The sequence below is a fragment of the Scyliorhinus torazame genome, chromosome 6 (genome assembly GCF_047496885.1).
Source record: "Scyliorhinus torazame isolate Kashiwa2021f chromosome 6, sScyTor2.1, whole genome shotgun sequence".
NCBI lineage: Eukaryota > Metazoa > Chordata > Chondrichthyes > Carcharhiniformes > Scyliorhinidae > Scyliorhinus > Scyliorhinus torazame.
In genome coordinates, this window is record NC_092712.1 from 207,108,452 (window position 1) to 207,396,809 (window position 288,358).

Genomic DNA, 288,358 nt, shown 5'->3' on the forward strand with positions numbered 1-288,358 from the left:
GTACGAGGCAAGTTTTTTACGCAGAGGGTAGTGGGTGCCTGGAACTCGCTACCGGAGGAGGTAGTGGAAGCAGGGACGATAGGGACATTTAAGGGGCATCTTGACAAATATATGAATAGGATGGGAATAGAAGGATACGGACCCAGGAAGTGTAGAAGATTGTAGTTTAGTCGGGCAGCATGGTCGGCACGGGCTTGGAGGGCCGAAGGGCCTGTTCCTGTGCTGTACATTTCTTTGTTCTTTGTTCTTTGTTCTTGTTTCTCCAGTTTCACATTAACCCTTATTATCCCAAACACTCTCATACTATACACTTCATTTGTGCTGTGTGCTCAGTCATTTCTTGGTGATGTGAATCAAATTGGCTGAAGACTGGTCATCTAATAGTGAGGATCGGAGGAGAAAGCCACATTAGACCATCCAGTCGACACTTCTGGCTGAAAATTGCTGCAAATGCTAAACCTTGCCTTTTGCGTTTACATGTTAGGCTCTGCCATTATTGAGGATAGGGATGTGTGCTGTAAAAGATAATGGGAAGAATGTCATTTGAAACATGGTTCTAATGATAACCCAAAAGGAACATGAGAAAAAGGCAAAGTAAGAGAAATAGGAAAATATCCTATAAACGCAAATGTAATAAAATGCTTAAAAATGATAAAGGATTGGGGTTAAATACAACACAGTAATAAGCAGGAGGTTTCTCTGTCAGTGATCTGACAAGCCTCCTTGCCGAGATTCAGACAAGCCAAGGTCATGTTAAAACCACAGCAACAAGATGTATTACTCTGACATACAGCCTTCATGTAAAAAGCACAGCAACAAGTACCTCCACTTTAGACGCTTTTAGTTTAAAATGAAAGAAATAACTGTCATGCAATTATATGGTGCATGAATAATAAAGTAAAATTAAACATCAAGCCTTGATGATGTTAACAAATGGACAAAATGTATACATGGATAAAAGATCATGTAATCAGTAAGGCTTCTAGAAGGGTAATTACAAAGTATAAAAACCCTGAATCGCTAGTTGCCTGGATTGAGCTATGCAGCTACTTCATTACATGGGAACAGCTGGACTCAGAAGTCGAACAGAGAACCGCTACTACTGAGAACACCAAGAGGAAGAGAGATTGTCAATGGGGCCAGGAAGGTCTGATCAACTTGACAAGATTCCAGAAGCAAGATCTTTTTTACTTGTAAAACAGTAATTTTATCTTTTGAAACAAATGAAGTAAACTAAAATTTACTCTTACCTGAAATAGTGGTTTATTCAAAATCTAAACCTGAAATAGTGGTTTACCCAAAAAAAACTCACCTATACATCCTCAATAGATCAAGAGCCTTAAAGGACATTGAGTGGTAAGTGAGTTAAAATTCTTCCTTGTAGATTTGGGATCCTATGATAACTTGAAATATAGTTTGAAATAGATTAGTTCCCATCTAGTATCAGCAAGGGAATCTAAGGGATAGAAGACCTTAGAGTAGCCAACTAATTAAGAATGTAGAGGATATAGTAATCCAGAAAGGATTAATATCTTTAGTCTTAAAAAAGTTGAGCACAAAAATACAGTGAAGAGCATTCTTCTCTCGCGATTGAGCCGTTCGCCATCGCATTAAGATGTTCAGGGTATGGAAAGGGATAGAGCATAGGGTTTCCTTATATGCCGATGACTTGCAGTTATACGTGTGTTGATAGGGGGAATATTGGAGCTGCTTCAAGTGTTTGGGTCTCTCTCGGGGTACAAACTAAATCTAGACTAAATAAAGAGTGAGTATTTTGTGGTGTCTCGGCCGGGGGGGGGGGGGGGGGGGGGCGGGCTGCCATTCCATAGGGCAGGGATTCACTTTAGGTACCTGGGGGTGCAGGTTGCCTGGGAGTGGGGGGGGGGGGTGGTACAACATTTCTAGTTTGGTGGGGAGAGTGAAAGCTGATTTGGCAAGGTGGGATGGTCTCCCTCTGTCACTGGCGGGTCGGGTACAGGCGGTTAAAATGAACGTGTTGTCGCGATTTCTGTTTATTTTTCAATGCCTGCCGATTTTCCTGCCAAAGGCTTTTTTTAGAGAGATTGAGGGAAGGATTACTTCGTTCATATGGGGAGGGAAGGTGGCCAGAGTTAGCAAGGTGCTGCTACAGAGGGGAAGGCAGGCGGGGGGTTTGGGGCTTCCGAACCTGATGTATTACTACTGGGCGGCGAATGTGGAGAAGGTGCGGAGCTGGGTAAGAGGTGTTGATTCCCAATGGGTCAGAATGGAGGAGAGTTTGTGCAGGGGGTCGGGATTGAAAGCACTAGCAACAGCGCCGCTCCCGATTGCCCCAGGGAAATACTCAGGGAGACCGGTAATAATAGCTTCACTGAGAATTTGGAGGCAGCTTCGCCAACATTTCGGGTTGGGGGCAGGGTCAAGGGAAAAGCCGATTCGGGGAACCACAGATTTGAGCCAGGGAAGTGGGATGGAAATTTTCGGAAATGGGAGGAAAAGGGGATTAAGACACTAAAAGATTTGTTTCTTGGGGGTCGGTTTGCAGGATGGTGGAAGCAAAGTATGGGCTGGAGCAGGGGGAAATGTTTAGATACATGCAGGTTCGAGATTTTGCCAGAAAGGAGATACAGAGCTTCCCGGAGGAGCCGGCCTCCACATTGCTGGAGGAGGTGCTGATGACAGGGGGACTGGAGAAGGGGGTAGTATCAGCGGTTTACGGAGCTATTTTGGAAGAGGAGAAGGCACCACTGGAAGGGATAAAAGCAAAGTGGGAGGAAGAGCTGGGAGAGGTTATAGAGGAGGGGGTCTGGTGTGAGGTGCTCCAGAGAGTGAACGCCTCCACCTCATGCGCGGGGTTGGGGCTGATACAGCTGAAGGTGGTATATAGAGCACACCTCAGGAGAGCAAGGATGGGCCGATTCTTTGAACGAGTAGAAGATGTGTGTGAATGTTGCGGGGGGCGGGGTGGTGCCCAGGGGGGGTGCCCGCTTATCATGTTCATATGTTTTGGTCCTGTCCAAAACTAAAGGATTACTGGAAGGAGGTTTTTAGGGTAATTTCTAAAGTGGTGCACGTGAAACTGGACCCGGGCCCCCGGGAGGCCATATTCGGGGTGTTGGACCAGCCAGGGTTGGAAACGGGTGTGGTGGCAGATGTTGTAGCCTTTGCCTCGTTGATCGCCCGAAGGTGGATCCTGATAGGTTGGAGAGCAACCTCTCCACCCTGTGCCCTGGCGTGGCGGGGGGGATCTGTTGGAATACTTGACTCTTGAGAATGTTAAGTTTGAACTGAGGGGAAGGATAGAGGGGTTCTACAATTCATGGGCATTATTCATTATGCACTTTCAAGAACTGGATAACAACGAACATTAGTTGGGGCGTGTGGGTGGGAGGGTTGGGGGAGGGGGGCTGTGTGTGTTAATGGCGACTATGGGTAATCCCTAATTCCTTTTTGTCATTTGTTTGTGTGAACATGAGGGCTAATGTTTGGGGTTTGGTGGGAGGATGGGATAGTTGTTATTAATATGGGGATTGACATATTTGTTACAGGTTATTAAGATCAGCCATGATCTCATTGAATGGCGGAGCAGGCTCGAGGGGCCAGGTGGCCTACTCCTGCTCCTAGTTCTTATGTTCTTATTATTGTATATTTTTGGTGGGTGTAAATTTGGGAGAAAATGTGAAAAAGGAGAATAAAAAATATATTTTTTAAAAAGAGAGTTCTTCTATTTGTAAGTGTTTAATATCCACCATGATTCAAAACTGGATGTGGCAGGACGGCACAACTTTGATTTGATCCGTTGTCTGGGATCACTTTGCTCTATCTATATCATGTTGATGTTTGCCATACATTGGGGGCAATTTTGTGCCCGCACTCTCCATCCATGAGAAACGCAACGTGGGCTCAAAATTCGGAGAGAATTGAAAAACGTGATTCTCTCCGGTGTGATTGGAATTTGCAATTTTCATGTCATAAGCGAGCACTCAGTCCGGATCATCCCATCTTACTGAATATTCAACGGGCACCGGCATGTCGCCAGGCTAGCGAATTTACAACATTCATAAATGTGAACCTGGAGGCGTCACCTCCGAGGGGGATATCGAAGGTGAGCGCTCAGGCAGCCATGAATCTCCAGGCTCTTCACTGCTCAAGGCGCACTGTAGAGGTTATGGGGGACACAGAGAAGTTCAACTGAGGTCCAGGGCTTGTTGTCAAACTCGCAATCTATGAGGAAGGGGTCGCAATCAGGCCTGAGCTTCTATTCACTACGAGGCACCCCTCGCTTTAAGCGGGTTTGGAGGTTTGCATTATTGCAACTGCCCCTTGAGGATGCAGGCATGGGTCCTATGCATCCACTCAATAGCCCTGTCATCTAATGCAATGTTGAAGGGGGCATGGGGGGCTGGTGTTTGGGAAATGGCCGGGAGATATGTGCCAGTGAGATTCTCAAAGATCCAGGCACGTAATCCTGATGCAGTTGAGAGTGACTCAAGTGGGTATATGCCAGTATGAGAGGGTAAGGTGTGAGGCTGCGAGTGGCTCATTTCAGGGCAGCATCGATGATCTGTGTGGCATCTCCCAGTTAGTCACACACAAATGCATTAGAGAAGCTACAGATGCCCTTTATGCAAGGGCCCACGTGTGTATAAACTTGGACCGGGACGGGGAGAGCCTAGACACCGGTGCCATCGGCTCCGCCCACGTAGCTGGCAATAGACTGCACCCACGTGGCCCTGCTGTCTCCATGGCATCATACGGTGCAATCTATGAACCCTAAAGGATACCACTCCCTCAATGTCCAGATCATCTGTGACCACACAATGAATATCATGCAGTGTGTGCCCATTTCCAGGGAAATGTCCATGACCGGGCGCTCGCAGATCCCAGAAGTTTTTGAGGGAGAGCAGTGTCTGGAGGGATGCCTCTTCGGTGACAAGAGCTATCTACGAAGGAGGTGGCTGATGACGCCAGTGCGGAGGCCACAAACGGATCCAGAGACTGGAATATTCGTCTTGTGCATCAACGCACGTGCTGGTCAAATAGCCGATCAGGCTGCTGAAGATGCGGTTCTGGTGCCTGGACCGATTAGGGGTGCCCTGCAATACAGTCCTCAGAGGGTGTCCCACATTATTGTAGTCTGCTGTGCTCGCCACAACTTCGCACTGCAGAGGGGAGACCAGCTGGACCAGGAGGAGATGGAGCAGTGTAATATCTCCTCAGATAAGGAGGAGGTCGAGGAGAGTGGCATGCAGAAACCCGCAGGGGAGGAGGAGGAAGGATTTCAGGCCTTGGTCAGGGCCCGCATGGGCTGTCGAGGTTGGGATGCACTCCTAGCCTCTCAGTTTGAGGATGAGCACACCTAGGGGTTGAGCATATCTCCAGCTGTGGGGACTGTAATGGCATTATTAGTGTGGTGCTAGCGGTAAGTTGTTGTGATGGTGCCCAATATCACCATTCCATGGCAGAAAAGCCATTGGCCATCTCTGCAGGAGAATAATGATGTTGTGCATCAAGGATCGAGCGATGCTCCTCCCATCCTCAGCAATATGTCTGACTCCTGCCTGGCAGAGATGTGGATCTCCCCTGGCAATGAACGGGCTGATCGTGGAGTTTGGAGATGCAGTATGTGCTCTCATCTGCAACAGCCCCCTTGAGGTCAGGAGTTCTGTTGTGTTCCTCCAACTAACCTACAGCGTGGGTCAGCCTCTCTAAACTTTGCCAGCCCATGGCACCCTCATCACTGGAGTAGAGTGGCTGCAATGAGAGGCCTGGCCCCCTCATCACTGGAGTAGAGTGGTTGCAATGAGAGAGGCCTGGCACCCTCATCACTGGAGTAGAGTGGCTGCAATGAGAGGCCTGGCCCCCTCATCACTGGAGTAGAGTGGCTGCAATGAGAGGCCTGGCCCCCTCATCACTGGAATAGAGTGGTTGCAATGAGAGGCCTGAGGACCCAAGTGCAGCGTGTGATAGACACTATTTCCACACCCTATTTCCTGAGATGACTTTGGTGGGCATCACCTGGGGGGTCTGGACCTTGAGGGTCCGGTCCTACTTTCGGGCAGCAGGAGTGTTGCCCTCCTCCATGTTTGGGGATGGAGGTGTGTCACTCACAGGGAAGGGGGTGTCAGATGGGCTGGACACCCCCTGGATCCCCTGGGTGGAGGGCCCCAGTCTGCTCTCCTGCTGATCCTCTTCCATTTGGGTACCGGGTGACCCCAATGCTCCTCTATGGGATGAGGGGCAGTTGGAGTGCGATCCCGAAGGCCCACCATCCTCTGGCTCAAGCACACATCGATTCCCACTAGTGCCTGCAACAGGCACTAAGCTCTGCACCCTTCCTTCAGCCATGGAGGTTAATGAGCTGGGCTGTGGGAGAGGATGGCAGCAGCTGTGTTTCTTTGCTGAGTTATCAATGTGGCAGGCAGGAGAGACTTGGCGCTGCTACTCCCATACTGCACAGCGATGAAGCGCCGAGTGTGCGTGGGCATTCACCGAGCAGAGCCCCATGAAATGATAGCGTGGCAGATCTGCTGGTGAACAAAGTAATGTTTACTTACAACATTACTTCTAATGTTTTTATAACGTTGCTATTCTCTTATTTCTGAGCAAAAATCATTTTGCATCACTTAACTCTGCTCTAGCATTGTAAAAACTTGTGCAGGATTCTCTGGGCCATCGTTCATGGAGATCTTGGGCGGGATTCTCCGACCCCCTGCCGGGTCAGAGAATCGCCGGGGAGTGGCGTCCGGCGTCGGGGTTTTGGCAGGGGCGGGAATCGCGGCACGCCGGTCGGCGGCTGCCGACAGCGGCCACCCCGGCGATTCTCCAGCCCGCGATGGGCCGAGTGGCCGCCCGTGTTCGGTGGGTCCCGCCGCTGTAAATCACAACAGGTCCTTACCGGCGGGACCTGGCTCCATGGGCGGCCTGCAGAGTCCTCGGGGGGGGTGGGGGGGGGGGTCGCGCGGAGGGGGATCTGGCCCCGTGGGGCGCCCCCACGGTGGTCTGGGCCGCGATAGCTTTGTATGCTGATTTCTGTTGGGCCCGAGACTGCTGATTCTTTTGTATGACTGTGAGGTGGTCAAGGTCTGGCACACGGATGGCTGGAACCGTGGTTTGCAGAGTGCGATTCATGAGCATCTGCGCGGGAGACAACCCAGTGGACAGCGGGGATGCTCTGTATGCCAGCAGCGCCAAGTTGAAGTCGGAGCCTGAGTCTGCAGCCTTGCATAATAATCTCTTGACGATATGGGGGCCCTTTTTCGGCCTTCCCGTTTGACTGCAAGTAGTGGGGGCTGGAGGTTACGTGACAAAATTTGTATAGGTGGGCAAAATCATTCCTGGCTGTAAAAATAGGGACCGTTGTCACTCATCACCGTGAGCGGTATCCCATGCTTGGCAAACGTTTCTTTGCAGGCTTTAATCACCGCCTTCGACGTGAGGTCGGACAGTTTCACCACTTCAGGATAATTGGAGAAGTAGTCGACCAGGAGGACATAGTCACGCCCCTTTTCGTGGAAAAGGTTGACACCGACTTTAGACCATGGGGAGGTCACTATCTCATGTTGCTGCAGAGTTTCTTTGGGTTGAGCTGGCTGAAATATCTAACATGTGGGGCAGTTGGGGACCGTGTTAGCAACGTCCTGGCTGATGCCCGGCCAATAGACTGCCTCTCGAGCTCTGCGTCGACATTTCTCGACCCCCAGGTGGCCCTCATGGAGTTGGCCGAGCACCATAGCTTGCATGCTCTGCGGAATCACAATCCTATCGAGCTTCATGAGGATGCCGTCCACCACCGTCAGGTTGTCCTTGACGTTGTAAAACTGGGGACACTGTCCCTTCTACCGGCCATCCGTGAGGTGCTGCATCACACGCTGTAGCAGAGGATCCTTGGCTGTTTCCTCACGAGTTTGGATGACCCTCTCATCAGTGGCCAGAAGGTTGGAGGCACACAATTGCACCTGCGCATCGATTTGGCAGACAAAGTCTGTTTGTTCACACGATGTGGTGATAGACCTGGAAAGGGCATCTGCAACAATGAGTTCTTTGCCTGGCGTGTAGACAAGTTCAAAGTCATAGCGGCGTAGCTTGAGAAGGATTCGTTGTAACCGAGGCGTCATGTCATTCAAATCCTTCTGGATTATGCGGATTAGTGGCCTGTGGTCCGTCTCAACCGTGAATTTTGGGAGGCCATACACATAGTCGTGAAATTTGTCGATTCCCGTTAGGAGGCCCAGGCATTCCTTCTCAATCTGAGCGTACCGTTGCTCAGTGGGCATCATAGCTCTGGAGGCATACGCAACTCGGGCCCATGAGGAGGAGTCATCCCGTTGGAGGAGCATCGCCCCAATCCCGTCCTGGCTTGCATCAGTGGATATTTTGGTCTCTTTGGTAGGGTCGAAGAACGCCAGAGCCGAGGCTGTGGTGAGTTTTGCCCTCAGCTCACGCCATTCGTTCGCATGAGCGGGCAGCCACTGGAAGTCCGTCGACTTTTTGACGAGATTGCGGAGGGCTGTGGTGTGTGTCGCCATGTTGGGAATGAACTTCCCGAGGAAGTTGACCATCCCTAGAAAGCGGAGGACTGCCTTCTTGTCCTCTGGGGTCTTCATGGCGTTGATCGCCGAGACCTTGTCAACATCTGGCCGCACGCCTTGCTGTGAGATGTGGTCACCAAGGAATTTGATTTCTGATTGACCGAACGAGCACTTGGCTCTGTTGAGTCGGAGGCCATGCTCATGGATTCTGTGGAATACCTGCTTGAGGCGATCGATGTTTTCTTGAGAAGTTGTGGACCAGATTATGACATCGTCAACATACACGCGCACCCCTTCGATACCCTCCATCATCTGTTCCATGATGCGGTGAAATACCTCTGAGGCAGAGATGATGCCAAAAGGCATCCGGTTGTAGCTGTAGCGACCGAACGGGGTATTGAATGTGCACAGCTTGCGACTGGATGCAGCCAGCTGTATTTGCCAGAACCCCTTGGAGGCGTCCAGCTTCGTAAAGAGTTTGGCATGAGCCATCTCACTGGTCAACTCCTCTCCTTTTGGTATCGGGTAATGTTCCCTCATGATGTTACGGTTTAAATCCTTGGGGTCGATGCAGATTCGAAACTCCCCTGACGGCTTCTTGACGGAGACCATGGAGCTGACCCAATCCGTGGGTTCTGTGACCTTTGATATAATGCCCTAGTCCTGGAGGTCATGTAACTGCTGCTTGAGAAGGTCCTTGAGCGGTGCCGGCACCCGACGTGGTGCGTGGATCACAGGGGTGGCGTTCAGTTTGAGCAGGATTTGGTATCGGTATGGGAGTGTGCCCATTCCGTCGAACACGCTGTGGTACTGCGTGATGATGTCATCAATTTCAGCCTGGACGTTCTCATCAGGTGAGGATGACATGATGTGGACTCGCTGAACCAAGTTCAGGAATTTGCAGGCCCGAGCACCGAGCAGGGATGCTCTGTCACGTCCCACGATCTCAAATCGCAGTGTCGCTTTAAATGACTTATCGGAAACTCCGAGTTGGCATGAGCCACTGGCAGCTATGGCACCGACATTGTAGTCAAGGAGCTGGCAGGCCGGTGGAAGAATGCTTGGTCTGACGCGGCTGGTGTCGAGATCGGATTTGGAGATGAGTTTCGCCGATGCGCCGGTGTCCAGTTTGAACCGGATGCGAGCCTTGTTGACTGTGAGGACAGCACACTACTCGTCATCGGGATCCACGCTGAGGATCAGGAGGTGCTTCGCTGTGTTGGAGAAAGGCAGCGCATGCTTCGTAATGATGCCCACCCGGTATGGAGATTTGAGGCACGCAGCATCAGGATCTGTTGGGCTGTCGGGGTCGGAGTCTGGCATGGCCTGCTGTATTAACCGGACGCTTCTGCGCCGCGGCTGGAATCACTGGATGCTGGGCAGTGGAGCAGATCTACAAAGGGCTGCGTAGTGGCCAAGCTTGCCACACTGCAGACACCGTCGTGATTTTGCCGGACATTGCCGCTTTAAATGGGCGGAGCCACAATTGGGACACGTCATGACGCCAACGTCAGCACGTTCCGTGCGCCATCTCGCATGCGCAGTGCGGTCGAACGACGTACGCACCTGCGCAGTCCGGTCGCCGGTCTCGCCGTCCCCTTGGTCGTGGCGCGCATGCGCACGGGTTCGGGAAAAGCGCGCTGGATGGCCACTCTCGTCGATACTTAGGCCCTGCATTTGTGCGATGGCCTGCACCTGTTCCGCCTCGTGGGAGGTTAGCTTTGCCGTTTCTGCCGCCCTGATGCGGGAGTACCGATTGTTAGCATGTTCGTGGAGAACGCACGTTTCGATGGCGATGGTGAGGGTGAGCTGCTTGACTTTCAGGAGCTGCTGGCGAAGGGAATCGGAGTGGACCCTGAAAACGATCTGATCCCCGGTCATGGAATCAGTGGCCGAGTCATAGTTACATGACTGCGCGAGGATGCGGAGATGGGTCAGAAAGGACTGAAAAGGTTCATCCTTCCCCTGAAGCCTCTGCTGGAAAACGTACCGTTCAAAGCTCTCATTCACCTCAATGTCACAGTGGCTGTTGAACCTCAGTAGGACTGTTTTAAATTTTGTCTTGTCTTCGCCTTCAGTGAATGTAAGGGAGTTGTAGATGTGGATGGCTTGGTCCCCGGCTGTGGAGAGGAATAGTGCGATCTTCCTGGCGTCCAATGCGGCTTAGAGGTAGGTGGCTTCTGGATAGAGTTGGAACTTTTGTTTGAAGATCTTGGAATTTGCACCGAGCTGCCGACGATGTGGAGCTGCGGAGGAGGGTGGACGTTTTCCATGTCAACGGATAGCTGTTTGCTGGTCAACGCTGATTCACTCAGGGTAGGCCCGTCTGTTTGCTGGTCAACGCTGATTCACTCAAGGTAGGTCTGTCAATTTTCAGCATCTCTCACTGGCACCATGATGTGTTGGGTAGGCTGGGTCGATGTAGACTGCCTTGATGCAGTGTAGCGAGAGACAGACCTCCAACACTTAATAAGATGCAACACAATTTTATTTAACATATAAACTATTATACATGTTCAACTATGGGTTGACACTATGCTGACTTGACTGGGGACCTGATACTAGCCTAACCAGACTTACTAGCTACCACATGGTGTTTGCACTGGCCAGCTCACTAACTCTGACTGTCTCAGAGGCTGGGTCCCGAGAGAGCGGGAAAACTGGTGCCCTCTGGCTTTATAGTGGTCGTGTCCTGTCTGGGGATTGGCTGCTCTGTTCTGTGTGCTTACTGGTCATCCTGTGTGTCAATCACTGCCTGTCTGCACTCCATTGTATACATAGATGTATAATATGACAGTCACCTTGCTGTTGGGTCGCTTTCTGGAGTGCGGGTACAGGACGTCCCGCCTCTGGTGCGCTCCATCTAAAAACGTGGTGAGAGCTCCTTCTCAAAAATGTGGTGCATGTTTCCTGGCTGCCATCTCATCGGTTAAATCTAGAACAATTGCTTGGGAGTGCTACGAAGGTGTTTATATGGAGCCACCCAGTGATTACATGATTAAGTTTCCCCGGGGCGAGCAATCAACAGGAGGGCAACAAGAGGCGGCGTGATTCACGTGAGGAAAAAAACCTTTGTTCCATGAGAAGTCCCACCAATGTGCACCGTTTTTCTCACCGGGCCTAACACTTTGCCAGTAAGATTACGCTCTTTGAGTCCTATTTTGTAGCTTCGCCACGTTGGCGCCACATTTTCAGGCGTAATGTGTGCTAACCTGTGAAGGGTAGATTGTTAAGAATGAGGTGAAATAGGCTTTTCCCTCTTGTTGGTTTTTTCATCAACCGTTACCAGCCCAATCTCGCACTTGTATCCTTCAGACTTGTTCATCTTAGGTCTGCACCAAAGCTACCGGGCCAATCTTAATGATGAACATTTAACCTCTCCAGCCAGGGGTGAGCCTTGAAGAGGCCAGGAACCGTCAAATGTGCCAGGATAAAGACGTCGCACACACTGCTCGGATATCGATCACAGATGCACATCTGATGGTCAAACATCAGCTGCACGTTCATTGAGTGGAACCCCTTTCGGTTTGTGTGATGCCCATAGGGTGACATGCATCCCGTCGAGTACCCCCTGGACCAAGGGCATCTCGGCGAAGGTGGCGAACCGCACTGCCCAGGCATCCTGGAGGGCTCGGTCCACATTGAAATGGATCTATTTTGCCGACTGGGCAGATAGGACCTCAGTGGTGGCACGGATACACCTGTGCACCGAGGACTGTGAGATCCCGAACAGGTCCCCTCTCAGCACCTGGAAGGAGCCCGTGAGGAAAAGTTCAGGGTGACAGTTACCTTGACGGTCACCGGGAGTGGGTGACCTCTCCCATTCATTTGCAGTGCCATGTGCACCATGATCTGGCAGATATGTCGCACTGTCCCCCTGCTCAGCTGGAGTCTTCGATGGCATGCTCAGTCCAGCAGGTCCTCGAATGACAGGCGCTGCCAGTACACACGAGGCCTGACTGGGGTCACGGGTACCCAAAGGGAAGAGGATCAGCAGAAGAGCAGCCCGGGGCCCTCCATTCAGGGGATCCTGGGGGTGTCCAGCCCATCTGACATCTCCTCCCCTGTGGACACACCTCCATCTCCAAATACGGAGGAGGGCAGCATAGGCGCTGCCAGTACACACGAGGAGGAGGTGCTTCCTTTGCACCTCCTCCTCGACCTGTTGTGCGGCCAGTTCTCCATCCTCAGCGGCGGACTCGTGTTCCTCTGGGGCAGGCTCCGCTGCTGAAGCTTCATCCTCCGAGAGCAGCTCCAGCTCGTACAGCCGCAGGGCATCCCCTAGGGATGCGGTGACCAGGAGGAAGGCCACCATTGCTGGTTGAATTCCAATATCCATTGTCTGCAGGGAATGAAAGGCTAACATGTTAGCATGGTGTGTACCCCTGTGTCCAACCCGGTCCAACGGGCATCACAGTGCCACCAGTGGGCATGGCGGACTCTGCTCCCGCACGTCACTCCCCCTCCTCTCCTATCCTCGCTGGGCCCATTGGTGCCTGGCACCGTAGGGGCCTCTGGCCCTGCAGCCCAACCCTGCTGTGAGGGGTACCATCGGTTGGCACTACCCATGCCAACGGTATGCTCCACGCCCCACTCCGGCACCCCAATGTAGGGGCTACTCTGGACGTCCTCCTCGGGTGGGCAGCATTATGCTCTGCCAGTGGTTGGTGGCCGGTGGGTAAGGTATGGTGGATGGAGGGGTGAGGGGGCGGTGGGGTGGAAGCTGAGAGCTTGGTTCAGGGATGGGAGCACTCATATGGACGGTGGCACTCAGCAGAACCAGGGGCCAAGGTGTGTGATCAGTGGGGTGCGCAGCAAGATGGCTACCTTACAGGTCGTGGAAATGGCAGTCCGTGCCTGGGCACCACCCCAGTACTGTGGGGGGGTCACCCCATCCCCACGGCCCTTCACCCATCACCCGCCACCCCAGCCAGCCCGGCCAGTGTCAGGACCTGCAGCTCACGGTTGAGCCTCTCCATATCCTACCTCCTCTCCCTCCCTCATCATTCACGGCACCTGTTTCTCTATTTTTAAAAGCACAAGCGAATCTCGCCATCGGGAATTCCCCAAATGGAGGCGGAGAATCGCGGCGGCCCCGGAGAATACCGGGTCAGGATCGCTAATGGTATACCAATGGTGTTCACTATACATGCTGAGTGGAACGCATTGGCGCCGCTGCCGAGGCACCAGATAATTGCGATTTGGTGTGAAACCGGCGCTCGCCATGATTTTGGCATCAAAACCGATTCTCTGCCCAATCGTGTTTCCCAATTACGGTGTCAGCCAATGGGGAATCTCTCCCTAAATATTTACACTAGGGCCCAGATTTTCAAAGCTTTGTGCACTTCAGAACAGTGGTGGGTTGGCCAAAAAGCAGCCAACAATGGCAGACATCATGCCTTCATATCTGCCAGTGGCTATTTTGTGGGGTACGAGAAAGGGCGCAGGGTAGAAAGCTCACCCAGCCCTATCCAAAGGCACTGGGGTGGGGGTGGACTTTGGAAGACATCTGAAACAGCAATGACTGAGAAGCAGTGGGAATGGCCATGGAGACAAGAGAGAAAATCAGGAACCTGCTTAAAATTTAAGTTGGAGAATTTTGGGGGGCTTGAGGGTGGCATTGAAGGCATGTTAACATGAAGGGAGGTCGGTAAGGGGGCGTGGGTAGAGCGAGGAAGATGGCTGCATAGTGTCGCCACATTTTAGACAGGTATTGATTTTGTTGGGGCTTGTCTCAGAGGTCCCATTTTAAGTACTCTGCCTGCGCTTTTAAGGGATCATTGGAGCATGTTAAAAACATGGCAGCCAAGGCGGGTCCCTCAGCAGGCCCATTCCAGGGTATCCCAACTTTGAGACAGCAGACCTGCTTCTGGCATGAAGGAGGGCCTTCCACCAGGAAAATCGCCCGGCAGCCTGGTGACAAAGGTGGGATTGCGATGGTTGGATTAATCCCATCTCCCAAATTCCACCTCCAACATGGAAATCTTGGCCTTAGTTGTCATTCTCGTCTACGCTTTCAATACTGTAGATTGTACTCTACCATTTTATCTATTTCATGAACCTTTTTAATTCAACTGAAAACTTTTACACTGTAACAATAATGACCTTTTACTTGGTGGAAGTAACAATCTGGCAAACACTTTGTTTAAGGGGTAGTTACATCTTCCAATCATGGCACTTCCATGACTCACTTTAACAAGCACACCTCATGTTGCAGCATTTTATGATGAACTGTAAAGGAAGCGAATCATTTAACTTCTAAACCTTTACCACCTCCAATTCATGGTCAATGCCTCCATGCAACTGGTGTAAAGCTGACAGCCACTTTAATCTGATCACCACCCTGAAAATTAAAATAACGTAACTGGAAACACGCTCTCAATGAGCCCACAATGCTGTCAGTTACCTCCTCACTAGAAGTGGGTGGTTGCAGGGCCTCTCCCCCTCTCCTACGTCCTTGTCAAAATGGCCGTGGGTTGAAATGGAGGTGAGGCACTTGGGCCTGCCATTTGGCAGCCATTTTCTTCTAGTTCTGCCTCCATTTGGTGCCAGTCAGGACCTTGAATATCTGGCACACAGAGAACAAAAACAAGAAATTTACGATTAACCTTTATAAAGCATTGGGTCAGATTAAACTGGAACATTTTGTCCAATTCTGGGCGACACACTTGAGCATAGAGCACAGAAAAGATTTATGAAAATGGTTCCAAGGTGAGGAATTTCAGTTATGTGGATAGATTGGAGAAGTTGGGATTGTTTTCCTAACAGAAGAGAAGGTTGAGGAGAGGTTTGATGGAGGAAATCATGAAAAACCGAGACAAAACAAATTGTTTTGTGCAACTGAGTGATTTTCTAGGCAAAATTCAGAGGGCAATTAAGAGACAACAGCATTGTTGTGAGTCTGAAGTAACATTTCGGCCTGGCCAGGTAATGATGACATGTTTCCTTCCCGAAAGAAGAACCAATTGAGAATCTATGACAATCCAATAGTTTCATCATCATTATAATTGATACTAGCCTTTTATTCTAGATTTATTTAATTAACTAACTTATTTATTTAAATAACTAAACCAAAATTCACTAACTACCAGAATGAGATTGAAACTCACATCTCCAGATTATTCGTCCTGGTCTTAGATTTGCAAGTGCAATAAGGTAGTCATTATGCTACCATATCCGGCAGGGACATTAATAGGGCAGTTGTGAATGGGAAAATAGACAGGAGCTCTGTTCCACTGGAACGCTAACACATTGTGGTCTGGCATAGTTTCCAGGAGGCAGGAGCAGTGATTTTGGAAGCATCCAATTTAAACGGGTGAGTGCTTATTTTAAATGTGTGGGATGTGAGAATCTCTCTTCGCCTATCTACACTGCATAAGAGCAATTGAAGGGGAAACCCACTCAGCTGCTGACTTGCACTCCTCCTCCAGTGGTGTGTTGAGGAGCTGGATATGCATTAAATATTTTCAGCTCCTCATGACTTCCTGCATCAAATCTCTACGCCAGTCTGAGTACTTGGCCAGCCGCTCGTTAGGGGAAAGAAAAGGTAAGTCCAGCAAGCTGGCCGAGAGGCCAACTAGCAGCAGTGGCTCCCATTAATTTGTACTGTAACAAACCAATCCTCCCACTTCCACCACCCCCAGCCCCTTATAACAAGGCCGTTCACACTGAGTCTGCCATCAGATCATGGCTGGCAGTACACAATTGACCTGTGCGGTTCAGCTACTCACTGACTAAGCTTAAGAAGCTGTTGGATTTCCCAGAAAACTGAACCAAATCATTCTGACGCCTCACAGAGATAGAGGCTTATTATCATTCATTGTTTTGAATAAAAAGGACTTATTTCCTTAAAAATTGACTTTCAAATGGCGGGGACAGATTTAATCACATCCGTCACAAGATTAATATTTGATGGAAAAAGATGTTTATGGACATGGGGAAGAGTGACGGGGTGGGATAACCAGACTGAGCCTTGAAGGAGTTGGCACGGACTCTATAAGCCGAATAGCCCCCCCCTCTGTACTGGACTAAGATTATATGAGCAGCTATAGTCCTCAGCCGTACAACATTTTTGTAAAAGCAGCATGTACGCTATTTCTTTTTCTAGTGTAGTGAATCACATAAAGGACTGAGGCTTTGTATTGGCTGAGGTGAACTGTGATGTATGTGAAAAGCAGAAAAAATTCTTGGCCAAAGAGGTTAATTTGAGGTGCATCGTTCTGTGCTAAATGCAATCATGTTGAAAGAACCACTGCAATTTACTGTAAAGAAAGACAGACTGCATAGCAACATGGAAAGCAGCTGGTGTTTTCATGCATGACTGGCATTCCTCCTATATGTGCACGATCGACTACTTTGGAAAGTCAGCTTCTGTCCACACAGCTTTGAAAGCTATTTCATTTTCTGTTGAAACTACCAGCTGTTAGCTTTTATTTTGATTTGAGTTGCAACCACTGCAGAAATGTTATTATATCACATTCTCTTTTATTAAAAACATATTTTATTCCAAACATTATCAAATTCTTACGTACAAAGGCATAACTATATAATACAAACAGTTTGTCTTTTTTTATTTTAACAAAATAACAGTAAGCACTCTAACCCCCCCCCCCCCCCCTTCAGTCCAACCACTCCCTCTCCCTCTTCCCTTCCCCACCCTTCCTACACCCCTCTCCCAAAATCCCAACCTCCAACCCCTCCCCCCAACTACTGGCCACGAACAGGACCTTAAAGAAAGTGATGAATGGCCACCACCTGGAATAGAACCTTTCCTCTGACCCTCTCAAGGTACATTCAATCTTTTCCAATCTCAGGAATTCCACTCAGTCTCCCAACCATGCTGAGGCCTAGGGTGGCACCGCCGACCTCCATCCGAGCAGGATTCGTCTTCGGGCCACCAGAGAGGCAAAGACCAAGACACATGCCCTCCTCCCCTCAAGAAGTTCTGGTGAGTTTGACATCCCAAAGATAGCCACCAGTAGGAACGGCTCCAGCTTGACCGCCAACAATCTCCGACATGATCTCAAAAAACGAGAAACAGAACCCAACCCATTTAGGGCAGAACCAGAACATGTGCGAGTGGTTAGCTGGCCCTCTTAAACACCGCTCACACCTGTTTTTAAAAGCGACTCACAATCGAGCTGGGTATACCATTCCGAATCGCACCTTATTTTTGTAAAATACTGCCTTGGCCTTGTTGAATCCAGCCCATCGCTTTGCTGATGTCTTGGTAAATTTGAATACGGTGCCCTTCCCAATAGCTTTTCCGCATGGTGGCACGGCAGCACAGTAATTAGTGCAGTTGCTTCACTGCTCCAGGGTCCCACATTCGATTCCTGGCTTGGGTCACTGTCTGTGCAGAGTCTGCACGTTCTCCCCGGTTTCCTCCAGGTGCTCCGGTTTCCTCCCACAGTCCAAAGATGTGCAGGTTAGGTGAATTGGCCATGCTAAATTGCCCTTAGTGTCCAAAAAGGTTAGGTGGGGTTACTGGGTTGCGGGGATAGGATGGAGAAATGGACTTAAGTAGGGTGCTCTTTCCAAGGGTTGGTGCAGACTCGATGGGTCGAATGGCCTCCTTCAGCTGAGTAAATTCTATGATCTATGATCTATGATTAATGTGGCTTTTGCCCATTTTAAGATCCGTTCTTTATCAAGTAATCTATGAAGGTGGACTATGATTGCCTGGATTTCAGCTTCTCTCATAGTGACTGGTGGGCCCAGTCCCCCTCTGGAGGGTTAGCAAAGACACCCTCCACCACCAACATCCGGAACACCTTCATCACACATTCTGTGGCACTCTTGTCTGCGATGCCCTCTGGTCGCCTGAAAATCAGCAGATTTTGTTGGTTGGACCTGTTCTCTTGGTCATCAACCTTGGCCTTCAAATGTTTGGGGCCATCAGCCATCAACGCTACCTCAACCTCCAAAGATGCAATCCGTCACTGTGGTCCGAAACCACTTCTTCTCCCTCCCGGAACTTTGCGCCCTGTGCCTCCATCCTCTGCTCTACCCTTTCCAAAGTTATCAAAGAGGGACCACTGCCACCTCAATCGCCCTGGAAAGATCTTACACCATCGACTGCTTTCATTTTTGGAACTCACCCAAAGGAATTCATTCAATTTCTCAGCCAGCCATAGGGAAGGTGTCAACGATCCGGAGGGCACCGCCATGTTTTTTTTCTCCTCACCACGAGGGACTGCTGAATCTGGTGAGGAACGTTTGTAAGACTTCTGCCTGGTTTTACCCCGTGCAGTCATCCCACACCAGAGGAGAGACTGGTAAGTTATTAGTCACTCTTTTTTTCAGAAATTGCACATGTAAGGGCAGCACGGTAGCACAAGTGGATAGCACTGTGGCTTCACAGCGCCAGGGTTCCAGGTTCGATTCCCCGTTGGGTCACTGTCTGTGCGGAGTCTGCACGTTCTCCCCGTGTCTGCGTGGGTTTCCTCCGGGTGCTCCGGTTTCCTCCCACAGTCCAAAGACGTGCAGGTTAGGTGGATTGGCCGTGATAAATTGTCCCTTAGTGTCCAAAAAAAAGGTTAGGAGGGGTTATTGGGTTATGGGGATAGGGTGGAAGTGAGGGCTTAAGTGGGTCAGTGCAGACTCGATGGGCCGAATGGCCTCCTTCTGCACTGTATGTTCTATGAATCTATGAATCTAAATCGGGTGACAAGGGCCAAAAGTACATCACTAAATGGGAGTCGCCTTCTTCACTACCGCTCATCACATCATCGCCACTGGAAGTTTACATCACTTTCTCATTTCTCATTAAGTTGACATGTTGTGCAGCGTATGTTAGATCACAGTGGTTTCATTTTTGCATCTGCATTTTGATAAGAAAAGGTCCTCCACCCATTCCTTACAAATCACAAACACAGAGATGGTACCTCTCTGATCATAACATCTAGGATTTTCTCAATAAAAAGCAGGTTGTTCCTTCTAACCAGTATTCCTGACCCCAACTGACATCACAGGCAGCCAAGAAGTTATTCTGTCCTACCTTTAAATTCTGAAAATTTGCAATCGGCAGCCATCTATCTTCCAGGACTGATTCTCTGCCTGAGTTTCCGTTAGGCCAGGAGTGCAGCCAAATGGGAAAGTGGAGGTGAATGCACCCACCCAACCGCTCCACCGTCCTTCCTATCCACCTGAGCTCTTTGAAGATGTAACAAGAGAGTTGACCAGGGGGAACGGGTCTATGTGGTCTTTTTGACTTTCCGAAGGCTTTCGACAAGGTCTCACATAGCAGATGAATATGTAGAGTTAAAGTGCATGAGTAATGTCTTGAGGTGGATAAAAAGCTGGTTAGCAAACAGGAAGTAAAATGTTGGAATAAATGTATCTTTTTCTGATTAGCAGGCAGTGACTAGAAGGGTACCACATGGATTTGTGCTTGGACCTCAACTGTTGACATTTTATATAAATATTTTGGACGAAGGAACTAAATGTATTATCTCCAAATTTGCAGATGATAGAAAGTTGGGAGGGTGAGCTGTGAGGAGGATGCCGAGATGCTTCGGCGGGATTTGGACAGGCTGAGTGAGTGGGCACATGCATGACTGATGCAGTATAATGTGAATAAATGTGAGGTTATCCAATTCAGTAGCAGAAATAGGAAGGCAGATTATTATTTGAGGGTGTAAATTGAGAGAGGTGGGTACTCAGCGAGACCTTGGTGGCCTCGTGCATCAGTCGCTGAAAGTAAGCGTGCAGGTACAGCAGGCAGTAAAAAAGCAAATGGTATGTTGGCTTCATAGTGAGAGGTTTTGAGTATAGGAATAGAGATTTTTACTGCAATTGTATAAGGCATTGATGAGGCCACAACTGGATTGTTGTGTGCAGTTCCGGTGTCCTTATCTGAGGAAGGATGTTCTTGTTATGGAAGGAGTGCAGCAAAGGTTTACCAGGCTGATTCCAGGGATGGCGGGATCATATGAGGAGAGACTAAATTGGTTAAGATTTATTCATTGGAGTTTAGAAGAGTGAGAGGGAATCTCATAGAAACTTACAACATTCTAACAAGATCAGACAGGGTAGATTCAGAAATAGTGTTCGCGATGGTGGGGGAGTCCAGAACCAAGGGTCATAGTTTGAGGATAAGGGGGAACCTTTTAGGATTGAGGTGAGGAGAAGTTTCTTCACCCAGAGAGTGAAGAATGTGTGGAATTCACTACCACGGAAAGTAGTTGTGTAATTTCACGAAGTAATTGGATATAGTGCTTGAGGCTAAAGGGATCAAGGAATATGGGGGGAAGGTGGGATCAGGTTATTGGACTTGATGATTAGCCATGATCATAATGAATGGTGGAGCAGGCTCAAAGGCCTGAATGGCCTCCTCCTGCTTCTATTTCCTATGTTTATACGTTAGCCCACTACCCCTCCCCCACCATGGCCTGCCCAAACCCTCTTTGCCAAGACCCAGGCTTACCTGCCCCAGGAATCCATGTGCCTTCTTCCTTCTTCACCTTCAGTCCGGACAGTGGCTATTGATGCGCCCTTTGTACTGCTGGGACTGATGGAGCTGTCAGAGAATCAGATTATCAGGCAGTTCCAGAAGGTGGGAGTTCCTCCCCGGTGGGGGGCACAAGTCCCACTTAGCCCTCGTTTTGCCCACCAGCAGTGCTTTATGGCTGTGGGGCATGTTGGTGCACAGCATGTCGGCTCCACACTGACTTTACATTTAGAGAGGTGACCAATCCGCCTCTTCATATTATCCAGCCTCCTGTTTTCCTGGTCACGTAGGCAGCAGATCCTGTTCCAGGTGGTTGCAGAGGACTGTAATTACCAGCATGAAGAGGCCATCACTGTTGCTCGGATAAATCCAAGAACAAAACTCTTGACTTGTACAAGCCAGATATACCAGGGTTTCCTACGCGATCAATGCCCACTCCCCACTCCCCTCCCCTCTTTATCTGTGTCTTCTGAGAGGCCCAGCCACACCTGGTGCTGGTTGTTGGAGCCGCTGCTACAGCTCCAAGTGTTCCTCCAGCCAGAATATAGGAGCAACAATAGCAACCATTATAAGCAGCTAAAGATCAAAACTGCTTTCAAACCTTCATATAAAAACATCCAAAGATCCACAATGAGTAATGAACCAGAATTAGCAACCTAATGGTCATTACTGAATTTAGAATTATAACAATTACAGTGCAGAAGGGGGCCATTCAGCCCACTGGCCCTTGGAAAGAGCACCCTACTTAAGCCCAAGTCTCCACCCTATCCCCGTAACCCAGTAACCCCACCTAACCTTTTGGACACTGTGGGAAAGTGCAAACTCCACACAGTCACCCGAGGCCAGAGTGGAACTTGTGACCCTGATGCTATGAGGTAACAGTGCTAACCACTGTGCCACCGTGCCATCCACAATTTGATAAAAAGTTTGGGAAGGAGAAGTGTAAGTAACAAACTAAGGTCTTAAATTTTGGTCCTCCTGACTGTGAACAAATGAGGTAGAAATTGGCTTCAGTAGACTGGGTAGAACTGAAAATACAAATACAGATGAGCAGTGGGAGCTGTTCAGAGAAGTATTTGGCTCAATACAGAGCTTGCACTTATCACTAAATGGCAACAGCTCTATACGTGTAACTAAAGAACCCTGGTCAACAAAAGAAGTGAGCGATTGTACAAAAGTAAAAGGAAAGTGTCATAATATACACCAGTATATCATGGTGCAGATACACACACTGATGGACACACAGCAAGACCAATCAACACACACAACACTGCAGCCAGTCACCAGTTAGAGCACACTCACTATAAAGACAGAGGGCATCAGGGATGCAGCCTCTCAGAAGGACAGAGCTTACAGCTTACAGCACAGATCTTCACCATGTGCTGAGTGCATTGACTGGTTCGGACAGGCATAGTCTTTAGTTTAATCTAACATCGTGTTAACCCACAGTGAAAGTATGTTCAACAGTTTCTAACTTAATAAAATAGTGTTGCACTATTATAAGTGTTGGTGGCCTGTATGTGTTCCACGGATCCAGTACACCCAACACATCAGAAAGGACTTGAACAAAGACAATGAACTGTACTGGAGGTCCCATTTACTGGAAAAAATATAAAGAACAGCAATGAGATACATCGGAGTTGCAAAAAGGAACTCAAGAAAAAAGCCTATGGGTGATGCCAAAGGCAACACCAAAGGTTTATACCGCTTCAGAATAAAGTGAGGATCTTCAAGGCAGACATAGGTGTTTTTTTATTGGAAATGACAGACTTGCCCAATATTTGTTTCAATTCGTCTTCATAGAATAGAATCCCTACAGTGCAGAAGGAGACCATTTGACCCGTCGAGTCTTCACCGATGCTCTGAAAGAGCCACATACCTAGGCCCAATCTTCCGCCCTATCCCTGTAACCCCACCCAACCTTTGGACACCAAGTCTTTGGACTGTGAGAGGAAACTGGAGCACCTGGAGTGAACCCAGACAGACACGGGGAGAAAGTGCAAACCCCACACAGTCATCCGAGGTCAGAATTGAACCCGGGCCCCTGGCGCTGTGAGGCAGCAGTGCCAACTCACAGTGGAGTAAGAGAATAAAATACCAAGGGCTGGATTCTCCATCCTGGAAACTAAGTGCTGACACCAGCGGAGAATGGGTTGACTTTCACGACAGGACATTTGGCACCGACCCCTCAACGATTCCGGTACCGGTGAGGGGCTAGCACCGGCGCGGTCTGGGACATCCACCGCCCGCACCAAAAATGGCTGGAGAATGGCCAGGTCCTGGGCCGCACATGCACACAGCTGATGACCTGCACCTGTAGCGCCGTACAACATGGCACCGGCCGTGTGCTAAACATAACCAGCCGACCCCGACTCCACAGCCCACCCTCTGGCCACCCCCCGGCCACCCCTACCAGTCTCCCCAGCCCTGACTGACCCCCCCCCCCCACCAGTGAATGAAAATGAATGAATGAAAATGAAAATCGCTTATTGTCACAAGTAGGCTTCAAATGAAGTTACTGTGGAAAGCCCCTAGTCGCCACATTCCGGCGCCTGTTCGGGGAGGCTGTTACGGGAATTGAACCGTGCTGCTGGCCTGCCTTGGTTGGCTTTCAAAGCCAGCGATTTAGCCCTGTGCTAAACAGTGGAATGGATCCCAGCCGAGTGTGGTGGCGCTGGACACAGTCCGCATCCGGCACACTGGGTTCACAAACGCTGGGACCACACGGGTCCCTCGCCATCGAGAGCTCGGCCCATCGGTGCCAGTGTATCGTGAGTGGCTGTCCAATGAGGCGCCAATGGCGTTGCGACTGTGCGCGGCGTCACAATGACGCGGTTTGGAATGGGTGGAGAATCGCAAATTGGTGTCAAACCAGCGCTCGCCCCGATTCCTGGGTCTGAATCGATTCCCCGCCCGATCACTGTTTCCTTTGCCAACAGGCAATGGGGAACCCCGCCCCAGATATGTGAGGAAAACTTAAATTAAATCATGGGTACTAGCCTTCCAATTCAATATAAATAATAAAAAGGTAATAGAGAAAATACATTCCTGATCTTCCAAACCATCTTGATTCACAGATTGTCCCCTGGGAAAATTGCCAACGTTACTCCATTGTAATAATATAATCAGAATGGGAGGGAAAACCAGGAAATTATAGGTTTTTTAGTCTAACATCTGCAGTGCTGAATCTAATCGAACACTTAGGCAAATATGAATTAGTCTCAACGTGGATTTGTAGAAGGTCAACATGTCTAAAGAACCAAGTTGAGATTTTGAGGAGTTAACTAATATGATTGATAAGGGAATTTCTATGGATGGTATGTATATAATCTTGAGGACGCATTTGGAAAGGTTTCACACAGGAAACTATAAACAATAATGAGAGTGCACGGAATAGGAGATAGTTTCCTGACACGGTTAGGGGAGTGATAAGGAGGTAGGAGACTGAGGTTAAGAATAATAGGTATGTATTTAAATTGGCCAGAGGTGGCTAGTGTTGTACCCTGGGATCTGCATGGAGTTCTCAGCTTTTCATTTATAAATTATTTAGATGAAGAAAAAGTGATTTGCCGATAATACTAAGTGGCACAGTAAGTAGTGTACATAGAACATAGAACATAGAATGATACAGCGCAGTACAGGCCCTTCGGCCCACGATGTTGCACCGAAACAAAAGCCATCTAACCTACATTATGCCATTATCATCCATATGCTTATCCAATAAACTTTTAAATGCCCTCAATGTTGGCGAGTTCACTACTGTTGCAGGTAGGGATAGAACATAGGGATAGAACAGTGTAGATGGAGCAGAATGTGCAAAGGGATATTACGTTAAATGGTTGATTAAAGCTGTAGTATGTGGATTTTAATGTCGGCAAGTGCAAGGTCATCGACTTTAGACTTAAGAAAGAGAAATCGGAATAATTTCTAATTAGTGAGAAGCAGAAGATTTAGGGGTTCCATGTAAAGAATTAATTAAAAGCTAGTGGAGGGGTGTTGCTCTCTTTGGTTGGCTCTGAATATGGTGGTCAATATGGTCGCCTTCCTTAATTCTAATTACGTTTGCTCTAGAGTCGGCAGGTATCTTTCGATACTGCCACAAGGTTCAAAACTGAATACTGATCAAAGACTCGGTATACCAGTTAGTTAGTTCAAAGTCAATGCTTATTTATTTACACACACAGTTAACTATACTCATGCACGAAACTCTACAGACTAAATTATCACTACTGCTAAAGCCTATACTTAGCTTCAAGCGCCCACTCAGTCAGAGGAACAATGGCTGTTGTTCAGTTCTGAGGCTGCTGGGGTCGAACTGGTAAAGGGGAACAACTAAGGTCATCTGTCTGGTAGCGAGCGTTGACCTTGGACTTACTTGCTTCTGGTGCAGCTGGTGGACAGGTCTCTCCTCGGTGAGAGCCGGGTCCAAGAGAGCGATTCTCTCTTGGGGGCTCCTTCTTATATCCAAAGGGGCTTCGCGCTCTTTTGGCCGGGCCTTGAACTTGGCCCCAATCAATTGGGGCGTTTCTTGATCATTCATATTGATCTCGTCCAATAAAGGGGTGGGTGCCCTGTTGGCTGGGCATGTCCTAGGTGGCCGTTGGCCTGGCTTTGTTTCGGTCTCCTCTGGCGCCGGGGTGTCTGCCTTAGTATCGGTTACTCAAATGTTACTCCTTTGTTCCCGGAGATGGGCCATTAGTATGCTAATGGGCCTACAGTTTTGGTCTTGTCTGGGAGCTGCGGCTCCAATAGACAGACAAGCTCTGAACCTGCTTGTTTTCTCAGCATTGTCCATTTTCCCTGCAATCTTTGCAAAGTGTCCATTTTGTAATCGGTAAGTGGCCATCCCAGAAGGCTACACTCCCTCCTTGCAATCCACAACGCGAAGCGTGAAGGATCACATTTCCGCCTCGTCTTCGTTCTCTGACCAAGCTGGGCACCCATAAGCACTTCACAGGCTCTACACTGCTCTGTCCTATGAATTGCAGCTTTACCTAAAATTATTTTATATACTTACATTATTATAAAATTCTACGGGGCGCTATGACATTCAGGCACGCATTACAAAACAAAAAAACTGGAACCTTTAACTATCCTCAATAGACTATCCTCACTTAAACAATCACATTTTAAACTGTACAAATAGCAGCAACACAAGTTTCTCTGGCTTGGCAGTGAATACCAGGTGAGAAACTTGTCACACCAATTCGGGGTGTCGGTAACTGTCTCAGGGGTAACTATCTCGGGGTTAACTATCTCAGGGTACAGTGTATGGCAGGGGTGGTAATCATTCACGGCCTGTGTGGTAGGGGTCAGGGGGGTAGCGTCTGTGCGCAACTGAACGGATCCCGCTAAGATCCAGGTGAAAAACATGAAGGTTGTCTTCATCTTTCCTTTTGTCGGTCTTCTCCTTTTTCTTCCTGAGGTTCCGGAGTTCTATGGACACAAGCATAATATCTGTTATTATCTTGCTTAAGATCTCATATGTCTGTCTGTCTGTCCTTTGTTGCGCCCACTCAGTCAGAGGAACAATGGCTGTTGTTCAGTTCTGAGGCTGCTGGGGTCGAACTGGTAAATGGGGAACAGCTAAGGTCCTCTGTCTGGTAGCGTGCGTTGACCTTGGACTTACTTGCTTCTGGTGCAGCTGGTGGACAGGTCTCTCCTCGGTGAGAGCTGGGTCCAAGAGAACGATTCTCTCTTGGGGGTTCCTGCTTATACCCAAAGGGGCTTCGCGCTCTTTTGGGCGGGCCTTGAACTTGGCCCCAATCAATTGGGTCATTTCTTGATCATTCATATTGATCTCGTCCAATAAAGGGGTGGGTGCCCTGATGGCTGGGCGTGTCCTTGGTGGCCGTTGGCCTGCATTGTTTCGGTCTCCTCTGGCGCTGGGGTGTCTGCTTTAGTATCGGTTACTCAAATGTTACTCTTTTGTTCCCGGAGATGGGCCATTAGTATGCTAATGGGCCTACAGCTTTGACCTTGTCAGGGAGCTGCGGCTCCAATATACAGACAAGCTCTGAAGCTGCTTGTTTTCTCAGTATTGTCCATTTTCCCTGCAATCTTTGCAAAATGTCTATTTTGTAATCGGGAAGTGGCCATCCCAAATGGCTACAGGGGCGACACAGTAGCACAGTGGTTATTAGCACACTGTTGCTTCACAGCGCCAGAGTCCCAGGTTCGATTCCTGGCTTGGGTCACTGTCTGTGTGGGGTCTGCACGTTCTCCCTGAGTCTGCGTGGATTTCCTCCGGGTGCTCCGGTTTCCTCCCACAAATCCCGAAAGATGTGCTGTTAGGTAATTTGGACATTCTGAATTCTCCCTCTGTGTACCCGAACAGGCGCCGGAATGTGGGGATTTTCACAGTACCTTCATTGCAATGTTAATGTAAGCCTACTTTGTGACAGAAAGATTATAAAAAAGGTACAAAAATATAATGAACAAAGCTAATTAAGTGTTGGCCTTGACTTGAGGGCTGGAAGACTGGACTTTAAGAAAGGCCCATTAAAATGAGAACTTCCTAGATATCAGCTGGGTGCCAGGGATGCTTGAAAAAAAGCACATTGAATTAAGTGCCATCCTGAATGCACATGCAACTTTTTCATTCAGCTGAATGTGCCTGTAAAGCTGGAAGAATAATGCTAAATGTATGCCCCATTATTGTGTGAGTTCTCATCTCAGAAGAGTGCCTTCAATGCTTCTAATGTGACAGCACTTCCATTGCAATACTTTTAATCCTTAAAGCAGCTGCGGACTGCATGTCAATAACAGAATTTGTGGACTATTTGTGCTGTGGATCTGTTAACTGGATTATAAATGTACAAATTATTTTCAATCACATTTCTTAACAGCCATCAGTGAATGAAGACCATTATTTTCTTCTGTTTGGAATGTAATTTAACCCAGATCCCAGAGGTAAAAGTATCTTGTTCAAGCAGACTGTGCCATTCAATTCTCCATGAGCAAATCACTGTTAAATCTGACAAATAGTGATAGATTACAAATAAACAGAAGAATGTGCTTTGCTTCATTTCACCTTTAACTACCCACCCATACTAAAAAGAACACATCACCGTCACCTAGTCACCAACATTCGAACAATGGTAATAGTCATTTTAAGTCATTTTTTGTTAAAATTTTCTTTAAATGCACAGGTTTCAAAATATTTTCTGTCTTATTTAGTGCTTGATAAGAATTTTAAAAGTTGCAAACAAATGTCAAAGAAATACCAACATATTGCTTATTAGATAAACAAAATACAATAATTTTCTTTTGGCATGTTAAGTACAATAGAAATAAAAGGTCAAACCGGAGGAGGATTATGAAACTGTCAATATCATAGAAAAAATTAATTATTGCACAACACCCTTCAACATATTTCAATCAATTATTATACTCACCATATCACATTAAATACATCAATCAAGTTTAAAACAACCTAAGAAGTTAATATCGGAAGATGTGTTAAATCTGGACAACTAAATGATGGGTTAAAAACCTACATTTCTGTGGCCCTGTACTGACGAGTTGAGCAGTGGACTGCCCAGCGCATTCAAATCATGTTTTTGCCTGTTTGACTGTCTGTTCTTGCAAATACTGTCTTTTGTCTGAAAAAGACGGTGATTACTCTTTGATTGTTGCTTAATGGATGTAAGCAATCCCGTCAGTTGTCACCCTAGCTAAAAATTGATTTTCCTGCGCTAGACTAATGTTCAAGGTGTCACAAGGTTAGCTAAAGGCAATTTACAGGCCACTGATGCTGGCAGGGTTCTTCCAGCGAGAATATTTGATTTGGTTAAAAAAAATAGGAAATTGCAAATCAGTAGTTTGAAATGCTAATGTTATTCTGCTTTCTATTTCTCTCTGTGATGGCACTGATGCCCATTTTGCACAAATGTGAATTTTTCTAGGTTGTCAAAGCAGAAATAGAATTCAATCAGCCAGCAAAACGTTTTTTGGAAAATAACTGAATCTTTTAATAATATTTACAGGGAAGTGATAAATCGCTGGAGATTACTAATCGTGCATTCTGTAAATGAGACTAAAGCAAAAAAAATTCTTTAAAAATTTGAATTAAAATTTATTCCCAAACCATTGAATAATTTTCTTCTGACTATTACTCTCTTTGAATAAATAAAGACTGAACAGAGGATTCATTATGTTGCTTCTGCATTATACATCATAATCCTAAATCTGATTTGACTTTGCCTCTATTGGCACCATAGGTTATGTTTTCTGCCTGGGAGAAGGCCACATGAAGTAGGGTAGTCTATAATTCCAGCATTCTTGTCAGTGGCATAATCTTTGGGATCAGCTTCATTGTAATTCTATGAGCTCTATGACTCAGAAATGCCTCTGTATGAGGCCTCACCTATCAAGTTTGGTGAGGGTTAGTATGAGGGCAGAAAATCGTTGCTCCTACAAAATTTAAAATCCAGCAGCAGCTTCCAACCATCTTCACGTTTCTTTTAATTAACGATGAAGCAAGATTATGGTCGGTGAAATATCTGGAAGGAATTAAAGTTGCCAGAGAACAATAACATTTTCTGGTGGGGCTGTGGAAGTTATGCTGGAAGAAATATGACAGAGGAGAGATCATCTTTTTTTAAATATATTTTATTCCTAACGATACAGAAAATTCCACAAATATATGAAACACACTGAAATATATTACAAACAGTTTACCATTTTGGTTGTTCTAAACAAATTGACTATGACCTCAAAGAACAACCCCAGTCCCCCCAACCCCCCTCCCCTCCACCCTGCCCTCCCCATCCCCAAGGTGAATCCGACACACCAAATCCGACTCCCCAAAAATCGCCACCAATGGCACGGCTAGGGTTGGTATGGGCCTCATCTACATGATCGCTGACATGGTCTCAAGGGCCAAGGCCCAGAACTCAGCCAATTTTGGTCAGGACTAGAACATATGTGAGTAATTCACTGGTCCCCTTAAACACCTCTCGCATCTATTCTCCACATCGAGGGAGAACCCGTTCATGCGCACTCTAATCACGTGAGCCCCATGGACAACTTTAAATTGTATCCGGCTCAGCCTGGCACAAGAGGAAGTCGAGTTCACACTGACACAGTATTTCAGTCCAGGCCCCTAACTTCAATTCCAAGCCCAGTTCTTCCTCCCACTTTCCCTTTATCGCTGCTAATGGAGCCTTCCATGTCTCCAGCAACCACCCACATATATCCGAGATTCTCCCTTCCCCCAGATCATCTTACAATAACAACCTATCTATCATTGGGCAGCACGGTAGCCTTGTGGATAGCACAATTGCTTCACAGCTCCAGGGTCCCAGGTTCGATTCCGGCTTGGGTCACTGTCTGTGCGGAGTCTGCACATCCTCCCCATGTGTGCGTGGGTTTCCTCCGGGTGCTCCGGTTTCCTCCCACAGTCCAAAGATGTTCAGGTTAGGTGGATTGGCCATGATAAATTGCCCTTAGTGTCCAAAATTGCCCTTAGTGTTGGGTGGGGTTACTGGGTTATGGGGATAGGGTGGAGGTGTTGACTTTGGGTAGGGTGCTCTTTCCAAGAGCCAGTGTAGACTCGATGGGCTGAATGGCCTCCTTCTGCACTGTAAATTCTGTGATTCTGTGAATGTGTGACTCGGCAACTGGGGGAACAAAGGGAATTCTTTGCAAAGTCCCGCACCTGCATATAGCTAAACTCAGTCCCTCTCGAGAGTTGATAATTTTCCTTCAACTCCTCCAATCCCGGGAACCTACCCTCCACAAACAGATCCCTAATCCTCTTGACCCCCTCCCTCTTCCAAATCGTATAAGTTGCGTCTATCCCCGATGGCGAAATCAGATTGGCGAAAATATCGACATGCTCCCCAACCAGAAATGGCATCTGAACTGATTTCAAATTGTAAGGAATGCCACCACAACTGGGCTCGTTGTAACCTGGTCGGGGATAACAGGAGAGGGGCAGTGACCAATGTCTTTAAACACTACCCGATGCAGGAAGCCTCCTCCATTTGCCCCCACACTGACCCCTGCTCCCCCAACCACCGTCACATCTTCTTTGCATTCGCTGCCATGTAGTATAACATTAAATTTTGGTAACAGCAGCCTCCCCGAATGCCATTCCCTCTGTAAAAAGTCTGTCCAGATCTCGGATATTTTACTTGCCCACACAAAGGCCAGATCCAAAACCACACTGGCTGCCGTAAAGGCCACCCTTATATTAAACAGGACCGTGACCCCTTTCAAACTTCAAATCCAAATTTGAGTGGACAGGCTGTCCCACCCACCCTTCCCTTAGCCTCATCTGATCCCTCACCCTCAAATGCATCGCCTGCAAAAAGATAACATCGGCTTTCAAGTTCTTCAAGTGTGCAAACACCCAGTATCTTTTGACCAGGCCATGTAACCCCCTCAAGTTCCATGTGATCATCCTAACAGGGGGTGTCTGAACACCCGCTCTATTGGGTTTCGCCATCTGTACTTTGTGAGGCGATCAAGCCAGATCCAGGCCCACTCGGTTTTGGGCCCACCCAAAATGGCTGCCATCACGGACCTCTCCCAAACTAACCACAAATACACCGGCATCACCAGCATTCTACCTTCCCCCCTCCTCTACTCCCCTCAACTTCCTAACCAATCCCCTCCCCCAGTCCCCTCCCCCCTCTTCCTTTCGAATCACCAACCCGCCCAACCAAATCCCTAAAAACCCCCTCCCCCCCCCCGAACGATGAGAACCTAATCAGCCTGTTGCCTGCCCCCACCAGCTTGACCACCCCCACCCCTCCCTGGCTACCCCCTGCAACCCCTGCCTTCACACTGCTCCCATTTACTAGCATCCCTGCTAGCATGGTGATCCCCACTTGGAAAGCCACAGAAAGTAGCCCAAGCAACCCTTCACCTCACTCCCCCATCTGGATTAGTGCAAACTGGAAGAATAAACCCAAACCCCATCTTAACGATGCCCCAAACTACTAACAAGAGAAAATCGCAGAGCTCAAAGTAACGCCAACATCAACCATGGCGAAGAACCAGCACATGAACATGTAACACCTCCAGACATTCAAATAATAATGACATCAAAATTTTACATCATCACCATTAATCCTCCCCCAAACCATTCTTTCTCAAAGATATTTGCCTCCTCTGGTGTATTAAAATAATGTCCTTTGTTCTTGAACATGACCCATAGTTTGGCCAGGTTGGCCCCAATGTCCTGATATATGCGTATGGAGTGCCCATCCCAGCTATGGTCTCGCGTGGACTTCACCCACCTCAAAATTCGCTCATTCTCCAAGTATTTATGCAAACAAACAATTCCCGTCCATGGTGGATCTCTGGCTTTCGGCTTCTGATGCATCAACCGGTGGGCCTGATCCACCTTCTCGAAGACCCCATCCCCGACCAGCTTCCCAAACACCTTTGCCATGTATTCGGTGGCGCTCATACCTTTGACTCCCTCCGGCAGCCCAACTTTCCTTAGATTTTGACACCTGGATCGATTCTCCTGGTCATCCACCTTAGCCATCAAAACCTTGAGAGTCACCTCCAGAACTGATATCTCTTCCTCTAAAGAGACAATCCGGTTGTTGTGATCCGAGACCACACACTCCACTTCCTGAATCATCGCGCCCTGTGACTCCAGTCGCTGCTCTACCCTTTCCAACGCCCCGCGAGGAGGAGCTGCTGCTACCTCAGTCGCCCTGCACAGGTCCTCCCGCATGTCCTGCTGGTGCTTCTTCAATTCACCAGCAATGAACTCCACTAACTGCTCTGTTGGAAATGAGGAGGACGATGATGACACGGTGAGATCTGCCATCTTTTCCTTCACTGCGCCACAAAGGTCCTCCAAATCTTGAGTGGGGGCTTTGTCCGATTTAAGCCTGGTATTATAACGCACCAACATTCCACATCAGAGGAAAATCCCACAGCTTCAATTTCTTTTACCGGGTAGAAAGGTCCAAAAACCGAAGTCTCCTGATGAAGGAGCTGCGCTCCGAAAGCTAGTGATTCCAAATAAACCTGTTGGACTTTAACCTGATGTTTTAAGACTTCTTACTGTGCTCACCCCAGTCTGATGCGGCATCTCCACATCAAAGTCTCCAAGTAGGAGCCACCTTGTGTGCGACCCATTAGCTCGTGGCCACCGTCGGATGTCAGGAGAGATTGGGAACGATCTAACGGAAAAATTTCTAAGTGTGGTAGTGAGTGGGACCAGCCGGGTGTTTCCCGACGTGTCTATGGCCATCAGTGCGGGGAGTGTCACCAGGAGGATCCACACCCATTGCCGCAAGAAGCTAAATTACCCCCACTGGTCTGCAGTGGCGAGTTGGCATCTCCCCCCTGGCACCGGTCCCCACCGGACAGCTGTGCCCTCTCCATGACCCTGCAGTTGGCACCGAACCACCACCCAGCCCCCAGCACAATGCCAGGCCTGTGCCCTGCACACACTGACACCCACCTGCGCACCCCACCCGTGCCCAGTGGCAGTGACAACTCTTGACGGCCGCCATAGCGCACCCCCGCACCCCCCCCCCCCCCCCCCCCCCCCGCACAATGCACAAAGTGTGCTGCTCACGATGCCCTCTCCCCGTCCCCGCAGGAGAAGTTGGATCACAACAGATGGGACGGAGCCGAGACGGCTGGCGGGGTGCCGGACATCAGAGTCCTCACCCCATACGTGGAACATGGAGGGTACAGGGGTGGCTGAGGTCAAATCGGCCACTGATGTTGAAATTGGCCTATGTCGAAGAGGTGAATACCCATCAGCCCCCAGATTACATGTGTGTTGTCCTGTCCATGCCAGACAGAATGGTCCTTCCCTCCCATTACCTTTGACGCCAATTCGCAATTCTCCGGTGCCTTGCGGTTCGGAATGCAGGTACAGTAAACACCATTTGCATATCATTAACGGGCCTGACCCGGAATTCTCTGGGGCCTCTGCGATTCTCCGCCTCCGATGGGCCGAGTTCCCGATGGCGCGGTTCACTTGTGCTTTTAAAAATCGTGAAACCGGAGTCGTGGCTGCAGAGGAAGAGAGAGGGAGTACGGAAAGTGTCCAACATCTCCAGTTTTCTGACAGTTGTGCCGCTGGCTGGGGAGCTTCTGACAGGGCTGGAGGGAGTAGCAGGGGGTGGCCATGAGGTGGGCTGTGGGGTCAGGATGGACGGGCACAGAACACCATTGCTGCAGCCGGAAAGGCAGCCATGCAGTTGCACATGCCAGTGACAGCCCACTGTGAACTTAGGGCCATGGGTCATATAGATGTCTGCCCAGGCCACCTCCATAGGTGCCTTCTGGCCCCAGCTGATCCATCAGCTGTCTGGGTGCACTCCAGTGCAACCAGTGCCATCTTGTTGGCTGGAATGAGTGAGTGTGGGGATTGTAATGTGTATATGTGGCTGCATCATGTCAGCCTCCTGAGTGTCAATCACAGACCCAGCGAATCCCGCACCATTTTTCATTATGTGGAGATGCCGGTGTTGGACTGGGGTGAACACAGTAAGAAGTCTTACAACACCAGGTTAAAGTCCAACAGGTTTGTTTTGAATCACTAGCTTTCGGAGCATTGCTCCTTCCTCAGGTGAATGAAGAGGTAGGTTCCAGAAACATATATATAGATAAAGTCAAAGATGCAAGTTGATACTTTGAATGCGAGCATTAGCAGGTAATTAAGTCTTTGCAGATCCAGAGATAGGGTTAACCCCAAGTTAAAGAGGTGTGAATTGTCTCAAGCCAGGAAAGTTGATAGGATTTTGCAAGCCCAGGCCAGATGGTGCGGGGTGAATGTAATGCGACATGAATCCAAGGTCCCGGTTGAGGCCGCACTCATGTGTGCGGAACTTGGCTATAAGTCATTGTCGCAGCGTCTGCATGGTCTCGCCAATGTACCACGCTTCGGGACATCCTTTCCTGCAGCATATGAGGTAGACAACGTTGGCCGAGTCGCACGAGAATGTACCGCATACCTGGTGTGTGGTGTTTTCACGTGTAATGGTGGTATCCATGTCGATGATCTGGCACGTCTTGCAGAGATTGCCATGGCAGGGTTGTGTGGTGTTGTGGTCGCTGTTTTGAAGGCTGGGTAGTTTGCTGCAAACAATGGTTTGTTTGAGGTTGCGTGCTTGTTTGAAGGCAAGTAGTGGGAATGTGGGGATGACCTTGGCAAGATGTTCGTCTTCATCGATGATGTGTTGAAGGCTGCGAAGAAGATGTCGTAGTTTCTCCACTCCGGGGAAGTACTGGACGACGAAGGGTACTCTGTCGGTTGTGCCCCGTGTTTGTCCTCTGAGGAGGTCGGTGTGGTTTTTTGCTGTGGCGCGTTGGAACTATCGATCGATGAGTCGAACTCCATATCCCTTTCGTACGAGGGCATCTTTCAGCATTTGTAGATGTCTGTTATGCTCCTCCTCATCTGAGCAGATCCTGTGTATATGGAGGGCTTGTCCATCGGGGATGGCTTCTTTAATGTGTTTAGGGTGGAAGCTGGAGAAGTGGAGCATTGTGAGATTATCCGTGGGCTTGCGGTAAAGCGTGAGGTGACCGTCCTTGATGGACATGAGTGTGTCCAAAAATGCAACCGATTTTGGAGAGTAGTCCATGGTGAGTCTGATGGTGCGATGGAGCTTATTGATGTCATCGTGTAGTCGTTTCAGTGATTCTTCACTGTGGGTCCAAAGGAAAAAAATGTCATTGACGTATCTGGTGTATGTCGGTTGAAGGTCCTGTGGGGTAAGGAGGTCTTGTTCAAACTTGTGCATGAAGATGTTGGCATACTGAGATGTGAATTTGGTCCCCATGGCTGTTCCGTGTGTCTGGATGAAGAACTTGTTGTCGAAGGTGAAGACATTGTGATCCAGAATGAAGCGGATGAGTTGCAGAATTGCGTCTGGAGATTGGCAGGTGTCGGTGTTGAGTACTGAGGCTGTTGCAGCAATGCCGTCGTCATGGAGGATGCTGGTGTAGAGTGCTGAGACGTCCATTGTGACGAGGAATGTTCCTGGTTCAACTGGTCCATGGGTGCTGAGTTTCTGTAAAAAGTCCGTTGTATCGCGACAGAAGCTGGGCGTTCCAATTTGTCATTGGAATTGGTCATGTTCCACATCGCACTGGTGCTAGACCCTCCACAGTAGCTGAATCGGTCCAGGTTCGGCACCAGCTTTGCTGTCGTGAAAGTCCACGAATCCTGCCCACCATCAACACTTCATCTCAGGAATGGAGAATCCGACCCCAGATTTTTCAGTTGCAACATTTCTTCAGCAGATGATCTTAGCTTATAACTAAACTATAATCAGACACTGAGATGATTATGAACAATTCTGTTATTCCTTGCCAAATGGTCTGTTATATTGTCACAAATTTCACTTCTGTCATCTTATATTTTCATGCAAACTGACTTCATGATATAGTACTAAGTGCTAGCAAACCTGTTTGTAATTATGGGCTGGGGACTGTTGGGGGTGGGAGAGATGGAATGTGTGGGGAATTTCAACAGGATAACCATACTTCACGAACAGGAACAGCTTTCATTGGGCTAGGGTGGGTGATAGTAAGATAGCAGCCAGTTTCACATATTTTCCATTTTTGTCCATTTTACTCTTCAGGCCATCTTTAGCTAAAGTTATGATACCATGCAATCTCTTGTATCCTTTGCAAACATTCTAATTTGGTATAATCAAACTTTCATATCATTCCTGTAGTGTCCATGTCCAACAGCAATAAGTTTGCATTTACATAGTGCCTTTATTGTAGCCAAGGCAACTCAGTGGCATAATCTGAAGCAAATGGACACTGAACACAAGGAAGAGTTATTAGGAGTCACAACCAAAAGATTAATAAGGAGAACTTTAATGGGGAGTGAGAACTGAAGACGTAAAGAGGGAATTCTAGAGCTGGGGCACAGATATCTGAAGTCATTGCTGCCTATTGTGGGGTGAAGGATGACGAAATTCTCAATAGGACAGAATCAGAGAAAATGGAATTCTGAGGGGGCATAGAGTTGGAGGAGATTATTGGGATAGGGAGGAATGAGGCCATAAAGGGATTTAATAAAAATGAACATCTAAATTTGGAGGCATTTGAGGAGTGGAAGTCACTGTTGTTGAGTGATGGGTACGTTGTGTTTTATGCCTTGGAGATATGCAGTGATGACACACCAGTTTCAATGTTGCAGGAACTATATTTAAAATTCTTTAAAATGTCTGTCCACATGCTTACATTAGCTAGCCTCACTTCCACTTGTAAAACTAAAGACCTTGCCAGGGGTGGGGGACGTGTTCCCTGGGGTTGCCAGCCAGTGGTGGGAATCCTGATGGTCCGGTGAATAGGGTGTCAAGCAAAAAACTGGTTTCATGCTGGTCATGAAACCCATCCCAGCCTGCCCTGCCAGCTCAGACGAGTACTGTGGGGGTAGCACTCAGTCAGAGCACCTGCTCTTTCTAGGAAGCTCTTGAGAAGAAAGAGACAGCCTCTTTAAAAAAACTGCAGTTAGAAAAACAGCTACTCAAACTGATGCAGTTGGGGAAGGCACTGGGACCCAAGGAGTTCCCGGTGGAATTTTATTAAAAAGTTACCAAATAGCCCCTCTATTGTTAGGGATGTTCAGGGACTCCCTGGAGAGAGGTGCTTTGCCACAGATGCTGAGGCAGGCTTTGATTTCCCTGCTCTTACAAAAAGACGAGGACCCCTTAGACTGTGGGTTGTATCAACCAATCTCCCTATTAAATATGGATGGAAGCTGTTAACTAAGGTTTTGGTGTTAAGACTGGAACCTTGTCTGCCAGAGGTGGTGGGGAAAGACCAAAGGGTTTCATTAAGGGGCAGAGGTTGACGGCGACCATGAGACGTGGTGCTTGCTCCGAGGGAGGGGAGGGACCCGGAGATCGTAATCTCGCTTGACGCGGAGAAGGCGTTCGACCGGTTAGAATGGGACAATCTGTTTGCTGTTTTAGAATAATTTGGATTTGGGCCTGGCTTTGGAGCGTGGGTGCAGCTGTTATCTACTGCCCCATTTGCCAGTGTTTGTACTAGGAAAGTGACCCCCGACCTCTTTCATCTTTACCGGAGTACCAGGCAGGGATGCCTGTTGTCACCTTTGCTGTTTGCACTAACTAAAGAACCACTAGCCATGGCTCTGAGGTCTTTAAATGCATGGGGAGGAATAATTAGAGATGGGGTGGAACACAGGGGTCTCGCTGTATGCCAATGACTTACTATTATATGTGAGGGATCTGCAAGTGTCAATAGACAATATTTTGGGAATCTTGCAGCATTTTGGGGCCTTCTTTGACTATAAGATAAATACGGGGAAAATTGAATACTTTGTGGCTGGGTTGCTAAGGCAGAGAGAGGGGAGAGTGCTGTTCCGGCTAGTTGGGAGTAATTTTTGGTATTTGGGTGTACAGATAGCAAGGGACTGGAGAAAACTCCGGGGTTTGAATTAAACAAATCTGATGGCAAAGGTCAAAGCAGACTTGCAAAGATGGGATGGTCTCCCATTATCTCAGGTGGGCCGAGTGCAATCGGGTAAAATGAACCTCTTGCCGAGATTTTTATTCTTATTCCAGTGCCTTCCAATATTTAGATTTACATTTATTGTCACGTGTACAGAGGTACAGTGAGAAGTATTGTTCTGCGTACAGTCCAGGCAGATTGTTCCATACATGAAAAACACAGGACATACGATAAATACACACTGTAAATACATTGACATAGACATCGGGTGAAGCATATGGAGTGTAGTTCTACGCAGTAGAGAAGATGTGTGGAGAGATCCGTTCAGTCCACAAAAGGGTCATTCAGGACTCCGATAATAGCGGGGAAGAAGCTGTTTAGTGTGTGTTCTCAGACTTTTGTAACTCCTACCCGATGGAAGAGGTTGGAAAAGAGAATAACCTGGTTGGGAGGGGTCTTTGATTATGCTGCCCGCTTTCCCGAGGCAGCGGAAGGTGTAGACACAGTCAATGGATGGGAGGCGGGTTCGTGTGATGGACTGGGCTGTGTTCATGACTCTGTCGTTTCTTCCGATTTTGGGCCGACAGTTGCCATAACAGGCTGTGATGCAGCCAGATAGGGGGCTGGTTTCTCCGTTTTGGGACTAAGTCCCCATGCCGTCAAGAAAACTGTTTTTGTACGCCTTGAAAATTGCGTCAAAAGGCCACAGATTCCCCGTTTTGCTGGGGGCTTAGCAGGCAGCTGTCATAGGGCTCGCAGCTCTAGCTGCCAATATGGCCCCCCGCACTTCCGGGTCAGAGGCCACGCATGCCCACGGCGGCAGCCTGCAGAGGCTGTGCCATGCTCCATGGCGGACTTAGCCCGCGGACCTGGACTGGCAAAATAGTGCCCGCATCTGCCGCTCGAGTGCCCCGAACTGCCCACCCACATTGCCCCCAGCCCCGAATGAAGACCCCCCTGCCCGCCGATCAGCCCTCCCCAACTGTGGCAACCCCGGACGGAGTGCGCAGCCACCACACGAGGATCATGGACGGTGAAACCACACGAGCCCCACGCCATCGGGAATTCGGCCGGTCGGCTATGGGCCATTGTGGGGTGGGCCTCAGGCAATGGCCTGAGGCTGTGGATACTCGGTGCGGTGTACTCCACGAGTACGCCGTTTTCGGGGCGTGGAGATTTTGAAAACCGCCGCCACTTCCGATTTCGATGCCAAAACAAATGCAATTTCGGCGTCAGGGCGCGGGAAATCCAGCCCAGGATGTTTTCGATGGTGCATCTGTAAAAATTGGTGAGAGTCAATGTGGACATGCTGAATTCCCTTAGTTTCCTGAGGAGCTATAGGCGCTGTTGAGGACAGATTGTTGGTGATGTGCACACCTAGGAATTTGAAGCTGTCAACCATCTCCACCTCAGCACCATTGATGCAGACAGGGGTGTGTTTGGCATTTCGCTTCCTGAAGTCAATGACCAGCCTTCAATTTTGCTGACTTTGAGGGAGAGATTGTTGTCGTGACACCCCGCCACTAGGTTATCTGTCTCCAACTGTACACCCTATCTATACTCCTCATTATTTTATAAATTTATATTTGGTCAACCTTCAGCCTCCGTCTTTCTAGGGAGAACAATCCCAGCTTATTCAATCTTTCCTCATTGCTAATACCCTCAATACCAGGCACCATCCTGGTAAACCTTTTCTGTACTCTCTCCAAAGCCTCCATGTTCTCGGGTAGTGTGGTGACCAGGATTGGACACAGTATTCCAAATGTGGCCTAGCCAACATTCTATGTAACTAACATAATTTACAAACTTTTATACTTGATGTTCCGTCCGATGAAGGCAAGCATGCCATATGCTTTCTTTATCACCATTTCCACCTGTGCTGCCACTTTTAAGGATATGTGGACCTGCACGCCCACATCTCTCTGTGTGTCTATGCTCCATATGGTTCTGCCAATTATTTTATAGCTCCCACCTGAATTGGATCTATCAAACTGCATCACCTCGCATTTGTCCGGGTTAAATTCCATCTGCCATTTCTTCGCTCAATTTTGCAGCCTATCTATAACCTGCTGTCTTTATGAAGCAATTCTGCTGTCTTAATGAAGTTTCCTTCATTGATTGATTGATTGATTTATTGTCACATGTACCGAAATACAGTGAAAAGCATTTTTCTGCGGCCAAGGGAACATACACAGTATGTACATAGTAGACAAAAAGAATAATTGACAAAATACAAATAGTACATCGACAAATAATGATTGGTTGCAGTACGGAACAAGGGGCCAAACAAAGCAAATACATGAGAAAGAGCAGCATAGGGCATCGTGAATAGTGTTCTTACAGGGAACAGATCAGTCCGAGGGGGAGTCGTTGAGGAGTCTAGTAGCTGTGGAGAAGAAGCTATTCCTATGTCTGAATGTGTGTGTCTTCAGACTCCTGCATCTTCTGTCTGATTGAAGGGTCTGGAAGAGGGCAAAGCCGCACCCTTTTCGAATGCCGGTCTTTGGAACAGCTTTCCATGACCTCCCTCTTTGTGGTTTTTCAAATCCCTCTCTTGATCTGCTCAAAACAGGAATCTTTCTCTCTCTCTCTGAGTTCCACCCAGCTTCTCAAACAAAGGTTCTTTCTTGGGGTGTTCAGACTTGAACCCATTATTGTTACCTTAGCTGCTTGATTTCCCACTTGCATTTAAGACCATAAGACCATAAGATATAGGAGCGAAAGTAAGGCCATTCGGCCCATCGAGTCCACTCCACCATTCAATCATGGCTGATTTCAACTCCATTTACCCGCTCTCTCTCCATAGCCCTTAATTTCTCGAGAAATCAAGAATTTATCAACTTCTGTCTTAAAGACACTCAACGTCCTGCCCTCCACAGCCCTCTGTGGCAATGAATTCCACAGACCCACCACTCTCTGGCTGAAGAAATTTCTCCTCATCTCTGTTCTAAAGTGACTCCCTTTTATTCTAAGGCTGTGCCCCTGGGTCCTAGTCTCCCCTGCTAATAGAAACAACTTCCCTACGTCCACCCTATCTAAGCCATTCATTATCTTGTAAGTTTCTATTAGATCTCCCCTCAATCTCCTAAACGCCAATGAATATAATCCCAGGATCCTCAGACGTCCATTGTATGTTAGGCCTACCATTCCTGGTATTGTCCGTGTGAATCTCCGCTGGACCCGCTCCAGTGCCAGTATGTCCTTCCTGAGGTGTGGGGCCCAAAATTGCTCACAATATTCTACATGGGGCCTAATTAGTGCTTTATAAAGCTTCAGAAGTACATCCCTGCTTTTATATTCCAAGCATCTTGAGATAAATGACAACATTGCATTTGCTTTCTTAATTACGGACTCAACCTGCAAGTTTACCTTTAGAGAATCCTTTAGAGAATTCAGCATTATGAATTTTGTCACCGTTAAGAAAATAGTCCATGCCTCTATTCTTTTTTCCAACGTGCAAGACCTCGCATTTGCCCACGTTGAATTTCATCAGCCATTTCTTGGACCACTCTCCTAAACTGTCTAAATCTTTCTGCAGCCTCCCCACCTCCTCCATACTACCTGCCCCTCCACCTATCTTTGTATCATCGGCAAACTTAGCTAGAATGCCCCCAGTCCCGTCATCTAGATCGTTAATATATAAAGAGAACAGCTGTGGCCCCAACACTGAACCTTGCGGGACACCACTCGTCACTGGTTGCCATTCCGAAAAAGAACCTTTTATTCCAACTCTCTGCCTTCTGCCTGACAGCCAATTGTCAATCCATGTTAGTACCTTGCCTCGAATACCATGGGCCCTTATTTTACTCAGCAGTCTCCCGTGAGGCACCTTATCAAAGGCTTTTTGGAAGTCAAGATAGATAACATCCATTGGCTCTCCTTGGTCTAACCTATTTGTTATCTCTTCAAAGAACTCTAACAGGTTTGTCAGGCATGACCTCCCCTTACTAAATCCATGCTGACTTGTCCTAATCCGACCCTGCACTTCCAAGAATTTAGAAATCTCATCCTTAACGATGGATTCTAGAATCTTGCCAACAACCAAGGTTCGGCTAATTGGCTTATAGTTTTCCATCTTTTTTCTTGTTCCCTTCTTGAACAGGGGGGTTACAACAGTGATTTTCCAATCCTCTGGGACTTTCCCTGACTCCAGTGACTTTTGAAAGATCAATTGAAAGATTTATACAGAAGAACAGAACCATGCTGTTGATATGCAACTGACCTCCCCTTTACGGACAAAAGAAGTGAGATTATGTAATGGGCTAATGGCTGATCAAACAAGAGAGTCCCAAAGGATAATGGAATTTGAGTGACTCATCCTGACTGAACAAGGGCACCCTGTGTATTCCTACTAACAAAGTTAAGTCTGAATAAGACAATCTCAATCAGGCCAGGTTTGGGCATATCCCTCTGACTCTGTGCTAGCAGTTTTATGCTCAGTCCGGTTAACCCCTAAATTGCATATTACATCTTTGATCCCATTTCTGGACCCAAGTCCCTAATATCTCCCTCTCATAACAGATTGCAGGCCGTGTCTGATGGTGGTGAAATCCGTAACTTCCTTGGAATTCCATGAACTCATTGAACCAAACTGCGGTCTATAGTCTGTAGCGATAATCTCCAGCAAACCCCATTCTGTGAACAACTTGTCTAAAATGTCAATGACCGCAGTGATGGTCACGTAATTTACTGTAAAGATTCCCAGCCATTTGCTATGTATATCAGGAATGACAAAGCACAAAATGTTGATTCCTGAAGGCTGTTGCACTTCTCCAAAAACATCTACTTGGAGCTGTTGCCATGGTTTTGTGGCCATGGGGTCAGTTGTAGATGAGCAGGACGCAGATTAACAGATTTTTCACCAAGGTATAAGCTACATATTTGTGTAAGGAACTCTTCAAAGCAGCAATCTATTGCTGGCCACCGAACTGCTTCACGGGATTGGTGTTTTATATTAACAACAGCCAGGTATCCTTTATGGGAAAGATGCATTACACATGCATTTTGGGAGACTGCTTGAGTTTGTGATACTGTTGTGATACTGTTGTCATCAAACAACGCAGGTCTGTTGTCTCTGTTGTACAGCACCATTCTTCTTTTTGCAAGGCCACTCAGTTTTTAGGCAATGGCTTACTTTCTGCAGTAGAAGTCTATTGTTAATTCTGCTTTCAACTCGTCTTGAGTAACAAGATTTGCAGTCTTTCCAGCTCTATCAGGCCTCATCCTGCCACAGTAACGTAAACCACGTCCCCTGAATTTCTTTTTTCAAAGCGGCTCAAAATCTGGACTAAAAACTCGGTTGTGCAGCTTGAGAGCTATATGCTGGGGTTTCAGTCAGTGCCTGGCACTCAAAAAATATGGGAAAATTCCCCCCGCCTTTAAACATGACAGATGTAATTTGCTGTGCAATTGCCTATCCCAATTGTGCATATTTGAGCAGAAGTTTCCGAAGAGTTTCCGTGACCTCTGCTTACTTGATAGATTAATTTGTGATAAAAGTTGGTGGTTCTGAGGAACAATGGCAACGCTGTCACATTGGAGAACCCTCACACCATCTTGGTGGAAGGATTGGACATCCATAGTGAAGAGCGACGCTTTGGGCCAGGAAAGTGGGAATCATTGAAATGACAAATGGCGTCAGAAGAATCACAAAAATGGGAAGGGACTGGACAAGGATATAAAAAAGAATGAAGAGAGGAAGAAGTAAGTTCAATGGGGCAGGAACAGGCTGAAATGATGTTTGTGGATTTTGGGAAAGAGTTGAAGCGGGCTGTTAATGGTTGAGAGTTTATGCAGTTGGAGGCTTAGGAGGCAGTCCAAATTGAATGTGCCATGTTGGATTTGAAGAGGTTACACCATCATGCACCCTTAGACTCAGAGTTGTGGACACAGCTTGCCCAACCAGCTGAAATGCAAGAGGTACAGACAAAAGGCCCTCATTTGGTTCATCAACACTTTAGATACCTCTACAACTGGGTCAAAATTGTGAAAGTGCCTGTGATTTATAACACCATGACCAGCTAAAGGGGAAAATTTCTCCTAGATTGAAGGCCCAAACAATTTCCATCCACCACCACCCTCCTTCACCTGATTGAACTTGTTCTCTTAATGAACAATTCCTCCTTTAATTTGTCTCACTTCCTCCAAATGCAAAATGTACATGTATGGGTCCTAGTTATGCCTGACATTTTGTGGCATAAGTGGAACATTCTTTGTTCCGGTCCTACTCAGGCCCCCCGCCACAACTCTTTTTCTGGTCCATTGGTGACTGCTGTCATTGGTGCCTCTTCCTGCTCTTGTCCGAAACTGAAAAAAATAATCAATTTTGCTTTGCATTCACGCCTTTCTCCCACCTTCACATGGTCCATCTCTGAACATCCTGTCCCTTCTTTGGCTTTTCTGTCTCAATTTCTGACTACCAACATTCATTAAAAGACCACTGAATCTCACAGCTACCTCAATTGCACTTCTTCACACCTTCCTTTTTGTAACGACTCCGTCACCTTCTCCCACTTCTGTGTCTCCATCGCATCTATTCTCATGATGCTACCTTCCACGACAGCACTTCAAAATGTCTTCCTTTTTTCTCAACTGAGGATTCCCCCCCGCTGTGGTTGGCAGGGCCCTCAACTATGCCCAACCCATTTTCCGCATTTCCACTCACTCCTTCCCATCATGCCAGAACAATGATAAATTTCCCCTTGTCCCCTTGACCTCAGTTTCCACCCACCCCCACCCCCCCACCGCAGCCTCCACATGCAAAGGATTATCCCCCCATCTTTCCCTTTCCTCACTGCCAGCATTACAAAGGGATCAATTCCTCCATGACATCCTGGTCCATTCCTCTCTCACCAGCAACACTTCATCCCCCCCTTTCCCTCGGCATCTTCCAAGCACGATCGCAAGAGGTGTACCATGTGCTCCTTCACCTCCTCCCTCCTCATTCACCAGATTCCCAAAATCACTTCATGGGTGTAGGAGTGATTCACTCACACTTCTTGCAACTTAGTCTATTATATTCGTTGCTCATGATGCAATCTCTTCTGCACTGAGGAGACCAAACACAGGCTGGGTGACTGCTTTGCGGAACTCGTCTGCAAGGATGACCCCGATCCTCTGGTCGCTTGGCATTTCAATTCACCATCTGAATTACATAGAATTTACAGTGCAGAAGGAGGCCATTCGGCCCATCGAGTCTGCACCGGCTCTTGGAAAGAGCACCCTACCCAAGTCCACACCATCCCTATAGCCCAGTAACCCCACCCAGCACTAAGGGCAATTTTGGACACTAAGGGCAATTTAGCATGGCCAATCCACATAACCTGCACATCTTTGGACTGTGGGAGGAAACCAGAGCACCCGGAGGAAACCCACGCAGACACGGGGAGAACGTGCAGACTCTGCACAGACAGTGACCCAGCGGGGAATCAAACCTGGGGCCCTGGAGCTGTGAAACAATTGTGCTAACCACCATGCTACCGTCCTGCCCTACATTTCTGTCCTTGACCTGCTACAATATTCCGGTGAGGCCCAACACAAACTGGAGGAACAGTAGCTCATCTTCCGATGAGGCATTTTACAACATTCTGGACTCAATGTTGAGCTCAACAACTTCAGACCATGAAATTTGTCCCCCATTTTGATTCCCCTCCCATGTGCCAGCTTGTATTTTATTTTCATGTTGTGCTTTCAGGCAGCACTGGTCTTTATTCCGCTATTAGTACCTCCTCCGGATCAATGCTTTGTTCTTTTATTATTATCATTGCCACTCTCTTTACCTTTTGTTCAGCCTCCCCGAACAGGCGCCGGAATGTGGCGACTAGGGGCTTTTCACAGTAACTTCATTTGGAAGCCTACTTGTGACAATAAGCGATTTTCATTTCATTTCATTTCACCTTTGTAACTTAATCTCGTGGCCATCCTCAAATCTATCCCTTATGTTCCCTTTCTACTGCACCTGACTCTCCCTGCTTTTTCAGCAGCGTAAATCTGTGGTGTTGGGTGTTCTGACACACAGATGAGCCAACACAGTTGCATATGGTACAACGCTTCTTTATTTAAACTTGCTATTTACAGTTTGGTCTTTGCACTCTGCACGTGGGGGGCTCCCTGCTTGTGGTGTTCTAACAGCTCTTTCTTGTTCCCTTCTCCCCAGACCTACTGACCACCAGGTGTCGTGCTCATGCTTTTTATGTGGTTGGTGTTCTTGTCTGTGATTGGTTGTGGTGTTGTGTACTCTGATTTGCCTGTTAGTGTGTCCATCATGATGTGTGTGTTTGAATATCATGACATCCTCCCTTTTTACAAAGATATGTGCCTACGTGGTAATAAATATGATCGTGACGTGAGTGCATCTAAGAGTGTGTGTGTGTGTCGTGTGCAGCATGTGCATATGACGGAACTATGTACATGGGGCGATGTCGGGTGCGTCACATGAATCAAGTTGTACCATAACATAACAGAAATGCGAACGAGAGAAGAAGAAAAAAAAACTTGAACAGTTGTCCAGTCAGACGACATCTGGAACGATAAACAACAACAGGTTATCATGTAAAATTGTGCAACTTGTTAAACATATGAACTGTATTATAAGTCCAGTCTAATGGGCTTGCGACGAATTTGGGTTGACCGTCAGGGTGGCACACCACTCATCGGCTGGATTGATGGCATTGACCTTGTTGACATCAATGACGGAAACTCGGAAGGCATCCTGGTCATCTGCATCACTTAACTGGAAGTCTTGATGCGTGGGCTGGACGGTCCTGACTCGTCTGCGAGGTTGTCGAGGATGCGCCGGATCCATGGGTTGAGCCGCACGACAGTGGGCTGCGTAGTGGCCCATCGTGGCACATCTGTGGCACTGTCGGTTTTTTGCAAGACATTGCCCTTTTAAGTGTAGACCTCCACAATTGCCGCACGTCATGACGTCACGGCGTTCGTTGCGCCACTGCGCATGCGCAGTGCGATCTTGCGGTGGGCGCGCCTGCGCAGTGCGTCCCTCGTTGTGGCCGTTATTTTTGGCGCGCACCTGCGCGGGAGACCGCGAAAAGCGCGGGAAGCGGCCGCTGTCGTCCGGGCCGTGGGTCGGGAAGTAATCGACGGCCTGGATGCGTTCGACGTCGTGGGCGGCCTGGCTTGCCGATTCGACGGCTGGGGACCCCCTCCGTGCCAACTCGGACGCCTGAAATCGGGCAAAACGGCAGGTAGCATTTTCATGGAGGACACAGGCTTCCACAGCAGACGCTAAGGTGAGGCTTTTCATTTTAAGAAGCTGCTGGCGTAGGCCACTAGAGGCAACGCCAAAAACAATCTGGTCCCTGATCATGGACTCTGTAGTGGTGCCGTAACCGCAGGACTGCGCTAGAATCCGGAGGTGCGTCAAAAAGGGTTGAAAAAGCTCCTCCTTACCTTGCAGGCGTTGCTGAAAGATGTATCTTTCAAAACTTTCATTTACTTCAACTTGAAAGTGCTGGTCCAGTTTGAGGATGACCGTGTCATATTTGGCCTGGTTTTCGCCTTCTTCGAACACCAGTGAGTTAAAAACATCGGTTGCGTGCGGACCTGCGTAGAAGAGGAGCATTGCAATCTTCGAGTCATCCGAGACATTCTGTTTTTCGGTGGCACGGATGTACAGGTCAAATCGCTGCCTGTAGAGCTTCCAGTTGGTACCTAGGTTCCCCGTGACTTGCATCGGCTGCGGTTTGCCGGTGTGGTCCATGTCCAGAATGGCAGGTTAGTAGGCAGGTATCGATCCACTCCTGTACCATGTGGTGTTGGGTGTTCTGACACACAGATGAGCCAACACAGTTGCATATGGTACAACGCTTCTTTATTTAAACTTGCTATTTACAGTTTGGTCTTTGCACTCTGCACGTGGGGGGCTCCCTGCTTGTGGTGTTCTAACAGCTCTTTCTTGTTCCCTTCTCCCCAGACCTACTGACCACCAGGTGTCGTGCTCGTGCTTTTTATGTGGTTGGTGTTCTTGTCTGTGATTGGTTGTGGTGTTGTGTACTCTGATTTGCCTGTTAGTGTGTCCATCATGATGTGTGTGTTTGAATATCATGACAAAATCCTTTCACAGTTCTGCCTCTCTTAAGTTCTGAAGAAGTCATAGTGCACTCGAAACATTAACTCTGCTTTTGTCTTTCCAAAGATGCTGCCAGACCTGCTGAGATTTTCTAGCACTTTATGTTTTTATCATCAAACTCAACAATTTCACTTCAAAACAACTGCTCCCATTTTTTCACAGCAGCAATTGTAAGTAATGATTCTGCTGTTCATTTAAACACTCCTGCCTTCCACACTATTGCTAGACCTTCCCTTTTGCTCTTTCTTCTGTTTGCTACCTCTCCTCTCTCTGTCTCTGTCTTTCCACAAAACCTATTACATTTGTAGCATTTTCCAGTTCCAGTGAAAGGTCACCACTAAGAAACTTTAACTCCGTCACTCTTTCGATAAATGCTGGTTATCCTACTCAGTATTTCCAGGATTTTCTTTTGATATCAGAATAAGAAAGTCTCAAGACCAAAAAGGAGGGATTTAGCATCATGTGGACTGAGGCAGTCAGGGGTGAAGGTATAACATTATGGAGCTGAAAGGTGGACCTGGATTTTATGTGCCCCTCTGGGCATATTTTGAACGGGGCTGGTGGGGTGCTGGTGGGGGGGGGGTGGAAAAACAAAAAGTGGGTAGTGCCCACCCTTCCTATGCACCTGACTTTCACCGCAAATAACATAATAGATGGACAGGCATGAAATAGGCAGCCCACCTGCCATATGTAAATAAATGATTAAAGGTCAATTGAGCTTGCTAATATGCTACCCAAGGCATAATATGCTTGATGTGGGTAGGCAGGTGGGGAAGGGCAGATGTTTTTTAAAATGTTTTTACAATGGCGAGCAGGGAGGGTACTATAATTGGGGAGTACCCTTTGCACATTGGGGCAGCCCCCTAAGATTGTGACTCCTCCCCTTCCTTCCTATCCACCTGCTCTCCAAAACCCACCTCCATCACCCCAACCTTTTCACTAAGCTGGCCAAACCTTTGCTGCCCAATACCCTGGGATCCATTGAGACTTCTTCTTGGGACTACTTGCTATCCCAGCAATGCCCACTACTGAGCTCTTACTCTCGTGAGGCTGCTAGATCTGCCGGCTAATTGAATTGACTGGCAGCTCCCGAGGGTGGACTTTCTCCCTAGACTGAAGTCCCAGTGTGAGCCAATTTAGCCCATCTGCAGCGTGTTTTGGCAGCAGGTGGGCTTGAAAGAAGCCAGCTGGTGGGGGAGGAGGGAAGTTGGTAGGACGAGACATCCTTCCCCCCTGCAAAATGCCATCCGAGGTCTGTAAGTTAGAGACTTGGAAAGCCAGCTCAGCGTTGAATAAGACACAAGGATTGTAAACTATTTAGTTCAAACTGACACAGCAGATTCAATAATCCAAAACCATTTTGAATAAAGACAGTCCACATAAAGAGAACACATTCATTACATCCATTAAGACCGGATTCAAGCTACTTTCTCTGATGTGAAATGACAGTGTGCTAATCTTCAACATTAGTCAGTCCACGTTCAATTCAAGCTCACTTGTCGACTGTATGAATGTTGATCTTTATTGTCTGTAAAGCAGAAACTGCCAGCTGCACTATACCTTTTAGGTGTGTCCAGCATAAAGAAATGGGAAAATTGGTCAGGCTTTCTGAACACAATCTTCTTTTAGAATTGGTAATTTACTGTAGCAATACAATGCGGGTATGAATAGTCTATGACAAAGTGATTTTATTTTTTTGTACACTGTGCTTCTGAAGTATCCGTGTGCCATTCATTTTGAAAAATACAGGATTAAAATATTAAATCATTATGGGTACTCCAAAATATGAATCAAATGTATTTTAACAATTTATAACCACTTCCAACTTGCTCAAAATAATGGAATTTTCTTAAAAGAATATGGTATAAGTTTCCAGCATTTTTAAGATTGGCAGACATCACACTAGTGACAGGGATTAAATTCAGGCACTTGGAGTCGTACGGCGCGATTCTCCAGAAAGAAAGATTTCTAAGTGTAATAGCAAACGGGAACTGCCGCAAACTTCCGGCGCTCGGCTGGCAATGCAATACAACGCTAATTGGTCCACTTAATGTTAATGAGGCCCATGGGCTTCATACCGCAAATGAAGGCTCGCCAGCCAATTTGCTGGGACCGCGCACCCCAGCACCCCACTGAAAGGTCAAGCAGCACTTAAGCTGCACTTGGGCAAGCCAGCTCACAGCCATGGCGCCGAGACGCCCGGGCTCAGGGTTTGGAGACGAGGACCTGGAAAGGCTCCCGGATGCAGTTGAGGCCAGGAGGGATGTCCTGTCCCCCCGAGGGTCACGGAGGGTGAGCCACAGGACAGCCAGTGCTGCTTGGGGCAAAGTGCCAGTGGCCGTCAGCTCGGGCAGCGTGACCAGGACTTGTGCGGCATAAAGGTCAACAACCTACCACTGGGCAGCACGGGTGAATTGCTGCCATCCCCCTCCAAGACCATTCCGCCCCCAATCGAGCAGACCCCAACCCCTCCATGTGCTCCCCCAACCCCCCCTTAACATCACCCCCTCCCTCCAATCCCCCCAACCCTTCCTTCACCACCTCCCCACCAACCACTCCCTTCACCACCATCCCCCAACCATAGTGAACCACACCTGCGGTGAGCGATGCCCTCTCTGTGTCTCCACAGGAGAAGCTCTCCCACAATCACCGGGAGAGGGCCCAGACTGGCGGAGGGATGCTGGACATTAGAATCTTCACCACCTTCAAAGAACGGGCCCTGGAGGTGACGGGGGTGACCTAGGGCAGAGCGGTCACCAAGACGGAGGTTGGCGGACGCAGCAGAAGTGAGGATCCACTGGGATCCACCAGTAGGACCTGTCAAACGTAACTTGTTAATGCCATACAGACTGACCCATCACTCCCACTGACCACATGTCCATTCTCCTGCAGGTCCGCCAGACAGCGGCGCCGGCCCATCTGGGGTGGCCCTCTCCCCTGCCTCCCATGAGGCCACCTCAGAGGAGAGCGCTGAGGATGTCACAATCGACGCGTCACAGCTGTCATCCCCACCCTCCACCAGCACAGAGACACACACCTCGGTGGGCAACGTTAGTGGCCAGGCTTCTGGGGCACATTCTGGTGAGCACTATATTGTTGCAGATGCACATCAGGTGGAGGCAGGAACCCCCAGGCGAGGCAGCAGTTAGAGGTCTGCTGGATCCCAGGATCCAGCTGTATCCCAGCCAGATGCTGAGCCACTGGACGAGGATATCCCGGAGCTCATGGAGACGTTAGGAAGTGGCTGGGATATTCAAAGGGAGATGTCAGTGACACTCCAGCAGGTCCATAGCCGATTGGAGGAGTCCCAGAGGATATGGCCACAGGAAATGACGCCGGCAATGCGTGGCAGCGAGGCCAACACTGCTAGACTGGTGACCGCAGTGGAGAGCCTGGTGCACAATGTCAACAGCATTAATGGAGGCGTCGAAGGCGTGGCTCAGTCGATGACGGCCAGGGCTGATGGCCTCAGCAGAATGTCCGACTCACTGGGGGACGTGACCCAGTACCAGACTGGCATTGATGAGGCGATGTGGAGCTTGCCCCAGTCGCAGGTGGGCATTGCCAAGACATAAGAACATAAGAACTAGGAGCAGGAGTAGGCCATCTGGCCCTTCAAGCCTGCTCCGCCATTCACTGAGATCATGGCTGATCTTTTGTGGACTCAGCTCCACTTTCCCACCCGAGCACCAGAATCCTTTATTCCTTCATTCTTAAAAGACCTATCTATCTTTATCTTGAAAATATTCAATGAATTCCATAGATTCACAACCCTTTGGGTGAAGAAGTTCCTCCTAAACTCAGTCCTAAATCTACTTCCTCTTATTTTGAGTCTATGCCCCCTAGTTCTGCTTTCACCCGCCAGTGGAAACAACTGCCCTGCATCTATCCTATATATTCCCTTCATAATTTTATATGTTTCTAGAAGATCCCCCGCATCCTTCTTAATTCCAACGAGTACAGTCCCAGTCTACTCAACCTCTACTCGTAACCCAACCCCCTCAGTTCTGGGATTAACCGAGTGAATCTCCTCTGCACACCCTCCAGTGCCAGTACGTCCTTTCTCAGATAAGGAGACCAAAACTGAATACAATACTCCAGGTGTGGCCTCACTAGCACCTTATACAATTGCAGCATAACCTCCCTAATCTTAACCTCCATCCCTCTAGCAATGAAGGACAAAATTCCATTCACCTTCTTAATCACCTGTTGCACCTGTAAACCAACTTTTTGCGACTCCTGCACTAGCACACCCAGGTCTCTCTGCACAGCAGCATGTTTTAATATTTTATCATTTAGATAGTAATCCCTTTTGTTGTTATTCCTACCAAAATGGATAACCTTTTGTCAACATTGTATTCCATCTGCCAGACCCTAACCCATTCACTTAAACTATCCAAATCTTTCTGCAGACTTCCAGTTTCCTCTGCACTTTTTGCTTTACCACTCATCTTAGTGTCGTCTGCAAACTTGGACACATTGCACTTGGTCCCCAACTCCAAATCATCTATGTAAATTGGGAACAATTGTGGGCCCAACAATGATGCATGAGGGACACCACTAGCTACTGATTTCCAACCAAAGAAACACCTATTAATCCCCACTCTTTGCTTTCTATTAATTAACCAATCCTCTATCCATGCTACTACTTTACCCTTAACGCCATGCATCCTTATCTTATGCAGCAACCTTTTGTGTGACACCTTGTCCAAAGCTTTCTGGAAATCCAAATATACCACATCCATTGGCTCCCCGTTATCTACCGCACTGGTAATGTCCTCAAAAAATTCCACTAAATTAGTTAGGCACGACCTGCCCTTTATGAACCCATGTTGAGTCTGTCCTATGGGACAACTTCCATCCAGATGCCTCGCTATTTCTCCCTTGATAATAGATTCCAGCATCTTCACTACTACCGAAGTTGAGCTAACTGGCCTATAATACCCGCTTACTGCCTACCTCTTTTTAAACAGTGGTGTCACGTTTGCTAATTTCCAATCCGCCGGGACCAACCCAGAGTCTAGTGAATTTTGGTAAATTATCACGAGTGCATTTGCAATTTCCCTCGCCACCTCTGCAGAGCGTGGCCCAATCACTGACAAACATCGCCGAGGGCATTGACATGATGGTGCAGACAATGGGGAGCCGCCAGGGCTGGCAGAGCCTGATAATGCAGGGGCAGCTGGGGCTCAAGTGAACCCAGTGCCCTATGGGCAGTAACTGGGTGGGGCAATGGGTGCCAACGAGGATCTGTCTCATGGTGTGGGATAGTGGCCAGCAGCTCCGCTGAGTTCACCGCTTTGACAACGCCGCCTCTCACAGTCAGCACATGGGACAGGGCAGCACGTTTGTGCCTGTGCCACCAACAAGTACGGCGGTGCCCCAGAGCCCCCAGAGGACGAAGGGGTTCGAAGGCCATGGGATGTGGTAAGCAGCTGGCTGCCTCCACCTCTGATGTGCATCCTGGGGTTACCCCCAGAACTAGCAGTAGAGCAAGGAAGTCGAAGATCACTGAGAGGGCACTTTGGGAGGGGGGAGTGGGTGGTCGTAGGTAGGGGGTGAAGGTGGGTGAGGGAGTGGGGGGAGAGTAGGGTGTTGGGCACTTGTGAAACATTAAAAACCCTTCACCACAATCAGTATGATGACTCTGTCACTTTCTTCCGCACTGTGGGCTGACCTCCAAACTGTCTCCGGGCATTCCCCACGTGACCACCACCCCCAGGTAATGGCTGTGAGTGTGCACTCAACAGGCAGGCAGAGTTCAGATTGAGCAGCACCAGCGTTCAGCTCTCTGCCGGTTATCGTCACCCCCCTTGCCCTCGACAGTGACCCACTGACAGTACCAACACAGTCCCAGCATTCTGGAGTGAGGTAACAGAGACCCTGGGTGGGTGGGAAATTGGGGGAGGGATGTGTGGGGAAAGAGGCAATGGTGGACCACATCACGCCCTATGTGAAGCAGGGGGTTATGAGGGCCTTCTTAGCCCTCCGGGCTTGCCGGACCCTCGCCACTGCTGCCTGTCTGCAGCCTCTGGCTGGTCCAGCGTTCCTCCCCAGGATTGTCCTCCAGCCCCTGCTGGTCTGCTGGTCTGAGGTGCCACATGTCCCGTTCCCCCCCCCCACCCCCGCCCCCACCCCACACCGTATCCCTACCCCTCCAGCACATCGCCCCACTGATGTGCAAGCTTGTGGAGGACACAGCAGACCACCACAAAGCGGGTGACCCTTTAGAGGGTGTACTGCAGGGCACCACCGGAGGGGTCGGAAGCGCATTTTAAGCAATCCAATGCACCGCTCAATGGCAGCTCGGGTGGCCACATGGGTCTTGTTGTACCGGGCCCCCACTTAGGTCTTCGGCTGTTGTACAGGCATCATTAGCTAGGCCCTCAGCAGGTGCCCCTTAATCCCCAGGAGCCAACCGGCCATCTGGGGATGGTCCACGAAGAGGCCGGGAATGACTGCCCCAGGATGTAGCTGTTGTGCACATTCCCTGGGAAGCGTGCATTTACAGAACACACGCAAGCTGGATGTTCAGGGAATGGAACCCCTTCCTGTTAATGTCGGGCACTCCCAAATGGCCCAGTGAGCGTAAGGTGACAAGCATGCAGTCTATCAGCCCCTGGACCTGGAGAATCCCGGCGATGGTGGAGAATCCTGCTGCCCGGGGATCTTGTAGGACTTGGTTCGTGTCAAAGTTGATATAGTTTTCCGCCTGGGCAAACAGGATATCCTGCCAGATGCACCTATGGGCTGTGGCCTGAGAGATGACACACCGGTCCCCACTTGAGCCCTTAAATGATCCCGAGGTGTAAAGGTTTAGAGCCTCGGTGACCTTGATGGCCACCGAAACAAGTGTCTCCTCCTCCACGTGGTCCCAGGGCCGTGGGGTCATGGCACAGGTGCCGCACCATCTCCTTGTTGAGGCAGAACCTCCTGCAGCACGCGCTGTCCGTCATCTGCTCGAATGACCTGGGCTATCGTGGGACTTCCCCTCTGGGCCTCGCCCTGGCATAATGTATGGCCGGGTCCTCAGGGTGTGGGGTGGGTCCCTGCATGTGGACCGCCATGTTGAGCATCTGCAGATGCTGCTGCTGCCGCCGTCTCCGGCACCTGGCTGCACGGCCAACCAGCAGCACCACTCGGGCCTGTTCTGCGGGGTCAAAAATACCGTCAATACCGTTCAATATCTGTAAGGAATTGGGAGAGGGTGTTAGACTGACAAATAGCAGTGGCTTCCGCCCCATTCCCCCTTTGAACTCACCCCCCTTCCCACTCACCCACACCCGGCACGCTCTGCCCACGCCCACCCGGCTGCTGCGGCCCCCCCTCAACGGAACCCAGACCCTGTTCCCCTGTCCCCTGACCCATACATAACATTGCCTGGACCCGGCGCTGGTCCCGTCCCTGTTGCACTCACCCACCCTCTGGCCATGGACATGTCCCGGTGCTGGGGCCCATCCCCTGGGTATTTGCATTTCTGCTGCTGCGTTGTGGCGTTGCCTCCCGCAGTGTTCAGGCAGAGTGACCAGGCATCACGGTCTGGGATGCCAGGCAATAATGTGCACATGCTACAAGGCCTGCCCACCCACAGGAATCCACTTGGGATGTGTGAAGTGCGCACTTAACTATGATAGCCAATTCAGCAATAGCCTTCAGCTGCACGGTTCAGAGACCTCATCAGTCGGTGGGAGCCATGGGTGGTCGGTGGGGCAGACGGGCAGGGACAAGGGTTGCCCCCCCCCCGGAACTGGTGCTCACAACCCAGGGGTTGGCATGGTAGAGTCATGCGTGGTTGCCCCCTGTCCCCCAACAATGCACCACCCTTCCCCTCCCCCAACTCCGCCCCTCCTTCCTTTGCGGCCCACCCCACCCCCTGCCGAGGGATAAATCGGTGAAGAGTGAGACAGTAAGGAGAAATCCCCCTCCGGTGAGTGGAGAATTGGACCAGAAGTGGCCGTGTGAGAAGACAAAGTCCTATGAGGAAGACGCGAGCAGAGCTGCTAACACGGGACAGCATGACGGAGCAGCGGGGCCGTGGGGAGACGGCACAGTGGTCGACGGAGCAGCTGGTGAAGTTTTTCGAAGGTTGCTTCGCCAAGTTGAAGAAGGACACACAGAACCCTACTAAGGCTTCGATTGATCAAGTTGTGCAGAATCAAGAGACCCAGGGAAGAGCGATCCAGGAGATGGAGAAAAAGGTGTCCGAGCACGAGGAGTACATAACTGTGCTGGAGACCAAGGTGGAGATGGTGAACGACCGCCAGAAAAGAATGCAGGAGAGGCTGGAGAACCTGGCGAACAGGTCCAGGAGGCAGAATCTTAGAATTGTCGGGCTCCCTGAAGGCAGTGAGGGATCGGATGCGAGGACTTATGTGACGGATATGCTGGAGAAGTTGGTGGGGGCTGGGGCGTTCCCTCGGCTCCTGGAATTGGATAGAGCGCACAGAGGCCTCGTGAAGAAGCCCCGAGCGAACGAGCCGCCGAGGGCGATGATGGTACGCTTTCACCGTTTCCTGGACAAGGAACACGTTCTGCGGTGGGCCAACAAGGAACGGAGCAGCAAATGGGAGAACTGTGAGCTGCGCATTTATCAGGACCTGGGCGCGGATCTGGCCAAGAGGCGCGGTTAAATCGGGCAATAACGGCCCTCTATAAGAAGGGGGTGAAGTTTGGGATGTTGTACCCAGCCCATCTGTGGGTCACACATAAGGAATGGGACTTCTACTTCGAAACACCAGACGAAGTATGGACTTTTATAAAAGAAAAGAGGCTGGAGGTGAATTAAAAGACACTGAAGCCTAGGAGAGTACTGTGGCGGCGATTTGTTGTGCTGGGTTGTATAAATATAAGTAGTGCTATGTGCAATAAGGGGCTGTTTGGATGGCTAAAGGTAACTTTGTCTTGCAGGGAGCTGGTTAGAGGGGGGAATGGGCTTTGGGGTTGGTTCTGCTTTTTGGGCGATTATTTTTCGAAAGTGGCTGTTTCTTCACTGTTTTTTTACTGATGTTTGTTGACTGGGGAATGTGATGTTTTTAATATGTTTGTCCATGTGGGGGGGAGGGGAGACTGCTTGGTGCCAGGGGAGGGCGCTATCAAGTCAGCATGGGTCAGCTGACTCTCGGAAGCGCAGTGGGGGGTGAGCAGGTGTTAAGCTGGAGCTTGACTTGGGGGGTTGGGTTTCTAGTGTTGTTGCTAGGGGGGGAGGGAGGAGTGGGGAGCTACTTTGCTGACAGGGGAGGAACTGTTACTAGGGGACAAATGGGAGGTCGGAACGGCGACTGCCCGAGGGGGGGCTCGAGGAGGTGGAGGGCGCAAGCTAGCGGCTGGCCTAAAAAGGGTGATGGCTAGTCAGCAGGGGGAGTTGGGGTGGGGGGCTGGAATCCCCCCGACCAGGCTGTTTACATGGAACATCAGTTGGTTGAATGGGCCGGTCAAGAGGGCTCGCGTGTTTGCGCGTTTGAGAGGGCTGAAGGCGGACGTGGCAATGCTTCAAGAGACACATCTAAAGATTACAGACCAGACGAGATTGAGAAAGGGATGGGTCAGCCAAGTATTCCACTCAGGGCTAGACTCAAAGACCAGGGGGGGTAGCGATCTTGATCAACAAATGAGTGGCATTCGAGGCAGGGACAATTGTGTCAGACAAGGGGCAGCACGGTAGCCTTGTGGATAGCACAATTGCTTCACAGCTCCAGGGTCCCAGGTTCGATTCCGGCTTGGGTCACTGTCTGTGCGGAGTCTGCACATCCTCCCCGTGTGTGCGTGGGTTTCCTCCGGGTGCTCCGGTTTCCTCCCACAGTCCAAAGATGTGCAGGTTAGGTGGATTGGCCATGATAAATTGCCCTTAGTGTCCAAAATTGCCCTTAGTGTTGGGTGGGGTTACTGGGTTATGGGGATAGGGTGGAGGTGTTGACCTTGGGTAGGTTGCTCTTTCCAAGAGCAGGTGCAGACTCGATGGGCCAAATGGCCTCCTTCTGCACTGTAAATTCTATGATAAGGGGGTAGGTACATAATGGTGTGGGAAGCTGGAGGGGGTGCGAGTGGTACTCGTGAACATATATGCTCTGAATTGGGATGATGTGGAACTTATGAGGCGGGTTTTAGGTAAGATCCCAGTCTTAGAGTCACATAACCTGATCATGGGAGGAGACTTTAACACAGTCATTGATCCGGAATTGGACCGGTCAAAATCCAGGACAGGGAGGAGGCAGGCTCCGGCAAAGGAATTGAAGGGGTTTATGGAACAGATGGGGGGAGTAGACCCGTGGAGGTTTGCATGGCCAAGGGCGAAGGAGTTTTCCTTTTTCTCACATGTCCACAAGGTATACTCTCGCATCGACTTCTTTGTTCTGAGCAGGCCACTAATACCGGAGGTGGTGGATACTGAGTACCTGGCAATTGCAGTATCGGATCATGCCACGCATTGGGTGGATCTACGGGTTAGTGTGGAGAGAGGGCAAAGCCCACTGTGGAGACTGGATGTGGGGTTGCTAGCGGATGAAGCGATCTGTGGGCGGGTTAACAAGTCCATCCAGAACTACCTGGAAACAAATGATACGGGGGAGGTCTCGGAAGCGACAGTTTGGGAAGCTCTGAAGGCAGTGGTCAGAGGGGAATTAATCTCGATACGGGCCCACAGAGAAAAGGTGGAATGGGCTGAAAGGGATAGATTAGTGGAGGAGATACTCCAGGTGGACAAGGGATACTCGGAGGCCCCGGACGCGGGGCTACTGAGGGAGCGGCGGAGGTTACAGGCGGAGTTTGGGCTGTTGACCACAGGGAAAGCGGTGGAACAGTTGAGGAAGGCAAGGGGGGCAATTTATGAGTACACAGAATGTTGGCGCACCAGCTCAGGAAAAGGGAGGCGTTCAGGGAGATAGGTAAAGTAAAGAGTAGAGGTGGGAATACTGTCTTGGATCCAGCGGGGGTGAACAATGTGTTTAAGGACTTCTATAGTAATTTATATGAGTCGGAACCCCGGCTGGGGTGGAGGGGATGAGGCAGTTTTTGGATCAATTGAGGTTCCCGAGGGTAGATGAGGATCTGGTGGAAGGGCTGGGAGATTGAGGGAAAAATCAAGGGGCTGGAGGACATGCAGTTGGGCAAGGCCCCGGAGCCTGACGGCTACCCGGTGGAATTCTATAAGAAGTTTTCAGAGATATTGAGCCCACTGCTGGTGTGGACATTTAATGAAGCAAGAGAGAAGGGAGTCCTCCCCTCAACAATGTTGCAGGCCTCAATTTCATTGATCCTGAAACAGGAGAAGGATCCGGATTAATGCGGGTCATACAGGCCAATTTCTCTACTAATTGTGGACGCCAAACTGCTGGCTAAGATACTGGCCACAAAGATAGAAGACTGTGTCCCAGGGGTGATAGGGGAAGACCAGGCAGGATTTGTAAAGGGCAGGCAACTCAAGGCCAATGTTCGAAGGCTTTTAAATGTTATTATGATGCCCTCAGATGGAGAGGAGATGGAGGTGGTGGTAGCGATGGATGCGGAGAAGGCTTTTGATCGGGTGGAGTGGAATTACCTGTGGGAGGTGCTGGCAAGGTTTGGGTTTGTGAGGGCTTTATTGATTGGGTGCAGTTGCTCTATCAGGCACCAGTAGCGAGTGTGCGTACGAACCGGCTGAGGTCGGGGTACTTTAAACTACACCGAGGGACAAGGCAAGGGTGCCCCCTCTCCCCGTTACTGTTTGTTCTGGCCATAGAGCCATTGGCCATGGCGTTAAGAGCCTCTAGGAACTGGAAAGGGCTGGTTCGGGGGTGGGGGGGGACCGGGTCTCGCTTTATGCAGATGACCTGCTCTTGTATATTACAGACCCATTGAAGGGGATGGGGGAAGTAATGCGAATCCTGGGGGAATTTGGCAATTTTTCGGGGTATAAATTGAACATGGGAAAAAGCGAGATGTTCGCGATCCAGACAAAAGGACAGGAGAAGGGACTGGGAGAGCTGCCGCTTAGAATGGTAGGGAAGAGCTTTCGATATCTACGAATCCAGGTGGCCCGGGAGTGGGAGGCACTGCACAAGTTAACGTATCCCGGTTGGTAGAAAAAATGGAAGGGGACTTTAAGAGATGGGATATGCTCCCACTATCACTGACGGGGAGGGTACAGACCGTGAAAATGGCGGTCCTCCCCAGATTTCTGTTTGTCTTTCAGTGCCTCCCCATCTTCATCCCAAAGGCCTTTTTCAAGCGGATCACGATCCATAACAAGATCTATCTCCGAGCTAATGTTTTGGGCATGCCCAAAGCTTAGAGGGTTTTGGCAGGGTTTTGTTAAGGCAATGTCCACGGTGCTAAAAACACGGGTGGTGCCGAGTCTGGAGGTGGCGATCTTTGGAGTGTCGTCGGAAGAGCCGCGGGTTCATTAGTCGAAAGAGGTCGACGTCTTGGCCTTTGCCTCCCTGGTAGCCCGGAGACAGATCTTGTTAATGTGGAGGGAATCGAAGCCCCCGAGTGTAGAGACCTGGGTTAGTGACATGGCTGGGTTTCTCAGTCTCGACAAAATAAAGTTTGCCTTAAGAGGGTCAATGGTCGGGTTCACCCGGAGGTGGCAGCCCTTCATTGACTTTCTCATGGAAAATTAAAATGTCAGCAGATGCAGCATTCCAATGGGTGGGGTGGGGGGTGGGGGGGGGGTGGGGGGGGGGGGGGTGCGGTGGGGAGTACGGTGGAGGGTTGGATTGTTGTTTTATGGTTGGGGTGTGTGAAGATTGAGATGGGAGTGGAAATGTTTATTATACCATGTTATGTCATTGTCTTTGTTAGTTTTAGAAAAATTTTCAAATACCTTAATAAACATTTTTTTTTTTTTAAATTAATTTTTATGGGCTTTGTGGAAGGGGTAGCGATCAAGTGGGCTGCTTTGTTCTGGATGGTGTCAAGCTTCTTGAGTGCCGTTGAAGCTGCTCTCATCCAGCAAGTGGAGAGTATTCCATTATACTCCTAACTTGTGCCTTGTAGATGGTTGACAGTCTTTGGGGAGTAAGAAGGTGAGTTACTCGCCGCAGGATTCCTAGCCTTTGATCATCTCTGATAGCCACAATATTTATATGGCTAGTCTCGTTCAATTTCGGGTCAATGGTAACCCCCAAGATATTGATCATGGTGGATTTAGTGATGGTATTGCCATTGAATGTCAAGGAGTTAGATCCTCTCTTGTTGCAGATGGTCATTGCCTGGCACTTGTGTGCCGCGAATGTAACGTGCCATTTCTCAGCCCAAGCCTGGATATTGCCCAGGTCTTGCTGTATTTGGACATGGACAGCTTCACTATCTGAGGAGCCGCGAATGGTGCAGTCATCCGCAAACATCCCCACTTCTGACCTTATGATGGAAAGAAGGTCATTGATGAAGCAGCTGAAGATGGTTGGTCCTTAGACACTACCCTGAGGAACTCCGGCAGTGATGTCCTGGAGCTGAAATGATTGAGCTCCAACCACCACAACCATCTTCCTTTGTGCCAGGTTTGACGCCAACCAGTGTAAGGTTTTCCCCCTGGTTCCCAGTGACCGCAGTTTTGATAGAGCTCCTTGATGCCACATTCAGTCAAATGTTGCCTTGATGTCAAGAAATTGAAATTCAGGTGGAATAAGTTGGCACTGGAGATAATTACTGACAAAGTTTTTAAAAATAAATTTAGAGTACCCAATTCATTTTTTCCAATTAAGGGGCAATTTAGCGTGGCCAATCCATACCCTGCACATCTTTGGGTTGTGGGAGCGAAACCCACTCAAACACGGGGAGAATGTGCAAACGCCACACGGACAGTGACCCAGAGCCGGGATCAAACCTGGGACCTCGGCGCCGTGCGGCAGCAATGCGAACCACTGTGCTGCCCTAATTACTGACAAAGTTAACGATCTTTTTGATAACAGTTAACTCCCAAACATTTTACTCATATTATATTCAATCCATGCTGAAAGTTTAGTTTATTTTTTGAACATAGTGATGTGAACAGTCTAGTGCAGAACATATTCTGTGTACTAATTACCATGCCCACAGAAACCAGTTTCATCTGGTGACAGATTACTTTGAAACTGTAACCTATCAATATATTATATGGGATTAATCCAGATTAAATTTAAAATACCACACTTATCTGTGTACCTCAAAGATATCCGAACAATAGAAAGCTTATGCTCATTCCGCCATGTTTATTTAGAAGTTTATGTATTGTTTGTAGGTCATTCTTTCATAGAACATTAGGACCAAATCCACAGGAGGGAATCTGCAAGATTACATTGGGCTTGTGCCCAATGATGCCCTGCAGTGTTAGCCTTGCCAGCGTTTGTGGGGTTAGTGGAAGAAATTGCATGTGGTAGGCAGGCACAAGCTCCAGTTTGGGTGCACCACTGGAGCCCGCCTACTACATTCAACTACAGCATTTTCTCTCCAGCTGCTTCAGGGAGAGGGCCCCTTCAGTGATGTGGATTGTTTGGATGGGATCCATATCCTTCCTCTTCTTTGGAGTCCTGAAGCCCCAGCACTAATCCAGGTCCAAAATGTACTCAGCAAGTGGTACTTCTGTTCCTGTTCCATCCACTCTAGACACATTTGCCTTACAGACAGACTGGAGAATCTCAGAAACACCATAAAATCAGTGCAATTGGGTGGCTGTCCGACAATTGGGACAGAGCCCTGTTGCTAACTTTTGCCTTAGTTTAATTGCTCTGTTTTATCACCTTTGCTCTTGAGTCACTAGGTATCTTTCTGATACCGCCACGTGGTTCAAGTCTGAGTAATGATCAATAATCCAATACACCGCTTAGTAAGATTTAAATCAAAGCACATTTATTATACACAGTAATCACTACTCATGCATAAATTCTACGTCTAAGCTACTTCTACGACTAACAGGCCAATACTTAACTCGGAACTGGCCCACCAGGACAGGGAACCAAATGGCCTTTCGTTCGGGTTCTGAGCCTGCGGGATTCGAAGTTGGTACAGATTGGTAGCTAGGAGCGCCTATCTCGTAGCGAGCGTTGAAGTAAGACTTACTGGATTTCAGCGATGGCTGGACCGGTCACTGTGAAGTTGGTTCGCGTTGCTGAGTGACCCGGTCAAGAAGAACGATTTGAACTTGGACTCTATTCTTATAGTCCCCAAGGGCTTCCCGCCTTTCGGGGCGGACCCTGTACCTGGTTCCAAGTGATTGGACTTTGTCCCAATCACTTGGTTCGATTTTCTCCAATGCTGGAGCGATTCCTTATCGATGGGCGGTCTTGAGGTGGTCGTTCACCTCCCTTTGTGTAGGCTCCTGCTGGCGCCAATGAGTCTGGGTTGGCTTTATGTATCTAAATGTTGCTCATTGTTCCCGGGGATTGCTCATTAATATGCAGATGGCTGGTGTTTTGTTATGCTGATGGGTGCCTGTATCAATCTTGTCTGGCCTTTCCAGAGGTAAATACACACTCAACCCGCAGCTGCTTGTTTGTGTCCTGTTGGCTGACTTTCCCATCAGCCTTTGCCGTTCGCCATTTTAAATCGGGGGTTAGCCATTCTAAATCGGGAGTTAGCCATTTTAACTGGCTACAGCCCCAAGGTTCTGTCTGAACTTTATGTCAGAGGATGGAGCATAAAAATAGGGCAGTCTTGCCATATAATAGAATCCTGCAGATGTTTAGGGCTATTATTGTTATTACTGTCATCATCAGTTCCTTTCACCTTCCAGGTAACATTTTTTTCTATCAATTATAAGCGCTGTCGGCTCTTCAGTGACACTGAAAAATTAAATGTGCCTTAATGTAATTATCCTAGATATACAAAAATTCAAGTTGAAGTCAAATTGTAGCATTGAATATGATGAAACACTCAGAGGGCTTACCTGAGAATCAATTTGCACAAATTTGAAGAAATGCAAATTCATTTTTTGTTCAAACTAGATGCTGAAGAGATTATGTAATTAAAACCCTCTGATAAATGGAGTATGGGAGACATAGGCTCAACGTTCCCACGTGAAGCGGAAACCGGTTTTGGCAGGAAACATAAGTTGTGTTCCTGTTTCTAACTCCAGGCTGCCAGGAGGTGCAATTTTGCAGTCACCTTAAGAATGGCCTTGAGATGGGTCACATCAACAGACCTGAGGTTGAAATAATTAAAAGGCACACCTCCACTGTTCACCAAAGCATCGGCTTAAAATAATTTCAAAAGGATGTCAAAAAAGTTTTAAAATTTAAATATATTTTCCCTGCCTATCGCTCATCACAAACCCCTCACTCCCCGCCTTAACTCCCATCCCCTCCCCTTATCAACTTTCATAGAAATCATAGGATCCCTACAGCCCATTGCGTCTGTACCCTCTGAAAGACCACCTTACCCTATCCCCTGCAATTTGGTAACCCCAGCTAATCCATACATTCCTGGACACTAAGGGGCAATTTCTTAGCATGATCTAACCTTCACATCTTTGGACTGTGAGGAAACTGGAGTACCCTAAGGAAACTCATGCAGACATGGAGAGAACATGCAAACTCCACACAGTCGGCCAAGGTCAGAGTTGAACCTGGGTCTCTGGCGTTGTGAGGCAGCAGTGCTAACCACTGTGCCACCGTGCCGCCCATTATGAACATATGAAATCACAAGCCTCATTCTAAAAGCTAGATTGCTTCAGAGCCTTCAAACACCCCAAATAAACAGTATGACTCTTCAGACAGCTGTGTAAATATTACAAGAGTTAGATTCTTTTATTTGAGAGATGTTTGGGCTCTTGGAAGCAGTCGGTTTTTTAATGTGTTTATAAGCACTTGACATGTCCTATTGGTCCTGGTTCTTAATATTCTAGTGGTAGAAGATGGCTTGATTTGTGGCGGTTGCACGTATCTTTTTCCAATGTGTCCATTCAGAATAATGAAGTAAAAAATGGATAAAGAGACTTTAATCCACTTGCTGCAGTATATAATTAAGGCTTAATTATCAATATTGATGTCAAATTTATTGTCATACATCCATCAGTTTAGGGTAGTTGCTGAAACTGTTGCCTATGTATCTTGTGCCCCATATTAGACGAATGAGTACAGATCTGTGATGAGTAGATTTGAGTGATCAATGTCCTTCTATCTTTCTGAATGGTTCGGAGAGATGTGAAAGATCGCATGTCACAACTAAAGAAGAGTGGGTGGTATTGGTGCAGCATCTTCAACAAAAGCAAGTAGCAGATTAACTGGTTATTCATCTCAATGCCATTTGTGGAACCAGCAAAGTTGCCCATGTTCGTCACTGCCATTCTGAGTAATTTGGTGTATGCTTTATTTATCTTCTTCAATCGCAGTTTAGTGTGCATCAACCTGTTGTGCCTGATCTGTTCCCCATTGAGCAAGCCCCATTTCGGAGACATGGGTAGAGCAGGGACAGGAATGGTTTTTGCAGGTTCCGGGGTTTAGATGTCTCAGTAAGCTCAGGGAAGGTGGTAAAAGAGGGGTAGGTGTTGCATTGTTAGTCAAGGACAGTAAATTGGTGGCAGAAAGCACGTTTGATGAGGACTCGTCTACTGAGGTAGTATGGGCTGAGGTTAGAAACAGGAAAGGAAAGGTCACCCTGTTGGGAGTTTTCTATAGGCCTCCGAAAAGTTTCAGAGATGTAGAGGAAAGGATTGCAAAGCTGATTCTGGATAGGAGCGAAGGTAACAGGGTAGTTGTTATGGGGGACTTGAACTTTCCAAATATTGACTGGAAACACTATAGTTCGAGTACTTTAGATGGGTCAGTTTTTGTCCAATGTGTGCAGGAGGGTTTCCTGACACAGTATGTGGATAGGCCAACAAGAGGCGAGGCCACATTGGTTTGGTACTGGGTAATGAACCAGGCCAGGTGTTAGATTTGGAGGTAGGTGAGCACATTGGTGATAGTGACCACAATTTGGTTACGTTTACTTTAGCGATGGAAAGGGATAGGTATATACTGCAGGGCAAGAGTTATAGCTGGGGGAAAGGCAATTATGATGCGATTAGGCAAGACTTAGGATGCATAGGATGGGGAAGGAAACTGCAGGGGATGGGCACAATTGAAATGTGGAGCTTGTTCAAGGAACAGCTACTGCGTGTCCTTGATAAATATGTACCTGTCAGGCAGGGAGGAAGTGGTCGAGTGAGGGAAACGTGGTTTACTAAAGTAGTTGAATCACTTGTCAAGAGGAAGAAGGAGGCTTATGTAAATATGAGACGTGAAGGTTCAGTTAGTGCGCTTGAGAGTTACAAGTTAGTCAGGAAAGACCTAAAGATAGAGGTAAGAAGAGCCAGGAGGGGACATGAGAAGTCCTTGGCAGGTAGGATCAAGGAAAACCCTAAAGCTTTCTGTAAGTATGTCAGGAATAAAAGAATGACTAGGGTAAGAGTAGGGCCAGTCAAGGACAGTAGTGGGAAGTTGTGCGTGGAGTCCGAGGAGATAGGAGAGGCGCTAAATGAATATTTTTCGTCAGTATTCACACAGGAAAAATACAATGTTGTCGAGGAGAATACTGAGATACAGGCTACTAGACTAGATGGGATTGAGGATCATAAGGAGGTGTTAGCAACTCTGGAAAGTGTGAAAATAGATAAGTCCCCTGGGCCGGATGGGATTTCCCCTAGGATTATCTGGGAAGCTAGGGAGGAGATTGCAGAGCCTTTGGCTTTGATCTTTATGTCGTCATTGTCTACAGGAATAGTGCCAGAAGACTGGAGATAGCAAATGTTGTCCCCTTGTTCAAGAAGGGGAGTAGAGACAACCTCGGTAACTATAGACCAGTGAGCCTTACTTCTGTTGTGGGAAAAATCTTGGAAAGGTTTATAAGAGATAGGATGCATCATCATCTAGAAAGGAATAATTTGATTAGGGATAGTCAACACGGTTTTGTGAAGGGTAGGTCGTGCCTCACAAACCTTATTGAGTTCTTTGAGAAGGTGACCAAACAGGTGGATGAGGGTAAAGCAGTTGATATGGTGTATATGGATTTCAGTAAAGCGTTTGATAAGGTTCCCCACGGTAGGCTATTGCAGAAAATACGGAGGCATGGGATTGAGGGTGCTTTAGCGGTTTGGATCAGAAATTCGCTAGCTGTAAGAAGACAGAGGGTGGTGGTTGATGGGAAATGTTCAGCGTGGAGTTCAGTTACTCGTGGTGTACCACAAGGATCTGTTTTGGGGCCACTGCTGTTTGTTATTTTTATAAATGACCTGGAGGAGGGCATAGAAGGATGGGTGAGTAAATTTGCGGAAGACACTAAAGTCGGTGGAGTTGTGGACAGTGCAGAAGGATGTTGCAGGTTACAGAGGGACATAGATAAGCTGCAGAGTTGGGCTGAGAAGTGGCAAATGGAGTGTAATGCAGAAAAGTGTGAGTTGATTCATTTTGGAAGGAGTAACAGGAATACAGAATACTGGGCTAATGGTAAGATTCTTGGTAGTGTGGTTGAGCAGAGAGATCTCGATGTCAATGTACATAGATCCCTGAAAGTTGCCACCCAGGTTGATAGGGTTGTTAAGAAGGCATACGGTGTGTTAGCTTTTATTGGTAGAGGGATTGAGTTTCGGAGCCATGAGGTCATGTTGCAGCTGTACAAAACTCTGGTGCGGCCGCATTTGGAGTATTGCGTGCAGTTCTGGTCGCCGCATTGTAGGAAGTATGTGGACGCATTGGAAAGGGTGCAGAGATTTACCAGGATATTGCCTGGTATGGAGGGAAGATCTTTTGAGGAAAGGCTGAGGGACTTGTGGCTGTTTTCGTTAGAGAGAAGAAGGTTAAGAGGTGACTTAATAGAGGCATATAAGATGATCAGAGGATTAGATAGGGTGGACAGTGAGAGCCTTTTTCCTCGGATGGTGATGGCTAGCACGAGGGGACATAGCTTTAAATTGAGGGGAGATAGATGTAGGACAGCTGTCAGAGGTAGGTTCTTTACTCAGAGAGTAGTAGGGGCGTGGAATGCCCTGCCTGCAACAGTAGTGGACTCGCCAACATTAAGGGCATTTAAATGGTCATTGGATAAACATATGGACGATAATGGAATAGTGTAGATGGGCTTTAGATTGGTTTCACAGGTCGGCGCAACATCGAGGACCGCAGGGCCTGTACTGTGCTGTAATGTTCTATTCTATCTATGTTGATGTCATATTGGGTTGAGTAGGTTTATTAATGTACAGCTTCACTCTCTGCTCAATAGATATATTGCAATTTAATCAATATAGGAAGTCTCGTTGAGTGCCTCAGTAGGATTTATACAACAATCACCTGATCCAGGCCAAAGATGTAGGGTGGAATTTTCCCATATTTTTTCAAAGTGTCAGTCCCGGTAAGAAAACTGTGGAGAATCCCGCTGATGCTCTAGGCAGGAAAACTCACCGTATATTCGGCCTCTTCAACAATTTGTTCCCCACGTGATTTGCACCACGCTGAAGGCGGCTTGTCTCTGATTCACTCGCCCCACGAAAATGTAATTTATGTAATCAGTGGGCCGTTCCTTTAAACGCCTCCCCAGCATATGTTCCAAGTTCAGTCGGGAGGAATGACTGCTCGGAAGACAGCACCAAGTTTTACAGCAGTCCTCACAAAACCTCTGGATGGTGTTGAGCAGACGTGAACATCCTGCACCCGCAATCAAATAAACGTCCAGAAAACAAGGTCACCAACCCCATCTGGGAGGCTGTGGCCATGACAGTAAGTGCCAGATGGCTCCATAAGAGTGCTGGGCTACAGTGACAAAATAGGATGAAAGACCTTCTCCGTGCAGCCAGAACAAGTCTACCTTATAGAAACCTTACAATGCAGAAATAGGCCATTTGGTCCCTCGAGTCTGCATTGACCCTCCGAAAAAGCACCCTCCCTAGGCCCACTGACTCCCTATCCCAGTGACCCTGCACATTGCTCATGGCCAATCTAGCTAACCTGCACATGAGGAAACCTCCTCATATCTCTCGCTGCGCCCCTTAACATACCCATTGCACATTGCCAGTGAATTCTCTCCCTATCACCTCATGGGTTCTCAATCGTTGTCATGAAGCTCTCCGCCTTCACTACCACCGCACCGCACCCCCCCCCCCCCCAACCCCCCGCCGCACCGCACTTCTCATGTTCCCCCAGTAGATAATCTGCTCCTCACATCCCTGCCCCCACACACCTCCCATTCACTCCTCCAGATATCATCACCTTCTGACGTGGCAGGACCCTCACTTTCCCGATCTCCCTTATTGCAGGCCATCTTGAGCACAAGCACCATGAGTGCCCTAACGCCCTTTCAGGAGAAAGCCCTTGAATTGGCAAGCAAGGAGCAGCACTGCACCAGTGCAAAGGGCGAGGTGGGGGCACCAGACAAAAGTGAGGACTCTCAGCATATGAAGCCATTATGCAAGCCTCATGTGAGTTAACGTTCTCCCATTAATTTGCCTCTGTGATTACTGATGTCATTTCGCTTCCCTTGCAGGTCAATCAGTCGACCAGCCCAGACCATCCTCGTGTCCTGTGGAGACCACAGACCCGAGCAGCTACGAGAGGGACATCTCGGAGATCAGCATCAAGGAGGCGCCACAGCTGTCACCTGCACCTTCCACCAGTGCAGATACACACACCTTGATGGGATTAACCAGCAGGCAGGCTTCTGGGTCACTTGCTGGTGAGCACCTCACAGCTGAAGATCCACAGCAGGCAGAGGAAGGAACATCCCAGGGATCTGCCACTCAGATGGATCCCAGAGCCCAGGACTCTGCTGAGCCCCAGGCTGATGGCCTGCCCCTGGATACGGTCATCCCAGAGCTGCTTGAAGTAAAAAGACAAAGTCGCGAACATTAGGAAAGGATGACAGCATTCCTCCTCAGACTCCAAGGCCAACTGGAGGAGTCCCATCGCTTTCTGTCTGAGGGGATGGTACCGTCACTCAGATGCAATGAGGAAAAGACTGTCAGGGCAGTGTCTGCAGTGGATACCTTGGTGCAGGAAATGCATTCCATGGCGGGGGATTTCCGCTCCAAGGTGCAGGGCTTCAACAGCATTGTGCAGGCACTAGTGCAAATTCAATGAGTGTCAGTACAAGAGGACAGTGTGGCTTCTGGATCTCAGTCTAGCTGCCCCTCCATCCCATGGAGGAGCCCAGGGGTCCCCAAAGGGAAGCAGATCAGGAGGAGCGCTGCCCGGGGCCTTCTACCCAGGAGATCCTGGAGTGTCCAGCCCATCTGACAACCTCCTCCCTGTAACTGACTCACCTCCAGCTCGACACACAGAGGAGGGCAGCACTGCAACATCCGTGCAGCCCGCAGTAGGCCCGGTCCATCAAGGTCCAGGTCCCCTTCCAAGAGACGCCCGCCAAGGTCACCTTATGCAACAGAGCCCCTCAATCCAGCTGTGGATCCTGGGGATATACCTAGACATAACAGGAGGGTGAGAAACAGTAAGAAACTGTCGGCACTTAGTGGGCATGGGTGAGCCTAGTGACTGGTAGAGATAAGTCACCGTTGTAATGTAGCACTTCAATTAAAAATCACTTTATTCACCCATACAGATCCTCCACGTAGTCATGTCGTGGTGCGTTTCCTGATTCTGCCTGTATTTTGCACCCGCGACGCTGTTCTTGCTGACGGCTAACGTGGGCTGAAAACACCCCCCCTCGTTTATTTTTTGTTTTACTGTGTGGTTTAATTAGTGCATCAGCAGTTTTTGAAATTCAGACAACAGAACAGATCAAAATGAATACAGCATAAACCAATCAGTGGCGGGCTGGCTGTGTTAACTAAACCCAGATAACTGCAAATCTTCTGTATACAGCTGCAGAATGCCACTAGCCTTTTAATAGTGTTTTATTTATATCATCGGCTTAATACCTCAGCCTGAGCATAACCATTATTTCTCATCCATAAGTAATCAGATAAATGATCATTAATTTTCAGGGGCATAATAACATCAGGAACTCTATTGAACAAATTTTACTTCTAACTGTCATAAATCAATACGAAACGTGGATTACAAAACAAACCAGTGATACTGCCACCACCTTGTTCCTAAAATTAGGATTGCTTTAACAGGGAAATTCCACAGTTTTACCTTTCTTTCTTGCCCAATTTTTCTTTTTTTCTGGGGTTTGCAAACCCAAACTGTCCCCTTACTGTCCACTCTGCATGTCCTGCAGCTTTGATATTGACCAATGAGCTCCTGGATTCTGCATTTTTCCAAAAAATGTACTTTATTCATGAAATTTGTAAAATTACATTGCATAAGTTCAGATTTTTCATTATGCAAAGTTCAATCCAGATCGGTTTCAATATATTACAACCAGGTGGGAAGGGGTGAACTGGCTCTCATCTGTTCAACCTCCTTGGTCACAACAAAGGTTTACGTTTCTTCTTCATGAGGGTATGCCTTTTCCAAATCAGGCTGTTTAAGCTGTGAGCAATAAGAAGCCGATCAAACAAAGGTGTTCCAGAGTCAAAGAAAGGGCAAATTTATTAACCATTAAACTCAAGAAAAATAATAAAAATGAAATGTCAACGCATTTGGCCCTCATGTAGCCGTTTTATCCCACAAACATACACACACAGAAACAGACACACAAGTACCAGAAATAAGGGGAGTTGGAGTCCAATAAAAAAAGATAAAAGAATATATGGTTAAGTGTACTTCGATTACCCTCAAAGCACAGATTTAAAGACTGCAGTGGATTTAGGTTAGCTGGTTTCTTACGCAGTGAGATGTAGATGACTTCCAAAAGAGAGAAAGGGGGAGAAGAGCAACCTTCAGCCTGCTTCCTCTGCTGAAGACTTTCTTGACACTGCCTGTGTCACTTATAATCCCTCTCAAGTGTCTAGATAGCCTTGCCTTGAAATACTTTACCCATTGTGTATTTTCAAGAGAGCAATGTGCAAAGGTGGGACTCCAGGCAGGAAGGATTGATGGAAAAGACCCTTCTCACCACCAGCCAAGCTATATCTTGGTGCTTGTTTGAATGTTCTGGCGACACAATAGTCCACCAAATCGGGTTGACAGTCTGCTCAGGAAACCATTTTGCTGGATCCACCATCTCCTTTTCCCACAGGGCCTCACAGACATAAACCAGGGGCTGGTTTAGCACACTGGGCTAAATCGCTGGCTTTTAAAGCAGACCAAGGCAGGCCAGCAGTATGGTTCGATTCCTGAACAGCCTCCCCGAACAGGCGCCGGAATGTGGCGACTAGGGGCTTTTCACAGTAACTTCATGTGAAGCCTACTTGTGACAATAAGTGATTTTCATTTCATTTTTTTTTTCATTTCACCTGTAGACCACTGCCTGGTAGACTTCTGGTCAAAGGCGTTTTTTTTTGGAACATTTCCATGAGAGACAGGGGATATGGCATGGTTCAACTGAATTGAGCGTTCTGTGGCAATGTCGGCAGTGTAACATTTTGCTACACTCAGGATAGAGAAAATGATGCCCAGATTCTTTCTAGCAATTTAGAGTGACCATCGCTTCCATAAACCCAGTCTCTGTATCACTTGGAATGCACACTTTCCAGCTTTTGGCATATCCCCCAGTCCATTCAAACCACATCCGCAGCACCGGTTTCCAAAAGTTGGGATGCTTCAAAGCTGGGTGCTTCATTACCCTTGGCTCCCCAGAGCTGGGGTGTGCTGGCTGTTTCATTACTCCTGGTTTCCCGGGTTTGGACTCTTCACTATTCCTGGCATCCCAGTGCTGGGGTGAGCTGTGCCCTTCACTGTTTTCAGTATTTGAGAGCTCGTTGTGGCGGTGGGGGTGAGGGGTGGGGGGGGGGGGGGGGTGAGTCCCTCTCCTCTAGCTCCTTCGTGTTTTGTCACTTCTCTTGTTGGTGTCATCTTGTCTTTCCTCATCTGCTGAGAACCGTTTCGGACATTAGCCACCTCTTCCCACTAGTGTGGTTGGTTTGTTCCCTTTTTGGGTCTTCTACTTTGCAGTTTTCTTCTTAAACACTTACCACACATCAGATTTCCCCCTCTGCTGACTCCTCTTCCATTGACTCTATCTACTGAGGAGGAGCCTCAGCGCACAGTGTTTGTTCTTGCTGCAATACCTTATCCTTCATCCTGTCCCCCCAAATGTCCTTTGTCATGTTTTCTTCACTGGGGAGCTTGGAGGGGGAAGGATTGTGTTATGGGCCAGGGTTTACAGAACCCCAAAGTGTATCATGGAGTTCACCTGACCCACAATTTTTAATAGATTTTGGTATGGGGAGCACACGGCCCACACAGGTGTGGTACAGCAGAAGTGGAAAAGTATGTTTTAAAAGCAAAACAATGTTATTCTATGAACTCAAGTTAAACTTTTTAAAACACACAGTGAACATCTCAGCAACCATTCATTCAAATACAACCCTCCAAAGACTACAACACTAAGTAATCCTTTAGGCTTTCCTTTTAACATCCATATGACTTAAAACACCTTTTACCAGAAGCACATCAGGTTAAAGTCACTACTGTTGTTAGTTTTAAATCACCAGGATCGATTTACAGTCTTTAGATTACAGAGAGAGATTCGTACACCTTCTGGCTGGGACTGCAGATATCCAGCTCTGAAAACAAAACTAAAACACACCTGTAGCCTGCTCAAAAACGAAAGTAAAAAGCTGACAGACAGCCCAGCCCCACCCACTCTCTGACATCACTGCAGTAATAAACACCCATTCCTTAAAGATACTCTCACATGACAGCTCCCCTCAAGAAAAAAATAAACCATCAATTTCAAGATGGTTTCATTTTTCACCTTTTCACTATCCTTTAAGAAATGCACACAGTAAATATACTTTTTCGTTTCAAAAAACAACACACGCAACAGGTATAATAATATAGTCCATTTTTTTTCTCGTTTTTCTTCCTCCAACTGAAATCCTTCCCGATTGACTGTCAATCGAAAAGGTCTCTTTGGACAAGAAGGTCTCTGCACAATCCATCAATTTCTCTACGCCTCGGCATTTCTCTTTAAAGTCAGATACTTAGTTCAATCTGATCACAGAGTCCCTTGTAATTCTCCAACACAGGAGCATTGGTTATCACAGCTTTCAGGCTGTCAAATGCCTGTTCAAACTCCACTCTCCATTGAAATTTTCGACGTTTCTTCAGCAAGTTCATCAGTGGAGCAATCACACTACAAAACCTTTGCACAAATGTTCGATCAAATCCACTCATGCCAAGAAATCGCATTATTTCCCTTCATCTTGAGGGCATTGGAAACTCCTCAACAACTGTTGGTTCACATCCCGTGTGACCATTCGACCCTGTCCGATTGTATGGCCAAGAAAAGTGACTTGGGCTTTTCCAAATTCCCTTTTGGCCAGGTTTATCACCAAACCCGCATCCTGAAGTCAATCAAATAACTCCATCAGACGTTTTAAATTTTTTTCCATGTCTGGCTGAAAATTACCAGATCGCCGATGTATACCGCACAATTGGGTAATCCCGAAACGACTTTGTTAGTTAACCGTTGAAATGTGGCTGGGGCGTTTTTCATGCCAAATGGCATAACTTTGAATTGGTATATACCATCTGGAGTCACAAAAGCTGAAATTTCCATCGCTCTTTCGGATAAAGGTACCTGCCAGTAATCTTTAAGTAAATCCAGTTTAGAAATAAAAGCTGATTGTCCCACTTTCTGAATGCAATCCTCCAAACGTGGGATAGGCTAAGAATCCGTTCTTGTGACTGCATCAACCTATCTATAGTCCACACACAACCGTTGGGTATCATCAGGTTTAGGTACCATCACTATGGGTGAGCTCCATTGGCAGCAACCCACTCCAATTATGCCATTTTTAAGCATACTCTCAATCTCTTTGTTAACTTGTGCCAATTTTAAAGGGTTGCGTCTGTCTGGATGTTGTTTGATTGGAACAGCATTTCCTACATCCACATCACGTATATCCATTTTAGTACTTCCCAATTTATCTCTACAAACTTGCCCACATGTTATCAATAACTCTTTCAGGTCAGTTCGCTTTTCCTCTGGGAAGTAACTCAGCAATTTATCCCAATTTTTAAGAACATCCTCGTTTTCCAATTTAATTTGAGGTATGTCAAATTCACAGTCATCTGGACTTGGTTCGTCACTTTGAGTTAGAATCATTAAAACCTCCTCCTTTTGCTCTCCTCCCCCTTTAAAGTACTTTTTAAGCATATTCACATGCCACACTCGGTGAGTTTTCCTTCTATCTGGTCTTTTTACCACATAATGCACCTCATTTAATTTCCTTACAATCTGATAAGGTCCACAAAACATTGCTATCAAAGGTTCACCTACCACTGGTAACAACACTAAAACTTTATCCCTACTGACAAAACTACGAACTTTGGATTTCTTGTCCGCTACCTGTTTCATCACATTTTGTGCAACTTTCAAATGTTGGCTAGCCAATTCACCTGCTCTATTTAATCGTTCCCTAAAATTTGACACGTAATCCAATAATGTAAGTTCTGATTTCTCTCTCACCAATTTTTCCTTAATCAATTTAAGTGGTCCTCTTACCTCATGACCAAACATTAGTTCAAAAGGACTAAATTTGGTTGACTCATCAGGTGCATCCCTAATTGCAAACAGTACAAATGGATTTCTTTATCCCACTGGTTTTATCACTGCTTGAGGTTTCCCTGTCACTTAACATGTGTAACAATGATTGACAAAATTTAACTGCATCTTTATGTAGTCCAGGCCAATAAAAATGTTTTTGGATTTTAGCTTGAGTTTTCCTTATTCCCAAATGACCTCCCACTGGTACCTCATATGCAAGTCGCAACACCTCCTTTCTATACCCTACCGGCAATACTACTTGATGAATGTCTGCCCACTTTTCCTCCACCTGCATATGTAAAGGTCTCCATTTTCTCATCAAGACATTACTTTTACAGTAATAACACTCTAGTATACACTCACATTCCTCTTCAGTGTATGCTTTCTGATACACCATTTTATTTCTACATCTTTCAGTTGTAACTCCGCCAATTTTCCTGAACTAAAAATATCCACCTCATCCTCCACCTCTTTTTTTCCAACTATCTGATCAAAAATCATTTCTGATACTTGCACTTCAATGTCATCTTCACTCTTTGATTTCTCCTCTTGTTTTAACCTATGACTTTGCGACCTTGTTACTACACAATCCGGAAACATCCCAGGATATTCGTCCCTCAACACTTCAGTTGTCTGATTTTCCACTGGCTTATCAACCACAGCAGGCATCACTCCCACCTGCAATCCAGCTATATTATTACCCACGATAAACGGTATTCCTGGACAAGGTAGTTTTCCATTACTCCTACTACCACTTCACCACTCTTCACTGGACTTTCCAACCTTACCTTATATAATGGAACACTACCCCTCTCACGCTGAATTCCACGTATTACCACCTTTTCTGGCAACATTCTTCCCAAACTACATAACTCCTCATCTCTTACCATTAAAGATTGACTAGCTCCCGTATCTCTTAAAATTGTGACTTCTTTACCTGCTCCTCCTGATACACGAGTAAACTTTACCCACACAAGTAAATTTTTAAAAGAGATCCATCACCTTCTTATCAATCACCTCTTGATCAAGCTGCACAATCTTTTGCACCTCCTTCACTTCACTTGGGCTTTCCTTTACCATTTTAACAAACCCTACTGTCTTATCCTGTTTTACCACATCAGCCTTCCCAGTGCTTTTCTTCAACCACCAACACTGTGACTTTACATGGCTTAGTTTATTAGTGAAAATATTTGAAATTTTTCATTTCTTTTCCACCCTCCTGGATTTCTTTTTTAATCTGAGTTACACTCTCCTTATTATCTCCCTTCAGATCACCTTTACCTTTACCACTTGAGTATTTCTCATGTCCCCAGTTTCTATCCCTCACAGGCTGAAACTGATGTCGGAAACCAAGCTTTGATTTATGAATCCATTCATAATTATCTGCCATTTCTGCTGCTAATCTCGCAGTTTTAACTCTCTGCTCTTCCACATGAATTCTCATTACATCAGGAATTGAATTTTTAAACTCCTCCAAAAGTATAATTTCTCTGAGAGCTTTGGTCTATTTTCAAAGCCCTTATCCACCTATCAAAATTACTCTGTTTGATCCTTTCAAACTCCATGTATGTTTGACCAAATTCTTTCCTTATATTTCTAAACCTTTGTCTGTCGGCTTCAGGCACTAGTTCATATGCACCTAAGATGGATTTTTTCTCCTCCTCATATGTCCCAGATACCTCCTCCGGTAGTGATGCAAACACTTCACTAGCCCTACCTACCAGCTTTGTTTGAATCAATAATACCCACATGTCCTGTGGTCATTTAATTTGTTTAGCCACACTCTCAAATGAAATGAAAAAGGCTTCTATCTCCTTCTCGTCAAGCCTTGGCATTGCTTGGACATATTTAAATAGAGCCCCACCAAGCCTTCGTCTTTGACGTTCTTTCTCACTATCCTCATCACTATCTACCAACGGTACTTTTCCCTTTACGTCTGCCAATTTTAATTGACTGTCATGTTTCATGGCTATTTTCTGAAGTTCAACTCTCTCTCTTTATCTTTTTCCCTGATCTGTATATCCCTTTCTCTTTCTTTTTGTTCTGCTAGGGCTATTCTTTCTGTTTTCCTTTCTTCTCTCTCTTTTCCCCTCTCTCTCTTTCTCTGTCTTTTTCCTCTCTCTTTCTCTTTCGTATTCAAGCTGCTTTAATTCTTTCTCATGTTCCATTTGTTTAATTTGCAATTGAATTTTTGATATTTCCAATGAGTCAAACTGTATCTCAGGCAACTTTAAATGCTTAGCCACCGCCACAATTACCTGATCTTTTCGCATTTTGTCAGGTATTGTTAACTGCAATGTGTTTGCCAAATCTAACAGTCTGCTTTTAGTCTCTGTCCGTAAGGACTGCGTGTGACCGTCTCCACCCCTAAAAACTTCAGAGCCTCTGAAAGAGCCGATGTCCACAACACACTCCCTATTTAAACTGATATACCACAGCTGAAAAGCAACCACAATATGCTCACCTATCTTAGGAACCATTCATTCAAATACAACCCCCCAAAGACTACAACACTAAGTAATCCTTTAAGTTTTCTTTTTAACATCCATACGAGTTAAAACACCTTTTACCAGAAGCACATCAGGTTACAGTCACTATTGTTATTAGTTTTAAATCACCAGGATCGATTTACAGTCTTTAGATTACAGAGAGAGATTCATACACCTTCTGGCTGTGACTGCAGCTATCCAGCTCTGAAAACAAAACTAAAACACACCCTGCGCCTGCTCAAAAACGAAAGTAAAAAGCTGATAGCCCAGCTCCATCCACTCTCTGACATCACTGCAGTAGTAAACACCCATTTCTTAAAGGTACTCTCACTACAGATATTTATATACCTACGCATTTATAAACACCCATTTCTTAAAGGTACTCTCACATGACAATTGCTGGTCTTCTTGTAGCATTCCTTTAGCTTGCCATTCCTATCTTATGCTCTGTCTTGGTTATTACTGCCTGTGCATAAATACAGCACTTTGTGAAGTTCTTGTTCAGGTCATCTAACGCACCACACAGGTTGCAACTCTTACTCTGCTTGTAGTCCTTTATCTGGTGAAAGTCCTGCTTGCTGTTCTTGTAGATGACTGTGCTGCAGCTGACTCGCATGTCACCAGATTTGCCACAGGTACAATAAACTCTGGGCTGTTGTGTGCAGACCAAGTATCCCCAAATTCCCACAAGAACAAAGCTGGAGGGAGGGTGCAGGATGGTTCCAAGGTCACATTACTCTGCCATTTGCTGGTCCAAATCCTGAACAGGTCGATGACCTCAGTGCTGTTCCCAGTCACCTCAATGTACTGAGTGAAGGAAGTGAGCACATCTATGGTTGGAATGTGGGGATTGTAAAGATGGATGGTCATAACGCGGCTTTGTTCAATAGCAGTGTGGTAGTATGTATTGGGGGTCATGTGGGGCTGGAAGCCCTAATGTCATTGGCTGACAGATCCCGGGTCCTGGTTGGCCGTTGACCTCTAGCTCCGCCCTGAAGGCGGAGTATAAGAAGCCGGAGTCTTCCCCCGCAGGCCAGTTTACTATTGAGCTGCGGGGGAACAGACACGCTTAATAAAGCCTAATCGACTTCACTCTATTTGTCTCACGGAGTCTTTGTGCGCTACAATTTATTAAGCGTGCCTAAAAAGGACTATGGAGCTCAGGGTCATTCCGGAATGCCTGAGGATCAGCCCCCACGCAGTGAACGCGGCAGCAGCCTTCAAGCACTGGCAGACTTGCTTCGAGGCCTACCTCAGAACGACCACCGGCCGGGTCACAGAAGACCAAAAACTGCAGGTCCTGCACTCGAGGGTGAGCATGGAGATTTTCTCCCTCATCGAAGACGTGGAGGATTTCCAGACGGCGTTCGCAGCACTGAAAAGTCACTATGTCCGCCCAGTTAACCAAATCTATGCTCGCTACCAGCTCGCGACGAGACGGCAAGCTCCCGGAGAATCGATGGACGAATTCTACGCCGCGTTGCTGATTTTGGGACGAGCCTGCAGCTGCCCGTCGGTGAACGCAAACCAACACACGGACATGTTAATGCGCGATGCTTTTGTGGCAGGTATGCAATCCTCCCAAATCCGCCAAAGACTTCTAGAAAAAGAGTCGCTAGGACTCTCAGAGGCACGGGCCCCAGCAGCCTCCCTAGACGTGGCCGCGCGTAATACCCGCGCCTATGGCCCCGACCGCGCGGCAGCCCATTGGGCCCCGTACGTACCCGTCGCGGCAAACCCCCTACCCCCGCCCCCCGGACACCCCACAGGCTTGCGCGGTCCAAACGCCGAGTCGCACCGGGGGCGCCCGCTGTTATTTCTGCGGCCAGGCAAAACACCCCCGACAGCGCTGCCCGGCCCGCGCAGCTATCTGCAAAAGCTGCGGGAAAAAGGGCCATTATGCGGTTGTGTGCCGGTCCCGCGAGGTCGCCGCTGTCCCGGGAGCACAGGGAGCCCTGCAAGCCGTTTACGCGCCCCAACCCCCCCAGCACGCCATGTACGACCCGCAGGCGCAGCTGCTCTGGGTCCCGACCACCGCGGTCCCGGGAGAACAGGGAGCCCTGCACGCCGCTTACGCTCCCCAACCCCCCTCCCCGCAGCCCATGTATGACCCGCCGCCGGCGCTACCGCTTTGGGTCCCGGCCAACACTCTCCACGGAGAGGAGGGAGTTTTGCGCGTCCCTAACGCCCCCCTATCCCCCACCCCGAGCCCCATGCCTGACCGCCGGCGCCACCTACTTGGGCCCCGACCACTGGTCCCTGGTGAGGAAGCTCCGCGCGGTCCTAGCGCTCGCGGTCCTAGCGCTCGCGGTCCTAGCGCTCCCCAGCCCCCCAGCGCACCATGTGCGACCCGCAGACGCCGCCATTTTGGGTCCCGGCCACCACGAGGGGAGGAGGGGCGCCGCCATCTTGGACCGCCCCAGACCTGTACGACGCGTGGGGTCGGCCATTTTGTCCACCCCCGCCGCCATCTTGTGACCCCCCAGCCACGTGCGATGTATGGGGGCGGCCATTTTGTCCATCCCCGACGCCATCTTGGACGGCAACAACGGACCCCACTCCACTACAACCACGTCTCGCTTCAATTACGCTCGATCAAGCTCGGCCCCGGACACTCCAGACGACGACGACAACGGTGCTAATAAACGGCCACGAGACGCCATGCCTAGTCGACTCCGGGAGCACGGAGAGCTTCATACACCCCGACACGGTAAGACGCTGTTCCTTGACCACCTATCCCAGCGCACAAAAGATTTCCCTAGCTGCAGGATCCCACTCCGTACAGATCCAAGGATTCTGCATAGTTACCCTAACGGTGCAGGGGAGGGAGTTCAAAAACTACAAACTAAACGTCCTTCCCCAACTCTGTGCCCCCACCTTGCTGGGATTAGATTTCCAATGCAATCTACAGAGCCTTATGTTCAAATTCGGCGGCCCAATACCCCCACTCACTATCTGCGGCCTCGCATCCCTCAAGGTGCAACCCCCGTCCTTGTTTGCGAACCTCACCCCGGATTGCAAACCCGTCGCCACTAGGAGCAGACGGTACAGCGCCCAGGACCGGACCTTCATTCGGTCCGAAGTCCAGCGGCTACTAAAGGAGGGCATAATCCAGGCTAGCAATAGTCCCTGGAGAGCGCAAGTGGTAGTAGTGAAGACAGGGGAGAAACAAAGGATGGTCATTGACTATAGCCAGACCATCAACATGTACACACAACTAGACGCGTACCCTCTCCCCCGCATATCCGACATGGTCAACCGGATTGCCCAATATAAAATCTTCTCCACCGTGGACCTCAAGTCTGCCTACCATCAGCACCCATCCGCCCAAGTGACCGCAAGTACACAGCCTTCGAGGCAGACGGGCGATTATACCATTTCCTACGGGTCCCTTTTGGCGTCACAAACGGGGTCTCGGTCTTCCAACGGGAGATGGACCGAATGGTTGATCAACATGGGTTGCGGGCCACGTTCCCGTATCTCGACAATGTAACCATCTGCGGCCACGATCAGCAGGACCACGACGCCAACCTCCAAAAATTCCTCCAGACCGCCAAAGCCTTGAACCTCACGTACAACGAGGACAAGTGCGTTTTTAGCACCGATCGGCTAGCCATACTGGGCTACGTAGTGCGCAATGGGATAATAGGCCCCGACCCCGAACGTATGCGCGCACTCATGGAATTTCCCCTCCCGCACTGCCCAAAAGCCCTGAAACGCTGCCTGGGGTTCTTTTCATACTACGCCCAGTGGGTCCCCCAGGACGCAGACAAGGCCCGCCCCCTAATACAGACCACGACCTTCCCTCTGTCGACAGAGGCTTGCCAGGCCTTCAGCCGCATCAAAGCGGATATCGCAAAGGCCACGATGCGCGCCATCGACGAGTCCCTCCCCTTCCAGGTCGAGAGCGACGCCTCCGACGTAGCTCTAGCGGCCACCCTTAACCAAGCGGGCAGACCTGTGGCCTTTTTCTCCCGGACCCTCCACGCCTCAGAAATCCGCCACTCTTCAGTAGAAAAGGAAGCCCAAGCCATAGTGGAAGCTGTGCGACATTGGAGGCATTACCTGGCCGGCAGGAGATTCACTCTCCTCACGGACCAACGGTCGGTAGCCTTCATGTTCGATAATGCACAGCGGGGCAAAATCAAAAACGACAAGATCTTAAGGTGGAGGATCGAGCTCTCCACCTTCAACTATGAGATTTTGTATCGTCCCGGAAAGCTGAACGAGCCGTCCGATGCCCTATCCTGCGGCACACGTGCCAACGCACAAATTAACCGCCTCCAAACCCTCCACGAGGACCTCTGCCACCCGGGGGTCACTCGGTTTTACCACTTCATCAAGTCCCGCAATCTCCCATACTCTTTAGAGGAGGTCCGTACAGTCACAAGGGACTGCCACATCTGCGCGGAATGCAAGCCGCATTTTTTCAGGCCGGATGGAGCGCACCTGATTAAGGCTTCCCGCCCCTTTGAACGCCTCAATCTCGATTTCAAAGGGCCCCTCCCCTCCACCGACCGCAACGCATATTTTCTTAATGTGGTGGACGAATACTCCCGCTTCCCTTTTGCCATTCCCTGTTCTGACATGACCGCGGCCACAGTCATTAAAGCCCTGAACAGCATCTTCACACTGTTCGGTTACCCCGCATACGTCCACAGCGACAGGGGGTCCTCATTCATGAGTGACGAGCTGCGCCAGTTCCTGCTCAGCAAGGGCATAGCCTCAAGCAGGACGACCAGCTACAACCCCCGGGGGAATGGGCAAGTAGAGAGGGAGAACGGCACGGTCTGGAAGGCCGTCCTACTGGCCCTACGGTCCAGGGACCTCCCAGTTTCACGGTGGCAGGAGGTCCTCCCGGACGCTCTCCACTCCATCCGGTCGTTATTATGTACAAGCACTAATCAAACGCCTCATGAGCATCTCCTTGTTTTCCCTAGGAGGTCCTCCTCTGGAACGTCACTGCCGACCTGGCTGGCGGCCCCAGGACCCATCCTGCTCCGAAAGCATGTGCGGGCACATAAGGCGGACCCGTTGGTTGAAAGGGTTCACCTCCTCCACGCGAACCCCCAGTACGCCTACGTGGAGTACCCCGACAGCCGACAGGACACGGTCTCCCTGCGGGATCTGGCGCCCGCCGGCACCACGCACACCCCCCCGGCACCATCAACCCAACCCCCCCCCTTCCTGCCACCACCGCACCCCGCGACCGCCCCCTTCCCAGGAGGATCGGTTCCCCTCCCCTCAGCACTGACCAAGAATAAAGCCCAAGCTGAAACCGGTACAAGCACCACCACCACCGGGGCCGAGGCGATCGACACGGACGACCAGACCACCCGACCGACTCGTGGCGTCGATCTAAAACTAAATATGGACTTTTCACAAGAACATTTTGCTTTTCTTCCCATACCCTCTGTAAATAGTTGCAACAGGACAAAATTGTACAATACTGTATTGCCTTGTGAATGTTTTTTTCCTCCCAGGACCAGCCCTGTAAACCCTTACCACCATACGAAGCATCACCCCGCCGGGTTCATTTTTGACAAGGGGTGAATGTGGTAGTATGTATTGGGGGTCATGTGGGACTGGAAGCCCTAATGTCATTGGCTGACAGATCCCGGGTCCTGGTTGGCCGTTGACCTCTAGCTCCGCCCTGAAGGCGGAGTATAAAAAGCCGGAGTCTTCCCCCGCAGGCCAGTTTACTATCGAGCTGCGGGGGAACAGACACGCTTAATAAAGCCTCATCGACTTCACTCTATTCGTCTCACGGAGTCTTTGTGCGCTACAAGCAGCATCGACAGTGGTTCCGCAGTCAAGATCGACAGTTGTACTGGAATTCCTCTCTCCATGAACATCTTCAGCAGTTTCAGGCATTCCACAATGTTTCTAAAAGTCACATTAGTGCATCTGCATATAAATAGTGTATCTGCAGCTAGGTACAGTAAATCCTACAATTGGAAGATGTTCACGGCTTCAAATCCACCTGGACATACAATGAGTAGCCAATGGATTATATCAGTTAGATTCAGTTGCAAAACAGACCTCTCAAAAGTGGTTGACTTTTAGCTGCTCTCTGAAATGGCCTAGCAAGCCATTCAGTTCAAGGGAAATTAGGGATGGACAACAAAGGCTGGCCTTGTCAGCAATGCCCACATCCCATAAAAGAATTAATTAAAAAAACTCTGGGCCTCATCTCCTGACATCTGATAGGTGCCTCCTGCTCCCTGGCTCTGTCAGGCAGCTTGCCCATGCACCCCCCCCCCCCCTTCTTCACATCATACGCACCACACCCCCACACAATAACCCAATTCTTCTCCCCAACACCAGCCTGTCAGAAAAACCCCATCTTTGGCTCTGCCTCTATCACAGGGCCCCGTCCACTCCTCGGCTCATGGGCAACAATAGGGACCATGGGCCTGATCACACGGCCCAGCCCTCAGCCACAGGGTCTTCCCACACAAAGCACAACTTTTGCCCTCATTCCCTGATCGCACCCCCAGCCTCACCCTGTCAAACAATGCCCTGCCCATAATCCCGCCCCAACTCACAAAGCCCTGCCTCCATCCCCACCTCACCCACAGGACCCCCAATGCCCTACCCATAGGGTCTCATATGCCCCACCCAATCACAGGGCTCCATCTCCCTTCCCCCAAAGGCAGAGCTTCATCCGCAACCCCCCCCCCCCCCCACCCCATCACCCACCCGCCAGGGCCTCACCCCCGCAGCCTGTCGCACGATGCCCGGCACATAACCCACTCCCGACCCACGGGACCTCCCATCCCAGCCCCGTTCTGCGGGCGCACCTTCCAATCCAATTTGTGCCTAAAAACAGAGTCATCTCCGATTGTTGAATACCTCACAATCATTCACAACCAGCCTCATCAAAACAATCTCACTTATGTAAGAGACTTTTAGCAGCCACAGGTAATAACTGGAGAGGGGATTGAAACATAAAACCAGTGCTTGGGGGGGGGGGGGGGGGATCCTGGGCGGCAGGCCGCCTGCACCAACCAACGGGAATGTTAGCAAATGTTTCAAGGCTTCCTTTTACTGAAACCATTCCCGCCTCTGCCGGTGATAGATGCGAGTCCAAGTTAAAGCGCCTTTCAAGGAAATGTTTCCTTCACAGATAGCTCAGCTGGACTATTCAGTCACACCTCGAGTTTGCCGGAGAGTGATTTGTTATGTTTTCATGGCAGCTTTAAGGCTGGTCAGCGTACACTCTGCTGCATGTTGTTAAAAGGTGGTCACCCCCCCCCCCCCCTCCATGTGAGAGATGGAGCAGCCGCTGACAGCACGGAGCCCGCAGCCTTTTCTCTCCAAGTTGAGGTTTCAAACAGCCCTCTCTCTCCCCCCAGGAGCCCAGCCTCCCGCAGATGTCATCGCGAGGTGTGTCCATGGAGAGGAGCTGTGCTTTCTTCATTCACCCCAGCCAGCAGAAACGTGACGACTGGGGATTTTCTTCCTCACAGGTGCAGATGGGGCTTTAATTTCCGCGCGGGTGAGACAGACGATGCGAGGAGACTGAACTGAGGAGGAACCCCGAGAGCGGTGGGCAGCTTCCTGAGGCCCCCCACCCCCCGGTAAGGAAGGAACTGCCTGTTGCTCCTTTAGTTACGGGGTGAAGGCGTCCGCAGTTGCTGATCTTTAATTTTCTGATGGCTTTGCATGAGCTGGGAGTGATTTTGCTTCGACACTTTATTGCAGGTACGGCGGGGCTGGGGGCTGTGCCCAAACATGCGATTTGTGGGGACGCCATCCGCTGCCGAGTCCCCAATTGTGGGATTTGATAAACGTTATTAAATGGGATTCGCTGAGGAAACGCTGCATTCCCTGGGAGGGAAACTAAACAAAAGAAATACTGCAGCTCTAAATTACAATTGTACAAAGTGCAGCATCACTGATCGCAATGTGATATAACCTGCTTTCCATATATTTGAATGCAGAAACTGGACATTGCACGGTTCTGCAAAAACAGTAATTTGGAAATGAGTAACTCACGTGAAGAAGCTTTAACTGGCCATTTTTCATCATGGTCAATATTAGACTAATATTAGCTGAATTCGCACTGACATGTAAAGTGGATTGTGTGGCTTCTGTACCTCAGGCAGCAAGCACAGCAACTCTGCAAGGGGCTGCATTGGCATGAGTTTAGTGGAACAGCTATTTTCAATATCACCCCTTCAAAGTTGCGTTCTTGAAATTATTGGACGCATAGAAAGAAAGTTTTGTCTCCGTGCCGCCTCCCCCCCCCCCCCGCACGGTGCGTCCAGCTTCTGCAATTTCACAGCACTCCAGATAGATTTCTGTTTCTGTCACCAGAGACCCCAATAGATTTCATGGTGCGGATTCCCGGAGCCAGCTTCTGTTAAAGCTCTAATTCCCCTGCTACTTTCAACTCACAGGACTGTACCTTGAATTTGTAACTATCCCCCCTCCCGCTGCCATCTCCTCAATATCTTATCGAGGGAAAAGAGCTTTTTTTGCTCGAATTCTGATCCGAGTTAATATTTCACCACCGGAGTCAACAACAACGGCACATTTCCAGACGGATTAAATGAAATCAAACACTCCGCTCTTGGCTGATGACATTCAGATCAGCCTGTCCTGCTGGATGAGCTGAACAGATATCAGTCTGAAGATATTAGGAACAGTGCACAATCTGCAACTGGGCTTGAAGGTTATGCAGTGAAATCGATTGCAGCGGGTCCAGACTAGTTTGATCAGTCAGTGTCCGAATGGCAGTGGGGCATCCAAGTGACTGGAAATGGGGAGAAGTGAGGATATAATTGTGGTAGGCTATATTAGGGGTATCGTGGTACCTAGGTGGGATGTACCTTATACTGTAGTATGAGTGGTGGAACCTGCCTGCTGGTTCCACCCAGCAGGCAGTACATACGAGTCTGTGTTTCACCCACAGCAGTCATTCTGTACCTGAGCTGCTGGGGTAACGACTTGTTCATTAAAACCTTCAATTGGACTACAATCTCGCTTCAGTAGTGATTGATCGTGCATCAATTTAATGAACAAAATTGAAGAATGGCTTTTCTCCGCATCAAGCCAGAGTGTTAACAAATCAACCCCCACGCGGCAAATGCAGCAGCAACTTTTAAACATTGGCTGGCATGTTTCACCGGGTACATCAGGACGGCCCCGACTACCCCCTCGGAGCAACAGAAAATGCAAGTCCTCCATTCAAGGGTGAGCCCAGAAATCTACACGCTTATCACAGACGCGGACGGTTTCGAGGACTCAATGATTTTGTTGAAAGAGCACTACGTCCGCACTCTGAATCAAGTATATGCTCGACATCTTTTAGCTACCAGACGGCAGATCCAAGGGGAATCACTGGACGATTTTTACACTGCATTGTTAGTGTTAGGTAGAAACTGAAACTGTCCACATGTCTCAGTCAATGACCACACCGAACTCTTAATACGGGATGCTTTTGTTGCGGGCATGCTGTCCTCTAAAATCCGCCAGTGACTGCTGGAAAACGACACGCTAGGGCTTAAAGAGGCATGGAGACTTGCGCACTCCCTAGATGTAGCCTCCCGCATCGCCCAGGCCTACGTTCCCAACCGCGCGGTACCCGCATGGATACGGTGGACCCCACCTGCGGCCGATTCCAAAGCACCCCTAAATTCCCCACAAGCTTGTGCAGTGCGGCAGCCAGGAAACCCCGGCGGGGGGGGGGGGGGGGGCGATGCTACTTTTGCGGGCAAAGCAAACACCCCTGGCAACGCTGCCCAGCCCAATCCGCAAGGGCTGTGGGAAGAAGGGGCACCTCATGGCAGTATGCCAGGCCCGGTCGGCCGCCGCTGTCTCCACAGGCGAACCAGGCCCGCTGCCATTCCTCTCCTCACAGGCCATGTGCGATTCATTGGGCAGCCATCGTGGATGACGTCTCAGGACCCTGACTTGGGTGGCTGTGTATCGCCTGATGAGATCTCTCAGCTTCAGCCACAACTTGCTTCAGTGACACTGGACCAGTCTCGGCCCCGAACGCTTTCAATCACTGCGACGTCGGTACTCATCAACGGGCACAAGACATCCTGCTTGATCGACTCTGGGAGCACGGAGAGTTTCATCCATCCCAATACGGTAAGACACTGCTCCCTCGCTGTACACCCAATTAAACAAAAGATCTCCCTGGCCTCTGGGTCCCACTGTGGAGATCCGGGGGTACTGCATAGCTAACCTCACGGTCCAGGGGGTGGAGTTCAATAACTTCTGACTCTACGTCCTCCCCCATCTCTGCGCTGCCACACTCCTGGAATTGGACTTCCAGTGTAACCTGCAAAGTTTAATGTTCAAATTCAATGGCCCCATACCCCCCTCACTGTCTGCGGCCTCGCGACCCTCGAGGTCGACCAGCCTTCCCTGTTTGCAAACCTTATCCCCAATTGCAAACCCGTCGCCACCAGGAGCAGACGGTACAGTGTCCAGGACCGGACCTTCATTAGGTCGGAAGTCCAAAGGTTACTAAAGGAGGCATTATCGAGGCCAGCAACAGTCCCTGGAGAGCTCCAGTGGTGGTTGTAAAGACCGGGGAGAGACATAGGATGGTGATAGACTACAGTCAGACCATCAACAGGTATACGCAGCTCGACGCGTACCCTCTCCCCGCATATCTGAAATGGTCAACCAGATAGCGCAATAGGAGGTTTTCTCCACCGTAGACCTTACATCAGCCTACCACCAGCTCCCCATACGCCCGGACGACCGCAAGTACACTGCATTCGAAGCAGATGGGCGGCTCAACCACTTTCTAAGGGTTCCCTTTGGTGTCACAAATGGGGTCTTGGTCTTCCAACGGGAGATGGACCGAATTGTTGACTGGTACGGTCTGCGGGCCACATTCCCGTACCTCGACAATGTCACCATCTGCGGCCACGACCAGCAGGTCCACGACACCAACCTCCGCAAATTCCTCCATACCGCAAAAATCCTTAACTTAACCTATAACAAGGACAAATGCATGTTTAGCACCAATCGCCTAGCCATCCTTGGCCACGTAGTGCATGATGGAGTCATAGGCCCAGATCCCGAACGCATGCGCCCCCTCATGGAGTTTCCCCTCCCCCACTGCCCCAAGGCCCTGAAACAAGGCCTGGGCTTCTTTTCTTATTACGCCCAGTGGGACCCCAATTATGCGGACAAGGCCCGCCCACTAATCCAGTCCACGTTTTTTCCCCGATCGGCAGAGGCCCGCAAGGCTTTCAGTCGCATCAAAGCAGACATCGCCAGAGCGACGATGCACGCAATCGATGAGTCCCTCCCCTTCCAGGTCGAGAGCGACGCATGAGATGTAGCTCTGGCTGCCACCCTCAATCAGGCGGGCAGACCTGTGGCCTTCATTTCATGCACCCTCCACGCCTCAGAAATCCACCATTTCTCCCTCGAGAAGGAGGCCCAAGCCATCGTCGAAGCTGTGCGGCATTGGAGGCATTACGTAGCCAGCAGTAGATTCACTCTCCTCACTGACCAACGGTCGGTGGCCTTCATGTTTGACAATGCACAGCGGGGCAAAATTAAGAATAAGATCTTACAGTGGAGGATTGAACTCTCCACCTATAATTACGAGATCTTGTATCGTCCCGGGAAGCTCAACGAGTCTCCTGATGCCCTGTCCCGCGGCACTTGTGCCAGTGTACAAGTAGACCGACTCCGGACCCTCCAAGACATCCTCTGCCACCCGAGGGTCACCCGGTTCTTCCGCTTTGTTAAAACCCGCAATCTGCCCTACTCCATCGAGGAGGTCAGGCCGTAACCAGAAACTGCCAAATCTGCGCGGAGTGCAAGCCGCACTTCTGCAGGCCAGAGAAAGCGCACCTGGTGAAGGCTTCCCACCCCTTTGAACGTCTCAGTGTGGATTTCAAAGGGCCCCTTCCCTCCACCGACCGCAACACGCATTTCTTAAACATGATTGATGACTCCCGGTTCCCTTTCGCCATCCCCTGTCCCGACATGATGGCTGCCACCGTCATTAAAGCCCTCCACAGAATCTTTACCCTGTTCGGTTTCCCCGCCTACATCCATAGCGATAGGGGGGTCCACTTCATGAATGACGAGCTGCGTCAATTCCTGCTCAGCAAGGGCATTGCCTCCAGCAGGACGACCAGTTACAACCCCCGGGGAAACGGGTAGGTAGAGAGAGAGAACGGGACGGTCTGGAAGGCCGTCCTACTGGCCCTACGGTCCAAGAATCTCCCAGTGTCCCGATGGTAGGAGGTCTTCCCCGTTGCACTTCACTCCATCCAATCACTACTGTGCACTACTACCAACGAAACACCTCATGAACGTCTCACCTTCCCTAGGACGTCCTCCTCGGGGACCTCACTCCCAACATGGCTGGCAGCCCCCAGACCCGTCCTACTCCGCAAACACGTACGGACCCACAAGTCGGACCCACTGCTAACCCCCAGTACGCCTATGTGGCACACCCTGACGGTCGAAAAGACATGATCTCCCTCCGGGATCTGGCCTCCGCTGGATGCCCCCCTCACCCTCACCCCCCTCACCCTCACCCCCCCCCCCCCCCCCCACCACCACCAATCCCAACCATTTTTTCACCGGCGCACACCACCGCAGCCCCCTTCCCAGGAGGATCCGTCCTCCCACTGGCCCCATCCGGATGCGGTGAAGCTGAAGACGACACGCTCCCAGAGCCACGGATGCCCGAGCTGACGCCAGCATCACCGCCGGGACCGCGACGATCGCAGAGGATGACCAGGGCCCCCGACCGGCTGATAGTATCATTGTAAAATGAACTTGTAAATAATTGTCTGTAAATATGTGTATTGCATGTAAAGGCATCGAAGGGTACCGCTATAACCTCTACCACTGTAAAAGCAAGGCCACCACCTCCGCCGCACTCTTTTTTTAAAACGGGGTGAATGTGGTAGGCTATATTAGGGGTATCGCGGTACCTAGGTGGGATGTACCTTATACTGTAGTATGAGTGGTAGAACCTGCCTGCTGGTTCCGCCCAGCAGGCAGAGCATAAGAGTCTGTGTTTCACCCACAGCAGTCATTCTGTACCGGCGCTGCTGGGGTAACTACTTGTTCATTAAAGCCTTCAATTGGACTACAATCTCGCTTCAGTAGTGATTGATCGTGCATCAATAACTATTTTAAACTATCCTATAATAATGCAGTTTGTTTAATGTATGCAGCCTCGATTATTGGCTTATGTAAACCATTACTCCAGAGTGTATATGGGGTGTGACTGGCACAGCACCGGGAAATGGATGAATGACAGAAAACAGAAGTTTCATCTTGGTCAAGTTCAATAACGGAACTGTCCATTGTGCAGTAGAGGATGACACTGTGTCACTAAACAATTGACTGCAAAGAGTCACACAATTGTGACAGTGCAGAAGGAGGCCCATCATGCTGGCTCTGTGAATGAGCAATTCACCCAGTGCCACTCTCCTGCCCTCTCCCCACAAACCCTGCAGACTCTTTGTTTGGAAATAATCATCTAATACGCTTTCAGATGCCTTGATTGAGCCTGCCTCCACCAGGCCCCAATCACTTGCTGTGCGAAAAAGGTTTTCCTGGTTGCTTTTGCTTCTTTTGCCAATTATTTAAAATCTGTGTGCTCTCGTTCTCAATCCTTTAACGAGTGGAAACACTTCATCCCTATTTACTCTATCCAGACCCCTCGCTGATTTTTAATACCTCTATCAAATATCCTCTTAGCCTTCTCTTCTCCAAGGAGACCAACCTCTCCAATCTATCCTCATAACTGAAGTTTCCCATCTCTGGAACCGTTCTCTTCTGTACCCTCTCCAATACCTTTGTATCCTCCCATATGAGAAAGGATCTCGTATCCAGTCCAATCCTGTCAGCACAATTGCAATTGCTGCAGGGGTTAATGAATAACAATCAGCCAATGATAGTCCCATTTCCCTTTCTCATTCTCCATTCTTACCACTAACCTGGATGAAATCAGATAATTTAATGCAGACCAGGGACCTTCCTGGCCTTTATGACCCATCTCCATCATAGGATAAATTCTGAGTATTAGTGAGGTCCCTTTGCTGCAAGATTATGACATATGCTGGGATACTGCCACTCACAGGCCTTAAATGCATTATTCATATCGTTACTTTTCATGTATCATCTTAGACAGTAAGTGTCTGTTGATTATTCTGCTATGGGGAGCATCACAATCCCATCATTACCAAAATCATCTGTGCAGAAAGAGTTACTGAATAGCTAGCTAGAGCTGATCAGTTTCCTTTCCTGAAGTAAAAGACATTGGATGAATTGTGGCGAACACAGACAGCTCAAGTTTACATCAGCTAACTTGGTTTAAACTCAGGTACAAACTGGAATTTTCCTTCTCAGTGATACGTAATGCAGCAGTTACTCTGACAGCTATTGAAGAAAATATACTATAACTTTTATCTAATTTAAATGTCTGTAATATTAAACGTTTGGCATACAGTGCACATTTCTGTAACCATCACACGTACTTCCACACATACATCATGTAATAAATTCCCCATTACATTTTGCCCACTGGTGATTTTTGATAAAACAGCTTGCATTTATATTGCACCTTTGATGTAATAATTATGTCTTTACACACATTATCAAACAACATTTGACACTGAACCACATGAGGGGGTAGATCAGATGACCAAATACTTGTTCAAAGAGATGGGTTTTAATAATAATCATCTTTATTATTGTCACAAGTAGGCTTACATTAACACCGCAATGAAGTCACTGTGAAAATCCCATAGTTGCCACACTATGGCATCGGTTCGGGTATACTGAGGGAGAATTCAGAATGTCCAATTTACCTAACAAGCACGTCTTTCAGAACTTGTGGGAGGAAACCGGAGCACCCGGAGGAAACCCACGCAGACATGGGGAGAATGTGCAGACTCTGCATAGACAGTGACCAAAGCCGGGAATCGAATCCAGGTCCTTGGTGCTGTGAAGCCACAGTGCTAATCACTGTGCTACTGTGCCACCTTCATGAGTGTCTTATCGAGAAGTAGAGAGGCTATGAGAGCTTTTGGAAACTGAAGGCGCAGCCTATTCATAAGGTAGAGTATCCTTTGACGCACCATGAATAAGGCCTCGGGAAAGCCAAAGTACGGCTCCGGATATTGCTGTGAATATAACTTTGCATGACAAATTGAAATAAGGAGGCTGCAAATGGATCCCTGAATAATTCTCATTTTGTGTTTTTCGTCATGGTGGCTGGTGACCTTTTCGTCAGGTGAGGCACATGATATACATTACTACGAGAATTAATATTATTGGATATGGTAGGGTGGTATTTATGTTACTGAGCTTGTAATCCAGAGACCAGGACTAATAATCAAGAGATTGTGAGTTTAACTCGCACCATGGTAGATCCATATTGAATTGCATTTCCTAAAAAAAAATCTTTCTTTTTCTTGTTTCGCCATGTTCTATGTAGGCTGCACTCAAGAATTGAAGACTTTCCAATGATCAGTCCAGTAGCAGAGGGCATTATAGGCGATGTTTCGTCTTTAGGAATGCCTCTCAACAGTCACAGTTGAGAGAATTTATTTGGCTGTATCCCCACTTCTGCTGAAAGGCTTTGCCCTTATGATTGAGGCACAGCCAAATGGGTCTTGTTTCACTGGCTCCAGGAGGGAGGGATTCCTCTGAAGATACAAACTGGTATCAGTAAAAGTGTAAAAGGGTGATAAAAGCATAACTGATTCACTAGTATGCTTTAGGGAAAGAAGCTTGCTATCCTTATCCAACCTGGCTGAAAATGGCTTTAGTCCAATAACAACTGCCCTCTGAGGTGAACCAGCAAAAGATTCAGTATAAAATCACTACCAAGTTCAAGAAGAAAAAGCTCAAGAAATTGCTTTGGGCAATTAGGGATGGGGAATAAATGCCAGCCTTGCTAGAGATGCCCACATCTCTAGAATGTATCGTAAGAGTCCTTCCTGTTTTTTTCCTTTGTTCCCATTTATTTTATTATTTTTGATCTGAGGACCCATAATCGGAATGTGGCATTAAGCAAAAGACTCCAGATGAAGCAGCCTGCTTGGCAGGACATTGTGTTCCAGGTTTTATGTTTGGAGAGAAGAGGCCAGACTCTTTGGCGCCGAGTGAATCTTAGGAACTAGTTTTGGAGGAAGTTGGTTCAATTCACAAACTGGAAACCGGCAGTTTATAAAATGTTAACTGGATTCATAGAATAAACATTGTTTTGTTTAAAAATACTTAAGATCTCTGTTGCATCACACCTGCAAAGTGGGCCCTTGTGCTCCTCATAATCAAAATCTATTAAAAGTTGTAGGTCACGTGAACTCCATGATAAACTTTGGTATTCTCTAAACCCTGGCCATAACAAATTGGGGGCTCGTCCTGGATACAAATCTATCTTTCGTGATTGGGTTGGCATAGTGAACGTAAAGACAGTGAGGGGTGAGCATATTTGTGTTCGCTTTTTAGGTGTGGTATTCCAGTTTAAGTAGGGAGTGTGTTGTGGACAATGGCTCTTTCAGAGGCTCAGACGTTTTTGGAGGTGGAGAAGGTCACACGCAGTACCTTATGAACAGAGGCTAAAAAAAGTATTTTAGATTTGCAAAAACATTGCAGTTAACATTACCTGACAGCATACAACGAGAAGAGATACTTACGGTGGTAGCTGAGCATTTAAAACTGCCTGGAATACAGTCCGACTCATTAGAAATGGAAAAAACTCAGTTACAGATTAAGCAACTTGATCATGAAAAAGAATTAAAGCAGCTTGAATACAAAATGAGGGGGAAAGAAAGAATAGCCAAAGCAGAACAACAAGAAAGACAAAGGGAAAAAGACAAAGAGAGAGAGGAAAGGGAAAAAGAGAGAGTTTGAGCTTCAGAAAGTGACCATGAAACATGACAGTCAGTTAAAATTGGTGGATGTAGGGAAACGTACAGTTGGAGGATAGTGATGAGGATCAAGAGAAAGATCGTCATAGTTGAAGGCTTGGTGGGGATCTATTTCATATTTCAATATGTCAAGCATTGCCAGGGTTTGATGAGAAGGTGGTAGAAGCTTTTTTCATTTGAAAAATGAAAATGAATGAAAATCGCTTATTGTCACAAGTAGGCTTCAATGAAGTTACTGTGAAAAGCCCCTAGTCGCCACATTCCGGTGCCTGTTCGGGGAGGCTGTTACGGGAATTGAACCGTGCTGCTGGCCTGCCTTGGCCTGCTTTCAAAGCCAGCAATTTAGCCCTGTGCTAAACAGGTAGCTAAACAAATGAAATGGCCACAGGACATGTGGGCATTACTGATGCAAACAAATCTGGTAAGTAGGGCGAGTGAAGTGTTTGCGTCACTATCAGAGATGGTATCTGGGACGTATGAGGACGTGAAAAAATCCATCTTAGGTGCATATGAACTAGTGCCTGAAGCCTACAGACAAAGGTTTAGAAATTGAAGTAAAGAACCTGGTCAAACATATATGGAGTTTGAAAGGATCAGAGTAATTTGGATAGGTGGATAAGGGCTTTGAAAATAGACCAAACGTATGAAACTCTCAGAGAAATTATACTTTTGGACGAGTTTGAAAATTCAATTCCTGATGTAGTGATAACTCATGTGGAAGAGCAGAAGGTTAAAACTGTGAGGTTGACAGCAGAAATGGCAGATGATTATGAATTAGTTCATAAATCAAAGCTTGGTTTCCGACATCAGTTTCAACCTGTGAGTGATAGAAACTGGGGAAAAGAGAAATACTCAAGCTGTATAGGTAAAGGAGATCTGATGGGGGATAATAAGGAGAATGTACCTCAGATTTAAAAAGAAATCCAGGAGGGTGAAAGAGAAATGAAAACTTTCAAATGTTTTCACTGTAATAAACTAGGCCATGTAAAGTCACAGTGTTGGTGGTTGGAGAAAAGCACTGGGAAGGCTGATGTGGTAAAACAGGATAAGTCAGTGGGGTTTGTTGAAGTGGTGAAGGAAAGCCCAAGTGAAATGAAGGAGGTGCAAAAAGATTGTACACTCTGATCAAGAGGTGATTGATAAGAAGGTGCCAGATCTCTTTAAAGAATTTACTTGTGTGGGTAAAGTTTACTCATGTGTACCAGAAGGAGTAGGTAAAGAAGTCACAATCACCAGGCAGGAATGTTCCCTTCCAGTCAGGGAACACTTCAGCAGTCAAGGGCATTCAGCCTCTGATCTCCGGGTAAGCGTTCTCCAAGGCGGCCTTCAGGACGCGCAACAGTGTCGCCGAGCAGAAGCTTATAGCCAAGTTCCGCACACATGAGTGCGGCCTCAACCGGGACCTGGGATTCATGTCGCATTACATTCATCCCCCACCATCTGGCCTGCGAAATCCTACCAACTGTCCTGGCTTGACACAATTCACACCTCTTTAACCTGGGGTTACCCCATCTCTGGATCTGTAAAGATTTAATCACCTGCTAATGGTCGCATTCCAAGCATTGTCTGGCATCTTTGAATCTGTCTATATATATGTTTCTGGAACATACCTCTTCATTCACCTGAGGAAGGAGCAGTGCTCCGAAAGCTAGTGACATCGAAACAAACCTGTTGGACTTTAACCTGGTTTTGTAAAACTTCTTACAATTATGTAAGAATGGCACAGCGAGTTATGTAGTTTGGGAGGAATATTGCCAGAAAAGGTGGTAAATGTGGAGATAATATGTGGAATTCAGGGTGAGAAGAGTAGTGTTTCATTACATAAGGTAAGGTTGGAAAGTCCAGTGAAGCGTGGTGAAGTGGTAGTAGGAGTAAGAGAGAAACTATCTTGTCCAGGAATACAGTTTATCTTGGGTAATGATATAGCTGGATCGCAGGTGGGAGTGATGCCTACTGTGGTTGATAAGCCAGTGGAAAATCAGACAACTGAAGTGTTGAAGGATGAATATCCTGGGATTTTTCCGCATTGTGTAGTAACAAGGTCGCAAAGTCACAGGTTCAGAAAAGAGGAGAAATCAAAGAGTGAAGATAAAGTTGAAGTTCAATTAACAGAAATGATTTTTGATCAGATGGTTGGAAAAGAACAAGAATAGGTGGAGGATGAGGTGGATATTTTTAGTTCAGGAAAATTGGCGGAGTTGCAACAGAAAGATATAGAAATAAAACAGATGTATCAGAAAGCATACACTGAAGAGGAATCTGAGTGTATACCAGCATTTTATTACCGTAAAAATGATGTCTTGATGAGAAAATGGAGACCTTGACATATGCAGGCGGATGAAAGTAGGCAGAAGTTCATCAAGTGGTATTGCCGGTAGGGTATAGAAAGGAGGTGTTGCCAATAGCACATGAGGTACCAGTGGGAGATCATTTGAGAATAAGGAAAACTCAAGCTAAATACAAAAACATTTTTATTGGCCTGGATTACATAAAGATGTGGTTAAATTTTGTCGATCATGTCACATGTCAAGTGATAGGGAAACCTCAAGCAATGATAAAACCAGTGCCCTTAATACTCATTCCAGCATTTGAGGAACCTTTACAAGGGGCTTAATTGATTGCGTAGGACCGCTTCCTAAAACGAAAAGTGGGAATCAATATCTTTTAACTATAATGGATGTGTCAACTAGATTTCCAGAGGCCATTCCAGTATGCAATATTACAGCTAGAAAGATTGTGGAGGAGTTACTTAAATTTTTTACAAGATACGGACTACCCACAGAAATACAATCGGATCAAGGATCAAATTTTACCTCAAGGTTATTCCAAGACGTTATGGATGGTTTAGGAATAAAACAATTTAAATCAATTGTGTACCACCCAGAATTGCAGGGAGCATTAGAAAGGTGACATCAGACACTAAAGACAATGTTGAGGGCTTATTGTCAAGATTATCCAAAGGATTGGGATAAAGGAATTCCATTCGTACTGTTTGCCAATTGGGGATGCACCTAATGAGTCAACCAAATTCAGTCCTTTTGAACTCATTTTTGGTCATGAGGTAAGAGGACCACTTAAATTGATTAAGGAAAAATTGGTGAGGGAGCAGTCGGAACTTACATTATTGGATTACGTGTCAAATTTTAGGGAACGATTGAATAGAGCAGGGGAATTGGCTAGAAAACATTTAAATGTTGCACAAAATGTGATGAAACTGGTAGCAGACAAGAAAGCAAAAGTTCATAGTTTTGCCAGTGGAGAAAAAGTTTTAGTATTGTTACCAGTGATAGGTGAACCTTTAAAAGCTAGGTTTTGTGGACCTTATCAGATTGAAAGGAAATTAAGTGAGGTGATTTATGTGGTAAGAATGCCAGATAGAAGGAGAACTCACCGTGTGTGTCATGTGAATATGCTTAAAAGGTACTTTGAACGGGAAGGATAGCAAAAGGAGGAGGTTTTAATGATTCTAACTCAAAGTGAAGAACCTAATCCAGATGACTGAATTTGGCATCCCTCGAATTAAATTGGAAAATGAGGATGTTCTTAAAAATTGGGATAAATTGTTGAGTTACCTTCCAGAGGAAAAACAAACTGACCTGAAAGAGTTATTGATATCACATGGGCAAGTTTGTGGAGATAAGTTGGGAAGTACTAAAATGGGTAGACATTATGTATATGTGGGAAATGCTGTTCCAATTAAACAACGTCCATACAGACTTAACCCTTTAAAATTGGCACAGGTTAACAAGGAAATTGAAAGTATGCTTAAAAATGACATAGTTGAAGTGGGCTGCAGCCAATGGAGCTCACCCATCGTGATGGTACCGAAACCGGACGGTACGCAATGGTTGTGTGTGAACTATAGAAAGGTTATTGCAGTTACACGAATGAACTCTTATCCTATCCCATGTTTGGAGGATTGCATTGAGAAGGTGGGACAATCAGCTTTTATTTCCAAACTGGATTTACTTAAAGTTTACTGGCAGGCACCTTTATCTGAAAGGACGAAGGAGATTTCAGCTTTTGTGACTTCAGATGGTATATATGCCGTGCGGGCAGCACGGTAGCATTGTGGATAGCACAATTGCTTCACAGCTCCAGGGTCCCAGGTTCAATTCTGGCTTGGGTCACTGTCTGTGCGAAGTCTGCACGTCCTCCCCGTGTGTGCGTGGGTTTCCTCCGGATGCTCCGGTTTCCTCCCACAGTCCAAAGATGTGCAGATTAGGTGGATTGGCCATGATAAATTGCCCTTGTTAGGAGAGTTACTAAGGCTTACTAATAGAGTACTGTATCTTACGGGGGGGGGGGGGGCGGTATTTGTGTTGGTAGTTGATAAGATGTTTACTGTGTGTTTATAAAATGTTAACAGGATTCATAGAATAAACATAGTTTTGTTTAAAAATACTTCAGGTCTCTGTTGCATCACACCTGTAAAGTGGGTCCTTGTGCTCCTGATAACCAAAATCTATTAAAAGTTGTAGGTCAGGTGAACTCCATGATATACTTTGGTGTTCTCTAAACCCTGGCCCATAACAATATATATATAGCAAAAATATAGACAACTAATCCATTACTTAATAAACCAAAAGATTTCCCAGTCAACTTGTTGGGTTGATCTGGTTTGTCCATGATGATCAAGCATGCAGAAAGAACATAGGAAGCAGGAGTAAGCAATTCAGCCCCTCAAACCTGAACCAACATTCAATATGATGATGATTAATCTAATCTCCACCTCATGGCCATCTTCCTGTCCACTCCCCATAACCCTTTATCCCGCTACGAATTAAAAACCCATCTATTTCTTAAATTTGTTTAATGTTCCAGCGTCCACTGCACTCTGGGTTGGTGAATTCCACAGATTCACAACCCTTTGAGTGAAGTAATTCCTCCTCATTTCTGTTTTAAATTTGCGACCCCTTAGCTTAAAACTGGCTTCTCATTCTAGAATATTCAAGAAGAGGAAATATTCACTTTACATCTACCCTGTCAATCCCCTTTAGCATCCATATACCTCAACTGGATTTCCTCTCAACCGACTAAACTCCCAACTGAGCATAAATTGCTCAGTTTCGCTTCATAGGGCAAGTCCTTCGTCCCTGGAATCAATCTATTGAACCTTTTCTGAAGTGCCTCCAATGTATTTGCATCCTCCCTCAAGTAAGGGGACCAAAACTGTGCGCAGTACTCCAAATGCAGTCCCACCTGTGCCTGTATAGTTGCAACAGCACTTCCCTACTTTTATACCTTATTCCCCTAGCAATTAATGCAAAAACTCCATTTGACTTCCTTATTACCTGCTGCACCTACATACTAAGGTTCTGCGATTTGAGCATGAGGACACCCAGATCCCTCTGCACTGAAGCAATTTGAAGATTTTCTCCATTTAGATAATGGGTGGAATTTTCCCTATAAAATGGCAAAGTGGCAGATTCTGTCTGAAAACTGGTGTGTTTCTCCCCAGAAACAGAGCCAGGTTTTCATTTCAGATTTCTGACACTGTAAAAAAAAAACAGGGGGGCGTGTTTCGCACCATCACTCCTGTGGAGCGGGGCCTTATAGATCCGCCAAGCCCAGCTCTCCAAAGATCGGGACGCCTTTTTTAAAGGGTGCCTCGATCTCAAAGTGAAAGTAAAGGCCCTTCCTTCCCCACCATCGTTGGCATTGGGGCTTCGGTGCCCCCCATCTATGTTGGCATCGGGGTTCAGTATCCCCGCATCATTGGGGATTCAGTGACCACCCCCCCACAACATCGGTTGGCACTGCCAGGTTGGCACTTCCAGGATGCCAGTGAGCAATGCCAGGTTACTGCCTGGCCTTGTTCCTCATCACCCAGGAGCGATACTGACCTCCGACCCACTGTCGTGGTCATCATGACTGGTTGCCTTTTTTGGAAATCAGTAGTGATTCCTGCCAGCGTGATGTCATGCTGGAGGGGGGGGGACATCTGAGGGCCCGGGAACATAGCATTTGATGGTCTTGCTGAAGCAAATTCTATTTTAGTCCTCTTGTGAGAGTTGAGTTAGCGGCCGTTAGGGGATTTGTGTCTGCGGCGAACTGGCCCCAAAAATCGAGACCAATGAGTTGCCTTCTTATTCTTCTGACCTCAACATTAGATTCCATCTGGCAAAATTTGGCCCACTCACCTGACATATCTATATGTTACACAGTTATGCGGCATGGTGGCACAGTGGTTAGCACTGCTGCCTCACAGCGCCAGGGATCCGGGTTCAATTCCGACTTCGGGTGATTGTGTGGAGTTTGCACATTCTCCCCGTGTCTGCCTGGATTTCCTCCGAGTGCTCCAATTTCCTCCCACAGTTCAAAGATGTGCAGGTTATGTGGATTAGCCATGCTAAATTGCCCCTTTGTGTCCAACGGTTAGGTGGGGTTAAAGGGATAGAGTGGGGATTGGGCCTGGGTTGGTAGCTCTTTCAGGGGGTTGGTGCAGACTCAGTGGGCTGAATGGCCTCTTTTTGCACTGTAGGGATTCTATGATATTCATTTGTAAATTTCTTATTTCCTCATTGCAACTTGTTTTTCCAGCTATTTTTGTGCCATCTGCAAATCTGGCTGTCACACATCTATCCCTGCATCAAATCTTTAATAGAGATTGTAAATAGCTGGGGCCCGAGGACCAAATCCTGTGACACAACACTTGTTACAGGTTGCCAACCAGAAGAAGACCCATTTATCCTCACTCTCTGCCTTCTGTTGGTTGGCCAATCCTCTATCCAAGCTAATATATTAACCCCAACCCTGTGGGATCTTATCTTGTATATTAATCTTTTGTACGGCATCTTATCAAATGCCTTCTGGAAGTCCAGATACACTACATCTACAGGACCCCCATTATCCACCCTCCAGCAAATTAGTCAAACATGGTTTACCCTTCAGAAAACCATGCTGACCCTGATAGATTGCATTTTGACTTACCAAATGTCCTGTTGCTACTATCATATTGAATTCCAACAGTTCCAAATAAATATGTTGCATTTATACAGCTCCTTTCATGACCTTAGGGCATCCCAAAATTCTTTACATCCGTTGTTTAAAAGCAAAAGAACACAAGTCTTTATTATCTGGAAGCCACTTGACATGTTGCATTCCTGAAAAAGGTTGCAGTTGAGCACGATAAAATGACTTTGCTTCAACAATTTTTCTGTAAACATAGGTACTCATTACTTGTGTTTCTGAGATTTTGCTAATTATACTATGCAAGTGAGCTTCTGTTTAGTTGGCAGCCAGTCTGCACCAGGCTGTGTGAGAAGCATTTAGGACATGATAGATGCAATTTTGAGGAGCCCTTTGCTACAAATTGAAGGAAAGGAATGTGAAGGGAAGCGCTAGTTTCATAGCGGTCTCTAAAACATGGTAGGTGTCACTTGGAGCACAAGTCGGAGCACGAGTCAGTGACAAGTTTGGGTGAAGCAATGTCTCATTCACTATAATGGCAGGATACACATGTCCTTGACTTATCTATTCATTGCCAACAAAAATACTCTCGAGCCCCATTATTAGAGAGTGATTGTAGCGTTACAGACAAATTGGATCACTGGAGTAACAAAAATTGGAGTGACTGCAGGGGCGAAGGAAAAGGAAAAGTTCAGGGAACACAAATACATTGGAGGGGCTGAGATCCACAGCGAAGGAAGATAGAGAGAAAGAGAGATTTGGAGAAAGAAGGGTTGCACCCAGCACAAATCTAGGTGCATGGTTAAATAGCGGGAAAGGCCAAAATTTTGCTATCTAACCGGGCCACCCGATGGTGAGTTCCAGATCAGGCCCAAATATTACGAGCATATTATTAACTCTAATTTGCATTAATTTCCATCTCATTAACCAGATTGACGTCGAATGCAATGGCCTTCCGGGAATTAATCAGCTCCCCAGCAAGAAATCACACTCCTTTATAAAAATATGAAGCTGGCGCAATGGCTGCTGAGGGGAACTGAGGAGGCGAGTAGCCATTTCCATTTTCCGACATGCAGCTCAAGGGCACTGGGGCTGCTGCCCCAATGTTCAAGGAGGCACTGGGGGACCCCTCAGGGGGGTTGGGCTTGATCGGAGGGCTTAACCGTTCCAGCTCAGGGTTGCCCCTAGGCCAAAGGGGGGGGGTGGGGGGGGGAAGAGGCTTTACGTCTGTGAGAGCTTCAAGCCATCTGTCTGTTCTGCCAAACGCCTGCAGGACGGAGACCTGCTCTTGTTTCTATGTTGAAGGTCACTTTAACTGCCTTTGACTGTGAGCAGCCTCTAGCTTCACAGCTGAAGGCTATTGCTAATAAGAATTGGGTCTTGTTAGTTGTGAGAAAAGGTCACAGCTGCAGGTTGTGTTTGCTGCTGCTTGTGGCTGTAAATGTCTGGAGGCTGCTGTTGCTGTTTCTTTTTCTGTAGCCGGAAAGAAGAACAATTTTTTCAAAGGTACCTGGGCCCTGCAACACTGGGCTCAGGGGGACGTATTTGCCAAAGGGCAATCCAGCTTGAAGCAAGAAGATGTGGGACCTGGTGTGTGACATTGATCCAAATGGACCACCTGATGACACTGTTGAAGAAATGCTTTCGCAGATTGTTGATACTTTTGTTGCTGGTGTGGTGAGTGCTGCTTGTAACTGGCACGTCACCTTGGGTTAAACACGCTGAAGTCAAGGATGTTCAACTGCACCTTGAGCACCAGTGGAATATGTGGATTTGGTTCCGGTGAGATTGGGCCGTGTCAGAGGGCCTACACAGCTGTGGCTCCTGGCGGAGAATGGCACTGATATGTGGAACAAGTCACACACTGATGGGCATATAATTTCTACAGCAAAGTTCAGGACATTCTCAGGTTATCCTCCGTTTCTATTGAGGAACCTGCTACAGTGTGTTTGTTTGTTGTGAAAATGAGTTGATATAGCTTTGTATTGGTACCAATATGGGATGGTGACATTGCCTTGTTGTTTAATGATTAGTATAATATGTGGAATATTACATAGTTGATTTTCAAATCTTTGTTACTGCTGACCGTTCAATAAATAACATTCTCAAGTGCTGCTGCAGGGTGTGTTTGTTGATTGCTCCTGCTGGTAGGTGCAAATGCCTGAAGGTCATGTGTTTGTTTTCTGCCACCTCTTTTGATTCTGTGGCCTGGAGTAAGGAAAGTGAGGATGTAAGATAATCGCCATCTGTGCTGGAGAAGGGGAAGTGATGCTTTTTCTTCTTCTGGTGCGCTCTGCAACAGCTTGACATTCGGTATGGTTTTCCACTGTTGAAAGCTGTGGGAGGGGGAAGAGAGAGGCGGATTGATCCAGATGGAGCTGCAGCTTCCTGAGGTTGTGTTGATTTGATTGAGCGACTTGAAGAAATGTTGAGGAAAATGCAGATTGTTGGTGACTTTATTGTACTGTTGACTTTCTCATGTTTAATGCCAGGAGGCTGTGTGTGTGTTTTCTGCTGCCTCTTTTTCTTCTATGGCCTGGAGTGAGGAAAGGGAGGATGTAAGAGGCAGATTGATTCAATTCGGCAACTTGCTGGCAGTGTTGGTAAAATGCTTTGGCAGATTGCTGGTGACTTTACTGTACTGTTGAATGTTTAATTAATGGAGGCCGTGTGTTAGTCTGCTGCTGTCTCTTTTGCTTCTGTGTCCTGTAGTGAGGAAAGGGAGGATTTGCTGTTGATTGTTTAATGTTTACAGTGTTTACAATGTGTTTGGTTTCTTTTGTATAAATGCACTGTTATGGCTTTGTGCTTGTATTAATATTCTGTAGCAAAAAGGAGTGGCACGGTGCCTTTTTCTCTTTGGATATATGAATGTTGAGTAGTGTGTTTTAATTTTCTTTGTATAAAGGTACTGTTGATCGTTTAATAAACAGAAATATTCTCAACTGGTGCTGCAGGTTGTGTTTGCTGATTGCTCCTGCTAATAGCTGCAAATGCCTGAAGGATGTGTGTTTGTTTTCTGTCACCTCTTTTGCTTCGGTGATCTGGAGTGAGGAAATGGAGAATATGAGATGACCTGCTGCTACTGCTGGAGAAGCGTGAAGGGTGCTTTTTCTCTGTTCTGTTGTGCTCTGCGTCATTGTGACATTCTGGTGTGACTTTCCACTTTTGCAAATGTACAGCTGGGTGGTGCAGGAGGGGGAGAGAGAGGTGGATTGATCTGAATGCAGCTGCAGCTGCCTGGAGCCTGTGTGTTTCTTTGCTGCCACTCATTTGCTTTTGTGGCCTGGAGTAAGGAAAGGGAGGATATAAGATGACCTGCTGCCAGCATGGAGAAGGGAAAAGGGAACTCTTCTCTCTCCTGGTGTGCTCTGTGTCAGAGTTGATTTTTCCCTTGCTGAGTCTACTCCTAGAAGCTGCAGAGGGAGAGATGTGAATTGATCTGTATGAGCAATTTGACGAAGGTGTTGAAGAAATTATTTTGCAGATTTCTGGTGACTTTATTGTATTGTTGACTGTTACCACGTATAATGCCTGGAGGACGAGTTTGTTTGCTGTTGCCTCTTTTGCTTCTGTGGCCTGTAGCAGAGAAATGGAGGATATATGATGACCTTCTGCCAGCGTTGGAGAAGGGGAAGGGGTGCTCTTTATCTCTTTTGGTGTGCTCTGCGTCAATGTGACATTCCGGTGTGACTTTCCACTGTTGAGAATCTACTGCTGGGAGCGGCGGGAGGGGAGAAAGAGGCACCTTGATCTGAATGAGAAACTTAATGAAGGTGTTGAAGAAATGCCTTTTCAGATTGTTGGTGATTTATTGTATTTTTGAATGTTTCATGTTTAATGCATGGAGGCTGTGTGTTTATTCGCTGCTGCCTCTTTTGCTTCTGTGGCCTGGAGCAAGGAAAGGGAGGATGTGTGATGACCTGCAGCCAGCACTGGAGAAGGTAGGGGTGGTCTTTCTCTCTTCTGGCGTGCCCTGTGTTGGTGTGAATTTCTGGTGATTTTCCACCATTGAGAGTCTACTGCAGGGACCTGCGGGAGGGAGAGAGAGAGAGAGGCAACTTGATCCAAATGAGCAACTTGATGATGTGGAGATGCCGATGTGGACTGGGGTGGGCACAGGAAGAAGTCTCACTACACCAGGTTAAAGTCCAACAGGTTTATTTGAAATCACAAGCATTTGGAGTGCTGCTCCTTCATCAGGTGAAGTGGAGGCAGGTTCACAATCACAGCATATATAGGAGAGACACAATTGCAAGATAATTAGATTGGAATGTGAAGAATGGTTGGAATGTGAGTCTTTACAGGATCAACAGTCTGAGTGGAGTGAGTGATAATCACAGGTAATCAAGGTGTGAATCGTCTCGAGCCAGGACAGTTAGTAGTCTCTCCTATATATGCTGTGATTGTGAACCTGCCTCCACTCCACCTGATGAAAAAGCAGTACTCTGAAAGCATGTGATTTTAACCTGGTGTTGTGAGACTTCTTACTGTGCCCAACTTGATGAAGGTGTTGAGGAAATGCCTTTACAGATTGCTAGTGACTTTATTGTAATGTTGACTGTTTATTTGGTTTTCTTTGTATAAATGAACTGTTGTAGTTTTGTGTTTGTACCGATATTCTGTAGTGAAACGGTGCTTGTGTTTTTGACATGGTGCCTTTTCCTTGTTAGTTAATGGTTAGTTTGATGCATGGACTGTTAAGTAGTTTGTTTTAATCTTTTTGTAGCAAGGTATTGTTGACTTGTATTGTCACGCGGATTCTTGTGTGTACATGTGCCATGTCTCAGACGACGATTATTGCATCGCATTTCAATCAAATGCTCAAGAACTGGGCTTCAGTGCTGGGGATATCCTCGGGACCATAGGGTAAGAGTGTGGGTCAGGGGAGGGTACCTGGGTGCGGTCTTCCAAATGTTCCCGACAGATGTCTGGGTCTAGGGGCTCCTGCTGTGGCAGGGGGTGAGCGTGCAGAACAAGGTTTTCCAGCACTGACTCACTGGATGGCACTCAGAGAAGGTGGGACACGTAAGGGTGGGGGAGGCTTGGGAGAATTGAGGGTCTAGGGGTGCCCTAATTGATTGTCAGTCTCTCTCCTTCTTCAATTCCTTACAGATAAACAAAATCTGGCTGGTTATGTCAGTCTACAGAGGCTGCCCTGTGGTGCTGATAGCAGCCCAGGCGGCCAGGCGCCAGAGAAGACGGCAGTAGCGTTGACATAGGCTGCAGTCAGCACCCAATGTGCAGGGAGCTGTCACACACCCTAAAGACCTGGCCCCCCCATTAGGCTGAGGAGGAACCCAGAGGAGGAGGCCAGCGATGGTCCAAGTTGTACAGGTGTAGTTGGTCTTTTGAGAAGATGACGGACAGCGTGTGCTGCAGGAAACTGCGTCTCAATAAAGAGACAGTGCCACATCCTCACGGACATGGCACCCCGTGGAGGAGGAGGACACCCACACCTGGTCACCGTGAAGGTCACCGCAGCCCTGAAACTCTATGGAATCAATTCATTCCAGGACTCGAGCGGGAACTTGTGCGGCATTTCCCATCCTACAGCCTACAAGTGCATCCGTGAGGTCACGGATGCCCTGTACATCCCGCCATCCAACATTATCAACTTTGATCTGGACCAGGCCCACCAAGGTGCCCAGGCTGCAGGATTCCCCGCCAACGTCAGGATGCCCCAGGTCCAGAGGGCAATTGACATTGCCTTCCGTGCACCAGGGCATCAGGGAGTGCCCTTCATTAAAAGGAATGGATTATACTGCCTGAATGGTCACATGCTGGTGACACCAAGGGGAGGCCTGAGACCAAGGTGGAGACCCTGTATAATGAGACCCATGTTGCCACCCATGCTGGCATTGAGCAGTGCACCGGATTGCTCAAAATGCGATTTTGATGCCTGGATCGCTGTGGTGGTTCACTGCGGCACGCCCCCGAGAGGGTTTCCCGCTTTGTGGTGGTCTGCTGTGCCCTCCACAACGTGGCAAAACAGTGGGGTGACATACTGGAAGAGGAGGGATGGGGCCGTGAGGCGTTGGATGAGGAGCCCGGGGAGCAGCAGCAGGAGGTGCTGGAGGATGGAGGACAGGTGACGCCAAGGGTCCGGCATGCCCAGAGGACCAGGGACCCCACATACTCATCTGATTCTCATAGGCTTTGTCTGTCAGCTCACCTGCTCCGTCCCCATCCCCCAAATCCATCCTTCCCCTTCAATCCACTCCAAACCATCCTTCCCCCAAATCCCTTCGGTCCCCCCATCCATTCTTTCCCCCAAATCCCTCCAGTCCTCCCAATCCCTCCATCCCCAATTCCTCCTTATCCCCAATCCCCCCTCCTTCCCACCTATTTCCCTACCCCCGCCCCACCAGTCCCAATTCAGTGATCCTCTCTCTTGATCTATTGTGGTCTACTACTACGTCTAGGTGTGTCCCCAGGGTACACATCAGAGGTGGAGGAAGCCTGCTGCAATCCGTGCCCTTTGGCCTTTGATGCCCCTGGTGGATGTCCTATGGAAGGGCAGGTGCTGGAGGGTCCTGACCAACTTACCAGTGTCACTGGCGTCACTGTGCCACCCTGTTTTTCCCGCTGCCCTTGAGATGCACCAGTGTCAGGATGGGTGAATTCGGAAGAACTGGAGACTGCCGCCATCTCCTTGGTGGCAGGCCCCAGGGTTGGCCTCCAGCACTTCCTCCTCCTTGATGGTGTCCGTAGGGTCCTGGGGAGTCTCCTTGGGACGGAGAGGCAGCTGGTGTGAGCTCCAGAGGCCTCTACATCTTCTGGTTCTGCCAGTCATGGCGGCTCCCCATTTTGCATGTTTGCACCATGGTGTCGATGCCCTCAGCAGCACCAGGGACCCGGGTTCAATTCCGGCCTCGGGTCACTGTCTGTGCGGATTTTGCACGTTCTCCCCGTGTCTGCGTGGGTTTCCTCCGGGTGCTCTGGTTTCCTCCCACAAGTCCAAAGATGTGCAGGTTAGGTGGATTGGTTGTGTTAAATTGCCCTTAGTGTCCAGGGATGTGTAGGTTAGGTTAAGGGGTGATTGGGACAGCGTGGGAAAGTAGGTTTGGTGCAGACTCGATCGGCCGAATGGCCTCCTTCTGCACTGTAGGGATTCTATGATGCTCCTCTGTGACTGGACCATGTTCTGGGACACCTCGGCAATGCCCACCTGCATTTGGGACATATCCTTCATCGACTGGGACATGATGTCAAGGCCCTCAGTCATGGCTGTCACAGACAAAGACACGCCTTGGACATCACCACTCAAGACGCTGATATCATGCTCCAGGCTTTCAACTGCGGTCACCACCCTAACAGCGTTGGCTTAGGTGCCATGTATTGTTGGCATCATCACCTGTGTCCGTCACCTTTGGGACTTCTCCAATCGGCTATGCACTCACTGGAATATCGCTGACATTGCCTCCTGAATCCCATGGCTGTGTCCTATCATCCACATCAACTCTGGGATAACCTTGCCCAGAGGCTTAGCATTTGACTGGGATTCAGCTGATTCCTGGGATCCAGGGGACCTTCGAATGCTGACTCCCTTGAATGTTCCTGTCTCCACCTGATGTGCATCAGCAACTGTGTGCTGTTTCCCAGATTGTGCCCCAGAAGCCTAAAGTCACCCACCGACGTGTGGAAGTGGGGGCTGATAGCTGTGATGCCTCGATGGTGGCCTCCTTGCAGCTCTCCTCCGAGGCGGTCTCTTGGGTTGCGGTGGTGGTCCAGCCCCATCAGATGAAGATGCTGCAAGACAATATACATGTGGTCAGTAAGAGGGAGGGATCATTTTGCCTTTCATGAACACCTCACTTGAAACAGGTCATCTGGGTGAAGGGGTAATGCTCTGTGGAGCAGGCCAACCTTGCTGTCAGTGATTGCTCTCTCCTCGGTCAACTCCACAATATCCAGCGCCCGTTCCTCATAGTGGGTGAGGAATCAAATTTCTGGTACTCCATCCCTATCTTAGCCCTTTCCCTCTTATTATTGTCTATCTTCTCTTGTGGAGACAAAGAGAGGGCATTTTGAGCCGCACACTTGATGGGCCGGGGGGATCGAAAGCAAGTGAAATGTGTGGGCACCGCACTTGGACATGAAGGGGTTGTGCTACTGGGTGCCAGTGGGTTCTGAGGAGCAAGCACGAAGGATGTGGGAAGAGTGCAAGAGTCAACCAGTGCTTTTGTCGGGCAGGAGGCAGGGGAGAGTTTGAGGGGTGGTAGGCGGAACCTATGCCAGGAGAGAGGTGGTAACTTACCCTTGCAGCTCAGTGGAGGTCATTGGTCTTCTTCCGACATTGGAATGCAATCCTCCCGGCTATGCTGCTCGCACTGACAGCCACTGTCATTGTCTCCCAGGCAGTATTGGTAACCCTGTTGCTGGTCGTCTGACTCCCTCGGAGGAACAGGGTGTCCTGCCTCACGCCCAAAGCGTCAAGAAGCCTGGCCAGATGGCATCCCCAAAGCGAGGAGCAGGTCTCCACGCTGCCATGCTTGTGTGTTTATTGGGAGAGTGGTGAGGGAGCATTTAAAAGTAGCTCCCCCTTGTTAGCGACGAGATGCTGAAACACGAGTCTGGCAAATCAGACAGCGAGACAGCCAGTAATGGCGAGGAGCCCATGGGGGCTCAATTCCAGTACTAAGTACCGTTAAATACGGGCCACGATCTCACCAACGTGGCTCTCAAGAAACACCCTGTCAATCACACCCAAAATGACACTTGGAAATATTTCCGTTAAATCGTGGCCATCATGGAGAAAGAAATGGGCAAAACAGATGAGAGATTTAGGGACATAGAAAGAGAAAGACACACATACACACACACACACACACACACTGGGGGAGGTGGAATGAGTAAGGTGGAAGAACAAAGAAATCTGGAGAGCCAGTGAGATGCACTCAGGCGATAGTCAAACAGTGATTTGTTAAATGTAAAATTTGCCATGTTTCTGTAACAAAGCAAACCAGTCTGATTTTGTTAACTATACTACACGGGTGTATTCATGATGTGACCTGCAAATATTGATGAACTTTAGACACTGAAACATTAAGTTGGAAAATGATTGCGTGTGAACTGTTTAATTATGAGGAAATAATTTAGCACTGAGAAAGCAAGTTGACAGCATTCAAAAAGATTAATACCACTAAGCAAATGTAATTCCCCTGGACTTGCTTTCAATTTTTTTAAATTTAAAAAACGTTTTGGGGGATTCTCTTGAGTTTATTATTTTCAGTGAGAAATATTTTCCATAAAGAAAACAACATGCAAATCTGTACAAAACAGCCTTCTGGATAACATGTTGCATCTTTTCTACTTGGAGTGTGTAAGCATATGTTTACATGCAGAACATCAGGGACTGTCACACAGAAAGAGCTGCCGAGAGTAGAAGGATAACAGGATGTAGCTGTGAAATATTGGACAGGATCTGTGCAAAACAACAGTGAAAAGAATAAAATGGAGACAGAACTGACTGGGTTTCTTTATCATGACAAATGAATGTTAATCAAGGATCTGGGGCGTCATTCTCCGACCCCCCGCCGGGTTGGAGAATCGCCGGGGGCTGCCGTGAATCCCGCCCCCGCCGGTTGCTGAAGTCTCCGGTACCGGATATTCGGCGGGGGCGGGAATCGGGCCGCGCCGGTTGGCGGGCCCCCCCGCTCGATTCTCCGGCCCGAATGGGCCGAAGTTCAGCTGATAAATTGCCTGTCCCGCCGGCGTAAATTAAAGTACCTATTTACCGGCGGGACAAGGCGGCGTGGGCGGGCTCCAGGGTCCTGGGGGGGGGGGCGCGGGGCGATCTGACCCCGGGGGGTGCCCCCACGGTGGCCTGGCCCGCGATCGGGGCCCACCGATCCACGGGTGGGCCTGTGCCGTGGGGGCACTCTTTCCCTTCCGCCTCCGCCACGGTCTCCACCATGGCGGAGGCAGAAGAGACTCTCTCCACTGCGCATGCGCGGGAAACTGTCAGCGGCCGCTGACGCTCCCGCGCATGCGCCGCCCCGACATGTCATTTCCGCCCCAGCTGACGGGGCAACAAAGGCCATTTCCGCCAGCTGGCGGGGCGGAAATTCCTCCGCGCCGGCCTAGCCCCTCAATGTTGGGGCTCGGCCCCCAAAGATGCGGAGCATTCCGCACCTTTGGGGCGGCGCGATGCCCGTCTGATTGGCGCAGTTTTGGACGCCAGTCGGCGGACATCGCGCCGTTTGGGGAGAATTTCTCCCAAGTTGTCAGATAGATATAAGAAAATATGTGCACACAATATAGAGGATAAGCGGGAATGTGGAGAAATCCGATCAATCCGACGGGCCGAGTGGCCTACTCCTCCTAATTCCTATGTTTGTAAATAATGAATTTCCGAATGTCATTGAAAATGTATTATTCTTGCTAAAATAGATAAAATTTGAAATTGATGTAGATGACAAAAATATGGTGATGAGATCACGAGAATGAAAAACAAGCAATGGAAAGAATCATGTGAATGAAAAACTGATTCTGGATTAAAAGATAAAGGTGTGATAAAAGGAAAATGCAAATTGCCTTGTATGAGAGCAAGATTGCTGTGCCTGGAAAAGGCAGCCTGAGAAGGTAACACTAAATTTTGACAACATATTTGTTGCTAAGAAGTTGGGTAAATCTCATGATGATGATTATTATTATTATGGAACTGGTTGTGACCTTGTCCTACGCAAATGTTTAACTGGTCTGATTATTTAATTTCTAATGTGATCACAATTGGGGAGTAAGCAGCAGCTATAGCTATATCTAATTCTGATAATGCTTGAAAAAGTGTATGCATTTAAATTATTAGAAGTAAGAGTCTGGAAAGAGCATGGGATGTAGATAATGATCCCTGAAAGGACTCTTCTGTACCAGGCTACTAGATTTATGACTGATTTGAACAAAGATTGGAAGGAATTTTTTCCCTTAGTAGAGGTGTCAATAACCAGGAGGCAAGAGGTTTATAGGAGATGTGAGGAAAATCTTTTCACCCAGAAGTCTGTGAGAATATGGAACTCACTGCCTGAAAGAGTGGTCGAGGTAGGAATCCTCACAACATTTAAGAAGCATTTAGATGAGAAATTGAAATGTCATAACATAATAGATACGGACCAAGTGCTGGACAATGGATTAGAGTAGATAGATAATTGATGGTCGGCGCAGACAGAATGGGCCGAAGGGTCTCTTTTTGTATGGTAAAATGGTACCCGAAAGGATAATTATGAATTCAAGGAAATTTATAAATTAATGTATTTTGTTTGGTCATGAGAAGAGTAATTGTGAAACATATGGCAAGCCTCCAATCTTCTTTCTATCCTATGGGACCTTAACACTAAATCCTTACTTGTTTCGTCTTTACCATCAGAAGCTTCACAAGCCCCATCTTCTGGGGTTTTCTTCTTTGCACTGTCGCCTGATTCTAAATATCATTTCATCAATGGCGCTTCATCATTCTGTGCCACCCCAATAATGTTTTTTCCTCTTTCTCCTGCTTTCCTATTTTTCAATTTTTTATAAACTTCTGAGATATTCCCCTTTCTGTGATGAATGCTTAGAAATATAAGGGGCTGGATTCTCGGCAGTCCCGGGCCGCAATCGGATTTGGCGCGGGGGCGGAGAATCCAATTTCACGCCAAAATCGGGCCCGGCACCAGTCCGGCGATTCTCCGGGACCTGAGAATCCGTATGTTTGCGGAATACACCGCGTGGCTGGGAGGCCATTGCCAGAGGCCCACCCAGCAATCCTCCGCTCCCGACCGGCCGAGTTCCCAACGGCGTGGTAGTAACCACCTATAGCCGTCCGGGAAGCTCGCATGGCGGCTGCAGACTCAGTCTGCGGTCGCCCCGATGGGGGGCGGGGGGATCGGACACCGGTGGGGGCCTTACAGGTGGCAGGGAACAGATCAGCAGGGTTAGATCTAAGGGCTTGCGGCTGATCGGGGGGCCCTACATTTTTCAGCTGTCCGGGTCCGCCATGGCGCTCGGCGAAGCTGCCGCCGTGCGCGGACTTAGAACTGGAAGTGCGGGGGCCTGTTTCCGCAGCTAAAGCTGCGTGAATCACTCTGGGTCCCTTATAGCCCCCTGCAGGTGAGTGAATTGGCTGATCTTTTTTAAAGGAAGCTCCAGAGTGAAACGCCAATGTTTTTCCGCCAGCGTGGGGACATAGTCCCATCTTGGGAGAATCCAGCCTAAGGTGTTGTGTCATTGGTTTCTGCTTTATAGCTCTTCCTGCCGGAAGATGCTGCCAGACCTGCTGAGTATTTCTAACATTTCCTGCTTTTATTTCAGATATCCAACATTGACAGTATTTTGTTTTGGGCGCAGTCTGCTTTTATAGCGTTTACTACAGCATTCAAGAAGAATTCAAAGAATATATTTCAATAACTATTCTTTCAAAACACAAAAAAAATCAGTGATTTTGAAGAAACATGATCAGCAGAGTTCAGGAATCTGATTTGAACTGTTGTATGGCGACCAAGTTAATTCAAATCAAATAAGAGGCATGTTCTTAATTTCACTCACGATCAACAATGCTAAGGTGCTCTCTTGGTAAGTATTAAATTGTTGGGAGTGATTTACCTTACTCCACCTGATGGGCAGTTGTTGGGTGCCGATTAGCCACTCCTATCTGCCTAATTTTACTTTCCAATAGAGAATGCAGTTGAGTGGATTGTGAGATAAGCAGCCTACCTGATCCCCAAGGTTTGCCAGGGGAGAGTTAAGCTAAAATGACCCCCTACATGTAGTGTGTGCTTTGTCTGCCACACTTTGGCCACACATTTTGGTGCCACACTTGAAAAATGGTGACTTCTGTCTGACAGTTAGGCCTGATTGGTTAAAATTACACACTCAGAACTGAGCAAAATGTCACAACTGAGGAGGGAGGGATGGTGTGAATGGGAAAACTCCTATTGAGGAACCATTAATGATGTATCGATCCGTATAAGAAGTCAGCAAAATCTGCTGATTAAAAAGAAAAGAAAGCTGAACTAGTAATATTGCTGCAAGTATTTTTGAAAATTGCTTACCTCCACAATCCAGTTCTTTCCATGGAGTTGAGTGATTATGTTTGACTTTAATAGATGATATTAAAAGATTACAAAATACCACAGGAATAGGAGTAGTGTATCAATAGAATTAGATATCTTTGAAACCCCTTTTTACAATATGGACACGATTCACCCATTTTGGGCAGGTTTGGAGGGATCTTTTACGCCAGGTGTAATGGCGAGATCATGGCCTGTATTCACCGGCACTTAGTGCAATAAATTAGCCCCTACGTGAATCTCGCCATTCCTGGCTCCCTTGGCACCTGATTTGCCTGACTCATGCCTCAGCTGCTCACTGCTAACAAGAGTGAACTGCTTTTAAACGCTTCCTCAGCACTTGCTCCCAGCCAAGAAATGAGGATGGTAGCACGGAGGCCCTCTCTTCGTTTGGGGATGCCGACCTGGCCAGGCTTCTCGGAGCAGTGGATGAGAAGCAGGGCACCCTGTTCCTCCGAGGTGCTTGGTGAACCAGCAGCGGGGTTAGTAATGCCGCCTGGGAGGCACTACACAGCCGCTGAGGCACATCAGGTGGAGGGGTGTGTTAAGCTGATGAACATAGCTTAGTGCTAGGAGACGATGAGGGCCTCCCTGGTCCTCCTGGCATGTCGAACCCTTCTCACCTCCTGTCCTCCATTCTCCGGCACCTCCTTGGGCTCACTCTCCAGCCTCTCCTGTTCTGCCTCCTCCTCCTCAGACGAGGCCACATGTCCCTCTTCCTCCTCCTCCTTCAGCATGTCACCCATCTACTGTGACAGTTGTAGAGGGCACAGCAGACTACCACAAAGTGGAAGACCCTCTGGGGGTTGTGTTGTAGGGCCCCCCAGAGTGGTCCAGGCAGCATCATTTCTAGCAGCCCAATGCACCACTCAATGACAGCCCGAATGGTAATGTGGGCCTCATTGTTTCGGGCCTCCAGCCTGGTCTGAAGTCTCCGCAATGGCGTCATCAGTCACGGCCTCAGCAGGTATCCCTTGTCCCCCAGGAACCAACTCATCATCCTGGGGTGGTCCTCGAAGACACCAGTCATTTCCGAATGCCCCAGGATTTCACTGTTATGCACATTCCCATGATAGTGGGCACATATGATGGTTGGGTACAATCTGAATATTCAGGGAGTGGAACCTTTTCTGTTCATGTAGGGCACTCCCTGATGCCCCGGCACTCGCAGGGCAACATGCGTTCTATCAATGACCCCCTGGATCTGGGGCATCCGAACGATGGCGGCGAATCCTGCAGCCCAGGTATCTCTGTAGGCCTGGTCCAGGTCGAAGGTGATACAATCAGATGCCCGGGCATACTGAGCATCCTTCACCTCCCAAATGTACCTGTGGCTGAAGATTGTGAAATGCCACACAGGTCCCCACTCGAGTCCTGGAATGACCCTGTGTCATCGAAATTTCATGCTGCAGTGACCTTTACGGCCACTGGGAGTGGGTGTCTTCCTCCTCCAAGAGATGCCATTTCTACGAGGACGTAAAAATAATAATCTTTATTGTCACAAGTAGGCTTACATTAATACTGCGATGAAGTTACTGTGAAAAGCCACTAGTTGCCACATTCCGGCGCCTGTTCGGGTACACAGAGGAAGAATTCAGAAGGTCCAATTCACCTAACAGCACGTCTTTCGGGACTTGTGGGAGGAAACCGTAGCACCCGGAGGAAACCCATGTGGCATACGTATCGCACTGTCTGTCCATTTGCTGATGGAGGTACCAATGACTCCTGTACACCTTGGCATGTCGCTGGCCTCCCCTTCTGGTCTCCTCTTCAGCCTGATGGGTAGCAAGTCTTCATGATGTGCAGCGGCCCCCACACCTATCGCGTCGCCTCCAGCCTGTGATGGCCTTGCTGCTATCTTTGACGTCTGCCCACCTCAGTTGTGACAAACTCCGTGAGGGCAGCCTCCGCATAATCTACTCCACAACAGATTTTTAATTCTGGGTGGACTTGGAGAAGGAGACCGGCAATCAGTTAGATCTTGCATTCTGGGACCCTTTGACAATTGTAATGATCAGACTCTCTGGGGTAGATGGTAACTTTGGACGATTGAATAAAATGAGTGATAGTGAATCAGCAGCCTGTTTTACATCTCTCTTCATTTTTATTCTATTGGAGTCCTTGGGGGGGGAAAAAGATGCAAATTGGACAGCCAATTCATTATCACACATTTTATACTATCGCACAATTCAGAGCCTATCCTTCTGTGTGTCAATTAACAATGGAACATTGAATAATACAGATAAGCAAATGAAAGATTGTAAATATTATCCATTGGAGAAGATGTAATCTAGAAATTTTCAAACATAAGGCAAGAGGCAAGATGTCAGGTCTGCCGAGAGACTAGAGAATCTGAGATTGTTCTCCTTAGAGCAGAGACTATCAAGAAAAGCTGTTCAAAATCATGAAAGGCCTCATCTGCATGTTCCCAGTCAGTTGCCCATTTGAAAGGGGAGGAATGGAGCAGCTGGCTGATGTATAGGAGCAGGATGTCAAGCAGAAGGGAGCCTTTGGCTGGGATTCAAGGAACGCTCCCAGTCACTAGGTTACATCATGGGGTTGGGGGAAGGATTTCACGATTGGAATGGGAGTGATTGCATAAGAAGGCCGAAACGTTCCTCATGGGTGAACGTAAGGATATTCATGGCAGTAATAGATGATGGAGGTGAGCTGTTAGAGGCAAATAGTGTGGGCAACTACTTTGAATTGTCAAGGAAGATTGGGGATGGAGGGGGGTCTGTACCACGATCTCAGTCACAGGCATGTATGTGACGCTTTGATTTCTTAGAGTTGGGGATAATGGCCAGCATATTTAGGATGGCGAAATTTCCCTACCCGCCATCCATAGATGCAGCATCAAATGCATCTCCACTATTAATGGCTGCTCCATAGTACTACAAGCGTTCATTGACTGGAGCTGTGACTTCTCTCCTTGCTTGGGAGGAAATCCCAGTTCAGAGATATGTCCAATCACATTGGCTGACAGCTTGCTAGCTCCCACAGCACCCCAAGCTGCAATGGATGTTGTGGTGATATGCATCACTGTAAATATACAAGGGGTTAATGTAAATACACTACGACTAAGTAAACACTAGAGGGAGCACCAGAGACGTCATGACTTGCAGACATACAGCTAATGAACACATAGAATAGGACACGACCAATGGGCAGTCAAGATGCCCAGAGGTGACACTACCACAAGGGGGCATTACACAACCCATATATAAGGACAGGGCACACATGCTCTGTCTCTTTCCACAGGCGACACTTAGAGAGTAGGACAGGGGCAGACCAGAAGCATCACACCCACCACGTGGCTTAGAGCAGACTGGTTAGTTCGACTGAGTTACTATAGCAAGATTAGCAGGAGAGTCGAACTCATACAGAACTGTGCTAATGGTTCAATAAACCACATTGAACTTACTTCAAAGTCTGGGGTATCTTTTGGTCAAAGCTGCATTGAGTTGCAGCCTGTGTTATCCCAGAGTACATAACACAACAGATGTTACTGGGATTGCAAGCAGTCCTCAGAGTCTATGTTCTTGGAGTCCAGTGTGGGGATCTCAGGGCAGTGGGGGGGGGGGTTAAGGCCTTAGGGGTTAGATAGAATGGGGGTGTGGGGAAGTTGGTGGAGAGGCTGGGGGGTGGGGGAGAGCACCTGTAGGAACCAAACATGAGGGAGCTGCCCAACATTGAAGGGAGGCTGTTGATGGAGGCACGCTCCCAACACCTCTTCCTGCTCGAGGCCTGAATAGGGTCACTTACTTGGATTTCCTTTCCCCAAACCCCCTCGCTAGCCTGAATATTGAAGCTGGGTGGAAAGTTTCCTTTAAATGGTCATTAATTGGTCACTCAGGGCCTTGATTGAAACACGTGTTGGCCGGTTGGCATAGGTCTCGCCTGCCCACTCAAAATTGCAGAGGTCCAGTAGGAAGACCATTCAAGGAATTTTGTGGAACCCCCCTTCCCTTCATACCTGTCAGCAGGGTAATGTTAAGCTCTGCTCACTTGAGTGTAGAGGGACATGGTTGAAGGTGATGAATGCCACTTAAATGTTCATGGCTTGTTTCATCTTCTGTTTTATCTAATTAAGTTACAATTGAATAGAATCTTTCTAGTAATCATTAACTTATTGGTAGTCCTTAACACATCAACTTGACATGAAAGTATATGGAACTTCCTTGTCATGAAATTGGATATAATACTTAATTTACAATGATTATTCAGTTTGGTGCTCTGGAGATATAAATCAAAAATCCAGACTTGTATTTCTCAGAAGTGTTCAGTCATAGTCCCACAGATGTTAGCTTTGTACCATTCACTCCTCAATCAAGTATATGCACAAAATGCCTGAACCTCTCGTACTGAGCAGAGTTACTATTGCAACAAGACAATCGTCAGTGGAATAAAGCTAACCTGTCTCACAACAGATAACCCAGTTCACGTTCCTTATTGGGTAATCCAACGCTTGGTAAACTGCTTCACAATCATAGGGAGAGTTAACACCCGAGGTTCGAAAAGGGATATTGTTATGACATCTTGGCCACCGCAAGCCAGTTCTCCATGATGTAACTTTTCTCAAAACATCTGCATCAAGCCCAAAAGGTCAGAATGATTCCTCACTGGCAGAAATACCCCAGTGGTATAAAATACATTCCTTTTCTATTTTCAGTTACTGGTGGACCTCACACATCCAGTCTCAGCTATTCCATACACCCATATTTTCAGTCTTTTTCAGCTGTCTTTTTGTCAGTTCTTTCATACAGCCAGGACTTTTGCACCAAGTTCATGAAATAATAACCCGGATTTGGTGCGAAACATCTTTTGCAGAGCTGTCAAATTCTGCTGTGCGGTCTATAGTCACTGTATTGGTACACAAGTGTCAGCTCTATTTTAATGGCATACACAAAGGGTCAAATACCTCCTCAGGAAAAGGCTAAACATTTTGTCTGTCCTTATCGAAATTGGTGGTTGGTGATTTTTATCCAAAAGTGCTTCCTGACCACCATTTAGGAGCATTAATAGTCCATCTAATACTTGAAAAGTGGGTGCCACACAGGTCCATTTATAGGCTATAATATTTAGTCTCACAAAAATGTGTCCTCTGCCTCTTTCTAGTTTAGGTCATCTTGTCACGTGTTCTGTTTATCACCGGAGCCTGATGAGAATTGCTGTGAAATGGAAAGCATGACGCATTGGAGGGATCATCATAAACATGCTTCTTTGTAATTTGTGTGCTTAGTCAGGTCAACAAATGAATAATTAGCTATTGTCCTGTCGTTTTGCTTTCTGGTAGTTTTTAAGTCTGCAGCAGAATTGTAACATTCAGACATGTCTCGATCTGAGCCAGCAAGCAGCACACAGCAGTGAGTGGAAGTGGAGAGCAGGGAATAGGGGCATTTCTGCAATTTTTCTGTGTTTATTACAATAGAAATCGTGGGGTGAAATTGGACTTGAGCCACAGCATGGAGCAGTCAATAAGCAATCAGGCAGGACTTATTTCTTCAATTGATTTCAGTGAAAAATAAAATTTGCCAGAAAGTAAAACGGGCTTTTCTATCACCTGTTTTGTGCTACCATCCAAAACCAATTTCACCCCAATCTCCCCTGCTTTATCCATAGTACTGTGCTTTCTAGTTACTGACAAACAAGTGGTTCATCTTCTCCTTGCTAGTTAATTCATTGGTAGCTATTTTATGATTGCTGATGCCTGATTGGCGCATCGCATCTCCTTGGCGATTTTAGTTCATCAGTATGTTCCCTATCTGTCCAGTTCAATATTGTTGATGCTTCACAAATTATAGTTGAACCAATTACGTGCAAATGTGAAGTATATTTTCAAGTGTGATGTATTGATGGATGCATGCTAGAAACAAAGCACCTGATAGATGGAGAAAAATATTTCAAAAAGAATTCAGCACACAAGCTCCATTTCTCTTCACTTTTCTGGGTGCAATAATCCCACCCCTTCTCTCGAGCCTTTGAATGGCATAGCATAGGAGATAATCCCCTGAACCTCACCCCTTACCCTCCTCACCCCTCACCCACTCCTATGCCAGCCCTTGCCCCCTCATATTTCCTATGCTTCCTGTGATGAATGATATCTGTATACATATGTACCTTTAATGCGTAGACCCCTTTAAGACCGGGTTTGGAACCCTGGGGGTGGAGCCGGAGGCGGAGTCCCCCAGGAAGCTGTATATAAGGTTACGTTCAGTCGGCAGCGTGCAGTGAGCACACTTCTCGGCAGCTGATTGGTTTTCTGGTTATTAAAGCCTTTGTATTATCAAACTCCTCTCCTGAGTCGTAATTGAGGGCATCTCACTTCCCATGTCCCCCCATGCATTCTTCATACCTGTGCTAGCTTTTTGAAAGAGACATCCAATTATAAATCTTTAAACCTGATTTTTTTTAGTTGAGATTTCTCCGAATAAATAACTTTTTCTTCATGAACCAAGCTTCAATGCCACATTTTCAGTCAGTGACTCTGGAATTTGTTCCAGCAGAGATTTTAAACAGCAATTTCTGACCATTGAACTATTCAATGCTTGCCTTCATTGGCCGGGGCATTGAGTATAAGAATTGGCAAGTCATGTTGCAGCTGTATAGAACGTTTGTTAGGCCACACTTGGAATCTAGTGTTCAATTCTGGTTGCCACACTATCAGAAGGATGTGGAGGCTTTAGAGAGGGTGCAGAAGAGATTACAAGGATGTTGCCTGGTATTGAGGGCATTAGCTATGAGGAGCGGTTGAATAAACTCGGTTTGTTCTCACTGGAACGACGGAGGTTGAGGGGCGACCTGATAGAGGTCTACAAAATTATGAGGGGCATAGACAGAGTGGATAGTCAGAGGCTTTTTCCCAGGATAGAGGGGTCAATTACTAGGGGGCATAGGTTTAAGGTGCACGGGGCAAGGTTTAGAGGAGATGTACGAGGCAAGTTTTTTTACACAGAGGGTAGTGGGTGCCTGGAACTCGATGCCGGAGGAGGTGGTGGAAGCAGGGACGATAGTGACATTTAAGGGGCATCTTGACAAATACATGAATAGGATGGGAATAGAGGGATACGGACCCAGGAAGAGTAAAAGATTTTAGTTTAGACGGGCAGCATGGTCGGCACAGGCTTGGAGGGCCGAAGGGCCTGTTCCTGTTCTGTACCTTTCTTTGTTCTTTGTTTTTAAACATTTCTCAGGACTTGCTGTATCCTGGAATTGAAAAGTTTTAGCACACTAGAGAGAAAGCCATTACTCACGAACAGTAAAAAACCTAACTACTTGTTATGTGTCAGAGAATACATCCCTGCTGGTGAAGCGTCACATAATCTGCAGTGACATTAGCAGAGTGTTTATGTGGTCTTTCAGTTCTCCATCCTAGATTGAGCAATATGTAATAAAACCTCTTTGTGTTTGTAAAATCCAAGAGGAAGGCACCTCCATACCTTTTCTCTTGTAGCAAACTCAGAGATATAATAAAAAAGAAAACTGGCGACGAGGAGTGAGGCATGAAAACACATTGCTGAAAATAAAAAAATTGTTGACAAAAACAGTGGAGATGGCACCGAGAACGGAGAAAAGATACTTGGGATCGGACTTACATGTCAGGCGAAGCAAGCCACCAATGCTCACTGTTTTAACAGTGAGTAAGAAGTACTACAGTTCAAAAACTTGCTTGCTGTTGAAGTGGATAGAGCCTTGGCTGCAGGGACCGTGCACATGGCAAAGCTAAATGGGCCGTGGGAATGGGGATTCAGAAGTCTTCCTACTCCGTTCAGGCCACTACTTGGGAAAAAGTCAAATCAAAGTGAGGCAAAAGGAAAAGTTTCTAAGCTGCATTGTGGATAAAGGGATCGCTTGTGCCAAACATCCAATGAATTGGAAAGGAGTAAATTAGTTGAAGGGTCGACCCGAGCAGCCGGTATCCGGGATGGTGGAAAAACGGGTGCCATGGATGCATTTGATGAAGGTTGTGAGACTTGGAATTCATATGAGGAAAGATTCCAATTATATCTCATTGTGAATCAAACACCAGAGGACCTAAAGGTCACAACATTCCTTAGTTTGATACGGTGTAAAACATTTATGCTGCTACAAAACTTGATGCATCCAGCAAAACCGGGAGATAAGTCCTATATTGAATGAATGAAGATTTTAGAAGGGAATTTCTCACTTAGAGTGTCGTTAATTGCAGAAAGGTTTCGGTTCCACCACTGTAGTCAGGAAAAAGGTGAAAGCATTTTACAATTTGTAGCAACTTTAAGAAGGTTAACAAAATACTGTGAGTTTGGTGCAACACTAGACGACACTCTTCATGATCGGCTGGTATGAGGTAAAGCTATTCAGAGAAAGATGATTACTGTAAGCTAATTTATTGATTCATTTACAGGATGTGGGTGTCGCTGGTTAGGCCAGCATTTATTGGCCATCCCTAGTTGCCCTTCAGGTAATGGTGAGTTTCTTTCTTGAACCACTGCAGTCCTTGAGGTGTAGGTACATTCCCTGTGCTGTTAGGGAGTGAGTCCCAGGATGTTGCCCCAGCGACAGTGAAGGAATGGCGATGTATTTTGAAGTCCGGGTGGTGAGTGACTTGGAGAGCAACCTCCAGGTGGTGGGGTTCCCAGATATCTGCTGCTCTTGTCCTTCTAGATGGTAGTGGTCGTGGGTTTGGAAGGTGTTGTCTGGGGAACCTTGATGAGTTATTGCAGTGCATCTTACATACATAGATTTCACAGTGCAGAAGGAGGCCATTCGGCCCATCGAGTCTGCGCCGGCTCTTGGAAAGAGCACCCTATCCGAGGTCCACACCTCTACCCTATCCCCATAACCCAGTAACCCCACCCAACACTAATGGCAATTTTGGACACTAAGGGCAATTTATCATGGCCAATCCACCTAACCCGCACATCTTTGGACTGTGGGAGGAAACCGGAGCACCCGGAGGAAACCCACGCACACACGGGGAGGATGTGCAGACTCCGCACAGACAGTGACCCAAGCCGGAATCGAACCTGGGACCCTGGAGCTGTGAAGCAATTGTGCTATCCACAAGGCTACCGTGCTGCCCTTGTAGATGGTACACATGGCTGCCACTGTTCGTCGGTGGTGGAGGGTTTGAATGTTTGTGGAAAGCGGGCTGCTTTGTCCTGGATGATGTCAAGCTTCTTGAGTGTTATTGGAGCTGCACTCACCCAAGCAAGTGGAGAGTATTCCATTACACTCCTGACTTGTGCCTTGTAGATGGTGGTCAGTTTTGGGGGTGTCAGGAGATGTGTTACTCGCCATAGGATTCTTAGCCTTTGACCTACCCTGGTAGCCACAGTATTAATGTGGCTAGTCCAGTTCAGTTTCTGATCAATGGTAACTTCCCAGGATGTTGATTATGGGGGATTCAGCGATGGTAATGCCATTGACTGTCAAGGGGCAGTGGTTAGATCCTCTCTTGTAGGAGATGATCATTGCCTGGCCATTGTGTGGCGTGAATGTAACTTGCCACTTGTCAGCCCAAGCCTGGATATTGTCCAGGTCATTCTCTATTTGGACATGGACAGCTTCACTATCTGAGGAGTCGCGAATGGTGCTGAATATTGTGCAGTCATCCGCAAACATCCCCACTTCTGACCTTATGATGGAAAGGAGGTAATTGATGAAGCAGCTGAAGATGGTTGGGCCTGGAGGAACTCCTGCAGTGATGTCCTGGAGCTGAGATGATTGATCTTTAACCACCACAACTATCTTCCCTTGTGCCAGGTATGACTCCAACCAGCGGAGAGTTTTCCCTCCTGATTCCCATTGACTCCAGTTGAGCTGGGGCTCCTTGATACCATACTCGGTCAAATGCTGCCTTGATGTAAAGGGCAGTCACTCCCACCTTACCTCTGGTATTCAGTTCTTTGGCCAAGTTTGAACCAAGGATGTAATGAGGTCAGGAGCTGAGTGACCCTAGTGGAACCCAAACTGAGCGTCTGTGAGCAGGTTATTGCTGAGTAAGTGCAGCCTGATAGCACTGTTAATGACTCCTTCCATCATTTTTGCTGATGAGAGTAGACTGATAGTGCGGTAATTGGCTGCATTGGATTTGTCATGTTTCTTGTGTACAGGCCACACCTGGGCAATTTTCCACATTGCTGGGGAGATGCCAGTGTTATAGATGAACTGGAACAGTTTGGCTCGGGTTGGGGCAAGTTCTGGAGCACAAGTCTTCAGTACTATTTAACTCTCAAAGCTGCTGTGGATGTTGCCACGTCTATGGAGCTAGTGACAAAAGATGCTTTGCAGATAGGGGCAGCACGGTAGCACAAGTGGATAGCACTGTGGCTTCACAGCGCCAGGGTCCCAGGTTCGATTCCCCGCTGGGTCACTGTCTGTGCGGAGTTTGCACGTTCTCCCTGTGTCTGCGTGAGTTTCCTCCGGGTGCTCCGGTTCCCTCCCACAGTCCAAAGACATGCAGGTTAGGTGGATTGGCCATGATAAATTGCCCTTAGTGACCAAAAAGGTTAGGAGGGGTTATTGGGTTACGGGGATAGGGTGGAAGTGAGGGTTTAAATGGGTCGGTGCAGACTCGATGGGCCGAATGGCCTCCTTCAGCACTGTATGTTCTATGTTTCAGATAGGGGCTAGAGCGAAGATCCACAAAATGGAGACCGTGAGAGACAAGGCTGCAAGGGGGCAACCATGTCTCTGATGTACACACATTAGACACAGCGGGGGAATGCTGGAGTAGAGAAAATAAGTGCAAGAACTGTGTCAAAAAGGGTCATATAGCCAATATGGACACCATGTTGGTCACCAAAAGATGTGCAAAAAAAATAACATAATTAAGCAGACTAGCAGTTTCTATAAATTAGTAGACTAAGTTCAAGCCCACTCAGAAGATGACTCAGAGCAACTGCAGGAGCTGAAACTAGGCATCTTGTCAGTTCAGGGCGATCTACAATGTTTATGGGCATTTGAAAACTTGATGGGCATCAAACTAAATGGAAAGGAATAAGGTGCAGCAAGATTTAGTACACTGAAGCAGGTCTAAGTGACAATGATACTCAGTTCTCTTTGAAGGAGTTTGAGGACTACCTAAAGGGAAACAACATGCACCCTATTAAGTCAGCTCTCTACCAACCTGCAACAAAAGGCTGGCTGAACATTTTGTTCAGTCACTTAAACATCCCATCAAGGCATCGGAGGACCAAAGTACATTGGCAAGAAGAGTAAACAAATTCTAATGTCTTCCAGAAACACTGCACACGCATCAACACAGAGTTCACCATCAATGCTGCAGTTCAGGAGGAAACTGCGAATGTAGTTTGATTTGTTGATACCACCTGATACTTCAGAAATTGTCAAACGGCAACAACAAGCGCAGATTGCTGGGAGGAAACAAAACTCTAAAAAGTGGGTATTCAGTGAAGGAGAGCGAGTGCTAGCCAGAAGCCACACCGCCAATGAGAAATACGCACCGACTGTAATCCTGGCAAAGACAGTACCAATATCATACACCGTGTAGACAGACGATGAAAGCATTTGTTGATGTCACGCTGACCAATTATATTAGCTTCACAAAGTGAAATCGCTGAAACTTTTCAAGAAGTATTTCCCTTGGAAAATCTAGACAGTGATACTTCTGAACAGAGACCAAACACAGAGGTTCTGTTTCGAGGACTTTCCAATACCTATAGAGATGGACTGGAGTAACTTGCTCAGAAGTACCACCTCAGGAAAGAAAAGAGGACAGTTCCAAGACCTTGAGTATCAAAGCTTCTAAACATTGAATACAATCCAAAATGAATAGACATCCACCTTAGAGACTGTCGTATTAAGTTGCATATATGTATAGGGATAATACATAAGTAGATCTGCTGTATAAATGTTAAATCGTTGTTGTTGTACTGAAGAAGTAAAGGGGGAGAGGTGTATCAGAAGCATCTCATGATCTGTAGTGACATCAGCAAAATGATTTGCATTGATTTTCAGTTCTCCATTTTATATTGTGTGAGCAACATCTCCTAATAAAACCTCTCATCGTGTTTGTAAGAATCCAAGAGTGTGTCACCTCCATACCTTTACTCTATGCGACAAACTCCGAGATATAATCGTACTGATCTTTCATTATTTAGTCGATAAGTGAAAGTGATTACTGACAAAATATTTGGGAAACAGCACTTCTAGTCATGAGTTTTTATTTCTATAGGTTGAATAAATCTCCTCAATTGACTTTTAGAAACTTTTATTCCAGTTCAAATGCAGGAAAGAAGCAAATAATTGCAGGAAAGTTTTTGGCGCAAATATGCAGTGGAATTGAGGCTTACAGTATGCAAATTACAGAGCATTTAAATCAGTGTTAAGAATGCAGCGATATATTATGATAACTAGTTTAGCAGAACTAGACTCTACTTCTTTCTCTGTTCAATCAAACTATCATATAATAGCAATCAATAGCCTGCTCCTGTTACAGTGATACTCCTGACACAGTGCTATGGAGATCCACTTATAAAAACATTCTAACAAAATGGATGCTGTGCTTCGAAGAAAACCAGGAATATATTTTGGATTTCCCTTTGACTGCACCTCTTATCCCTGTGGTATTATCATATATGCCAGTAAACTAAGGGTTAATATATGTACACAGAGAGCCACTAGAGGGAGCTAGTCTCAGAGGTATATAAGAGAGGATGAAGAGCCTGGTGGGACAGAAGGTAGGAGCAGGAGCTGAGCTAGGAGTACTGAAGATGGTGAGAGAGCAAGAGAGTAGTTAATGAGTTAGTGAGTTAAGATGTTAGATGAGTATAGTTTATGTGTGATTAATCAACTGTTAGTTCTTTGGGATATGTGTCGAATCCAATTGTAATGTTAAATAAATAGTTTTAGTTTATAAGACCCGTTGTTCTCTGATCAACACTACACATCAAAGCCATCTGCTTAGAGCAAGGCAGAGAACAACACATGGTACCAGGTGTTTGTCACTACAAACTAGAATAGCTGGATTAATGAGGATACCATAAAACAAGAGACAAGAAGATTGAACGAAGCAATCAAGCCGCTACATCTAAAAGAACATCCGTGATGCACAATGGAAACTCTGCGGAAACAGGCTCATCTCACAAGAGACGGTAAACTATCTAAAAACTGGGCATTCTTCGAGCAGAAGTTTGACATTTTTCTGTATGCTGCGGCGCTTGAAAATGCCTCAGAACACAGGAAACTAGCACTCCTCTTACATTTGGCTGGACCACTGGCTGTGAAACTGTATAACTCATTCTATTTTGAGAATGAGGATCAGAAAAATCTGTTTAAATTGTCATGGAATAATCTGATGAGTATTTTGGTCTTATAACAGAGGAAAAGCCTAAAAAGACTGCCAAAGCAAAAAAAATATTATGCTGGAAGATTCTGTTAAAATGGTCCGTGCGAGTACAGCAACAAAAAATAGATGTAACGAAATGATGCATCGAGAAAGTGGCGCGAAAACTCTATTGAGGCTGTGGCGCAACCCAAAGGTTGGCGTGCTGGAAAGGAAGGCCGATTTGCGCAAATGCACCTGAAGAAAACACGCGATTTGGACTTTGAACGCTCTGCGCATGTGCGGGACCAGATCGCACATGTGCACATTGAAAGAAGAAGCGATTCGAAGAATTACCGTTCTGCTCATGTGCGAGAAGTTGCCCATGCGCACTTGAAAAAAGAGGGCACACCGGGCAAGGATCGTTTTGCGCATGCGCACTGGAAGTGTGTGTGGGTGTCACACGTGATAATGGCAGGATGTTGTAGCTCCGCCCCCTTAAAGGGACAGTGCCCAGCAATTGAAAAAATGAGTTTAAAGGGCAGGAAAATGCTTGAATTACAAGACTTTTGCAGCAGCAGTGACAGTATAGACTACAGAGTGGAAGAAGCAGTCTCACCACGCTTAAGATTTAGGAAGTCTCACACTGACTACTGGAAGATAAGAAGTGTCCAGAAAGTAGAAAAAGAGTTGGATAACTCAACGAAAGATAGCGAACTCAAGCAGATTGGAGAAGAGGACACCTTCCTGATAGTGACAGTCACCGAGGTTAATCCAAAGGGTTCAAGTGAGTAATCCACTCTGCCTCTCCGACATAAGAACAGTCAGAGATGGACTGTGAATCGCAATCTGAATGGCATAGCAACACCATTTAGCATTGGTACAGGTGCCGAAGCGAATATGATTTAGCGGACGTCATTGTTGCAAGAAAGTAAGACACCGACCACAGGGAAGTCTAGGTGTCGACTGGTGGACTACAATGGGACACCGTCATCATGGAAGGTACAGTCATCTGTTGGTGAGCCATGGAGACATTGAAGTGCCTCTAGACTTTGAGGTGGTCAACGATGTGCAGATATCAGTAATAGGTGTGCAAGCTTGTACAGCATTGGATCCGGTCCGAAGAGTATATGCAACGGACACGTCAACGGATACAGAAGAAGCAGACTGGGAAAGTCTGTCAAGATTATGTATTGAACAAGAAAAAGAAGACTGTGAGAGTCTGACCACTGTGTGTAGTAAAAGGCAACAGTGAGGAGAAGAAGTGTGATGAACAACACAAAAAAGACTGGGAAGGTCTACGTCAATCACTTGCGTCTAGTGAAGTAGTGATCATTAGGAGCAATTAAGTTATGCAGAGTGTAAATGAGACTGGTGGATCTCAGGTGCACTGTATGAAGGCTGAGAATCAAAGTGCACCAGTGAACAGGTCATGTGGGAGCACAGCCGGGAGGCACAGCTTACGGGAAGTTGAAGACTTTGTGGAATGTCGCAAGTTCACATGGAACTCAGAGGATTCTGAGGACACTGATAATGATGGTTGGGAAGTGGTGCTCGTTGCACAGAAAACAACACATGATCTTGCACACAGAATAACACGTGACCTTGCACACAGAACAAACAGCAAGCAGGTTTTGAGGGCAAGGAAAGCACGAATGTGACATCGGAGGCACAAAAAGAGACCAGGTCGACACAAATAATGGTTCAGAGCAATAGAACTTTTAATTGCTTGAACTCATAACTTGGTACTGTAATGACAACACAGTGAAGACTGAATCCACACTCAGAAATTCTGGACCGTAAAAAGTTTATAAAAGTAAAAGAACATTTTTAGTCCATGCATCAAACACATGTAACTGACATAACTCTGATGATTATGTGTATGTTTCTTATCATCTATCTTTATTGTACAGACAGGGTTTAGAGAGATAGAGGGTTAGTGTCAGGCGTACTTATTAGTGTTGGTACAGGACAATGAGTATGTGGGTTATTCTGCATCTCATGTGAATGATAGAAAAAAGTATTTTCATAATTCTTTCTTTAGAAAAAAGGGGGATGTGGTATTATAATATGCCAGTAAACTAAGGGTTAATATATGTACACAGAGAGCCACTAGAGAGAGCTACTCTCAGAGATATACAAGAGAGGATGCAGAGCCTGGTGTGACAGAAGGTTGGAGCAGGAGCAGGAGCTGAGCCAGGAGTACTGAAGGTGTTGAGGGAGCAAGAGAGTAGTTAGTGAGTTAGATGTTAGATGAGTATAGTTTATGTGTGTTTAATCAACTGCAGGTTCTTAAGGATGTGTGTCAAATCCAATTATAGTGTTAAATAAATAGTTTTGTTAGTTTACAAGACTCATTGTTCACTGATCAAAACTGCACGTCAAAGCCATCTGGTTAGAGCAAAGCAGAGAACAACATAATCCCTGGGAAACCCCTACGCTGATGTGGGACCGGAATATCCTGCCGGCATGAACAGCTGATAGATCCCACCCGAAGAAAAATTTGCAGAAATATTCTGACCTGAAGAAAAGCCCGGGGAGCAGACATGCAGTGGACAATCACCATGGAAAAATTCCAAAGAATAGTTTGGAAACTGGAGCCAAAAATTAAAAATTCCTCACAGCAGATGACTTCATGTGATTACTTGGAAGTTTGGCTTCTGTTATCAGAGTGCAGAGTCAATGGACCTAGCAGGGGTGAGCTAAAACTTTTAAATTCCAGGGTACAGTATGTCCTGATAATGTTTTAAATAATTCAGTGGTCAGAAATTGCCATTTAAAAACTCTTTTGGAAAAGATTCCCTCGTCAGCGACTGAAAATGCAGCATCCAAGCTCACTTTGAGAAAAAAAGAGATTAATTTGGAAGAATTGCAACTGAAGATTCAACTTCAAAGTCCAGCAAAGGCCAAGATTCAACAAATTCTCCACCCTAACAATGAAACAAAGAACTCTGCAGCCAGTCGATCGAAACATCCATTGTTAAGATTCTTTTCAAGGCTGAGCACAAGAGGCATTGCAGTGGGAGCCCGCCATAACCAGCAAGAATGGGTAGACCTTTTACGTCAAACTACTGTGCGCCATCTTGCATTTCAGCAACTTCTTAAAGCGGAACTTATAGTTTAAAATTTATAACCATGAATCATAAATCCATCCAGAGCAAATTGGACTTATCCAAAGCCGAGATCTTTCACATAATAGGGGATTTTGTAAAAACAATTCCTCGGAAACATGATTGCTTCAGGTCTGGATAAAAAGACAGAAGCTCAACAAAGAGTTGCACAGTGGTTAGCGCTGCTACCTCGCAGGAACTAGGGACCCTGATTCAATCTGGCCTTGGGTGACTGTGTGGAGTTTACACACTTCTCCTTGTGTCAGCTTGGGTTTCCTCCGGGTGTTCCGGTTTCCTCCTACAGTCCAAAAATCTGCAGTTTAGGTAGGCCTTGCCAAATTGCCCCTTTTAGTCCAAAACTGTGTAGTTTTGGTGAGGTTATGGGGATAGGGCGTGAGAGTGGGCCTCGGTAGGAAGCTCTTTTGGAGGGTCGGTACAAACTCGATTGGCCAAATGGCCTCCTTCTGCACTGCAGGGATTCTGCTTTACTCAATAGGATCCACAGCAAACAAGGAATCAACAATCTGCAAAATTTGAAGTAATAAAATCACTCAATGTTTATTTTAACCTAAGAAGTAACAAAGTCCAGCAACCAGAGGAACATGTCAACTCATTCAATAATGATCTGTACTGGATGGCTGAAGACTGTGCATACAGAGTTAAAATCTGAACTTATCAGGGATACAATAGTTGTAGGACTATAAATAGAAGTAGTGGACAACACACTTTCAATGAGGACTACTCTTAACTTTATCCAACAGTAACTTAAAATTTACTGAATATGGTCACTGTCCCCAAAATGCACCCCTACTGAAACTTCGACCACCTGGCCGGGCTCATTCCCCACACTAGGTCCAGTACAGCCCCTTCCCTAGTTGGACTATCTACATATTGTTTCAAGAAGCCCTCCTATATGCTCCTTACAAAGTCTGCCCCATCCAAGCCCCTAGCACTGAGTGAGTCCCAGTCAATATAGGGGAAGTTAAAATCACCCACCACAACAACCCTCTTGCTTTTACACCTTTCCAAAATATTTGTTCCTACATATTTGTTTCTCCATCTCCTGCTGACTGTTGGGAGGCCTGTCGTAAACCCTCCACATTGTGACTGCACCCTGCCTACTCCTGAGCTCTACCCATATTGCCTCGCTGCCTGAACCCTCCAAGGTGTCCTCCTGCAGTACAGCTGTGATATTCTCCTTCCCCAGTAGTGCAACTCCCACCCCTTTTACATCCCCCTATATCTCGCCTGAAACGTCAAAATCCTGGAACGTTTAGCTGCCAATCCTGTCCCTCCCTCAACCAAGTCTCTGTTATGGAAATAACATCATAAATCAAAGCTCTAAGTTCATCTGTCTTACCTGTTATACTTCTTGCATTGAAACAAATGCACTTCAGACCACCAGTCATGCTGTGTTCAGCAACATCTCCCTGCCTGTTCTTCCTCCGAGTCAGGAATGGTCAGCTTCTGTTACAGAGTAATAACTCGCATGATGAAAGAAAGGATAAAATAACATGGAGATGAGCACGTTTATGCACCCCAGAAAAATGAGATGGAAGAACAACCACCTACCATCACAACTACTGAATTGACAAACAGTGGTTCAATACAAGGAATGGAAAATAGAGGATAAAATGATACCCAGATGCCAGAACAACATGCAAATCAACAGAGTTTACCTGTATTGATAGAGCCTACTACTCCTCTGACAGTAGGTGAACGAGAGATAGAAAGGTTATAAAGGCATCCAGATCACCTGAACCAGTGAACTCAAACAATTGAAGAGGCGAGATGGTCGAAATGCTAATATAAATAAAAGGTGTAAGGTATAATAACTGAAAATATTTTAGATGAAGACTTGGGGAGGGTAGTTGTATATAAGGGACTGGCACATATGGGGTTAATGTGGGACTGAGTACAGTATCACTTACACATTGATACAAGAGAACCCACACCTTGGCACCAGTCTATTGTTGGACAGACCAATGTGCACAAACAATCATGGAGAGAACTCCTATCTTGAACCCTTTACTGTGTAGATCTACATAGTTCATGTGATTAATAAATGCATACAGTTAACCTACATAAGACTACAAAGACTTCTATCAGACCTACCAAGTGTTATCCAACACCTTATAATGCTATCTATATTTAATAGTTAAACTCCTCTCAAAATGACTGTTTGAAAACTCCATTAACTCATTGCAGAAGTTTGGATAGTGCAAGAAAGAAGAAACCAGTGAAATTTAGGTGCCGACATTGGTAAATATTTGTTTTAAATTACATTGAGAAACAATAGGGTTAGAATTGAACTTTATTACCCCATTTTGTGGGTTCAATTTAAGGGACTAACCTCCACACTGAAATAGCATTGGAGGTACATTGGATACTATTTTAGATCAGATACTTTAGAGATGTCCCTGACATTGGATTAACAGTGGTAGGAGCCACAAATTTTAATGATGTGCCCAAAGCCTGCTTAACAATCATATCCTGAAGGGGATGTCCAGAGTGAAGCAGCCAACATCTTTGTCAGGAATGATTATGACACATCAAGTTGTCACCTCCCTAAAATGTGGTTTTCTGGTGTTTAAAAAGCCTTTGTGTAAGCCCAGGGAGATGCAATACTACTCCCACCTCCATTGCACTCCAGAGGACATCTGAGGTGCCCCCCAAGGACTACTGTGGTGTCTTCCCCGAGGACTGCTGAGGCATCCCCCACCAGCACACAAGCATTTCACTGACAATTATTGCCAGCTTCATAGTGGCCCAAAACTGACTTTCTAATTTGAGGCCAAGTGACTGTTATTAAAAGCCTGCTGAACATATGTAACTGACTAATATTGAGGCCGACCAGTTTAGGCACAGGGATTGTTCCATTTGCTCAGTTTGCACTGATCAAAGTTACCTATTTACAAAAGAGATTTACTGTACTGCACCCAACCTTTAGAGTAAGCTTGTGTTACATATGTCACAGTTTATATGTATTAGAGGAGTAGCTTTTCAGTGGGGAAAACGCGAGTAAACATCTGGAGGCTGGCAAACCACACAGACTAAAGATAATTACAATTCAAAAGATAACTTATGTTTACTGGATAACGTTGTGATGAACCACTGTCACAGGAGACGTACAGTACGAAGTCTTGCAACACCAGGTTAAAGTCCAACAGGTTTGTTTCGATGTCACTAGCTTTCAGAGCTCTGCTCCTTCCTCAGGTGAATCACATTCACCTGAGGAAGGAGCAGCGCTCTGAAAGCTAGTGACATCGAAACAAACCTGTTGGACTTTAACCTGGTGTTGTAAGACTTCGTACTGTGCTCACCCCAGTCCAACGCCGGCATCTCCACATCATAGGAGACGTAAGGTAGGACCTGCACTATAGGTTCGCCGGTAGCTCCTGCCGGCTGGCTCTGCCCACGGAGAACTGTATAAATATGCATGACCTCCAGTGCCCTGCCATTTCGCCAGCTGCAGCAGGAGGTCACGCATCTGACTGTAATAAAGCCACAGTTGTACCCAACTTTAGTCTTTGTGCAATTGATCGTGCATCAATTTATTACAGTCAGATTTTCCACAGAATGGATATCAGAATTAAGCCCGATCGCCTGCAGCTGGATCCGCACTCGCCCGACGCCAGGAAAGACTTGACTCACTGGCTAGCATATTTTGAGGCCTACATCAATGTGGCGATGCCTTCGTGACGGGGATTGCGTCGGACCGCATCCGAGAACGATTGCTGGAAGGGGCCACGCTCGAACTGGCGGAGACGAAAACCTTGGCGTTCTCCATGACGGTCGCATCCCGTAACGTACAATCGTACCTCTCCCGCCGTGCTGCCCACCCTTCTGCTCCTTCCTACCCCTCCTGGAACCCGCCGATGACCTTCTCAGCTGGGGCCCTGCCTTCGCAATACGCCTGCGCCGCACACCGATCCGCGCACCCCGGGGGTCCCCGCTGCTACTTCTGCGGTCAGCAGAAGCACCCCCGCCAACACTGCCCGGCCCGCACTGCCGTTTGTAAAGCCTGCAGTAAAAAGGGCCACTTCGCGGCTGTGTGCCAGGCCCGCGCAGTCGCTGCGATCGTGCCCGCTATCGCCCCCTCCCCCACACCAGCCGCACAATGGGCGCCGCCATCTTGTCCCGACCCCGCAATGTGCGCACCACGGGCGCCGCCAACTTGGCCTGACCCCGCAATGTGCGCACCATGGGCGCCGCCATCTTGTCCCGACACCACAATGTGTGCACCATGGGCGCCGCCATCTTGTCCCCCACAGGGTCTCCGGACATCCCGACATCGGAACCGCACACGCTCGCCACCCGAAGCATCCGATGGCTACCCGCAGCTCGCTTCGATGATGCTGGACCAATCTTGCCCGCACAACCTGGCCACAGCGTCGGTTAAAATCAATGGCCACGCAACCTCATGCCTGCTGGACTCCGGGAGCACCGAAAGCTTCATTTACTCAGATACGGTAAGGCGCTGCTCCCTCGCAGTCCACACTGCCAATCAAAGGATCTCCCGAGCCTCCGAATCCCACTCCGTCCTGATCCGAGGCTTTTGTACAGTCACCCTCACGGTCCAGGGTGTAGAATTTAGTAACTTCCGCCTCTATGTCCTTCCTAATCTCTGCGCTGCACTCCTGTTGGGCCTGGACTTCCAGTGCAACCTCCAGAGCCTCACCCTCAAATTCGGCGGGCCCTTACCCCCCCCCCCCCCTTACCGTTTGCGGCCTCGCGACCCTCAAGGTCGATCCCCTCTTCTTGGGCCCGGGCCTGAGCGCATGTGCCCCCTCATGGAACTTCCCCTCCACCACTGCCCCAAGGCCCTCAAACGCTGCCTGGGGTTCTTTTCCTACTACGCTCAGTGGGTCCCAAACTATGCGGACAAGGCCTGCCCACTCATTCAGTCCACCCAATTGCCCCTTGCGGCCGAGGCACAACATGCTTTTGCCCGCATCAGAGCAGACATCACCAAGGCCGGGATGCGTGCAGTGGACGAGTCACTGCCTTTCCAAGTAGAAAGCGATGCTTCAGACGTCGCCCTTGCTGTCACTCTAAACCAGACAGGCAGACTCGTGGCATTCTTTTCCCGCACCCTTCATGCCTCTGAACTTCGACACTCATCCATCGAGAAGGAGGCCCAAGCTATCGTTGAAGCGGTACGGCATTGGAGGCATTACCTGGCCGGTAAGAGATTCGCTCTCCTTACGGACCAACGGTCGGTAGCCTTCATGTTCAATAACACACAGGGGGGCAAGATCAAAAATGATAAAATCTTGCGGTGGTGAATCGAGCTCTCCACCTATAATTACGAGATCTTGTCTCGCCCCGGTAAACTCAACGAGCCCCCAGACGCCCTCTCCTGAGGTACATGTGCCAGCGCACAAGTGGACCAACTCCGGGCCCTACAAGACAGCCTTTGTCACCCGGGCGTTACTCGATTGTACCATCTGGTCAAAGCTTGCAATCTGCCCTACTCCGTCGAGGAAGTAAGGACAGTCACCAGGAACTGCCAGGACTGTGCGGAGTGCAAACCGCACTTCTACCGTGCACGCCTGCTGAAGGCTTCCTGCCCCTTTGAACGCCTCAGCGTGGATTGCAAAGGGCCCCTCCCCTCCACCGACCGTAACACGTACATCCTCAGTGTGGTCGATGAGTACTCCAGATTCCCCTTCGCCATCCCATGCCCCGATATGACGTCTGCCACCGTCATCAAGGCCCTCAGCACCATCTTCGCTCTGTTCGGTTTCCCCGCCTACATCCACAGTGACAGGGGATCCTCATCCATGAGTGATGAGCTGCGTCAGTTCCTGCTCAGCAGGGGTATAGCCTCCAGCAGGACGACCAGCTACAACCCCCGGGGAAACGGGCAAGTAGAACGGGAGAATGGGACTGTTTGGAGGGCCATCCAGCTGGCCCTACGGTCCAGGAACCTCCCAGCCTCTCGCTGGCAGTAGGTCCTCCCTGACGCTCTGCACTCCATCCGGTCACTATTTGTGCACCACCACAAATAACACACCCCGTGAACATGTTTTTACCTTTCCCCGGAAGTCCACATCCGGGGTGTCGCTCCCGACTTGTCTCGCTGCTCCAGGAGCGGTCCTTCTCCAGAGGCACGTCCGACTCCTTGGCGGACTCCTTGGTGGACAGGGTTCACCTACTCCACGCCAACCCTCAATATGCCTACGTTGAGTTCTCCGACGGCCGCCAAGATACTGTCTCACTCAGGGACCTGGCACCGTCAGGTTCCACCCCAACACACAGCCCCACCAATGAGCCCCCCCCACCTCCCACCGTGCCGCCAATATTGACCCCACCAGACCAACCCCCCCTCCCCTTTTCCGCACAAGAGGACAAAGAGGACTTCAGCACGCTCCCGGAGTTCCCTGATGACTGGCCAGCATCAGCACCACCATCGGTGCCACCTCCACCACCTCCACCACCGACTTTGCCGCCACCGTTACGCTGCTCCCAACGAAGCACCAAAGCACCGGACCGGCTGAACCTTTGACGGACTCCGGATCGTCAACATGGACTTTTGTTTCCCTACCACTGTACATAATTGCACTAATTGTATATAGTTTCACTCACCCCCGCCGGACTCATTTTTAACAGGGGGTGAATGTGGTGAACCACTGTAATAGGAGATGGAAGGTAGGACCTGCACTACAGGTTCGCTGGTAGCTCCTCCCGGCTGGCTCTGCCCACGGAGAACAGTATAAATATGTATGACCTCCAGTGCCCTGCCATTTCGCCAGCTGCAGCAGGAGGCCACACAGTTGACTGTAATAAAGCTACAGTTGTACCCAACTTTAGTCTTTGTGCAATTGATCATGCATCAAACGTCAAACTGAAAAGGTAAGATCATAAACACCCATGGGTTTACTTAGCTAAAGAACTGGAGACATGCAGCGGGGTTCTCCGGCGGTGGGATTCTCCGTTGTGCCGGCAGGTTTCCCTGCGGCGTGCGATGCTCACAATGGGAAATCCCATTGGCTAGTGATGGGAACGGAGAATCCCGCTGCCCACGAGCCTGCGCCGCCCAGGAAAATATGGCTGGCTGACCCGAGAATCCCGTAGATGATGTCTACAGATATTCCAGTAAAGGGTAAGTTATTCATATGGTTTCCCAGAATTAAGGATAACGTCAGAATTAAAAGGTAGTTAATTTGCATTTCTACCTGCCTTTCTGCTACATGTGTCACATTGCCATGGAGATGTAAGATTCCTTGTTTTGAGCTGTTACAGACAGGAGAGAACAGGAAAATGGGGCGGGATTCTCCCCTACCCAGCGAGGTGGGCGGTCCCGGCGCCGAGGAGTGGCGTGAACCACTCCGGCATCGGGCCGCCCGGAAGGTGCGGAATCCTCCGCACCTTCAGGGGGAGGCCAGTAGGGTTGGCGCCGTGCCAACCGGGGCGGAAGGGGCTTGGCACTGTGCCAACCTGCCCGAAGGGCCTCTGCTGGCCGGCGCGAGTTGGCGCATGCTCGGGAGCGCCAGGATGTGCTGGCGTCATCCCAGCGCATGCGCAGGGTGGTTCGTCTCCGCACCAGCCATTGCGGAGGTCCACAGCAGCCGGTGCGGAGGGAAAGAGTGCCCCCACAGCACAGGCCCGCCTGCGGATCGGTGGGCTCCGATCGCGGGCCAGGCAACCGTGGGGGCACCCCCCCCCCCGGAGCCAGATCCCCACACGCCCCTCCACGAGGACCCTGGAGGCTGCCCGCAGAGCCAGGTCGCGCCGGTAAGTACCAGGCCTAATTTACGCCGGAGGAACCGGCCTAAAACGGGCGGCCGCTCGGCCCATCGCGTGCCGGAGAATCGCCGGGGGGGGGGCGCTGCCAGCTGCTGCCAACCGGTGTGGCGTGATTCCCGCCTCCGCCAAAACCCCGGCACCGGTGAATTCAGCAGCCGGCGGGATTCACACCATCCCCCGGCGATTCTCCTACCCGGCGGGGGGTCGGAGATCCCGTCCATGATACTTATTTCCGCTCTCCACCTGTTTGTAAGCAGAAGGTATTGGAATTATTTTTCATGTATGTGGTGAAGTATTTTCCCAAACCCTAGGTTTTGTATGATCCAATTTACTAATAACCCAAAGCAAACTCGCATTAGGATTAACTCAGAAGGTTAGTTTATTTCACATTCAAAACCCGGGGAAGGAATGTTTGTAAATTCCCACTCTACTGCCTGCGCACACACAAACACACACACCGTAAAAGGGAATAAAAAAATAAGTTTTCCAAATATGCATCGGTAACAGTACAAGAACCACAGTAATGAACATCAGTTCATGTGATGTTGAGAATCCAGAATCGGGAGTCCAGTGAAGATTTTTTTCTCTTGGAGTGGACTTCTGCTGGCTGGCGACCGCATTTGTCGAATTCGCTTTACAATTGATGCTGATATTGCAAGGTGAAGTAGGCACACAGAGACTGAGTCAGTTTTGCAAGTGATAGTAGGATGTCTTCCAGCAGAGGCAGGCTTGAGGAGAAGACTGTTGCTCTGCCTGGAGAGCTACTGCTTGGTGGGTCACCAGTCAGATGTTAAACAGCAGACTGTTTGTGAGGCTAAAGATGTAATGTTAAAACTGTCCAAAAAGGCCAGAGGGTTCGGTCATGTGACACGCCGCATTAATGGTTAATTGCAGGTTAACAGTCAGTTTCTATGCTTCTGCTCAGAATTCTATCATTCCTCCTGAAGAAAGAAACAAAGTGGTTATTAGCATCTCTTCCAGCATAATGAATTTCAATGTTTGTTTTGTGATAGAACATAGAACAATACAGCGCAGTACAGGCCCTTCGGCCCACGATGTTGCACCGAAATAAAAGCCATCTAACCTACACTATGCCATTATCATCCATATGTTTATCCAATAAACTTTTAAATGCCCTCAATGTTGGCGAGTTCACTACTGTAGCAGGTAGGGCATTCCACGGCCTCACTACTCTTTGCGTAAAGAACCTACCTCTGACCTCTGTCCTATATCTATTACCCCTCAGTTTAAAGTTATGTCCCCTCGTGCCAGCCATATCCATCCGCGGGAGAAGGCTCTCACTGCCCACCCTATCCAACCCCCTGATCATTTTGTATGCCTCTATTAAGTCTCCTCTTAACCTTCTTCTCTCCAACGAAAACAACCTCAAGTCCATCAGCCTTTCCTCATAAGATTTTCCCTCCATACCAGGCAACATCCTGGTAAATCTCCTCTGCACCCGCTCCAAAGCCTCCACGTCCTTCCTATAATGCGGTGACCAGAACTGTACGCAATACTCCAAATGCGGCCGTACCAGAGTTCTGTACAGCTGCAACATGACCTCCCGACTCCGGAACTCAATCCCTCTACCAATAAAGGCCACCACTCCATAGGCCTTCTTCACAACCCTATCAACCTGGGTGGCAACTTTCAGGGATCTATGTACATGGACACCTAAATCCCTCTGCTCATCCACACTTTCAAGAACTTTACCATTAGCCAAATATTCCGCATTCCTGTTATTCCTTCCAAAGTGAATCACCTCACACTTCTCTACATTAAACTCCATTTGCCACCTCTCAGCCCAGCTCTGCAGCTTATCTATATCCCTCTGTAACCTGCTACATCCTTCCACACTATCGACAACACCACCGACTTTAGTATCGTCTGCAAATTTACTCACCCACCCTTCTGCGCCTTCCTCTAGGTCATTGATAAAAATGACAAACAGCAACGGCCCCAGAACAGATCCTTGTGGTACTCCACTTGTGACTGTACTCCATTCTGAACATTTCCCATCAACCACCACCCTCTGTCTTCTTTCAGCTAGCCAATTTCTGATCCACATCTCTAAATCACCCTCAATCCCCAGCCTCCGTATTTTTTGCAATAGCCTACCATGGGGAACCTTATCAAACGCTTTGCTGAAATCCATATACACCACATCAACTGCTCTACCCTCATCTACCTGTTCAGTCACCTTCTCAAAGAACTCGATAAGGTTTGTGAGGCATGACCTACCCTTCACAAAGCCATGCTGACTATCCCTGATCATATTATTCCTATCTAGATGATTATAAATCTTGTCTCTTATAATCCTCTCCAAGACTTTACCCACTACAGATGTGAGGCTCACCGGTCTATAGTTGCCGGGGTTGTCTCTGCTCCCCTTTTTGAACAAAGGGACCACATTTGCTGTCCTCCAGTCCTCTGGCACTATTCCTGTAGCCAATGATGACATAAAAATCAAAGCCAAAGGTCCAGCAATCTCTTCCCTGGCCTCCCAGAGAATCCTAAGATAAATCCTATCAGGTCCCGGGGACTTATCTATTTTCAGCCTGTCCAGAATTGCCAACACCTCTTCCCTACGTACCTCAATGCCATCTATTCTATTAGCCTGGGGCTCAGCATTCTCCTCCACAACATTATCTTTTTCCTGAGTGAATACTGACGAAAAATATTCATTTAGTATCTCGCCTATCTCTTCAGACTCCACACACAATTTCCCATCCCTGTCCTTGACTGGTCCTACTCTTTCCCTAGTCATTCGCTTATTCCTGACATACCTATAGAAAGCTTTTGGGTTTTCCTTGATCCTTCCTGCCAAATACTTCTCATGTCCCCTCCTTGCTCGTCTTAGCTCTCTCTTTAGATCCTTCCTCGCTACCTTGTAACTATCCATCGCCCCAACCGAAACTTCACACCTCATCTTCACATAGGCCTCCTTCTTCCTCTTAACAAGAGATTCCACTTCCTTGGTAAACCATGGTTCCCTCGCTCGACACCTTCCTTCCTGTCTGACCGGTACATACTTATCATATACTATCATATACTTATGATAGTTCTGGTTTGCCTGCACTATTGTAACCGCCCCCAAAGGCAGGAGTCCACATTGGGTTGCAGGATTAACAGGCAGTTTATTGAAGTTTGTTAAAGAGACTTTCCTACAAGCTACTCCTCTAAGAGAGTTCCGGCCCGGTTCTGTGTCGGACAGCTTTTTACCGGAAGTCCTCGGGAGCTCTGCTCCCTTTCAGTGGGGGAGCGCATATTCTCCGAGGGCTTCTGGGAAAACCAGATCCCTGACTCCATAGGCTTTCGTCGGGCCCAGGATATGACATCCATCCCCCTCAAAGTCCAAAAACCCCTCCATGAGCTGTTGACAAGAGGGAGGAGGAGAGATCGAGAGAGAAGAGGGCTGATGAACCCTCTCTTGTGCCGGAGGAAGCTCTGAAGCAGAGTGTACTGTGCCAGAGAACATCTCTTACGATTCAAACCCCTGGCAGGGCAGTGACGGGCGGAGCCTGTACCTTTGGCTCCACTCCCGGATGCCCCAGCGGGTTCGGAGTCCATCTCTGAATCCAAAGAGGGCACGGCTATCGGGAGGGCCAGGGGATGGGTGGACGACGGCATCATGAACTCGCAGAACCCTGGCCCTGAATCCTCAGGAATGGGACTTGCCACTGATTGTGGACACAAAAGCGGTCGGTGTACCCGCAGATGATCTGAAAGCTGTCATAACCGCTGGGCCCCTTCCTGAGGGAAGGACACCGGACCCGTCTGTGCAGCACAGCGCCGGATAGCCAAGGAGCACCAAGGGCGAAATTTCAGGCAAAAGCCTCGTCCCCCAAGGCAAAATGACAGGCCATATGACGTGGGCTAGGGGCACGCACCTGCTGACCTTCGACATATCGCACCTTCGCCCTGATGCCGGAGAGTAAGAACCCTAAATGGATGCGGAGGCGTCAGCCTATGAGCAGTTCCACTGGAGCCACCTTGGTCATGGTATGTGGTGTGGTCAGTGCGTGAACCAGAATCGGGCCAAACGCGTGCCCAACTGCTTGAAGGTTTGGACGGCCCTCTCTGCCAACCTTTGGAGGCCGGACGATAAGGGGCTGTCCTCTTTTGCGGGATGCCATTTGTCCAAAGAAACTCTAATATGTCCGCACTCGTGAAGGACACCCCGCTGTCCGTCACAAGGACCTCTGGATGCCATGTATGGAGAAAGAGAGGCGCATCTTCTTCATTGTGTGAGAAGTGATCCCCGCCACCCAATGGACATCAAACCATTTAGAACGAGTGTCCACTAAAAGAAGGAACATTGAGCTCATAATCGGGCCAGCGAAGTCTGTGTGGACTCAGGCCCACGGGTGGCCCAGTCACTCCCGGGGATGGAGTGGTATGGCAGCGGGGAGCCGCTGGTGTTCCTGGCAGATGGAGCATTGCTGCTCTAACTTCTCAATGTCGGCATCGAGGCCTGGCAACGAGGCATAGCTCCTCGCTAGCATCTTCATCCTGGTCACTCCTTGGGTCCTGTTGTGTAGGTCCCATGACACAAGTGCCTGGTCTATAGTCGGGATCACGACCCACGTACCTCACAATAGAACCCCGAATTCGATACTTAGTTCTGACATCTGGGTAGAAAAAGCCTGCTTCTCCCTGGGCAATTGGTAATGCTGACCACCCGAGGATGAGGTGTCTCACCCGGGTAAGGATCGGATTTGTCCGGGTCTAGTCGGGGATTCGAGATGTGGTAACCGGCAAGGAGACCATAGAGTTCAACACATCCACTATCTCATCTGTCAGAGAGGAGGGGGGGGGGGGTGCAGGGGCGCGACCATGGCTGGCTGGCAGGCGGAGGCATAACCGTGGCTGGCAGGGGCAGCCAGCTCATCACTTCGGCATGCGCTGAGTAGCAGACAGAGCCCACCATTGGATGCGTGCCGATGCTATGGGCAGAATCGCCTTATCTCGAAAAAGGACCAAGGAGGGGTTTGTGGTCCGTAACCAGAGTACAATAGCGACCATAGAGGTACTGGTGGAAACGCTTAACTCCAAAGACCACCGCCAAACCCTCCTTCTCTGTCTGTGAACACTTGCGCTCGGCGGTGGTCAGTGTCCTGGACGCAAAGGAGATCAGTCTTTCACTATCATAGAACATAGAACATTACAGCGCAGTACAGGCCCTTCGGCCATCGATGTTGTGCTGACCTGTGAAACCACTCTAAAGCCCATCTACACTATTCCCTTATTGTCCATATGTCTACCCAATGACCATTTGAATGTCCTTAGTGTTGGCGAGTCCACTACTGTTGCAGGCAGGGCATTCCACGCCCTTACTACTCTCTGAGTAAAGAACCTACTTCTGAAATCTGTCTTATGTCTATCTCCCCTCAATTTAAAGCTATGTCCCCTCGTGCTAGACATCACCATCCGAGGAAAAAAGCTCTCACTGTCCACCCTATCCAATCCTCTGATCATCTTGTATGCCTCAATTAAGTCACCTCTTAACCTTCTTCTCTCTAACGAAAACAGCCTCAAGTCCCTCAGCCTTTCCTCATAAGATCTTCCCTCAATACCAGGCAACATTCTGGTGAATCTCCTCTGCACCCTTTCCAATGCTTCCACATCCTTCCTATAATGCGGCGACCAGAATTGCATGCAATACTCCAAATGCGGCCGCACCAGAGTGTTGTATAGCTGCAACATGACCTCATGGCTCCTAAACTCAATCCCTCTACCAATAAAAGCTAACACACCGTACGCCTTCTTAACAACCCTCTCAACCTGGGTGGCAACTTTCAGGGATCAATGTACATGGACACCGAGATCTCTCTGCTCATCCACACTGTCAAGAATCTTACCATTTGCCCAGTACTCTGTCTTCCTGTTCTTCCTTCCAAAATGAATCACCTCACACTTTTCTGCATTAAACTCCATTTGCCACCTCTCAGCCCAGCTCTGCAGCTTATCTATGTCCCTCTGTAACCTGCAACATCCCTCTGCACTGTCCACAACTCCACCGACTTTAGTGTCATCTGCAAATTTACTCACCCATCCTTCTACGCCCTCCTCCAGGTCATTTATAAAAATGACTAACAGCAGTGGCCCAAAACAGATCCTTGTGGTACACCACTAGTAACTGGACTCCAGTCTGAACATTTCCTATCAACCACCACCCTTTTGTCTTCTTCCAGCAAGCCAATTTCTGATCCAAACTGCTAAATCACCCTGAATCCCATGCCTCCGTATTTTCTGCAGTAGCCTACCATGGGGAACCTTATCAAACGCTTTACTGAAATCCATATACACCACATCAACTGCTTTACCCTCATCCACCTGTTTGGTCACCTTCTCAAAGAACTCAATAAGGTTTGTGAGGCACGACCTACCCTTCACAAAACCGTGTTGACTATCTCTAATCAAATTATTCCTTTCCAGATGATTATACATCCTATCTCTTATAAACCTTTCCAAGATTTTTCCCACAACAGAAGTAAGGCTCACTGGTCTATAGTTACCAGGGTTATCTCTACTCTCCTTCTTGAACAAGGGGACAACATTTGCTTTCGTCCAGTCTTCTGGCACTATTCCTGTAGACAAAGATGACTTAAAGATCAAGGCCAAAGGCTCAGCAATCTCCTCCCTAGCTTCCCAGAGAATCCTAGGAGAAATCCCATCCGGCCCAGGTGACTTATCTATTTTCACCCTTTGCAGAATTGCTAACACCTCCTCCTTATGAACCTCAAGCCCTTCTAGTCTAGTAGCCTGAATCTCAGTATTCTCCTCGACAACATTGTCTTTTTCCTGTGTGAACACTGACGAAAAATATTCATTTAGCACCTCTCCTATCTCCTCGGACTCCAAGCACAACTTCCCACTACTTTCCTTGACTGGCCCTACTCTTACCCGAGTCATTCGTTTATTCCTGGCATATCTATAGAAAGTTTTAGGGTTATCCTTGATCCTACCTGCCAAAGACTTCTCATGTCCCCTCCTGGCTCTTCTTAGCTCTCTCTTTAGGTCCTTTCTAGCTAACTCTCGAGCGCCCTAACTGAACCCTCATGTCTCGTCTTTACATAAGCCTCCTTCTTCCTCTTGACAAGTGTTTCGACTGCTTTAGTAAACCACGGTTCCCTCACTCTACCACTTCCTCCCTGCCTGACAGGTACATACTTATCAAGGACACGCAGTAGCTGTTCCTTGAACAAGCTCCACATTTCCATTGTGCCCATCCCCTGCAGTTTTCCTCTCCATCCGATGTATCCTAAGTCTTGCCTCATCGCATCATAATTGCCTTTCCCCCAGATATAACTCTTGCCCTGCGGTATATACCTATCCCTTTCCATCACTAAAGTAAACGTAATCGAATTGTGGTCACTATCACCAAAGTACTCACCTACCTCCAAATCTAACACCTGTCCTGGTTCATTACCCAGTACTAAATCCAAAAAGGCCTCGCCTCTCGTTGGCCTATCCACATACTGTGTCAGGAAACCCTCCTGCACACATTGGACAAAAACGGACCCATCTAATGTACTCGAACTATAGCGTTTCTAGTCAATATTTGGAAAGTTAAAGTCCCCCATAACAACTACCCTGTTGCTTTCGCTCCTATCCAGAATCATCTTTGCAATCCTTTCCTCTACATCTCTTGAACTTTTCGGAGGCCTATAGAAAACAGGGTGACCTCTCCTTTCCTGTTTCTAACCTCAGCCCATACTACCTCAGTAGACGAGTCCTCATCAAACGTCCTTTCTGCCACTGTAATACTGTCCTTGACTAACAATGCCACCCCTCCCCCTCTTTTACCACCTTCCCTGAGCTTACTGAAATATCTAAATCCCGGCACCTGCAACAACCATTCCTGTCCCTGCTCTATCCATGTCTCGGCATTCGATGGGCCAGGACTGCCCTGATCCCTTAGAGAAACACGTTGTAAGTGATGACTAGGGCCTTACCCTGGTCATAATGGGTCAACACACCTGATGAGGATAGTTATTGTGTGACTCGACAGAAAGCCAATACTGGACATTGCCGCAGAGCCTGTCCTGGCGTTTCTTCAGCAGGAAGTGCAGAAGGGCGAACTTCCTGCAGTAATTCACCAGACCGAGAAAGGAGCAGAACTTGGTTGCGTGCACTTTGTCTTCCATTATGTTCAACACAGCTCAGTTTATCAGGTAGATGAAACGGCGTGAAAACCCCACTTTTTCTGGCGCAAGCGGACGCCAAATTCCGAGAACCACCGGAGTACGGCCTGCAGATTCCGTAAATGTTCCTGGTCCGTTGTGCCCGTGACCAAGACATCATCTAGGTATACAGCGACTCACGGTAGGCCTCTCAAAATACCGTCCATATCACATTGAAAAATCACATAAGCCGATGAAACCCCAAAAGGTAACCATGTATACTCACCGAGGCTGTGCTGTGTGTCGATGGTAACATATTTACGTGAGGATTCATCCAGCAACAGCTGCAGTAGGCGTTTCTCATATCCAATTTGGTGAAAGTAATGGTTCCCGCCAGCGTGGCATAGAGGTCCTCGATGCAGGGAATAGGGTATCGATCCAACCATGAGGCCGTATTAAACATAAGTTCAAAGTCGCCGCAGAGGTGTATGGTCCCGTCTAGTTTCAGAACCTCCGGTGCTGCCCAATCCAAAAAACGCACCAGTCGACTGATGCCCAAGGTCTCCAAGCGGTTGAGTTCCGCATTTATCCTGCCACCATTGTATAGGGCATGGACCATGCCCTAAAAAAACGAGGTTGAGCCTCCGGATCGACGTGGATCTTGGCCACAGCCCAGTAGATGGTTCCCAAACCAAGCTGAGAAACTATGGGGAATTTCCCTAACACCTGGATCAGTCCGCCAGACCCAACCTGCAAAATGCGATGCCAGTCACTGTCCCAGCACTGGTGCCTCCCCCAGTGCCAAGTTAGCCGTGCCAGGGGGTAGGCCCTCTGTGGAGCCCCATTGTGGGGGGTGGGGGTTGGGGGAGAGGGGTGGGGGGGAGAATGGTTCCCCTTATGTGTTATTGGGGGGAAAACTGATGCCTGCATGGGGGTGGGAGGGGAGAGCCCTAATGCCTATGAAGGTGGGGGGAAAGAGGGGGGGCCTGATTCCTACAAACCAGGCGGAGGAGGCAATGTTGCCTTTGTGGTGAGGGTTGCCCCAATGCTTGAGGGGTTCCAATTTCCTGGAGGTGGGTGTGGGGGGGGGGGGGGGGGGGGGGGGAGTTGGGTTGAGGGGGCCTTTTATTTAAGTCCGAGATTAAATCGTCCTGATCTTGATCTTCCTGGCCTTTCTGGTGCCTTTAGGCTCTGCCCCTCCAACTGATGTTATGAATCTAACTTCCCCTTTTAAAATGCTCAGAGTGTTGTTCAAATGGCGAGATAAGCCGGCTGGCCAGTCTGCGAGCTTCACGACAGTTTTCTCGCCTGAGCCAACACTCTGTGCATTGTTGGGAAGTTTCCGCCTTATGTATTTGAATCTCACCACACCATTTTATTTCCTTGAAATTGGAATTTTTGTTTAATATAGTTTCCTTTTTCTCCCCCTCTCTTGATACTTTTTGTTAGTTACCATTCCGAATAAACTCCCATGTCCCATTCTAGTAAGAGTGAGACTATGTCATGGAGCTGCTAATAGTGTTGACAAGCTATTCAATCTTGGGTAGAATGTGAGACATCTTTGTCATCCAATCATGTTCCCACTGAACATCCCCACCCATGAATTTTCAACAGGGAGTTTCTGGATAGCTACTAAAAATGTGAATCTTAGCTGTTTTCTCGTCTCACTAATTTAGTGGTCCTGATTCCAATTTTAATATCCCGTCACTGGGCTAAGTTTACTCGCCACAAACTGGAACCTCCGGTTTGTGTGAGTCATTATCACATTAAACCCACTAAGCCATCAAGAATTTTGATCGGCTTGTTTATTTACATTCTGAGTATTCACAGAAATGGAATTTAACCTTGGGAAAAATCTCTGCAAAGTGCAGTCTGGCAGTAGCTGGTTAATGAAGCTTAGAAGATCAGGACACAGCTACAGAAATGGTGCAGCAGGCACATGCCATACTGGAGGCCTTAATGCAGGAGATGGACAGTAGGAAGGAGCTTCTCTTTCCTCAGGAGGCTAGGAGCCCTGTCAGGCGTATGCTTAGAAGACGGTGGCAGCAGATAGCCGTTGCTGCCATTGCTTGCAGTTTAGCCCCAAGGATCAGAATATCATGCTGCCAAAAGTTTAATGACCTCACATAAGTGGTCAAGGTCAGTTAATCGTTTCATCACATGTCCCATGGTGGTGGTGGTCCCATGCTGCTACTATCCTTGTCCTTCCAGGTGGTAGAGTTTTTGGACTAGGAAGATGCTGTTGAAGGAGTCTTCAATTTGAGTTCCTGCTGTGCATTTTGGAGATAGTACACACTGCTGCCACTGTTCGTCAGTGGCGGAGGGAGTGGATGTCGAAGGTGGGTGGTGGATAATGTGCCAATCAGGATAGTGTGCTTTGTCCTGGATGGTGTCAAGCTTCTTGAGTGTTGTTGGAGTTTTACTCATCCAGGCAGATAGAGGGTATTCCATCACACTCCTGATTCGAGCATTGTAGATGGTGCATGAGCTTTGAGGTGCCAGGAGACGAGTTATCCACTGTAGAATTCCCAGCCTCTGACCCACTATTGCAGCTACAGCATTTTATATAGCTACTCCAGTTCAGTTTCTGGTCAATGGTAACCGCCAGGATGTTGATAGAGGGAGATTCAGCAATTGAACCTGAATGTTATCCAGGTCTTGATGCAGATACACATCGACTGCTTCATGTTGCTGAATAGTGTGTAGTCATCAGCAAACATCCTTACTTCTGACCTTATGATGGACAAAAGGCCATTGATAGTTTAGGTTCTTTTTAAATTTTAGAGTACCCAATTATATATTTTTTCCAATCAAGGGGCAATTTATCATAGAATTTTATCATAGAATTTACAGTGCAGAAGGAGGCCATTCGGCTCATTGAGTCTGCACCGGCTCTTGGAAAGAGCACCCTACCCAAGGTCAACACCTCCATCTTATCCCCATAACCCAGTAACCCCACCCAACACTAAGGGCAATTTTGGACACTAAGGGTAATTTATCATGGCCAATCCACCTAACCTGCACATCTTTGGACTGTGGGAGGAAACCGGAGCACCCGGAGGAAACCCACGCACACACGGGGAGGATGTACAGACTCCGCATAGACAGTGACCCAAGCCGGGATTCGAACCCGGGTCCTCAGCACCGCAGTCCCAGTACTAACCACCGTGCTGCCCTCAAAAGAACAAAGAACAAAGAAATGTACAGCACAGGAACAGGCCCTTCGGCCCTCCAAGCCCGTGCCGACCATGCTGCCCGACTAAACTACAATCTTCTACACTTCCTGGGTCCGTATCCCTCTATTCCCATCCTATTCATGTATTTGTCAAGATGCCCCTTAAATGTCACTATCGTCCCTGCTTCCACCACCTCCTCCGGTAGCGAGTTCCAGGCACCCACTACCCTCTGCGTAAAAAACTTGCCTCGTACACCTACTCTAAACCTTGCCCCTCTCACCATAAACCTATGCCCCCTAGTAATTGACCCCTCTACCCCGGGGAAAAGCCTCTGACTATCCACTCTGTCTATGCCCCTCATAATTTTGTAGACCTCTAACAGGTCGCCCCTCAACCTCCTTCCTTCCAGTGAGAACAAACCGAGTTTATTCAACCGCTCCTCATAGCTAATGCCCTCCATACCAGGCAACATTCTGGTAAATCTCTTCTGCACCCTCTCTAAAGCCTCCACATCCTTCTGGTAGTGTGGCGACCAGAATTGAACACTATACTCCAAGTGTGGCCTAACTAAGGTTCTATACAGCTGCAACATGACTTGCCAATTCTTATACTCAATGCCCCGGCCAATGAAGGCAAGCATGCCGTATGCCTTCTTGACTACCTTCTCCACCTGTGTTGCCCCTTTCAGTGACCTGTGGACCTGTACACCTAGATCTCTCTGACTTTCAATACTCTTGAGGGTTCTACCATTCACTGTATATTCCCTACCTGCATTAGACGTTCCAAAATGCATTACCTCACATTTGTCCGGATTAAACACCATCTGCCATCTCTCCGCCCAAGTCTCCAAACGATCTAATTCCTGCTGTACCCTCTGACAGTCCTCATCGCTATCTGCAATTCCACCAACCTTTGTGTCGACTGCAAACTTACTAATCAGACCAGTTACATTTTCCTCCAAATCATTTATATCCATGAGCAGGTTGCTGCTAAGCAAGTGCAGCTTGATACCACTGTTGATGATCTCTTCCATCACTTTGCTGACGATCAAGAGTAAACTGATGGGGCAATAATTCACCTTGATTAAGAACTGAGAAAACATATAGAGAGACTTAGCTGAAGGTGGCAAGAGCCCCTGATGAAAGGCTGCCTATTTTGGGCATCTTCCCCATTTCCATCAGGGATTTGGCATGGAGGGTATTGCACGTAGCATGAGGGAGTTGGGGCACCCATGGTGCTGATGCTCTGGAAGGTCTGAGGCTTAACATTTGGGAGAATTCAGCACTGGTGGGTCTTGATATTAAGCGACACGATAGCTTTGACCATGCAATGAATAGAGATGACTGAGTTTCTGATGTTGGGTTTGTTAGTACTCGAGGTGTTGAGATTTTGGATCGATCAAGGTGCTAGGCTGCAATTTGTGTTCATTCCAGATGTGGGAGCAATGGGGAGTTTGACATTTGAGAGCATTTACTGGGGTGAATGCACTACCTGCGAATGGGGTGGCTTGACTGCTTGACACAGATACTTTAAGAGAAATGGTGTCATAATGTGATTGCTGAAGAGTATACAGTTTGGCAGCACTTCGGGAGGACGTTTGGGTTTAGAGAGCATTTCAGAGAGGAAAAGTGTATAAGGAACAAGTTTGGTGATCCAGCCCTTGAAGGAAAACAGATTACAACAACACCATGGGTATAGATATAGGCAACAGCTGCAGACACAGCTGGAGCACATGCAATGGCTGTAACCACAACAGGAGAACAAATAGTGTCTGTAGCTACACGAGGAGCAAATATAGAAATGACAGCTGCCTTGGAACACAGAATGCTGTTTATTTTTATGTAGAAAAGCATTAAGAATGGAAAAACTGACAGACAGTGAGGCTGCAGATGAGTGGAGCCCTGAAAAATATTAATTCTCAACATCTAAGCTGAATAATATAATTTCCAGGAAAAATAAAGACTTAACTTTGCAGGCAAGGCTTGTTTTCAGATTTCTAACCAGACTTGGTCAATTTTCGTGATAACGGTAAACACCTTTTGTTTTGAGTTGTGTTATAAACTGTAACCTTTATAGATCTCTTATCTGGCTGGCTATCTATACTTGAAGCAATTTGATTACTTTTACTGGTATTATTGATTCCCAGCTGGTAACATTGATAAAGATTTGAATGATCTGCTTTATTGATTTTCTGTGGTGTGATTGGTGATTTTCCCACCAGTCTATATTAGAGGTAAATCAATGTAGTTAAATTAGCAGATAAAGGTTGAGTATTCTTTACCTGTAAATCTGCTAACTGAACATATCCAAAAACTGCACTTTGTTTAACGTTATCAACGTTTAGCACGGGAATTCCCTGACCCGAACCGCCATGAACTTCATTGACTGTACCTGTCCTTTAGCACCCAAATTCCTTGACCTGAGCCAACATGACTGTCGCTGATTGCCCCCGACATTTAGCACATGAATTCCCTGACCCGAGGTGACACATACCTTGTCAACCACACCCAGCCTTTAACATACCTATTCCCTGATCCAAGCCCACATGAACCATGCCAACCACACCTGACCTTTAGCACAGGAATTCCCTGATCTGAACCGACATAAACCTCACCGACCGCATCCGACTTTTAGCGCAGGAACTCTCTGACCCGAGCCGACTTGACCCTTCACTGACTGCACCTGACCTTTATCATGGGAATTCCCTTACCCAAGCTGACATCAACGTTGCTGACTGCACCTGACTTTTAGTACAGGAAGTCTGAACCGAGCTGACAAAATCCTCGCCGACTACACCTGTCCTATGGTACGTGAGGTCTCTGACTCAAGCCAGCATGAACCTCATCAACCACACCTGACCTTTCGTATATGAAGTCTCTGACTCGAGCCGACCCAAACCTCACCAACCACACCCAACGTTTAGCACAAGAATTCTAGTTGTTTGTCTGCACTGTGCATCTTGCGATTTTTGTCCGCACTGTTTGCTTTGCGAACTCTCTCCTATACGCAGGGTCGCAGATGGTAAAATTATTATAGGTACCCTGTATTTATTATTCAGTGATACATCTCCTATTTGGAGCCACTTTATTTACTTTAGACCATAACCAGCCTCGGCATCAGCCATTTTAATATAAGTAGGCCTACTCCTATATCCAAAAAGCAAAATTATCTGAAATTCTCAATGCAATCTGGATACTGGCTCAGCTTGTCATAAGGGGGTGGCGATCGAATGGCCTCATCAAGCTGGATTCGGGGACGCGACAAAGCCGTTACATCTTGCGGGATTTGCGATGCTTGGAACGTCTTGTGAGATCTCATGAGATTTAAATATTTAAGTGAGCCGTTAGACTCATTTAAATATATCTGCACTGGATTCTCCCAGTGCCCGGAAATGAACACCTGATCCTGGGAGACCTCGCCATGGCGCCATTTAGCACTGGCACACACAACCGTGGACCAGGCATAATGGCACTGGGGTGGTCTCTGAGGCCATCAGAGATACCCAAGTGGTTGTGCTCTGGGCAGGGTAGCACCTTGCCACTCCTGCTGCCACCCAGACACCTAGGCACTGCCACCTTGGTGCCCTGGCGCTGCCACCATGGCACTACCATGATGCCAAGCTGGCAGTGCTAAGGTGCCCAGGTGTCAGGTTGTCTGTGCCAAGGATCGGGCCTGGGGGTGGAGTGAGTTGGGATGTTGGGGAGGGGGTCTGGAGTTTGCAGTGGCATGTCAAGAGGTTTTAAAATGGCCCCCGATCTTCTCCTGCGCTGATGAGCTGAGCTCATTGATGCAGGAAATTAGCTAAGTGCAGCCTCGGTAGGGAGTTCCTCGCCGAGGTTAAAAAAACGTCCCGTTCCATAGCGGGGTCATTTTTGGCGCTACAGGAGCTGAGAAACACCATGCTATTCACGCACAAAATGAGACTCTGTTTTGGCCGTCAAATCATGCCCAAGATATCCTGATTTGCTGAAAAAACTTTTCACAGTGTATTCATGGATATGCAGTGCAAAATGTATTCCAAAAGAATGAAGAATTCAAATATCTTGCTTCACTGCTTAGAATGTGGAGATTCCAACTGATAACCTTTTGAAATTTGGTGGAGGACTACAAATTTACACTAAAAGTAAAGAATGTGGCAGCCTGCCACCGATCCAGGGCAACACAAGATTAACCATTGGCAACACTTAGAAGGAGGTCTGTCAAGAACTTTACATTCCCCCAAATACTGGAAAATTGTCCTGCGTTAATATTAGAAAAGAAAGACTAGCATTTACATTGTATCCTTTATGACTTCTGGAATGTTCCAAAATATTGTATAGCCAAGTAGTACTTTTGAAGTGTGCCACTGTTGTAACATAAGAAAGTATACAGAAGGGTCAGTTGCAGTTTAAGCACTTGTCCGTTGTTTAAAAATATCAGTGAAGAAAGCAGTACTGAGTCAGAAATCCAAATGGTTTAGATGCAGAGTTAATGTAGTTGTTAATGTAGTGCATGACTGCGCCATGACTCAGTGCATCAGACTAGCCATTAAAGACTTTGCTCATTTTGACCGGGTCAAAGATCCAGTTAAAGTGCAAGAAAGCACAAAGGTCAAAGCATCCCTGAGGAACAGTGATTACAGAACTATTTTGTCGTGATCTGAAAGATTATCTTAGTGAAGATCAGGACCCAGGTTTCTAAATTTAAACTGACTGAATTTAAAAAGATGTGGGAAAAACTGAGACAAATAGATTGGCAAACAAAGTTCATTGATGGTTCAACATAGAAGACAAATGAAACAGCCTTTAAAGAAATACGAATGTACAAAATAAGAGCATGAGTAGGCCAAACGGTCCCTTGTGCCTGCTGCACCATTCTGAGATCATGGCGGATCTATTTGTGTTTTGAATTCCACATACCCATCTCCCCCCAATAACCATTGATTTCCTTGCCTAACAAGAATCCATCTGCCTACGCCTCAAATATATTCAATTACCTCGCCTCCACCAGAGAGTTCAAAAATCGCAAAGCCCCCCCCCCCCGAGAGAAAACAATTCTTCTCATCTCTGTCCTAAAAGGCTGATTCCTAACTTTAAAACAGTGTCCCCTAGATCTGGATTCACCCATAAGAGGAAAAGGAATTAACAAATTAAAAGGGAAAAATACTACAGATGAGATCTTCTGGCAGTTCACGCCAGTGGGATCATCCAATCACACCAATGGCACATGGATTGCCATGGATTTCCCGGTGGGGTGGGGTGGATTTAGCGGCAGGACCAAAAGATCCCGCCAACGGCAGCCGCCTCCTGCCACCGAGAAACACGCCAATGGGAGGCCAGAGAATCTCGCTCTACAAATCCTTCAGAGCGAAGAGTTCATCGGGATGAAGATATTAGCAAGCAGAAACAAATGTGGAGTGAGCAGAGCAACTGGGATAAACCTTGCAAAATGCAGATGCAGAGGCAAAGTGTAACAGCAAAATATTTTTTCTGTTTGCCACAATCAGGGAACAGGTGAGAACATTAACATATACAAATTGACTTGGAACTGATAATGAGCACAGGATGGTAAATATTCTGAGTGATTACTTCATCAAAGTGAACATCATGCCTTCCTTCCCAACAAAAAAGGGTGTATTTTACAACTTTAACACAAATGGGATTGAAGTTCTAGACGAGCTTGAAGAATTTAAAATAAAATTTCCTGGATTAGCTAACTTTTACCTCAGTGTACAGACACAGTAGGGAGAGGCATTCACAGTCATTGTGAACATGTCTCTGGAGTTATCGTCAGAATGGAAAGCTTGCAGGCAATCAGAGAACCATTAGATTTACATCAATCCAGTTAAAATAATGGAATTGATCATGAGGCGTAAACTTGAAGATCATCAGTTAACTAGTAAACAGCAGTCAACATGACTTTAAATTGGAAAGAAATCCCTTGATTTTCCCAAGGAAGTAACAACCCAAGTTGATTCTGGTAAACACTATTACTTAGACTTACAAAAGGCATTTGTTAAAGTTAAAGAGTAAAAGATTCATAATGGAGCTCAAAGCTGTGGGGATTCAGGGCACAATTGGATTTGAATGAGTAACCCACTGAACAATATCATGTTAGTCAGGTAATTTCAGGAAGATGAGAAACATTTACTGGTGTGTGAGACCTCTGTTAATGGCACTACTCTTTCTGATTTTCATTAATGAAGCTCAATGTAAATTGGCCAAATGTGCAGATTAGACTTAATTCAAAGGGGCAATGAAACTGAAGAAGGCATCCCAGAATAAATTATACAAAAATGCAAGTGGGCTGAACAATGGAAGATAATATTTATTGCAGCTACGTGTAAAATATTACAAGGAGAAAGGAAAGAGGGACAACATACATACTTTATGAATGGTGTTGAAATTGATAAGAAGTAACTTTAAAAATACATTGGATTCGTGGTAGTTACAATGCTCCACAAGTCAAGTCAGCAAACCCAATAAATTAACCACATAACCAAAACAGTAGATACAAGGCACTCTTAATGGGATACTGCATTGCAATAACTGGACAAGCATTCCAAAGACTTGGATTAATGATCCAAAGACACAAGTTTAAATCCCAAATCAGCAGCTGGGCAATTTAAATTCAGTTATTGAAATAAATTTGGAATAAAAAGTTAGTATTAGTAATAGTGACCATGAAACTATTGGATTGTCATAAAAACACTTCTGGTTGGGTAATATCCTTCAGGAAAGCACTCCTGTTGCCCTTATCCGTTTTATCCAGAGCCACATAATATGGTTAACTCCCTCTGAGATGGACTAACAAGCCACAAAGTTGTCTCAAACTGCGCAGACAAGACTACAGCCAGGATGATAACTTGGCATTGACATAGGCACAAAATACGGAAAAGGTACACCAAGCCCAGTCAACCTGGCAAAGTCCTCCTCACAAACATTTGGGGACTTGTGCCACAGATGGGAGCATTGTTTCAGAGGCTAGTGAAACAACAGCCTGACATTGTCATACTCATAGAATCGTACCTTACAAAATAGAGTACAAGAGTAAGCTTACGGGGAACATAAAAACTGACTAAGAGTTTCCATAGGTATGTGAACAGAAGAAGATTGGTGAAGGCAAATGTAGGTCCCATACAGTCAAAAACAGAGGAATTTATAATGGGGAACAAAGAAATGGCTGACCAACTAAATGCATATTTTGGTACTGTCTCCACAAAGGAGGACACAAATAAAATACTAGTTATGTTGGACAACACAGGGTTTAGTGAGAGGGAGAAACTGAAGGAAATCAGTATTAGTAGGGAAAGGGTGTTGGGGAAATTGATGGGGTTGAAGGCCAATAAACCCCCAGGGCCTGATAAATCTACCTCTCAGTGTATGGAAGGAGATGGCCCTAGAAATAATGGATGCATTGATGGTCATCTTCCAAGATTCTATAGATTCTAGACAAGCTCCTACAGATTGAAGGGTAGATAATGTAACCCCACTATTTAAAAAGTGAGGCAGTGAGAAAACTGAATTGTAGAGCAGTCAGCTTGACGTTGACAGTGGGGAAAATGCCAGAGTCCATTATAAAAGATTTAATAGCACCTGGAAAATAGTGTTTTCCTGGCATAGTCAGATAGAGCCAGCATTGATTAACAAAAGGAAAATCATGCTGGACCAGTCTACTGGAATTCTTCAAGGATGTAACTAGTAGAGTTGACAAGGGGGAGCCAGTGGATGTGATTTATTTGGACTTTCAGAGGCTTCTGACAAAGTCCCAAGAAAGTGATTAAAGTGTAAAATGAAAGTGCATGGCATTGTCGGATAATGTATTGAGATGGCACACAGGAAACAAACACGCGACTTAATGGAAACATTTCTCAGTGTGATTTTGGGTGTTTCCCAACAGCTGCATTAGCGAAATCGCTGTCTGTATTTAATGGCACTTAGTGTTAGAAATGAGTCCCCATGAGCTTCTTGCCATTACTGGCTGTCTCGCTGTCTGATTCGCCAGACATGAACCTCAGCTGCTCACTGCTAACAAGAGGAAGTTGCTTTTAAACGCTCCCTCACCACTTACTCAGTCAACATACAACTATGGCAGCACGCAGACCTGCTCCTCGCTTTGTGGATGCCAATCTGGCCAGGCGTCTCGATGCTGTCGATGCGAGATGGGACATCCTGTTCCCCTGAGGGGGTCAGAGGACCAGCATAAGGATCACCAATACTGGGAGACGGTGGCAGTGGCTATCAGTGCAGGTATCATGACCAGAAGGACCGCTGTCCAATACCGGAAGAAGACGAATGACCTCCACCGTGCTGTAAGGGTAGGTTACCACCTCCCTCCTGGCATCAGTTCTGCCTGCCATCCCTCAAATTCCCAACCGCACCCCCCCCAAAAAAAAATCACTGGTTGACACCTCACACCGTCCCCATATCCGACCTTCATCCTTATTCCTCAGAACCCACTGATACCTTCATGCACAGGTGCGATGCCCACACATGCCACCTGCTATAGACCCCACTGACACATAAAGCATGCAGCTCACAATACGCTGTCTTCGTCCCGGCAGGAGAAGATAGCCCATAATAAGTGGGAAAGGGCCAAGATGTGGGGTGGAGTTCCAGCGAATCCAGTACTCGTGCCCTATTGAGAACAGATCCTGGAAATCATGGGGCTCACCGAGGATAGATCAGTCACCAATAGTGGGGTTGGCCTGCACCGCAGAGGTGAGGATCCACTGTCCCTTCACCCAGATGACCTGTCTCAAGTGAGTTATTCATGTCAAACACAATGATCATTCACTCTGAATGACCACATGTCCATTCTCTCGCAGGATTTCCATCTGATGGGGCCAGGCAATCCGTAGTTATCCCCACCCTCCGCCACCCAAGAGAGCACCTCGGTGGAGAGCTCCGAGGAGATCACCATAGAGGAACCAGGCAGCACCAGATTGAATTCCATTTGCCACTGATCAGCCCATCTGATCAGCCCGTCTATATCCTCCTGTAATCTAAGGCTATCCTCCTCACTATTTACCACCCCACCAATTTTCGTATCATCCACAAATTTACCGATCAACCCTCCTACCTTAATTTCTAAATCATTCATATCACCCATGTTGCTCTTTCTAGCTTTAGTCTATTTGCTCTGTTTCGGTCACCTTTGCTCATGAGTCGCCAGGTATCTTTATGATACCGCCACGTGGTTCAAGTTCAGGTTATGATTAATAACACAGCACACCGCTTAGTAAGGATTAAAACAACGGTCATTTATTATATACAACAAGCAATATTAATACCCTAATACTACTATTTATATAATAAACCTATCACTACTGGCCAATACTTAACTTAGGAAGAGCCCACCAGGTCAGGGAAACGAATGGCTTGTCCAATGAAATCTGGCCCGCGGGATTCAAAAGGCTGCTACAGGTCGGTGGCTAGGTGTCTCTACCGGGTAGCGATCGTTGGATTCACACTTACAGTGGCCGGTGGCTGGTCTTGTGAAGGTCTCGAGCAGGCGAAGATGAGAGAGAGAGAGATCTGAACTTGGACCTTTACTTTTATAGGGCCCAGGGGCTTCCCGCCTCCCGGGGCGGCCCTTGACCCTGAGTCCCAAGTGATTGGATTCTGTCCCCAGTCTCTGGGGTCGATGTGTTCAATGGTGAGGCGATTCCTCGATCGGGGGGTGGTCGCTCACCTGTCTTTGTTTCGGCCACTGCAGGCGCCGACATGTCTGGCCCGCTTTTCAATTGCTAATATGTTGCAATTGTTCCCGGGGATAGCCGATTTAACTGTGGATGTCTGAGTAGATTAGGTGTAAACAGTCCTGAATGAAACTGCGGATACCTGGGTTGATGGGCTGTTGATAGCCCTGAGTATCGATCTGGGCTACGTTCCCAGAGCTGAAGCTGCAAACCTGTCTGCAGCTGCCTGCTTGTGTCTTCTTGGCTGCTTTTCCAGCAGTCTTTCGGTTTAGCCATTTTAAACTGGGTTTTGGCCAGATTAATCGGAACGCAGCCATTTTACATGGCTACACCCACAAACAGCAAGGGCCTCAATCTAAATCTGCGGATGCTTCTAAAGTTTAGGCAAACTGTTCAGGCTTCAAAGTTTGATTGAAATACGGACAATAATCATCGTCTGAGACATGTGTTACAGGCCAGGGTTTAGAGAACACCAAAGTATATCATGCAGTTCACCTGACTCACAACATTTAATACATTTTGGTTACGGGGAGCACAAGGGCCCACTTTAGGTGTGATGCAACAGAGATCTAAAGTATTTTTCAAACAAAACAATGTTTATTCTATGAATCCAATTAACATGTTATAAACCCACAGTAAACATCTTACCAACTACCAACACTGATAACCCCCAAAAAGATACAGTAGTCTATAGGTAACCCTTAGTAACTTTCCTAACAACAGCCATTAGCCAAATCACATTTTTAACAAAGGCAGTAGGTTTGAATTCTCTACAGAGAACAGTTATCACTTTTAAATTATCAAGTGATCTAAACACCTTGTTTAACATACAGAGAGAGACCAGCATACATCTGCTTGGTTTGAATGTAGCTCTCCAACTGAAAGCGAAACTAAAACACAGAGCCAAAACGTGCTTCCAGCTGAAAACGAAAGTAAAAAGCAGACTCACATTCCAGCTCCATCCACACAATGAGATCACTGCAGCCATTTGATAAAACTCACTTTTCTTAAAGGACTCTCACATGACACCTCCCCCCAAGAAAAAAAAATAAACCATCAACTTTATGATGGTTTCATTTTTCACCTTTTCCCTTTCTTTTAAACTTTTTTTTTGTTTAACAAAACAAAACACGCCAACATTTATAATAACATAGTCCATTTTAGTTCTTCTTCCTCCAACTGGAATCCCTCTTGATTGAAAGTCTCTTTGGACAAGAAGGTCTCTGCACGATCCATCCATTTGTGCGTTTCGGCATTTCTCTTTAAAGTCAGATACTTTAGTTCAATCCGATCATAGAGCCCCTTGTAATTCTCCAACACAGGAGCATTGGTCAACACAGCCTTAAGGCAATCAAAGGCCTGTTGACACTCCGCTGTCCACTGAAATTTGCTACGCTTCTTTAACAGGTCCGTCAGTGGAGCAACCACACTGCTAACATTCAGCACAAATTTCCGGTAAAATCCATACATGTCAAGAAATCGCATTACTTCCCTTTGTGTCAAGGGTATTGGAAACTCCCCAATAACTTTTGTTTTCACATCCCGTGGGACCATTCGTCCCTGTCCGATTGTATGGCCAAGGAAAGTGACTTGGGCTTTTCCAAATTCACTTTTGGCTAGGTTTACCACCAAACCCGCCCCCTGAAGTCGATCGAATAACTCCATCATGAGTTCCTCAAATTAAATTGGAAAACGAGGATGTTCTTAAAAATTGGGATAAATTGTTGAGTTACCTTCCAGAGGAAAAATGAACTGACCTGAAAGAGTTATCGATATCATGTCTTTCCATGTCTGACTGAAAATTACCAGATCATCGATGTATACTGCACAATTGGGTAATCCTGAAACGACTTTGTTAGTTAACCGTTGAAATGTGGCTGGGGCGTTTTTCATGCCAAATGGCATAACTTTGAATTGGTGTGTACCATCTGAAGTCAAAAAAGCTGAAATTTCCTTCGCCCTTTCAGATAAGGGTACCTGCCAGTAACCTTTAAGTAAACCCAGTTTGGAAATAAAAGTTGATTGTCCCACCTCCTCAATACAATCCTCCAAACGTGGGATAGGATAAGAGTCCGTTCTTGTAACTGCATTAACTTGTTTATAGTCCACACACAACCGTTGGGTACCGTCCGGTTTCGGTACCATCACTATGAGTGAGCTCCATTGGCTGCAACCCATTTCAATTATGCCATTTTTAAGCATACTTTCAATTCCGTTGTTAACCTGTGCCAATTTTAAAGTGTTAAGTCTATATGGATGTTGTTTAATTGGAACAGCATTTCCCACATCTACATCATGTATAGCCATTTTAGTACTTTCCAATTTATCTCCATAAACTTGCCCATGTGATATCGATAACTCTTTCAGGTCAGTTCATTTTTCCTCTGGAAGGTAAATCAACAATTTATCCCAATTTGTAAGAACATCCTCGTTTTCCAATTTCACTTGAGGGATGTCAAATTCAGTCATCTGGATTTGGTTCTTCACTTTGGGTTAGAATTATTAAACCCTCCTCCTTTTGCTCTCCTTCCCTTTCAAAGTACCTTTTAAGCATATTCACATGACACATTTGGTGAATTTCCTTCTATCTGGCGTTCTTACCACATAATTCACCTCACTTAATTTCCTTTCAATCTGATAAGGTCCTCAACACCTTGCTTTAAAGGTTCACCCACCACTGGTAACAATACTAAAACTTTATCTCCACTGGCAAAACTGCAAACTATTGCTTTCTTGTTTGCTACCTGTTTCATCACATTTTGTGCCACTTTTAAATGTTGTCTAGCCAATTTCCCTGGCCTATTTAATTGTTCCCTAAAATTTGACACGTAATCCAATAATGTAAGTTCCGACTGCTCACTCACCAATTTGTCCTTCATCAATTTAAGTGGTCCTCTTACCTCATGACCAAAAGTTTAGTTCAAAAGGATTGAATTGAGTTGACTCATTAGATGCATCCCTAATTGCAAACAGTACAATGGAATTCCTTTATCCTAATCCTCTGGATAATCTTGACAATAAGCCCTCAACATTGTCTTTAATGTCTGATGCCACCTTTCTAACGCTCCTTGTGATTCTGGATGGTACACAGTTGATTTAAATTGTTTTATTCCTAAGCTATCCATAACTTCTTTGAATAACCTTGAGGTAAAAGTTGATCCTTGATCCGATTGTATTTCTGTGGATAGTCCATATCTAGTAAAGAATTTAAGTAACTCCTCCACAATCTTTCTAGCTGTAATATTGCGTACTGGAATGGCCTCTGGAAACCTAGTAGGCACATCAATTATAGTCAAAAGATATTGATTCCCACTTTTTGTTTCAGGAAGCGGTCCTATGCAATCAATTAGGACCCTTGTAAAAGGTTCCTCAAATGCTGGAATGGGTATTAAGGGTGCTGGTTTTATCACTGCTTGAGCTTTCCCTATCACTTGACGTATGTGACATGATCAACAAAATTTAACACCATCTTTATGCAGTCCAGGCCAATAAAAATGTTTTTGTATTTTAGCTTGAGTTTTCCTTACTCCCAAACGACCTCCCACTGGTACCTCATCAGCTACACGCAACACCTCCTTTCAATACCCTACCAGCAATACCACTTGATGAACTTCTGCCCACTTTTATCCACCTGCATATGTCAAGGTCTCCATTTTTTCATCATGACATCACTTTTACGGTAATAACACTCTGGTATACACTCAGATTCCTCCTCCGTGTATGTTTTCTGATACATCCGTTTTATTTCTATATCTTTCTGTTGTAACTCCGCCAATTTTCCTGAACTAAAAATATCCGCCTCATCCTCCACCTGTTCTTCTTTTCCAACCATCTGATCAAAAATCATTTCTGTTAATTGAACTTCAACTTTATCTCCACTCTGATTTCTCCTCTTGTCTTAACCTGTGACTTTGCAACCTTGTTACTGCACAATCTGGAAAAATTCCAGGATATTCGTCCTTCAACACTTCAGTTGTCGGATTTTCCACTGGCTTATCAACCAGAGTAGGCATCACTCCCACCTGCGATCCAGCTATATCATTGCCCAAGATAAACTGTATTCCTGGACAAGATAGTTTCTCAATTACTCCTACTACCACTTCACCACTCTTCATTGGACTTTCCAACCTTACCTTATATAATGGAACACTACTCTTCTCACCCTGAATTCCACACATTATTACCTTTTCTGACATTATTCCTCCAAAACTACAGAACTCCTCATCTCTTACCATCAAAGATTGACTAGCTCCCGTATCTCTTAAAATTGTGACTTCTTTACCTACTCCACCTGGTACACATGAGTAAACTTTATCCTCACAAGTAAATTCTTTAAAGAGATCTGACACCTTATCAATCACCTCTGGCTCAGGCTGTACAATCTTTTGCACCTCCTTCATTTCACTTAGGCTTTCCTTTACCACTTTAACAAACCCCACTGACTTATCCTGTTTTGTCACATCAGCCTTCCCAGTGCTTTTCTTCCACCACCAACACTGTGACTTTACAGGTCCTAGTTTATTACAGTGAAAACCTTTGAAACTTTTAATTTCCCTTCCACCGTCCTGGATTTATTTTTTAATCTGAGGTACACTTTCCTTATTATCTCCCATCAGATCTCCTTTACCTATACAGCTTGAGTATTTCTCTTTTCCCCAGTTTCTGTCCCTCACAGGCTGAAACTGATGTCCGAAACCAAGCTTTGATTTATGAACTAATTCATAATCATCTGCCATTTCTGCTGCTAACATCGCAGTTTTAACCCTCTGCTCATCCACATGAGTTCTCACTACATCAGGAATTGAATTTTTAATCTCCTCCAAAAGTATAATTTCTCTGAGAGCTTCATACGCTTGGCCTATTTTCAAAGCCCTTATCCACCTATCAAAATTACTCTGTTTGATTCTTCCAAACTCCATGTATGTTTGACAAGGTTCTTTCCTGAAATTTCTAAACCTTTGTCTGTCAGCTTCAGGCACTAGTTCAGATGCACCTAAGATGGATTTTTTCACCTGCTCATACGTCTTAGATACCTCCTCTGCTTTGTTTGAATCAGTAATACCCCCATGTCCTTTCGCCATTTCATTTGTTTAGCTGCCTTCTTAAATGAAATGAAAAAGGTGCCTATCTCCTTCTCATCAAACCTTGGCAATGCTTGGAAATATTAAATAGATTCTCACCAAGCTTTCGACTATGACGCTCAATTCATTATCCTCTTCGCTCTCCTCAAACTGTATGTTTCCCTTTACATCCGCCAATTTTGTAAAGTGGCCAATTTTAACTGACTGTCATGTTTCATGGCCATTTTCTGAAGTCAAACTCTCTCTTTTTCCCTTTCGTTTCTCTCCTTTTTCTTCTCTATCTCTTTATCTCTCTGTCTTTTTCCCTGATCTGTATCTCCCTTTCTCTTTCTTTTTGTTCTGCCAGGGCTATTTTTTCTTTTTTCCTTTCTTCTCTCACCTTTTCTCTCATTTAATATTCAAGCTGCTTTAATTCTTTTTCATGTTCAAGGTGCTTGATTTGTAACTGAACTTTTGCCATTTCCAATGAGTCCAACTGTATTTCAGGCAATTTTAAATGCTCATCTACCGCCGTAAGTACCTCATCTTTTCGGATTCTGTCAGGTAATGTTACCTGCAATGTTTTTGCCAAACCTAAAAGCCTGTTTTTAGTCTCTGTTCGTATGGTACTGTGTGTGACCCTCTCCACCCCCAAAAACTTCAAAGACTCTGAAAGAGCCATTGCCCACAACACACTTCCTGCTTAAACTGGTATACCACACCTGAAAAGCAAATGCTAATATGCTAACCCCTCAATGTCTTTGAGTTCACTAAGCCAACCCTATTACGAAAGTTCAAATTTTATCCTGGACAAGCCCCCAATTTGTTATGGGCCAGGGTTAACAGAACCCCGAAGTGTATCATGGAGTTCACCTGACCCACAACTTCGAATAGATTTTGGTTATGGGGAGCACAAGGGTCCAATTTATAGGTGTGATGCAACAGAGATCTGAAGTATTTTTAAAACAATACAATGTTTATTCTATGAATCCAGTTAACATGTTATAAACCCACAGTAAACATCTTACCAACTACCAACACTGATAACCTCCCAAAATGATACAGTACTCTATAGGTAACCCTTAGTAGCTTTCCTAACAACATCCATTAGCCAAAACACTTTTTAACAAAGACAGTAGGTTTGAATTCTCCACAGAGAACATGTATCACTTTTAAATTATCAAGTGATCTAAACACCTTGTTTAACATACAGAGAGAGACTGGTATACATCTGCTTGGTTTGAATGCAGCTCTCCAACTGAAAGCAAAACTAAAACACAGAGCCAAAACGTGCTTCCAGCTCAAAACGAAAGTAAAAAGCAGACTCACATTCCAGCTCCACCCACACAATGACATCACTGCACCCTTTTGATAAAACTCACTTTTTGTAAAGGGACTCTCACATGACACTTGACACAGGAATCCACGAGAAGCCACTTGAGTAATATTTTTATTGGCAAAAACGATCGACATTAACAAAGATTCAAACATCAATCATGTAATATTTCACACAACACACTAACCATTAAACAACAAGAAAACATCGCCGTTCCACATTGATACCTATACAAAGGTATATCAGTTAATTTTCAAAAAAAAAAACACTCTCCTCACATATTCCTCAATAGAAATGGAGGATAAGCCTGGGCATGTGTTATCATGTCCAGAACTTTGTAGTAGAAATAATGTGTTCATCAATGCATTACTTGTTGGTTGTTCCACATATCAGTGCCATTCTCCGTTCAGGAATCGCAGCTATGCAGTCCCTCCCACACAGCCCAATCCCTTCAGAACCACATCCTGGCATCCATATATTCATGCAGCATGCACCACACCAGCAACAAAAGCATCAACAAACTGCAAAAGCATTTTTTCATCAGCGTCATCAGGTGGCCCATTTGAATCAATGCCACACAACAGGTCCCGCAGCATCTCCTTCAAACCGGATTGCCTTGTGGACTCATACATTCCCCTGAGCCCAGTATTCCAAGTTACAGGTATCTGAGAAAAAATGATATTGAAAAAGAAGGAAACAGCAGCAGCAGCCTCCAGGCATGTGGGGCAGCACAGTGGCATTGTGGATAGCACAATTGCTTCACAACTCCAGGGTCCCAGGTTCCATTCCGGCTTGGGTCACTGTCTGTGCGGAGTCTGCTCGTTCTCCCCGTGTGTGCGTGGGTTTCCTCCGGGTGCTCCGGTTTCCTCCCACAGTCCAAAGATGTGCAGGTTAGGTAGATTGGCCATGATAAATTGCCCTTAGTGTCCAAAATTGCCCTTAGTGTTGGGTGGGGTTACTGGGTTATGGGGATAGGGTGGAGGTGTTGACCTTGGGTACGGTGCTCTTTCCAAGAGCCGGTGCAGACTCGATGGGCCGAATGGTCTACTTCTGCACTGTAAATTCTATGATCTATGATTTGCAGCCACAAGCAGCAAACACAACCTGCAGCACCACTTGAGAATATTTTTTTATTAAACGGTCAATAGTACATTCATACAAAAAGATGAAAACCAACTACTTGGACTCCTCCACCTGCGCCTGCAGGTGCTGGAAGCCGGCCATCATTCCCTCCCTTAATCCCTGGGTCTCTGCCTGCAACTCCACTGTGGCTGGGACTGGCTCTTCCAGGAACCCGGGACCCGTCTGGGTGGCAGCTGGTTGCTGGGGCTAGACTGCCCTCCGACTGTCCGGCCCCTCGGCTGCTCTTACCTCCACCTGGAACAACTGTATGGTGTGCACCAGTGAGTGTCCCAGAACCCTCTTCACTAATTTGCCCAACCGAGGGGATAGTCTCTGAGATGGTGGAGGGTGTAGGAGACAGCTGTAATGGAAAGTCAGTGTCCTCATCTGACCCGAACTCCGTGGTATCCTGGACCGTGGTCTCCTTCCTGGGTTGTGGTGTCCTGGGTCGTGGTCTCCTTCCTGGGTCGTGGTCACCTGGGTTGTTTCGGGCAGAGGGCTGGTGCTCCGGCTGCTCTCCCTGTCGGTGCTCAGATTTCTGTGGGCACCGGCCCTGACATTGGCGGGGGCCCCCGGATGCGCTGAGACAATTCCCAGCTGGTCCTGTAAGACACAAGACAGCTTGAATGGTTAGACAGCTGGACGGGGCTGAGGGGGGTGTGGGATGTGGGGTGAGGGGGGTGTGGGGGGTTGGGATGTGGGGAGGGGGGTGTGTGAGGTGGGGGGTGTGGGGTGAGGCAAGTGTGGGGTGTGGGGGGTCGGGGTACGCACACATTTGTCATGAGGAACCGCAACCAGGCAGGAGGAGGGGGGGGCAAACCAAACAGCACCAGTGCGATCCAATGCATGCTCTCATTCCGGCCACCTTGCCTGCGCGCTTGTGTGTGGGAGGGGGCGAATCCATTATGTGCAGTGGCGGCGTTGTGTCAATCACAGGATCGGCAGCCAGTCCGTTGATGATATGATGGGTTTCACGATCCGCACGTGCTAGACCCTTGGGAGCAGTTGAATCACTGCAGCTGGGGACCCGATGACGTCATCATGAAACTCCATCGTTTTCACAACAGCGTCAACACTTAGTCTCATTTTCAGAGAATCCAGCCCACTGTCTCTGCTGACTTTGGTATTCTTGCGATTGTCCTGATAAGAGCAATATGAAAAGTTTTGACACAATGTCTTTTTTCAGCAACGCTCAAGTTCTGTACTACCAAACGAGTAATTATATAATTATCATAACAGCGTGAAATTATAGCATGCAATTACGTGTGAAATTAATTTGTTTACTTTCAAAATTAGAATGGAGAAAGTTATAACATGCTGTAAAAACATATTGAAATTCCTATGTTCTAGGCCGGCATGGTAGCACAGTGGTTAGCACTGTTGCTTCACAGCACCAGGGTCCCAGGTTCGATTCCCGCTTTGGTCACTGTCTGTGTGGAGTCTGCACATTCTCCCCATGTCTGCGTGGGTTTCCTCCGGGTGCTCCGGTTTCCTGCCACAAATTCCGAAAGACGTGCTTGTTAGGTGAATTGGACATTCTGAATTCTCCCTCGGTGTACCCGAACAGGCGCCGGAATGTGGCGACGAGGGACTTTTCACAGTAACTTCATTGCAGTGTTAATGTAAGCTTACTTGTGACAATAATAAAGATTATTATTATATCCTGTCAACCATCAATACTCTGTCTGGGGATTTCGGTGTCAACTGTCCCCCCATTCCTGTTACATTTGTAATTATCTGTGGTGCCATTAGGTGGCATGGTAGTAGATTTTTCTCATTTAGAACAGACAACTTGGTTTCATTTTCAGTCATGTGATCATGTACAATTGCTTATTTGCTTGATTTGAATCTGTCTGTAGCTCTGTGCGCTTGACTATAAGGCGGCAATGTGGAACAAGCTTGACACTTATGAAGAACTGTGAACCATAGGAACATAGAAACAGGAGTAGATCATTTAGTCCCTCAACCTGTCCAGCCATTCAGTGAATCGTGGCTAATATGTGACCTAAGTCCATACATCCACCTTTGCCCCATATTTCTTAATACCTTTGGTTAACAAAAATCTATCAAAATTATGCTTAAGGTTAGCACTTCAACCAGCATCAATTTCCATTTGCAGAGGAGACCTCCCTCAAAGACCATGGGCGAAATTCTCCTTTATCGGCGGAAAGTCCGCCGATCGGCGCAAAAAAACGGCGCAAATCCGACTTGCGTCATGTCGGAAAAATGGGTCGATAGTCTCCGGCCCGAAATGGGCTAGCAGCGACGTAACGGGATCCGCGCTTGCGCAGTGGTTCACGCCGTGCAGCGTCATACGCGCTGCATGGCGTGACGGCTCATAAGGCCGCGCTGCTCCCCCCCACCCGACCGGAACACCCGACCGCAACACCCGACTGGATGGCTGGCCGTCGCTCAGCCCCGAGGTTCGAGTCACGCGATGTGGAGGCGCTCCAGGACGCGGTGGAGCAAAGGAGGGACGCCCTGTATCCCGGGCACGGCCGCAGAGTTGCCCCACGCCACAGTCGGCGTCTGTGGAGGGAAGTGGCAGAGGCCGTCACCGCTGTGGCCCTGACACCACGGACAGGCACCCAGTGCCACAAGAAGGTGAACGACCTTGTCAGAGCAGGCAGGGTGAGCCTCCCCATATCCCCCCTCCCCATATCCCCCTCCCCCGTATCCACCCTCCCCCATATCCCCCCTCCCCCATATCCCCCCTCCCCCATATCCCCCTCCCCCATATCCCCCATAGCCCCCTCCCCCATATCCCCCCTCCCCCATATCCCCCCTCCCCCATATCCCCCTCCCCCATATCCCCCAGATCCCCCCTCCCCCATATCCCCCCTCCCCATATCCCCCCTCCCCCATATCCCCCCTCCCCATATCACCCCCTCCCCCATATCCCCATATCCCCCCTCCCCATATCCCCCTCCCCCATATCCCCCCTCCCCCATATCGCCCCTCCCCATATCCCCCCTCCCCCATATCCCCCTCCCCCATATCCCCCATATCCCCCTCCCCCATATCCCCCTCCCCCATATCCCCCTCCCCCATATCCCCCTCCCCCCACATCCCCCCTCCCCCATATCCCCCCTCCCCCATATCCCCCTCCCATATCCCCCATATCCCCCCTCCCCCATATCCCCCCTCCCCCATATCCCCCTCCCCATATCCCCCATATCCCCCCTCCCCCATATCCCACCTCCCCATATCCCCCATATCCCCCCTCCCCCATATCCCCCTCCCCATATCCCCCTCCCCCATATCCCCCTCCCCCACATCCCCCCTCCCCCATATTCCCCATATCCCCCCTCCCCATATCCCCCTCCCATATCCCCCATATCCCCCCTCCCCCATATCCCCCCTCCCCCATATCCCCCTCCCCATATCCCCCATATCCCCCCTCCCCCATATCCCCCCATCCCCATATCCCCCCTCCCCATATACCCCCTCCCCCATATCCCCCCTCCCCATATCCCCCCTCCCCATATCCCCCTCCCATATCCCCCCTCCCCCATATCCCCCCTCCCCCATATACCCCCTCCCCATATCCCCCCTCCCCATATCCCTCCCTCTCCCATATCCCCCTCCCCATATCCCCCTCCCCATATCCCCCACATCCCCCTCCCCCATATCCCCCCTCCCCCATATCCCCCCTCCCCCATATCCCCTCCCCATATCCCCCCTCCCCCATATCCCCCCTCCCCCATATCCCCCCTCCCCCATATCCCCTCCCCAATATCCCCCCTCCCCCATATCCCCCCTCCCCATATTCCCCCTCCCCCATATCCCCCTCCCCCATATCCCCCCTCCCCATATCCCCCTCCCCATATCCCCCCTCCCCCATATCCCCCCTCCCCCATATCCCCCTCCCCCATATCCACCATAGCCCCCCTCCCCCATATCCCCACCTCCCCCATATCCCCCATATCCCCCCTCCCCCATATCCCCCCATCCCCATATCCCCCCTCCCCCATATCCCCCTCCCCCATATCCCCCATATCCCACCCTCGCCCATATCCCCCCTCCCCATATCCCCCCTCCCCCTCCCCATATCCCCCCTCCCCCATATCCCCCCTCCACATATCCCCCCTCCCCATATCCCCCATTTCCCCCCCTCCCCCATATCCCCCTCCCCATATCCCCCCTCCCCCATATCCCCCCTCCCCCATACCCCCCCTCCCCATATCCCCCTCCCCCCATATCCCCCCTCCCCCCATATCCCCCTCCCCCATATCCCCCCTCCCCCATTTCCCCCATATCCCCCCTCCCCCATATCCCCCCTCCCCATATCCCCCCTCCCCCATATCCCCGATATCCCGCCTCCCCATATCCCCCCTCCCCCATACCCCCCTCCCCCATATCCCCCCTCCCCCATATCCCCCATATCCCCCCTCCCCCATATCCCCCCCTCCCCCATATCCCCAAGTGAATCAAGCCCTAACCTTAACCTCTGCAATGCACGCGCAACCGATGGCGTGCATTCATATACCTGCCTAACACTGGTGCCTTTTACCCCCTGCCCCCCCCCCCACAGGAGAAGCGCGCACACAACAATAGGGAGCATGTGAGGACTGGAGGAGGGCCCGCTGATGAGAGGCCACTGACCGTACACGAGGAAAGGGCCCTGGAACTGGCTGGCGGACCTGAGGACCGGGAGGTTGCTGATGCAGAGGTCGGGGGCGTACTAGCGAGTGAGCCACCGACAGCCCGTCCCCATATCCCCCCTCCCCTATATCCCCCTCCCCCGTATCACCTGATCACTGCCTGATGTCTAACCATGCATGCTTCATTGTGTATCGCAGGACCAAACATTCAGGCACCCATCCCCGCAGATGCAGACCGCCCGCAGGATGCCCCTCGGAGACCACAGGAGATGGAGAGACCCGCACCCTCCAGCATGCGACGCCCGCAGGATGCTCCTCGGAGACCACAGGAGACGGAGAGACCCGCACCCTCCAGCATGCGACGCCCGCAGGATACCCCTCGGAGACCACAGGAGACGGAGAGACCCGCACCCTCCAGCATGCGACGCCCGCAGGATGCCCCTCGGAGACCACAGGAGACGGAGAGACCCGCACCCTCCAGCATGCGACGCCCGCAGGATGCCCCTCGGAGACCACAGGAGACGGAGAGACCCGCACCCTCCAGCATGCGACGCCTGCAGGATGCCCCTCGGAGACCACGGGAGACGGAGAGACCCGGACCCTCCAGCATGCGACGCCCGCAGGATGCCCCTCGGAGACCACAGGAGACGGAGAGACCCGCACCCTCCAGCATGCAACGCCCGCAGGATGCCCCTCGGAGACCACAGGAGACGGAGAGACCCGCACCCTCCAGCATGCGACGCCCGCAGGATGCCCCTCGGAGACCACGGGAGACGGAGAGACCCGGACCCTCCAGCATGCAACGCCCGCAGGATGCCCCTTGGAGACCACGGGAGACGGAGAGACCCGGACCCTCCAGCATGCGACGCCCGCAGGATGCCCCTCGCATACCATGGGAGACGGAGAGACCTGGAGCAACAGGGAGACGACACCCCCGTCACGTGCGGGAGCGACCACCCAGCGACGAGGGGGGCAGCCACAGGCCCCCGTCACATCCGAGCCAGGACACCACTACCCAGGACACCACTACCCAGGACACCACTACCCAGGACACCACTACCCAGGACACCCCTACCCGGGACAGCACTACCCAGGAAGACGAAATACCGGACAGTGACTCAGAGTGGATGGGTGGAGACGAACCCCCACCCCAAAGTGCCATGGACTCAGAGTGGGACGAAGAGCACGACACAACGCCACTGCTGTCACCAACACCCTCCACCATTGCAGAAACACTCACCACGGTTGGGCACTTTAGTGATGAGGCGTCTGGTACACTCACTGGCGCACAACACAGCCGTCCCGGTACAGCAGGTGGAGGTAGGAGCAGCAGAGGGACCGGGCGATCGGAGGGCAGCCCAGCCCAAGCGACCATCTGCCGGCCAGATGGATCCCGGGTTCCTGCAGCTACCACACCCACACATAGATCCGATGCAACCACCGACCCGGAGACGAGCGAAGAGGGTGACGGGCGGCGTGCGGCGGCTGCGGTCGCAGGTGGAGGAGTCCACCCGCGTCCAGGAGCTGGGAGTGGTGCCGGTCATGGGTGCCACCCAGGCCGACACCGCACGGGTGGCGTCCGCAGTGGAGGCAATGGGTGCAACGGTGTCAGACATGGGGAACGGTTTGCGAGGCCTGGGGCCTTCCGTGCAGGCGGCGTCTGTGGCCCAGGAAATCGCTGCCCTCTCACAGGAGGCCATGAGCCAGTGCCAGCGCCAGATGGCAGAGGCGCTCAACGCCATAGCCCAGTCTCAGCAGGCCATGGCCCAGTCTCTGCAGGCCATGGCCCTGTCTCAGCAGGCCATGGCCCAGTCTCTGCAGGCCACCGCTGAGGGCATCGGCGCCAGTGGCCATGTGCGAGCTGGCGTCGCACTGTCACATACAGGGTTTGCCAACCCCCTGGGCTCCATGGCTGCAAACCTGCAGACCCCTGTCGATACCAGCACGGGCCTCCAGGACTGGCAGCGCCAGATGTCGGGGGGGTGTCGGATGGCCAGTCCGTTCACATCCCCCACCCATGTAGAGGCCTGGGGGCCATCGGGCACCCCGAGGGAGGAGGAGGTGGTGTGGTCCGTCCCGGCTCCCTCTGTAGGGGAGGTCCCGGTACACCGCGACACCTCGGACTCCCCCCCCTTCCGTCCCAGGTGCATCGGGTGGGCAACGGGCAGGACAGGCTGGCAGCTCGCCATCCCAGTCGCCCGGGCCGCAGCCTGGCCCATCTAGGCCAGGACGCCCCAGGAAACGGCCGCCAAAGAGATCCAGTGTCAGAGGGCAGGAATCACAGGAGTCCACCTCCAGTTCTGCTGTACCGTCTGGGGAACCACGTAGACGTAGTCAAAGGGCCCGTAAGGCCAAACAATTAGACACTGAGTAAGTTGGCACGGGTGCAGGGCACAGATGAGTTTTTGGGGCTAGGGCACGTGCATGAACTCCTTTGGTTATTAAAGTCAATGTTACACCTACCGAAGCTGCCTTTGTGCTCTGTCCAAAGTGTGCGGGGGTGTCATGTACGTTGAGCGCAAGTGTGTGTGTGAAGGGTGGTCTTACCTCAGCCCCAGGTTAGTCTGCCCCCTTCCCCCTGGGCCGCCATCAACATCCCCCGAGCAGAGGACGGGACCGTGCGCTGCAGTGTCACAGCCGCATGCAGGGATGGTCCGGGTGGATGGTGGTACTGTGGCCATGGGTCAGACATAGTCCAACGATGTAGAGCCAGGAGCTCATCGCAGGGCGGGTTGTCATCATCCTCCATGGCCTGCGATAGACACGCGTCCACCCGCAACTGTGTGAGCCCGGCCCGTTGTGCCGCAGGTGGATCGGCAATGGGGGGGGGGGGTGCATGCGGGTGGGGTGGGTGGGGTTGGGGAGGGGGGTGAGGGTGCTGGGTGGGTGGATGGGTGTGGGGTGTGGGTGGTCAGCTGTTGCCATGGTGTGCGGTCTGTGGCCATACTACCCGATTCCCACGCCCATCTAGTCAGTGAAGCGGGCGTCTATCAGTCTGTCCCGTGCCCGCTGGGCCAGCCGGTAACGGTGGACAGCCACCCGCCTGTGTCTACCCCGTTTGCCCTGACCATTGCCCCCATCCCCCTCATCTGGGGAGGACTGGGCCTCGTCCTGCTGCTCCTCCACTCCGCCCTCCTCTGCCTGCGTCACATCGCTCCTCTGCTGGGCTATGTTGTGCAGGACGCAGCACACCGCAATGATGCGGCCGACCCTATCTGACCGATACTGGAGGGCGCCCCCAGATAGGTCCAGGCACCTGAAACGCATCTTCAGCACGCCAAAGCACCTCTCGATCACTCCCCTTGTCGCTACATGGGCATCATTGTAGCGGTTCTCCGCCTCATTGCGTGGCCTCCGTATAGGCGTCATCAGCCACGATCGCAATGGGTAGCCCCTGTCGCCCAGCAACCAGCCCCTCTGCCGGGGATGGCGTCCCTCGTACATGCCGGGGATGGATGACCGCGACAACACAAATGAGTCGTGTACACTGCCTGGGTGACGGGCGCAGACGTGCAGGATCATCATGCGGTGGTCGCAGACCACCTGTACGTTCATCGAATAGGACCCCTTCCTATTAGTGAACACGGCCCTGTTATCTGCAGGTGGCCGCACGGCGACGTGCATCCCATCGATCGCGCCCTGGACCATGGGGAACCCGGCCACGGCAGAGAAGCCCACAGCCCGGGCACCTTGGCTGGCCCGGTCCACGGGGAAGCGGATGTAGCGGTGCGCCATGGCATACAGGGCATCTGTCACTGCCCGGATGCACCGGTGCACCGATGTCTGCGATATGCCGGACAGGTCCCCACTCGGTGCCTGGAATGACGCCGTTGCATAAAAGTTCAGTGCCACCGTAACCTTGACGGACACGGGGAGAGGGTGTCCCCCGCCAGTGCCACGCGGTGACAGGTGTGCCAGCAGGTGGCAGATGTGTGCCACGGTTTCCCGGCTCATCCGGAGTCTCCTCCTGCATTCCCAGTCCGTGAGGACCTGGTATGACTGCCGGGGCCGGTACACACGGGGCGCCCTCGGGTGCCTCCGTTGCCGTGGGGCCGCGACGTCCTCCTCCCCCTCCTCATCCTGTCGGTCAGGTGTCCCTCCAGCCTGGGCGGCTGCCGCCTGCCCCTCTGCGGTAGCCTGCGCCGCCTCTCTGGCACGCTCCTCCTCCTCCTCCTCCTCCTCCTCATCCAGGGCAACATAGACATGAGCGGCGGCCAACATCGCTGGATGATCTGAAAACGTGACGGCCTGGTGGGGGGGAGGGGAACGACGACATGTCATCATTGCCCATATCCCCTCCTCTCCCAGCCAGGTGGCATGGACCGCATGGGTCCAACTGTTGGAGGCTGGCACCTGGCCAGGTGGACCAACTCACTTGCCCTCCCATCCCCCTCCTCGGCACGGACCCCCCCCCCAACCTCCACCCTGGCACGGACCCCCCCCAACCTCCACCCCAGCACGGACCCCCCCCAACCTCCACCCCAGCACGGACCCCCCCCAACCTCCACCCCGGCACGGACACCCCCCCCCAACATCCACCCCAGCACGGACCCCCCCCCAACCTCCACCCCGGCACGGACCCCCCCCCAACCTCCACCCCAGCACGGACCCCCCCCAACCTCCACCCCAGCACAGACCCCCCAACCCCCAACCTCCACCCCGGCACGGCACGGACCCCCCCCAACCTCCACCCCAGCACGGACCCCCCCCCCAACCTCCACCCCAGCACGGACCCCCCCCCAACCTCCACCCCGGCACGTACCCACCCCCCCCCAACCTCCACCCCAGCACGGACCCCCCCAACCTCCACCCCAGCACGGACCCCCCCAACCCCCAACCCGGCACGGCACGGACACCCCCCAACCTCCACCCCAGCACGTACCCCCCCCAACCTCCACCCCGGCACGGACCCCCCCCCCAACCTCCACCCCAGCACGGACCCCCCCCCCACCTCCACCCCAGCATGGACCCCCCCCCAACCCCCAACCTCCACCCCGGCAAGGACCCCCCCCCCAACCTCCACCCCGGCACGGACCCCCCCCCCCCAACCTCCACCCCAGCACGGACCCCCCCCCCAACCTCCACCCCGGCACGGACCCCCCCCAACCTCCACCCCGGCACGGACCCCCCCCCAACCTCCACCCCGGCACGGACCCCCCCCCCCAACCTCCACCCCGGCACGGACCCCCTCCCGGCACTCCCCCGGAGCCCAGCCTACTCTAACCACCCCCCCACCCCCCGCCGCACACACACACACAACCCGAGACACACCTCTCCTCACGCATTCAGACTGCGGCCACGCCATTGCCTGCCCAGAGCCAACCCCCCAGGCCGTCACTCACCTCCACGCTGGTCGGCGTGAGCCTGGAGCACCGGGTCACGCCGATGAAAAGGAGGTTTAATTTACGTCGACGTGAACGGTCATCACGTCGACGGGACTTCGGCCCATCCGGAAGGGAGAATATCGGCAGGCCGAAAATCGGCTGCCTTGCGCAAACCCGTGACATTCTCCGCGGCAGCGGCGACATTAACGCCCCGCCGACTTTTCTCCCTTCGGAGACTTCGGCAACCGGCGGGGGCGGGATTCACGGCGGCCAACGGCCATTCTCCGACCCTCTGGGGGGTCGGAGAATGACGCCCCATGTTTCTTTTAATCGTTCATGGGATGTGGGTGTCACTGGCTAGGCCAGCATTCATTGCCCATCCTTAATTGCCCTTAGGAAATGGTGGTGAGCTGCCTCTTGAACTGCTGCAGTCTATGTAGTGTAGGTACACCCACGGTGCTGTTGGGAAAGGAGTTCCAGGATTTTGACCCAGACACAGTGAAGGAAAGGCAATATAGTTTCAAGTCAGGATGCTTTGTGGCTTGGAGGGGAGCATGGCTGGCCATGTTCCCATGAATTTGCTGTCCTTGACCTAAGTGGTAGAGGTTGAAGAGCCTTGGTGTGTTGGTGCATTGCATCTTGGAGATGGTATGCACTGTTGAAACTGGGCATCAGTGGTGGAGGGACTGAATGTTTAATGTGGTGGATAGGGTGCCATTCCAACGGGCTGGTTTGTCCTGGATGGTGTTGAGCTTCTTGAGTGTTGGTGGTGCTGATTCATCCAGGCAAGTGGAGAGTATTCCATCACACTCTTGACTTGTGCCTTGTATATGATGAACATGTTCTGGGGAGGCAGGGGATGAGTTACTTGCCGCAAAATTCCCAGCCTCTAGCATGTTCTTGAAGCCACGATACTTACGTGGCTGGTCCGATTAAGTGTCTGGTAACCTCCAGGATATTGATAGTGGGAGAATTCAGCAATGGTGATGTTGTTGAATGTCATGGGGAGATTCAATTCTCTCCTGTTTGAGATGGTCATTGCCTGGCACTTGTGTGGCACAAATGTTGCATGCCACTTATCAACCCCAACCTGAACGTTGCCCAGGTTTTGTTGAATATGCACATGAACGGCTCCAATATGGGATGTTGCAAATGGTGCTGAACATTGTGCAATCATCAGGGAACATCCCCACTTCGAATTTATGATGGAGGGAATGTAATTGAAGCAGCTGAATATGGTTGAGCCTAGGACACTATCCTGAGGAACTCCTGCAGTGATGTCCTTAGTCTGAGATGATTGACCTCCAACAAGCACAACAATCTTCCTTCATGCTCAGTGTGACACCAACCAGTGGTGGGTTTCGACTTCAGCTTTGCTGAGGCTCCTTGATGCCACATTCCGTCAAATATGCCTTGATGTCAAGAGCAGGCACTCTCACCTCACGTCTGGAGTTCAGCAATGTATCCTTTCTGAGGTGTGGTGCCCAGAACTTCCCAGAGTAGTCCAAGTTTGGTCTAACCAAGACTTTGTATTGCTGAAGTACAGCTTCAACTTCCTAGCATACCTCTAGATCAGTGTTTTTCAAACTTTTTTCCCCGGGACCCACTTTTACCAACAAGCGGAACTTCGGGACCCATGCCGGCCGATGTTTGCAAACCATGCCGGCTGACATTAGCGACTCACACCGACTCTCGTAATACCCCATTATTTCTTACTTTTAATGGTGAGCCTGCTTAGTCCTCACAATCTCACTTGCTTGGTCCTCATGATCTCACTTGCTTCGTCATTCAATCCTACATTTCTGCTAAGGACTTAAGCTGACAATTTAAGTTCTTGCTGCATCCTTTGAAAAAAATCAAAAGGTTTATCCTTGAACTCGTCATGCTTAGTCTTCAAATGCCTTTGAAGATTTGAGGATTTTAAACTTTCATTTGCCAGTACTTCCTTGCATATAACACACATGGGCTATGCAACCTGATTTGCATTGGCACAATAAAGCCATACCTCAAGAAATCATCTTTATACTGCTTTGTTCCCGATTTCAGTTTCTTCTTAATAGTTTGTTCATCAGAGGCCCTGGAACTCTGGATACAGCTCACACCAGCACTGCTTTGTCCTGCTGTGGACTCTCCTGTGAAGCTCTCTCCAGCAGATTCAGTTGTGAGATCTTGGCCTGTTTGTGTCTGGCCCTCTCTTCATTATTACAAAATAATCCATCTTCAGTTCTTCACACAGTCCTGTTGCAGGCAGCTACAAAATGGAATCTCTCCTCCATGATTTTGCGCCCAAAGCACGGATATACAGAGCGCAATGCACAATGTATGTGCTGGGCGCGATGCCTTCTCTCTGACGCTGCCTCTGGCCGGTCGCCACTGGCATTCTTTTTTTAATTTTAAAACTTTATTTCTAATACCTGATTTTTCCAACATATTTTTTGAACATATGCATCCTTATATTTACACACAAACTTTGTTTTTAATATATTCCCATTTCTTTAGAAATTTAAACAAGTATAGAAAAAAGTACAATCTTGTTTTTACTTTACAAACTATGACTTTAGACGAGATGAAGTAACTTGTCAAACACACACAATGTCACAAGATTTCTTACTGGTACCACTGCATTGCACTATCCTAACATCCAAGTCATCTCCTCTCCATTCTCACCAAAAGCACTTACAACCTGGTTTCCAGGGAGGGCGACACAAAGTGATGACTGTGTAGGCTTCTTCCAGTGTTGACATATGTCAGCCATATTGACTCGCCTCGTTTGATCGGTATTCCTGGCTGACAAACCTGGCCTGGGACCAAAACCATTAGCATCGTGTGTCCATGGGGACGCCCGTCAGCCCCTGTTGCTAGCCCCTCCACGCCCACGCGGTGACCGGCACATAGCCCAGCCTCGCGCCATCCGGCCTTTGAAACGGCGTAACCAACTGGGGACTGACCACGGCCGGCAATTTTAACAACCAGTCACAGCAGTTGGGGACTTCGTCCTGTGATCGGGAATGCCACAACCGATCGTTCCACGACTCTCCCGACACCAGCCCAACACCCACTCGTGGGTCGGGAGGCTGAGTTTGAAAACGCCTGCTCTGGATCGAAAGGCCAGATTTCTATCAGCCCTTTTAATTATTTTCAGTACCTCTTCATGACAGTTTAATGATCGATGTACCTGAACCCCAAGTCTCTTTGGAGCTCCACATCTCTCAGTTTTAGAAAGTGCTCTGTTCTATCCTTTTAATACCTAAAACTGGATGATCTCATCTGCCGACTTTGAAATGCATTTGCCACGATTTTGCTTATCCACTAATCTATCAATATTGCTTCGATTGTTGCTTTTCAACATTGCTTGTTTTCTTAAAAAGTATTTATATTTTTCTTAATAGTTCCTGGAAAATTGATCTTGATTCTCCACCCACTCCTTGATGTTACTTGTGTTTAGCAAGTTGACCATCGAGAATCTTCATGTACTATTTCTGTCAACTGCCATGACGCTAGTCACACTCCTAGCTTAGATCCACTGCTAGCTCGATGTCTTCCCCACTTTCTCCTTTCCTTCACCCCATCCCCTTTCCTAACTGTCTCCCTATCAATCTGCATTGCTCTCATCATAATATCTAACACAGCCGTGAATATATTCAATGACTTCCACATAGAGTCATAGATGTTTACAGCATGGAAACAGGCCCTTCGGCCCAGCTTGTCCATGCTGCCAGTTTCTATCACTAAGCTAGTCCCACTTGCCCGCATTTGGCCCATATCCCTCTATATCTATCCTGCCCATATAACTGTCGAACAGATTTTTAAAGGACAAAATTGTATCGGCCTCTACCACTGCCTCTGGCAGCCCATTCCAGGTGCTCACCACCCTTTGTGTGAAAAGGTTTTCCCTCTGGTCTCTTTTGTATCTCTCCCCTCTCACCTTAAACATATGTTCTGTAGTTCTAGACTCCTCTACCTTTGGGAAAATTTTTTGACTATCTACCTTATCTCTGCTCCTCAATATTTTATAGACCTCTATAAGATCACCCTTAAGCCTCCTGAGCTCCAGGGAAAAATGTCCCAGCCTATCCAGCCTCTCCTTATAACTCAGACCATCAAGTCCTGGTAGCATCCTCATAAATCTCTCTGAACCCTTTCGAGTTTAACAATATCCTTCCTATAATAGGACCATAATGGAACACAGTATTCCATGTGTGGTCTTACCAATGTCTTGTACAACTTCAACAAGATGTCCCAACTCCTGTATTCAATATTCTGACTAATAAAAGCGAGCATGCTGAATGCCTTCTTCACCACCCTGTCCACCTGCGACTCCATCTTCAAGGAGCTATGAACCTGTATCCCTAGATCGCTCTGTTCTGTAACTCTCCCCAACTCCCTACCATTAACTGAGTGTGTCCTGCCCTGATTTGATCTACCAAAATGCATCACGTCTCTCTGTGGAAGATTAATGACTCTCTGAGAGAAGTAATTCCGCTTAGTCTTTGTTGTAAATGGTAGACACCTCATTTTGAAACTGTGCCCCCAAGTTTTAGATTCCCCACAAGGGAAAATGTTCTCTTCATGTCTATCCTGTCAAGTCCCCTCCAAATTTTATGTTTCAATAAGATCATTTCTCATTCTTCTGAATTTCAATGAGTAATCTTTCCTCGTATGCCAACCCCTTCATCCCAGGAATCAGCAGAGTAAACCTTCTCTGAATCTCATCAAAGGCCAGTAAATGCCTCCTTCAGTAAGGAGACCAAAACTGCATGTGGTACACTAGGTGCAGTCTCTCCAATGCCTGTGCAATTATAACAAGAGTTTCACACTTAGGTGGCGTAGTGGTATTGTCACTGGACTAGTAAACCAGAGACCCAGGGTAATGCCTTGGGGACCCAGGTTCAAATCCCACCACTGCAGACGGTGAAATTTGAATTCAATAAAAATCTGGAATTAAAAGTCTAATGATGACCATGAAACCATTGTCAATTGTCGTAATAACTCATCTGCTTCATTAATGTCCTTTAGGGAAGGAAATCTACCTTCTATACCTGGTGTGGCCTACATATGACTGCAGACCCACAGCAATGTGGTTGACTCTTAACTGCCCCCCATGGGCAATTAGGGATGGACAATAAATGCTGGCACAGGCTGTGACGATCACATTCCATGAATTAATTAAAAAAACTCTTCCCCCCCCTTGCAATAAAGGCCAACATTCCATTCAAGGGCAGAACCAGTGAATTTTTGGTGGGAATGGAGAAGAACTAGAATCTCGAAGGACAACAGTTGCTTCAAGAAAGAGGATCATTCAAGAAGAGGCCTTGTGTTTCCTTTAAAGCAGGCATGAGGAAGGCAATGGGAAATACCCTGATTTTATTATTTTCTCTAGTCATATTGCTCATCGAAGTTAAAAACGGGAATGTTCCTGTGAGCAACTGAAGGGGAACACAAGACATCATGGCCTGGAGAAATGAGCAGAGGTTTCCCATTAGGCAGATTAGTAATCATTTAAAACTGATAAATTCTCCAAAGTGACAAAACATTTCACAGATGGGTAGATCATAATAATTGAGCAATATTCCAATTTGAGATTCTGCAAGGTTTATTGACAAAAATAGCAAAGTTCAGGTTTAGTTGAATGATATGCTGAGGAATTAAGTGCTTTTTCAATTTTTGCACCTCTGTCAGCACAGGTGATCCCTGGTCAGGTATTTCATATAAGACATGCCTTGAATCTAATCTCAGTAATGTAGACTCTACTGCACTCATTTCAATATTTTATTTTCCTCAAGAGAAGTGCCTGGATGACATTTGTGCTGATTACTGTTAAATTATGGTTAATTTTATCAGGTTGATTCACAATCACTCGGATCTGTTGTTCATGTTCATGAACCTTTTTCGTGTTCACTCAGTGTAGAACCCATAATGGTTGAAGAGCATTTTCATTCAATGAGTTTAGATTTAGATTAAAATCCATGTCCCAGCTAGAAGGAGGTTGTACCAATTGTCCCGATCAGTAAGACTGAATTTTGATCAGGCCCAAAAATGACAGTGGCTCTGTGAAGCATATACCAGTTGTCCTCACTCAGATGCCAGCATTTGTCCTCCCACCACTGCCACTCCTCCAGTGCTCTTACTGTTGCCTGATAGCCAATGAACCCAAACTGTTGTGGTCCTCGCTGAGATGGTGCAGTTTGAAGATGGTCCTTCTAAGGCCACCGCTGCTTGAGGTTATTCTGCATGAGCATTCTGAAAGAGAATTGGATAATTTTCTGATGCAAATGTGTGTGCTGGTCTATAGGGAATGGGCAGGGAGATGAGACTAGTTGAATGTTCTTGCAGAGAACTGCCGCACACACAATGGGTGGAGTCTTGTAGAAATGACAGGGGTCTTGGCTGCTGGTTAGAGAAATGGCGAGACCCACACATTGCCTCTTGTGCCAATAAAGCACTTAACAAGCCAGTGTCAGGGCTTTCCATGGATCAATGACCCCAGGGGTGGGAGCCCTGCCCACCAAAACCTTCTGGCCAATCAGAAAATCAGAAACCTGCAGTGTTTCTGTACTGAGTAACGCCACCAGTGAGATGGTGGCTACTGCCGGTACTACACAGTGTCCCAGATCGAGGAGAGACCCAGGCCCCAGGAGAGTGATGGTGCTGGGGGGAAGGGGGGGGGCAGTTAAGGGGCAGGGTCACAGAGGAGGGTGTGTGTGGGGGTTGGCAGAAAGGGCAGGGGCACGCGTCCAGCAGGACCCCCTTCCTGATGGTAGGTCCCTCAATGAGGCACTGGCTTTGAATTGAGGGACTGCCGCTAGACAGCTGCAAGGAAACAAGCCACTATTTGCTTGTCATTGTTCCTAAATGGTCGCACCCCACCTACAGCTGGGTGAATACCAACAGAAGTGGGGGCCTTAAGTGAGCACTAATTTGGTAATGGGGTCAGAAAGGCTATTGACAGGCCTTACCTCCTGGCCTTAATCAGGGTGGAGGCAAGAAGGCGATGAGGTGCCCACCCACCACTCTCCTGGCTGATTGAATGTCCCTCGCCACCAAACTCACCTTGGGGATCCTGCCAGATGGTCTGAATGACCTTCTTCTGTGCTGTAACCATTCTATGATTCTACATACAACACAACTCCCTGTCGACATCAGCAATTTTACCAGTGCAAATTACCAAACACTTCTACTAATTCGACAGCAGTCAGTGGAAATCAATCAACAACAAAACTGTAAGTGATTGATGATTCCTTTAAAGATTACCGAAGAGGATTCCTCCCTGCTGCTGGATGACTGTTCAGCTCTAGGTGGGAAAGGTCGAGGATGGCCTTCTCATCAATGCCAATCTGTCAAGTCACCACTTAAAGACTTTACCTTGCCCCTGTTGACATTCTACCAGTGGCAGTTTCCTCATGTGGGTCAGCCTGTTGGATTTTCCCACAGCCTAGTGGCGGGGCGCGGTCCATCATTATCAGACACTGTGTGCCAATTGAGGGACCTGGCATCAAGAAAGAGGGACTTCATGAGAAGCCCCCCCCTCTGATCTTTGTATTGAAACACCCACCCCTTCTCACGAGGACGTCCCCAACCCACACCACTTACATCTTGCCTAGAGTTACATCTCCCGATGGTACTGTAAGCCAATAATCAGCAGTTCATGGAGTGGGTGTCTGTCCCGTACTAAATAGTGCGATGATTTAGTATTCCCGTTGAGATCAGGTTGAGCTTCCCTTGTTAAATTAAGCCTTCTGTTCCCTTCTCCACACATGCTGCTAGACCTGTGTTTCTAGCACTTTTAGGTTTTATTTCAAATTTTCAGCATCTGCACTAGTTTGCTTTTGTGCTGTTACTAGTTTCATTGTGTCTAAAAATGGACAGGTTATGAGCATAATTTACCATTATATTCCATCATGCTTATACTGTTAAAGCTATTCCAGTGCAAAGCAGCTAATTAACCATTATAAGCAGTATTGTTACGGGGGCCATCATTTTGGTACTCAGGATTTTATGTAAACAAAGTTACTTTAATTAATGGTACCAACATGCAAACGAAAGTTAGTGGACAAGCACAAAAATAATTAAAATAATTATTTTTAGAATGTTGGCCTTTATTTCAAGAAGGCTGCAATACAAATGGATGTAAGTTATGTTATAGTTATATAAAGTTCTGGATTGATCCCATATAAAGTACTGTGTTCAGTTCTGGGCATCACATCATTGGAAGGATATATTTGCCTTGGAGGGATTGCCATTCAGACTCACCAGACAATACCAAGGCTAAAAGAGTGTAAAGGCCCTTCCTGTTGATTCCTTTATTTCCCCTTTCTTTATTTTTGCTGTTATCATTTTGCTCCATGAATGTTTACTGGGCATATATCTTCAAGTCGAGCAGAGGAAGTCAGGAATTCAAAGCCGAACATTGTGCTAACCTTCAGACAGCAGAACTCAGGCTTTTCGGCACCCGAGAGAACAGTGGGACTCGGTTCGATTGGTTAGCTGGTGGCCAATGACTGGCCAAAAGACTGTGTTCTGCCTGGTAACAGGCAGTGATTGGATCCTGCCTGAGGAGGATGATTTTCAGAAAGACCGGGGAAGCAGTTGGAGTCCTAGACACTCAGAAAGGAAAGGACCTACTCTCTTTTCTCTCTATATTGCTCTTGTTATCTCCAGAAAATCTGTACAACTGCTGTATTTCTGAAACTGCAGGGACCTGAATGAAGCTACAGTGAAAACCATTAGACTGGGAATAGAAACCTTGAACTGAAAGCCTGAATTGAGGAAAGGTGTGCTAAAAACAACCGTGTGAAACAAAGACTCTTATCTTTTTATTTTCATTGTTATTTTTACACCCCTCTTCTCCCCCCTGTGTGTGTCTGCCTTGTGTGTGTGTGTGTGTGTATAGAGGATGGGGCAAGTTTAAATGGGGGGGTGTTAGGAATTGGATAATAGTTAACCTGTTGTGTTTGCTACATATTTAATTTTACTTATTGTTATTAATAAAATTAATTGTGTTTAAATTTACGAACCTGGTGACTGTAGTTATTGGGCAGCCATGGGCCAAAGACTTTGGGTGTTTTTTCGAAGAATTATTTATTGATTTCAATTGGGTTGCGACTCCGGATCAAGTCGGGCTGGAATTGACCACGCACTAGCCCAGAGGGTAATAAGAAGAGTTAAACTATAAGGACCCTACTACGATTCCGGGCCAGATCCCAACAGTTTTCTAGGATACCGGACAGGAACCCCAATCACCTTTATTTGAAATTTGTAAAACCGCGAGGAAAGAATACATTGCTCCAGGAGTTATTCCATGCACAACTAGGGATATTGTATATTAAAACAAACTTCATTATTAACACAGCATTAAACTACATTCAATAGCACAAAATATAGCATACAGTTACCAGTTAAGCAATGCTTAACAATAAAATGAAACACGTTAATTCCTAATTGCTACCTCATTTATCTCCAATCAGGCAAAACCCATCACAGGTCAAAACCCACTTTTAAATAAAGTTAGAAAACACAGGATTACTTGCCAGACTGTGGATAAAGAATTCCTTTGAACGACTGCTTGGAGAGACAGAGGGATTATGTCAGAAAACAGTGTGCAGATTCTTGTCTGTGTCAGCCTAGTGCTCAACCTGACAGCCTTTTGCAGAATCTGTTATTCAGTTCACAACTTCCAGAGAACTTACTGCAAACCTGACTGCCACAGACCTGGCCCCTCCCATTACTAATTCATCTTTATCACAATGTTTCTAATTGTCTACTCCCAGAAATCATAACAAACATCCATTAGGCATCTCGTTTTAAACATAAGCATGGGGTGGAATAATGATGATCTCCCTTTTGTGACCTCATAATTGTACCTTCTATAGCCACAGTGTCTGTCTTTCTTTTAAACCAAGATTTTTAAAATATATTACTGCAGCACCCTAACCCCACCCTACCATTACTGCATCAGACATATATAATACAATATATATTCCAATTTCTTACATTCAGTACAACAGGTTGCACAGGCTGGGCTTGTATTCCCTTGAGTGTAGAAGATTAAGGTGTGATCTAATTGATGTGTTTCAAAAAAATGAAAGGATTAATAGAGTAGATTCAATTTGGAGACTAAGTGCCGACGCCTGTGAGGGAACTGTGGCATTTACGACGCGAAAATCGGTGCCGAACCCTCCCCGATCCTGCGACAAGTGAAGGGCTAGCAGCCGCACTGAGTGAAACACCCGGCTCCCACAACAAAAACATCTGGAGAATGGTCGGGTCCATGACGGCGCATGTGCACGGCGACGAACTGCAGCGGTCGTGCCGTAAAACATGGCGGCGGCCGTGCGGTGACTCCACCTGCCAAATACTGCCCCCCTGGCCATCCCCCACCAGTCCTCCAGCCCTTGCTGACGCCCACCCGGCCAGCAGCATGTCTCCGGGCCGACTGTGACAGCGCAGGACACAGCCCGCAGCTGCCACGCTGGGTTCCCGACCGCTGAGACCACAAGTGAACCGTGCCGTCGGGAACTCGGCCCATCAGAGGCGGTGAATCGCGGAGGCCCCAGAGAATATAAGGTCAGAGCCGCTAATGATATGCCAACGGTGCTTAAACGCCGCATTTACGCCATTTTTGCGGTGCCGGAGGATCCCGATTTGGTGACAAACCAACGCCTACCGCGATTTTGGCATCGGAAGCTATTCTCCGCCCAATCGCGGTCCAAATACAAACTGAAAATGAGGAAAGAGAAAAAAATTAAAATGGGGGCAGAGGTTATTATCTGAAATTGTTGAATTAAATGTTGAATCTGGAAGGCTACAAAGTGCCTAATTAAAAGATGAAGTGCTATTCTTCAAACTCAAGTCTAGCTTCATTGAAGAACTCCAGGAGTCTAAGGATAGAGCGATCGCAGTGGAAGCTTGGTGGAGAATTTGACTTTGTTTATCTTCTTCTCAGGATTCACCATTTAGTGTTTATTTCTTCACCTTGTTCTTCCTCTCACAATGTATCACCCACCGTCTCACTGCAAAACATTCAACTGACATCCATCTGCACCATCTGCTAATCTGCCTAACGATCTTCTGAAGTTACTTGCGTTAACGATGTTCTCTATTTTTGTGTCATTGTCAAATTATAATACTGCCCCCTCTCCCCCAAAATCTATATTATTGATCTAAATTGGAAAAAGCAGTGATTCCAACCCTAACCCTCGGGATACCACTATTAACATTACTTCAGTCTGAAAAAGATCAGCAACCACTACTGCCTGTTTTATGTCCTTTAACTATCGCCCTTTCCTCCCTTTAATATGTGCCTCAACTTAATCAAGAAGCCTCCTTTGCGGCACGTTATTATATGCCTTTTGAAAAAGTATGACTCACATCCACTGCATTTCCTTTAATGATACATTCTGTTGTTTCTTCGAAAAACTCTTTAATATGTCAGACATGACTTGTTTTTTTACAAATCCAAGCTCTCATCCTTAGTTGTTGTCCTTGTCTTTCGAAGGGAGTACTCACTTTAACCTGTACCAAGACTTCTTTTTTAAAAATAAATTTAGAGTACCCAACACATTCTTTCCAATTAAGGGGCAATTTAGCGTGGCCTGCACATCTTTGTGTTGTGGGGGCGAAACCCACGCAAACACTGGGAGAATGTGCAAACTCCACACGGACAGTGACCTAGAGCCGGGATCGAACCTGGGACCTCGGCGCCGTGAGGCAGCAGCACTACCCACTGCTCCACCGTGCTGCACCCAGGACTTCTAGAAGCTGACCGACTGCTCATTTATAGACTGACAGGTTTATAGTTGCACGGCTTTATCTTTTTTGCAACCAGAATCGTGTTGGCTCTGAAAGAAAGGGGAACCTTGCATGAAAAGTCTCGTGGCATGCACCCTAGGAAGTTGGTTTAGCTCAGTGGGCTAGGCAGCTGGTTTGTGATGCAGAACAAAGCCAGCAGCGCGGGTTCAATTCCCGTACCAGATAACCCGAACAGGCACCGGAATGTGGCCACTAGGGGCTTTTCACAGTAACTTCATACTTGTGACAATAAAAGGTTATTATTATTATTATTATTATGCAAAAGCGACACCAAGAAACAAAACGAAACTGGATAGGTTAATTGGAAGAAGAAATAGGTTGTTCTTTTCATTCTTGCCAAATGATTATATTTTTGTTAATGCACGCTGAGTTAAAGAAAAACAATATTACTTTTACATTTAACCTATTCTGGCAATATCAGTGATATATGCATTTTAGCGATTACAGTAAAAATAAATAAGCAATCCAAACAATTACATTTTTTAACTATTGTTGATGTCCATTTAGTCATATTATATTATGGGAAATTATGCACAGATACCATTTTGTTTTTTAAGTGGGAATGGAGTGGAGTGTAGAGTCCTCGCTGCTGCTCTCTCTGCTGTAAATAAAGTTGTTCAATAATAGCTGATACAAAGCCCCAGGGAACTAAGGTAGGCCTGTTAAACTGCCTTACCGCAGCACTCTGCAGCCCTGATCAGCGTCCAGAGGTAGCAGGCCTGACTCCATCCTTCATCGGTACCTTCCTGTAAAGAAGATCCCGCTATTTGGGGTAATTATTCCTGAAGCAGGTACAGCAGACTAGGTTTCCAAGCTCTGCGCACCCAACTCGTGAGAAAACATTCAGGCCAGAGTTCCTTGAAAGTGCAGCCAGATAAACCTATTAAAAGCCCATAAAGCATTTTGGGTTTAATAAATAAGGGATACAGTGAATGAGTAAAAAGATGATATTAAATTGGTGGGAAATAATGTTTAGGCCACTGTTACAATACTATATTTTGGTTCCTCACTATGTAAAGCACAATAAAGTCAGAGAGAGTATTCAACCTACATTCAACAGGATAATAGCAGGAATGTGAGAATATGGGCACGATTCTCTCAAAACATTTAGAAGTTCATTTGTGGCGGGTTTTTCATGGAGGTTCCAATCGGCTCGGTCGGCATGTTCTCCACCCTATTCAATGACACTTAATCACTTTTTTGGGTCCTGGGAAGTTTCTCACCGGTTAAGGCCAGACTTAGAATTTTTTTTAGCACTGGGGAGCTGATCGCAGAGATCGGACTGCCATTTTGAAAGGGTGCCCCGATCTTCTTCAAGTGAGCTTGTGAGTCCTCCACACCCCCACCCAGGGCGAGTGTCAACCCCCCCCCCACCACCTCCCCCCCCCCCCCCCCCCCACCGCCCCCCCCCCCCCCCCCCCCACCCCCACACACACACCTGGGTACTACCAGACAACTCCCAAGCGAGGATACCCAGCCATGTGGTCCCTGGGGGTCCCCCCCTCTTCAGACCCCTCCTAAGCCCATTTACAGCCCCCCCTCCCTTCCAGGACTCCCACCCATCACCTCCCCCAATTTCCCAGGGACCCCTAACGATCTGCCCTGCACACTCACAGCCCCACCCTTCAAAACCCCCTCCACCCTCCTTTCATGGGCATGGCCCCCATTGCCCCCTGGCCCTTGGCAGTGCCACACTGACACCAAGGTGCCAGCTGGACAGTGCCAAGGTGATGGTGTTCCAGGGGAAGGGCCAGGGGGCCATCTTCACTATCCCTGACCACTTAGGGATTTCCAGTGGCTCTGGAGAGCCCCCAGGTGGCGTTCGCCTGGTCCACGTTTGCTGGGAGGCCGGTGGATCCCACGATGCTGGGTAGATTGGATTGGTTTGGATTTGGATTTGTTCATTGTCACGTGTACCGAGGTACAGTGAAAAGTATTTTTCTGCGAGCAGCTCAACAGATCATTTAGTACATGAAAAGAAAAGAAAGGAAAAAGAAAATACATAAACGGGCAACACAAGGTACACAACGTAAATACATAGACACCGGCATCGGTGAAGCATACAGGGTATAGTATTAATCAGGTCAGTCCATAAGAGAGTCGTTTAGGAGTCTGGTAACAGCGGGGAAGAAGCTGTTTTTGAGTCTGTTTGTGCGTGTTCTCAGACTTTTGTATCTCCTGCCTGATGGAAGAAGTTGGAAGAGTGAGTAAGCCGGGTGGGAGGGTCATTGATTATGCTACCCGCTTTCCCCAGGCAGCAGGAGGTGTAGACAGAGTCAATGGATGGGAGGCAGGTTTGTGTGATGGACTGGGCTGTGTTCACGACTCTCTGAAGTCTCTTGCGGTCTTGGGCTGAGTAGTTGCCATACCAGGCTGTGATGCAGCCAGATAGGATGCTTTCTATGGTGCATCTGTAAAAGTTAGTAAGAGTCAGTATGGACATGCTGAATTTCCTTAGTTTCCTGAGGAAGTATAGGCACTGTTGTTCTTTCTTGGTGGCAGCATCGACATGGGTGGACCAGGACAGATTTTTGGTAATGTCCACCCCTAGGAATTTGAAGCTGTTAACCATCTCCACCTCGGCTCCGTTGATGCTGACAGGGGTGTGTACAGTGCTTTGCTTCCTGAAGTCAATGACCAGCTCTTCAGTTTTGCTGGAATTGAGGGATAGATTGTTGTTGCTGCACCACTCCACTAGGTTCTCTATCTCCCTTCTGTATTCTGACTCGTCGTTATTCGAGATCCGACCCACTATGGTTTTGTCATCAGCAAACTTGTAGATGGAGTTGGAACCAAATTCTGCCTCGCAGTCGTATAACAGGAGACCAGTTGCAAAGTTAGGAGCCAAGTCCTAGGCTTTGGAGCTTTGATATGAGCTTGGCTGGAATTATGGTGTTGAAGGCAGAGCTGAAGTCAATAAATAGGAGTCTGCTGTAGGAGTCCACGTTGTCAAGATGCTCTAGGGATGAGTGCAGGGCCAGGGAGATGGTGTCTGCTGTGGACTGGTTGCGGCGGTATGCGAATTGCAGTGGATCTAGGTGTCCTGGGAGTATGGGATTGATGCACTTCATGACCAACCTCATGAAGCACCTCATTATGACTGATGTCAGGGCCACTGGTCGGTAGTCATTGAGACACGTTGTCTGATTCTTCTTTGGTACCGGTATGATGGTGGTCTTCTTGAAGCAGGTGGGGACCTCGGAGCGGAGTAGGGACAGGTTTAAGATTTCTACGAACACATCTGCCAGCTGGTCCGCGCAGGCTCTGAGTGCACGACCAGGGATCCTGTCCGGACCCGTCGCCTTCCGAGGGTTCACTTTCAGGAAGGCTGATCTGACTTCGGAAGCTGTGATGGTGGGTATGGGTGTGTTTTGGGCTGCTGGGACACTCGACAGCAGATCGTTGGTTTCCTGCTCGAACCGAGCATAGAATGCATTGAGTTCATCGGGGACGGGTGCGCTGCTGCTGGAGATACTGGCTTCAGCGTGCGTCTTTTGGTCCGCCCCTTGTGGGTGGGATTCTGATTCCGACGCCTCGCGGGACTTGGGTGAAACCCACAATTCACCCATACCCACCATCACAGCTTCCGAAGTCAGATTTGACTTCCTGAAAGTGAACCCTCGGAAGGCGATGGGCCCGGACGGGATCCCTGGTCGTGCACTCAGAGCCTGCGCGGACCAGCTGGCAGAGGTATTCGCAGACATCTTTAACCTGTCCCTACTCCACGCCGAGGTCCCCAACTGCTTCAAGAAGACCACCATCATACTGGTACCAAAGAAGAACCAGGCACGTGCCTCAATGACTACCGTCCAGTGGCCCTGACTTCAGTCGTAATGAAGTGCTTTGAGAGGTTGATCATGAAGCGCATCACCTCCATACTCCCAGAACGCCTTGATCCACTGCAATTCGCATACCGCTGCAACCGGTCCACATCAGACGCCATTTTCCTGGCCCTACACTCATCCCCAGAGCATCTCAAAAACAAGGACTCCTACATCAGACTCCTATTTATTGACTACAGCTCCGCCTTCAACACCATAATCCCAGCCAAGCTCATATCAAAGCTCCAAAACCTCGGACTTGGCTCCCCACTCTGCAACTGGATCCTCGATTTTCTGACCAACAGACCACAATCAGTAAGAATGAACAACAACACCTCCTCCACAATAGTCCTCAACACCGGGGCCCCCGCAAGGCTGCGTACTTAGCCCCCTACTCTACTCCCTGTACACACACGACTGCGTGGCAAAACTTGGTTCCAACTCCATCTACAGGTTTGCTGACGATACGACCATAGTGGGCCGGATCTCAAATAACGACGAGTCAGAATACAGGTGGGAGATAGAGAACCTAGTGGAGTGGTGTAGCGACAACAATCTCTCCCTCAATGCCAGCAAATCTAAAGAGCTGGTCATTGACTTCAGGAAGCAAAGTACTGTACACACCCCTGTCAGTATCAAGGGGGCCGAGGTGGAAATGGTTAGCAGTTTCAAATTCCTAAGGGTGCACATCTCCAAAAATCTGTCCTGGTCCACCCACGTCGATGCTACCACCAAGAAAGCACAACAGCGTCTATACTTCCTCAGGAAACTAAGGAAATTCGGCATGTCCACATCAACCCTTACCAACTTTTACAGATGCACCACAGAAAGCATCCTATTGGGCTGCATCACAGCCTGGTATGGCAACTGCTCGGCCCAGGACTGCAAGAAACTTCAGAGAGTCGTGAACACCGCCCAGTCCATCACACAAACCTGCCTCCCATCCATTGACTCCATCTACACCTCTCGCTGCCTGGGGAAAGCGGGCAGCATAATCAAAGATCCCTCCCACCCGGCTTACTCACTCTTCCAACTTCTTCCATCGGGCAGGAGATACAGAAGTCTGAGAACACGCTCGAACAGACTCAAAAACAGCTTCTTCCCCACTGTCACCAGACTCCTAAATGACCCTCTTATGGACTGACCTCATTAACACTACACCCTGTATGCTTCATCCAATGCCAGTGCTTATGTAGTTACATTGTATATGTTGTGTTGCCCTATTATGTATTTTCTTTTATTCCCTTTTCTTCCCATGTACTTAATGATCTGTTGAGCTGCTCGCAGAAAAATACTTTTCACTGTACCTCGACACGTGACAATAAACAAATCCAATCCACTCCAACAAGGCATGAAGACTTCCGTGAAGCCTGCGAGAGGGTTCTCCCGGCATTCACGTTCAAGTGAGAACGCAACACATACGGTGGATCGCACCCAATATAAGTATTTTACAATACTGCAGAGATATTCGTAGTTAAGATTAAAATTGACCTGATAGGAATGTCTAAGTAACAGATATTTGAATTGTTTTATCATTTGATAGATGTATGATAGATATAACTAAGATAACATTGTGTCACATTCTGTTTGTGATGGAAGACCGTAGGTTTTATCAAAGATTAGCACCAATTTGCAACATTTAAAAATGAACTTCAATACCATTAAGATAATTTTTTAGAAAACAGTTGAAAAAATTGAATAGAAAAAAAATGCATAACCCAAAATACTGCAAAAAAAGAGATGGATTTTCACCAAGGACTGGCAAAATACAAGACTCAGAAAACCATGGTAACAGTCGTAGGGGCTGGTGTCCAAGCGTGTTATGACTGTTACCAGGGGCGGCTAAAAATGAAAGTGAATTCCTGTCCTATTTTTTTCCCTTCTGGTCATCCTGTGGATAGCATTTCCATTCAGATGATTGCGGTGGAACACGATTAAAGTTTCATTCGCTGCACATATTTTCTATGGTATCCCGAACGTCACAAACATTTTGGTGATGAATGTTTTGTGTTCAAGCTGACGTTTCAGTTTGGAGGTATTTTAAGAGATGTTGATACTGATTTTTAGAAACTCTGAGATAAAGAAAGCTTCTTGAAAGAGGAAACATAATGATTCCCACCCAATATCCAAAAAATGTTCATTTAACGTGATAAATGTATGTGAAGGTGAGTTTGATTGTACAATTCATATTGTGCGCAGGATCTGCGGCTGAACAGCAGCGCGGCACGGCGCAGGACCGGTAGAGGCTCGCCACGCCTCATGAGATCTGTGATCCTGCCCATTATGGGCATCGGGATCACTTTCTGGCAAATCTGTATATTCGTGTGAGTCTCACTCTAAAATGCATCCCCAAGATCTAACCAAGGCATTGGGGTCTCACTCTCTCACCTTGATTTGATTTGTTTTTTGATTTGATTTGATTTATTGTCACATGTACAGAGGTACAGTGAAAAGTATTTTTCTGCGGCCAAGGGAACATACACAGTACGTACATAGTAGACAAAAAAGAATAATCAACAGAGAACATTGACAAATGGTACATCGACAAGCAGTGATTGGTTACAGTGCGGATCAAGGGCCAAACAAAGCAAATACATGAGCAAGAACAGCATAGGGCATCGTGAATAGTGTTCTTACAGGGAACAGATCCGAGGGAGAGTCATTGAGGAGTCTAGTAGCTGTGGGGAAGAAGATGTTCCTATGTCTGGATGTGCGAGTCTTCAGACTTCTGTACCTTCTGCTGATGGAAAAGTCTGGAAGAAGGCAAAGCTTGGGTGGGAAGGGTCTCTGATAATGCTGTCTGCCTTCCTGAGGTGTATACAGAATCAATGTGAGGGTGGCAAGCTTGTGTGATGTGCTGGGCTGAGTTCACCACACTGTGCAGTTTCTTGCAATCTTGGGCCGAACAGTTGCCAAACCAAACTGTGATGCAGCCGGGTAGGAAGCTCTCTGTGACACATCTGTAGAAGTTTGTGAGAGTCAATGCAGACATGCCAAATTTCTTCAGCTTCCGTAGAAGGTAGAGACATTGTTGGGCTTTCTTGACTGTTGCACCAAGGTGAGTGGACCAGGACAGACTGTTGGTGATGGTGACCCCCAGGAACTTAAAGGAGATCTCGGGCAAACACCATTTAGTGCTGGTCTCCACAAAGGGTTATGGTCTGGGTGCAGTAAAGTGGGATTAGAAAGGGAACCTGGGTGCCCTAAGGCTGGCATGGACAATATCGGCCAAATGGCCTCCTTCTGTGCTGTGACTTCTCTATGATTTCTATGAAATGGGTACTAGATGGAATGGCACTTGTGGGGGCTCCCAGGCATTTGGAGGCCCCCAGTTGCATGTCCTCTGAGCAGGGTGGTACCCTGGCACTGCTGCTGCCTGAGCACCATGGCAGTGCCACTTGGGTGCCAGCCTGGCACTGCCAAGGTGCCCAGATTGCACTTTCAGATGGCAGGGGCACTGCCAGCATGCCAGATTGGCACTGCCAAGTTACCAAGCTGGCATATTTTGCATGGTGGTGATCGGGTTGGGGGTGTCATGTTGGGGGGGGGTCCCTGGGGCACCCTTACAGTGAGGTGTGGCTTGGGGGGTTCGTGATCGTGCAGGGGGCTCGTGATCGGAACACCATTTAAAAATGGCGTCCCAATCTCTCGCTGCACTGAGGAGTTCCGGCGAGCGAAGCTCCACAGTGCAGGAAACGGGCCTAAGTGGGGACTCATCAGCGAGTTCCCCGCTGAGGCCTACCATCTACCCAGATGGGTGTTAGAAAGCGGGGTGTTTCTCGGCACTCCGACTCTGTACCAATTCTGGTAGATCGTGCCCTACCTAGCCAAAGAGCATTCTATCAACATAGTGGGCTTTTAGAAGAATTGATTACATGTATTCTTATAAGGTTATTGGAAGACAAAACAGCAAGGGTTTAATGGAGGTTTGGAGGCAACGTCATTTAATTGGGTATCGGGGTGATAGTTGGGGACCCCACCACATTCCTATCTCTGCTCCAATTATGCCCATGGACTACCCACCCTACTACCAATTGAGGATCTTAAGTGGACAATTAATGCCCACTTAATGGCCTCATCCCATTGCCACTGGTATTCACCCAACACCAGGTGAGGGACTTGCCATGCAGTAACCCTGAAAAGCAAACCCTACCAGGGTTGCTTGCGGACTTCCAAGGGGGGTGGTCCTTTGTTCAAATGCACTCAGTGCCTATTAGAGGGACATGATATTGGAAAGGGTGAGGCCCGTTGAGAGATTTGCACCCCTCCCCACCCTATGATCTCCCTCATGCCATGACTCACCTGTGGGTCTGGTCCCTTCTCAGTGACTCTGGGTCCAGGTGAATGCAGTACCAACTGCAGCCACTACCAGGAGCTTGTTGAGCATTGAAGAGCCGCCAGCCTCTGATTGGCCAGAAACTTCCAGAGGGTTCTGGGGCCCCAGGATCATTGATCCCAGGAAAGGCCTGCTGCTTCCCAGTTAAGTGTCTGATTGGCATTAAATGAGGTGGGCCATTAGCCTACAGATGGGGCCCCCATCACCAACATTTATTCTGTCAAAAGTAATGAATGTTAGAGATCACAGGGGAGGTGGTGTTGCAACATGGTTTTGTACATTTGCCATCGAAAAAGTTTCCTGTTTTGCTATTTCCTGTTATTATGAGATGGTTGAAGAATTAAATAAAGTTCTTGCCTGTTTGTTTTGACAGGAGGTGGGGTCAGATTGGGCCCGGCCGGGGGTGGGGGGGGGGGGTGGGGAGGGGGGGTGTCATCGTGTCAGTCCAGACCTCGGGGGATGGGTGTCACACCTGTGGACGGTTGAGTCAGGTCAGGCCTCGGCAACAGAGGTGTCTGTCCTATGGGGGCGGAGGGGGCTGAGTCTGGCTTGGCCTGGGGTGGGGCAGGGGGTGAAACAGCAGATGTTAGAAAAGGGTGTGTGAAACTGCAGGGGTCAGGTCACCCTCATGCATGCTGTTGGGGCAGTGCCCCGGTATTCCTGTGGTGGGTAAAGGATGCCCCTCCTTGTCGGGAGGGAGGGGGGGGGAGGGGGGTACCAGATTAGCGTTGTGTGGATGGGGGGAGCGGGACCTCAGGATTGGGCCATCTGATCAAATTGGCAACCCAATACCAGGGTTCCAACAGATTCTACCAGTTTGCATGGTTAAGGAGAGAGATTGGCCCCTGGCCCCCGCTCCCAACACCAGCAGAGACCAGTCCCAATTCTCCACTGGTGGGAGCACTTAGTTTCCAGAACAGAGAATCCAGGACCACATCTCCATATCAAAATGTGCATTTAGCTTCAGAATGCTTTCCATTTTCACATTCATAAGCCTACCACTCATTGTTTGATAATCCAACTCCTTTTTTAATATCTTGCACATCTGAACTGTTTTTGTGGCTCTCTGTATTTTATTGTACCCCAGGTCCATTTTACTTTCCTCTCTGCTTTCTCAACTTTCCCTCCCTCTTTAAGAACAGAGGTGAACTTAAATTACCAACATACAACATCCTTTAATGGTCACTGCTCCATACACTCCGGATTGTGCAGCCTCTGATATGGTTGCATTTAATTTGAATGACTAGTCCTGTTTCACTCGGGCTAGACTTGTTCAATTCCATTTTTTTATACCATTTCTCAAAAGAGTGATCTTTGCCAGAAGTCATTGGAGACAGAGTGCATGATTCTCCGGCCTCGTTACGCTCTTGCTCAAGCTAAATGAGGGCGGTGAACAGCGGAAGGGGCCAAAAACGAGAACCGCGCCAAGCGCCTAACAGTTTGCGATGCAACCGGTCTGCTCCCATAGGCGAATTGGGGATCTCGCCGTAGCATGGCGAGAAACCAATTATCACCGCTTAAGCCCATTTCCATACAATTAATGGGAGCCACCCCATATCCAATGGCCTCCTGTTGTTCAGCGGCCTCCCCAGCAAGTGGTCACTCTGGCACATATTTTGAAAAACATGAACATGCCAGAAGGGCTTCTGTGGGGAGCCGAGGAGGGAAGTAGCCATCTTTGCTCACAGGAAAAGAGCCCGAGGCCGCAGAGCTTGCCACCCCAGTGCTCGACGGGGGGTGGGGAACCCTCGGCTGGGGGACCCTCCGCGTGGGTGGGCCGACATGGGAGGGTGGGGGGTGCACTGTGGGGGGAAACCGGGGGGGCAACCCCTCGGGGCACACCTTGCCAATCCCTGGATCTTGTATACCCATTCTGGGGGCAACCCTTGTCCCTGCCCATCTGCCCCACCGACCACCCATAACCCCCTTCGATTGCAGAGGCCTCTGGCTATGCGACTGAAGACTATTGCGAATAAGGAATTGCCAATCGTGGTTAAGTGAGCACTTCACACAACCCAAGTGGATTCCTGTGGGTGGGCGGGCCATGTAGCATGTGGTAGCTATTGCCTTGCATCCCAATCACACCTTGATGCCTGGACACTGTGCTTGAACACTGCGGGGGGCAACACCACACACACACAAGCCAACATCCAAACACCCAGAGTATGGGACACAGCTCCGGGGACAGGCACATGACCGGAGGGTGGGTGGGTGCCACGGGGAAGGGGAGATGCCTGGAGAGCTGGACCAAGGGTTCGGAGATCAGCCCGCATTGCGGAAGAATGTGACAGAGGCATCATACAGGTTGTGCACCAAGGTGTTTATTGTATTTGACAATTCCGCACCCTCCCGATGGTGTTGCCCCCTACACCACCCCCAGCCCCCTCATCTCCTGCCTACCCCCGCCAAACCCCCTCATCCGGTGCCCTCAGTGATCCTCGATGTGCTTGGCCCTCAAAGCTCTATCACCACGTCCAGGTGTGTCCCCAGGATGCACATCAGAGGTGGAGGCAGCCAGCTGCTTATCTCTTCCCGTGACTTTCAATGCCCCCGCCGGGGTCCTCTGGGGGCTGTGAGGCTGGAGGACTCCGACTCTCTTGTAGACAGCTCATACACAGCCGTGCCGCCCTGTCCTGTGAGCTGGCTGCGAAACGCGGTCTCATCAGAGGGGTGGAACTCAGGGGAGATGGTGGCCATCATTGCCACCCCATGGGACGGGTCCGGGTAGTCACCCAGCACCATCTTGTTGCCGATTCTTTTTCTACTTGGTCTTTTCTGTAGCTCTGTTCCAATTAGGGCAATCAGTGTATTTGCCTTTCTTTCTATGCTATCTATGTCCGAATGCTTAGAGTTGCCAGGTATCGAATGATACCACCACAAGTTTCAACCGGCTATCGATCAAAGAGCCAAACACCAGTTAGTTAGTTCAAGGTCAAGGGTACTTTATTTACACACAATTAGTCATGCAACATAAACACTACTAGTTAACTACACCTATCAACTAAGACAACCTGTACTTAACTTCAGGCACCCGGTTTAGGTCAGAAAACAGTGGCCGCTGTTCAGTTCTGGATCTCTCGAGTTCGAAGGAGTAACTGCGGCTCAGCTGGGCTCATCCGTCTGGCAGCGAGCGTGGAACTTGGAATCGTTTCTGGAGTTGCTACGATTGGTGACTTTTTATTTTTTTTTATTTAAAAAAAAAATTTTAGAGTACCCAATTCATTTTTTTTTCCAATTAAGGGGCAATTTAGCTTGGCCAATCCACCGAGCCTGCACATCTTTTGGGTTGTGGGGGCGAAACCCACGCAAACACGGGGAGAATGTGCAAACTCCACACGGACAATGACCCAGAGCCGGGATTGAACCTGGGATCTCGGCGCAGTGAGGCAACATGGCTTACCCACTGCACCACTGTGCTGCCCCTACGATTGGTGATGACCGTGACCGGGGTAACAAGGCAAAAGAGAGCGAACATATGGCGAACTCTTCTTATACTCAGGGGGTTTTCGCACTCTTTTAAGCGGTCCTTCGATTTGGGCCTTACTAATTGGGTGATCCCTAATCACTCTGTTTGATTCCTTAGCCAATAAGTGGGCGGGATGTGGATGGCTGGGCGTGTCCCAAGCGGTCACTGATCCCGTTGTTTGCGTTTCCCTTGAACAGGGAGTGCCGCTGAAATGTCTGGGACTGTCCCGGTTGGCTGAATACCAGTCCTTTGTTTTGGGGAAGATGGGCCATCAAATGCTAATCGGCCTGATTAACACGCTAATGGGACCGAGTTTCGATACCGTCGGGAAGTTTGCTGACAAATACGCATTTCAGGGTCTGAGCCTGCCTGATTCTTGGCTTGTCCATTTTACCTGCCAGTCTTTGCAAGTTCCTCTGCACCTAGTTGGAAGTGGCCATCCCAGATGGCTACACTCCGTCCTCTTGATCCTCAACACGAAGCGTGAAGGATCACAATACTGGGTCTTCTGTGTTCTCTTGGGATGCCGGGTACCCTTAACCAAGGACAGGTTCTACTCTACTCTGTCCTCTGGGTCCAAAAACATTTACCTAATTTCCCTAAACAACACATGTCTAAAAATTTCTAGGGGGCCATTTAACATTCCGAAAAAGGGGAACCTCTAACTGTCTCTAACTAGACTACACTCATGCTGCTATTTAACAATCAAAGAACTTATCTTACAATACAAAAAATATCTGATAGCAGCATCATATTTCTTCCTATCACTGACATTCATACACAGAAAATAAACTTTATTAACAAAACAACAACCGCAGAATTTATTAAAGAGAGAGGTTCAGAAAGAGTGTGGGGTTTGCTGGAGTCCGAGGAAAGGGGCTCTAAATGTGTATACTGGGGGGCGGGAGGTTCTCCTTCTCCATTTCCGCAATCTGATGGTCTGAATGACATTGTACAATATGGCTATTACTAGGAAGGCTTCCACTGTGTAGGACAGTGAATACCACTTGACGAGGTTCTCACACCATGTGGGGGTATCGGTGGCTGGGTGTATGCGGTGTAGTGTCCGGGCTGGGGGAGTTGTGTTGGGTGGTCGTGTTCGGGGCCTATGTGGTGAGGGGGGGTAGAGGTAGGTAACGCGCGCAACTGGGCTGTTCCAGCGACAATCATGATGCCGATCATCAGGGTCGTCTTCATCTTATTCGGCATTCCTTCGCCATCAAGTATCTTCGTATCTCCCTGGGAGAACAAGCATAGTATCTGTTATAATCATGTTGTTTAACATTTTGTATGTCCGTCTGTGTCTCCTTAACGTCAATTTTCCCATTATCATCGTCACCATATATGACTCCCTCATTTGTTTTTTTTTTAAACAACCATTTGCGGAGACAAGACATCCCAAAAAATTCAGTGTCACAGCGCGAGCACTCTTGCAGCCTGTGGTCGATGAGATGAGTGGGCAGACAATTTCTCCGTCCTCTGCAAACTTGTTTTTCCAACCAAGTGTTTCTTACATGTAAATAGTATGTGGGGGAATAGCAACCGAAGGGTTGCCGGGAAGGGCAAAAGTAGTGGCAAAGAGCATTCTTTAAACCACAGGACTAGAAAAGAACAGAAAAAGAGTTTCAAAAACAAGCATCTGAATGGGGTGGTGCGTATGATCCGCAGCAGGGCAAGAATGGGTGAGATCGCTGGGTAGGGCGGTGATCAGTCCCTTTGCTCCACTACCCGAGCTTGGCTGACCAGATGTATAGGGGGTCCCCAGGCAGGCCGGGGAAAAAGTGCCGTTACTCCACTGCCTGAGTGACTTTTCACGAGCGGTAAGAATTTGTAACTATATGGGCTCCAGACAAACTTGTTTCACTAACTGCCATGTGGCATCAGACGAGTAATTTTGGCTGCATCAAGAATTTTGGTGTGAGGTCGAAAGAATAAACTGTATCAAGAAATTCAATGAGATCGACACAAATAGTCGCGCGAAGAACAAACATTCAACATTTACAAATAACAAATTAAAGAAAGAAAAGTGGGCAGTCTCCATCAGGGTACAGGACACCGTAAATCTCCATCGGTTCCTGACTCTCATCATCTCGACACCTCAAGATTCCATTTCAAAAAGATTTCCAAAGGGGTTACCATGGTGGGAGTCAGACTCGGAGTTGTCACCATCTCCCGGGTGCCAAACTCTTTCCTGGAGTTTGCGTGCTAACGCGGCATGTGCCGATGTGGGGTCCATTTCGTCATTTCTCGTCAAGCGACAGGAATTGTCGCAGTGCCAGTGCTTCATGGTCCGTAGGGAGGTTGCAAGGGGGATGTCGCTATCGTCGGATGGCAGGTCTGGTTCCGGTGTGGGCAAATAAATCGTTTCAAAGAGGCTGAGCGTATCGTGGTCGGGGTCTCTGGGCCTGTAGTGACTGGGGCCTGTTTGTGGGATCTCTGTTTGGGTCTCTCAGGGGCTTCAGTAGTGCTGTCGCTGTTGTTAGCAGCCGAATCAAGCATCAGGGTGAAATTTGATTCTGGGGGCGTGGTCAAGGTCGTGTCTGTGATCGTGCTGCTGCTGCTGTGGAAGGGGAAGCTTGGGTTGTCAGTGGGCGGGTTCTCATTGTCTGCCATCGCCAATGAGAGGTGGTGTGAGTGACTGCACTGCGTTCCATAAACCTTAAGCTGATTTACATGGAACCATCCTGATTTTCTGTTTGGAAACGTGATTTTATAATTTGTTTAACAGGGTCCTGCAAATTTAGGGGTGAGGAATGAGCTGGGGTTGTATGAGGTGATCATTACTTGCTGTCCGACTGTATACTCTGTCGGGTGTACTGTTTTATCAAAGCAGGCCTTACTCTGCTTTCGTTTAGCGCCTAGTCGAACAGCGGCAGCGAGCTGTGCTGCTTTAATATTCTCTACCATGTGCTGGACTGCTTTCTCATGGGTCAGGGCGGTGACTGCGGGGCTGGCCAAATCAAGTCCGAATAAGTATTCGGTACCCTTCATGGATCGTCCGGTCATGAGGGTATGGGGGGTATATCCTTATGAGCTCGACACTGTGTTCCTAATAAACATCAATGCGAATGGGAGCACTGTGTCCCATGTTGTATTGTGCTGCTGCATCATTTTCCTAAGCGTGGCTTTAACGTCCGATTGATGCGCTCCAGAATGCCGCTGGACTGCGGGTGATAGGCAATGTGGAACTTTTGTTTAATTCCAAATATCGTCATTACATTTTTCATGACCCTTCCCGTAAAGTGGGAACCTTGGTCCGACTCAGTACTACGGGGGAGTCCCCATCTCGTAAAAATCTGTTCTGTTAAGATCTTTGCGGTGGCCTTGGCTGTGTTTTTTCTCAATGGGAACGCTTCGACCCATTTCGTAAATGTGTCTATCACCACTAACACATACTTGTATCCATTTCTGCAGGGGGGGGGAGGGGACCAATATAATCCAATTGAAGGTTTGTCCACGGGCCATTTTCAGGGCGGGTGTGTCGTAGCTGGGCTTTTTTCGCATACCTATCAGGGTTATTTTGAGCGCGAATTAAACAGTTTTTGACGTAATGGGACACGTCGGTTTTCAAGTCGGGCCACCAGCAAAGGGGTCTGAGGTGGGCAAGGGTGGATTCAATCCCTTGGTGTCCATGTCCGTCATGGAACTGACAAATTATCTCATTCCTGTCCTGGGTGGGGACTACATAAATTCCATCTTTTAAAACGATTCCCTCATGGACATCAAAGAATTTCTAAATTTTTAATAGGGAGCTGGGAAGTTTCCTTTTAAAATGTCTATTAACACTTCGTCTTCTTTCTGTGCCTGGGCTTGGTCTTGGATGTTGGTCTGTGAGACCTGAACTGCGTGTACTGGGGCACTCTCGGGGGGTTGCCAAAAGTGGCCATGTCGTGAGCCTGCCTTCGCTGGCGCGTCAGCTTTCACATAACCGGGTGGGGAGGAACGATGGTGGCTTTTTACTTTGACGTGCCGTATTTTCTGCCTTTAGCTGTCTGAAGGATATGTTTGAGCAGTGGGGCTGAGGGTAGAGGTTTTCCGTCCACGGAAATAAATCCTCTCGATTCCCACAAGGGTAGGAATTCCGTTAGGCTGTTGCAGACGTACAAACTGTCCAAATATATGTCTGCAGGGGTCGGGAACGAATCGGGGTGCTGGACAATGTAAGCAATGGCTGCTAATTCGGCTGCCTGCGAACCTAAGTGTCCAGGCAATTTTAAAGCTAGCTCTTCTAAAGCGCGTCCCTGCGTGTCCTCTACATAAATGCCACAGCCTGTTATCCTTTTTCCCTCAAGGACTGTGGAGGAGCCATCTACATTAATTCTCAGTGCTTTGTCTGTGGGCTGGGGTCCGATACCTGTCTTTCTTGGTACCGACTTGGGAACAAAGGGGCCTATGCTGTGCGTTGGGGTTATGATCTCGCACTCATGTGAGGTTCCTGCGTAATGCAAATTATCGGCCAGAAATGTGTGCGTTTCTGTCCGTTTTACAGTGATGTCGCGTCCCTGTAGGAATTGGTTCCATCGCTCTGCTCAAATTTGGCTTACTGTGCCGTCCTTTAGTCTGCCGTCCAATAAAAGTTGCGTCGGGGTGTGCTCGGTCAAAATGGTTACTGGGTTGAGCCCGGTTATGTACGAGAAGTACTGTACCGCCCAGAAAACCGCTAACAGGTGCCTCTCCCAGGCTTAAAATCCTTGTTCGACCGGATCTAAGACTCGTGAGGCATAGGCTACAGGTCCTAGACGATCATGCCTTTCCTGCAGGAGAACGGCCGAAAGGGTTCGGTCAGTGGTCGCCACCTCTATCGCGTATGGGGAGTGTAAGAGTTCTAATAATTCAGAAAGAAGCGAGATGTGCTCTTCCTTGGTGTCAGTCTGTAGGAGCAAGTCGTCCACATACTGAACAAGGCATTCAGGGCAGGGAAATTTAGATAATCCGTTTGCCAATTGTCTGTGAAAAATGGAGGGGGAGTTGTGGAAGTCTTGTGGAAGGCACGTCCACGTGTACTGCTGCCCCTGGAAGATAAACTCAAATTTATACTGGCATGCTTTGTCCAGTGGTATGGACCAAAAGCCATTACTGATATCTAACACGTAAAAAATTTCGACTGGAGTCCCTGTCTTAACATGGTCTCGGGACCTGTGGCAATGGTGGGGGCTGCTAGGGGAGTTACTTTGTTCAATTCTCTGTAGTCGATGGTCAGTCGCCATGATCCATCGGGTTTTCTTACTGACCAAATCAGGGCAGTATTTGTCGATGCAACGGGTCGAATCACGCCTTGATTCAATAAACTTTGAATTACCTTGGTTATCTCTCCCTCGGCTTGCTGGGGGATGCCGTACTGTTTCTGAGGCTTCAGAATGGGACCTGTAATGTTTACTACACCTGGGATTTTGCCACAGTCATGCTTGTGCTGGGCAAATACTGTCTTATGTCTTTTCAAGACCTCTCTAACTGCTTTGTCTGTGGTAATGGTTTGTGGATCAAAGCAGTTCTCTCCTACTGAGCTGATTCTATGGGCATAATCTCCTACTGTGAGCGTGGCAGGGGCTCGCACTGCTCTAGCCATTTTCCATATGCATCGGTTGACTGGGTCGAATGAAAGGTTGTGTGCGCTCATGAAATTGATGCCTATGATGTGTTCTGCTGCCTGGGGCAAGTCTACTAAAACAACCAAATGTTTTGTCCTAATATTACCAAGCTGTATGTCCACAGGGGCTGTGATGTGTTCTTGCTGGAGGTGACCTGTAAAGCCACTAAGGGTAATGGTATCCGTAGTGGGCCATATCTCTTTCTGGAACATGATGGAGGAGTTTAACGTGGACCCTCCTATGTCCCAAAGGAACTCTACGGGGTGTCCCCGGACTGTGCCTGCAACTACCGGTCTTCCGGACTTATCCCAAAGGGTATCACAGACCCACGTTGGGGAGCCCGAACACCGTCAATCAGTGCCACCCGTGGCCTAATCTTCTGGTCGGGCACTAACGCTGTGAATGGGTCGGGTATTGTTTCTGGGCGTTTGAATGGTGATTCCTTTGCTGCTTCGGGGGGGGGCTTGACATTCTCGAGTGTAATGTCCTTTCTGTCCGCAATTATAGCATTCTTGTGTCTTGGGGTGTTGCGCTGTACCTCTGCCTTCATTTACCCATACGGGGTCTTGGTGTGCCCTTACTGGATTCATTGTGGCATCTACTCTCTCATGCTCTGTCTTTTTCTGAACTGACTGTTCCCAAGCTCTGGACAATTGTTTCAGAACTCACACTTCATTGTGTGCTGGCTTTGAGGGGTCATAACTGGCGCATGCCTTCTGTCCTGCCTCTGTTGCATGGGGCACTAACGTACGGGTCCATTTGGCCGTATTGTCTGCCGATAAATGGGCGTGGGCTAACTCACCAAATACCGCAGTAAAATAGACCCAAAGGCGTCCAGCAACTACTGTTGGATGCTCTCCCTTTTTCTGCCTGCACCGGTTGCGTCCGTCTACCGGATCTCCTCTGTTATGTCCTATGGCGTCTAAAATGGCCGTTTTCATTTCATGGTGGCTACATCCTCCTACATTTTGTGGGTCGGGAAGGGCTGAACTAACTGAGGGGTCCAAGCACATAACTATGAGCTTGACCTGCTCTGGCTCGTCTAAACCATACATGAGGGTTTGTTGTTTCACTAACTCAAAAAAGTGATGTGGGTCCGATGTGGGGTGGAAAGTATCTATCTTTTCGCGGGCATCTCGTAACTGGGTGATCGATAATGGGGTGGTGTACACAAAATCGGGTTGACCTTCCGTGGTAACCCTGCGCTGCGTGGTAATGGGGTTCATTGGATTGGGTGCTGCCTGTGGAGTCGGTGGTGGGGGTGCTTTTCTTTTCGGGGCCTGGGGAGCTCTATTTTGATTCTCGGTCTCGCTTACGTACCGTTAGGCCGTTTCACCGAGTTCCTGCCAATCAGGGCCGTCTTCCTGGTCTAGTTGTGGGCCAAAGGTGTCCCTAAACCCATTTTGAACTGATAGCAGGGATTGCAACCTTGCAATTTGCTGCCTGCATTTGGCATGGTCTACCGAGCTCTGTCTCTGTTCCGTGGTGGAACTGTGGAGTGCTCGGAGGGCTGCTTTTAAATCATCGCATTGTTTCTTTAACTTCTGTACCTGATTCTCTGTCTCTTCTCTTACCAGTAGAGCACGTGGAGTATCCTGGTAGATCTCATCATATTGGATTTGGAAGCTGCTGAGGTGGGCGAGACAGGATTGATGTGCCGCTTGACATCATCCATTTCCTTGTCCTTCGTTGCTAACTGCTCCCAGAGCTGTACATTTAATTTCTCGCTTTCACTTAAATCTCCCTGTCTACTTTTCTCCTTCTCCTCTAGCTGCTTGCGGAGTATCCTGATGACCTCCTCTGTGCCTCGCAATTGTGCCAGACAGGAGACGATTGCCATCGGCTTACGAACCTTAGTCACACTCTTCTTATGGATCTCGGTCAGGCTGTCCCACCAAGTCTGTCCTCTGCTGCCAGGACCTGCCTCTTCATTCGCACAAAACTCAGACCATAGGGGCCATCCTTTCCCCTTTAGGTACTTCCTGATCTCTTCTTCCCATACGGGACACTGTTCTGATCTATTGGTCGCTGCGACCTTGGGCTCTTGTGGATGCAGAAGGCGTTCCATTGCCTTCATCGCCATCCCTACAAATACTTCTGTCTCTTACTGGAAATTTGGAACAAGGGAGAATAAAGCGGTGGTGCAAACACGGGTACGGTTCAAGCTATTTTCCGGTTTACGCAACTCCCGAAAGTTTCACGCAACAAAAACTATTGAGTTTACCTTATATCCCTTTGTTAGTACGCATGCAAATTACACACTTCCGAATTCTGGAGGTTTGATCGATACTGGTTTCGCTTGTGGTTTCTTTTATTTTGCCAATTTGGATTCTAATTCAAATGCTTTTCTGGGTTGTCTCGGAGTGACACAGTCACTTCTGGGTCGAGTCCCGTCTGATGTCGCCAATAACTGTTGCCGATTCTTTTTCTATTTCGTCTTTTCTGTGGCTCTGTTCCAATTAGGGCAATCAGTGAATTTGCCTTTCTTTCTATGCTATCTATGTCCGAATGCTTAGAGTCGCCAGGTATCGAATGATACCACCACAAGTTTCAACCGGCTATCGATCAAAGAGCCAAACACCAGTTAGTTAGTTCAAGGTCAAGAGTACTTTATTTACACACAATTAGTCATGCAACATAAACACTACTAGTTAACTACACCTATCGACTAAGACAACCTGTTCTTAACTTCGGGCACCCGGCTTAGGTCAGAAAACAATGGTCGCTGTTCAATTATGGATCTCTTGGGTTCGAAGGAGTAACTGCTGCTCAGCTGGGCTCATCCATCTGGTAGCGGGCATTGAACTTGGACTTGCTTCTGGTGTTGCTATGATTGGCGATGACCGTGACCGGGGTACCAAGGCCAAAAGAGAGCGAACATATGGCAAACTCTTCTTCTTATACTCAGGGTTTTTTTCGCACTCTTTTGGGCTGTCCTTCGATTTGGGCCTTACTAATTGGGTGATCCCTGATCACTCTGTTCGATTCCTTAGCCAATAAGTGGGCGGGGATCTGGATGGCTGGGCGTGTCCCAAGCAGTCACTGAACCCGTTGTTTGCGTTTCCCTTGAACAGGGAATGGCGCCGAAATGTCTGGGACTGTCCCGGTTGTTTGAGTACCAGTCCTTTGTTTGGGGAAGATGGGCCATCAAATGCTAATCGGCCTGATTAACATGCTAATGGGATGGAGTTTCGATACCGTCTGGACATTTGCTGACAAATATGCATTTCAGGCTCTGAGCCTGCCTGCTTCTTGGCTTGTCCATTTTACCCACCAGTCTTTGCGAGTTCCTCTGCACCTAGTTGGAAGTGGCCATCCCAGATGGCTACAATCTCTTCCCACTCAGTGCCCATAGGGCCCTGCGGTTCACCTTGGGATGGAGGGGCAGCTGGTTCAAGCCGCGATTGCCCCTGCATCATCTGGCTCTGCCAGCCCTGGTTATTCCCCATGGTCTGCACCATCATGTCGACACCCTCGGCAATGTCCACCTGTGACTGGGACATGCTCCGCAGCGCCTCGACCATGCCCATCTGAGAGCATGACATGTCCCACAGAACCTCATCAAGGTCGGCCCGGTACCGGGTGACATCCCCCAGCGAGTCGGACATTCTGCCGAGATCCTCAGCCATGGCCATTACCAACTGTGTGATGACTTGGACACCTTCACTAATGGTGCCAACGTCTTCACTGCGTTCGCCACCCTAGCAGTGTTGGCCTCAGTGCCACACATTGCCGGCGACATCACCTGCACATATTACATCTGGGACTCCTCCAAGCGGCTATGGACCTGCTAGAGTGTCCCTCACATCTCCCTTTGAATGTCCTGGGTGCTCCCAAACGTCTTCATCAGCTCCGAGTAATCCTGTTCCATAGGCTCAGCATCAGGCTGGGACCCAGCTGGGTCCTGGGATCCAGCAGCCCTCCGACTGCTGTCTCGCCTGGGGGTTCCTGCCTCCCCTGATGTACATCATCAGCTGTGTGGTGCTCATCAGATTGTGCCCCAGAGGCCTGATCACTAACGTTTCCCACCGAGGTGTGTATATCTGCGCTGGTGAAGGGTGGGGATGATAGATGTGCTGCGACTATCATGATGGCATCCTCGGAGCTCTCCTCTGAGGGGGGTCTCATGGGAGGATACCACCCAGGATGGGCCAGTGCCGTCGGCTGGGCGACCAGAGGGAGAATGGACATCTGGTGAGTGGGATGGATGGGTCAGTCAGTAAGGGAATAACAACTCACGTTTGACAGGTCCTTGTAACATAATAATCTTTATTATCACAAGTAGGCTTACATTAACAGTGCAATGAAGTTATTGGGAAAAGCCCCTAGTCGCCATATTCCAGCGCATGTTCGGGTACACAGAGGGAGAATTCAGAATGTCCAATTCACCTAACAGCGCGTCAGTCGGGACTTGTGGGAGGAAACCGGAGCACCCGGAGGAAACCCACGCAAACGCGGGGAGAACGCGCAGACTCTGCACAGACAGTGACTCAAGCCAAGAATCGAAGCTGGGACCCTGGCGCTGTTGAGCCATGGTGCTAACCACTATGCTACCGTGCTGCCTTCGGTGGAGCCCGGTGGTTCCTCACCTCTGAGGCGTCCGCCAGCCTCCGCATTGGTGACTGCTCTGCCCTCGGCCACACCAGTCACCTCCAGGGCACGCTGCTCGAAGGAGTGTGGATACTTATGTCCAGTACGCCACTGCCAGTCTGGACCCTCTCCTGGCGAATGTGGGAGAGTTTTTCCTGAGGAGCCACAGAGAGGGAATCATCAGCCACACGCATGGTACACAGTGGTGGAAGGTGGGTGTGTGGAGGGGTGGGGGCGTCAAGGAGGGATTGGGGGGTTGAAGGGGCAAGTGATGGAGGAAGAGTTGGGGGATTGATGCTCCCATGGGGGCGGGGCTATGGGGGATTGATGCTCCCATGGGGGCGGGGCTATGGTGTCTAATCACTCGTGCTGCCCGGTTTAGGTCATTGACTTTCTTCCTGCACTGAAGGCCAGTTCTCCTGGTCACACATCTCGTCCCAGGCAGCACTGGCTGCCCTATAGCTAACCTTCCAGGAGCCTCGGGGACCGTGTCTACCAGCCTCCCAGGTCAGCTTCCTCGAATCTTTGGGTCTGGTCTCCTCGGCGCCATTGTTGCGAGCTGGCTGGGGTTGGCTGAACAAGTGCAACTTAAGTGTTGCTCAACTCTTTTAGCAGGGGGGGGGGGGGGGCTGGCGAGCGCGGTGCCGGTGAATCAGCTGGCGAGCCTTCATTATCGGCGAGAAGCCTGTGAAGTCTCGTTAAGTGGACCAATTAACTTTGAATAGTGTTTCTGCTTGCTATCCCACTTAGAAATCTTTCGAGAGAATCGCGCCCTGAAAACCCATTTTGTTAATATCCAATAATGTGCATTTCGTCACACCTTTTTAGCACTACAATATTTCTCAACATGCTTTATAGGCGGAAAACATCAGCAAGTAAGGTTTAGAAGAACAAAGGGAGGCAAGCAAAGGAATGGCTGAAGGTTAAGATTTGAGGAGGCTTTCAAGGTTGGTGGCATATGGAGAAAAACAGAAGAGTTTAGAAAGAAAATTTCAGCTGCAGGGTGTGCACTGAATGGTAAAAAAGAGGTGGGGAGTTGGATGGACAATAAACTAGAGTCAGTAGCAGACTCCGCAGGCTGGGAGAGAGGACTCCAAGAGCTTGCAGAGAAAGATAAAGTTGGGCCATTGGAAACCTTGTAACAAAGGATCTTTGATGGGCAATTCCCCCCCAAAAAGGTCTGAAAATCTGAATTATGTCATAGGCTTTGTAAGGTTCCGACTTACTTACTGGAAATGTTAGGCAGATTAAATGTCGTCTAACATCTGGGTAACTACTGAATTGAACCCCCAATCGCTCACACTGACTCCCCAAATCCCCCCTTGACCCTCCCAACCCAACTCCCTGATTCAACATGACTAGCCCTCAGCTCACGATTCTCCCACCAATCCTCCATCTCCCCGCTTGACTTCCTGACTTTCTGCTAACCAGACCTGACTCAAACTCATCAACCATCCCACCTATCACCTGATCCAGCTGCCACCCTATATCCTTACACATCCGTTATCCATTTACCTCACTTACCCTATCCTCTTACTCATCTCGCACCTCTAACCCACTTCCTCACTCACCCTACTCCCTTACCCATGCTACCCCTTTACCCACTTGCTTCACCCATTCTCGCTCCTTATCCACCCTATCCTTAACCACTCCCCTTACCCAGCCTACCCCTTACCCACTTATCTCACCCACTCCTTCCTTACCCACCCACCTCACCTACCCGAGAACCTTACCCACTTACCTTATCCTTAATCCACACCCTTACACGCATACCTTTTATTAGTCACTTTTCAAAGAAGATTTGGGTCATTTAAACTCTTTACTTACCAGAATATGACAGCTAGTGCAGTAAAAAGAGAGCATGGTTTCTGAATGGAGTCTCTCTGCTGCACCCTCCCTTGCAAATATAAAAACGATAAAGAAGATTTTAAAATAATGTTTTAATAAAATGGAGCATTTGGAGAAAACAAAACAGATGGAGCCTGAAAATACATAGCAAAACTGGCAAGAATCCTGATGTAGCAACACTTCTGATGAAAATTAAGTCCAGTCAGAGTTTTTCACAGCAGAGTTGTTTTTCTCATTTACAGCAGTAAATATATCACAAAATTGCAATTGTAACAAGCATATGCAGAATGCATTGAATAGGAGACAAGGAATTGATGTTTCCGAGGTGTAACATGACAATATGGCTTTCGCTATGTTTCAGCAGAAGACAGGAACAATGACTAAGTTCATTAAATCTACATTTATTTGTAGTCTCAATTTCTCTGCTCCTCTCACCCACTCTAATATGTCGCCATCTGACCTTGCTGCACTCCTCTCTCTCAGGTCCAACCCTGACTTTGTCATCAAACCCGCCAACAAGGGTGGGGCAGTTGTTCTCTGGCATACTGACCTCTACCTTACAGAGGCTGAACGGCAACTCTCAGACATGACCCCACCACCGAGCATCAAGCCATTGTTTCCAGGACTGTCACTGACCTTATCTCCTCGGGAGATCTTCCCTCCACAGTTTCCAAGCTCATACAGTCCCAGCCCCGGACAGCCCACAATCCACAAACAGGACTGTCAGGCCCATCATGTCACCACCGAACCCATTTCCTCCTATCTTGACTCCATGCTCTCTCCTCTTGTCCAGTCTCTTCCCATCTACATCCGTGATTCCTCTGATGCCCTATATAACATCAACAACTTCCAGTTCCCCGGCCCTAACCAACTCCTCTTTACCATGGATGTCTAATCCCTCTAAACCTCCATTCCCCACCAGAATAGTCTGAGGGCTCTCCGCTTCTTCCTCAGAGGCCTGAGCATCCTCATCCACGTCTGGCTGAACTTGTCCTCTCCCTCAACAATTTCTCCTTTAACATGTCTAACTTCCTCCAAACCAAAGACGTGGCTATGAGTACCTGCATGGGTCTCAGTTTTGCCTGTCTCTTTATGAGGTATGTGGAACATTCCTTGTTCCAGTCCTAATTTGGTCCCATCCCACAACTCTTTTATCGGTACGTCAACAACTGTTGCGGTGCTGCTTATGTTTCTGTCTGGATCTGAAAAGCTTTATTAATTTTGTCTTCAATTTCCACCACTCCATCACCTTCACATGGTTCATCTTCGACACTTCCCCTCTCTTCCTTAACCATTCTCTTTCAATTTCTGGAGATAGGCTGTCCACTAATATCCATTACAAAACACTGACTCCCACAGCTACCTTGGCTACAGCACGTCACACCCCAATTCCTGTAAGGACTCCATCCCATTCTCCCAGTTCCTTTGCCTCCGTCGCATCTGTTCCAAAGATGCCACTTTCCAAAACGATGCTGCTGACATGTCTTCATTCTCCCTTAATCGTAGATTCCCACCCGTGGAGATCGACAGGGCCCTCCACTGTGTCCGACCCATATCCTGCATCTCCGCTCTCACCCCTTCCCCTCCCTCCCAGAACCTAGATAGGGTTCCCCTTGTCCTCACTTTTCACGCCAACAGTCTCTGCATTCAAAGAATCATCCACCGCCAGCTCTGCGAACTCCAACATTATGCCACCACCAAACACATCTTTCCCTCATTCCCATTGACAGCATTTCACAGGGAGCATTCCCTCTGGAATACCCTGGTCCACTTCTCCATCATCCCCAACACGTCACCCTCTTCCCACAATACCATCCCATCCAATCGCGGAAGGTATAACACCTGCCCCTTTACCTCCTCCCAGCTCACCATCCAAGGCCACAAACACTCTTGTCAAGTGAGGCAGTGCTTCACCTACACCTCCTTCAATCTGGTCCATTGCATTCACTCCTCCCGGTGTGGTTCATTCTACATTGGAGAGACTAAACAGAGATTGGGTAACCGCTTTTCAGAACACTTTCGGTCCGTCCATAAGCAGGACCCAGACCTTCCTGTCGCTTGCCATTTCAACTCACCGTCCTGCTCTCACGACCATATGTCCGTCCTTGGCCTGCTGCAGTGTTCCAGTGAAGCCCAGCGCAAACTGGAAGAACAACACCTCATCTTCAGATGAGACATGTTATAGCTTTCTGGACTTAACATTGAGTTCAACAACTTCAGACTGTGAACTCTCTCCTCCACCTTCACCCTATTTTTATTCCTATCAATTTATTTTCATTTCTTCCATCGATCTGTTCTTCCCTCACCATTGTCCCCCCCCCCCCCCCAACCCACCTGCTCCCTGTTCTTAGTTATCCTTTGACACACCACTCACTTTTGTTCTACCATTAATTCCGATCTCTTAATGTGCCATGATCAGCACCTTCTTAGCCTTAATCACCCCCATTTACATTCCCCTTATTGCTCTGTCAACAACTTTGTCAATCTCCACCTATCGCTGGCTCTCTTTCCAGCCCCACTGCTCCACCCCCCCCCCCCCCCCCGCCCCCACTACAGTATAAATCTGCCTATTGCCAGTTCTACCCAGCTTTGACAAAGTGTCATCCAGACTCAAAACATGAGCTCCCTTCTCTCTCCACAGATGCTGTCAGACCTGCTGAGATTGTCCACTATTTTCTGTTTTTGATTCATTTGTATTGAATAGTCTGCAAACTTCCTGAAATTTGTGTATAAAATATGTATATTTCTCTTCCAGGTATAATACTTCTGAACATCATTAACATCATCAAGACAACATGTGCAACCTTACCATGGTGTCTAAATTGCTCACTGAAGAGAATTGTTTTTATTATTGCAGACTCTACATTCATTGTTGGATGAAGTAATTGGCCATGTGATTATGCAGACACCCCAGCATGAAGCTGATGGACCTATTCCTAGCTCGCCCCCTCTCTATGTATTTTCTGCTGCAGAGTTTTGTGCTCCTGATACTGTGCTTTCACTCAGCCAGCATGTGCCCCAAAGGCTGTCTGTGTTCTCACATCAGTAGCTTAAATGTAAGCTGCAGTAATGCGAATCTTAAAGAGATTCCGAAAGACCTTCCTCCTGAAACTGCTTTACTTTACTTAGATTCAAATCAAATAAGGTCTGTTCCTAATGAGATCTTCAAGGACCTGCACCAGCTCAAAGTGCTTAATTTGTCCAAAAATGTTATTGAGTCCATAGAAGAACAGGCCTTCAAAGGGGTGGCTGATACCTTGCAGACACTTGATCTTTCGAACAACAAGATTAAAAGCGTACATAAAGACACATTCAGCAAACTCAAAGGCAGGGCTCAGTTTTCTGACAACCCATGGCACTGTGACTGCACCCTCCAGCAGGTGCTGCATGGCATGCCCTCTAACCATGAGATGGCCAGCAACATCATCTGTGAGACTGCAGCTTTGAAGGAACATACTGGGAAATCTTTTATCAGCGCTGCCAATGAAGCTGACCTCTGTAACCTGTCTAAAAAAACAACCGATGTGGCCATGCTGGTAACTATGTTTGGTTGGTTCACCATGGTGATCTCTTACGTGGTCTATTACGTACGTCAGAACCAAGAAGATGCAAGAAGGCATCTTGAATATTTAAAATCACTTCCGAGCAAGCAGAAGAAGCCAGAAGAATCGGATGACATTAGTACTGTACTGTAATTTGTTCAATTAAAGAAAAAGGTTTTGAAATGGAGTTTAAGTGTATATTTAATTCATCGCCATTTTGCAGCAAAGTGGCTCGATAATCTAACTGCAATGAAGTAGAAGGTAGTGGAGCTCAACTGCTTCAAGGTGGTCGTAAATCCACGGTGTGTGTGAAAAAAAAGATTGAGAGGTTCTTTTAGCATCGTTACAGTGGTGTTAATTAGAACAATGAAAATCAAGAGTCAGATCCTAAGTATAAAGCAATTGAGGATTTTGTAAGCTTCAGGTATTCATATGGTGTTCCTCTGCCTGGTATTTTAAAACTGTACAAATTAACACCTCCATTAAAATAACAAACAAAGGAATGACATACAAACATGGTAACCATCCAGCTGTCAATGTCGCTGACAGTCATTTATAGATTCTAATCAGTTCATGGTGGATTAGTATGATTTCACTTTTTGAAAACTTTGATTATCAAATCATTGTCCTGCATGTATTTTAAAATGGCCCTGTAGACCCGAGGATAATCACAGGGCGGCATTCTACCAAAAAATGATTAAGGGTGCGATTTAACTGGAAAAAAACAGTCCATTTTGGACATGTTTAGCAGGGTGTTTCTCGTCACCTGCAGCACCAAGAACGATTGCGCTGTCAAACGGAACTCTTTTTTTCTGGTCTTAGCGAATAAGGCCCCGTCAATGCCGTACTTACATTCATTTCCTGTACTGATGAGCTCAACTCGTCAGTACAGGAAGTGATTGGGGCGCCATTTTTAAATGTCACCCTGATCTCTCAACACCCCACCATGGCCTCTGGACCCCCCCCCCCCCCCCCAACATCCCAACGTACTTGTTTGGGGGTCCTCGAGTCCCCTCACCCCACTTCAGAAGGGAAGGGCAACCCGGGCCCGATCCACAGCATGGGCAGCCTGAAAACCAGGCACCTTGGCACAGGGTGGCACTGTCAGGATGCCCAGTGGCACTGCCAAGGTGCCAGATTGGCAGCAGAAGTCTCAGGGTACCACCCTACCCAGATCAGACCACCTGGATGCCTCCAATGGCCTGGGAGACCCCCCAGATGCCATTATCCCTGGTCCATGTTTGTGTGGATCAGTGCTAAATGGCGCCATGGCGAGGTTGGTCCTGGGCTTGGATGACTCCGGTGCAGGCATATTTAAGTGAGGCATATTTAAGTGAGGGCAAGATCCAGATCGCCAGATCTCATTAGATCTCGCAAGGATTCCCTAGCATCGCAAATCTCCCAACAGGCCTCTTGTGAGATTTAAATGTCTTGTCGCGTTCCTACGGTCACGCCCTAAGTGTCATTTCGGGTGAGAAAATCTGTGCGAATCGCACCAGCTGTTCTGGCACGATTTGCATTGTGATCGTCCCACACTTAGCCTTTTGTTTGGAGGGGGGCACGATTTGCACTAGCACTGAGAGTGGCAGGGCCTAAACACGCCGGTAAACTCAAGTTCACTGAGATTGGGGTGCCCTTTTGAAAGGGCATCGCAATCTCAAAGTTACAATTTAGGATCTCCCCCAACCAACAATCCCCCTACCCCCGCCACTGCTAAGGACCACTGGCATCAGGGCCCTCCCAATGAGTATCCCTTCAGATGCCTCCCATCTCGCTGGCATCAGGCACCCCCCCACCACACCCCTTGCAATCGGCAGTAAAAGTGGCTCCCCCAGATGAGCAACACCCCGCTACAGGGTCGACAAAGGCTGCCCCCTTCGTGCACCCGTTATGACCCGCCCTTCAAGACCCATGTTCAGAATCCACCGCCCTCCCCGCCCCCTTTCAGGTCTCATCCCCTTTCAGGTCCCGCCATCTTGGCAGTGCCAACCTGCCATGTCCCAAACCACCCGGGGCTCCAATGTGCTCAGTACCCCAGCGTTATCATCACATCTGGTCTCCGGTGGTGGAGACCAGTTGTGATTTTTGCCTGCCTCATACTGTGCCGGCCGGGGGAAGAACTCAGGAGCAAGAAGAATCCAGCTCAAAACCAACCCCGCATAGTTAAATTTTGAATTAAATATGCTAATATGGTTAATGCCCAGCGAGGGTGTGAACCAGATTGCGACTGATGCAGCGAGCTGGAGGATCACCCACTGATCAGCGCCTGGTGTGATCCCCGTTTAGGGGCTCTCCTGCTATTCTTCCGACTTAGTGGAATGTGCATCAGGCGCAATGAGGCTGGAGAATCACCCCCTTAATTCGAAAGGTAATTTTGAGGTGACTCTATGATGTGGATGGTAAACCTCCCTTCTGCCTCTTTGTACACAAGACACAATGTTTTCTTTTCCAGGTTGACAGTACATCATGTTACATAAGACCTGAAACAGCAAAGGATAAAAAAAATTAAAGTGACAGATCCGCTTAATAAACTCGAGAGAAGTTACTCTTCCAGTCATTGCAGACATGGCAGATTGTCTGCATCTTCTGATAGGTTTGTGTATCAGGACAGGGTAAAGAACGTGGATATAATGCCTCTTTCCAGTTGCAGCTGACTAAGGCACATGTGTCGGCAGATTGGTGCTTGAAGCAGCCCAGCCAACCTATGGGTGGTCAAATAAGAATCGCATGGAGAAGGAAAAAGGATAAATAAGGAAGAGAAGTGTCAGAAAACTGTTTGGAGAAATATTTCTGCCAAATTTTGAGTTACAACCATACAGCAGAGAATAGCAAGATCCACGACTTCATTTGCTGGATATCTATAACAAACTGAACCATAGGGTCAGCAGCCACAGCTAACAAAGGTGATAGGTCACAATTTCTAATCTTTACACAGTCAGTAATTGAAATTATTTTTGTGGTAACTATTTACAGTCACAACAGAAATAATTTCCAATGGTGTCAGTCTCATCACCTGTATTAAAATTAATACAAATTACAAAACTTCTGGTTATCTACCACATAATAAACTTTGGTTGAATATGTAGACAGGACCAAAAAGGAATGTAAGGTATCTATCAAAGAGGATATAGAACCTTTCAGATTAATCAGAAACATGGTCAACCTTTACATATCAACAGTCTGCCCCACACTGTGAGAACATAAAACTCTCAGACAGCCCAAATACCTGCCACTGTCAGTATCAGAATTAAATTGTACGTTTGCCTATCAGTCTTTCCTACAGGCAGGCAATTCTCCAGCAGTACCTGTAAATATAGGGTAATATGAGTGCAGGTCTTTGGTAGTGACAAGGGGTAATAACATTCTGAATGTCTGCCTTTTTCTTACCAGACAATGCAAAGTGAAAATATTCTTCACTGAGGTGTCTTGCAAAGTGTCCCCGCTTGAATTTGGAGACATGGGACAGGTCATTTTGCTCTTTAATCTTTTCTGCTATTCCACTATGTCATGGCTGATTTGTACCTCAAATCCATTTCCTCATCTTTCCTCCATATTACTTGATTCCCTTACAAACATTGATTCATCTCAGTCTTAAAAAATTCAATTGATCCAGTATCAACAGACTTTTGGGAAAATAATTCAAAATTTCAATAATTCTTTGTGAGAAATAGGGCTTCCTGCTCTCACTCCAAAATGGCTTTCATTTTAAGATTTTGCATTTGTTCTGGATTCTATATATTCTGCTGGAAGAATAATTTTTACCAATATTGGCTGAGGATAGAATCAAGTTTGAATGTGATACATCTGATGCAAAAGTGACCTGTCCAAATCCATCGTCTCAGTTAATAGATGGAAAATAAACAATTAAACAAGGTACCGTAGAACACCTCGCACAATGTATCCTAATAAAATGTCTGCACTTTCAGAAAATAAAGTTGCTTGAAAGAAATTGGTGAGAAAAGTACAAAAGATCGTCCGTTAAATGGGCTCCTGTGTAAAACACAAATGTAAAACATGAGCGTGATATCTGGGTCATTCTCAGAAATAGTTAATTAAATATGAAAGTTGCTGAGGCAATTAGGAGAGTAGCAGCTGACGGCTCTCAATATCTGGGCATTCTGACCATTTTGGCTTTCCAAATAGAAGTGACTGACCTTAAGAACAAGCACAATCTAGCACAGAATAATTCTGATCCCCAATTAAGTGCCTGAACATCTGTGTTGCCTGTTTATGCATTAAAACTTACATGATTTCTATAAGAAAATGTGTTTTATTATCTGTCCGTCTGACATCTATAGCAATTGCATTTGGAAATATGCTATTAATGTTATCCAGCTAACATAAGGATATTTGTCATACACGTTTTGGTCTCAGAAGAAAATAAATGCCAGACAATTAACTCTTGCTGTTTGTTTCATCCCATCTTTGTCTTTTGGATCAATAAAGTAATTTTTTCTCCTCCTTTGATAAAATCGTTTCCAATGAGCTGCAGATCCTCTTTGAAATCAGTTGAAATGATAAACATTAGAATTTTTAAAATACCCAACATTGTAATTTCAAGTGATTGGTTTCAGCAAGACCGATGGAATTAAGGAAACACAGAACACCTGCTCTTTGATGGCACTGTACATATAGTGGAAGCTTTTATAAATAGAATCATACTCGTAAAGAAACAATGGCCTGGATTTTGCGGTCAGCGTTGAAGCAACAATGCTCATCCTAACCTTGAAGAAAGCTGCTCAATAAAGATCTAACCACCTCTGTGGCATGGACTTCCCCATTCATGGTGTCAGTTTGAATTTGGCACCAAGTCAAGAGGATCTCCAGGTGTTCAGTACCAGTGATAGCAAAATAATAGTCCCATAGGCTGCTTTCCCCTTTGAGGGGATTTAACCTAAGGCCAGGGGCAAGGTTGAGAAGACGGGGACTTCATGAATAACCTCAGCCGGTACAGGAATTGAACCCACGCTGTTGGCTTTGCTCTGCATCAAGAACCAGCCATCCAGCCACCTAAGCTAAACCAGCCCCCTGCAGTGATAGCGTCAAGCAGGTAAGCAGCCAATCACACTGAAGAATTCTCAAGACTGGAAACTAAGAAACAAACTGTCCTGATTACCCTTCAATTTTAAAACTACAATTTACCAAGCGTGAAATAAATGATTGGAACATGGAGATTAAAAGCTGAAACGTCATTAATATTTTTTTTAAATTAAATATTATAGATTTATCATTTACAGAAAAAAAGGACATTGCACAAAGATAAAATTAATTTCCCATAGCCAGTGAAGTTGGTCAGCACTAGTAGTGACTCAGTACACCGTTATAAACCAGTTACACCTCATTGACATGGGGGTATTTAATAGCAATATTACAGTCTAAGGGATGTTCTCATCGGTGGAGTGATTTATAATTGACAGCAGTCCATGAGGCTTCAACAGGACAACTGATAAAGTGTAGAATCACTGACTAGTAATCCAGAGAAGGTGAGTTAAAATCCAGCATGTCAGTTTGAGACTTTGAATCCAGTTTTGAAAGAATCTTGAAATAAACTGGTATGAAACCTGGATTGCTTACCTGATCTGGCAAACATTAGTCTCAGACTAGGGATTCAGCCCTTCTGGAGATGAGCAAGTAAAACTGACCTTGGCATCCTGAGAATGAATAATAATTTGAAAATTAATTTGTAAATGATTGATTCATTTAAAGTGCCAGTTTGGTTGGGGAAAATCCATTAATCCATGTTATGTTTCCAAAATGTTCATTTTATTTCAACCGTACCAGTGCTTAGATTCCAAAGACAATTGTGCTCAATTCAATCAAGTCCACACCACAACAACAAACTGAATAAATTATTCTGGAAAACCTTACAATTAGATTCACAAAAGGTATTTAACAAAGTTGCACTCAAAATGTTAAATAGAGGATTTAAGGCGTATCTTAAGAATGGATAAGATGGCGTGATTCTCCCGATCGGAGACTAAGTGTCGCCAGCGGGAAAACTGCAGTGATTCCCGCTGGTGCCAGGAGCAAACCCAATATGCCATTCAATGGGAAACTGGGGTTCGCGCTGGTCTCGAGAGTGGATCTAGTCCCTCTGACATGGTCCCGCTCCTCAGAGATACCTTTTTAAAGGGTGCCCCAATCTCAAAATCTTGCAGCAGCACGCACTTCCCCCCCCCCCCCACCCCCCGGAACACTGGAAAGGGCCACTCCTCCAGCCCTTCAGCCCCACCCATCTCCCTCATCAGCACTGCCCATCCCCCTTCAGCCTTGCCCAACCCCCTTCATCCCCCTCCATTTCACCCCAAGAACAAAGAGACTGCCTCTTTGAGAAAATGGTAAGAAAAACAGTTGATCCATTGAGTTAATAGATCCCTGCAGAGCTATATCAATAAACAATCTTAATCTGCCCATTGAAATTGCTTGGACATGTCAATCACAAAGCTTGTCAAAGGTAAAGTCTGTGAAATTGAATGTAAACAATGCAGTTCAAAGCTTTTAGGCTTCGAGGCAAACAAACAGGCTAGAAAAAGTTAAAGTGGTTCTAAAGGTTTCCACAACATTAAAGGGAATAATTTTACCTTTATTGCACAGATCTTTGAACTTGGCATATGACAGATCCCTGACCTCAGCCTCTCCAGCCCAGCACAAGCCTCCCTAACTCCCACCTGCCATGAAGGACCTCCTTTGGCACCCTGGAAGCAATTCATAGAATTTAGTGCAGAAGGAGGCCATTCGGCCCACCGAGTCTGCACCGGCTCTTGGAAAGAACACCCTACCCAAGCCCACACCACCCTATCCCCATAACCCAATATCCCCACTCAACCAACACTAAGGGCAATTTAGCATGGCCAATCCACCTAACCTGCACATCTTTAGACTGTGGGAGGAAACCGGAGCACCCGGAGGAAACCCACGCACACATGGGGAGAACGTGCAGATTCCGCACAGACAGTGACCCAGCCGGGAATCGAACCTGGGACCCTGGAGCTGTGAAGCAATTATGCTAACCACTATGCTACCGTGCTTCCCACAATTGTAAGGAGGGTGCTCACCCCCTTTCTACCCCTCAGCCTGCAAGCCCCATTTCTCTGGACTTGCACCAATTCACGCCAGCGGGACTCGTGGCTGGAGGGGAAGGGGGGGCTGGAGCATTCTAGGAGGTACCTGAATCAGGTGTCCTGCCCACCAACAATATGCTAAACAAACTGCTCTAATGAGCAATTTGCATGTTCCCGCCAGCTCTGGGTTTGAACATCGTCGGTGACGTCGAGAAGCTCGCCGAGGCCAGCAGAGCAGGCTGGGAGACTTGCAATGGTTTTCACAACTGTTGTGAGATCCGTTTCTGGGCTGACGCCCAATTCACCAGGTCTTCAGGATTCCCTCTGTTGCCGGAGAAGCCCGCCCGACATTAAAGAGTTTGAGGAGTTATGTCTGAGAATAATGAAGCATGGATCTGGATGCTCCCTGAGATGGGTGTTAGAACCATTATTATTTTTAATTCACAGAAATGACCCAGAGCTGAATTTTGTGGATGATGCTGAAGTTGAACCATGATAGTGTTGGAATAACTAAAGATGTAACTGGAAAAGACAGAGGTGTCTATGTTGGCGAAGTGCTCAACGCATTCAACCAATGAAAAGAACCAAGGAGGCTGGTGGCAGAACCATGGCAAGGTCTTCTACCAACTTCATATTACTGGCGAGCTATGGATGTCAGTAAGGGTCCCAGGGGCAACATGGTGGTCTCAGGCTAATTGTGCTTAGGTCTCTGGCTGAGTCATGAGAGGTGACCTGGGAGTGATATGAAAGTGAGAAGGAGCAGAATGTGGGGTGCGGGTGGATGATGGTGGTAGTGGTGGTGGGGGGGGGGGGGGGGGGTGATGGGTGAGTTGTAGCTGGCAGCAACCAGTGGATTTAATGTGGTGAATTAAATAAGTAGAAAATGAAGTCAAAACATATCTCTTGTGTGGCAGCCTCCACTGAAGCAGGTTTGATGTTCTGACACCCTGGGCTAGTGCAAGGTCAATTCCAGCCTCACTTGACCCAGAGCAGCAAAACAATTGAAATTAACTCTTAATATTAAAAATATCCTAAGTCTTTGGTCGCCCAATAACTACAGTCACCAGGTTTGTAAATTTAAACACAATTAACTTTTATTAATAACAATAACTATAAATAGGCAACAAATGCAACTGGTTAACTGCTATCTAATTTTAAGCCCGCTCTTTAACTTGCCCCACCCTCTACTCACACACAAGACAGACTAACACAGAGGGTTACTGGAGGAGGCTGAAGACTGACTGGAGGAAGGTCTGCCTGCACATTGTGGGATGCTAGGATGATCGCAGGGAAGTGAATGATGACAGGAGGAGGGATGAAGCTGGTCTGGAAGTAGAAATGCAGCACCATCAGCTTGAGACCCCAAAGCAATGATATAGTTCAAAAATGGGACTCTGCAATACTCTCCACAGAGGGTGTCCTTCAGCATCATTGTGCTGCACACTGCACAACCTGGGACTTTAAAAGGGAGATCATTTGCGAGAGGGAGACATGGAAGAGGCTGAGAACTCCCAAGACAACGAAAATCTGTAATGGCCTGAACCTGAAGAAAGCGATGAGGATCCTCTTCGACATGATATGTCCTTGAAGCAGCAAGTGGAAGATGTGCCTGTACATACTGTTAGCCCATGATCCCAGGACAAGTGAGATCCAGATAAGGGGAAACAAGTGCATCTCTCCTATCTCTTTGTGCCATTGCTCAGAAAGATGTTTGCATCCAGTGACATCACAAATAAAGTCAACATTCCACCTTGGCGCCAAGGTCCCAGGTTCGATCCCGGCTCTGGGTCACTGTCTGTGTGGAGTTTGCACATTCTCCCCATGTTTGCGTGGGTTTCGCTTGCACATCTCAAAGATGCGCAGATTAGGTGGATTGGCCATATCTTTTTATTAAAAAAGTAAAAAATTTATACAAGGCCAAACGGTACAAACATTAATTTTGCGTTGGAGAAACAGGGTACCCTCCCCTCTGTACCAACGTACGGGGAGAGGGGATAGGATACTCTGATTGTTAAAACAGTTCACAATTCAATGCACAAAAATTAAACCGTACAAGCACTAAACTTTGCGCTGGAGAGGCCAGATACCCTCGCCTCTGTACCAACAGAAGAGAAAGGAAGGGGGGGGGGGGTTCCCCTTAATTGGAAAAAATGAATTAGGTACTCTAAATTAATTTTTTTTAAATTCCACCTTGAACCAGCAACACACAAGGATCATGAGGCCCTCATCTTTGGAAAGGTCAGCAGCCAAAGCTGTATGTTGGTGCATCCCCGACATCCACAGCAGAGATAGATGCAACTTGGTGACTGCAGCAATCTGTTATCTGCGATGTCTTTGGCACACATCCTGTGGAGGGCTGAGGACTGGAGGGACCTTTGACAACAATAGGTGATGGCGGGGTGGATAAATCAGTGCCCGCCCCACCATGTGATTTGGTGAGCTACTTGCTGATGCATAGTTCATTTAAAAATAATAAATTTAAATTACCCAATTAGTTTTTTCCAATTAAGCAGCAATTTAGCGTGGCCAATCCACCTCCCCTGAGCATTTTTGGGGTTGCGGGGGTGAGACCCACGCAGGCACGAGGAAATAACCTGGGGACAGTGACCTGGGGCCGGGATCGAACCTGGGTCCCTGGCGTTGTGCTAACCATGGCGTCACTGCCGCCTCTCCTAATGCATAATTCATGAGCTTCCAAGCGTAAAAGTAGGCCCAATATCCTGCCCTGCTGCCTAGTGGGAAACGTGCCACTTATCCTGCCTGCCACTGTGCTTACGTTTCTGGAGCTGAAAATTCTGCCCATTGTGATTAGTCGCAATAATATTTTACAAAGTTATGAAATGACAAAAGGAATGATTTTAAATTAGGCAGTGATGTAGTGCTAATGTCAGTGGACTAGCAATTCAGATGCCCAGCCTAATGCTTTGTTGACTAGGGTTCATCCTATCACAGCAGCTGGTGAAATATAAATTTATGAATAAACCTGGAGTTAAAAACTAGTCTCTGCAATAGTGACCATGAAATCACTGTTGATTGCCAGAGAAACCCATCCGATTTACTAATGTCCTTTAGGAAAATCTACTCTCCTTATCTATTCTGCCCGACATGTCCAAAAGGAATGAAACAGTTCAGACCACCCGGCATTGAACTAGGCACCAAAAATGACAATGGCAGACCCAGCTCTGTCGAACATGGAACGTCCTCCTTACTAACTTTTGGGGGATTTTTCCCAAATTGGTAGAGCTATCCCACAGACTAGTCAAGCAGCAGCCTGACATAGTCAAGGGAATCATACCTTAGACAATGTCCCAGACACCACCATCACCATACCTGGGTATATCCTGCCTCACTAACAGGGCAGAAACACCAGTGGTGGCATCACAGTGGTGTGGAGTTACATTGGGTGTACTCAATATCGATTCTGAACCCTATGAAGTCCTGTGGCATCAGGTCAAACTTGGGCAAGAAAATCTCTTGCGGGTTACCTCCTACCTTCTCCACCCCATCCCTCCCTACCTAACCCTCCATCCACCTGCCTTCTCCTCCCCCCAACTCTGCTGATGAATCAGTGCTCCTCCAGATCGAACCTCACATGGAAGAAGCACTGAGGATGGCAAGAGCACAGAATGTACTCTGGGTGGGGGACTTCAATATCCATCACCATGAGTGACTCAGTCGTACCACTGCAGACTGAGCTGGTCAAGCCCTAAATGACATAGCTGCTAGACTGGGTCTGCATCAGATGGTGAGGGAACCAATCAGAGGGAAAGCATACTTGACCTTATCCTCACCAACGCACCTGCTGCAGATGCATCAGTCCATGACAGTATCAGTAGGACTGACAGTCCCTGTGGAGACAAAATCCAGTCTTCACATTGAGGATACCCTCCATCATGTTGTGTTCTGGGAGCTAGGCAGAAAGTTAAAAGACAGGACATCTAGGGTTGTAATCTCGGGATTACTCCCTGTGCCACATGCCAGTGAGGCTAGAAATAGGAAGATAGAGCAGCTAAACACGTGGCTAAACAGCTGGTGTAGGAGGGATGGTTTCTGTTATCTGGATCACTGGGAGCTCTTCCGGGGCAGGTGTGACCTGTGTAAGAAGGACGGGTTGCATCTAAACTGGAGAGGCATACATATCCTGGCCGCGAGGTTTGCTAGTGTCACACGGGAGGGTTTAAACAAGTATGGCAGGGGGTTGGGTACCGGAGCAATAGGTCAGAAGGTGAAAGCATTGAGGGAGAACTAGGGAATAGGGCCAGGATGGCTCTGAGGAAGAGCAGACAGGGAGATGTTGCTGAAAACAGCGGGTCTGGTGGCCTGAAGTGCATATGTTTTAATGCAAGAAGTATTACGGGTAAGGCAGATGAACTTAGAGCTTGGATTAGTACTTGGAACTATGATGTTGTTGCCAGTACAGAGAGACCTGGTTGAGGGAAGGACAGGATTGGCAGCTAAACGTTCCAGGATTTAGATGTTTCAGGTGGGATAGAGGGGGATGTAAAAGGGGTGGCGGAGTTGCGCTACTGGTTAGGGAGAATTTTGCAGCTGTACTATGGGAGGACACCTCAGAGGGCAGCGAGGCTATATGGGTAGAGATCAGGAATAAGAAGGGTGCAGTCACAATGTTGGGGGTTTACTACAGGCCTCCCAACAGCCAGCGGGAGATAAAGGAGCAGATAGGTAGACAGATTTTGGAAAAGAGTAAAAACAACAGGGTTGTTGTGATGGGAGACTTCAACTTCCCCAAGATTGACTGGGACTCACTTCGTGCTAGGGGCTTAGACGGGGCAGAGATTGTAAGGAGCGTTCAGGAGGGCTTCTTAAAACAATATGTAGATAGTCCAACTGGGGAAGGGCTGTACTGGACCTGGTATTGGGGAATGAGCCCGGCCAGGTGGTGGAAGTTTCAGTAGGGGAGCATTTCGGGAACAGTGACCACAATTCAGTAAATTTTAAATTGCTGGTGGACAAGGATAAGAGTGGTTCTAGGGTGAATGTGCTAAATTGGGGGCAGGCTAATTATAACAATATTTGGTGGGAACTGAAGAACCTAGATTGGGGGTGGGTATTTGAGGGTAACACAACATCTGACATGTGGGAGGCTTTCAAATGTCAGTTGAAAGGAATTCAGGACTGGCATGTTCCTGTGAGGAAGAAGGATAAATACAGCAAATTTCGGGAACCTTGGATAATGAGAGATATTGTAGGCCTCGTCAAAAAGAAAAAGGAGGCATTTGTCAGGGCTAGAAGGCTGGGAACAGACGAAGCCTGTGTAGAATATAAGGAAAGTAGGAAGGAACTTAAGCAAGGAGTCAGGAGGGCTAGAAGGGGTCACACAAAGTCATTGGCTAATAGGGTTAAGGAAAATCCCAAGGCTTTCTACACGCACATAAAAAGCAAGAAGGTAGCCAGGGAAAGGGTTGGGCCACTGAAAGACAGGGGAGGGAATCTATGTGTGTAGCCAGAGGAAATGGGCGAGGTACTAAATGAATACTTTACATCAGTATTCACCAAAGAGAAGGAATTGGTGGATGTTGAGTGTGGAGAAGGCTGTGTAGATAGCCTGGGTCACATTGAGATCCAAAAAGACGAGGTGTTTGGCGTCTTGAAAAATATTATGGTAGATAAGTCCCCAGGGCTTGATGGGATCTACCCCAGAATACTGAAGGAGGCTAGAGAGGAAATTGCTGAGGCCTTGACAGAAATCTTTGGATCCTCACTGTCTTCAGGTGATGTCCCGGAGGACTGGAAAATAGCTAATGTTGTTCCTTTGTTTAAGAAGGGTAGTAAGGATAATCCAGGGAACTACAGGCCGGTGAGCTTTACGTCAGTGGTAGGAAAATTACTGGAGAGAACTCTTTGAGACAGAATCTACTCCCATTTGGAAGCAAATGGACATATCAGCGAGAGGCAGCATGGATTTGTGAAGGGGAGGTCATGTCTCACTAACTTGATAGAGTTTTTCGAAGAGGTCGCAAAGATGATTGATGCAGGTAGGGCAGTGGATGTTGTCTATATGGACTTCAGTAAGGCCTTTCACAAGGCCTCATGGTAGACTGGTACAAAAGGTGAACTCACACGGGATCAGGGTTGAGGTGGCAAGATAGATACAGAACTGGCTAGGTCATAGAAGGCAGAGAGCAGCAATGGAATGGTGCTTTTCTAATTGGAGGGCTGTGACTAGTGGTGTTCCACAGGGATCAGTGATGGGACCTTTGCTGTTCGTAGCATATTTCAATGATTTGGAGGAAAATGTAACTGGTCTAATTAGTAAGTTTGCAGACGACACAAAGGTTAGTGGAATTGCGGATAGCGATGAGGACTGTCAGAGGATACAGCAGGATTTAGATTGTTTGGAGACTTGGGCGGAGAGATGGCAGCTGGAGTTTAATCCGGAAAAATGTGAGTTAATGCATTTTGGAAGGTCTAATGCAGGTAGGGAATATACAGTGAATAGTAGAACCCTCAAGAGTATTGAAAGTCAGAGAGATCTAGGGGTACAGGTCCACAGGTCACTGAAAGGGGCAACACAGGTGGAGAAGGTAGTCAAGAAGGCATACGGCATGCTTGCCTTCATTGGCCGGGGCATTGAGTATAAGAATTGGCAAGTCATGTTGCAGCTGTATAGAACCTTAGTTAGGCCACACTTGGAGTTTAGTGTTCAATTCTGGTCGCCACACTACCAGAAGCATGTGGAAGTTTTAGAGAGGGTGCAGAAGAGATTTACCAGAATGTTGCCTGGTATGGAGGGCATTCGCTATGAGGAGCGGTTGAATAAACTCGGTTTGTTCTCACTGGAACGACGGAGGTTGAGGGGCGACCTGTTAGAGGTCTACAAAATTATGAGGGGCATAGACAGAGTGGATGGTCAGAGGCTTTTTCCCAGGGTAGAGGGGTTAATTACTAGGGGGCATAGGTTTAAGGTGCGAGGGGCAAGGTTTAGAGGAGATGTACGAGGCAAGTTTTTCACACAGAGGGTAGTGGGTGCCTGGAACTCGCTGCCGGAGGAGGTGGTGGAAGCAGGGACGATAGTGACGTTTTAGGGGCATCTTGACAAATACATGAATAGGATGGGAATAGAGGGATACGAACCCCGGAAGTGTAGAAAATGTTAGTTTAGACGGGCAGCATGGTCGGCACAGGCTTGGAGGTCCGAAGGGCCTGTTCCTGTGCTGTACTTTTCTTTGTTCTTTGGTTCTACTGCTGTGCTAAATGGGGTAGACTTCAAACACATATAGAAATGAAAACTGAGCATGCATGTTGACCATCAGCGGCAGCAGAATTGTATTCAACCATAATCTGTAAACTCATATCCCCACTCTACCATTACCAACAAGCCAGGGGATGAACCCTGGTTCAATGAAGTGTGCAGGAGGGCATGTCAGGAGAAGTACCAGGTATACCTAAAAATGAGATGTCAACCTGGTGAAGCTAAAACAGAGGACCACTTGCGTGCCAAACAGCGACAGTAGAATGCAAGAAACAGAGTTTAGCGATTCTACAACTAAGGGATTAGACCCAATCTCTGCAGTCCTGCCACATCCAGTCATGATTGGTGATAGCCAATTAAACAACAAACTGGAGGAGGATGCACCACAAATATCCCCATCCTCAATGATGGGGAGCCTTGAATATCAGTGCAAAAAACAAGCATTTGCAACAGTATTCAGCCAGTAAGTGCCGAGTGATGATCCATCTCAGCTTCCTCCGGAGGTCCCCAGCATCACAGATTTCAGTCTTCAGCCAATGCGATTCACCCCACGTGATATCAAGAAATGGTTCTGAAAACCCTGTATACTGCAAAGGACCCTGACAGTATTCCAGCAATAGTACTGCAGGCTTCTGCTCCAGATTTAGCTGTATCTAGCCAAACTGTTCGCGTACAGCTCAACACTGGCATCTACACAGCACGGTAGCATTGTGGATAGCACAAATGCTTCACAGCTCCAGGGTCCCAGGTTCGATTCCGGCTTGGGTCACTGTCTGTGCGGAGTCTGCACATCCTCCCTGTGTGTGCGTGGGTTTCCTCCGGGTGCTCCGGTTTCCTCCCACAGTCCAAAGATGTGCGGGTTAGGTGGATTGGCTATGCTAAATTGCCCATAGTGGCCAAAATTGCCCTTAGTGTTGGGTGGGGTTACTGGGTTATGGGGATAGGGTGGAGGTGTGGACCTTGGGTAGGGTGCTCTTTCCAAGAGCCGGTGCAGACTCGATGGGCCCAATGGCCTCCTTCTGCACTGTAAATTCTATGATTCTATGATTCTATGAATGTGGAAAATTGCCCAATACACAAAATTGCCCTGTACTCAAAAACCAGGACAAATCCACCCTAGCCAATTATTGCCCATCATTCTACTCTCATCAACAGTGCTATCAAGAGCCACTAACTCAGCAATAACATGCCCAGTGATGTTCAGTTTGGGTTCTGCCAGGGTTACCCAGCTCCTGACCTCATTACAGCCTTGGCCCAAATATGGACAGAAGAGCTGAATGCTTGAGGTGAGGTAAGAGTGGCGTCAAGGCAGCATTTTACCAAGTGTGGCACCAAGGAGGTCTACCAGAACTGAAGTCAATGGTAATCAGGGAAAAACCCTCCACTGGTTGGAGTCATACCTAGCACAAAAGAAGATGTTTGTGGTGGTTGGAGGTCAATCCTCTCAGTCCCAGGACATCACTGGACATCCAAGGTCCAACCATATTCAGCTGCTTCATGAATGGTCTTCCCTCAGGGCAGCACGGTGGCGCAGTGGATTAGCCCTGCAGCCTCACGGCGCCGAGGTTCCAGGTTCGATCTTGGCTCTGGGTCATTGTCCTTGTGGAGTTTGCACATTCTCCCCGTGTTTGCGTGGGTTTCATCCCCACAGCCCAAAGATGTGCAGGCTAGGTGGATTGGCCACGCTAAATTGCCCCTTAATTGGAAAAAATGAATTGGGTACGTGAAATTTTTTTAAAAAGTTTTAGAAAAAAGCAATAAATGGTCTTCCCTCCTTCCATCATAAGTGCAGAAGTTGGGATATCGCTGATGACTGCACAATGTTCAGCATCAATTGCGACTCCTCAGATAGTGAAGCAGTCCGTGTCCATCCAGGTCAAGACCTGAAAAATATTCCAGGCTTGGACTGATGAATGGCAAGTAGCATTCACACCTCACAAGTGTCAGGAAATGACTATCTTCAAAATGACAGAATCCAACCATCTATCTTAGACATTCAATGACATTACCATGACCAGAAACTCAACTGGACTGGCCATATAGATAAAAGCAAAATACTGCAGATTCTGGAAATCTGAAATAAAAACAGAAAATGCTGGAAAAACTCAGCAAGTCTGGCAGCATCTGTGGAGAGATAAACAGAGTGAACATTTCATGTCCGTATGATTCTTCTTCAGAACTATAGAAATACCGGCTGCAAGAGCAGGTCAAAGGCTGGGAATTATATGCTGAGTAACTCACCTCCTGACTCCCCAAATCCTGTCCACCAGCTACAAGGCACAAGTTAGGAGTTTGATGAAATACTCTTCACTCGGCTGGATGTGTGCACTCAAGAGCCTGGACATCATACAGGAAAGAGCGAGCTGTTGACTGGTCCCCATCCATCACCTTCAATATTGACTCCCCCCAACACCAATGCACAGTGGCAGCCATGTGTACCAATGCACTGCAGCAACTCACCAAAGCTCCTTTGATAACATCTTCCAAACATGTGACCACTACCACCTGGAAGGCCAAGGACAGCAGATGCAAGGGAACACCACCTCCTGCAAGTTCTCCTCTAAGCCGCACACAATCCCAACATCAAACTATATCACTGTTCCTTCATTGTTGCTGGGTCACAATTCCGGAACTCCCTTCCCAACAGTACTGTGGGTGGACTATCGCCGCATGGACTGCAGCAGTTCAAGAAGACGGCTCATCACAACCTTCTTAAGGGCAATTCAGGATGAGCAATAAATGTGGCCGAGCCAACAAAGCCCACAAACCTAGAAAATAATAAACGAAAGGGTCTTTCTGAATGGATACATTAAGACAGTCTTCTTTATTCCAACAGGTGATCTCTAATCAGTTCTGATACACCCAATTTGTTGGCAAATCAAAAGGAAAATTCAATAGCAAGACAGTTCACACTGGTGTGTAACAGCTGGTTTAAAAGCTGCACTGCCTGAGGTTTGAGAGCAGGTTACCTCTCTGCCCTGGGGAGAGTGTCAGTGGAGTGGAAAAGATTCATAATTGCAAACTATGAATTTCAATCAAATTGTTTTGTCATTCCTTAAACAAGTCGAGATTTTAATTATTGTTGCTTTGAGACGAATTTGGGATTGTAACACATTCTATTCAACAGAATTCATACTGCAATTAAACTTGCAAGTGCATTAATGAACTGGAGCAAAATAACTATAATTGTCAACATCATTAAAGAGTATTTAAATGATAACACTTAAACAATGTAATTATGCTTCCTTTGAAATTGTTGTTCCAATTAAAATACTTTATAGGCTGAAACACTTATTTCAGGAAATAAAAACATTATAACTGAAAATGACTTGAAATACAAATTCTTATTGTGTCTAAAATTTCTCGTCAATGCACATTAAAAATTAAAATGAGAATAGGTTACATTGTTGGTGACTCTTATTTCCAATAAAGCCCAATTTCATTTTATAGCATGCGAGTCTGTTTTGAAACTATTCAACATTTCAAAATAATTAGACGCAAGAATGCATTAGTGGGCCAATCTATTCTTATTCATTTTATTAATAATACAAAATGAGTATGGAAACCGGTAACATGGTAATTTTCCATATTTACACTAATGATATCCAACTTAAATTTTAGTCATCGATTCTGATTCCATAATTGTTGCCATGCCTTCTGACTAATCATCAGATATAAAGTCGTAAATGAGAAAAAACGTTATCAACCTAAACATCAGCAAGACTGAAGCTATCCTGTTTGGCTTCTGTCAAGAGTTTGCCATATTAGATTTAGCAATGAGTAAAGAGAAAGTATTAATTAACATCATAATGGCACATGAATATTTCTCAAATAATGACCATAATATGATCGAGTTCAATAGAGTGTTTGAACGGTTAAATGTGAAACAGCTACTAAGAATCTAGACTTAGATCATAGGTAAAATGCGAAGAGTGAGAGTGAGAGTGGTCCAAAAATAATTTAATATGAAAGCGAACGAGTTTATGTTCCCAAGGAGCAATAGTTCTACTTGTTATATTAAAAAAGGCCATGATGACTTAAGAGTCAAGTGACAGCAAGGGCAGCACGGTGACGGTGACGCAGTGGTTAGTGCTGCTGCCTCACAGCGCCGATGTCCCAGGTTCGATCCCGGCTCTGGGTCACTGTCCGTGTGGAGTTTGCACATTCTCCCCGTGTTTTCATGGGTTTCATCCCCTCAACCCAAAAGATGTGCAAATTAGGTGGATTGACCATGCTAAATTGCCCCTTAATTGGAAAATATGAATCGGGTACTCTAAATTCATTCCAAAGAAAAGGGACAGCAAAAACCAAAAGAAACTGCATACAAAAATGGTGAAAAAGACACTGATACTGGTGAATGGGAAAGATACAAAGAACGGCACGGATGGCAAAAGAGATATCAAGAGCTACAAAGTCAGCACGATAAAAAACTTGCAATGGATATTAAAATAAACACCATTATATTTGGAATATGGTCAGTAGTAATGTGGGCCCCTTGAAGTCTCATTACAGTACTATGGAGATGTTCAACCAAGGCCCTATCTGCTCAGATGCATGTAAAAGATCCCATGGCACCATTGCAAAGAGACGGTGATACTAGTCAACTGCAACAAGCTAGCAGAATTGGAAGATAAGTGGCAGATAGAATTTGATACTGAGAAGTGTGAGGTGAGGCATTCTGTACAAGAGTCTAACATCAGTGGCAGGGAAATTATTGGAAAAAATTATGAGGGACATAATTAATTTCCACTTGGATGGGCAAGGATTAATCAAGGATAGTCAGCATGGCTTTGTCAAGGGGAGATCATGTCCAACAGATTTGATTGAATTTTTCAAGGTGTGCAGATGAGGGGAGTGCAGGTAATGTACAGGAACTTCAGTAAGGCTTTTGATAAGGTCCCGCATGGGAGACTGATCAAGAGCCCATACAATCCAGGGCAATTAAAAAACTTGGACCCAACATTGGCTTAGTGGTAAGAGGCCATATGAGGAAGAACGTGTTTATACAGCAAGTGGCAATGACTTGGAACTAGCTGCTCACATGGCTGGTGGAATCAGAGACAATGAATGATTTCAAACTGAAACAGGATAAACACTTAATGGAAAACAACCTTGCAGGGCTCTGAGGATAGAGCGATGAAATGGGGCTGGCTGGATTGCTTCACAGAGATCTAGTATGTATTTGATGGGTTAAATAGCCTCCTTCCGTGCTGTGAATGACTCTTTGGGCGGATTTTTGTCATTGAGCCAGGAAGCTCGAGTCGGTAGATTTCTCAACTTGCAGACCCATCTCCATATAACTGGCCACAGCACACACTATTTCCGATCTGGAGAAGTAGGGAGTCAGGCCATTCGATCCAGGAAGCAGATTGGACACAGCCACAGAGGTGGGTGAGTGCTAAGGCCTGTTTAGGCTCTCCAAGTCCCTGTTGCATGAAAGGCTAGGTCCTCTCACCCTCACATCCCTTGTACCTCAGTCCATCACCCTGCCCCCATGCCACCTCCATGCCCACTCTCCCAGTATGCACTATAGAACCAATGAACCATATTAGAACAATTGCAAGTTTTGAAATGCACTTCAAGAAAACTATTCAAAAATCTGCATTTATAACCCTCTCATACTGCCAGTCAAACTAAATTAGTATCAATAACAGAAGCTTTACCTCACTTCACACCTCTAAATTATGTCCAAATAATCACACAGAGATTGATAGAAACAGCTCACAGAAATAATAATTTACAGTCAATTGTTAGTAAAGAACTTGAATATTGCTGAAAAGAGAGATACATTGCCAAAGCGTTTTATCTTATACTCATTAGGACAAATGTAGCCAAGTTGTGTGACAGAAATAATGTCTCTTTGGACTACTGGCAACATCCTATTAGTGGAAAATACCATTCATATCACAATTGTCTGGTAGCGGTGTGAATCGGCTTGTTTAACCTATTGATATTTCTGCTCAACGCAGTATTACAATTCTAGACCAGACCCCAACAATGGCTAGGATACTGGTCAGAAACCCCAATACTTTATTTTAGTTTTGTAAGAGTGATTTCATGAAGAAAAAGGGATATGATATATTAAAATAAACTTTATTACTAAAACGTATTAAAATCTTTAAAATCACACCAGAAAATATCTTACAATTAACCCCGCCTGTTCTCAGACAACTTCTTTCATGATTATTTTTAACCAAACTGCAGAGAGCAAAATCTGACTTGTGGTCGCAGCTTTGTCCAGAACAAAACTAACCTGCTTTTCCTACAAAATGCCAGGGGCAACCACAACTGCAGCTTGTCTGATCTACCAAACTCTCCAGGATAGAGCCCTGCTGCGGCTACCCTCATGAAAGTCAATTTCACTCCCTTTGACTGTGAACAGCCTCGAGCTTCGCAGCTGAAGGCTATTTCACAGGAGGGATTAGCCTTGTTAGTTGTGACAGCACTTCATGCTCCTGAACTCTCAAGTGCCTCCTCGAAAGAACAGGTGCCGTGTCTGAGAGGATGATTAATGGACTGGATGTCCTGCAACCTTTGATGCCTGAGTGCACCTGTGCTCTTGGAGCATCAGCACTAAAGAGGCAGTTGCCAACAATCAAACACTAAAGAACAGGGCTTTACCACTGAGGACCCACTTGCAGTCAAAGAGTAAGTGTCTGGATGAGCAGAGGACAGCTGAGCACAACCTCCCTGATGTTGCTGGCAGAGGTCTGTGGTCTAGGGGACTCCTCATCTGGATGGGGTGGAAATGCAGAGCAAGGTTTGCCAGCAACACTGGCTTGCTGAATGGCATTCTGAGAGAAGGTGGGACAGTCATGGTATGCATGGGTGAGGCCTGGGGGATTTGAGGCTCCTGGGATAATTAGCATCTCACTCCTTCTCCAATTCCTTACAGATACAAATATGTTTGCTGGTGTGGATTCTGCAGAGGCAGTCCTCGCTGTGCTTGTCGGAGCTGAGGCAGGCAAATGCCAAAGAAGGCAGCAAGGCCATTTCAAGCTGGACGCTGCACCACATGTGCAGGGGGCTGACACACACCGTGAAGACCCGACCATCCATCAGGCTGAGGAGGGCGCCAGAAGGGGAGGCCAGCGAGATGCCAAAGTGTATAGGAGTCATTGGTCGTTCTATGAACTAACGGACAGCAGATGCTGCAGAAGACTCCATCTCAACAGAGAGACATGGCACCCCATGGAGGAGGAGGACACCTGCTCCCAGTGACCCGTGAAGGTCACCGCAGCCCTGAACCTCTATATCACAGGTGATCCAGGAAGTGACGGTTGCTCTGTATTGCCATACATCAGATTATATCACCTTCGACCTGGACCAGGCCCACCAAGACATCCAGGCTGCAGTATTCGCTGCCATCGCCAGGATGCCCCAGATGCGGGGGGCCATCGATGGCACGCATTTCACGCTGCGAGCACTGGGGCATCAGGGAGTGCCCTATTATTATGGCCAGGATTTAGATAACACCAAAGTATATCATGGAGTTCACCTGACCCACAACTTGTAATAGATTTTGGTTATGGGGAGCACAAGGGCCCACTTTACAGGTGTGATGCAACAGAGATCTAAAGTATTTTTAAACAAAAACAATGTTTATTTTATGAATCCAGTTAACATTTTATAAACACACAGTAAACATCTTACCAACTACCAACACTGGTAACCCCCCCAAAAAGATACAGTACTCTATAGATAACCCTTAGTAACTTTCCTCACAACATCCATAAGCCAAAACACTTTTAACAAAGACAGTAGGTTTGAATTCTCCACAGAGAACTGTTATCACAGTTAAATTACCAAGTGATCTAAATACTTTGTTTACCATACAGAGAGATAGACCAATATACATCTCCTTGGTTTGAATGCAGCTCTCCAACTGAAAACGAAACTAAAACACAGAACCAAAACAGCTTCCAGCTCAAAATGAAAATAAAAAGCAGAGACAGAGCTCAGCTCCACCCACACAATGACATCACTGCAGTCACCTCAGAAGACAAACATTTCTTCAAGTGACATTCACATGACACTATATTAACAGGAAGGGGTTCCACACCCTGACTTTTCAGATTGTGTGCCACATCAGGGGGAGCTGAGGAACAAACTTGAAGATCGAATCACGGGAGAATGCAAGGTTTCGGCCAGTGATCTGTGGCGGGGCGGGGCGGGAGGGGTGGGGGAGTCTCTGATGCCAAGACAGAGGTGTTAACTTACCCTTGCAGATCGTTGGACGTCATCCGACTTCTTCCGACATTGGGTGGTGGTCCTCCTGGTCATGCTGTCCGCTCAGACAGCCACTGCCACTGCCTCCCAGTTTGCATTGCTGACCTTGCTGATGGTCATCCGAGCCCCTCGGGGGAACAGGGTGCCCAACCTCCAATGCAAGGCACCATGAAGCTTTGCCAGGTCGGCATCCCCAAAGCAAGGAGCAGACCTATGGACTGCCATTCTCTTTTCTTGATTGGGAGTGAGTGCTGAGGGAGCATTTAAAAGCAGTACCCCCTTGTTAGCAGCAAAAAGCTGAGGTGCTAGTTGGACGAATCTGACGGCAAGGGTGCCTGACATGATGAGATTCACGTGGGGGTCCAATTTTTGCATTAGGTGAGGTTGAATACAGGTCACAATCCCGCCATTGCAGCTGATGCAAACGACCCCGCCAAACATGCCTAAAATGACAATTCAAAATATTTTGGTTGAATTGCGCCCAATCTCTTAATATGAACAAAATTTCATTAACCCAACTTCAGAATATAATATCCATGGCTGGAATGAATAATGATCTTACTTTTATGATGCTTTACTTGCACCTGTGACTCCAAAACATGTCTGCTGCCTTTCAAACCAGGATTTTCATAAACATCACTGCAGCAGTCACAAACTATCCCATGCGTTTAGCCTTTACTGAACTAACTACACATAATATATTATATCTGAAATTCCTACATTGATCATACCCTTTCCGTAAAAAAATTAACCAACAATATAAAAAGATAGCTTCATTTTCCAAAACCAGTCAACTCTAAACATTTGTCATGACTAAACCTACTAATACTCTATCAGATACATATCATATTACGGGCGGGATTCTGCAACCCCCTGCCGGGCCGGAGAATCGCCGGGGTGGGCGACGTGAATCCCACCACGCTGCTCCGACGCTGGCTGCCGAATTGTCCGGCGCTGGTTTTCAGGCGGGGGAGGGGATCATGTCGCGCCAGTCGGGGGACATTGGCAGCGCCCCCCCCCCCCCCCACCCCCCGGTAATTCTCCGGGCCCAGATAGGCCGAGCAGCCGCCTGTTTTTGACCAGTCCTGCCGGCGTGGATTAGACATGGTCCATACCGGCGGGCCTGGCTTGGAGGGCGGCTAGCAGAGCCCTTGGGGAGCGCAGGGGGTTCTGGCCCCGGGGGGGCCCCCACGGTGGCCTGGCCCATGATCGGGGCCCACTGATCTGCGGGCAGACCTGTGCCGTGGGGGCATTCTTTCCCTCCGTGCTGGCTTGTGTAAGGTTCCGCCATGGCCGACGCGGAGAAGAAACCCCCTGCGCATGCGCAAGAAACACACCAGCGGTTCTGCGCATGCACCAGAACATGCTGGCAGTCCTGCGCATGCGCCAACTCGCGCCGGTCGGCGGAGGCCCTTCACCGCTTGTTGGCGCGGCGCCAACCCCTCCAGCGCTGGAGGTGCGGAAGATTCCACAACTTCAGGGCAGCCCGATGCCGGAGTGGGTCATGCCACTCTTTGGTGCCTGTATGGGCCGCCCTACCAATTCCGGGAGAATCCGGGAGAAAGCACATTTAAACAGGAGTATAGCTCTTCACTCTTTCTTTTCCACCTTCGAACATTTCAGTCCTCTCAAAGTCACGAACAAACATCTGCAAGCACATTTCCTCTTCCTGCTACATGTATAATTTTTAAGTTAAATGGTTGTAGAAATAAATTCCATTGAAACAGTATTGCATTTCGATCTTTAAGCTTCTCCAAATATTTAATGGATATGGTCTGTATATATAATTGTCTCCAATGAATTGTTGGCAACATAAATGTCAAAACTATGCAACACCAGACCAAACTCAATGTCTACTTCTCGATGGTTGAATATTTCTTTTTATGAATATTCAGTTTCCAAGAAAACTAACCAACAGGTCTTTTGACTCTTTCATCGTCTTCTTGCAACAGTACAGCACCAACAAGTACATCACTCGCATCAATTGCCACCTTAAATTGCTTGGCATAATTAGTATTGAAGCTAGAAGTAATTGAACTTAGTGCATGCACAACATTTCAACTATATTCATATTAAAATACCATTAATCAACAGCCAGATGACATATAACAGTATCGGCAACAACTCATATTTGCAAAGCTCCTTTAACACAGAAAGAATAAAGAAGGAGAAATTAAGAGTGGCAAACATTCGATGAAAACAATGCAGGTGGCTGATCTGCTTGCCTCCCTCCACATTCTGGCCAATTGCAATTCTAAATTTAAACTGGGTTCACTTTCTGACCTGTTTTTTCACTGTTTTCTCACACAGATCCAGGGATCAGATGTCGTCATCGGAACTTGCTACTGTGTGCTTGAAGAAAGACCCTGTTGGCTCTGGGCAGGGGTCCTGGCACCTGCAATTTTAACTCAATTTTAACTACCTTCTGCTCAATTTCTGCTGGGTAGAGCAAGTAAAAATGGTGCCCTTTAACACAATAACAATCTATTGAGAAATTTATTTGGAACACATGAAGCTGTGATTTTAGGCAATCATTGAAATATATTGTTGCATACAGAGAAACACAGTTTGCGGCTCAATATTTGATTTTATTCAGAATACCAGTATCATTATTATTATCATTTTTTAATAAATTTAGAGTGCCCAATTCATTTTTTTCCAATTAAGGGGCAATTTAGCGTGGCCAATCCACCTAACCTGCACATCTTTGGGTTATGGGGGTGAAACCCACGCAAACATGGAGAGAATAGTGGCAGCACAGTGGCGCAGTGGTAGCACTGCAGTCTCATGGCGCCAAGGTCCCAGGTTCGATCCCGGCACTGGGTCACTGTCTGTGTGGAGTTTGCACATTTTCCCCGTGTTTGCGTGGGTTTCGCCCCCACAACCCAAAGATGTGCAAGGTAGGTGGATTGAACATGCTAAATTGCCCCTTAATTGGAAAAAATGAATTGGGTACTCTAAATTTATATTTGAAAAAAACATGGAGAGAATGTGCAAACTCCACACGGACAGTGACCCAAAGCCAGGATCAAACCTGGGACCTCAACGCCGTGAGGCAGCAGGGCTAACCCACTGCGCCACCGTGCTGCCCCCTTAATATCATAACATAGAACATCCAGTGCAGAAGGAGGCCATTCGGCCCATCGAGTCTGCACCGACCCACTTAAGCCCTCGCTTCCACCCTATCCCCGTAACCCAGTAACCCCTAAACCTGCTCGCTACGGGACTCTGTTCCCATTCAGGTAGATCGTGCCCCAAGTGTGGTTGAATACAGATCTAGATCGTGCCCCAATACCAGGCGGGAATCACCCAGATAAATCCGCCCAAGTCATTTTTTGGGTGAATCGCGCCCTTCAATATCATTAGCCAGCCTCCCTGTTGTATCAACTCACCACATCAGGATTTTACCCACCACTGGTGTGGCATCACGTTGGCAGGGTTTACAACAGGTTCTGGAAAACAGGGACCTGGAAATGGCCGGGATTCTCCAATAATGGGGCTATGTCCGCCAGAAAACGGGCGCAAATCAGTCCGGACTTTTTTCTAAAAAGTCCGGGGTGATTCTCCATTTTTAAGGGGGCTTGCAGGGCACTGGCGTGCTCCACGCAGCTCCTGCTGCTGATACGGGGCCCTGCATTTCTGGCTGCGGGTCAGTGCATGTGTGCAGCGGCCGCCTGCGGCACCGGCCCCGCGCAACATGGCGGACCCACAGAGCAGGCCAGCGCAGAAGAAAGTAGGCCTTCCCCAGATTGCACGCGCCCGCCAATCGGTGGCCCGATCGCGGGCCTGGCCATCGTAGAGGCCCCTCCCCCCCCCGGAGACTGATCTCCCCGTTCCCCCACCAGGGCGGCCACTACAGCCGCGACGCCGAGCTCCCGCCGGGTTGTACCATGCGAGAACCACGGCGGCGGGAACTCGCCCGGTCGAACGCGGAGAATCGTGACCGGCACAGCGTCGACTGCGTGGCGGGCGATATTTTGGTCAGCAGAGATTCACGCGAAGGCATCGTGGGGCGACGCCCCATTCTCCGCCCCCGCGCCGGGCGCGATTGCGGCACGGAATCTCGGAGGGTTCCCGCCAGTGGTGCAGAGAAAAGTACAGACCCCAGGGGTAGGGAGGTCATGCCCAGACAGTACCCTGGCACTGCCCCCTGGCACTGGGGGGAGGCATCTCAAGTCTGTGGTGGTGGGTGGGTGGTATTTCAATGGGAATGTGTGTTTCCTTTTTTTATTTTTATTGTTTTCTGATCGATGCACCTTTTAAAAATGACATCTGATCATTCAGGGGTCACTGGCGAGTTGGGCTCTTGTCGTGGGACCTGTCTCCAGGATTCCCTATGATATTGTGTTATAAAATATGGCAGGAAAAGCTCGCAGGGCGGCTGATGGGCTATACTCCACTTTTCCTGCCTGACTTGACACATTACCAAAAAAAGAGAAAAATCCGTCCAATGAGTCATTATGATGTTTCTTGGACAGAAAAATCAATAATGAAACATGAAAATATGATGGAGTGTGTGACACTATAGAAATGTACAGCATGTGAAGAGTTAATGTCATGTTACAGTTAGCCACTAGGTGGAGCTAGAGACAGTACTATAAAAGGTACAACTCCCCAGGTCCGGATGGGATCTATCCCAGGTTACTGAGGGAAGTGAGGGACGAAATAGCTGGGGCCTTAACAGATATCTTTGCAGCATCCTTGAGCACGGGTGAGGTCCCGGAGTACTGGAGAATTGCTAATGTTGTCCCTTTGTTCAAGAAGGGTAGCAGGGATAATCCAGGGAATTATAGACCTGTGAGCTTGACGGCAGTGATAAGCAAACTGTTGGAGAAGATACTGAGGGATAGGATCTATTCACATTTGGAAGAAAATAGACTTATCAGTGATAGGCAGCATTGTTTTGTGCAGGGAAGGTCATGTCTTACAAACCAAATAGAATTCTTTGAGGAAGTGACAAAGTTAATTGATGAGGGAAGGGCTGTAGATGTCATATACATGGACTTCAGTAAGGCGTTTGATAAAGTTTCCCATGGCAGGTTGATGGAAAAACTGAAGTCGTATGGGGTTCAGGGTGTACTAGCTAGATGGATAAAGAACTGGCTGGGAAACAGGAGACAGAGAGTAGTGGTGGAAGGGAGTATCTCAAAATGGAGAAAGGTGACTAGTGGTGTTCCACAGGGATCCGTGCTCGGACCACTGTTGTTTGTGATATACATAAATGATCTGGACGAAGGTATAGGTGGTCTGATTAGCAAGTTTGCAGATGAAACTAAGATTGGTGGAGTTACAGATAGCGAGGAGGACTGTCAAAGAATACAGCAAATTATAGATAGATTGGCGAGTTGGGCAGAGAAATGGCAGATGGAGTTCAATCCAGGCAAATGCGAGTTGATGCATTTTGGAAGATCTAATTCAAGAGCGGACTATACGGTCAATGGAAGAGTCCTGGGGAAAATTGATGTACAGAGAGATCTAGGAGTTCAGGTCCATTGTACCCTGAAGGTGGCAATGCAGGTCGATAGAGTGGTCAAGAAGGCATACAGCATGCTTGCCTTCATCGGATGGGGTATTGAGTACAAGAGTCTGCAGGTAATGTTACAGTTGTATAGGACTTTGGTTAGGCCACATTTGGAATACTGCATGCAGTTCTGGTCGCCACATTACCAGAAGGATGTGGATGCTTTAGAGAGGGTGCAGAGGAGGTCACCAAGATGTTGCCTGGTATGGAGGGTGCTAGCTATGAAGAAAGGTTGAGTAGGTTAGGATTGTTTTCATTGGAAAGACGGAGGTTGAGGGGGGACCTGATTGAGGTCTACAAAATTATGAGAGGTATGGACAGGGTGGATAGCAACAAGGTTTTTCCAAGAGTGGGGGTGTCAATTACAAGGGGTCATGATTTCAAGGTGAGAGGGGGAAAGTTTAAGGGAGATGTGCGTGGAAAGCTTTTTTACACAGAGGGTGGTGGGTGCCTGGAATGCTTTGCCAGCGGAGGTGGGAGAGGCGGGCACGATAGCATCATTCAAGATGCATCTAGGCAGATATATGAACGGGCGGGGAACAGAAGGAAAATAGGTGACAGGTTTAGATAAATCATCTGGATCGGCGCAGGCTGGGAGGGCCGAAGGGCCTGTTCCTGTGCTGTAATTTTCTTTGTTCTTTGTTCTTAGGCTTCAGGGAGAGAGTGTCGTAGAGGAGAGGAGACTGTAGTGAAGTGCATAGTAGAGCTAGAGAGGATAGAATATAGTTATAGTTAGAGTATAGAGATAGTGTTAGTGAGTGTAATTTAATATAAACTGTTTACTATAGGAATAAGTGTTGAACTTTAGTTTAAGTAGTGTAAATAAATTTAGCTTCATTGATAAACCTAGATTCAAGTATCTCAAGTTGGTTGGGAAACCCGAAGTCCTGGAAAATCGCTATAAATGGCTGAAAATGTTCATTTTTCCGGAGGTTCCACTGAAGTTGCAGCAGGAAACTGCCCCCCCCCCCCCCCCCCCCCCACCCCTCCCTCCTTGTGGAGTTTCCAGATCTTTTCAATTTGAGAGAGAAATCGAGTATCAGAAGGCTGTAATCCTTTTGCTTTTTTACTTTTTTGCTGAAATTAAGCATCTTAACCATCCAAGGATAAATATTTTCTGGTACACCCCCTCCCTCAAGTGTTACCAATCACCATTCCGAAAATGCGAGATTACATTGACAAAAATATCAGATGTTAGTGCCATGTGCAGGGTTTAGATCCGTTGCCCTATGCTAATTTAATGCAGCATTTATCTGCCAGACACCGAGCAAGAGAAAGAGTTGCCGCTGGGGCATTGATGTGTGTTATCAGACCATTAGTCTAACATTGACAAGCAGATGGAGCCTTCCTTCAGCATTTGACATACATGATGGCAGTTGGATTTCAGTGAAATATGAAGACAAATGGCATGTTCTCTGGTCCGTGCTTGTCTCTGTGAGCTACGTGTAGTTACATAAAAATAAACAAGAATATTCATGACATATTTGCCAGCACAGCAAGCTCTGCATACTGTAAATCGAGACTGGAGAACTATTCATTTCTGAATATGTGCAAGAGGAAATAAATAAACCAAATACAGGGTTCAACATGATTTCACAATGAAGACAAGAGCAAAGAATTGTTTTGAAAGGCTTTCTTTTTAAGTTTTGTTCCCTTGCATCTGTATTCTTACACAGTGTTAGCTCATTATCGCACATATTCATCCAATTTTAACAGTGAAATCAAGCTTGGGTATTCTAATATTATCTTCAGCCTGCGATTCTGAAAGACAAGTTTTTCAGAAGTGTCAAATACATAAGAGCTGCAGTAGGAAACTGAGCGAAAATTAAACAGACTACGGATCGCTCATACTGGAGTACTGAAACTCAGGCCCTTAAATGATCGCACAGTATACTGATTCGTCTGAAATTCCTCCCTTCTACTACTGAGCAGAGAAACCTATCTTAAATTGGTTAACACCTTCTGTCAAATGAAGAAAAATATTGGATAAATGCACCAATATCCCACGCATAAATTCAGGGTTTGGATTTTTTCTTCAATCTCATATATTTACATCAAATACATACAATGGTATGATGTGACCCATTGGAGGTAGGGTTCAACATAATAACTTACATTTATATAATGTCTATAATGTAAATATTCAAACAATTCTCACAAATATGCAACTCGGTGCTTTAATATTTAAAAGACAATTCAACAGCTACCAATAAGCTAAAAATAGGGATGACTTGCTAAAACTATATAAAGCACCTAGTTAGACCACCCTAGGATACTGTGAACAGTTTTGATCTCCTTATCTAAGGACAGATATACTGACATTGGAGGTAGTCCAGAGAAGGTTCACTGTGCTGATCCCAGGCTTTTCACAGTAACTTTATTGAAGCCTACTTGTGACAATAAGCGATTATTATTATATGGAGGGATTTTCTTATGAGGAGAGGTTGAGTAGGTTGGGTCTGTACTCATTGGAGTTTAGAAGAATGAGATGTGACCTTATTGAGACATATAGGATTCTCAGGGGATAAAAGCAAATTCTTGCAGATGCTGGAACCTGAAACAAAAATAAAACATGCTGAAAAATCTCAACAGGTCTGACAGTATCAATGGAGAGAGAACACATTTCGAGTCAGGATGACTCTTGATCAGAGGGATTCACAGGGGGCTTGACAGGGTAGTTGCTGAGAAATGTTTCCCCTTGTGGAAGAATCTAGGACCAGAGGACAGAATTTCAGAGTAAGGGGTCACCCATTTAAGACAGAGATGAGGAAGAATTTCCCCTCTCAGAGGGTAGTGGAATTCTTTACCACAGAGAGCTGCAGAGGCTGGGTTATTAAGTAAGTTCAAGTCTGAGATGCACAAATTTTTCATCAGTAAGGGAAACAAGGGTTTTGGGGATAAGGGGGGAAAGTGGAGTTGAGGATTATTACATTAGATCTATCATGATCTCATTGAATGGCAGTAAAGACTTCACGGGCCGAATGCCCTACTTCTGTTCTTATGTCTTATGGTCTACCAAATATCATCTTTCTGACTGTGCTGCCAAGTGAAAATAATAACATGAATAATTGTGTTTATATATTTCTCTGTCACACTGAAAACATTGGTAATACTTTAGGCATGAATTACTTGGAGAGTGCAGTGGATATTATTTTCTAGTTCCTGTATAAACATTGCTTAAATAACACTCTCAATTCTCCCAGAATAATAGAACAAAGAAAATTACAGCACAGGAACAGGCCCTTCAGTCCTCCAAACCTGCACCAACCATGCTGCCTGTCCGAACTAATAATAAGATATAGGGCGGGATTCTCCCGCAACTGGCCGGATGGCCCGACGCCGGTGCCAAGAGCGGCGCAAACCACTCCGGCGTCGGGCCACCCGGAAGTTGCGGAATCCTCCGTACTTCCGGAGGCTAGGTGGGCGCCGGCGGGGTTGGCGCCGTGCCAATTGGCGCCGAAGGGCCACCGTGGGTCGGCGCGAGTTGGCGTATGCGCAGAACCGCAGCGCATTCTGGGGAACCCCTGGCGTGTTTCCTGCGCATGCGCAGGGGGTTTCTTCTCCGTGCCGGCCATGACAGAGCCTTACAGAGGCCGGCGTGGAGGGAAAGAGTGCCCTCACGGCACAGGCCTGCCCGCAGATAGGTGGGCCCCGATCGTGGGCCAGGCCACTGTGGGGCCCCCACCCCGGGGCCGGAACCCCCCACGCCCACCCCCTGAAGGACTCCGCTATCCACCCTCCAAGCCAGGTCCCGCCGGGATGCACCATGTCCATTTCACGCTGGCAGGACCGGCTGAAAACAGGCGGCCGTTCAGCCCATCGGGGCCCGGAGAATTGCCAGGGGGGCTGCTGCCAAAGGCCCTCGACCGGCTCGATCCCCGCCCCCGCCCGAAAACCCGCGGCGGGGGATTCAGCAGCCGGCATCGGAGCGGCAGGGCGGGATTCACGCCGCCCCCCTGGCGATTCTCCGACCCGGCGGGAGGTCGGAGAAACCTGCCTATAATCTTTATTGTCAGAGGTAGGTCTACATTAACACTGCAATGAAGTTACTGTGAAAAGTCCATAGTCGCCACATTCCGGCACCTGTTTGGGTACACAGAGGGAGAATTCAGAATGTCCAAATTACCTAACAGCACGTCTTTCGGGTTCTTTGGGAGGAAACCGGAGCACCCGGAAGAAGCCCACGCAGACACAGGAGGAACGTGCAGACTCTGCACAGTCAGTGACCCAAGCCGGGAATCGAACCTGGAACTCTGTAGTTGTGAAGCAACAGTGCTAACCACTGTGCTACCGTGCCACCCATAAAACCTCCTACTCTCACGGGGACCATATTCCTCTCTTCCCATCCTATTCATGTATTTGTCAAGACGCCCCTTAAAAGACACTATCATATCTACTTCCACTTCTTTCCCTGGTCGCGAATTACAGGCTCCCATCACCCTCTTTGTAAAAAAACTGCCTTGTACATCTCCTTTAAACCTTGCCCCTCGCACCTTAAACCTTTGCCCCCTAGTAATTGGCCCCTCCACCCTGGGAAAAATCTGACCATTCCTCCACCTGAATGAGAATAAAACAGGGCTGGATTTTTGCTCCTAGATTTTGAGCACAGAGTTGGTATAATTCCTGGCTCCGTGAACCTTTGGTGTGCGGAGGGGGTGGATGAAAATGGGAGCACGGTGCATGACCCCAGAAAGCACTCAGAGGCTGCCAGGTGCAGAGACAGGTTGGGCAGAAGGACTGCATTGGCGATCCAAGATGGTTTAACAAAAATCAACCCTCATGATTCACACCCTTCACATACTCCCCATACTCCATCCATGCCAACCTATATCCCTCTAGCCTCTACCACAAATATGGCAAACGGCAGGTCCCAGTCAACCATCAGCAAGGACCCACACTGAGCCATTTCTGAGGTATCAGAAGTCCCTTGTTCCAATGTTAATTGTCTCCTGAGAACCTTGGCTATCATTGCAACCCTCAACCCAACTAAAGTCTCAGGGTTTACCACCTGTGGTGATAAACATCACTGTAAGTACACAAAGGGTTAATGTACATACACTACACCTAGCTAGACACTAGAGGGAGCACCAGAGACATGATACACAGACAGTCAACCAATAGGTCAGTAAGATAGGACACGACCAATGGGCATTCAAGATACATACAGGACGGCATTACACCAACCCATATAAAAAGGACACAACACACATGATCTTCCTCTTTCCAGTGGAGACACTCAGTGAGTACAGACACAGGGTTGGTTGAACATCAAACCCACCACATGGATTGTAGGAGACTGGTTCATTAGTCTGAGTAGCTATAGAAGGATTAACAGTAGAGTCGAATCCAAGTAGGAGAATTGTTAATAGTTTAATAAACGTGTTAAAGCTATCTCCAAGTCTGAACCTTCCTTTGTCAGAGTGCACATCAAGGAAGCAGCTTATGCTACGTCAAGAGCATAACAAAACATGGTACTCAGGAGTGACTGGTAAATCCATATAGTTACAACTCAGTGAACAGTGACAACCAGCAACAACACCGAGGCAAGATGATGTTCGGGATTCCGGTTCCACAGCAGCTCAGGTACCACGGCAATCTCAGTGAAAACTGGCGTAGGTTCAGGCAGAGATTTGAGATCTACCTGGTAGCGTCCGACTTAGATGGCGGGGCGGATGCAGAATAAAATAAAGCTTCTACTTACCATCACGGGTCCAGAAGCAGCTGAACTCTTCCAGACCTTCAAATACTCAAAGGGGCAAAACAAGAGCGATTTCCAGGCAGACCTGGACAAAGTCCAAGAATTCTGCGAGGAACATACAAGAAAAAACAGTAAAAGAGGCGCCAGAACTCACCACGAGGAGAAGGTAGGATTTCCTTTAAAGAAAACAACGTCGACAACAAGCACGACAAAAACAACAACAATGGAACTACGACTGGTACGACAACTCTGCCATTGAGGGACACTATTACTGCTCAGCTCAGTACAATGACATACCATGGTAGGACAATGCATCTTACTAATTCACGTTTGCTACACTGCCAACAGGCAACCCAGCTTTCAGGACAGATGCCATCAAGCATTGCTACCATAAGCATCGGGAAAAAAAAGAAACAGACTCCAAATCAGTCAATGGGGTGATTTGAACACTTGAACACCTCCTGATGACCAAACACCAGGACACTGATGGCGTTCACAAGGGAATGACAACGTCACCATTGACATTTCCATACCAGACCATATAAATTCATGAACTTTGGACTCATAACTTTTATTTTGTATTGTCTTATCCTCAAAGTCATCGCAACTATGATTTGGTCTTGTATCATATTGGATAGTCATCACCGTTATCATAACTTGTAAGTAGCATCACTCATCTGCCTAGTTTGTTCAATTTTCTTTATGAAAAAATGAAATGAAATGAAAATGTAAATCGCTTATTGTCACAAGTACTGTGGAAAGCCCCTAGTCACCACATTCCGGCGCCTGTTCGGGGAGGCTGTTACGGGAATTGAACCGTGCTGCTGGCCTGCCTTGGTCTGCTTTCAAAGCCAGTGATTTAGCCCTGTGCTAAACAGCCCCTATACAGTTTAACACTGTACAGAAAATATGTAACACAAAAAAGGGGGGGATGTGGTGATATACGTCACTGTAAGTACACAAAGGGTTAATGTACATACACTACACCTAGCTAGACACTAGAGGGAGCACCAGAGACATGACACACAGACAGTCAACCAATAGGTCAGTCAGATAGGACACGACCAATGGGCATTCAAGATACACAGGGGTGACACCACCACAGGAGGGCATTACACCAACACATATAAAAAGGACACAACACACATGCTCTTCCTCTTTCCAGTGGAGACACTGAGTGAGTACAGACACAGGGTTGATTGAACATCACACCCACCACGTGGATTGTAGCAGACTGGTTCATCAGTCTGAGTAGCTATAGAAGGATTAACAGTAGAGTCGAATTCAAGTAGGAGAATTGTTAATAGTTTAATAAACGTGCTAAAGCTATCTCCAAGTCTGAATCTTCCTTTGTCAGAGTGCACATCAAGGAAGCAGCTTATGCTACGTCAAGAGCATAACAAAAAACCACCAATGGGATGAGAAGATCTAGACCAATGATTCTATAATTATTCAATTATAATCTATCCATTGTGATGAATATCTGTGGTTTTGGTTATTTTCCGATGGACCGTATTCCAGTGAGATACTTAAAGCAGGCTAAGGTCTAAACCTGCTTACACTCAGCTAGTCAGTTAACATTTGGACTTGATCTTTTAATCAATAAACAAATGAAAATATGGGGTACAATGTCTAAGGACTCTGTTTATCAGCAGTGAAAGATGAACACGGTGGTATTTTACAATCAATTAAAGGATTTTGTTTAAGGAAATGTTAAAATACAAATACCTATTTAGTGCATCTCTCTGAAACATTATTCTGAAACAGATTGAAGGAAGTATGCCACAACTGATTGGTACTATTTGGAAGGGGTGCATATTTAACAATCCTTGAAGATAGTAGGGTAAAGTGACAAAGCAGTTAAGAAAGTGAATGGGATACTGCTTTGCAAATAGTGGCATTGAATTAAAAAACAAGACACTCGTGCGAAACATTTACAAATCTCTGGCTATCTGTCGGCTGGTATATTGTGTACCATTCTGGGCACCACACTTCAGGAAGCTGTGAGAGCACTGGAGAGGGTGCAGATGAGGTTTACCATACTGATACCAGGGATAAGTGACATCAGCTATGTAGTGAGAATGGGGAAGCCTGAATTGTTCTTCTTCGAAAGGAGAAAGTTAAGAGAGGCGCAATTGAGGTATTCAAAATTTTAAGGGTTTTGTTAGAACAAGCAGGGAGAAAACTATAAAATAATTGGCAAAAAAAGAAATAAAGGGGAACTGAGCAGGCACTTTTTCATCAAGAGGGTTTCTAAGTTTGAAATTTCACTACCTGGGAGGGTGGTAGGATCATATTTCACAGGGACTTTCAAAAGTCAATAAACAAGAACAGAACTAATTGGCAGGGTCATGGAGAATGGGGTGGCCTGTGACACTAAATTGGACAATTCCTTCAAAGAGCCAGAACAAGCACAATGGCCTCTGTCTGTGATGTATAGCCCTATGGATTCTCTGCATATACATTTATCAGCATGACCATTAAGGTCGTACATCGAGGATATCATACCTATAACATGCAAATTCAAGCACAGTTAGTACCTCTTTTCCTTTACAAATGTTAAATTGTACAATCTGATCAATTAATAAATGTTCCTAGCAGCTTACAGTGTGACTATATCCAACAGAAAAATTGAATAAAAAAGTGCCAGATGTTAAAACCCATTAAATAAATCTATGATTTGAGAAACAAAAACAGAATAAATCAGTAGCCCCGAGCAAAGAATAATGAGTAATTGGGGCTTGTCACGCATTAATGAGTCTAATCCATCACACTTTAAAAATGGTATGTGGGCCACAACACTCCATTTCAAAATCTATTGAACCCCTGGAGGATAATCCCAATGTAATTGTGTCCACATTTACTGGAAATACCTGTTAGGTCTATAACTGGTACTGTGATAGAGGGTTTCAATTTTAAGCTTTGTTAGCATTTTTTTTTCATTAATAACACCACAGTATTTCAGAAAAAACAATTTGTTCAGAAATGCTCTTAGTTTCCAAAAAGGTTAGGTGGGGTTACTGGGATAGGGTGGAGGTGTGGGTTTGAGTAGGGTGCTCTTTCCGAGGGCCAGTGCAGACTCAATGGGCCGAATGGCTTCCTTCTGCACTGTAAAGTCTATGATTCTATGATATGTGTTTTTAAATAAAAGTTTCATGCTTGTTCCAACTTGAAATATCGTAAGCTCCTGAGCGTTTGAAAGATCTGGGACGTTTTTAAGTCAGCCTATTAAAAGTAAGTCAGATTAAGGTTTGTACAATCTTGTAACTATTATGTCCATTAGAAAACTATGGCCCCTTTCCTCCTTCAGGTACCATGCCCTAAAAGGGGCATTTGCAATGATGGGCATCCAATGGATTGGCCCATGATTATAGTTCACAAAGTACTGCAGTGGTCCCCCATTGCCTTCTGCAGGATGGCAAACTCCCCCACTCTTGCCACCTGCCATCAAGCATATTGAAAGGATTGACAGGCCACATTATGAGCACACCTTCCCTGGCCATCAATCCTGACATGGGACATGAAGCCAGAACTTCTGACCGAGAAGTAGGGTCACCACCACTGCACCACAAGATCTTTATGGGCCCTCTTCACTCGCTAAAAATTGGAGACTCTTCCCACTGCAGCGAGGATTGCTCCAAATCCTGAGGTACTTTTTCAAACTGACTGTACTGAGGTACTTCCCCTCATCTCAGTCAGGTACTTTCCAACCACCTCATCAAGTAGTTCTGTATTTACAACACTTTGGAATGTCATGAGATTATGAAAGGAGTTACATAAATTGTACATTCTTTCTTTCAAAGAATGCTGCACTACATTGAGTAACCCACTATTATTTTGGTGTCTGTTTAGTACAGGAAGCTGGATGCTTGCATTTAGACTCATAAATTATGCCATAGATTCATGAGTGCCTGGATACACAATTATGTTCCAGAAACTAATTTATAAATGTTTGTTTTGCAGAATTTTAACTAACTGAATGCCAGTACAAAAACAACTATAAAAGCAGTATAAAAGCAGCCATACATACCAGTGTTGATATATCATATGGGGCAGTGTTTTAAATTATCAACACTTCATCCGAGGAAATAAATGCTGCCCTTGAAGGAAATCCATCAATGATTGACCAGGACAACATTGTAGCAACGGGCGGGATTCTCCAACACCCCGCCAGGTCGGAGAATACCCGGGGGACGACACAAATCCAGCCCCGCCGCTACGACGGCGGCTGCCGTATTCTCCGGTGCCAGTTTTTGGAACACACCATGCCGGTCGGGGGCCACAGGCAGCGGCCCCCCGGCAATTCTCCGGGCCCCGATGGCCCGAGTGGCCGCCCGTTTTTGGCCAGTCCCGCTGGCGTGGATTAGACATGGTCCCACACGGCGGGACCTGGCAGGTAAGTCGGTGGGGGCGGTCCTCGGGGGGGGGCGCGGGCCTGGCCCGCGATCGGGGCCTACCGATCTGCGGGCAGGCCTGTGCCATGGGGGCACTCCTTCCTTCCGCGCCGGCCCCTGGAGGGCTCCGCCATGGCCGGCACGGAGAAGGCACCCCCCCTGCACATGCGGCGGAATACGCCGGCGATTCCACGCATGCGCGGGATCACGTTGGCCCTTTGGCGCATGCGGGACTCGCGCAGTCCCTTCGGCGCCAGCTGGCGTGACGCCAACCCCTCCAGCATCCACCTAGCCCCGGAAGTGTGGAAGATTCCGCTACTTCCGGTCGGCCCAATGCCGGAGTAGTTCGCGCCGGTCTTGACGCCGCCGTCGGGCCATCGCGCCGATTCTGGACAATCCCGACCAAAGATTCTTAGCTATGATAAGACACTTACTAAACTTGGATTATATTTTCGAAATTAAGGTGCTTGAAATAATTATGAGAACTGACAAGATAAAAAAGTCAAGATATTTTCTCCAGTAGAGAAACCCAGGGCAAGGGAACATCACCTTCAATTTGAAACTAAGCCAGTTAATAGCAAATTCAGGAGGAAAAATCCTCACATTAACAACTGTGAGGATATGAAAAACAATTCCCTGGAAGGTCACAGATGCAAAATCAATTGCAGTATTTTATCAGGAGATGGGTTCTTAGGCTAAAAATAGCCAGTCGCTGTATGTGACAGAAGCGGTTTGGAAGCGGGAATATCAAGGGATATGAAGAAAAGCCAAGGGCTGGATATCTCACCCACACTAGCAGGTTTGAAGGCAGGGGGGCTTGTTTAATCCATTGGGCCCATCATCCACCTGCCCACCCCTGCCCCTTCACAATTATATCAGTGGCAGTCGTGGCATCGGGCAGTCCACCCATCACTGCCAATTGAGATCATTAAGGGGGCAATTAATGTAGGCTTAAAGGCCACAGGTGGGATTGAATGGGTCGTTGGAGAGGCTCACCCCAAGTGGCTTGCCTGGCAGATTACCTTCTGTCGGTTAATGACAGGTGGAAAGGCCCTCCTTAATGGGACAATCAAAGAACATCCCCCCCACCCCCGCCCCACCAGAGGTTGCCATCCTCACATGGCCTCTGAAACTCTAGTCTACGACCCTTGCAACCTTCCCCCACCCCCACCCCTAACTGTGGCCTCCCAGCTTGGCACCTGGTGAGACTCAAATCATACCTAAATGATCCAGCACCGCACACCCAAGTGTGGAGGGAGTGGGAAGAAGTGATATATTCTGATAATTGATTTGATGTTGTAAATTGTATCCAACATTTTATGTAAGCTGGTAAAACAAAGCCTATGGTGCAATTAGTTTTATTATTTTAAACTGTAGGCTCTGCTTCTATTACTTCTAGTCTGATTAGCAGGCCAAGCCCTAACTCAGAGCTACAAATAAAAATTCTCACATTTGTACAGTACAACTCGATTACTTATTTTGTAGCAGTCACATAATGTCAGATTGTAGTGAACTAAGTGCAGCAGCTGTGAATTTGATGGATGAACTAACATTTGTCTTCCAGAAGAAATGCTTTGATTTCTTTGGAGCAGATTGCTTTGTAAGATTGCTGCAGAACATAGTTGCTACACCTGCCACCTCTGACTTTCTTGGAGTGAAAATCCATGTTTGTTACAAAATGCTATCTATATTGATGTAACTTGCTTTTAAAAAAGCACATGCTATACCTTTTAATGTTTTGGATTTTTTTGTGTCATAAACCTCACTTCTAACATTTTTCCCATTTAGCTGGGCGGGATGTATCAGCTGTTCACGGCGGCGGGCAATTCCAGTCCTGCTGTCACCGGGAAATCCCGTTGGCAGCTGAGAGACCAGTAGATCCGGCTGGCGGGATGCCAGGAAACACACGACGGGGTGGTCGGTAAATCCCGCCCAGAGTTTCATATGAACAGATTCTAAGATGTGGGTAATTGTGGGCATGCACTTTCATCCTATCGTTCCATTAGGCAAAATAAAATCCAATATATCTTTGTTTAAAAAAGCTAGATTTGAGCTCTCCAATTAACAAGCCAATTGACTCTTTATAAATATCTACAGGCAATGGGAAACAGACAGGCAAGGGAAACACAGCAAGCAAAAAAGGAAGAAAATTGAATACTTCTTCCCCAAATGGTGACACCCACTATTACATTTTACCATGATCTGAGCAGCAACTCTGAACACACTATGAAACAATGGGGATTTCCCTTTGATTTCCATATGTCTGCAGTCGATAAACTAAATAGCTGGCTTTTAAAGCAGACCCAGGCAGGCCAGCAGCACGGTTCAATTCCCGTACCAGCCGGAATGTGGCGACTAGGGGCTTTTCACAGCAATTTCATTTGAAGCCTACTTGTGACAATAAGCAATTTTCATTTCATTTGGTATTTTGTCTGTACATTGTATGGCTTCATCACCATCAGCAGCTATGTTATGTTTCTGAACTCCAGAATTAAACTAAGTTTGCTCATTTCTTTTATCCATGGCCATTTATACATCAGAGAAATTCCCCTCTTTGGGATAAACTGTTATAACAAGAAAATAGGCTCTGAGGCCTTTACTACTGTGTCAATTTGAAATATTGAAAACTGAAGGAAGATCAATGTTAAATTAATGACGATAAGTTACAATAATGGTCATAATGATTTAAAATAAATGCATTTGGTGCTATTAGAATGGGTTTTATTTTAACCAATAACGGGCACGATCCTCCGGCCACGCTGCACCGGAAAAGCAGCCCGCTGTAGTACAGTGGGGCCGTTGAAAGCCGAGAGACCCTGCTCCCAGAACCTACCTGCCTCGCAACTCCTCGCGAGACTCAACGTTACAAGGTGAATCCTGCCCACAATGGATGGATCACTTTTTGGCAAATATGCATATTAGATAGAGGCAGTAAGCCTTATTCTAATGCGCAGATTCCCGAGGTACCTAGGCTTTGGGATTCAACCCCTTTGCCTTGGGGACCTTGGGCAAGTGCTGTTTGGTACTGGTCCCCACACACATGGACCCGATGGAACGGCACTGGTGGGGGTATCCAAGCGGATCAGAGGCCCCCAGCTGGTGCCACCTGAGTACCCTGGCAGTGCCATCCTGGCACCCTGGCAGTGCCACCTGGGTGACAACCTGGCACTGCCAAGGTGCCAAGCTGGCATTTTGTGTGCCCGCACAATCGGGCCAGGGGACCCTCCCATATTGCGTTTGGGGACGAGGTCTGGGATTCTTTTGGGGGCCTTGGAGACCGGGATGCCATTTTTAAAAAAAGGTGTCCCGATTTCTCGTTACAACGGGGAGTTCCAGCGAGCAGAGCTCCCCATTGTACAAAACGGGGCTATGTGCGAACCCGGCTGCGTGTTCCCCATTCATGCACCTTATTCAACATGAGTCGCGTTGAATAGTCATGTGTTTCTCGGCACTGCGAGTGCCGGGAAACACGTGGCTAAACGCGCTCGCTCGGGGTCTTTAATCCCTTTTGGGAAGATCGCGTCCAACATTTTTCAGCTCTGTAGATAAAATGCAATGAAAATGGCTTTGCGAATTCTGTAAATGAAATTTACCAAAAAATATTTTTCCTTTAAGTATTATAAATGTTACACCCACTGAATGTATGGGGGCTAAACTTATTTTCACTAAATATTAATGGGCTGCTAAAGTTCCTGCTGACTATATTAAAAATCACTGGGCTGATGAGAACTTGCCCTTTTGCGCTCACAATCTTGATGTAAAAACCCTTAAAAATAGTTAAGCCTTGTTGATTGAGACCTAACTGGATTTTGAACAGTGTCTTAAGTTCATAATTACTGCTAAACAGTTTCAGTTGCCCTGAAACATTGAATTTAATTTTAAATTTGTGGAATTTCAAATTTCTCTCTGATGATAAAAAAAATCCACAGTTTTCTTAAAGTTTATTTATGACATTTCACTTACCTTGTCCGAAATGTGTGTACTGAATAATTATTTCATTGTTTGTAAAATGTAATTAAAATTGAAGAACAATCAGCACATTTTCCATTCTGGATTGAATTCTTCAATCAGATTGGCTGCTAACCCTATTTGAAGATAACACTGTTGCGGGATGCCTGAAAATTCCCTTGACTTTGTGCCAGATTCAAACTACCAATGATAAGGGGAAATTCATGCAATAGCATTCATTATACCTTTGTTGGACAGTTTTCTTCAAAGGCAGCAGTGAGCGCTGTCACTTAACCACTGACTGTGAAATCTGGGCCAGTAAATCTTACACACGAGACATGTACAGGCTTGACTTACTTCGGCATGAAAGAGTGGAAGGTTTGGACTTGCAAATTCCCATGTCAAATGTTCTTGATTTCAGCTGAGAAGAGCAGCAAGCAAAATCTAATCATTTCTCAGAATGAAAAAAGCAAATAGAATGAAGGATGCAGTTCCCTAAACTTGGGGCATTCTTGTCTGACTTGCCGTCACAAGTTATATAGAGAAATACAACCGGGTAGGTGTTTGCTTGTCCAACAACTCACCTGAGAAATGGGACATGACCTACATGAACCTGCGGAATAACACTCAGATTGACCTGAATTCTTTTGAAATTGAAGATTTATTCCCAGGACACTGTCACAAGCAACCCATGAGAAAAATCAAAAGCACATTAAAAAAAATGCATCCTCTGTTTGGTAGTGTGGCCCCTTTAAGGGAGCGAGCTCCACGGAACACCTGATTGGCTCAAAGCCAATCACATGCGAGCGCATTAACTACGGCCGATGGGGAGTTTGTGCAGGGCTCTGGGATCACGACCCCGGACGGTGTGGACCAGGGAGCTGAAGAGCAAAGACCTGTGTTTAGTGTTCTGTGTTATCTAACTGCCTTGGCCTTTCATCAATAAACCATTTTGTTTAATACTGGAAGTCTCCAGTGTATGTCTCAAGCCACCACATTGACGATAAGGAAAATATTTTTTGATCACAGCTGACAGTCTTCGTGAATTGAGGGGGGAAGGAAGGAACATTTGAGAAAGCAGAGATCTTCCAGCAAGAGTTGGAATCATTTAAACCATGAGTGTAAATGTGTGTCATTGGGAAACTAGATCTATGTGACCAAGGGGTTGAGTCATGGAGTCATTACATTGAACAGCTCCTGTTCTTCTTTACCGTGAACGAGATCACAGGTGAGGGCAAGCTGAAAGTGATACTTCTGACAGTTTGCAGGCCTTGGAGCAACAATTTGATGAGGAACCTCATGACCGGGGTGGCGCCCAACTTTATGATCTTTGACTAGATAGTGAAATTGATTAGAGAACAACCCAAGGCCCTCAATTATCTTGCAACGTTATCTCTTCAACTCTGCAGTGAGGGAGCATGAAGAGTCTGTCTCAACCTTCATAGCCAGACTTTGCCAGCTTGCTGAGCACTGGGTGTTTGAGAATGTGTCCAGTGAAATGTTGCACAACCGGCCGGTTTGTGGGATCCATAAACTCAATATCCAAAAGAGGCTTCTGGCAGAGATCACAATTTACGTTTGAAAAAGTGATTGAGATTGCTCAGGTGATGGAGTGCACTGAAAATGCACCACTGAAGAAAGCATGGCTGAAGGTGAGATTAACCAAGTATAGGGCGGTATGGCTGTGAGGTCTGCAGCTGGACCAGAGGCACAGCTCAGAATCAGACATGGCCCTCCGAACAGGACCGGAACCCACAGAGCAGGAAGGAATCAGGGCGTCAAACTGAATCCGAAGTGGACTGCTGTTGTCCGAGACCTGCTATGTTTAGGGGTTTGTGTGATTCCGTTGCAACCAAAGGGAGCACATACAAGCATGTTGCCACGTGAGGCAAAGCATCATTACAAAAAAAAGGAAAGCAGCAGCAGTCCACAGCACCATTGAACATAGTGGAGAAGAATTCTGGAGAAGAGAATTTGATGCAATCATTGATTGCAGTCCAACTAAGTAAAACAACTCTGGTTGAAATTGTCTTAAGATTGAAAGGTCAGTATCAGGGTGTCGGTGAACGGTGTGGGTAAACAGACCTTCTAATAGCTGTGTGCAGGAACACAGTCTTTAAGAATACTACAGCTAAACTTTCGACACACCTTGGGGAGATTTTGAAGATCCTCGGAACATCCAATACCCCAGTGGCATAGATAGGAGAGGAGGCCAATCTGCCTTTGGTCATTGTGCAAGGACATAGACCCAGTCTGTTGGGAAGAGACTGGTTAGAGAAGATTAGAGTCAACTAGCTGGAGATCTTCAAAATATCTGACAGCATCCTCCAAGATGTCTTGAGGAAGTATGAAGACATCTTCCATGAAGAATTTGACTGAATTAGCCTCCTTCACCACTGTAGGGATTCTATGGAACTCCCAGATATGGCGGTCATATTCAGGGTGAAGAAATTCCACAAGTATATGTATGGTCGACAGGAACAGTGACTGACCACAAGCCTTGGCTGGGCTTGTTAAGGAAAGACAAGCCCATACTGCCCATAGCCTCGGTGTGGTTACAGCATTAGGGTCTGCTGTTGGCAGCTTACAGTTATGTTTTCCAGGCCTGGCCTGGGGCACAAATTACTAATGCGGATGCATTAAGTCACCATCTGCTACCTGAGAGCATTGCGCTGCCACCGCTACCCCAAGAGATCATTCTAACCCTAAACCCTGCCAGTGGCCGTGGGGCACATCTGCTGCTGGATTCAAAGGCATTTGACGGAATTCTCCGTTCCTGAGACTAAGTGTTGACGCTGGGGCAGGGTTCATGGACTTCTACAACAGCAAAACTGGGGCCGCACCTGGGCAGATTCAGCAACCATTGAGGGGCTAGCACTGGCACCACATGGCACACAATCGATTCCAATGAGAAACGGTGCGGGATTTGCCAGGTTCGTGATTGACATTCAGGAGGTTGACAAGCTGCAGCCACAAATACACACTTCACTCCCCACACACATACCATCCCAGACAACAAGATGGCAGCGAGGAGAGCCACAACCTGTTTTGCGGATGCTGAGCTGGAGAGCTTGCTGGAGGCCATGGAGGAGAGGCGGGCGAACCTGTACCCACACCCGGGAAGGAGGTTGGCAGCCACCACCATTCGCCGTGCCTGGGCACAGGTGGCCGAGGCCATAAGCGCCACGAGCAACACCATCTGGACCAACCAGCAGTGTTGGAAAAAACTGCACAACCTCCTCAGGGCAGCTGGGGTGAGTAGCCAGCACTGTGCCCCTGGCACCAATCCCCGTCTCATTCACCTGTAATCCTATCCCACTCCCCGACCAGAGGGCGGCTGAACCACTTCCCTGCAACACATGCTGGCACCTTTACCGGCTGCCATGGCCACTGATGGGGATAGGGAAGTGGAAAGGGGGGTAACATATGGGGGCACAGCCTGCAGTGCAAACCAGGGCCACCATGTAGCCCGATGGACCTGGTTGGGCACAGGGCATGCATCATTCTAACATATCGGCCTTTCACCCCCTTCAGACAATGGATATTGAATTAAACGAGCAATGGTGACCTTCCTCCTAGTCGCCGCAACACTGGGAGATGCACTACGGCTGTATGAGCTGGAGCAGCTCGGCACCTGGGGCTCTGGCTGAGGCTGTGTCTGAGGGCAGGGGATACTAGAAAGGCCCACCCCATCACCAGCAGGTCCTGCGAGACACAAGACATAAAGCATGATTAGACCGCGGGCGGATGGGGAGTAGGGGTGGTGGGGGGGGGGGGGGGGTTATGGAGCAGCGTTGAAGGGGTGCTGGGGGTGTGGTGTGCAGATGGTGTTGTGAGGGTGGTGGGGTGCGGGCAGGGGTGTGGCACACGTGTCACAGGGAATGAAAACTCAGCATGTTCTCACTTCCTCACCCACTGTGCTACCCTAGAACATGGCAAATAGAATATTATGTATTATTCTTAAATAGTGAGAGGTTGGGAAGTGTGACAGTGTCCAAAGGAACCTGGGTGTCCTTGTTCATGAGTCACGAAAAGTTATCTTGCAGGTGCAGCAAGCAATTAGGAAGGCTAATAATAATAATCTTTATTACTGTCACAAGTAAACTTACGTTAACACTGCAATGAAGCCACTGTGAAAATTAACTATTAGCCACACTCCGGAGCCTGTTCGGGTACACAGAGAGAGAATTAAGAATGTCCAATTCACCTAACACGTCTTTCGGGACTTGTGGGAGGAAACCGGAGCACCCGGAGGAAACCCACGCAGATACAGGAAGAACGTGTAGATCGCACAGACAGTGACCCAAGCAGGAATCGAACCTGGAACCCTGGCGCTGTGAAGCAATAGTGCTAACCACTCTGCTACCATGTTATGTTGGCCTTCATCACAAAGGGATTTGAGTACAGGAATAAAGCTGTCTTTCTGCTGTTGTATAGAGCCTTGGTGGGATGTTACCTGCAATATAGCCTCCAGTTTTGGTCCCCTTATCTGAGGAGGAATATGCTTGCCATCAAGAGAGTGCAATGGTTGTTCAGCAGATTAATCTCTGGGATGGCAAGATTGTCTTCTGAAGAGAGTTTGAGAAGACTGGGTCTGTATTCCCTCGAGTTTCGAAGAATGAACGGTGACCTCATTGTAACTTACAAAATTCTTACAGGGTGTGACAAGCTGGATGTGGATAAGATGTTTCCCTTGACTGGTGGGTCTAAAACTAGTGGATTTAATCTCAGGATAAGGGGTAGGTCATTTAAGACTGAGATGAGGAGGAATTTCTTCACTCAGAGCGTAGTGAATCTCTGGAATTCTCTACCTCAGAGATCTGTGGAAGCTTAATCATTGAGCATGTTCAAAACAGTAATCAATAGATTTCTGGAGACTGATGACTTCAAGGGATATGGAGATGATCAGCTATGGTTTAATGGACCGGTGGAGCAAGCTTAATGGGTTGAATGACACACTCCTGTTTCCATGTTCCCAGGGAGATCATTATGGGTAATTTATTGGTAAGTCATTTCAGGATGAGGGTGTGAAGTGGAATATCGATTACTCACCTATCTAAACGAATGATTCACACAGTGAAATCCCTAATTCTCGAATGTAGGCAGACCAAACAAGACCTACACATTGCAATGTTACATCTGAGAGCGACACCTCTAAGTGCAACTGTCCCATCGCAAAGGAAGACATGAATAATGTATTGGAAGTTCTGAGAAACAGGTTTTAGTGAGGAGCTGAAGAAAATTAGTATAAGTAAAGAAATGATTTGGGGAAATTAATGGGTTTGAAGACAGACAAATCTCCAGAGCTTGATAATCTTAATCATCATAGAACCATCATAGAATTTACAGTGCAGAAGGAGGCCATTCAGCCCATCGAGTCTGCACCGGCTCTTGGAAAGAGCACCCCACTTACGCCCACACTTATCTATCCCCGCAAACCAGTAACCCCACCTTAGCTATGGGCAATTTAGCGTGGCCAATCCACCTAACCTGCACATCTTTGGACTGTGGGTGGAAACCAGAGCACCCGGAGGAAACACACGCAGACACGGGGAGAACGTGCAGACTCCGCACAAACAGTGAGCCAAGCTGGGAATCGAACCTGGGACCCTGGAGCTGTGAAGCAACTGTGCTAACCACTATGCTACCGTACTGCCCCTACCGTGCTTCATCCTAGAGTACTTAAGGAAGCGACCTTAGAAATAGTACGTCCAATGGTGGTCATTTTCCAAAATTTGTTGGACTCTGGAATGGTTCCTACAAATTGGACGGTAGCTAATATAACCCTGCTATTCAGGATGTCCAATTCACCTAGCAACACGTCTTTCAGGTGTATAATCAGTGAAACCTTGTTGTCCTCGTGCATCAGTCGCTGAAAGTAAGCGCAGGTACAGCAGGCAGTAAAGAAGGCAAATGGTATGTTGGCCTTCATAGCGAGAGGTTTTGAGTAAAGGAATCGGGATGTTTGAATATAATTGTATAGGGCATTGGTGAGGCCACACCTGGAGTATTGGGTGCAGTTTTGGGGTCCTTATCTGAGGAAGGATGTTCTTGTATGGAGGGAGAGCGGCAAAGGTTTACCAGACTGATTCCAGGGATGGTGGGACTTGTAGAAAAGGTCACGACCCCGCTGGACCAAACGCGATGGAAATGAGGGGAGGAACTGGGCATGGAGATAGGGGAAGGACTCTGGATCGAGGTGCTGCACAGGATCAACTCCACCTCCTGTTGCGCAGGGCTGAACCTAATGCAACTCAAGGTGGTGCATTGCAGAGCACAACTAACCAAGATGCGGATGAGCGGATTTTTCCCGGACGTGGAGGACAAGTGCAAGCGGTGTCAGGGGGGCCCGGCCAACCACGCCCACATGATCTGGTCCTGCTCCAGACATAATAGGTTCTGGACAGCATTGTTTGAAGCCATGTCAAAGGTTGTGGGGGTTAAGATGGAGTCATGCCCATTTGTGGCATTCTTCGGGGTGTCAGAGAACCCAAAGCTCTTCGTAGGGAAAGGAGCCGGCACCCTGGCCTTGGTTTCCCTGATCACCTGGCGGAGACTTCTGCTGGGGTGGAAGTCGGTAGCGCCACCCAGAGCCTCGGAGTGGCTCTCAGACCTGGCTGAATTCCTGAAATTAGAGAAAATAAAATTCTCAATCAGAGGATCGGAGGAAAGATTCTACGACACTTGTAAAAAATTTACCAACCCCTTCAAAGACCTGTTCGCAACCAGCAATTGGGGAGGGGGGGAGCGGAGAAATGGGGAGGAAGGCCCTACACCTGGAGGGACACAGGCCCCTCCCACACGTAAGAGATCAGGGAGACAGAGCACTCATCTCATTCTTTGTAATCAATGGTTTGATATGACTCCTGTCACTGTAGATAAAACAATATATTCTCTTTAGTATGCATGCATTTGTAAATAAGGAAACTCTACTATTGGGACTACGGTCACAGACGCTATGGCAACCTGTGATACATATGTTGTTGTTTTTATTCTGGTTTGTCATTTTGATATAAAGTGCTAAAACTCCAATAAAAATACTTCTCAAAAAAAATCTTTGGCAAACTAAAACGTGTCAATTTACCCACTCTTATCCATACTACTCCCTCACAAACTAGAGAACAACTTTTCAAATTATAAGCGAAGATGACCAATGTCCCTGATAAACATGCAGGTACAGAATTGCTAAGTTTACAATTGGGACAGTAAGTTCACATTCAAGATCCCACAGAAGGTACGCGACAGCCAGCCAGGGTGACAAGGATTTGTTCAGAACCAGGACTTATGAAGTTATTACACACAAAGGTGCAATAGTGAGATATAACTGAGGACAAATCAGATCAGTTCCAACTCCTCAATCATTGTACAGTCCTATTGCATCTCAAACACAGAAGGCACAAAATCTAAGAATGAAAATCCCACAGATCATGATGAGCAATTCTAGAAACCCCCAGACGAGGTTACCATTGCAAGATATGGGTGCACTAGCAAGCACACTTTACACTTTATAGACTCATGCATTAATTAGTTCTGTGCAGTTCTGTAAGGCAGCTAAACATGAACAGTTATTGTAAGTAGTCATACGTCTTTGGAAGGGTCCGTTTACCTTGGTCTCTAGGCGTGGGACTTGGTTCTTAGACAGACTGTTTTCATACTCTGGTGGCTGCTTAACATTTGTTTATTAGTATTACATCTAAACAAGTTTCAGAGTAGACATGATTCCAACCTCTCTCTCTCTCTCTAGAGATTCTAGCACACGACTGGCTGATGTCATATGTTAGCATATACCCTCTCTTAACCCTTTCTACTACAGAGGACACAGGACAGCTGGTAAACGATGCAAAACTGCTGATTATGTAATAAACTGGAGCAACACTTGAATACAAATCTCAACGAACCAGAACAGTAAATTCTGCCTCGAAGCTCAACACTGGGCAACATTTTTCACAATCTTGAGGGGAGAGTTGCATTGGTAATTATGTTATTGTCAATACAGTGACCTCACTGTGAGCACAGTTTTGCTTATTTTTTTTAATGTAAGCTTTCCCTCAGATGGAGCGAGTCAGAAATGAGATGATGGTTTCAGGAGACTGGAGTAAATGTAGCAAGGGCAGGAAATGGGACTCTAGTCGACTGCTGTAATGAAGTTGAACAGTAACACAGTCACTGGACCAGTCAGTCTTCTTCAGTGTTGTAATTTCTGTACGTCTACAATTTTTACCACTTTTCAGAGCATCATTGCAGCTGCCCCCACTGGACAATTCCAGATAATGTTGTATTCTGTAAAAGAATATGAATAATTAAAATGATGAAGCAAATTAAAAATATTTCATCAGCACATTTGCATCCTCACTCGGTTGAAAAAAGAAGTCATCACACTATTGCTTACCCAAACTTGATCTTCCAAAACCTTGGATCAGTCCCAGGTCATGCATTGTGCAAATTCAGTGCAACAACCCAACTGCAGTATGGCTGCCCATCTGAGAGGTGGTGGAGCCTAGTTTCAAGTTGCAACTGGTCATTACAGAATATGTCTCGCCTACGTTGTAGGTAGCTTAAGCCAGATGGCACGACTTTTGATTTATATCTCTGCTGACCCAAACTCAGTGAAAATAAAACCCATGGTCAGTGTCATTGATTGTAACTACAGTCTAAGTTCACCAATTGATGGAATGTTCCACAGGATCCAACTTAACGCCAGCATCCTCTCTGCCATCCCCCTCCCACCCCCCGACCCCACCCCCTCTCTCTCTCTCTCTCTCTCTCCCCCCCCCTCTCCAAACATGAGGTTAAAATAGCAGGAAGAGAACCAGGGCAAGACAAAGAATTGAAAGTAAGCTACGCAAACTGTGGGACACCTTCCATTAATGAGACACACAGTGAGCTTGATAGGTCAAGGTAAATAAATGTGACACCCAATAGCAAAAGTACAGAGATTCACCACATATCAGACGTCTTCCACACATTGCTTCCAGTGAGAAATTGAGAACTGAGGCCGTCTTCAATGCAACAGGAGAACAGCAATATGATTGATCTCAGGATGGTGGAGATCTGACAACTTGCCCTCTATTACCATCCACATATCCGGCTCATCAGACTTTAGGCATCTGCTTTATTTCACCCACTTTTTGATAATAATGAATATAATGAATCCCTGAGGGAAAATGAATATTTCATTGCTGCAAATAGTGTAGTGGTATTATTGCGTGTTCGTCACACATTTCCATTTGGACAATGAGTTTTATTTCCCTAAAGTTAGAAATAACCTTCCATCCACATCTCTTGCTGTACTTACTGCATAATCCTCTTTGCAGGAACAATGGGGAAACTTTGGGGCCTCCCATGTGGGGAAAACAGGGTAGAAGAAACACAGAAACGATGGGGAAATGGCTAATTCCCATGTCCATCGACATTATGATGAACCCATCTTCCCAAAGACCTAAAACTGGACAGCTAGAGTAGTGGCTGAGTTTGGCCCTTTTCCTATGCAATTTGGACTCCTGTGCTGCATAAAGGACCCTGCTTGCTACCAGCCCGAACACTGCTCAAGAGGAAAATTTACCCTCATCAATGATATGAGCACCAATTGGAATGTGAACGCTAATGCATAGAGGTTATACCAGAGCTATATATAGTGTCCATTTACAAATACACTAGACTTCCTCTATAGTATTATCTGATAAAGTAAACCTTTAATTCAATGTGAAGGCCTCAGTATAACCTTAGTCTGGGAAAAAATGTGCAAATGTGCTGGACTTTATGGAGCCCAAGATAAGAGAACAGTAGAAGTTTATTCATGGGGTCATCTTCACATTGAGTAGATTATCATTTGACCTGTACATTCCTGTTATGGAAATACTGCAGGACTAATTCTTCTGCATGTGCATTCCGAGTACAAGGCTTAACTCGGAAGGAATGCAAATCATTGAATTACAAGCGCGCAGTCTGCGATTTTCCAACCACTACCTCTAATAACTGAAAACTCTTCAGACACAAGAATCACAATTTCCAATTTTCCTGTGCCAGGTCTTGTTGAGTCAAGCAGCAGCATGCAAACATTATACCATCTCTTCGTTTGAATGATTTGCAGCATTCAGTCGAGCACAGTCCAGCTTCTGGCCATTAACTCCTGCTCCAATTATACCCAGTTCATCTGGCTGTCTGCTCTCTTTTCCTCCCTCAATTCAAGTTGGCATTTTCTTCATCCTTCAACTCTACAGTTAAAGCCTCTCCAGCCTTAGGACTGAATTGTCTGGTTTCCCCCAGCTATGCTTTTCTCGGCGGTATGCTGGTGGCGGGATTCTCTCTTCCCGCCATTTGTCAATGGGAATTTCCGTTGAAGCCACCCCACGCCACCGGGAAACCCATGGGTGTAGGTGCCCTGTAAGCAAGAATAGATAATCCCAATGGCCGGAGAAGTCCAGTCTTAGTCCCAGCCTGCACTCTCCCACCTCTTTGTACTAGTCTGCCACTCCCCACAGTTCATGCCTGCATTCCTTCCTCCTTGATTAATTGGGCACCCTCCATCGTCACTTGATTCTGCTCCTATCCTTTCCCATCATCACTCCCAATTGTTGTCCTCTTTCTTCATTCATTCATTTCCGATGCTTCCTTTTTCCTTTCATTGCTTTTGCTATCTCTTTCCTTCTTTTCTTCACCATCACTCACTTCCCCCATCCCATTCCCTCACACTAGCCTGCACTCTACGTGGTACTGTTACAAATGAAAGGGAGTCTGATTGCTGCGTGGTGTGGGTGGAAACTAATGTTTGTCCTCACCAGTTATTATCTTGTGGTATTTGCAGATGAATGCATGAAAATGTTACAAACTTGGTACTTTTTATTGACATTAGTTGGAAAGTTGAAAGGCTTGGGTATCAGCCCTTTATGGGATGTGGAACTAGGGGAGGTCAGAGGGCTTTCTTGACAGTATGTAATTTCTGTTATTGGTGAGGTGCATGCTATAATGACTAATCCTACAATGTTGGCTTAATTGGTTTCCTTGGTAGTTAGGATTTTCTTACAAGTTTTACCACACAGCCAAGTATACCCACCGGATCAATTATTGGAGGCTGTGTGTGGGAAAAGACTGAAACAATGAACCTGTGAACTCAACAATGAAAACCACAAGCAGACAAACCAGAACGTAGAAAATATATCACGTATAAGTTTTCACACCTCAGACATAAATAACACCCCATTCCTCATGTAACAAAAGGCATCTATGATTCATGCTTTAAATAGTGAAAAAGATTCCGTGGTCTCAAGACGAACATGAAAATATAAAGCCTTTTAAAGGGTTTTGGAATAATTAATGCAAATAATTCTCAGATATTTTGTAATCTGTTGGGGTTATGACATTTATTTCTTATTGCCCATGGTAACCAAAAACGAATGAAATTGGAAGCAAGACTGGGTCTATGAGAAGGAAGTAAGCAGCTAAAATGAAAATAAGCGGAAACATTTGATGACCTTTGGGTTTCTGGATTGAATGGTGCTATGTCTAAAATGGAATCTTGTGCTGTCACTGGTGGTGAGCTTGGACATGGGAAGGGCATTTACTTAGGCGGACTGGTACATACCAGAACCTTACCACTTTCCTACCTCCACCAGAATTAAGTTCTGGGTGGGAAGGCTTATGATTGACCTTCCCACCCTGCCACCAAGTTAGACCCTTAAGTGGCCAATTACCGATCACTTACGGACCTCATCCTGCCACCACTGGTATTAACCGAGCAGCAGGCAGACCTGTCATCAATGGGCTTGCGTGACAAGGAAAACTGTATGACCAAGGCCAGCTTGTCACCTCTGGTGGGTGGGGGTGGGTGGGGTCCATCTTCAAAGGCATTCAAGGCTTGATTAAGGGACTTGACAGCAGTAAGAGGGATGCTGCTGAGATCCACCAGTATCATCCCACCGCCCCACCACTCAAAAGGCATTGCTTACTTGTGACCTGAGTTGCTCAGTGACCACAGGATTCCATCTGGTTGCCTGTCATTCCAACAGCAACCCCGGTGCCATCAGTGACACTGCTGAGTACAAGAGCTGCCGGCCTCTGATCGGTCAGCAGCTCTTGGTGGTGAGATTTCTGCCTCCAGGGTATTGATTTCAAGAGAAGGTTCGACCCTGCGTTGGTGCATGGTAAGACACAGGCACAGAGTTTTGGATGTCCTCAAGTCTATGAAGGGTCGAATGTGGGAGACCAGATAGGAATGTTTGGAATAATCAAGTCTAAAGGTAACAAAGGCATGAATTAGAGTTTCAGCTGAACTGAAGAGGGGTAAAGTCAGGTTGTATGATGGAGGTGGAAACGGGTGATCATAACGATGGCACTGATATAAAGTTGAAAGTGCATTTTAGGATTAAATGTGGCACAACGGTTGTGAACATTCTGGCTTCATCTCAGTCTGTTGCCAGGGAGAGGGATGGAGTAAGCAGCTAGAGAATAGGGTTTGGAGTGGGGACCAAAGACAGTGGCTTCAGCCTGTCTAATATTTAATGGAAATACATTTCTGCTCATCCAATACTGGAAATCAGAGAGAGAGTCTGATAATTTAGCAATAGTGAAGGAGTCAAGAGAGGATACAGTAAGGTAATGTATTCAACATACAAGTGAAAATCTTGCACTTAATTAGTCTAAACCTGCTTTGGCTGCCAAATTCCTCAGTGCATCTTTATATCAGATTTTTTATTAATGAGTTCGGGTAAATGTGCAGGAAACTCAATGCTCATAATGACAAACATTGCTTATTAAAAATTATAGGTTTGTGTTGATTTGTAATTATTTACAGGAGCTCTTTTTTGCTCTGAGCCATTTTTGCTCTGAGCACCTGGAGTTAAGATAAGAGGTAAAGTTGCCATAGTCCCAGATGATCATTTGCTGCTTTCCCCTTTGGGGGGGAGAGCTGACTGGTGGTGATTTAATCCGAGGATCACCACACCTCAGGTAAATGTTGAGAAGGCGGGGCCTCCATGAATAACCTCAGCCAGTACAGGAACTGAACCTGTTATGGACCAGGGTTTAGAGAACACCAAAGTGTATCATGAAGTTTGCCTGACCCACAAATTTTAATAGATTGTGGTATGGGGAGCACACGGCCCACTCTACAGGTGTGGTATCAGCAGAAATGGAAAAGTAATTTTTAAAGCAAAACAATGTTTATTCTATGAACTCAAGTTAACCTTTTTAAAACATACAGTGAACATCTTAGCAACCATTAATTCAAATACAACCCCCAAAGACTACAACACTAAGTAATCCTTTAAGCTTTCATTTTAACAGCTATAAGACTTAAAACACCTTTTACCAGAAGCACAACAGGTTAAAGTCACTACTGAAAACATTTAGAATTCTGAATTCACCAAATGATCAAGAGATAGTCTTTTCATGGCAGAGAGATCAACAGTACACCTGCTCTGTCTGACTTTAGCTCCAACACTGAAAACGAAACTAAAAGACACACTGCAGCCTGCTCAAAAACGAAAGTAAAAAGCTGACAGACAGCCCAGCTCCACCCATTCTCTGACATCACTGCAGTTGTAAATACCCATTTTTTAAAGGTACTCTCACTACAGATATTTATATACACACCCATTTATAAACACCCATTCCTTAAAGGTACTCTCACATGACAAATGCACATTACTGGCCTTGCCCTGCATCATGAACCAGGGGCGAAATTCTCCGGTGTCGGCGCGATGTCCGCCGACCGGCGCCAAAAACGGCGCAAATCAGTCGGGCATCGTGTCTCCCCAAAGGTGTGGAATCCTCCGCATCTTGGGGGGCCGAGCCCCAACTTTGAGGGGCTAGGCCCGCGCCGGACTAATTTCCGCCCCACCAGCTGGCGGAAAAAAGGCCTTTGGTGCCCCGCCAGCTGGCGCGGAAATGACATTGCCGGGCGGTGCATGCGCGGGAGCGTTAGCGGCCGCTCACGGCATCCCCGCGCATGCGCTGTGGAGGGAGTCTCTTCCGCCTCCGCCATAGTGGAGACCGCGGCGAAGGCGGAAGGAAAAGAGTGCCGCCACGGCACAGGCCCGCCCGTGGATCGGTGGGCCCCGATCACGGGCCAGGCCACCGTGGGGGCACCCCCCGGGGCCAGATCGCCCCGCGCCCCCCCCCAGGACCCCAGAGCCCGCCCGCGCCGCCTTGTCCCGCCGTTAAGAGAGGTGGTTTAATCCACGCCGGCGGGACAGGCATCCTAGCAGTGGGGCCGGAGAATCGCGGCGGGTGGGCCCGCCAACCGGCGCGGCGCGATTCCCGCCCCCGCCGAATCTCCGGTGCCGGAGAATTCAGCAACCGGCGGGGGCGGGATTCACGCCAGCCCCCAGCGATTTTCCGACCCAGCGGGGGGTCGGAGAATCTCGCCCCCGTTGTCTAGCCAAGTGAGCTAAACCGGTAAGAGTGGGAGCTTTAGAGAATTAACCTTAATCTTTTTTCTACTCTTTTCAAATCTAACATAAATTGCCGGTAATTTTACTGGATTACAAATTGCTGGTAGAAATGTGAAAATCTTTCAGATTTAAAGAAGGTAAAACAGTGCCTCACAATGGAATGGAGTTTGTGAGGGTGGGATCATACTGAAACTTTCAGAATACTGAGGGGCCTGGATAGAGTGGACATGGAGAGGATGTTTCCACAAGTAGGAAAGACTAGAACCCGAGGGCACAGCCTCAGACTGAAGGGACAATACTCTAAAACAGATGAGAAATTTCTTCAGCCAGAGGGTGGTGAATCTGTGGAACTCATTGTTCCAGTAGGCTGTGGAGGCCAAATCACTGAGTGTCTTTAAGACAGAGATCATAGAATCATAAAATTTACAGTGCAGAAGGAGGCCATTCAACCCATCGAGTCTGCACCAGCTCTTAGAAAGAGCAACCTACTTAAGCCCACATCTCCACCCTATCCCCGTAAACCAGTAACCCCACTAAGGGCAATTTAGCATGGCCAATCCACCTAACCTGCACATCTTTGGTCTGTGGGAGGAAACCGGAGCACCCAGAGGAAACCCACGCAGACATGGGGAGAACGTGCAGACGCCACAGAGACAGTGACCCAAGCCGGGAATCGAACCTGGGACCCTGGAGCTGTGGAGCAATTGTGCTAACCACTGTACTAGCGCTAGATAGGTTCTTGATTAATGAGGGGATCAGGGATTATGGGGGAGAAGGGGATGAGAAACACATCAGCTAGGATTGAATGGCGGAGCAGACTCAATTGGCTGAATGGCCTAATTCTGCTCCTATATCTTATGGTTTTCATATAGGTTCATCAGTAGATTGAGCAATAAGACCACAGAATGATGGCACATCATGGCAGAAACTGGGCTCCTAGATTTTCTGTGCTCAACTGGGAGCCTTGGTGCAGCAATGAGCGGAGATAAAGGTGTCATCGATCTGCAAGGGGCACCAACACAAACTCTCAGAAGACGGGGCAGTCAATGCCAGAAGTTTAGTGTTGAGGTACCAGATGTGGTGCTGCTAAATGTTCAATGTCCTCTCATGAGTGATTAAGGTAAGTGAATTTTTTTTTTTAAATGAGAGTGCCCAATTAATTTTTTCCAATTAAGGGGCAATTTAGCGTGGTCAAACCACCTATCCTGCACATAGAACATAGAACATAGAACGATACAGCGCAGTACAGGCCCTTCGGCCCACGATGTTGCACCGAAACAAAAGCCATCTAACCTACACTATGCCATTATCATCCATATGTTTATCCAATAAACTTTTAAATGCCCTCAATGTTGGCGAGTTCACTACTGTAGCAGGTAGGGCATTCCACGGCCTCACTACTCTTTGCGTAAAGAACCTACCTCTGACATCTGTCCTATATCTATTACCCCTCAGTTTAAAGCTATGTCCCCTCGTGCCAGCCATTTCCATCCGCGGGAGAAGGCTCTCACTGTCCACCCTATCCAACCCCCTGATCATTTTGTATGCCTCTATTAAGTCTCCTCTTAACCTTCTTCTCTCCAACGAAAACAACCTCAAGTCCATCAGCCTTTCCTCATAAGATTTTCCCTCCATACCAGGCAACACCCTGGTAAATCTCCTCTGCACCCGCTCCAAAGCCTCCACGTCCTTCCTATAATGCGGTGACCAGAACTGTACGCAATACTCCAAATGCGGCCGTACCAGAGTTCTGTACAGCTGCAACATGACCTCCTGACTCCGGAACTCAATCCCTCTACCAATAAAGGCCAACACTCCATAGGCCTTCTTCACAACCCTATCAACCTGGGTGGCAACTTTCAGGGATCTATGAACATGGACACCTAGATCCCTCTGCTCATCCACACTTTCAAGAACTTTACCATTAGCCAAATATTCCGCATTCCTGTTATTCCTTCCAAAGTGAATCACCTCACACTTCTCTACATTAAACTCCATTTGCCACCTCTCAGCCCAGCTCTGCAGCTTATCTATAGCCCTCTGTAACCTGCTACATCCTTCCACACTATCGACAACACCACCGACTTTAGTATCGTCTGCAAATTTACTCACCCACCCTTCTGCGCCTTCCTCTAGGTCATTGATAAAAATGACAAACAGCAACGGCCCCAGAACAGATCCTTGTGGTACTCCACTTGTAACTGAACTCCATTCTGAACATTTCCCATCAACCACCACCCTCTGTCTTCTTTCAGCTAGCCAATTTCTGATCCACATCTCTAAATCACCCTCAATCCCCAGCCTCCGTATTTTCTGCAATAGCCTACCGTGGGGAACCTTATCAAACGCTTTGCTGAAATCCATATACACCACATCAACTGCTCTACCCTCGTCTAGCTGTTCAGTCACCTTCTCAAAGAACTCGATAAGGTTTGTGAGGCATGACCTACCCTTCACAAAGCCATGCTGACTATCCCTGATCATATTATTCCTATCTAGATGATTATAAATCTTGTCTCTTATAATCCCCTCCAAGACTTTACCCACTACAGACGTGAGGCTCACCGGTCTATAGTTGCCGGGGTTGTCTCTGCTCCCCTTTTTGAACAAAGGGACCACATTTGCTATCCTCCAGTCCTCTGGCACTATTCCTGTAGCCAATGATGACATAAAAATCAAAGCCAAAGGTCCAGCAATCTCTTCCCTGGCCTCCCAGAGAATCCTAGGATAAATCCCATCAGGACCCGGGGACTTATCTATTTTCAGCCTGTCCAGAATTGCCAACACCTCTTCCCTACGTACCTCAATGCCATCTATTCTATTAGCCTGGGTCTCAGCATTCTCCTCCACAACATTATCTTTTTCCTGAGTGAATGCTGACGAAAAATATTCATTTAGTATCTCGCCTATCTCTTCAGACTCCACACACAACTTCCCATCCCTGTCCTTGACTGGTCCTACTCTTTCCCTAGTCATTCGCTTATTCCTGACATACCTATAGAAAGCTTTTGGATTTTCCTTGATCCTACCTGCCAAATACTTCTCATGTCCCCTCCTTGCTCGTCTTAGCTCTCTCTTTAGATCCTTCCTCGCTACCTTGTAACTATCCATCGCCCCAACTGAAACTTCACACCTCATCTTCACATAGGCCTCCTTCTTCCTCTTAACAAGAGATTCCACTTCTTTGGTAAACCACGGTTCCCTCGCTCGACGCCTTCCTCCCTGCCTGACCGGTACATACTTATCAAGAACACGCAGTAGCTGATCCTTGAACAAGCTCCACTTATCCAGTGTGCCCAACACTTGCAGCCTACTTCTCCACCTTATCCCCCCCCAAGTCACGTCTAATGGCATCATAATTGCCCTTCCCCCAGCTATAACTCTTGCTCTGCGGCGTATACTTATCCCTTTCCATCATTAACGTAAACGTCACCAAATTGTGGTCACTGTCCCCAAAGTGCTCTCCTACCTCCAAATCCAACACCTGGCCTGTTTCATTACCCAAAACCAAATCCAACGTGGCCTCGCCTCTTGTTGGCCTGTCAACATATTGTGTCAGGGAACCCTCCTGCACACACTGTACAAAAAATGACCCATCTAATGTACTCGAACTATATCTTTTCCAGTCAATATTTGGAAAGTTAAAGTCTCCCATAATAACTACCCTGTTACTTTCGCTCTTATCCAGGATCATCCTCGCCATCCTTTCCTCTACATCCCTAGAACTATTTGGAGGCCTATAGAAGACTCCCAACAGTGTGACCTCTCCTTTCATGTTTCTAACCTCAGCCCATACTACCTCGGAAGATGAGTCCCCATCTAGCATCCTCTCCGCCACCGTAATACTGCTCTTGACTAGCAGCGCCACACCTCCCCCTCTTTTGCCCCCTTCTCTGAGCTTACTAAAACACCTAAACCCCGGAACCTGCAACATCCATTCCTGTCCCTGCTCTATCCATGTCTCCGAAATGGCCACAACATCGAAGTCCCAGGTACCAACCCATGCTGCCAGTTCCCCTACCTTATTTCGTATACTCCTGCTGCCAGTTCCCCTACCTTATTTCGTATACTCCTGGCATTGAAGTAGACACACTTCAAACCACCTACCTGAACACTGGATCCCTCCTGCAATGTCAAATCTGTGCTCCTGACCTCTATACTCTCATTCTCCCTTACCCTAAAACTACAATCCAGGTTCCCATGCCCCTGCTGCATTAGTTTAAACCCCCCCAAAGAGCACCAACAAATCTCCCCCCCAGGATATTTGTGCCCCTCAGGTTCAGATGTAGACCATCCTGTCTGTAGAGGTCCCACCTTCCCCAGAAAGAGCCCCAGTTATCCAGAAATCTGAATCCCTCCCGCCTGCACCATCCCTGTAGCCACGTGTTTAATTGCTCTCTCTCCCTATTCCTCATCTCACTATCACGTGGCACAGGCAACAACCCAGAGATAACAACTCTGTTTGTTCTAGTTCTGAGCTTCCATCCTAGCTCCCTGAAAGCCTGCCTGACATCCTTGTCCCCTTTCCTACCTATGTCGTTCGTGCCAATGTGGACCACGACTTGGGGCTGCTCCCCCTCCCCCCTAAGGACCCGGAAAACACGATCCGAGACATCACGTACCCTTGCACCTGGGAGGCAACATACCAAACGTGAGTCTCTCACGCTCCCACAAAATCTCCTATCTGTGCCCCTGACTATCGAGTCCCCAATTACTAATGCTCTGCTGCTCTCCCCCCTTCCCTTCTGAGCAACAGGGACAGATTCCGTGCCAGAGGCCCGTACCCCATGGCTTACCCCTGGTAAGTCCCCCCCCCACAAGTATCCAAAGCGGTATACTTGTTTCTCAGGGGAACGACCGCAGGGGATCCCTGCACTGACTGCTTCTTCCCAGTCCCTCTTACAGTTACCCATCTATCTCCAATCTTTGGTGTAACTAATTCCCTGAAGCTGCTATCTATGACCCCCTCTGCCTCCCGAATGATCCGAAGTTCTTCCAACTCCAGCTCCAGTTCCCTAACTCGGTCTTGGAGGAGCTGGAGATGGCAGCACTTCCTGCAGGTAAAATCAGCAGGGACACTAACGGCATCCCTCACCTCAAACATCCTGCAGGAGGAACATTGCACTCCCTTCCCTGCCATCCCTCTAACTTTCTACCAAGATCTGGCTAACAACTAAATTAAATTAAAAAAAAAAAAATAATAATAATAAAATATGGTACTTACCTCACACCAATGGGTTTTATTATTAGGTTAGAGGAGGAGGGTGGGTGGGAGACACTACACGTGTAGTGTCTCGGGTTTCCTCTCCACCAGAATTTATTGGTGAGTGTCTTCCCAGAAGTCCGCGGGTCGAACTTCCTGTTCCCGCCTTAAACACTAATTTTTTTTTTTTAAAACAGCAAAGAGGGACCGAAAACGGGACCAGGTAAGTGTTTACCGCTGAAATTGACTAGCCTGCTCCTGTGAATGTCTCCCAGAAATCACTAACGCACCGCTCCCGCTGAAATCGACTGGCCTGCTCCTGCAAAGACAAGTGTTTTTAAAGGAGAGACTTACCTCCCAGAAATCACTTGCGCACTGCTCCCGCTGAAATTGACTAGCCTGCTCCTGTGAAGGTCTCCCAGAAATCACTAACGCACCTCTCCCGCTGAAATCGACTGGCCTGCTCCTGCAAAGACAAGTGTTTTTAAAGGAGAGACTTACCTCCCAGAAATCACTTGCGCACTGCTCCCGCTGAAATTGACTAGCCTGCTCCTGTGAAGGTCTCCCAGAAATCACTAACGCACCGCTCCCGCTGAAATCGACTGGCCTGCTCCTGCAAAGACAAGTGTTTTTAAAGGAGAGACTTACCTCCCAGAAACCACTTGCGCACTGCTCCCGCTGAAATTGACTAGCCTGCTCCTGTGAAGGTCTCCCAGAAATCACTAACGCACCGCTCCCGCTGAAATCGACTGGCCTGCTCCTGCAAAGACAAGTGTTTTTAAAGGAGAGACTTACCTCCCAGAAATCACTTGCGCACTGCTCCCGCTGAAATTGACTAGCCTGCTCCGCTCCCGCTGAAATCAACTGGCCTGCTCCTGCAAAGACAAGTGTTTTAAAGGAGAGACTTACCTCCCAGAAATCACTTGCGCACTGCTCCCGCTGAAATTGACTAGCCTGCTCCGCTCCCGCTGAAATCGACTGGGTTGTGGGGGCGAAACCCACACAAACACTGGGAGAATGTGCAAACTCCACACGGACAGTGACCCAGAGCCAGGATCGAACCTGGGACCTCGGTGCCGTGAGGTAGCAGGGCTAACCCACTGCGCCACCGTGCTGCCCAAGGTCAGTGAATTAGTCTTCAAACACCTTACCTCACTAACTGTACCACTAGCCTCAAACACTGCTTAATTTATCACACCTCCATCACACACTTACCAACAATTTCTATCAATCACTCCTCAAATCTAACATTCATAGCTTCATCTAACGACAAAACACTTAGCACTGCTGCAAGTCTCACACCGACAGCCTACACAGCCTGTTGGCTATTCTACTGTGACAGCCACATCGTCCAAACACTAACACACTACTCTCTCTCTCTGCAGGACAAGGTAATGCACACTACATGCAGCAGCACCTAACCATCGGGGACAATAATGTCTGCATGTCCTTCCACTGATGGAAGATATGGTGCTCACCCTCATGTGAATGGACATGACAGTGCTCAGTGATATCATTGAAAACTTTGAAAATGCCAGTGCGCTCATTCCCAATTCCTTTTTCCACATCCCACTTCCCTTTTATCCCATAATCTCTTCTGACTTATTGCTGTAGAGTATGTAAGGGTGCACCTCTTACTCACCTCAGTCCCTCCATTCATCACAAACTTTACCCTGTGCCTTTCGCTTTTCAAGGCATGCAATCTAGCCAGGTAGAAGAGAAGGGGGTGGAAGAGCAGGAAGTTGTAATAGTGAAGAAATATTGTCACTCACTGTCATATTTGCAGCTACCAGCTCAAATACTGTGCATACTTTATGAAAATGAAATGAAATGAAAATCGCTTATTGTCACAAGTAGGCTTCAAATGAAGTTACTGTGAAAAGCCCCTAGTCGCCACATTCTGGCGCCTGTTCGGGGAGGCAGGTACGGGAATTGAACCGTGCTGCTGGCCTGCCTTGATCTGCTTTCAAAGCCAGCGATTTAGCCCTGTGCTAAACAGCCCCTTTAGACAGAAGCTTCGAGGCAGGATCTGTACAGAGTGAGTGGTTTGCCGCCAGGGTAGGGTAACATAAGTGCCAGCTTAGCAGAAATCGAGACTGTCCACAAACTGGTAGCAGAGGAGTGAGATGAGGATTTTGGTGGTACAGCCTGCAGGGGTATACAGTGAGGTGTGTATATTACTGAATCTTGGTGCATTGGCAGACCTGCTGGAAAGTCTGCAGTCACTCTCGGTGGACATGGAGGATTCCTGCCCCAAACTTGCCCACACCTTTGTACAGAGCTTGGAGCCCATCCTTTCCAGAGCAGAAGTGGTATCCAACTCCACGAGTACACTTGTGGGGCCAATCATTGGGCATTGTCTGATGGCCAATGTTTTATCTTTGGTTGCTGCGCAAGTGGAAGTTACCCAATGACTGAGTGCTGCAGTGGAAGCTCAGACTGAAGTCATGTAGACTCAGATTATGTGATATCAATTCCAGCCCCACTTGACCCAGAGTCGCAACACAATTGAAATTAACAATTAATTTCTTAGAAAATATCCCAAGTCTTTGGCTACCCAATAACTACGGTCACCAGGTTTGTAAATTTAAGCACAATTAATTTTTATTACTAACAATAACTGTGAGTAAATACACAACTGATTAACTGTTATCTAGTTCCTAACGCCTCTTTAACTCACCCCCCCCACACACACACACATACACAAACAAGACAGACAAGCACAGAGGGGAAGGATGAGTGTAAAGTGTAAGTGTAAAGAAAAAAATAATACAAAAAGTAAAAAGGATAAAAATCTCTTTTCAGATGGATGTCTTGCAGCAAACCTTTCTTCAGTCTAGGCCTTCAGTTAGAGTTTTTTTGCATTCAATCTGCAATGGTTTTCACTGTAGATTCATCCAGGTCTCAAAGTTTCTTTGCAGGTTCAGAAAACAGCAGGTAGACAACATTCCTGGTGAGAGAGAGTGAGAGAGAGCGAGAGAGAGAGAGAGAGAGAGACAACAGCTCACAGCTTTTTCTCTGAGTCTACGACCCGACTGTCACTTCCTGGGTTCTCTGAAAACCACCCACACAGGTCGGACTCAATCATCACCTGTTGCCAGTCAGAATACGGCCTTTGGCCAATTCATTGGATGTCAGAAAGTTTAAGTTCTGCTGTTCAAAAGCTAAATCTCCAATAACACAGTGTACTATTTTGCAACTTTTGAGTTCCTCACTTCCTCTGCTTGACATAAAGGTACAGGCCCATTAAATATCCATGGATCAAAATGATGACGACAAAGAAATAGGAAATAAGGGAATCAACAGGAAGGGCCCTTGCACCTATTAGAGTGCAAACACAGCAATGATGTCTTCTCCAATACATTTCTAGGATAGCTGAGGCTCTGAGGGGGACAAAGCTGCTGATCTCTTTCAGGATACATTCATCCTCCACTAGTGCCCTTTCTGTTGCCTGTCAAACAGCCAGCCCAGACTGCTGCTGCCCAAGCCAAGGTGATGCAGTCCAAATTGGCCTGACCTTCTTGAGCTAGCTTCTCCAGGGTGGCCTCAATGCTACTTGCACCCCCCCCACCCCCCACGCTGGCCCCCACTGAAAGTCAGCAGCCTTCCAGCAGCAATACTGGAGTAGCACTACAATGCAGGCTGAGGCACGTCATTCAGGCGCAAAGGGAAGACACAATAGTAATGAGTTGACTGCTACATGGAGAATTGGATAATTTGATTTATGAAGTTGGTTTGAATTGTTTGAGTGGTGGTGGCTTTTATTTCAGCATTGTGGTCAAAATGTTCTATCACAGAGGGAAGGTAGCTGCTCAATGATATTCCATGTGGAGGAACACTCTTTTTATCTGCACGTTGTCCACCGGGGTTGCACACCTAACAAGCTGCAGTCAGCAGTTAGTTCTCGTCACTCATTGGCCATCCTCCAGTTCTTTGTGGGCTGTCGGAGATGAAGGCATCATGGTTTCTGACAAGATACTGGGCTCTGACCTCTTTAGTATGCTGAGTTTGGTCACACACAAGCTGGACCTTAAGTGTATGGAAGCCCATCCCCTCACTGTACATCTCGGAATTTACATGTGTCACCATCAAAGCAACAGGCATGAAGTCAATTGTGTTCTGCACCATGGAAAAACATGCAATCCTTGCAAAGCTATCTTCTCCCAGGCAAGAAGCCTGTATATTCAGCCCCCTCGGAATACAGAGGCTCAGTGAATTCCTTTCTGTAACAACAGGCAGCAAATTAGAAGAAGGCATGGTGGCACAGTGGTTAGCATCACAGCGCCAGGGAGCCAGGTTCAATTCTGGCCTCGGGCGACTGGCTATGTGGAGTTTGCACTTTCTCCCCTTGTCTGCGTGAATTTCCTCCTGGTGATCCGGTTTGGATTGGATTGGATTGGATTTGTTTATTGTCATGTGTACCGAGGTACAGTGAAAAGTATTTTCTGCGAGCAGCTCAACAGATCATTAAGTACATGAGAAGAAAAGGGAATAAAAGAAAATACATAATAGGGCAACACAACATGTACAATGTTTCCTCCCACAGTCCAAAGATATGCAGGTTAGGTGGATTGGCCATGTTACAGTTGCCCCTTAAGTGTCCAGGGATGGGCAAATGAGGTTATGGGCATAGGGTGGGGAGTGGCCCTTACATAGAACATGTTCTATGGAACATACAGTGCAGAAGGAGGCCATTTGGTCCATCGAGTCTGCACCGACCCACTTAAGCCCTCACTTCCACCCAATCCACGTAACCCAATAACCCCTCCTAAACGTTTTGGACACTAAGGGCAATTTATCATGGGCAATCCACCTAATCTGTACTTCATTGGACTGTGGGAGGAAACCGGAGCACCCGGAGGAAACCCACGCACACACGGGGAGAACGTGCAGACTCCGCACAGACAGTGACCCAGCGGGGAATCGAACCTGGGACCCTGGTAGCTGTGAAGCCACAGTGTTAGCCACTTGTGCAACCGTGCTGCCTTCTTCTGCATTGTAGGATTCCTACGGTTATGGACATTATTTTCTCCAGTCTGGAAAGAGCCTGACCCATAAAATTCCATGGCCATGACCACCTTCACAGCCACTGACAATCCCATTCTCATCCTTCTCCGAAGCTACATATCTGACTGCGCCAGCTGATAGCTTTCTGTGAGCACCTCCAATCGTTTCCTGAAAACCCTGGACTGATACAGCCTTCTTCTGAAAGTCTTTCTCCCCTTTTGCATCGAGATCTTCTGAAAAATGATCTGCCCATGATGGCAACCTAAAGTTTCTCATTTCAGATGTTGAGGAACTTCTTATTTATTTTCAGCACTTTCTGCTTCTATTTATACTGGAGTTTATTAGCAGCTACCCTATGAGGGTGTTTTACATATTCAAGTGTTAGGAATTTCCTCAGGGATTCTACGGATTTCCTCCGTAACTCCAGTGGAAGATCAGCAGAAAAACAGATGTAAACACGCTTTCCGCTGAAGCTACGTTGGGTGCAATCAGAAGGAAATCCCCAGCGATAATGTTTATAAACATGACATCGGTTTAAATTGGTACTGGGAAAGTAGCAGTAACCAAGTCCTGGACTTTAGTTCAAAGATTTCTATTGCAACATATAAATCTGCCTGTCTGAACACAGCTCGTTTCCAATTTGACTGTTCATACTATAGGGAAAATTAAATTTCAATCATACAATTTTAATAGCCAGCTGAACGTCACCATGCAGGTGACGAATGTTTGTTATTAACCTGCCTCCTGAGCACATAATCATTCATAATGCAAAATTCAGACCAGAGCAGAATTTTGTCCTATGGTTTTTCTAGCCCTACAAGTGCAAATATGTTGATGACCTTGCTATCAATGTTAACGTGCACTCGGGGCACCCACTTGAGGACATTTACATCATATGGAATGCATTGTCATCAGAATGGCCTATGGAATCGGAGACAGGTTAAATGAGTGGGCGACTAGTTGTCAGATGGAGTATAGTCCAAAAAAGTGTGAAATGATCCACTGTGATGGAAGACTAGAAAAAATGGATATTTTCTTAAAAGATGGGACACCATTAAATTGTGGTGTGCAGAAATATTTGGGTGCCCTTGTACATGAAGCATCAAAAGCTAATATGCAAATACATCAAGCAATTCAAAGTCAAATGGTATATCGGCCTATATTGCAAGGAGAGTGAACAGGTTAGTAAGGAATTCTTTCTCCAATTGGACTCTGGTGAGACCACATCTATAGTACTGTGTACTGTTGTGCTCTCCAGACCCAAGGAAGAACATATTTGCCTAAAAGGGGGTACAATGAAAGTTCACTATATTGATTCCTAGGATGAGAGAGTTGTTCGATAAACAGATATTGAGTAGAATAGACCCATATTTTCTAGAGTTTAGTAGAAGGGGGCCGCACTGAAATATAATATTCTAAGGTGGTACTTCCCAAAATATTTTCCAACCGGACCCCATTTTAACAGTTGAAAATTAACTTGACACCACTGCCAGCAAAGCATCAGTAACCCAGCATAGTAACATTCAGTGTATAGTTCTGAAAATGCCTGTATTATGATCTACACATAATACATCATATAAATATGAAATAGTGTTTTTCATAGAATTTACAGTGCAGAAGGAGGCCATTCGGCCCATCGAGTCTGCACCGGCTCTTGGAAAGAGCACCCCACCCAAGGTCGACACCTCCACCCTATCCCCATAACCCAGTAACCTCACCAACACTAAGGGCAATTTTGGACACTAAGGGCAATTTATCATGCCCAATCCACCTAACCTGCATCTTTGGACTGTGGGAGGAAACCGGAGCACCCGGAGGAAACCCACGCACACACGGGGAGGATGTGCAGACTCCGCACAGACAGTGACCCAAGCCGGAATAGAACCTGGGACCCTGGAGCTGTGAAGCAATTGTGCTATCCACAATGCTACCGTGCTGCCCAAAGTACTTTTTAAAAGTACTTTTGTAAAAATCGATTTATGCACCCATGTCGGTTTCAACAAAGTTTTCTTTTCCTCAGTGACAGAGCACAGTGAAGTCCCTCTTACCCCCGAACGACCTCTCCACAATGTAACATGCCCCTCTGCCCTATACCCACACTGTAACCAGTAGCACTCTCCATCCCCACCACTGTACTCAGTCCCTCTCCCCTACCCCATGCACTATAATCAGTCCTTGACCCCCATGCATACACATTGTAGTCAGTCCCACTCCCCTTCCCAAACTCACTGTAATAAGTCCCCTTTCATTACATTCTAATTCTAGCCAAATGGGAAACGAGTCCTACAGCGAGTGTGTTTTGCCGTGCGCTTCCCAGCACTCACAGCTGAGAAACCCCCGCTATCTAACAGCCACCCGGTTAGATATGAGAGCTCAGTGAGGAACGCATGCCCGAGACCGCACTCAGCCCCGTTTTCTACACTGAGGAGCTCTGCTCGTGGAACTCCTCAGTGCAGCTAGAGATTGGGACGCCATTTTAAAATGGTGCCCCGGCCTCGAGTCCCGATACGACACCTGACCTCCTCCAGCCCCAACTCGCTGTAAGGGGCCCCCCGCACAGTGCAGCCCCCCCCCCCCAGCCATTTCACCGCTGCATGGAAAATGCCAGCTTGGCACCTTGGCAATGCCAGTCCAGTGTGCTGGCACCGCCCCTGCTGGCTGGCAATTCCATCTGGACAATTTGGCAGTACCAGGTTGGTGCCTATGTGGCACTGCCAGGGTGCCAGGCTGGCAATGCCAGGGTATCACCCTGCCCAGGAGCATATACCTGGGAGCTTCCGATCCCCTGGGAAACCCCATGAATGGCGTTCCATCTGGTCCCTGTTTGTGGAGACCAGCACTGAAGGGCGCTTGCCTGAGGTCTCCAATGCAAAGAGGATAGATCCCAACTCCTTGGTTACCTCAAAGAACTGCATATTCGAGTGAGACTAGATGTCTCGCTCAAATATGCAGATTTGCCAAAAGGTGACCCTGCCCATGCTGGGCCGTCTCGCGAGATCGCTTTAGATTTCGTAATGCCTAATGAGCCAGTATGATCCCAGGAGCGGGGTCTCCCAGCAGTTACCGGCCATGTAGCACAGCGGCGCACTGCTTTTTGGACACAGTGTGGCCGGTAGATCACGCCCATTGTGTGCAGACCGTTGTACTGTAAAGATACTAGGCAAGGAAGGGGTTAATGTGGGAGATCAATAGCGAAGGTAAGAGCTCATGGGATCCAAGGAAATTTGTCACATTGGATCCAGAATGAGTGGCTGAGTGTCAGGAAGCAGAGGGCAGTAGAGTGGAGCTGCTGATTTGCATCAGTGCATTGCGGTCACTGTACCATGAAGGTGGTTTGTGGAGGAGCTGTTGTCAAGTGACAGTTAAACCCCAAACACTTCTTCAGTGTTTCCCTCCCTACCTCCTCCTCTAACCAAAAAAACCCAAAACAATCACTGTAAGGATCCCAGCCGAGTAAAGATAAAGTGGGAGACTCGAGGATAGGGAGAAGTAGAAAGAAGTTGAACCGTGACATCACAGCCTGCAGGTAAGTGATTGGGTGGTGACTGGTAAGTAGATTTTCGTTTCCCTGAGGTGTTATCGTGCAGGGCGCAGTGGTTGCTGAGTGAGTGCTTGCTGAGAATGGGAGTAAATTTTTAAAAATCTTACTGTTGGGAGTTTCCAGCTGAATCCGGTCGGAGTAAGGACAGAGTGACTGCTGGGTAAGTAGTAAAGATTTAAATTGTTTATGCAGACCCATAACAGCTGATTGCTGTTCTTGTCTGGGGCGTAGTGGTTGCTGGTTAAGTGTTTTCTTTTTACCTGTATTTAAGTTGGTGTAGCCATCTGGGATGGCCACGTCCCGATTACAAAATGGACACTTTGCAAAGAATGCAGGGAAAATTGGACAATACCGAAAAACCCCAGAAGCAGTACGGATTTCCCCAGGAAGCAGAGGGAGAAATCTCCAAAGTAATAGAGAGTTTGTTGGATGAAGGCGTACTCAGTTCAGTAGCCTCCACAAACAACGCACCAATTTGGCTCATCAGGAAACCAGATGGATCATGGCGACTGACCATTGATTACCGGGAACTGAACAAAGTAACCCCAGCAGCAGCCCCCACCATAACCACGAGTCCCGAGACCATGCTCAAACAGGGACTCCAGTCAAATTTGTTTTTGGTTTTGGACATTAGTAACGGCTTTTGGTCCATTCCATTGGCTAAAGCGCGCCAGTACAAATTCGCCTTTACATTCCAAGGGCAACAGTACACGTGGACGTGCCTTCCACAAGGCTTCCACAACTCCCCCTCCATTTTCCACCGACAGCTGGCAAATGGATTAGCAAAATTGTCCCGCCCCGATTGTCTGGTCCAATATGTAGACGACTTGTTACTACAGACAGACACAAAGGGAGAGCACATTTCGCTTCTCGCCAAACTCCTAGGACTCCTCAAAGAAATTGGATGTAAAGTCACCCTCAAGAAGGCCCAGATTTTGAAAGAGAAAGTGATTTACTTGGGAACAGTGATCACTCATGGTAAACGCGAGATTGAGCAAATGGATAATTGACTCGATCATCAAATTGCCCCTTCCCCACAATGTCTCAGCCCTCCGGTCATTTTTAGGACTGGTTGGCTACTGCTGAAACCATATTGACGGTTTCGCCACGAAAGCAGCGCCACTATCTGAGCTACTCAAGAAGCAGGCACCTTCGGAATGGCTTCCACAGCATACAGATGCCGTGGATGCTTTAAAAAGAGCACTCAGCACAGCCCCTGCACTACAGGTCCCAGATCCACTTTCCCCGTATGCTATCAAAGTAGCAAGCACCGACCGAACCCTTTCGGCCGTGCTCCTCCAGGAATGCCA

General features: G+C 47.6%; 1 protein-coding gene across 5 annotated transcripts; it reads left to right on the forward strand.

The window, feature by feature from the left end:
• The first annotated feature begins 85,635 nt into the window (after positions 1-85,635).
• lrrc3b (leucine rich repeat containing 3B) lies at positions 85,636-217,026 on the forward strand. 5 transcript variants are annotated; one of them, XM_072509337.1, is made up of 2 exons: positions 85,636-86,027; positions 216,159-217,026. In XM_072509337.1, exon 2 carries the CDS (start codon positions 216,217-216,219, stop codon positions 216,994-216,996), a length of 780 nt encoding a protein of 259 aa, XP_072365438.1. In that variant the 5' UTR covers positions 85,636-86,027; positions 216,159-216,216; the 3' UTR covers positions 216,997-217,026. The 5 variants fall into 5 exon arrangements, with proteins under 5 accessions (XP_072365438.1, XP_072365435.1, XP_072365436.1 ...); XM_072509334.1 differs by having other exon boundaries at positions 85,637-86,027; positions 216,057-217,026; XM_072509335.1 differs by lacking the exon at positions 85,636-86,027 and adding an exon at positions 86,039-86,151 and having other exon boundaries at positions 216,057-217,026.
• The last annotated feature ends 71,332 nt before the right edge of the window (positions 217,027-288,358 follow it).

Coding starts and splice junctions, on each gene's coding strand:
- lrrc3b (XM_072509337.1), top strand. CDS start 216,217: ATGAAGCTGATGGACCTATTCCTAGCTCGCCCCCTCTCTATGTATTTT.